Source organism: Monodon monoceros, unplaced genomic scaffold (assembly GCF_005190385.1).
Source record: "Monodon monoceros isolate NGI ecotype Baffin Bay Population unplaced genomic scaffold, NGI_Narwhal_1 Super_Scaffold_8, whole genome shotgun sequence".
NCBI lineage: Eukaryota > Metazoa > Chordata > Mammalia > Artiodactyla > Monodontidae > Monodon > Monodon monoceros.
In genome coordinates, this window is record NW_021703785.1 from 74,974,307 (window position 1) to 75,262,664 (window position 288,358).

The 288,358-nt window shown below is 43.5% G+C and overlaps 3 protein-coding genes and 1 pseudogene across 6 annotated transcripts; 2 read left to right on the top strand and 2 right to left on the bottom strand.

Moving 5' to 3' along the window:
• The first annotated feature begins 72 nt into the window (after positions 1 to 72).
• LOC114888100 lies at positions 73 to 1,754 on the top strand (annotated as a pseudogene).
• A 7,441-nt stretch (positions 1,755 to 9,195) lies between these two features.
• CENPJ (centromere protein J) lies at positions 9,196 to 64,225 on the top strand. 4 transcript variants are annotated; one of them, XM_029210594.1, is made up of 18 exons: positions 9,196 to 9,248; positions 16,571 to 16,784; positions 17,218 to 17,727; positions 18,443 to 18,566; positions 24,941 to 25,240; positions 35,097 to 35,208; positions 35,971 to 36,073; positions 36,201 to 37,830; positions 39,615 to 39,747; positions 43,096 to 43,261; positions 48,946 to 49,188; positions 52,469 to 52,553; positions 58,847 to 58,908; positions 59,171 to 59,290; positions 61,131 to 61,271; positions 61,351 to 61,435; positions 61,521 to 61,641; positions 63,371 to 64,225. In XM_029210594.1, the coding sequence occupies exons 3-18, from the start codon at positions 17,284 to 17,286 to the stop codon at positions 63,564 to 63,566; spliced, it is 4,065 nt and encodes a 1,354-aa protein (XP_029066427.1). In that variant the 5' UTR covers positions 9,196 to 9,248; positions 16,571 to 16,784; positions 17,218 to 17,283; the 3' UTR covers positions 63,567 to 64,225. The 4 variants fall into 4 exon arrangements, with proteins under 4 accessions (XP_029066427.1, XP_029066429.1, XP_029066428.1 ...); XM_029210596.1 differs by having other exon boundaries at positions 9,213 to 9,232; XM_029210595.1 differs by lacking the exon at positions 9,196 to 9,248 and adding an exon at positions 9,427 to 9,623.
• Positions 64,226 to 65,543: 1,318 nt separating this feature from the next.
• Positions 65,544 to 166,377, bottom strand: RNF17 (ring finger protein 17). The gene is made up of 35 exons (XM_029210218.1): positions 166,355 to 166,377; positions 163,863 to 163,974; positions 162,641 to 162,721; positions 160,940 to 161,040; positions 150,516 to 150,687; positions 149,228 to 149,304; positions 148,878 to 148,952; positions 144,572 to 144,882; positions 143,772 to 143,861; positions 142,095 to 142,253; positions 137,937 to 138,126; positions 136,289 to 136,457; positions 134,771 to 134,961; positions 133,465 to 133,606; positions 123,772 to 123,925; positions 119,846 to 119,961; positions 118,292 to 118,412; positions 115,572 to 115,692; positions 107,148 to 107,375; positions 106,341 to 106,491; positions 106,079 to 106,197; positions 92,325 to 92,427; positions 91,000 to 91,115; positions 89,060 to 89,349; positions 87,563 to 87,726; positions 79,674 to 79,793; positions 78,615 to 78,695; positions 76,187 to 76,312; positions 74,991 to 75,047; positions 73,073 to 73,189; positions 71,773 to 71,941; positions 69,747 to 69,882; positions 67,697 to 67,886; positions 66,163 to 66,262; positions 65,544 to 65,664 (listed from the first exon to the last, which is right to left on the bottom strand). Exons 1-34 carry the CDS (start codon positions 166,375 to 166,377, stop codon positions 66,164 to 66,166), a joined length of 4,671 nt encoding a protein of 1,556 aa, XP_029066051.1. The 3' UTR covers positions 65,544 to 65,664; position 66,163.
• A 23,338-nt stretch (positions 166,378 to 189,715) lies between these two features.
• On the bottom strand, positions 189,716 to 216,273 carry ATP12A (ATPase H+/K+ transporting non-gastric alpha2 subunit). The gene is made up of 23 exons (XM_029210157.1): positions 216,223 to 216,273; positions 215,519 to 215,671; positions 212,414 to 212,473; positions 211,434 to 211,637; positions 210,553 to 210,666; positions 209,489 to 209,623; positions 209,245 to 209,362; positions 208,716 to 208,984; positions 207,360 to 207,558; positions 207,115 to 207,224; positions 205,315 to 205,449; positions 201,802 to 201,994; positions 199,771 to 199,946; positions 198,925 to 199,061; positions 196,196 to 196,346; positions 192,901 to 193,069; positions 192,652 to 192,806; positions 191,382 to 191,505; positions 191,106 to 191,251; positions 190,555 to 190,688; positions 190,325 to 190,426; positions 189,829 to 189,920; positions 189,716 to 189,744 (listed from the first exon to the last, which is right to left on the bottom strand). The coding sequence occupies exons 1-23, from the start codon at positions 216,229 to 216,231 to the stop codon at positions 189,716 to 189,718; spliced, it is 3,114 nt and encodes a 1,037-aa protein (XP_029065990.1). The 5' UTR covers positions 216,232 to 216,273.
• Positions 216,274 to 288,358: the final 72,085 nt, after the last annotated feature.

Here is a 288,358-nt window from a genome sequence, read left to right on the forward strand (position 1 = left end):
AAGGACCCAGACAGAAGGCTTAGTGGCCTGTCTCTTGTTTTGCCTGGGTTATGACTCTCAGCTTTCTGCAACATGGTTGAGATGTGCAATGCGAAGTGCTCAGCTGGCCTGTCGGATGAAGGAACACACCTTGCAAATGTTATTGATGGCTATGTTTACGAACATACCCTGACGGGAGAAAATGCATTTTTTTGTGGGAGATCTTGGAAAGACTGTGAAGAAATGCAGTCAGTGGCAGAACAAAGTGGCTCAGATAAAGCCATCCTACGTGGTAAAGTGCCACTCCAGCTGTACTCGAGATCTTGGCAGCTCTTGGATCTGGACTTGCTTTGTTCCAGTTAAACTGACATGGCTGCAGTGCAAGAATTGGGTGTATCTCCAGAAAACATAATTTATACAAGTACTTGCAAGCAAGCATCTCAGATAAAGTATGCAGCAAAAGTTGGAGTGAATATCATGCCATGTGATGATGGAGTCCAATTGAAGAAAACTGCACACCGTCACCCAAATGCCAAGACTGTATTTCATTAGGTTCACTTGGTTCATCTGTCCTGGATCTGGGGGTGCTGGCAACATCCACACACCTCTGCACTCTGCAGGCTCCATGTTTGCTGCTGCTGATGTAGAGCAGTCGGGCCATCGTCCTCCCCTTCCCTTAGGGCCTTACTACCTATGGCAGCAGAAGGTAATACTGGAGGTGAACACTGTAACATGAAGTGTGGCACTTACCCTGAAGAGCAGTAGGCATGTTTCTGGAATGTGCTAAGGAACTTGATGTCTAAATCACTGGGGTTAAGGGGACTTCCCTGGTGGTCCAGTGGCTAAGACTCTGCGCTGCCAATGCAGGGGGCCTGGGTTCAATGCCTGGTCAGGGAACTAGATCCCACATGCCACAACTAAGAGTTTGCATGCTGCAACTGAAGATCCCGCAAGCCGCAACTAAGACCCTGCACAGCCAAATAAATAAATAAATAAAATAAATGAGATAATATATTATTTTAAAAATGGGGTTAAATTTCATGTTTCAAGGGTCTGCAAAGAATCTCAAGTATATGCCCACGCTCTATCAGATGCCCAGTGTGTGTGACATGGCTGGAGAACTTGGCTCCACAATGAACATGTTAGACGTTGGTGGGGACGTCACAGGAACAAACTTCAGCTGGAAGAGGTTAATCATGTTGCCAGCTCTTTGCTTGATGTCCACTTTCCTGAAGGATCTGGCGTTAAGATAACTTCAGGACCTGCAAGATACTGTGTGTCTTCTGCATTTACATTTGCTGTTAATATCATTGCAAGGAAAGTTGTTGAAAATGATACATTTTTCTCTGGAATAGAAAAACCAGAAGTGATGAACCAGCCTTCATGTATTATATGGATGATGTTGTTTATGGTTATGTTGCAAGTAAACTGTCGAAGGACTTAAATACCATCCCATTCACAAGAAATACAAGGAAGATGTTTACAAGCAGCCCTTGCCGTCCATCCTGTGATGAGGTTGATCAAATTGTGGAAAACTCTTCTTCTTGTATGTGGGAGATTGGCTTTTCTCTGATAACATGGGAGAAAATTCTTTCCATGAACCTTCTGCTTTTAATGATTTTTCACAGGCCAGCCATTTGTTACATGATGTTATTCAGTGATTGGCATGAGATGCAGGATGCTGGAATCACATCAGACACAAGGATGAAAGCTTCTTCTTTGTGCCTTCATTCACTCGGCCGAGGCTACAAGACAGCTTCTCCACTGAAGCTTAAACAGGTGTTAACACTTCTTTAGATCTGAAGTTGCAGGGGAAGCTTGTCTGGTCTACGTTCCAGTGTGGAAAAAATGTGAACAATCTTATTCTGTTAATTCTCTTGGAAACAAAAACTATTAGTAATAGGTATTTGGAACCAGATGAAATCAGCTTTCATCTATAATTCACTGGGGGTAATTGGGAGATTTAGATAATGTATCCAGATTTAAACTTACCAGTTTGCCCTACCCCTTAAGCATTTAAAATAAAATATGCAACAAAATGGATGACTGAGTGGCAACGGAAGCCCATTAACTAGGTTCCCCATTAAACCATTTACATACAAGTAGTACACAGTTTTATATTAAGGGTTCATGTTAAAAAGTCTGTAAAGTTAATGTCTTTCACTCACATATATCAAATGTCAGTGGAAGAACAGTGTGACTTCAGTAGATATGTTTAGTGTATATAGAACGTGCAAATTTAAGCTTTGAACTGTAGTTTAATAAATGTAAAACTACATCATAGTATTTTTTGTATTTGACCTAATGTAACCTTTGTATGACTGCAATAAAACTTTGCATAGAGTAAAAAAAAATTACACTTCAGGTTTTCTGAGATTATGAATGTTTTTGTAGTCATTTTGAATCTGACCACACCACAGTGAATATTGATAAATCCATTTCTATTGCTAAAGTAGTCTTTTGTCCCTCACTAGTTTGCTGCCCATTTTCTGAAATAATAATAAGACTACTTATTTTCATAGTATTTCTGGACAATCCTTTGTCTATAATATCGTTGACAAACCAAAATATTTACTATAGAACCTCTAATACATTAAGCACTTGATATGAAATAGCAAAGCTGCTTGCCTTTTGATCAGGAGTTGGTGTGATGTCCAGTGACTTACAGGGATCATAATTCTTTTTTTTTTTTTTGCGGTACGCGGGCCTCTCACTGTTGTGGCCTCTCCCGTTGCGGAGCACAGGCTCCGGACGCGCAGGCTCAGCGGCCATGGCTCACGGGCCCAGCCGGGGGCACGAACCCGTGTCCCCTGCATTGGCAGGCGGACTCTCAACCACTGCGCCACCAGGGAAGCCCGATCATAATTCTTTACGTCCACCAGTCTCCTTTCTTTGATAGATTCCCATATAAAATCTGGGTTTGCAATATAAATATGGTTCTTTTGGATAGACTTCAGTTGATACTGGCTCAGAACATTAGCGTTGTCTAAGATTACATGTGTACACTAAGAAAAAATCAATTCATTATGCATTAGTTAAAAACAAAATTTAAATAAATTATTTGTACCTGTTTCTCACCCCACTTGTAATAATTTTTTTTCAGATTTCTAAAACTCTTATGAATGACAATTTCTAGTTACGTAAAAGTTTTAAAAGATCAACAGCGTATGGATATGGATACACCATAATTGATTTACCATCTAACCACCTCGCCGTAAGAAGTAAAAATTGAAGTCCAAAGTCGTTAGACCCAGGCCTGCAAATGCAGGGCCTGCCCATGTAGGGCGCTCTCCCCTCTGTGAGTCATTGGCGGGGCTGGCCCAGCCTGCCCCATCCTGGACCATAGCCCTCGGGTTTGCCTACAGGGAGCCTGATTTGCTCTGTGAAGCACATTCAACTCCAGCTGGGTGCTGGGTGCTTCTCTGGTATTTAATAGTTTGCCTCTGAATATCAGAAACAGAATGTCCCAGTTTACCCACATTTTAGGCAGAATTGTACATTCTTCCCTTACACAGCTTTGCTCACTTACCTGACTCACCATTTCTGTGGATGGATGAATAATTCATGCCTGTTCTCAGTTCATTTTCTGGGTAGAGAATGACAACATGGGCGCTCATTTTTAGAAAGTCTCACATACTGTGAGTGCAATCTTTTTGGACATTATTTTCCAATGTACATAAACATCTGAAATGTGCACACCAGCTACTACAACAAAGGAAGCAGTTCGATACATGACGGTGAGGAATGACCTCTCAGATAAATCGTGAAGTGGAAAAGCAAGAGCAGACCGTTTGTCTGCTGTGCAGCACCTGTGGCTGAAACAGAGCTGTGAGCTTATGTGTGTTGTTTGCGCAGAGAGCAGCTCCAGAACTGGTCCGGGCAGATCCTGGTCCGGGCAGATCCCACGTGCCATGAAGCAACTAAGCCCGTGCACCACGACTACTGAGCCTGCGTTCTAGAGCCCGTGAGGCACAACTACTGAGCCCGTGTGCCACAACTACTGAAGCCCACGCGCCTAGAACCTGTACTCCACAACAAGAGAAGCCACCGCAATGAGAAGCCTGCGCACCGCAACGAAGAGTAGCCCCTGCTCGCCACAACTAGAGAAAGACCACGCAGAGCAATGAAGACCCAACGCGGCCAAAATAAAATAAATAAATAAATAAGTGTGTGTGTGTGTGTGTGTGTGTGTGTGTATATATATATATATAAAGAAACAATAAACTAACGACTGGTGAGATATCGGGTTTAATTCACAGTAGCTCTTTGTCGGTCTTTGAACCTGGAGTCTGTTCTAGCAGCTTGTCCACAGTAAGCTGGTGTTTTCTGAAGGGCAGTGGGTCCCACTGGTTTAAGGAGGGTCAGGAAGCAGGTGTCCTTCTCCACACGGCCTCTTAACCCTTGACCGCTGGGTTCCCCTGGCTGTAGTCCCACTCTAGGCCCTTGCTGGGCAGTAGTGCCCATGTGAGGCCCTAAATGCCATCTGTGTGCAGACAACCCCCGGTGTAGGGCAGAAGGTCCTCTGTGTCCCAGCATGTCCCCAACATGCAGAGCCCCCTCCTGGACAGCCACCGCCGGAGCTCCGTCCTGGGCTTCGGCCCTCGACTGCCCCTCCACCCCCAGGAGCCAGGCCCTGTCCCCATCCCTTTGGCCCCAGCCCTCCGCCCAGCAGCAGAGCCCTGTCTCCCCTCTCTGCCCCTCATCTATTCTCCACACTGAAGCATGAACAAACTTTTTCTTATTTTGAAAATTATGTTTCAAATGAAATTCAAATTTCCTATTATGGTTCAAGGCCTGGCCTCTCCCCAGCCTCATTCTGGCCGAGGTGGCTCTTCCTTCAGGTTGGCAAAACCCTCAGGGCCTTCGCACAGTTGTTCCTTCTGCCCGGGACCCTTCCCCCTACCCCACCCACACTTGTGTATCCCACCCAGGTTGCAGTATCTGCCCAACAAATTAACGAATGAGGGCTCCATCTTTCTTTTTTCTTATGAGGTCTGGTTAAATGGAAGTCCCTTGATTTAACTCTGCCTTTCTTTCACATTAATATTTATTAACTTCATAGGTATTGATTGTCTTTTACACTCAAATTGATTCAAAATTATCAGTGTGTAGATGGGAATGATCATAGATACTGTGAAAGATATTAGACTATGCTATGTAGGTTAATCTATCTTGCTCTCAATGCCCAACAGTTAAAAAACAAAAAATAAACAAACAAAACTCTGTAATGAATCTTTCACCGTTTTCAGAACAGTCTGTGTCATGTGCCCGGCCTGTGCTGGACAAGGCAGGCTGAAGCCAGCATGGCTGCTCAGACCCACCTCTGGATCCAGATTTGTCCTGGGTGAGTTCTTAAGTCCTCTGAACTGGTCTTTTTTTTTTTTTTTTTACATCTTTATTGGAGTATAATTGCTTTACCATGGTGTGTTAGCTTCTGCTTCATAACAAAGCGAATCAGCTATACATATACATATGTCCCCATATCTCCTCCCTCTTGCGTCTCCCTCCCACCCTCCCTATGCCACCCCTCTAGGTGGTCACAAAGCACCGAGCTGATCTCCCTGTGCTATGCGGCTGCTTCCCACTAGCTATCTATTTTACATTTGGTAGTGTATATATGTCCATGCCACTCTCTCACTTCGTCCCAGCTTACCCTTCCCCCTCCCTGTGTCCTCAAGTCCATTTTCTACGTCTGCATCTTTTTTTTTTTTAGATTCCATATATATGTGTTAGCATATGGTATTTGTTTTCCTCTTTCTGACTTACTTCACTCTGTATGACAGTCTCTAGGTCCCTCCACCTCACTGCAAATAACTCAATTTTGTTTCTTTTTATGGATGAGTAATATTCCATTGTATATATATGCCACATCTTCTTTATCCATTCACCTGTTGATGGACACTTAAGTTGCTTCCATGTCCTGGCTATTGTAGATCTGCAATGAACATTGTGGTACATGACTCTTTGAATTGTGCTTTTCTCAGGGTATATGCCCAGTAGTGGGAGTGCTGGGTCATATGGTAGTTCTATTTTTAGTTTTTTAAGGAACCTCCATACTGTTCTCCATAGTGGCTGTATCAATTTACATTCCCACCAACAGTGCAAGAGGGTTCCCTTTTCTCCACACCCTCTCCAGCATTTATTGTCTGTAGATTTTTTGATGATGGCCATTCTGACTGGTGTGAGGTCATTGTACTATACCTCATTGTAGTTTTGATTTGCATTTCTGTAATGATTAGTGATGTTGAGCATCCTTTTATGTGTTTGTTGGCAATCTGTATATCTTCTTTGGAGAAATGTATAATTAGGTCTTCTGCCCATTTTTGGATTGGGTTGTTTGGTTTTTTTATATTGAGCTGCATGAGCTGCTTGTAAATTTTGGAGATTAATCCTTTGCCATTTGCTTCATTTGCAAATATTTTCTCCCATTCTGAGGGTTGTCTTTTCGTCTTGTTTATGGTTTCCTCTGCTGTGCAAAGCTTTTAAGTTTCACTAGGTTCCATTTGTTTATTTTTGGTTTTATTTCCATTTCTCTAGGAGGTGGGTCAAAAAGGATCTTGCTGTGATTTATGTCATAGAGTGTTCTGCCTATGTTTTCCTCTAAGAGTTTTATAGTGTCTGGCCTTATATCTAGGTCTTTAATCCATTTTGAGTTTATTCTTGTGTATGGTGTTAGGGAGTGTTCTAATTTCATTCTTTTACATGTAGCTGTCCAGTTTTCCCAGCAGCACGTATTGAAGTGGCTGTCTTTTCTCCATTGTATATTCTTGCCTCCTTTATCAAAGATAAGGTGACCATATGTGCATGGGTTTATCTCTGGGCTTTCTATCCTGTTCCATTGATCTATATTCCTGTTTTTGTGCCAGTACCATACTGCTTTGATTACTGTAGCTTTGTATTATAGTCTGAAGTCTGGGAGCCCGATTCCTCCAGCTCCATTTTTCTTTCTCAAGATTGCTTTGGTTATTTGGGGACTTTTGTGTTTCCATACAAATTGTGCAATTGTTTTGTTCTAGTTCTGTGAAAAATGCCATTGGTAGTTTAATAGAGATTGCATTGAATCTGTAGATTGCTTTGGGTAGTATAGTCATTTTCACAATGTTGCTTCTTCCAATCCAAGAACATGGTATATCTCTCCATCTGTTTGTGTCATCTTTAATTTCTTTCATCAGTGTCTTACAGTTTTCTGCATATAGAAATTTTGTCTCCTTAGGTAGGTTTATTCTTAGGTATTTTATTCTTTTTGTTGCAGTGGTAAATGGGAGTGTTTCCTTAATTTCTCTTTCAGATTTTTCATTATTAGTGTATAGGAATGGAAGAGATTTCTGTGCATTAATTTTGTATCCTGCTACTTTACCAAATTCGTTGATAAGCTCTAGTAGTTTTTTGGTAGCATGTTTAGGATTCTCTATGTATAGTATCATGTCATCTGCAAACAGTGACAGCTTTACTTCTTTTCCGATTTCGATTCTTTTTCTTTTTCTTCTCTGATCGCTGTGGCTAAAACTTCCAAAACTATGTTGAATAATAGTGGTGAGAGTGGACAACCTTGTCTTGCTCCTGCTCAGTGGCTCCCAGAAGCAGGCTTAAATTAAGCCCCTTTAGAATACTGTATGGCAGGCCATTGCAGGTGTGTGCCCAGGCAGGAGCATCTATAATGCTAAAGAGCTAGCAGTGGCCAATCACATTAAAACTTTGGGCGCTTATACTATTCATGAGTTTACCTCCAACAGGTCTGTCCATCCAACCAAAGTAGATGGGAATTCCATTGGAGAAGGGGCAATCAATTTGTTTAATTTTGTCCAGAGAAATACAGGAATCTAGCATATGTACTGGGAAGTGGAACCAAAACCCCACGTTCAGTTACAAATTAGACAACAAGTGCTAAGTTTCATCGGGTTCAAACAGCTGTGGGTAAAAAGGACTGACTAAAGATTCTAAGGAATATTCATCACCTCCATTCAGCAGAATGGTATTAGCTTCTTTTCCACAAGATTGTGGAATGGACATTGACAGTGGGGGACTGTAATAGGAAAGAACCTTCTGTATTCTATTACAAGTGAATCACTAAAGGGATGTTGCCTGTAAGCTTAAGTTATACACAACGGCCCATCTCTGGGAACCCTGCCTGCCAGGTGATGAGCATTAAGCTAAAATACCTTTGTTTAGCTCACAAACCTCCTGACCAGGCTCACCTGTGAATGACTGACTGCAGGGAGGAAGAAATTAACCCATCCCCTCCAGAGGCTCATGGGAACCAGGAGATGTTTGACTTTACTGCCCTTTGAGTATAAAAGGAGCCTGAATTCTAACTCAGGCAAGATGGTTCTTTAGGGGCACAAGCTCACCATCTTCTCTGTCTGCTGGCTTTCCGAATACAGTCGTTAGTCCTTGTCCCAAGTACTGCTCTCTTGGATTATTGGCCTCTCCTGCGGCGCAAGCAGTACAAGCTTGGACTTGGTAACAGTAGTTCGTTTCTTACACTGTACCGGTTGTTGGAAATAGCACTTCATTTGATTTCTTTAAATATTTATTTAAACAGACACAAAGCCTGGGTGTGTACAGAATGGTAACTTGCAGTGTCTGCATCTGCAGTGGCAATTAAGAAAACGGTTTTCGAGTTTTGCACTTTAGTGTTCAAAACAGAACTAGGTTTATTTTAATAAAAAATAAACAAAATAAAATTAGGCTTTATTACCTAATGGGCAAAGAGCCAACTACGCATTAGGCAGAAAAGACGAGCGATAGCTACTTTAGGAGTGACTTCATCGCAAGGTTACTTTTGACTCATCAGAGAGTGTGGCCGACTGTCCTTTTTTCGTTTACTTGGTCACTCGTGGCAAAGAAGACAAAAACGAAAAACAAAAGACACGCGAAACTAGACAGACACCCCCGGCCCAACTGCGAGGGCGCCAGCCGAAGTTTTGAAAGGCAGGGGAGGGGCTCGGTTTGTCCCGGAAGTTCTCTCCGGGAGCTGTTTCCCCCCGCCTCTCCGCCCGCCACCACCACCCCTTGCCCCCCGCTCCCGGGCGGAAGACGCCGGGCCGTGAGCGCCTAGTAACGTGGAACGCCGGGTCGCCGGGAGTGGTAGTTTGCGTGAGTCCGGCTGCGTGCTCTCGCAAGCGCAGAGGGGCAGGTGGGAACTACATTTCCCAGGAGCCCTCGGGCCCGGGCGGAGCCGGGCTGGCCGCGGAGGCTGTGGCGGGTGGTTTGTAAGGGTAGCGGCGGCGGCGCCGACGGCTCGGGCGCTGGCGTGAGTGGACTAAGAGGTCGGGGCCGAGGAGCGGGACTTCGTGGCGGGGGTGGGGTGGGATGGGGGTGGGGAGGACCGGAGGAGCTGGTGTGTTCGTCGCCGTGCGTCCACGAGGGACGGCGGGGCGCGCGGGGAGCGGCGCCGGGCGGCGAGGGGAGCTCTGGGTCAGTGTCGGGCCTGCTAGCGCTGTTCCGCGGCGGCTTCTCGCGGGCTCCCGCCGCTTGTGGTCTCGGCTGCACTCTGAGCTGCTGCGCGAGGAGCGCGTCGGTGCGTCACCTTCCTGCTGGTCTGGGCCGGTCTCCCTGCCGGCAGGTGCGGTCTTGCAAAGCTTCGGGTTTGAAAGCTTTGCTGTGGGTTGGTGGCTTTCAAGGACGTGTACTTTGGGAGACCGGTAAGTCACCTTTCTAAGCGACCAGTTACTTCTCAAGGTCTGAGGGAGGCTTTGAATTGTTTGCGTCTACGTTTTCCTCCTCGCGAGGTAGAGAATTTATCCCCCCCCGGCCCGCTGCTTTAAATAATGTTTACGTGGTAGTCTTTGGAGGTTTCAAGGCAGTCCGTTCGTTTCGAACAGATTTTGATATCAGGAAGATCTGAGTCCATCTACTAATAATCCATTCTGGGCATTTTGCTGTATATGCTCCCTTTACCAAGGCCTTAGCATCAATACTAAGTAACAGGTTAAGGTGGAATTGTATTTCTGTGCGTCATGCCGACAGTAAATATACCTCTAGAATCATAGTGATGAAGCTGAAATGAAGCAGGGGAGGTTTCTTTTTTACGTGGGCGAGATATGTGTTACCGAAAGTGAGTTCCGGCTGCTCCTGCGCAAAAGCCAGTGAAGAGGCAAGGCTGGTGGAAAGGAAAGTTTGCTTTCTTTTGGGTGCCGGGAGCGGGGAGGGCGACTCCTGTCCAAAGGCCGACTCCCCTCCCCTGCCCTCCGCGGCCACAGTCGACAGTCGTGGGTCAAGAGCTGTTATAGGCGGCGGGAGGGGCCCACGTGGAAGCAACGCAGGCAGCTCGGACAGGCATCTTGAAGCTGGTCATGCGGTGCTCTGGCCAGCGTCATCTTGAGTGCTTTAAGTAGTTAATCTTAGGTTCCAAAGTCGGTTTGTTCCCATTTTCTTGAGGCCAGTTTTTAGAATCGCGGTAGCTTGTGTCATGGTTACAGTTAATGTAGTTCACTTCTCCCACCTGATGGGGGTTTCATTATCTACAAGACAGCCCACCGGAGAGGGCTCCCGATATTAGCTACAGCCCCTTGAGAAGGAGCTAAAGTGCCTTGCCTTTGCTTAATGACTAAACTATTATTGTTTTGTCCTGTTTGACTGCTTTTCTTTGCTTCTGCATTTTCTCACTTCTCTGGTTAAACTTATTCTTTGGTTTTTCCACAGACAAAAAGGCAGGCTGAGGACATGGGGGGCAGGGACCATAGGGTCCTGCTCTGTTTTACACGCAGACGTCTGAGTGCTGCATCACAACGGTGCTTGCGCTTGCCAGTCTACTAGGGAACTTCGCTAGTTTTTTTTGTTTTGTTTTAATTAGAGTATAGTTAATTTACAGTGTTGTGTTTCAAGTGTACAGCAAAGTGTTTCAATTATACATACATACATATTCTTTTTCAGGTTGTTTTCCTTTATAGGTTATTACAAGATATTGAGTTCCCTGTGCTGTACAGCAGATCCTTGTTGTTTACCTGTTTTATGTTTAGTAGTGTGTGTCTGTTAATCCTAAACTTCTGATTTATGCCTCCCACCCCCACCCACTGCCAATCTACTTTGGTAACCGTAAGTGTTTTCTGTGTCTTTCTGTTTTGTAAATGAGTTCATTTGTATCTTTTTTTTTTTTTAGATTCCACATATAAGTTATATCATATGATATGTGTCTTTCTCTGTCTGACTTCACTTAATGTGGTCATCTCTAGGTCCATCCATGTTGCCGCAAATGGCAATTTTCCATTATTTTTTATGGCTACTACTCCATTGTATATATGTACCACATCTTCTTTATTCATCTGTCAGTGGACATTTAGGTTGTGTCCATGTCTTGGCTACTGTAAATAGTGCTGCTGTGAACATTGGGGTGCATGTATCTTCTAGAATTAGGGTTTTCTGTGGATATATGCCCAGGAGTGGGATTGCTGGATCATATGGTAGCTCTGTTAGTTTTTTAAGGAGGTTCCTTACTGTCCTACATAGTGGCTGCACTAACTTACATCCCCACCAACAGTGTAGGAGTGTTCCCTTTTCACACCTTCAGCATTCATTATTTGTAGACTTTTTAGTGATGCCATTCTGACTGGTGTGAGGTGATGCCTCATTGTGGTTTTGATTTGCATTTCCCTGATGATTACTGATGTTAAGCATCTTTTCATTTGCCTGTTGGCCATCTGTATGTCTTCTTTGGAGAAACGTCTATTTAGGTCTTCTGCTCATGTGTTGATTGGGTTGTTTGTTTTCTTGATGTTGAGCTGTATGATCTGTTTTTATATTTTGGAAATTAATATCTTGTCGGTCGCTTCGTTTGTAAATATTTTCTCCCATTCTGCAGGTTGTCTTTTTGTTTTGCTTATGGTTTCCTTTGCTGTGCAAAAGCTTTTAAGTTTTATTAGGTCCCATTTTGTTTTTTTGTTTTGATTTTATTTTCATTACTCAGGAGACAGATTGAAAAAATATTGCTACAATTTATGTCAAAGAGTGTTCTGCCTGTGTTTTACTCTAGGAGTTTTGTAGTATCCAGTCTTACATTTAGGTCTTTAATCCATTTTGAATTTATTTTTGTATATGGCCTTACAGAATGTTCTAATCTCATTCTTTTACACGTAGCTGTCCAGTTTTCCCAGCGCCACTTATTGAAGAGACTGTCTTTTCTCTATTGTGTATTCTTGCCTCCTTTGTCATAGATTAATTGACCATAAGTGTGTGGGTTTATTTCTGGGCTTTCTATCCTGTTCCATTGATCTGTATGTCTGTTTTTGTGCCGGTGCCATACTGTCTTGATTACTGTAGCTTTGTAATATAGTCTGAAATCAGGGAGTGTGATTTCTCCAGTTCTGTTGTTTTTTCTCAATATTCTTTTGGCTATTCGGGGTTTTTTGTGCTTCCATACAAATTAAAATTTTTTGCTCTAGTTCTGTGAAAAATGCCATTGGTAATTTGATAGGGATTGCATCGAATCTGTAGATTGCCTTGGGTAGTATGGTCATTTTAACAATATTGATTCTTTCAATCCAAGAACACAGTATATCTTTGCATCTTTTTGTGTTGTCTTCATTTTCTTTCATCAGTGTTTTATAGTTTTTGGAGTACAGGTCTTTTGCCTCCTTAGGTAGGTTTATTCATAAGTATTTCATTTTTTTATGTGATGGCAAGTGGGGTTGTTTCCTTAATTTCTCCTTCTGACATTTCATTGTAAGTGTATAGAAATGCAACAGATTTCTGTGTATTAATTTTGTGTTCAGCAAATTTACTGAATTCATTGATGAGCTCTAGTAGTTTTCTGGTAGCATCTTTACGATTTTCTGTGTATAGCATCATGTCATTTGCAAACAGTGACAGTTTTACTTCTTTTCCTATTTGGATTCCTTTTCTTTTTCTTCTCTGATTGCTGTGGTTATGACTTCCAAAACCATGTTGAATAAAAGTGGTGAGAGTGGACATCCTTTTCTTGTTCCTGATCTTAGAAAAAATGCTTTTCACCATTGAGTATGATGTTAGCTATGGGTTTGTTATATATGGCCTTTGTTATGTTGAGGGATGTTCCCTTTATGCCCATTTCCTAAGAGTTTTTATCATAAATGAATGTTGAATTTTATCAAAAGTTTTTTTCTGCATCTACTGAGATGATCATAATGTTTTTATTCTTCAATTTGTTAATGTGTTGTATCACATTAATTGATTTGCAGATATTGAAGAATCCTTGCATCTCTGGGATAAATCCCACTTGATCATGGTGTATGATCCTTTTAATGTATTGTTGGAGTTGGTTTGCTAGAATTTTGTTGAGGATTTTTGCATCTGTGTTCGTCAGTGATACTGACCTGTGATTTTCTTTTTTTTGTGATGTCTTTGTCTGGTTTTGGTATCCGGGTGATGGTGGCACATTTAAATAGAATGAGTTCAGACATGTTCCTCCCTCTGCAATTTTTTTGAATAGTTTGAGAACAATAGGCGTTAACTCTTCTCTCAGTGTTTGGTAGAATTAACCCGTAAAGCCATCTGGTTCTGGACTCTAGCTTGTTGGGAGTTTTTTAGTTACTCATTCAGTTTCAGTACTGGTAATTGGTCTGTTCATATTTTCTTTTTCTTTCTTTCTTTTTTTTACATCTTTATTGGAGTATAATTGCTTTACAGTGGTGTGCTAGTTTCTGCTTTATAACAAAGTGAATCAGTTATACATATGTTCCCATATCTCTTCCCTCTTGTGTCTCCCTCCCTCCCACCCTCTCTATCCCACCCCTCTAGGTGGTCACAAAGCACCGAGCTGATCTCCCTGTGCTATGCGGCTGCTTTCCACTAGCTATTTTACGTTTCGTAGTGTACATATGTCCATGCCACCCTCTCGCTATGTCACAGCTTACCCTTTCCCCTCCCCATATCCTCAAGTCCATTCTCTAGTAGGTCTGTGTCTTTATTCCTGTCTTACCCCTAAGTTGTTCATGACATTTTTTTTTCTTAAATTCCATATATATGTGTTTATATTTTCTACTTCTTCCTGGCTCAGTCTTGGGAGATTATTGTACCTTTCTAAGAATCTGTCCATTTCTTCTAGGTTGTCCATTTTATTGGCATATAGTTGCTCATAATAGTCTCATATAATCTTTTGTATTTCTGTAGTGTTGGTTGTAACTTCTCTTTCATTTTTTTTCCTTTTTAAGGAACGTAATGCAATCTTTTTAAATTTCTTAAAAATAAATTTATTTATTTATTTATTTTTGGCTGCATTGCGTCTCCACTGCCGTACATGGGCTTTCTCTAGTTGTGGCAAGTGGGAGCTACTCTTAATTGTGCACGGGCTTCTCATTGCACTGGCTTCTCTTGTTGCGGAGCATGGGCTCTAGGTGCACAGGTTTTGGTAGTTGTGGCACATGGGCTCAGTAGTTGTGGCTCGCAGGCCCAGTAGTTGTGGCGCACGGGCCTAGTTGCTCCGTGGCATGTGGGATCCTCCCGGACCAGGGATTGAACCCGTGTCCCCTGCACTGGCACTCAGACTCTTAACCACTGCGCCACCAGGGAAGTCCCTCATTTCTGATTTTATCAATTTGGGCCCTCTCCCTCTTTTTCTTGATGAGTCTGGCCAGTGGTTTATCAATTTTGTTTATCCTTTCAGGGAACCAGGTTTTAGTTTCATTGATCTTTTCTGTTGTTTTTAAAAACCTTTTCTGGTTTTTGATGTTACAGAATGACCTTGTAGCTTGTCTTTGTTGTAAATTTGGATTTCATAAGTTTCCTGACGAGGTCATTTAAATTCAGTCAGGGTTACTTGGTTGATTCTGATGAAGAGTTTTGCCTTTTTACATAGGTTTCCAACTCAAAAATAGTTACAATTAGTTTACTTACCACAGTTTAAAAAAATTATTCAGGAGTAAGAGATATCCAGTAAAGTGCCTTAATCTTTTTTTTTTTTTTTTGGCCACACCATGTGGCTTGCCAGATCTTAGTTCCCCAACCAGGGATCGAACCCTGGGCCCTTGGCAGCGAGAGTGCAGAGTCCTAACCACTGGACTGCCAGGGAATTCTCAGAGTGCCTTAATCTTAAGTGTACAGCCCAAACATATATACCAGTGTAGTCACCTCCCAGATACAGAACATCCCTAGCATCCTGAAGGCAGAAACCCCTTCCCAGGCGATACCAGCTTCCTAGACAGCCATGCTTCTGACTTCTGGACCTGGGAGTTTATTCTGCCTCTTCTCAAACTTCATACTAAGTGGAATCACACAGTATTCGTGTCAGACTTTTTTTTTTTTTTCGGTACGCGGGCCTCTCACTGTTGTGGCCTCTCCCGCTGCGGAGCACAGGCTCTGGATGCACAGGCTCAGCGGCCATGGCTCATGGGCCCAGCCTTTCCGCGGCATGTGGGCTCCTCCCAGACCGGGGCATGAATCCGCATCCCCTGCATCGGCAGGCGGACTCTCAACCACTGCGCCACCAGGGAAGCCCTCGTGTCAGACTTTGATTCAACTTTTCTCATCCATGTCATTGCCTATAGCAGTAGGTTTTTTTTTTTTTTTAAATGCCGTAGTAGCTGTGGTTCTCAACGTGTGATATCAGTGAGAAAACAAATCACGCTGCCATTTTTGTTTTGTTTTGTTTTGTTTTGTTTTATCCCCAGTTTTCTCCATTTCAGTTAATGGCAACTCTGTTCTTCGAGTTGTTTAGCCAGAGAATTTTCAGGAATGAAGGAGAGGATCCCAGGACACTCTGTAGGTTGTGGTAGACAATAGAGGAATGGTAGGTTATATAGTCTGATAATACGAGGTTCAAAATTGGGGATTTTGATGGTAGAGGAAGGGAGAATAATCCAGGTCTAAAAAAGAACAATAAAGAAGGTATGTATTCCAAGGGTATGGGCTCCATAGGAGGAAGTTTTCTCAGGAAGGTGAGAGAAGAGGTTAAGAATAATAGATTTTGCTTGTGACGCACAGTGAGTGTTTGGCATTGGGATGCTTGGGACACGGAGACAGGATAAGCACATGCGTGGAGATTAGCGTGGCACGGATGAAGGGCGCTGACATAAATAGATTCCCAGACATAAAGACGTGAACCCTGGAGGAGTCAGGGTGGATAGTGGTGATGGGCTGTAGGAACTGGTGGTTTTCAGGAGGAATGGGGCATTGGTGGGGGCTTCCTGCAGATGGGAGTTATGAATTCTGGGTGACTGGGTCTTATTCTGCCCCTCATAGCTGCACTGCATGCACTTCTTCCACCGGGTCCTTAGCTTTTCCTCTAAGTGAGGCCTTTCTGTGCACCCCGTCTAAACTTGCAGTCTCCTACCCCCACATGGCTTTTGTGTGTATTTTCCCCACTAGACTCTGAGTTATTAACTGCTGTCTACCCAGTGCCTACAGCAGTACTGGGCACAGAGTAAGAACACAATAAATGTTAGTTGCTTATCTGTTGCACTAGTCACAGAGTTACACTAGGAATTTGGTTGTTTTAGAGCATGATTCATACAGCATAGCTGTCCCGTGCTATGAACCAATGAAATTTTTATTGTTGAACATTGAATGAACACAAACAATACTTTATAAAACTGAATTATTTTCAACAATATAACCTTAGTTCTGATTTAATTTTAACTTACTTGTAGCAAATATTTATCAAGTTTCTTCTATCTCCCAGGGATGGATGGTGCTAGACAGTGGTGAATATACAGATACCTTCAAGGAACTCACAGCTTGGTAGATTATGAACACAGAAGCGAAATACCACTAATAATGAGATGACGCCAAAGCAGTGATGTCAGAGACCTCTAGGGATGCAGAGGAGAGACTGCCTGCTGGGCAAGGGGTTATAAGGGAGAAGAGGAGGAACGGACAGCAGCAGACAGTGCCAGGTGAAGCCATGGGGTGGTGGTGACTTCTGTTCTGGGACTAGGGAGAACAGGGTTCCCCGTATTGGGCAAAGAAGCAGTACTGGACTAGGGCCAGACGCATGCAAGTGGTTAAAGTGGATATTGATAGTGGCCTATTTTTCCTTTGGTAGTCAAATAACTTAGAAGATGCTTTAGCTCTCTTAGTTTTTGGTCAACTGATTGAGCGCTTGTGTAAATTCATCAGTAACTGATTAAATCAGAAGGGAACTTTGAGTTTTGATCCCCTCAATTTGGGTATTTTAAAGACGTTTTAAAAATATGTAACTTATTGCCCAATTGCTTTGCTAGTTAAAGTGTTTCCTGTAAGAAATATTCAGTAGGTTTTTGTGCTGGGTTGAGGTTTGGGTTGAATAGCTTTAACTAATAATTTTTGTTGGCTGTCTTGTTTCTACAGGTGTTGGAAATTAACAGCCCTTCTAGCTTTTACATTATTTAAATACAGTAGTGTCATTGGACTAAAATGTTCCTGATGTCAACCTCTTCAGAGTTAAACAGTGGGCAGAACTTCTTAACCCAGTGGATGACCAATCCTTCTCGGGCTGGGGTCATATTAAATCGTGGATTTCCTATTTTGGAAGCAGAGGAAGAGAAGCAAGTAAATGTGAACATTTCTACCAGCTTTCCTGTTAAACCCATAGATTTTTCAAATAGCTTCAGCTTTATAAGTGAAGAAGATTCACTTCATGAAGAACAGAAGTTGGAGCCCAACAGCCCTTACAAGTTACAATCAGATAAATCTGAAACACAGAGAGTCTTTCCTTCAACTAAAGAGGGAACACAAATAGTGGCATGTCAGCATGCTCCTGGACACTGGGAAGATAACAAAAATGACTTTGTTTCAGATCCTGTGAGTGAATTCAAAGAAGTGGCTTATAAAGACCCACTTTTTAAAAAGCTTGAACAGGTAAAACGGGATTTGACTTAATATGTATCTGTGTTATTGCACAGTTATTGCAGGTACGACGAAAGGTCACCTGTTCCAGGTCTTTTTGTTTCTTCCCCTTTACTCTGAAAGCCTCATAATACCATATTTTGCCTTTTGTTTGATATGAAACGTTAAAGCATATTTAATAGGTAAGATATAAATATAACACTTACAGTAACATCTTTAGGTTCCTCCCTCATTTTGTAAAAACTAAGTTGGAAATGGTTGACCAAATATTAGGGAAGAAAAGTTGATTATAAATGTACTAATACCTATCCTGTTTTAAGAGTCAAAGGATTCATGTGACTTGTTCTGTTTCTTAGTTGAGAGTTTAGTTTTGGTAGCAGGTTTAGTTACTTAGAGATCCCTCTTTTTTTTTTTTAATTTTTAGAACTTTAAAATTTTTATTTATTTATTTGGCTCTGCCAGGTCTTAGTTGCGGCATGCAGGGTCTTTAGTTGCAGCATGTGGGATCTAGTTCCCTGACCAGGGATTGAACCCGGGCCCCCTGCATTGGGAGCGCGGGGTCTTAACCACTGGACCACCAGGGATGTCCCTAGAGAGCCCTCTTTGAAACTCTTTATTAGAGAAGATATGAGAAGGGAGATGGGAGGGATTAAGATAAATGTAAGGGGCAAAGGTCCATAAAGAAATATTAAGTTAGTTTAATCAAGTTAATTTTATGTTTAAAAAGCTGAAAGAAGTACAACAGAAGAAGCAGGAACAACTGAAGAGGCAACAGTTAGAGCAACTGCAAAGACTCATGGCGGAACAGGAGAAGCTGCTCACCATGGTGTCTGGGCAGCACACACTCCCAGGTAGTATGTGCTTACGTAAGACCTTTGCTTAGTACATCGATGGACAGTTACCTACACTTCCTGTCTTTCATTGTTTGACAGGTCATTTCTACCATTTCTCTATCATGTGTTGCAAACTCCAATTTCTTAAGAAGCCAAGCAGACAACTATGGAATGGTGGTGGTGTAATATAATTGGGATGAGGGATCTGTGCCATTCTGGAGCATGTGTGCCCTGCTTAAAGGCATTCATATTTATTTATAAAATAAAATTTTAAAAAGACCCAGCAGAATAAAAGATCCAGAGCTGAATTTGGCCTAGTGCTACTGGTTTACAACCCCTGCCTGATGAATGAAAAACTGCTCAGGGTCGTAAAGATGCGGATGTGTAGAAGCCATTCTGCTCAGCTAAAGAGCCGCACCAGAAACATTTTCTGTGGTAGTAGAGGACAGTTTTTCTGTTGTATGCCAGGTCAATTAATAGAAAGCATGATGTGCTTATCAGTGGGGGGAAAGCAGTGGAAATGTGAGCCGGAGCAGTAGTTTTGAAAGTTTTTTGACCGTGCCGCATAGTAACAAAACCATCTTAAATGATGACTCATAATTTCAAAGAAATTTCATGAATCAGTTCTTACTGGTGTGCCTGGCAGGTAACAAGGATATTTTGTTTATTCTATTGTATGTCATTAAAAAAAAAATGCCATTCATGATCTGTTGTGTCTGCTGATAAAATGGATTATGTCCCACAGTTTGAAAAACAGCGGTCTGGAGCAGTTTGCTTCTTGGAGCTACCTTTTAAGAGACACGCTTTACTGATTCAGTAAAATGCTTGTTCTCTTCAGAGGTTGCGCTGGACATTGAGAATACAAAGAAGAACAGATATTGGCAAATGACTGTGCAGAGTGTGGCTGGATGGTACTCGGGGAGTGGTGGTAGTGCTGGTGATGAGAACTGTAGCAAATGAAGAGTGGTTTAGGGAATTTGGATGTTTATCTTAGAGAACATAGGGAACGTGGTGTGTATCTTGAAATAATTGAGTGCCTTTATGGAATACATAAAAATAATTATCAAAATCACTTAACAATAGCCTGTGATAGTTCTTAAGGTAGAAATAGCACTATGGTAGAGCAATAGGGAAGCAGTTGTCAAACTTATTAATATAAGAACTACCTCCATGGAGTTATGGAACAATTGCTTTAGGGCCATTTTCACATTTTTTGGTTTCAGGACCCTGTAACACTCTTAAATTATTGAGGACCCCAAAAAGCTTGTGTTATATGGGCTATAGCTATTGATATTTACTGTTAGAAATTAAAACTTAGAAATTTAAAAGCTAATTCATTTAAAATAATAACCAGTTACATGCTATAAGTAACTTTTTTTTTTTTTTTTTTGGCTGCGTTGGGTCTTTGTTGCTGTGTGCGGGCTTTCTCTAGTTGTGGCGAGCAGGGGCTACTCTTTGTTGTGGTGTGCAGGCTTCTCATTGTGGTGGCTTCTCTTGTTGCAGAGCATGGGCTCTAGGCTGAGCGGGCGTCACTAGTTGTGGTGCACAGACTTAGTTGCTCCACGGCACGTGGGGATCTTCCCGGACCAGGGCTGGAACCTGTGTCCCCTGCATTGGCAGGCGGATTCTTAACTACTGCACAACCAGAGAATAATATTTTTTAATGAAAAAAATTTTTCTAAAAAATTAGTGAGAAGAATTGCATTGTTTAATGTTTTTGAAAATCTCTTTAACTTCTGGCTTAAAGAACTCAGCTGATTCTCGTATCTACTTTTGCCTCCCATCTCTTCAGTTATGTTGATTTGGTTGATGTATGTGAAAAAAAACCCCAGCCTCACACGGACATGTAATTGGAAAAAGGAGAGAGGAGTATTTTAACAGGCTTTTCAAATAATTTTGGTTATTTCTTTGATACTGCACCAAACTCAACAAGTGGTTGTTTCTTAGCGGTTATTCACAATTTGGAATCTGAAATCATATTAGTGAATTTTCATGCTCTATTACATTAAAATATATTAGAATGTCTTGCCATGTTTTTCTTTAAAAATAAAGATTATTAAAAATAATTGCATTAATTAAAATAGATCTCAGTTTCTTTTTTTATTTGGCTGCGTCGGGTCTTACTTGCGGCACACAGGATCTTCGTTGAGGCATGCGAGATCTTTTTCTCTTCGTTGCAGCACTCGGGCTTCTCTCTAGTTGTGGTGTGCAGGTTTTTTTCTCTCTCTAGTTGTGGCGTGTGGGCTCCTGGGCGTGAGGGCTCTCGTTGAGGTGTGCGAGCTCAGTAGTTGTGGTATGTGGGCTTAGTTGCCCTGTGGCATGCAGGATGTTAGTTTCCCGACTAGGGATCGAACCCGCGTCCCCTGTATTGGTAGGTGGATTCTTTACCACTGGACCACCAGGGAAGTCCCTAGACCTCAGTTTCTAAAGTATCATAAAATTTTAGGAAGTTTCTGAAAGTCAGAATCATTCAAGGTCAGAATGATTTATTCTTGAAAGTAATTTTGAGTATGCCTGTAGACGTTTGTATAAGCATAAAAAAGGGTGTGAAATCGTACATGAATATTAATAATAGTTACTCCAAGGGATTGATATATTGTTTTTTTTTGCTGTACGCAGGCCTCTCACTGTTGTGGCCTCTGCCGTTGCGGAGCACAGGCTCCGAACGCGCAGGCTCAGCGGCCATGGCTCATGGGCCCAGCCGCTCCGCGGCTTGTGGGATCTTCCCGGACCGGGGCATGAACCCGTGTCCCCTGCATCGGCAGGCGGACTCTCAACCACTGCGCCACCAGGGAAGTCCAGGGATTGATTTTATAAGAAGATGTGGACTTATGCAGATTAACTTTATACTTCGAATTATTTGAGTTGCCAAAATAAGCAAGAATTACTTCCACAATTTAAAACATCAAATTAAGTGAAATGAATAAATAAATAACAGTAATTACAAACCATACCACTCAGTGGGATGTTATATTATACCTTTATGCATTCTATGAGTGATTGGAATAAACTGAGTGTACATTTCCTTCAAACTCTGGGGTCATACAGTTCTAAGTAGAATGACAATAATCTCTCTTTTATTTGCTGTACCCAACCTGTATTTAATTTCCACACCTGGAGTGAGGTTTGTTGAGCTCCAGAGTCTGGGTTTCTACTGATATCTTACTCTCTCAGGTGCACATGGCATAAGAGAAAGGTCACATTAAAAGATAAAGTCATAGGCAGATCATCTAATTTCTCAGATAACACCAAGAGCAGGGATTCCAGAAGGAAGTCACAGAAACTCAGGAGTTAATCATCAAACTGTACTTGGCAAAGCACTGTGCATTTATCCTTCCATAAGACAAAAAGAAACAAGTAAAACTTTTTTTTTAACATCTTTACTGGAGTATAATTGCTTTACAATGTTGTGTTTCTTTCTTTCTTTTTTTTAAACATCTTTATTGGAGCATAATTGCTTTACAATGGTGTGTCAGTTGCTGCTGTATAACAATGTGCATCAGCTATACATATACATATATCCCCACATCTCCTCCCTCTTGTGTCTCCCTCCCACCCTCCCTATCCCACTCCTCTAGGTGGTCACAAAGCACCGAGCTGATCTCCCTGTGCTATGCGGCTGCTTCCCACTAGCTATCTGTTTTACATTTGGTAGTGTGTATATGTCCATGCCACTCTCTCACTTTGTCCCAGCTTCTCTTTCCCACTCCCCGTGTCCTCAAGCCCATTCTCTATACAAGTAAAACTTTTAAGTGATGTTTTCTGGGAACAACATTTAAGTTAACTGCCAGTGATCAATAATTTTTTTTAATATAAAAAATACCTGAACTTAACACATACATTTTGAAAATTTACTGTGCCTTAAAAAAAAAAAACGTTTTATATAAACCTGGTAGTAAATTATTATGATTATTTATTCTTTCATTAATTATCTTGGCATTTTGAATGGATTTTTCATCACCTTTGGTTTGGTAAAACCAAACCATGCATTGGTTATTTGGAAAATAATAGTTCCCTGAGTTATGTAGGTTTTTAAAATATTGACATATTTCATTATAAAAATTTATATCCATTAATACTACCACAGATCTCATCATAACTGTATTATAAAGTTGTCAAGCTCATGGCGATGGACATGTTTTCCAACATTCTCATTTTTACTTGGAAGTTCAAATTTTATCATTGGCAACGAATATTGTCAGCTTCTTTGAAGTAACTGGCTCAATTGTTTCATCTTTGAGAAAATGCCTGCCAAGTACTGAGGTTTAAATCATTCATCGTTTGTCATTCATTCTTTCAAGTAAAAATGATGTTCCCGGGCTTCCCTGGTAGCGCAGTGGTTGAGAGTCCGCCTGCTGATGCAGGGGACGCGGGTTTGTGCCCCGGTCCGGGAGGATCCCACGTGCTGTGGAGCGGCTGGGCCCGTGAGCCATGGCCGCTGAGCCTGTGCGTCTGGAGCCTGTGCTCTGCAACGGGAGAGGCCACGGCAGGGAGAGGCCCGCGTACCGAAAAAAAAAAAAAAAAAAAAAAGATGTTCCCTGAAAGAAGTGTCTAGTTTAGCTTAGCAGATTTTTTTTTTGTCTGCGCCACACGGCATGTGGGATGTTAGTTCCTTGACCAGGGCACTCTACCCCCCTGCACTGGAATCTTGGAGTCTTAACCACTGGACTGCCAAGGAAGTTCCTCTAGTTGAGCTTATAGCTCAAAAATTTCACAGCCCATGTCTTGGTTTACGGCAGAAGTGATTTATGCGTACTTCTCATTTTGTCCTATAGAATGTTCATGTTCTCAGGCTTAAAATTTAATTTAAAAATTTAATAATTTTTGCTGCTTTATCTAGGACATTCTTAATTAAAACTTTTTTTTAAGGTGTTTTTAAAAAAATTATTTATTTTTGGCTGCGTTGGGTCTTTGTTGCTGTGCGTGGGCTTTCTCTAGTTGTGGTTACTCTTTGCAGTGCACGGGCTTCTCATTGCGGTGGCTTCTCTTGTTGCAGAGCATGGTCTCCAGGCGTGCGGGCTTTGGTAGTTGTGGCTCATGGGCTCTGGAGTGCAGACTCAGTAGTTGTGGCGCGCGGGCTTAGTTGCTCCGCAGCATGTGGAATCTTCCCGGACCAGGGCTCGAACCCATGTCCCCTGCATTGGCAGGTGGATTCTTAACCACTGCACCACCAGGGAAGCGCAAAACTGTTGTTTTTTGGTTTTAAACTGAGAGTACATGGCGGTGACGAACACAGTGACTGCTAGCGCAGTGGGTGCTGCTCTACTGCTTTTGAATGGAGTCTCCAGGAAGTTTCCATTTTGCCTTTGCAGCATCAGTACATATGTCAACACAGTGAAAAAGGCAAGTACTGTCTTAATATTTCTGAAAATAGCTTAGAGCTTGGTGGATGCCCTGAAAGAGTCTTGGAGACCTCCAGGGGTTTACAGATCGTGCTATGAGAACTGCTGCTTTGGGTTGTTGCTCTTCTGTCAAAGATGTCGTTAGGCTGAAGTGGGTTGACCATTCGTTAAAAATATTTAGTGGGAGAGTATTGTTATTAAGGAAGGGAGGTTGAATCTGATACTCAATGAGGGCCTACCTGATTTCCAGTTTTATTTGTGGGCTGGGGATGAGGCAGATGGTATAGGACATAAGTGGCATGCCTTTTTTGTGAAACACTTCCCATTATGTCTTTTAATTCTGTTTAATTGAAACAATCTGGGAGAACAGAGGAAAGTAGCAGGATTTCAAGGGACTCGTACAGCAGGCAGGATGGCTAGTATTGCCATCTATCCTCTAAGAATTATACCTTAGAGGTATATAGAAAGGGAATCCTCTCTCTGTTTATTGGGTGATTTCAAAAGTAGAGACTTAAGAAACAAAACAGGTAAAAAGTAATACAGGAAATTTAGGAACTACAGAAAAGTAGAAAACAGAAGTCACCCATAATTCCACCACCTGAGGTTACCAACATGTTAATGGTAATACAAAGGGAAAATGCGTTTATGTGTTGTGACGCAGCAGTTACTGATCATCAAGGAGCAATCAGATTATTTGTGACTATCGGCATCGGTGCTCTCCATGTAACTGTATTCGTTACAGGGCTGTAGAGTTGACAGCTGCCAGCAGTGCTCATGGATGGAGCGTGATTGGTGCCTTCCAGAGTTAGGCGGTGCTGCAGCTCTGCCACGTACAAACTGCACATGAATCGTGGTATAAATATATTCAAAAATCAAAGGTCACTTTGGAGTCTTACAATTTCATGATTTTGTTAAACATAGTTTCCTATTAATGAGGAAAAGATACTTTTATCACTTGGGAGAAAACTTTGTATTCAATAGTAGGGGTAACAGGTAGTACAGAAAGTGTTATAGAAAGTCATCAGTTTTTTTGATTTTCTTAATCGTAAGGTTTAACTCTAGTGCCTGATGACCAGAGCCAGAAGTACAGATCTCCAGGAAATTCAGCCACTGTAGAGAAACCCACGCCCTTCTTACCATCATATATCTACCAGAATCAAACCCAAGAAAAAAAACACACTTCCAACATTTTATCCGATGAACAAAACAACTTCCGTAGAACTACTCATCAAGATTTTGTCTTAACTTCAAAAAGTGGTGCTTCTCCCAATTTGTTTTATGAGGCTCAATATCAAGAAGCACTTGTGAAAAAAAATGATTTGAAGGAAGAAAACCATAACCATCCTAAAGGTGAGTTACTTATTTTTCTCTCTTCTGTAGTTAACTGACAGTGTCACCTGGTTGTTCTAAGACAAGAAAAGTCCTTTCTGCATTTTTCCTTGTCCCCTGCATCTTTTTTTTTTTTTTGCGGTATGCGGGCCTCTTACTGTTGTGGCCTCTCCCGTTGCGGAGCACAGGCTCCGGACGCGCAGGTTCAGCGGCCATGGTTCACGGGCCCAGCCGCTCCACGGCATGTGGGATCTTCCCGGACCAGGGGGGCATGAACCCGCGTCCCCTGCATCGGCAGGCGGACTCTCAACCACTGCGCCACCAGGGAAGCCCTCCCCTGCATCTTTAATTGTGAGATCCTACCTGCTACACAGCCACTGAGCCTGGATAGGACACAGAACCAGACATAGAATTTGTGACTTTCCAGGAACAAATTGCAGGACAACTCATGCCAATTTCAAACCTCGCGTGGCAGCGTGGGTCTTCAAAAAGGGAGGCAGCGAGTTCTGCATGCACCATTTTTCTTGAGACCTTAGAAAAGTTTAAAATTGAGTTAAAATGTGTGTGCTGGTGGTGGGGCACAGGATAGAAGATGTGAAGTGTGAGCAGTAGGTTGGTGATGGGAGTTATTACTCACAAAAGGAATCCCCCTAACCCAGACACTCGTCGCTGGCCCTCTGTGTTCCCAGCACCCGGCACGTGCCTGCCGGAGAACTGGCATTCAGTGTCTGATGGTCCAAACTCATGGAGCTCTCGAGGCATTTCTAGTATATTTTCTTCTTGTCCTTTTTTTAAAAATTTTTTTAAGTCCTGTTGCTGTGCTCACTCCCTGGCCTTTTTTTCCCCCTCCACATTTTGTAATCATAAAATATTGTATAATAGATTGTGTTCTTTTCCCACTCAACATGGAAAATGCTTATGGTACGTTCTGTAGCCTTCATAACCGTAATTTTAATGGTTGTCATCTTTATGCAGATCATCAAATAATATATCAGTATTTAATGTTCTTTGTGGTAGGACTGAGTCATTTCCATTATTCTTAATTTAGTTTTCAATTTTAATGGTGTTTTTATGTATATGTTCCTTAGAGTAAGTTATAGAAAAACACAAATGATATGGCAAAAGGTGTCTATACTTACAGTTTCGGATTGGGCAGTTTTGGGATAAAAACTTATTCCTAATTTCGAGTAATTCCTTGGTGTAAAGAGGTCGTGTCTCTTCCTTATTTTTTAAACAGTACTCTCCCTTAACCTTTTCAATTTTTTTTTTTTTTGGCCGCACTGTGCAGCATGCGGAACTTCCCCTACCAGGGATCAAACCCGCGCCCCTTGCAGTGGAAGTGCAAAGTCTTAACTATTGGACCACCAGGGAAGTCCCCTTAACCTTTTATTTTGGAAAGTTTCAAACATCCAGAAAAGTTGAAAGACCACTGCTGTAATTACCAGTATACCCACCACCTACATGCAACAGTTGATATTTTTCCATGTTTACTTTGTCTATCTATATTTGTATGTGTGTGTATATACCTGTATCTATACTTAAATTTATATCTGTATTTACATCTGTATATAGTTTACTGAGTCATTTCATCGCAAATAATATGCAGACATTATATCATTTCAAATATCAAGTAAAAATTAGGACATTCTTCTATATAACCACAATACTGTTATTATACCTAGGGACCTTATCTATGCAAATGCAATTTAGAATTCTCCCTATGATCCCAAAATTGCCTTTTAAAGGTGTTTTTTTAAAAATAGGATCCAGTCAAGGTTTATGTATTACATTTAGTTGTTACAACTCTTTAGTCTTTTTGTTTTGTTTTGTTTTGTTTTTCCGGCCGCACAATGAGGCGTGCGGGATCTCAGTTTCCCGACCAGAGGTAGAACCCATGCCCCCTGCATTGGGAGCATGGAGTCTTAACCACTTGACCACCAGGGAAGTCCTTTAGTCTTTTTTAACTTAGGAAAGCCCACACCTTTTTCTCCGTAACATTAGCCTTTTGAAGACTTGTGTTTTTTTCTTTTTTTTAAACATCTTTATTGAAGTATAATTGCTTTACAGTGTTGGGTTAGTTTCTGCTGTATAACAAAGTGACTCAGCTATACATATACATATATCCCCATATCCCCTCCCTCTTGAGCCTCCCTCCCACCCTCCCTATCCCACCCCTCTAGGTGGTCAAAAGCACTGAGCTGATCTCCCTGTGCTATGCGGCTGCTTCCCACTAGCTATCTATTTTACATTTGGTAGTGTACATATGTCCATGCCACTCTCTCACTTCGTCCCAGCTTACCCTTCCCCCTCCCTGTGTCCTCAAGTCCATTCTCTACATCTGTGCCTTTATTCCTGTCCTGGCCCTAGGTTCTTCAGAACCACTTTTTTTTTTTTTTTTTAGATTCCATATATATGTGTTAGCGTATGGTATTTGTTTTTCTCTTTCTGACTTATTTCACTCTGTATGACAGTCTCTAGGTCCATCCACCTCACTGCAAATAACTCAATTTCGTTTCCTTTTATGGCTGAGTAATATTCCATTGTATATATATGCCACATCTTCTTATCCATTCATCTGTCGATGGGCACTTAGGTTGCTTTCATGTCCTGGCTATTGTAAATAGAGCTGCAATAAACATTGTGGTACATGGCTCTTTGAATTGTGCTTTTCTCAGGGTATATGCCCAGTAGTGGGATTGCTGGGTCGTATGCCAGTTCTATTTTTAGTTTTTTAAGGAACCTCCATACTGTTCTCCATAGTGGCTGTATCAATTTACATTCCCACCAACAGTGCAAGAGGGTTCCCTTTTCTCCACACCCTCTCCAGCATTTATTGTTTGTAGATTTTTTGATGATGGCCATTCTGACTGGTGTGAGGTCATTGTACTATACCTCATTGTAGTTTTGATTTGCATTTCTCTAATGATTAGTGATGTTGAGCATCCTTTCATGTGTTGTTGGCAGTCTGTATATCTTCTTTGGAGAAATGTCTATTTAGGTCTTCTGCCCATTTTTGGATTGGGTTGTGTGTTTTTTTGATATTGAGCTGCATGAGCTGCTTGTAAATTTTGTACATTGAATTCTTTGTCAGTTGCTTCGTTTGCAAATATTTTCTCCCATTCTGAGGGTTGTCTTTTCGTCTTGTTTATGGTTTCCTCTGCTGTGCAAAGCTTTTAAGTTTCACTAGGTCCCATTTGTTTATTTTTGTTTTTATTTCCATTTCTCTAGGAGGTGGGTCAGAAAGGATCTTGCTGCGATTTATGTCACAGAGTGTTCTGCCTGTGTTTTCCTCTAAGAGTTTTATAGTGTCTGGCCTTACATCTAGGTCTTTAATCCATTTTGAGTTTATTTTTGTGTATGGTGTTAGGGAGTGTTCTAATTTCATTCTTTTACATGTAGCTGTCCAGTTTTCTCAGCACCACTTATTGAAGAGGTGGTTTTTTCTCCATCGTATGTTTTTGCCTCCTTTATCAAAGGTAAGGTGACCATATGTGCATGGGTTTATCTCTGGGCTTTCTATCCTGTTCCATTGAGCTGTATTTCTGTTTTTGTGCCAGTACCATACTGTCTTGATTACTGTAGCCTTGTAGTATAGTCTGAAGTCTGGGAGCCTGATTCCTCCAACTCCATTTTTCTTTCTCAAGATTGCTTTGGTTATTTGGGGTCTTCTGTGTTTCCATACCAATTGTGAAAGTTTTTGTTCTAGTTCTGTGAAAAATGTCATTGGTAGTTTGATGGGGATTGCCTTGAATCTGTAGACTTCTTTGGGTAGTATAGTCATTTTCACAATGTTGATTCTTCCAACCCAAGAACATGGTATATCTCTCCATCTGTTGGTATCATCTTTATTTTCTTTCATCAGTGTCTTATAGTTTTTTGAGTACAGGTCTTTTGTCTCCTTAGGTAGGTTTATTCGTAGGTATTTTATTCTTTTTGTTGCAGTGGTAAATGGGAGTGTTTCCTTAATTTCTCTTTCAGATTTTTCATCATTAGTGTATAGGAATGCAAGAGATTTCTGTGCTTTAATTTTGTATCCTTCCACTTTACAAAATTCATTGATTAGCTCTAGTAGTTTTCTGGTAGCATCTTTAGGATTCTCTATGTATAGTATGTCATCTGCAAACAGTGACAGTAAATAAAACAGTGACAGTTTTATTTCTTTTTTTTCCTATTTGGTTTCCTTTTATTTCTTTTTCTTCTCTGATTGCTGTGGCTAAAACTTCCAAAACTCTGCTGAATAATAGTGGTGAGTGTGGGCAACCTTGTCTTGTTCCTGATCTTAGTGGAAATGATTTCAGTTTTTCACCGTTGAGAACGATGCTGGCTGTGGGTTTGTCATATATGGCCTTTATTATGTTGAGGAAAGTTCCCTCTATGCCTCCTTTCTGGAGGGTTTTTTATCAAAAATTGGTGTTGAATTTTGTCGAAAGCTTTTTCTTCATCTATTGAGAATATCATATGGTTTTTATCCTTCAGTTTGTTAATATGTTGTATCACATTGATTGATTTGCATATATTGACGAATCCTTGCATTTCTGGGATAAACCCCACTTGATCATGGTGTATGATCCCTTTAATGTGCTGTTGGATTCTCTTGGCTAGTATTTTATTGAGGAGTTTTGCATCTGTGTTCATCCATGATATGGGCCTGTAGTTTTGTTTTTTTGTGACATCTTTGTCTCGTTTTGGTATCAGGGTGATGGTGGCCTCATAGAATGAGTTTGAGAGTGTTCCTCTCTGCTGTATTTTCGAAGAGTTTGAGAAGGATAGATGCTAGTTCTTCTCTAAATGTTTGATAGAATTCACCTGTGAAGCCATCTGGTCCTGCACTTGTGTTTGATGGAAGATTTTTAATCACAGTTTCAATTTCAGTGCTTGTGATTTGTCTGTTTATATTTTCGATTTCTTCCTGGTTCAGTCTCGGAAGGATGTGCTTTTCTAAGAATTTGTCCATTTCTTCCAGGTTGTCCATTTTATTGGCATAGAGTTCTTGTAGTAATCTCTCATGATCCTTTGTATTTCTGCACTGTAAGTTGTAACTTCTTCTTTTTCATTTCTAATTCTATTGATTTGAGTCTTCTTCCTTTTTTTTCTTGATGAGTCTGGCTAGTGGTTTATCAATTTTGTTTATCTTCTCAAAGAACCAGCTTTTAGTTTTATTGATTTTTGCTCTTGTTTCCTTCATTTCTTTTTCATTGATTTCTGATCTGATCTTTATTTCTTTTCTTCTGCTAACTTTGGGTTTTTTTTTTTTCTTTCTCTAATTGCTTTAGGTGTAAGTTTAGGTTGTTTTTTTGAGGTGTTCCTTGTTTCTTGAGGTAGGATTGTATTGCTGTAAACTTCCCTCTTAGAACTGCTTTTGCTGCATCCCATAGGTTTTGGGTCGTTATATTTTCATGTCATTTGTTTTTAGGTATTTTTTGATTTCCTCAGTGATCTCTTGGTTATTTAGTAGTGTATTGCTTAGCCTCCATGTGTTTGTGTTTTTTGCAGATTTTTTCTGTAATTGATATCTAGTCTCATAGTGTTGTGGTCGGAAAAGATACTTGGCACGATTTCAGTTTTCTTAAATTTACCAAGGCTTGATTTGTGACCCAAGATATGATCTATCCTGGAGAATGTTCCATGAGCACTTGAGAAGAAAGTGTATTCTGTTGTTTTTGGATGGAATGTCCTAGAAATATCAATTAAGCCCATCTTGTTTACTGTATCATTTAAAGCTTGTGTTTTTTTATTTTCATTTTGGATGATCTGTCCATTGGTGAAAGTGGGGTGTTAAGTCCCCTACTATGGTTGTGTTACTGTTGATTTCCCCTTTTATGACTGTTAGCATTTGCCTTATGTATTGAGGTGCTCCTATGTTGGGTGCATAAGTATTTACAATTTTTATATCTTCTTCTTGAATTGATCCCTTGATCATTATGTAGTGTCCTTCTTTGTTTCTTGTAATAGTCTTTAAAGTCTGTTTTGTCTGATATGAGAATTGCTACTCCAGCTTTCTTTTGATTTCCATTTGCATGGAATATTTGTTTCCATCCCCTCACTTTCTGTCTGTATGTGTCCCTAGGTCTGAAGTGGGTCTCTTGTAGACAGCATATATATGGGTCTTGTTTCTGTATCCATTCAGCCAGTCTATGTCTTTTGGTTGGAGCATTAAACCATTTACATTTAAGGTGCTTATCGATATGTGTGTTCCTATTACCATTTTCTTAATTGTTTTGGGTTTGTTATTGTAGGTCTTTTCCTTCTCTTGTGTTTCCTGCCTAGAGAAGTTCCTTTAGCATTTGTAAAGCTGGTTTGGTGGTGCTGAGTTCTCGTAGCTTTTGTCTGTAAAGGTTTTAATTTCTCCATTGAATCTGAATGAGATCCTTGCTGGGTGGAGTAATGTTGGTTGTAGGTTTTTCCCTTTCATCACTTTAAATATGTCCTGCCACTCTCTTCTGGCTTGCAGAGTTTCTACTGAAAGATCAGCTGTTAACCTTATGGGGATTCCCTTGTATGTTATTTGTTGCTTTTCCCTTGCTGCTTTTAATATTTTTTCTTTGTATTTAATTTTTGATAGGTTGATTAATACGTGTCTTCGTGTGTTTCTCCTGTATGGGAGTCTCTGTGCTTCCTGGACTTGATTGACTATTTCCTTCCCATATTAGGGCAGTTTTCAGCTATAATCTCTTCAGATATTTTCTCAGTCCCTTTTTTTTTCTCTTCTTCTTCTGGGAGGCCTCTCTTTCGAATGTTGATGCATTTAGTGTTGTCCCAGAGGTCTCTGAGACTGTCCTCAATTCTTTTCACTCTTTTCTTTGTTCTGCTCTGTGGTAGTTATTTCCACTATTTTATCTTCCCAGTCACTTATCCGTTCTTCTGCCTCAGTTATTCTGCTATTGATTCCTTCTACAGAATTTATAATTTCATTTATTGTGTTGTTCATCATTGTTTGTTTGCTCTTTAGTTCTTCTAGGTCCTTGTTAAAATGTTTCTTGTATTGTCTCCATTCTATTTCCAAGATTTTGGACCATCTTTACTATCACTACTGTGAATTCGTTTTCAGGTAGACTGCCTATTTCCTCTTCCATTTTTTTGGTCTGGTGGGTTTTTACTTTGTTCCTTTATCTGCTGTGTGTTTCTCTGTCTTCTCATTTTGCTTAACTTACTGTGTTTGTCATCTCCTTTTTGCAGCCTGCAGGTTCGTAGTTCCTGTTACTTTTGGTGTCTCCCCTCAGTGGGTAAGGTTGGTTCAGTGGGTTGTGTAGGCTTCCTGGTGGAGGGGACTGGTGCCTGTGTTCTGGTGGATGAGGCTGGATCTTGTCCTTCTGGTGGGCAGGACCGCGTCTGGTGGTGTGTTTTGGGGTGTCTGTGAACTTTTTGTGATTTTAGGCAGCCTCTCTGCTAACGGTTGGGGTTGTGTTCCTGTCTTGCTAGTTGTTTGGCATAGGGTGTCCAGCACTGTAGATTGCTGGTTGTTGAGTGGAGCTGGGTCTTAGCGTTGAGATGGAGATCTCTGGGAGAGCTTTTGCTGTTTGATATTATGTGGGGCCAGGAGGTCTCTGGTGGATCAATGTCCTGAACTTGTGTCTCCCACCTCAGAGGCTCAGGCCTGACACCCGGCCAGAGCACCAAGACCCTGCCAGCCACTTGGCTGAGAAGAAAAGGGAGGAAAAAAAAAAGAAAGAAAAATATAAAGTTATGAAAATAAAAAATATTATTAAAAAATTTTTTTAAAAAGTAATAAAGACGAGAGCAACCAAACCAAAAAGCAAATCCAGCAATGATGATGAGCGCTAAAAACTATAGTAAAAAAAAACAACACCAAAAAACAGAACTGTAGGACAAATGGTAAAAGCAAAGCTATACAGACAAAATCACACAAAGAAGCATACACATGCACATTCACAAAAAGAGAAAAGGAAAAAAAACATGGAAGAGAGCAACCAAATCAATAAACAAATCTACCAATGATAATAAGCTCTAAATACTAACCTAAAATGAGCCTAAAACTAGAAACAAATGGATGCAGAAAGCAAATCCCAAGTTGCTCCCGAAGTCCACTGCCTCAATTTGGGATGATTCGTTGTCTCTTCAGGTGTTCCAGAGTTGCAGGTACATCAAGTTGATTGTGGAGATTTAATCCGCTGCTCCTGAGGCTGCTGGGAGAGATTTCCCTTTCTCTTCTTTGTTCTTCACTCAGACAGGGTTAAATGAGCAGCTGATTTGGGGGCTCTGGCTCACTCATGCTGGGGGAGGGCGGGGTACGGAATGCAGGGTGAGCCTGCGGAGGCAGAGGCTTGCGTTATGTTGCAACCACCTGAGGCGTGCTGTGTGTTTTCCCAGGGAACTTTTCCCTGGATCACAGGACCTGGCTTGGCGGGCTGCACAGGTCCCTGGGGTGCATGCATGTGTGTGTGTGTGGATAGTGACCTGTGCTCGCACACAGGCCTCTTGGTGGCTGCAGCAGCAGCCTTAGCGTCTCATGCCTGTCTCTGGGGTCTGCGCTGATAGCCGCGGCTCACGCCCATCTCTGGAGCTCGTTTAGGTGGTGCTCTGAACCCCACCTCCTCGCGCATCCCGAAACTGGTTTCTTGCATCTTAGGCAGGTCCTGACTTTCCCGGGCTCCTTCTCGGCTAGCTGTGGCATACTAGCCCCTTCAGGCTGTGTTCACGCAGCCAACCCCAGTCCTCTCCCTGGGATCCGACCTCCGAAGCCCGAGCCTCAGCTCCCAGCCCCCGCCTGCCCCGGCGGGTGAGCAGAGAAACCTCTCAGGCTGGTGAGTGCTGGTCGGCACCGATCCTCTGTGCAGGAATCTCTCCGCTTTGCCCTCCGCACCCTTGTTGCTGCGCTGTCCTCCGTGGCTCTGAAGCAATCCCCCCTGCCACCCCCTGTCTCTGCCAGTGAAGGGGCTTCCTAGTGTGTGGAAACTTTTCCTCCTTCACAGCTCCCTCCCAGAGGTGCAGGTCCCGTCCCTATTCTTTTGTCTCTGTTTTTCCTTTTTTCTTTTGCCTTACCCAGGTATGTGGGGAGTTTCTTGCCTTTTGGGAAGTCTGAGGTCTTCTGCCAGATTTCAGTAGGTGTTCTGTAGGAGGTGTTCCACATGTAGATGTATTTCTGATGTATTTGTGGGGAGGAAGGTGATCTCCACGTCTTCTCCGCCATCTTGAAGGTCCCCACGTAAAGTTTTATTTTGTAGAATTACCTCTAAAACAGTGCCCTATGCTTCAGAGTACTTCGTCATTACAGCTCTGTTAGTTTCCTGTTGCTGCCCTGTCAAGAAACTGTGACCACGTGGTGTATAAATTCTTTACCAAGGCAACTCGACACCTTCTTTCTCTGGGGCTGAATCCCCGCTGCTCACGTGCTCTTTACACACACAGATCTTCCATTCACTGCAGTGGGAATTCTCAGTGTGTAAAAGGAGAGGTTTTCCTGTCTGCAGACTTTCACTTGTCAACTTCACAGAATGGCTTCTGGATTATTTTGGGGGTCTCAGTCCTCAGTAGCTTGCCAGCGAAGTTGATCTGAATTGAGAACTCAACACCAGATACTTTGAATAAAGTCCAGTCCTAGCAAAGGACTTGCTTCAAAATTTAATCAGTCGGGTAACAGTGTGACCGAACAGAGGGCTCACTGTCAGGTCACAGAAGCCAGTACTATGGCACGGGTTTTTGAGAGGTCAGCTGGAAAGGAGAGCAGAATGTTGTGTTTTCATTAGCATTTTGTTGTTTTTCTTTATCATATTAAAGAATTCCTTGAGAGTTCTAAAATCTTTGGTATACATTAAGTTTAACTAAATATTTTTTTAGTACAGTAACTTGTAAAATTCTCAAGTTTTAAGACTTTAATCTGCTTTTTTTTGAACTAAATTGTTGCTCATTTTTATCCTAGGAGAAGGTATTTTACCATGTTCGGAGAAAATGACGGAACAGATTCAGGAAGGGAACAATACGAACTTAAAAAAAATTGGTGATTCCTCAGAAGTGGTTAATATTGAAGAAAGGTATCATCCATGTTGGAAGGAATTTAGTGTAATAGTCATTATTATTGGTACTTTCTTTGAAAGATCCATAGTTTTCTTGTTTTTGCCTGGGTGTGCTTTTAAGTAAAGGGTTGAAGATCCAACTTATTCCATGTTGTCAGCAACAGAAGCAGCAGGTTGGGGAGATACATCAGGTTGACAATGTACTGGAAAAATGGAGCAAAGTTTTTTCACCTAAGGGAAATATCTGGATAAAACTAAGCTTCTCTCAAATAAGTAAATCCTGTTATGGAGAAGAGAAAAAAGTCATATATTGGAGTCTTACACATGGTATCACTTACAAATAATAATTGAGTGAGTGTGGTTACAGAATTTAAAAATTTTATGTCAGAGATAAAATATCAACTGTGAGGTTTATTATTTTCTTAAGTATTTTAATATACATTATGGAATGGCAAATGACTTTTGATTTGTTTATATTATTAAGGATCTTAAAGAATGTATTTAATGAACTATTTTTGAAATATATTTTATTTATGTAATGAATATGTTACTTCAAAAGTTAATCTAAGGTCAGTAGGTGGACTTCAGAGGGGTTTTTCAAATCATGTGTAGAGTGACGTGTATTTCTATATTTTGGAGGATGGAGTGGGATTGTAGCTTTTAATAGATTCTCAGAGGGGATCTGTGACTTTGAAAAATGTTAGTTCTCAGTCAGGCACACTAAGTGTAAAGTATTCACCGCATGATTTGAATGTTAAATAACTTTACTTTTATGATTAGGCCTATTAAAGCTGCTATTAGAGAAAGGAAACAAACCTTTGAAGACTACTTAGAAGAACAAATTCAGTTGGAAGAACAAGAACTGAAACAAAAACAGCTAAGGGTTAGCATTTCCACTATTTTGATTAAATTATCTTAAGGCTTTAGAGATTTGTTTATAATTTGCTTTAAAAATAACTTTGAGATTACTTGGATATACCAGAATTAATTCAAATATTCTTTTATTTTAGGAAGCAGAAGGATCCTTGCTAATCAAAGCAAAACCAAAACAACCATTCTTAAAACGAGGAGAAGGTTTAGCTAGATTTACTAATGCTAAATCTAAGTTTCAGAAGGGGAGAGAAAATAAACTAGTCACTACTCAGAGCATTTCAGAGGACAAACCTGTGTTTAAATTAGATAAACAACAATTCCAGCGGAAAACTGCTCATATAAATAAAGAACTGTGTACAGAGAACCTTCCTGTCAAAAAGAACAGTAAAGCCAGAACAAAGAGTGGTTGTGTCACACTCAGTCAGAAGCCGAAAGTGCTTAAGGGTAACAATAGGAAAAGTCTCTCTCCAGCAGGATTGAAGATACTGGCAGGGAAGAAATGTGACGGGCAATTTAGAGGTCAGATCAATTTAGAAAAAACGGTAGAATCTAATAGTAAAGAAAATGTACCCGAGTGTACAAAACCTTGTGACGTTGGTTGCAAAATCTGGAATAATACACAAGGTAAAGACAGACTTTCCCTTTTGACAGGGCTGGCCAGCTGCGTGGCTTCTAAGAGCCCAGTAAGTGAGACTTCGAAAGAGTCAGAATCTTCTCTTGACATTTCTCTTCAGAAAAAGTTAGAGAATTGGGAACGAGAAAAGGAAAAGGAAAATTTGGAATTAGATGAATTTTTGTTTTTAGAACAAGCTGCTGATGAAATATCATTTTCTAGTAATTCCTCATTTGTACTGAAGATCTTAGAGAGGGACCAACAGATCTGCAGAGGTCACCGGCTGTCTTCTACTCCTGTCAAAGCTGTGCAGCAAGAGAAGACAGCAACACCGGATCCCATCAGTGAGCGTAACCAAAATGAGGATCCAGATCGTACCAACTGTGAAAGTAAGGGTGAGTGTGAGGTTGCACCCAAACAACCTGATTCAGTATCCTCACCTGATGGATCGCAGGAACAGTCCTGTAAAGGCAGTAGGAAAGTGTTCCAAATGAGCACTTGTGAAGGTCCAACTAGGTGGAATGCAAGCGATGACGAAGGTGGTACAGACAGTGATGATAGCACTGATTCTGAGGAACACCTTGATGTCACCATAAAACCATCACCTGAGGATAAAGAAAGGGGTTTCAGCAGCAGAGAAGATAGTCCCCAAGTCTGTGATGGGAGGGGACCTTTAAGGGACACCAGGACTCAAGAAGAAGATAAGAGGAGAGATGTTGATTTAGATTTGTCTGATAAAGATTACAGTAGTGATGAGTCTATCATAATAGCAGGCTTGAAAAATAAAGCTTCTGATTCCTCAAGAAGATACCCATCTATGAGTAAAATTGACTTTGATGATGAAAGAACTTGGACTGACCTTGAAGATGATTCATTTAAACATGATGTTATTCTTGGGAATGAAGCCGTTTATGGGACTCCCCAGACAACCTACCCTAATAAGAGTGAAAAATGTGTACTGGACAAAACAATAAAAAGGAAGGTTGCAGCAGTCAAGAAGGGAGAAGACTTGAATAAATCCAGTAGGAGCACAAGTCCTCCTCCTACCTCGGATCTGATGATGAAATTCTTCCCTTCTTTGAAACCAAAATCAAAATCAGAGTCACGCTTGGGAAATGAACCCAAGTTAAACATAAATCAAGACCAGCCACCTGGTAAGTCAGAGCATTGTAAACTATGTAATGGAATGTTACAAGTCTAACATTTATTTTATCAGTATGTTGTCAGAATGCTTATTAAAATCCCAACCTTTCTAGTTGCTCAGTGGAAATCTAGTAGGTGATTTGTTAAAGTTTAGTAGGTAATTTGTTAAAATTTGATTTGTTTTGTGAGTCTAATGTAATAGTCACTAGTATGAGAGTTTTGGAAGAATTGTGATTTCAGATTTTTCAAATTTTAGCCTGTATCTTATTGCTAAGGCTTTAAAATTAATTATTATACAGTGAGATAACATTTAAGTTTCTTTTATAACCAGGGAATACCCAATTTGTGGTTTGTGCTACTGTGCTACCTCTGTGTGTGTGTATTTTTTTAAATTATTATTATTATTATTATTATTTTTAACTACCTCATGCATTTACTTGCCGAATATGATGAGGAAGAAACACAGTAAAATTCAAGTTTCTTTTCTTCCCCAGACCTGGGCTCTTAGAGACATCAACTTTCCCATTTCATTTGTGTATTCTACAAAGATTCCATGCATATGAAAGCATATGTGTGAATGTGTATATAATCCTCTTTTCTGCACATATGAAAACATATTTTTTATATACTGTTCTGCACCTTGCTTATAATAAATTTTGAAGATTGTTCTAATACACACACATCTGTGTCATTCCATTTAGTGGCTATATAGTATTTAGTTTATGTGATGGATTTTATTAACTTACATTGAAAACAGTTTTTCCATTATGTCATGTTATATTATAAACTCTGAATGTCTAGCAAAGCATAGGTGCTTTAAAATAGAAATTATAACTTAAGGTAATTTTTAAAAATACTCTGATTTTAAAAATATATTTTAAAAATAATATTTTTTGCAGGAATTTTGGAAGTTAAAAAGTGTAGAAGCAAAAATGTTTATAACTAACCTATCCTAAAGTAATTGTGATATCATTTTGGGATATTTCTTTCCATTCATTTTTCCTGTGTATTTTTCATATGGTAGAGACATATATTATAACTCATCTCATCCTTTTTGACCAGGTGTATAATATGCTTTGGCCATATCATTCAAACTCTTTGTATACTTTAAAAATGGTTGCAGAGCATTATATGAATGTAGCATAATTTTATTTAGTAATTTCTTTAATGTTGGATACAAATTATTTTTCACTATTAGAAATAACACTTCAATGCATATTTTTGTGCAGAGCCATTTGTATGATTTTATAAGTTCGTTCTTTAACTAGATCTTTAGAAGTGGGTCTAAGGGTAGATAATGTGTATTTTAGCCTTGTGTTACGAATCAGGGTTACTTTCCAGAAGGGTAGTTGAAGGACGAAAGCATTGGCTATTTTCTTAAGTAGCAAATTTGATACTGAAAAAGATCTTAATTTGTATTTCTTTGATCAGTGGGGGGTAAACTTTGATTTTGGTGTTCATTAGAGCTCTAAGTCTCTTGCAAATACTTATTCATGTTCTTAAGCTATTTATGTATATTGGTTTAAAAATTTATTTGATTTTTTTAATACATAACGTTCATTTGTCATCAGATTGATACTCTTGAGGTAGAATGATTTGATTCTTAAATTTAGGCTGTTCCATCTGGAAAGTTAGACTATAATAATTTTTTTTCTTTGTTTTTAGAAGCATTGTTTCTAATGCATTTTAATAGTACAGGTGTTTACCATATTTTTGGCTCCTAGTGTAATAGCTAGCTAGTGTTTTGCTGTTGAAAGCTTTTTGTGAAGTTCAGTATTTGTGGCTTATCTTATAGGTGACAATGCTCGATCTCAAGTTTTGAGAGAGAAAGTTATTGAATTGGAAACAGAAATAGAAAAATTTAAAGCTGAGAACACATCTTTAGCTAAACTTCGCATTGAACGAGAAAGTGCCTTGGAAAAACTCAGGTAAGTTTGCATCTGTAAGTGGGGGAAAATGTATAGTGATTCAGCTTTATTTTTAAGATTATATCTGAACTATTTGAAACAATTCTTATTAATCCAACAATAAAAGTGAGAGAAGGAAGTGAAATAAATACCACATAAGAATTTTTAAATAAAATGACCCACTGTGGTCAAAGATGTCTTAAAGGAGAATTGTCGTCGTGATGAGGTCATAAATTGAAATTTGAAAAGCAGTGTGGAGCTCTGAATTCAAGGGCCACCTTGGCCAGTGTATTAGTTTCCTAGGGCTGCTGTAACAAAATATACACAAACTGGATGGCTTGAAACAACAGAAATTTATTTTCTCATGGTTCTGGGGGCTAGAAGCCTGAAGTCAAGGTGTCAGCAGAGCCATGCTTTCTCTTGTATCTTCTGTCCGTTTCTGGTGATCCTTAGCCTTCCTTGGCTCACAGCTGGACATGTGGGTTGTTTCTATGTTTGGGTTATTGTGAATAATGCTGAGGAACCACCATACTGTTTTGCACAGTGGCTACACCAGTTTACATCATGTTAGTTGATTTGTGTGTGTTGAACCAACTTCGCATCCTGGGGATGAATCCCACTTGGTCATGGTATTTAATGCTTTTACTGTGCTGTTGAATTTGGTTTGCTAGTATTTTTTTGAGGATTTATGCACTGTATTCATCAGGGGCATTAGCCTATGGTTTTCCTTTCTTTTTTTTTTTTTTTTTTTTTTTTTTTGGCGGTACGCGGGCCTCTCACTGTTGTGGCCTCTCCCGTTGCGGAGCGCGCAGGCTCAGCGGCCATGGCTCACGGGCCCAGCCGCTCCGCGGCATGTGGGATCCTCCCGGACCGGGGCATGAACCCGTGTCCCCTGCATCGGCAGGCAGACTCTCAACCACAGCACCACCAGGGAAGCCCCTGGTTTTCCTTTCTTGTATCTTTGTCTGCCATTGGTATCAGAGTGATAACTAACCTCACAGAATGAGTTTGGAAGTATTCCTTCTTTTCTTGGAAGAGTTTAAAAAAGAATGGTATTAATTTTTTCTTTGACAGTTTGGTGGAATTTACCTGTGAAGCCATCTGGTCCTGGACTTGTGTTTTTTGGGAGGTTTTTGATTACTGATTCAGTTTCCTTATTTGTTATTGGTCAGTTCAGACTTTCTGTTTCTTCTGGATTCAATTTTGGTAAGTTGTATGTTTCTAGGAATTTAACCATTCTGAGTTATCCAGTAGTTTCGAATATAATTATTCATATATGGTCCTTTTTATTTCTGAGGCATCTGTTATAATGCCTTGCCTTTCATTTGTGACTTTGAGTCTTCTCTCTTTTTTTCTTAGTCTAGCTAAAGGTTTGTTGATTTTTTTCTTCCTGAGACTCCCATAATGCGTATATAGTTCGTTCATACAGTAGTGTCCCATAAATCCTGCAAGCTTTCTTCACTCCTTTTCATTCTTTTCCCTTTTTTCCCCCTCTGACTGAATAACTTTGAATCACCAGTCTTCACAGTCACAGATTCTCTCTTCTGCTTGAGTCTGCTGTTGAAGTTTTCTGTTGCATTTATCACTTCATTCCTTGTATTCTTCAGCTCTAGAATTTCTTTTTGGTTCTTTTTTTATGATTTCTAGCTCTTTGTTGAACTTCTTGTTTCACGTATTGTTTCCCTGGTTTAATTGAGTTGTTTATCTGTGTTTTCTTGTAGCTTGCTGAGCTTCCTTAAAACAATTATTTTGTACTCTGTGTCAGGTCATTTGTAGATCTCGATTTCTTTGGGATTGGTTACTGAAGCTTTATTAGTTTCCTTTGGTGGTGTCACGTTTGCCTGATTCTTGGTGATCTATGTGGACTTGTGTTGATGTCTTTGCATTTGAAAGAACAAACACCTGTTTCTGTCTTTACAGACGTTTTTGGCAGGTAAAGACCTTCTTCTGCTGGATCCCTGGACTGGTGGGTCTACTTCCAGGATCACAGTCAAGTGGGGTTGTAGCTGGGTCCACAGTTGGTAGGCCTGTTACCAGGGTTGCAGTCAGCTGTGGTTCCTGCTGGATCCCCAGTAGGACAGGACTACTTCTTGGACCACAGTCAGGCAGGGCTGGAGCTAGGTCATGGGGCTGCCTCCTGGTCCACTGTTGAGTCTGTAGACAGGAGGTGTGTTTCCAGGCGTGAGGATGGGTGGGGCTCCTGCCAGGTTTCTGAGCAGCTTCCTACCAGGTCCCTGGGTGGGCAGGACTGACTCTGTACCACATAGAACAGGGCTGGAGCTAGGTCACAGGGCTGTGTCAGGATCTGTAGGCAGGACCAAGGTCTGTGGGTCTCTTTCCAGGGGTATGAATGGGCATGACTCCTCCTGGGTCCTTTGGCAATGGGGCTGTTTTCAGTGCATCAGGACCACATTTGGTAAGCCTGGCACTGGGGCATGGGCCTGACTTCTCTAAGTGGCTGTCCTTGATCTTAGGCTTCACCAGCGTTTCTCATTTCCTGCCTGAATCCTAGAGCTCCCACAAACGCACTTCTGTCTGTGGATGGCGTTTGTGTGGAAGGATGTGAGCCAGGGGCCTCTTGTTCCACAGTCTTGCTGTCGTCACTCTCCCTGTGCTCTTTACACAGCGTCCAGAAGGAGCCCCGGGTCCTGACAGTTCCTCTGACCCGCGTGCTCCTAAGCTAAATACCAGGGTCTTCACAGTGGTCCACAGACCCTAATTAATCACCCCGCCTCCCGCGCCCCCCACCCTTTTTTCCTGACGTTTTCTCCTACTGTTCTGTCTCTTTAGCCACACTGGCCTCCTGCCTGTTCTTTGAACACATTAGGTATGTTCCTATCTCAGGGCTTTTGCATGTGGTGTTCCCTCTGCCTGAACTGTTTTGTCCAGATACCTCCATGGCTGTTCTCTCATGTCCCTCAGGTTTTACCTCAAATACTGCCTCAGCAAGATGACTCCGTCCATAATTTCAGGCTCCTAACCTCCATATTTCCTAAGCTCATTCCTTGGTTTATTCTTCTTAACATTTCCAGTGTTCCATCTATTTTACTTGTTAATCTTATTTATTGTCATCTGTCGCTCCCACTAGAATGTAAGAAGCTTTATAGGAGTAAGGATGTTCATTTTTCTCACTGTGGTTTCTCCAGTACATAGTGTAGTACTTGAATCATAGTAGGTATGCAGTGAATGCTTGTTGAGTAGTGCTTTACTGAGTTGACTGTTATTTCACTACTGTGGGCTGAAGATGGATTCACCAAAACTAGCAGCTCCTCAATTCCAGGTTGTCACTGGTGTTCCATTTTGGTACCACATGTGGATTACTGTACTGAGGTGGTCTCCTTAGATTATAACGTGGTTTGGTTGTTTTAGGAAAGAAATTGCTGACTTTGAACAACAGAAAGCAAAAGAATTGGCTCGAATAGAGGAGTTGAAAAAGGAGGAAATGAGGAAATTACAAAAGGAACGCAAAGTTTTTGAAAAGTATTCTACAGTTGCGAGAACTTTTCCGGATAAAAAAGAACGTGAAGAAATACAAGTATGTCAGTTCCTTACATTATACTCATATCAGTTAGTAAAGATGACAGTCTGGTAAGAATCTTAGAACTATTTGATGTGTCAAAGAGAAATTGGGTATAAGTTTGTTAATCATCCATTGGCTCAGCGCATAATCTGAGACGTCAGGGCATCTCTTGTAGTCTTGATAATCTGAGACGTCAGGGCATCTCTTGTAGTCTTGATAATCTGAGACGTCAGGGCATCTCTTGTAGTCTTGACTTCCTTTTTTGTTTCAATTGTTTTTGGCCATGCCACGTGGCATGTAGGATCTTAGTTCCCCGACCAGGGATTGGACCCGTGCCCCCTGCATTGGAAGCACGGAGTCTTAACCACTGGACCGCCAGGGAAGTCCTGTAGTCTCGACTTTTAAAGAGTAAAATACATCAGTTCTTTTCTTACTGAAGGCTTCCCCAGAAAATGCTCCGATAATGACATGGATGTATTAACAAGCCAGGAGTTGGAGATTCACCAGTGGAATGTGTTAATTTGTTTGACCCACCACACATTGTTCTGTTCATTTATAATAATTTAAGGCTTGTATACTAACTAGGTGTTTAACTCTAAAACTTGTAAACTGATAAGCCAAATCATCAGTCCTATTCATTTCAAAGTTAGAAATGGACATGATCAGAGGAAAGTAGTAGTTAAAAAGAACTAATGCATTTCTAGCTAAAACTATAAACCTTCTAGGAAAAAATGTAGGTGAATATATTTGCAACAGTGGCATCTGCAGAGGTTGCCAAGAGAAGACAGAAAGAACTAAGTATAAAAGAAAAAGTGGATATATTGAATTTCATGAAAAGTAAAACTTCAATTTACCAAAATAAAAGTTTTAAATGGCTTTCTATTATTTATAGCATAAAATACAAACTCATCTTCCACTTTCATATTTTACATACTAGTTTTTTTGAGTTCCGGCCTTTGCTTCCTTCCTTTCATGCATAGTGCACCGTCCTTGATTAGTCTTAGTACACACCTGTAGCTTCAGTTACCACATGCAGTGCCTATTAGGGTCTTTAATTCTATTTATTTCTGTAGGCGGAAACGTGCCATTATGTTTTTGTTCATGCTTGGTTTATTATATCTAATACGTTAGACTAACAATCTATTAAAGTTTTTATTTCAAAAGGTAATATATTCCTATTCAAAAGGTACAAAAAGATGTGCTGTGAAACCTCTCCGTCTCACCCTTGCCCTGGCACCTGATTTACGTCTCTTTTGAGGTGTCCGGTGTTACCAATCTTTTGTATCTTTTCAGAGAAATTCTAAGCAAATACATATGTATATTCCCAATTAAAAAAAACCAAAAAGCAAATTAATGGTAGTATACTAAAATCATTTTACGTCTTAACGTAAAGAGCATTCTCCTTTATTTTACCATTGAAAATAAATGCATTATAAAAGCTGCATTATATGGAAGTGCCATAATTTACCTAACCAAGCATTTATGTTATTTCTGCTCTTTTTCTGTATATAAGAAGTGCTCTCCTGAATAACCCTGTACATACCTCCCCTCTTGCAATCATTCTGCATAGTCATTTAACATGTGGTTATTGAGTACAGCCTGTATAGCAGGCATGTACTAGGAATGAAGTAGTGAACAAAATAAATCCATCCGTGCCTGTTTGTAGCTTATGTACACAAGCATATCTGTGGGATAAAGTCCTGCAAATGAAATTTCTAGGCTAAAGGGTATGTACATAGTAGATATTGCCAGATTATCCCTCCATAAATATCACGACAATTTTTTTTTTTCTTTTTGGCTGCATTGGGTCTTCGTTGCTGCATGCGGGCTTTCTCTAGTTGTGGCGAGTGGGGGCTACTCTTCGTTGTGGTGTGCAGGCTTCTCATTGTGGTGGCTTCTCTTGCTGCAGAGCACGGGCTCTAGGTGCGTGGGCTTCAGTAGTTGCAGCACGTGGGCTCAGTAGTTGTGGCTCACGGGCTTAGTTGCTCCATGGCATGTGGGATCTTCCCGGACCAGGGCTCGACCTGTGTCCCCTGCATTGGCAGACGGATTCTTAACCACGGCGCCACCTGGGAAGTCCCTGTCATGCCAATTTAAAATTCTACTAGCAATTTTAAGAGTGTTTTTTGCTCTTTGCCTGAAAGGTAAAAGATTAAAATTCGTGTTAAATTTAATTGAGTTTCTTTTCTCTTTCCCTCTCCCACTCTCCCTAACCCTCTCCCTTGGGTCTTAGTTGTGACATGCAGCATCTTCTGTTGCGGCTCACAGCATCTATGTTGTGGTGCGCGGGCTTCTCTCTAGTTGTGGCGTGTGGGCTCTAGAGTGTGTGGTCTTAGTTGCCCCACAACATGTGGGATCTTAGTTCCCCGACCAGGGATAGAACCCACATCCCCTGCATTGGAAGGCATATTCTTTTTTTTTTTTTAATTTTAAAAATTAAAAAAAAATTATTTATTTTATTTATTTATTTTTGGCTGCATTGGGTCTTCTTTGCTGCATGTGGGCTTTCTCTAGTTGTGGCGAGCGGGGGCTACTCTTCATTGCGGTGTGCACGCTTCTCATTGCGGTGGCTTCTCTTGTTGCAGAGCATGGGCTCTAGGCATGCGGGTTTCAGTAGTTATGACATGTGGGCTCAGTAGTTGTGGTGCACAGGTTTAGTTGCTCCACGGCATGTGGGATCTCCCCGGACCAAGGCTTGAACCTGTGTCCCCTGCATTGGCAGGCAGATTCTTAACCACTGTAACACCAGGGAAGCCCTGGAAGGCAGATTTTTTTTTTTTAATTTTAATTTTTGAATTTTATTTATTTTTTTATACAACAGGTTCTTGTTAGTCATCAGTGTTATACACATCAGTGTATACATGTCAATCCCAATCGCCCAATTCAGCACACCACCATCCCCACCCCACCCCGTGTCTTTCCCCCCTTGGTGTCCATACATTTGTTCTCTACATCTGTGTCTCAACTTCTGCCCTGCAAACTGGTTGATCTGTACCATTTTTCCAGGTGCCACATACATGCGTTAATATACAATATTTGTTTTTCTCTTTCTGACTTATTTTACTCGGTATGACAGTCTCTAGATCCATCCACGTCTCAACAAATGACTCAATTTCGTTCCTTTTTATGGCTGAGTAATATTCCATTGTATATATGTACCACAAATTCTTTATCCATTCGTCTGTTGATGGGCATTTAGGTTGCTTCCATGACCTGGCTATTGTAAATAGTGCTGCAGTGAACATTGGGGTGCATGTGTCTTTTTGAATTGTGGTTTTCTCTGGGTATATGCCCAGTAGTGGGATTGCTGGATCATATGGTAATTCTATTTTTAGTTTTTTAAGGAACCTCCATACTGTTCTCCATAGTGGCTGTATCAGTTTACATTCCCACCAGCAGTGTAAGAGGGTTCCCTTTTCTCCACACCCTCTCCAGCATTTGTTTGTAGATTTTCTGATGATGCCTATTCTAACTGGTGAGAGGTGATACCTCATTGAAGTTTTGATTTGCATTTCTCTAATAATTAGTGATGTTGAGCAGCTTTTCATGTGCCTCTTGGCCATCTGTATGTCTTCTTTGGAGAAATGTCTATTTAGGTCTTCTGCCCATTTTTGGATTGGGTTGTTTGTTTCTTTAATATTGAGCTTCATGAGCTGTTTATGTATTTTGGAGATTAATCCTTTGTCCGTTGATTTGTCTGCAAATATTTTCTCCCATTCTGAGGGTTGTCTTTTCGTCTTGTCTGTGGTTTCCTTTGCTGTGCAAAAGCTTTGAAGTTTCATTAGGTCCCATTTGTTTACTTTTGTTTTTATTTCCATTACTCTAGGAGGTGGATCAAAAAAGATCTTGCTGTGATTTATGTCAAGGAGTGTTCTTCCTATGTTTTCCTCTAAGAGTTTTATAGTGTCCATTTAGGTCATGAATCCATTTTGAGTTTACTTTTGTGTATGGTGTTAGGGAGTGTTCTAATTTCATTCTTTTACACCACGTAGCTGTCCAGTTTTCCCAGCACCACTTACTGAAGAGACTTTCTTTTCTCCATTGTATATCCTTGCCTTCTTTGTCATAGATTAGTTGACCATAGGTGCGTGGGTTTATCTCTGGGCTTTCTATCTTGTTGCATTGATCTATGTTTCTGTTTTTGTGCCAGTACCATATTGTCTTGATTACTGTAGCTTTGTAGTATAGTCTGAAGTCAGGGAGTCTGATTCTTCCAGCTCTGTTTCTCCCCCTCAAGACTGCTTTGGCTATTCGGGGTCTTTTGTGTCTCCATACAAATTTTAAGATTTTTTGTTCTAGTTCCATAAGAAATGCCATTGGTAATTTGATAGGGATTGCGTTGAATCTGTAGATTGCTTTGGGTAGTATAGTCATTTTCACAGTATTGATTCTTCCAATCCAAGAACATGGTATATCTCTCCATCTGTTGGTATCATCTTTAATTTCTTTCATCAGTGTCTTATAGTTTTCTGCATACAGGTCTTTTGTCTCCCTAGGTAGGTTTATTCCTAGGTATTTTATTCTTTTTGTTGCAGTGGTAAATGGGAGTGTTTCCTTAATTTCTCTTTCAGATTTTTCATCATTAGTGTATAGGAATGGAAGACATTTCTGTGCATTAATTTTGTATCCTGCAACTTTGCCAAATTCATTGATGAGCTCTAGTAGTTTTCTGGTGGCATCTTCAGGATTCTCTGTGTATAGTATCATGTCATCTGCAAACAGTGACAGTTATACTTCTTCTTTTTCAATTTGTATTCCTTTTATTTCTTTTTCTTCTCTGATTGCTGAGGCTAGGACTTCCAAAACTATGTTGAATAATAGCTGTGAGAGTGGACATCCTTGTCTTGTTCCTGATCTTAGAGGAAATGCTTTCAGTTTTTCACCATTGAGAATGATGTTTGGTATCGGTTTGTCCTATATTGCCTTTATTATGTTGAGATAGGTTCCAACTTTCTGGAGAGTTTTTATCATAAATCAGTGTTGAATTTTGTCAAAAGCTTTTTCTGCATCTATTGAGATGATCATATGGTTTTTATTCTTCAGTTTGTTAGTATGGTGTATCACGTTGATTGATTTGCGTATATTGAAGAATCATTGCATCCCTGGGATAAATCCCACTTGATCATGGTGTATGATCCTTTTAATGTGTTGTTGGATTCTGTTTCCTAGTACTTTGTTGAGGATTTTTGCATCTATATTCATTAGTGATACAGGTCTGTAATTTTCTTTTTTTGTGGTATCTTTGTCTGGTTTTGGTATCAGCGTGATGGTGGCCTCATAGAATGAGTCTGGGAGTGTTCCTTCCTCTGCAAGTTTTTGGAAGAGTTTGAGAAGGATGGGTGTTAGCTCTTCTTCCTTCAGTTAGTCATGGATTCCTGTTTCTGTTTTCTTCACCAGATAGCCCCATCCATCTCTCTCTGTTTCACTTGCTGTCTTAGCTTAGACCTTTATCGCCGTGCGCAGTGTAACGCGCGGGCTGCCAAGTGGTGTCTGCCTCCTCTGTCTCCTCAGTTCTGGATGGCGTGAGGTGAGGCTCTAGCCTGAACCCCACTCCTTTTCCTGCGAAACCCAGTGTCATTGGCATTCCTTTTTCTGCTGTCTGTGATAGGCTGGCAATTCTGTTTTGTTGATGTGTCTTGTCTCTTCTCTTGCATTGTTTCAGTTCTAGTAATGCTTTTCCCCCCTCCCCCCCCCGAGAGGCTTTGAAGCAGCAGATAGCAGATTTACAGGAAGATTTGAAAAGAAAGGAAGGAAAATGGTCCAGTACACATGGCCGTCTTAGAAGCCAGATAGAAATGTTGGTCAAAGAGAACACAGACCTCCGGGAGGAAATGAAAGTGATGGAAAGATTCCGACTAGATGCCTGGAAGAAAGCCGAAGCCACCGAGAGCAGCTCCAGGATGGGCCAGTGCGCGACGGCCTCGAGAAGAGACGGGTCCAGGGTAGGTTTTGTCACGTTGGGGAGATGCTAAATATTTGAGCAGTCAGATTCGTAGAAACGAAGTAGCAGGGTGGGTGCCAGGGCTGGGGGAGGGGAGAATGAGAAGCTGTTGTTTAGTGAGGGCAGTTTCAGTTTTGCAAGGTGAAGATCCTGGAGGAGGTGGTGGTGATGGCTGTGCAGTGGTGTGAATGTACTTAACGCCAGGACCGTGTACATCTTGACATGGTTAAGATGGTGATTTTGTGTTATGTGTATTTTACCACAATTAAATACTAATTTTGTGCATCGCTATACAGATAGTTTTCAAATTCATTTTTATAATTCTTATAAAGGAATTATAACACAGTAGGCGGGTAATCTCAGTTAAAACAGGGTAAGTAAAATTTTTGCAGAGATTTTTTTTTTTTTTTTGCATATGATCCTTTTAAATCAAGTATTTGTTTTTTTATTCGTCTGTATTCACAACTGTGATGTGCCGGTCATGGCTTTGAGGCACTGGAGACCAAGCAATGAATAAAACAGACAAACTACCTTGTCCTCTTGGAGCTCGGATTCCAGCCGTGGGAGGAAGATGAGTGAAGCATACGGTGTGGGACGCAGTGGCGAGAACTCAGGAGGGAAAGCAAGGAGGCGGGATCACCGCTGGCTGGAGGGTGTTGCAGTTTATACAGGATGGCTGGGGAGGCCCTCCTGAGAAAGCGACGTTGGAATAGTGGCCTGAAGAGGGCGCAGCGAGCCGGGCTGAGACGTGGGCCAGGAGCCCCGAGGCTGGGAGGACCAGGGTCCGTGAGGGGCAGAGCAGCGGATGGGACCAGAGACGGGCTCGAGGGTGGTGGTGCCGCTTTCGTTAGGCCTTAGTAACTACCTGTGAGCGTCGCCTTTTCCCTCTGAGTCAGACGGGGAGCCCTGGCAGGGCTTGGATGGAAGGGGTGGCCTCCCCCTCTGTGTTGGTGAGCCCACCCTCCCTGCTGTAGACATGCAAGTGGCCTGAAGTGGGCGTTTGGGCGCCATCAGGCCACCAGTTGGGGGGTTGCTGCTGCAGGTGGATGGGGTTTATTGATGAACTGGGGATGGGGTGTGACAGCAGGAGAGGGGGCGGGAACGGCTTCCAAGTTGAGTGTGGTTTTTTTGGCCCTTTACCGTGAGTCCCTGCAAGAAGAGAGCACGCTTTTCCTGCGGGTGTGGGTGTTGGTTAGGAGCTCAAGTTAGATCAGGTGAGCTCGAAATGCCTACTAGACATCAGGTGGACATCAGGCGGGGCTGTGTGTGTCCAGAGAAGCTCAGGTTGGAGCGAGAAGTTTGGGGCCCTCGGAACGTGTGGGAGAGATCACTCGGGCTGAAGGCGTGGACGGGGAAGGGTCCCGGGTCCTGGCCAGGTTGTGAGAAGATGGTGGGGAGGAGAATGAACCCGAGTCTGAAGTAAAGGAGGCCAGTGTGGTGTCCTGAGGGCCAAGTAAAGCAGCAGAGAGGCCCGTGCCCCAGAAGCCGCTGCCGAGTAAGCGGGGGACTGAAGATGGGTCCTCGCATATGCCGGGTAAAAGCCTGACCGGCTAAGAGAGCGAGCGGTTTCAGGCAGAGTATAAAGCGTTGTGGAGAAGTTTTGCAGTAACAGTAAGGAAATGGGGCAGTAGCTGTAGGGGAAGTAGTTTTTGTTTTGTTTTTTTTTAAGATGGGAAAATCAACACGTGCTTATGTATTGGTAGGATTGATTCAGTAGGAAAATACGGATGCAGGAGAGAGTGGGCGGGTTGCCGAAGCTGCGAGCACAAAGGAGAGGAGACCGGGTTTGGGGGGAGTGGAGGCGCCCGCCCGGCCGGGAGCTCGACGTCCGTGTCTGGTGACAGGGCCTCAGCCGTGGACCTGGGGCTGGACGTGTGGGGTCCGTTGGTGGGACGTTCCCCCCTAACCCTCTAGCTTCCCTCGGGGAATGGAGGCTCGGGCATCTGCTGAAACTGAGGACGGAGGCCACTCTGGGAGGCTGGAGGGGTGGATCGGGGTCCACGAGAGTGGAGAGCAAAGGGTGAAGTGTGGTCTGACTCCTGGGCTGCGCTAGGGGCCCACGTAGGTTAGAGATTATATGTTTCAAGTGGGAATTGTTTGCGTTATTTTTCCTTATTCAGCTTTTTGGGTGTAGGGTGGTGGAGAGTAATACTGATATTTTAGCAGAGGTATGGTCATCCAGGTGAATCCTACAGAGTGAGAGGGGCTGGAAGTTGACAGTATGTAAATACAACAGGAGTGCCTGCAGTGCACCATGAATTCAGGCTGCTCAAGGAGGGCATAGGTTTTGGGGGACACAGAAAACATGTGGATCAGTGAATTGTGGGACCCTGTGGGCTGTAAACATTGTTGGAGTGAGGGTCTCAGAGGGATGAGCTGGAAGGACAGGACATGGTAGTTAGAAGATGGAATTCAGCCCCCCATTTTATTATGAAAGCTGCCCCAAATAGAGCAAGTTGAAAGAATAGTATGATGAACACCTGAATACTCACCTAGACCCAACCATTGTTCACATTTTGCCATATTGCTGTATAGGTATTTTGCTGAACCATTTGAAGGTAATTGCAGAAATTGTGGCAGCTCACCCCTAAATACTTCGGCACTTTATTAAATGGCACTGGCTTTTTGGATAATTTTTGATTATGTCCCACATTCTGCATTCGAATGCTTTGAAATTGATACTTTTGTAGTTCTTCATAATCGCAGATACTGATAATGACTAGTTCTAGACTTTGTCCATTGGAGCGCATGGCCATGGTGGGAGAGAACAGGTGTAGAGATGGCAGCTAAGGTATTGGGGTGGCTTCTTCTGGCACGCGGGGTCCACGGACATGAGACTTGCTGGGGCAGGGGTGGCTAGGGAGGAGAGAAGGAGGTCTGGTTGGAGGTGGTGGTGGGGAGCAAGGAGGACATCTACCTTGACCTCTAAATCTGGGGGCTGCGGAAGGGGCAGTGGTGAGCAGTCTTCTGCTGTCTGACCATGAGTTCATGTCCTCTCCTCTGGCCGCTCTGGTAACAGTCACAAAAACCTGTTTTGTTTTACATGGTCTGTTATGCCTTCACTTGAGGATTGCATGTATTTCCAGAGGCGGCGTGTGCGTGTGTGTGTAGTTCATTCCTAGTAGCAGCTTGTTCACTCTGGCCTGTAGCGATAAACGAAAACAGCATAAATGAACACACTTAAAACATTTCCATTGCAAGCTGAGTTCTGTTAGTTTCATTCCTTGTACTAATGTGTAAACTAATACTAATTTTATATTCAAAATTTTCTTATACTATAGAAGTCATCAGTTCGATTTCAAAAGAGTCAAGTTTCTTCAGGAACCCAGGTAGAAAAGTACAAAAAAACCTATTTGCCAACACAAGGTAAGATAGTTGCATGATCTTCTTAGAAAATATTTCAGGAATTTAGAGAGTGGAGAATTTACACCCAACTTAAGAAAGAAAACATTGTAAATATAATTGAAGCCCCTGTGTATCCTACTCCCAGTTAATGTGCACCCTGACAGCATTCCCTTTCTTATTTTTCATTCTTTTACTACATTGTGTCCGTCAATCAATACAGTGTTGTTTCATAGTTCATCCCTCTGCAGTTTGCTGCTTTCTCAGTATTTTAAGACGTAGCCTCATTAATACATATAAACTCTAGCTGTACAGATTCCATGTGTATTTGCCACAGTATATTTTCTTGTTGGCGGGCATTCTGGTTTTCCCCCAGTTTGTCACAGAATGAAAAGGGCCGCAGAACAAGTCTCGGTCATGTGAGTTTCTCTCTGACACATGTCAGGAGTAGGATATTGGGTCACATCAGGTTTGTGCCACTTTAGGAGGCTTTCCCTTTGCAAAGCGGTTACCAGTTTCTTTTTTTACTGTCAGCAGAACATGCTCTTTGTGCTTGCCAACACTTGATCTGCTCAGACTTTACAATTTTGGCTAGTCAGGTGGGTGTGAAATGGTGGGTCAGTGTAATATGCATTTCCCAGGTTACTGATGAGGTAATGTGAGCATCTTTTCATATTTAGTGGACATTTGGGTCTCCTCTTTTGTGAATTGCCTGTCCATTTCTTTTGCCCATTTAAAACTCTGTGTGTGTGTACGTGTACGTGTATGTGTTTCTGTATTGAAGTTAGTTATTCTGCAACTAATCCTTTGTCATTTGTAAGCACTGCCAGTATCTCCTGCCAATCTGTATGTAGCTTTTTGGTTTGTGGGTTTTTTTTTTTTTTTTTTGCGGTACACGGGCCTCTCACTGCTGCGGCCTCTCCCGTTGCGGAGCACAGGCTCCGGACGCGCAGGCTCAGCGGCCATGGCTCACGGGCCCAGCTGCTCTGCGGCATGTGGGATCTTCCTGGACTGGGGCACGAACCCGTGTCCCCTGCATCGGCAGGCGGACTCTCAACCACTGCGCCACCAGGGAAGCCTGGTTTGTGGGTTTTTTAAAAAAATAAAATTATTTATTTTTGGCTCTGTTGGGTCTTCGTTGCTGTGTGCGGGCTTTCTCTAGTTGCGGTGAGCGGAGGCTACTCTTTGTTGCGGTGCGTGGGCTTCTCATTGCGGTGGCTTCTCTTGTTGCGGAGCACGGGCTCTAGGCGCACGGGCTTCAGTAGTTGTGGTGCATGGGCTTCGGTAGTTGTGGCACACGGGCTTAGTTGCTCCGCGGCATGTGGGATCTTCCCAGACCAGGGCTCGAACCTGTATCCTGTGCATTGGCAGGTGGATTCTTAATCACTGTGCCACCAGGGAAGTCCCTGGTTTGTGTTTTTTATATACATGTTTTTCTTTTTAATATTGAAGTTAATCAATTTTTTAAAAAAATGGTTTTTGCTTTTTGTGACTGAGATATCCTTCTCAATCGTCAGGTCACAAATATGCTATTTTCTCCCATGAACTTTTGTTTTCACAACTGGGTCTTTAAGATCTACCTGGCATTTTTAGAAATTATTTCTGTGAATTAAATTTATAAAAGTGGATATAACATATGCAGTTTGGCAGTTATAAAGGAAATACTTGGGTAACCACTGCCTAGATAAAGAAATAGATCAGCAGCATCCCAGAACTGACCCCTCCATGATTATATTACATTGCTTTTCCCTTTCATAGGTGCAGCCCTAAAAAAATGTTTTACTTGTTTTTCAGCTTTCTGAATAGAGTTGTACTGTATGTATTGCATTGTCTTCTTTCACTACCTAGTTTGTTTTTTTTTAATGCATCTTTATTGCAGTATAATTGCTTCACAATGCTGTTAGTTTCTGTTGTTCAACAAAGTGATTCAGCCATATGCATACACATGTCCCCATATCCCCTCCCTCTTGAGCCTCCCCCCCAACCTCCCTATCCCACCTCTCTAGGTCATCGCAAAGCACCGAGCCGATCTCCCTGTGCTATGCTGCTGCTTCCCAACAGCCAACTATTTTACATTCGGTAGTGTATATATGCCGATGCTACTCTCACTTCGCCCCAGCTTCACCCTCCCACCCCATGTCCTCAAGTCCATTCTCTATGTCTACCTCTTTATTCCTGCCCTACAACTAGGTTCATGGGTACCGTTTTTTTTTTTTAAGATTCCCTATCTATGCATTAGCATACAGTATTTGTTTTTCTCCTTCTGATTTAATTCACTCTGTATGACAGTCTCTGGGTCCATCCACCTCACTACAAATAACTCAATTATGTTTCTTTTTATGACTGAGTAATATTCCTTTGTATATATGTGCCACATCTTCTTTATCCATTCATCTGTCGATGGATACTTAGGTTGCTTCCATGTCCTGGCTATTGTAAATAGAGCTGCAGTGAACATTGTGGTACATGACTCTTTTTGAATTATGGTTTTCTCAGGGTATATGCCCAGTAGAGGGATTGCTGGGTCGTATGGTAGTTCTATTTTTAGTTTTTTAAGGAACCTCCATATTCTCCATAGTGGCTGTATCAATTTACATTCCCACCAACAGTGCAAGAGGGTTCCCTTTTCTCCACACCCTCTCCAGCATTTATTGTTTGTAGATTTTTTCATGGTGGCCGTTCTGACTGGTGTGAGGTGATACCTCATGGTAGTTTTGATTTGCATTTCTCTAATGATTAATGATGTTGAGCATTCTTTCATGTGTTTGTTGGCAATCTGTATATCTTCTTTGGAGAAATGTCTATTTAGGTCTTCTGCCCGTTTTTGCTTTTTTTAATATTGAGCTGCATGAGCTGCTTGTAAATTTTGGAGATTAATCCTTTCTCAGTTGCTTCATTTGCAAATATTTTCTCCCATTCTGAGGGTTGTCTTTTCGTCTTCTTTATGGTTTCCTTTGCTGTGCAAAAGTATTTGAGTTTCATTAGGTCCCATTTGTATATTTTTATTTCCGTTTCTCTAGGAGGTGGGTCAAAAAGGATCTTGCTGTGATTTATGTCATAGAGTGTTCTGCCTATGTTTTCCTCTAAGAGTTTTATAGTGTCTGGCCTTACATTTAGGTCTTCAATCCATTTTGAGTTTATTTTTGTGTATGGTGTTAGGGAGTGTTCTAATTTCATTGCACTTATTGAAGAGGCTGTCTTTTCTCCATTGTATATTCTTGCCTCCTTGATCAAAGATAAGGTGACCATATGTGTGTGGGTTTATCTCTGGGCTTTCTATCCTGTTCCATTGATGTGTATTTCTGTTTTTGTGCCAATACCCTAACTGTCTTGATTACTGTAGCTTTGTGGTAGGGTCTGAAGTCTGGGAGCCTGATTTCTCCATCTCCGTTTTTCTTTCTCAAGATCACTTTGGCTATTTGGGGTCTTTTGTGTCCATACAAATTGTAAAATTTTTTGTTCTAATTCTGTGAAGAATGCCATTGGTAGTTTGATAAGGATTGCGTTGAATCTGTAGATTGCTTTGGGTAGTATAGTCATTTTCACAGTATTGATTCTTCCAATCCAAGAACATGGTATATTTCTCCATCTGTTTATGTCATCTTTGATTTCTTTCATCAGTATTTTATAGTTTTCTGAGTACAGGTCTTTTTCTCCTTAGGTAGGTTTATTCCTAGGTATTTTATTCTTTTTGTTGTGATGGTAAATGGGATTGTTTCCTTAATTTCTCTGATTTTTCGTTGTTAGTGTATAGGAATGCAAGAGATTTCTGTGCATTAATTTTGTATCCTGCAACCTTACCAAATTCATTGATTAGTTGTAGTAGTTTTTTGGTGGCATCTTTAGGATTTTCTATGTATAGTATCATGTCCTCCGCAAACAGTGACAGTTTTATGTCTTCTTTTCCAATTTATATTTCTTTTTCTTCTCTGATTGCCGTGGCTAGGACTTCCAGAACTATGTTGAATAATAGTGGTGAGAGTGGACATCCTTGTCTTGTTCCTGATCTTAGTGGAAATGCTTTCAGTGTTTCACCTTTGAGTATGATGCTTGCTGTGGGTTTGTCATATATGGCCTTTATTATGTTGAGGTAGGTTCCCTCTATGCTCATTTTCTGGAGCATTTTTATCATAAATGGGTGTTGAATTTTGTCAGACGCTTTTTCTGCATCTATTGAGATGATCATATGGTTTTTATTCCTTAATTTGTGTATATGGTGTATCACATTGATTGATTTGCATATACTGAAGAATCCTTGCATCCCTGGGATAAATCCCACTTGATCATGGTGTATGATCCTTTTAATGTGTTGTTGCATTCTATTTGCCAGTTTTTGTTCAGGATTTTTGCGTCTATATTCATCAGTGATATTGGTCTGTAATTTCCTTTTTTTTCATATCTTTTTCTGGTTTTGGTATCAGGGTGATGGTGGCTTTGCAGATTGAATTTGGGAGTGTTCTTCCCTCTGCAGTTTTTTGGAAGAGTTTGAGAAGGATGGGTGTTAGGTCTTCTGTAAATGTTTGATGGAATTCGCCTGTGAAGCCATCTGGTCCTGGGCTTTTGTTGGTTGGAAGATTTTAAATTACAGTTTCAATTTCATTGCTTGTGATAGGTCTGTATATATTTTCTAATTCTTCCTGGTTCGGTCTTGGAAAATTGTATCTTTCCAAGAATTTGTCCATTTCTTCGTGGTTGTCCATTTTATTGGCATATAGCTGTTTGTGGTAGTCTCTTATAATCCTTTGTATTTCTGTGGTGTCAGTTGTGATTTCTCCTTTTTCATTTCTAATTTTATTGATTTGCATCCTCTCCCTTTTTGACTTGATGAGTCTGGCTAAGGGAGAGGAAAGAGGAATGATTTAGCCACCATGATGCTGACTTCACCTTTAAAAGTTCCCAGATTTCTTTCTTTAATGTAGTTGAATTTCACCTTTTTCCTTTATGGGTGGTGCTTCTTGCCTTAAGTCTTTACCTATCCTGAGGTCATAAACATATACTCCTAAAGTATCTAGCTGTTCCAGCATTAGTTATTAATTTTGACATGTCATTTTATAAGGTGCTCACAGTGGTGGACACCCATCCTCCTCTGTTCCTCCCAGTGAGAGTGTGCTCAGAGGCTTGTTCATGACGTTCACAAACAGCTGAGAGAATTAAGCTTGATGAGCTTGAATACTGGTTCTGACTTGACTTTTATTAGTTGACAACCTTGGCAAGTTATTTAGCCTCTCAGCTTTGATTTCCTCACCTATAAAATGAGGCTATTAGTCTTTTCTACGAGGCTGGTTGTAAGATTTAGAGATGATGTAACACGGAGCTCAGACTGCACTGTGGTTCTTTGTGCCTGTGAGGTGGAGGAAGGTGTTCATTTAGCCAAATCTGTGTGCACTCCTTGATCCCTTTTTTCTTGTATCCTAACCCCCCACTCCCATCAATCCCTAAACTAATCCTGATGTTGATATTTTCTGAATTAAGTAGGTTGAACCATATGACATTGCTAGCACTCGGCTGTTTGGGACCCACGGGTCAGTGATTTGACACAGTACAAACACTGCCGTCTCCACAGTCGCCCACCAGCCTCCTGACTGGACTCTGCCTCTGTTCTTCTCTAGTCTATTCTCCCTGGAGCATCCAGCATCCATTTTAGTGTTTAACACTTAAGTCAGATCCTGGCACTTGAGCTTGAAACCCTTCAAATTTGGGAGTGTTTATAATACCCGTTGGCATATAAGAAGAAAATATTAGAACTTCAGTGTATTTTTAATATCACTTTGTTGGTGGTGGTGTCTGTGTGTATGCACATACATGCTTATTTTATAATGTATGAACGTGTACAGTACATGATTTGTGTGTTGGTCATGATCTAAAAAGTTTAGACCACAGCCATTAGGTCTAGATTATAATTAAATACCCAGTTATTTTTTTTCAAGCCAAATTCTATGTGTATTCCTGGATGCTTCTATTATCTGTACCCCATTCCTACCCTCTAACTAAAGTCCTGGTGATTGTCTCCAAAATACCTTTGGGTCCATCTATTAGGTTAGTTGAGCACCTTTCTCCAGATTGTACACTTTCAAAAAACAGATACTTTGCGTTTCTTGGTCATCAGACTTAAGTATTTGAATAAGTATTTGAATTTATACAGTGAAGAACTCCTAGGAGTTAATAAAGAAAAGTACTAAGACTTCCTTAAATAATGGGTAAAGGACGGCAGTTCACAAAAGAAGAGTGAACTAAGGAGATGTTTGACCATAGTATTGAGTAAACTTAAAACTTTCAATTAAATAATAAAACTAACTCTGGTAATTATATTCTAACAGGCAACCCATCTCGAAGATCCAAGTCTGTGTCTCGTGATTTAGGCAATTCGGATAAAGGACAAGTAAAATCTCTTTATGTTTTTATATATTAAACATATTATTCAGGCTTAGAGTTGACTGGTTAACTGGCTTAAGTTTCTAAACCATTTATAAAGGAAGCTTTTTACTTAACATTGTAAATGTTTTCTATACAACACCAAATACTAGTCATACTAGAATCCTGTAATAGTGGAATCTGGCTTTCGGACTAAGTGTAAGTTTTAGCTGCTTGAAATTTTTATTACATGTAATGTAGGACAGACCGAGAGCCTCTTGTCCTTACAGATAGCCTTACCCAGGGAGCCACCTGAACCAGTGAACTCTCCAGATCCTGAATGTAAAGACGACGATGAAAAAGAAGAAAAAGAAGAAATTCAGGGAGAAATCAGCCATCCTGATGGAAAGGTTAAACTTTTTTCTTTAAACCAATGAATACTATAAAAAATGAACATGGGTTGAAATAGAGTTGAGGGGCTTCCCTGGTGGCGCAGTGGTTGAGAGTCCGCCTGCCGATGCAGGGGACACGGGTTCGTGCCCCGGTACGGGAGGATCCCACATGCCGTGGAGCGGCTGGGCCCGTGAGCCATGGCCGCTGAGCCTGCGCATCTGGAGCCTGTGCTCCGCAACGGGAGAGGCCACAACAGTGAGAGGCCCGCGTACCGCAAAAAAAAAAAAGTTTAAAAAAAAAAAAAAGAGTTGAAACACTTAGATTCTGAAATAATTGATCTTCAAGACTTGATGGGGCTGAGGACCTTGGCACATGACTCGGTTTGAACCTTGGGACCCTATGAAAATACTAAATGGACAGCATGCATTTAGTTGCCATTTCTAATTTAGAGATGATGCAACAAAAGGAGGAATACAGTCCAGTTGCTTAAACTTCTTGTTCTTTCTCCAGACATAGCTAAGAAGCCTTGGTAATCCTTGGTACTTTTCAAAACCTCAGTTCTCGGTCCTACCCTTCCTGCAGGCTTCCTTAAATATTTCCTGGATCAGCTGCTCTCCATCCCCAGCCTGGCAATTTTATTCTTGTGCTTAGGAGAGGTTTTGAGTGGGAAAATGGCCTGGCTGGGTGTTCCAGCTAAAAAGTGAAAATGACAAGAGGAGGAACATAAACAGGGTTACTGAGGTGGTGATGAGGGAATTTTTCCTCGGGTTTATAGAACATGTACTTTTCCAAGTACTCTAATCTGATCCACTTTAATAGAAATCAGAAGGCTAAAGTTCACTTCAAATCTTGAGGAATGAGTGAAGGACAAGACCAACAGTCAGAAGTAAGTTGTTAGGCTCTTCCTGTACAAACTCTACTTCAGGATAACAAATTGTTGACGAGGGAAGGTTTTCTTTTTTAGAAGAATCGCAGCTAATGAATGGAAGAGGAATGAGAAAATTAGAGAATCCCCAGTTTACAATTTCTGATGACACGAGGGTCTAGGTAGCCATCAGTGGCTCCTAAAACCTTAGACGAAAGGTTGACGGATCTCGTGATGCCACCCACTCAGTGCTGAGGTCAGGAGGCAGCGCATACTTACTGGATTTCTGGACGTGCTGCCATACAAGGCCCACTGCTGCACCTAAAAAGTACTCTTGGCAGAGTAATTCAGCTGGAATTTAATCAAGCCTCGAGAGCTAACTACTGGGTTTTTTAAGGAAAAAGTGATATGGGAACATGTTTAATGACACCATAATGGAAAAGCAATCAGCCAATTCCAGAGTGTGGGAAATGTTACATATTCAGTGACCCAGTTCCTTCAACAGTTGTCATTAAAAAAGGGGGAAAGGAAGGCACCATTAGAAGTTGAGGGGAGAGACATCAAGTGTGTGTGGATCTTGTTTTGATCCTGATTCAAGTAAACTGTAAAAGGCCTTCTTTGTGTGCATTTATGGAAAATATGGTTATGATATGATGAAGGAATTAATTACAGCTTATTAGGGATGAAAACGGTTTGGTTATGTTAAAAATACTTCCATTAGAGATACCTGTTGAAATGTTTACAGAAGTGATGTCTGCAGTTTGCTTGAAAAAAAAGTTTGTTTTGCGGGAACAGGTGACCTAAGAACAGTGATGTGTAGATAGGTGAAGCTGATTATTATGAACTTACCAACTTTTCTCTCCCTCTGAGAAATGTTTTAATTTTTATTATGAAAAATTTCAAAGTAGGCTATTAAAAGTATTAGGGATATTTTTGTCGTGGTCTCAGGAAGTTTTACATATTGATAGTCCTGGTTTTTCTTTCTTTTGTAGATAGAAAAGGTTTATAAGAATGGGTGCCATGTTATATTGTTTCCAAATGGAACCCGAAAAGAAGCGAGTGCAGATGGAAAGACGGTCACTGTCACTTTCTTCAACGGTGATGTCAAGCAGGTCATGCCGGATGGGAGAGTGGTAGGTTTCCACGGGCGTGTTTTGTCCGTAGCGTAAACACCTCTGAAGAGGAGGCAGTGCTGACTCTGTGTCTTTGCAGATCTACTACTACGCAGCCACACACACCACCCACACCACGTACCCAGAAGGACTGGAAGTCTTACATTTCTCAAGCGGACAGATAGGTGAAAACCTGCTGTGCCCTCTCAGTTATTGCATTCTTCCTTTCCTTTAAAAACAAAATATTTATGGTAACCCCTTTTTCTACAGAAAAACATTTCCCAGATGGAAGAAAAGAAATCACGTTTCCTGATCAGACTATCAAAAACTTGTTTGCTGATGGACAAGAAGAAAGCATTTTCCCAGATGGTACAATTGTCAGAGGGCAACGGTACGTTACCTGTTTTGTTTCTGGATTTTCTAGTTTTCAACTTTTACTACCAGTTGAATTTTAAAAATCTTAAAACATTTGTGTAAGTCATTCAACATTTCACTGAGTTCAGAATTTCAGAGCAGGTGAGACATGTTTTCAGCATTCTGGAGTTTAGGATGAGTTTGAGATAAATGCATTGTAACGTCTAGTTAGTCTTTAGCCTACAGACCTCTAAAGGGTGTCTGAACAGCACTTCACGAAAGGCAAATGGCAAGTATTTGTTTAGAAAGCAATCTGGTGAAATTTGAAAACAGTGAGTGAGACACAAGGAAGGAAAGCTGCCCTGTCAATTTTTAACAATAACCAGACTCTTGTATTTTGATTATCTGGGTCTCCCTGTCCCAGCGTAAGCACTTTACTCTCTGGCCACCCTAAGCCAATTCCTTAAAATCAACATTTATCTTTCTTTATCCTTCTGAGTGTTAAATGTCTTGAAGTTAGAGTCAGCTTCTTCAATCCACAGTGAAGAGCATCTTATAAGCACCATTTTTTTTTTTTATTTTTTATTTTATTTTTTGCGGTACGCGGGCCTCTCACTGTTGTGGCCTCTCCCGTTGCGGAGCGCAGGCTCCGGACGCACAGGCTCAGCGGCCATGGCTCATGGGCCCAGCCGCTCCATGGCATGTGGGATCCTCCCGGACCGGGGCACGAACCCGTGTCCCCTGCATCGGCAGGTGGACTCTCAACCACTGCGCCACCAGGGAAGTCCATAAGCACCATTTTAATTGAAACCTTGGTGGAGTTTTGTCAAATCGAGAGTCCTGTTTTTAGTTTCACCCTCCTCTCCTGGAGTGTAACAGTTTAAGTACCCATTAACTTGAATTCTATGATATAAACTTGGCAATAATGCAGGAACTTCTCATGGTCATGATTGTGTTTTTCCCTTAATGTGGTCTGAAACTTTATCTGGTGCTCAACTAAAGATTTTCCTCAAACTTTATTTCTTCTGTGTACAGTATACTTTGATTTTAGAAACTTTTCAAAAAAATTGACTCGATTGAAATTTTCTGTAGTAGAAAGAAAATAATATGAAAAGGTCCCCATATCCGTCTATCCATCTTCAAGTATTAACTCATGGCAAGTCTTTTTTCATCTACACTAAAGCACATCCCATGTATTAATTCATTCAGGATTATCATGTTTTAATTGAGGTATAACTGACATAACATTAGTTTCAGGTGTACAGCAAAGATTTGATATTTGTATATATTGCAAGATGATCACAGAAGTCTAGTTAACTTCCATCATTACACATACTTACACATTTTTCTTGTGATGAAAACTTTTATTCTCTTAGCAGCTTTCAAATATGCAATTCATTCAGGATTACTTTGCCGTTTTTCACTTACAGCAGTGGTTCTTGAATCAGCTGGAGGGGACTGTTCCAGAGCAGGTTGCTGGGCCCCAGCCAAATAATTTGCGTTTCTAATGAGCCCTCGGGTGATGCTGACACCCTAGGGCCACACTTGATAGGGCACTGGCTCTCTAACACTTTTATGTGGCACAGAGCCATTGTGTTCATATAAAATTTGAGAAATAACCAAAACAGAAAAAACCATTCTGTGCTGAGGAGTCCCAATTATACCTATAGGACCAGGGATGTTCTAGGAGAAGGAATAACTGCCGGAGTTCTCCTGCTGTATACTCCATGTTTTTAAAGAAATTAAATTCTACTTTAAATTTACAGAGATGGCAACAAAATCATAGAGTTTAATAATGGCCAACGAGAACTACACACGGCCCAGTTCAAGAGACGGGAGTATCCAGATGGCACTGTTAAAACTGTGTATGCAAACGGTCTTCAAGAAACCAAATATTCATCTGGTCGCCTAAGAGTTAAAGACAAGGATGGTAATGTTCTAATGGACACAAAGTTGTCATGATCCTTGTGTGTGGCTAATCATGAAATAACATTAACTAACTTCATTTTCTTCTTTAAAAAATGTACATTTTCTTGTGGATTCTGTGGTTTAATTTATATATACTGTGTGTATATATAAATGGAAAAGATTGTTTGGAATTTTTTCATACTGTTTGAAATGCACAGGGACAGCTTTCATTTTTAGTTCACCTACCTTGTCTTTCTACGGTTCTAACCAGTATAGACTTTTAACAAGTGGATGCTTTCATTGGTTGGAGATGGTTATGAGAGCCAAGAAGTACAAGAAGCACAGTATCACAGATTTTCCCACCACCTACCAGGCCTACGAAGGGCTTGCTTAGAAAGTTTACTGAAGGAGTAAGAGGATTTCTCCAGTCAAAATATTACTGTGCTCAATTAGTACTAAAATTAAAGCATTATCTACCACAGAGGTTACGGAAGTTAAAACAGTGACTGAGTACAAATAAACAGTAAAACAGGCAGAAGAGTTCATCCTATGAGTGTAGATAAATCTCATAGGAGGAAAAAGCAGTTGTAACGAGGGTGACAGCTGAGAAAGGCGGGGCGTGAAAACTAACCAGTGTTAACTGATTGATAGACCACAGGTGCCTTGACCTTATTACCTGTAAGGCGGGGCTGACAGAAGCAAGATGTCCTTGAAGCGGGGTGGGGGTGGGGGGGGTGGGCAAGTCACCTACAAGTAGATTTACATAGTAAGTTTGGTCTAGTCACTTAGTGCAGTCTGACAGTAGTGGTGGCAGTAACTCAGTTTTTAAAAAAAAGCCACATGTATTAATTCCAGGTGATTTAAAACTGAATAACAAAAAACTTTTCAAAGAAAATAAATAAGTATATATATTACCAATAGAGAAAGATTTTTAAATTTTATTTTTTTAATTATTATTATTTTTGGCTGTGCCGCACCTCTTGGGGGATCTCAGTTCCCAGACCAGGGACTGAACCCAGGCCACAGCAGTGAAAGTGCCAAATCCTAACCCCTAGACCATCAGGGAGCTCCCTAGAGAAAGATTTTTAAGTGAGACACAGCACAAACCTTAAAAGGTTGATGAGTCAAAAGTTTGTTTGTCCAAAGATAACACAAAAGAGAGTAAAGTCACAGCCTAGGAACAGAAACACGTATCTGACAAAGGATTAGTAACCAGAATATATAAAGAATCCCTATTAGTTAAAATAGGTAATTACAAACAAAGGATATTAATAAGCAATAAACTAAAACCAGTAAATGCATATTTCAACAATGAGGTACCTTTTTACGTTCGTGTCATAAACTGGCAAACAATGGTCTGGCCACACCACATGTTGGCAAGGAACTTGGACTACTGATGGTAGAATTAGCTGGTAAAATCACTTTTTTGGAAAGCAATTGCCTCATGACCTAGTACTAAATTCCACTAAAGTGTATTTACTAGAAAACCCCTCACAGGTGCATAAGGGGTTGTACAGTAGAGTATCTGTAATTGAGAAAAAACTGGTAATGACTTAAATATCTTAACAACAGGATAAATTATATGCACAGATGGATGTGAAAGTGAATAAAACAGAGCTCTGCATACCAATATGCATTATATAGTGGAAATAAAGTAGGGGAAAAAGGTAATTGTGTGATACCGCACACACTTAAAAATATACAGAGCTCTTGTTTATGGATGCGTGCATATACAATAAAATTATAAAGCGCTATATAAGAATGATAAACACCAAATTCACAGTATTCACCTCCTCTGTAAGAAACAATGACTGGGGAAGGGTAGAACAGGGGCCTACAACCATGCTGATGATGATGTCTTATTTCTTCAGCTGAATGTACATTAGTTATAAAATGAACTAAATATGTTTTTTCTAATGTGCCTGAAATATTTCATTTAAAAATTACAGTAAAATAAAATAAGTAAATACTTGAAAGCAAATATTTATTAACTTTTTTTGAACAATTCCTAACAGTTCAACATGTAAAGAACAGAAAAAAAAAAAAAAGCCCAGCACTATTGCAGAACAAGTCAAGAAAAATAAGCCTGAAACGGTCTACATATAACAGAGAACTTTCTTCTGGGCTGCTATAGATGCTCTGTACTGTAAACCTGAAAAACAAAAGGTGTGTTATTTTAAACCTTTGCTTAAGGTTCAAATACAGTTACTGAATCACGTTACATTTATGTGAATGGATAAAGAGTGAGCTGTTTACCGAAGGACTTTAATAACCTTGTTATCAGGGCACTGACTGTCCAGCAGTGCTGCACGTGTAGCATAGAGTTCTGTGCTTAAATTATTTATAGTGCCCGCTTTCTGCTGCTCTCCTCCTTGCCCCCATAACCATCTGGCACCATGATGGTCAGGACAGCTGTCCCAAGCGTCTTTATAGCTATGGAACCTCTTTGTTGCTGGTACTCAATAGGTAAAGAAGGGCCTATGAAGGAGAGATCTACAAGAGAGACTCTGGTCGAGCTTTGTTGTCATTCCTTTGACAAGTCAAGGAAAGGCCAAAGGTGCTTTTCAGGGCAATTTAGTATGAATCTCTGCTACATCAGTCACATGCCGTATGCTGACTATGAGGGTGAACAAGAAGTCGTGGTACTTACATCACTCATCTTGGTCTGCAAGCCCCATTTCTACTAATGACATATGAACTGGATACCGTTCATCTTCATATAATGTCACTATTTGTTCTGGTACCTGAGCCTAAAATTAAAAAGATACATGTCAAGAAAACACCCGCATGTCTTTGCTGCCTGTTCCTCCTACAACTGGCAGGAGGGACAAGGCATTCTCTAAGTTTATTTATAATTTATACGCTGTTACTTTCAAAAGGTATCTTGATGGTTTCTTGCTAAGTCTCATTCTTTCCATCTTTTACTTTATTTAAAATGTAACTCTCCCCAAAGTTTTCCTAGATTGAGCCAGTGGGCTTTAATACTACCATCTCCGTTAAAATTCATTTACATTCTACACATAAAGCATACCTTTATGCATACAGTCACCAAATTTTGAGTGTTACTCATAGAGGTGAATACACATGTATTTGTAAGAACATTTGTTATTTTCACTGGCTTCTTGAGAGAAACCCTGCATAAGCTATTTACACCACTGCACACACGGGAACATGGTATGTACAGAGGTTTTGAAAAAGCACTTTCTAGTAATAGCACTGCTTCATTAAGAGCTCATTCTTGTCACAGCCAGTATATCAGAAATCCCCCAAATCTCGGGTCCCCAAACCAGGGCGAGCTGGACTGAAACAGCAGTGGTGAGGACTAGGGTGAACCGAAGAGCATGCTTCCACCTAGAGGGACTACTGTTGCCCCGCTGGTGCTAGCTGTCACTCCAGAAGAAGATTTTGTAGTACTTAGAAATAAGACTTTTTGTATAATTTTCCAATTTTATAACAGCTGTGCACTAAATCAAACATGGTTACAAGCCAGATATGGCCTTTGAGCCACCCCTTTGTGACTAAGCCTCAAGTAGAAAGCATATTTATACCAAGCATGATCTGAATTTTCTTTTCTGGACCTTCTACTGCATTAAACAATTCAAAGTCAGTACAGTTATGATATGAGCACCATTTGAACCTTTCTCTGACTCTGACCAGAATCCCCTTTCTGGTCTTTTCTACTTTTAGGATGCAGCTCAAATGTCACTTTCTCCCGGTCGTACTTAACTGAATAAGCACTCGAGTGCCTCCTAAGCAGGGGCTCAAACACCCTACCCTGATCTCTCCAGACAGAATTCATCGCTCCTGCTTCTCTCCCCACACCCACACCCCAAAGATACCTATACCTTTTTTATAGCATTTATTTCATTCTACCTTGTATTAGTAGTTTACATGTTTTCCTCATTATCAGTTCTTTGATTATAGGATACTCATCTTGATCATTTTTCATCTTAGTCATTACATCACTGATATTTTATATCATTGCAGGGCTAATCGAAAGGTTGTAAAATATAAACTAAGACATTTGAACAAGCCTTAAAATTAATCCTATAGTATTTACAACATCAAATGCTTTAAAGCGTTTTTGCATCTAGAGCTGCAGAGATAAAAAGCACTTTAGAAAGTTAACAGGGATCCTTGAAATAGCTTTGAAAGTATTTTGGCTAATTAAGACAGATATTTACCATGGAAGAAGCATAAAGTTGTTTTCCTTGAAGACAGTCTATCATAGCCCACAATGCTTCCATGCTCCACTTGGGACAGTACGGTATTCTTGCCTTTCCTGTATCTCTTAAGGGAGGTTTAAACCCTGCCAAGAGAACCTTTATGGCTCGGGCTGGATACTGCATAAGATGAAGAGGAATTTGACAAAGTCTGTCACAAAAGAAATCCTTAAATTAAAATGTTAGGAATGTCACAATTAGAGGAAAAGTTAATGGTGTTGGATTTGGCAGTGATTCTTGGATATGACACCAAAAGCACAGGCAACAGAAGAAAAAATTTTGATTATATCAAAATTTAAAACTGTGCAAAGGGCACAATCAACAGAGTGAAAAGGCAACGTACAGAATGAGAGAAAATACACATTAAAAAAGACATTTCTCCAAGGAAGAGATATAAATGGCCAACAAGCAAATGAAAAGGTGCTCAACATCACTAATCATCAGGGAAATGCAAATCAAAGCCACGATGTGATTTCACCTCATACCCATTAGGATGGCTACTATTAAACAAACAAACAAAAACGGAAGCTAACAAGTGTTGGTGAGGATACAGAGAAAAACTGGAACCCTTGGACATTTGGTGGGAATGTAAAATGCTACTGTGGGGAAGTTTGGTGGTTCCTCCAAATACTAAGAATAAGCAACTCCACTTCTGAGTATATTTAAAGCAGGGTCATGAAGAGATTTTTGTACACCCATGTTCATAGCATCATTCACAATAGCCAAGTATCCACTGATGGGTGCATGGATAAATAAAATGTGTTATATACATATGATGGAATATTATTCAGCCTTAAAAAAGAAGAAAATTCTAACATATGCTATGACATAGTTGAACCTTGACATCATGCTAAGTGAAATAAGCCAGTTACAAAAAGACGTATGAGATACCTACAATCAAAATTCATAGAGATGGGAAAGCGGAACAGTGGTTGACGGGCTGGATGAAGAGGGAATGAGGGATCGTTTAATAGGCACAGGGTTAGTTTCAGTTTTCCAAAATGAAGAGAGTTCTGGAGATTGGCTGCACTAACAATGTAAAGAAAGTTAACACTACTTAACTATACTTCTAAAAATGGTTAAGATGTTAGATTTTATGATATGTGTATTTTACCACTATTAAAAAAGTATCACAAACAACAATAAAAAAAGTTGGAAAATAACAGTGTCGGCAAGGATGTGGAGAAAATGAAACTCCTGTGCGTTGCTGGTGGAAATATAAATAGTATAGCTACTATGGAAAAGTTTGGCATTTCCTGAAAAAGTTAAACACAGAATTATCATATGGTCCCGCAGTTCCATTTTGAGGTATATAATACCCCCAAACAGCTGAAAGCAGGAACTCAAAACGGCTCTTTGTATGTCAGTGTTCATAGCATTATTCACAGACCAAGTGTCCATCAACAGATGAACAGATAAACAAAATGTGGTATATACGTAAAAACGAAATATTATATAGTCATAAAAGTAATGAAATTCTGACACATGCTTCAATTGGATGAACTCTGAAAACATCATTCTAAGTAAAATAAATCAGACATAAAAGGACAAATACTTATGATTACACTTGATGAAGAACCTAAAATAAGCAAATTCATACAGGGAGTAGAAGAGGGGTTACCGAGAGCTGAGGGAAAGGAAACGGAATGTTATTGAGGGGTACAGTTTCTATTTGGGGTTATGAAAAAGTCCTGAAAATGGACAGTAGCAATGGTCACACAACACTGAATACTTAATGCCAGTTAACTGTATACTTAAAAATGGCTAATGTAAATTTTTTCTCTAAGAATTTTTTAAAATTTATTTTTTAACATGGTAAATTTTATGTTATGTATATTTTACCACAATAAAAAATAACTTTTAGATACAAAATACTCCCAATATATAAGCAGCTTTAAAATAGATTTTTTTCTTTTAAAAAAAGAGGCAAAATCTTTTCAATTATTTAAAAAAAAAGAATAGAAAACTAAGAATCCTAATTCAACTAAGTTTACATTTTTGTTTTTTTAACCTGTTTATTGTCAGCTTTTCAGTTGATCCATAATCAACAAATTGTACCAGGACAGCCAGAGGATTAAATTCTTTAATGGCAACAATCTTTGCTCTGTACCATACGCCATCATCATATTCTGCAAGGCAAGGCATTTCTGAAAAGACAAAAAGGGGAAAATCGCATTGCCTTTTTTTTTTTTTTTTTTTTTTTTTTTTTGTGGTACGCGGGCCTCTCACTGTTGTGGCCTCTCCCGTTGCGGAGCACAGGCTCCGGACGCACAGGCTCAGCAGCCATGGCTCACGGGCCTAGCCACTCCGCGGCATGTGGGATCTTCCCGGACCGGGGCACGAACCCGTGTCCCCTGCATCAGCAGGCGGACTCTCAACCACTGCGCCACCAGGGAAGCCCCACATTGCCTTTTATTTTCTTAAAAACGTTTTTTTAAAAAAATACAGTAAAGTACAAAGAAAATATAATCACCAATTACCCATTATTCAGAATTAAACACTCAACAGTGAGCCACATGTTGACTTATGCTCTTTTTTCTGTTTATACTTTAAAAACCTTGTTTTTCTTAATTCCTAAGTTAGGAAAAGGCTGGAAGAAAGACACCTCTCCATTCTCAGAGTCCTAGTTCTTCCACCACCCAAGGCTTAAACCATCCTTCCATTGTTCCCACTTCTTATATGCCCCCGATTTTTGTTCCTTTGGGCAGCTGTCTTCTGCAAATGATAGTAAAATGGTTTCTGTTATTCCTACTTTTAATTTCCTTCTCCTCCAATCCAATTCCATTGCTCTGTAGTTTAAAAAATGTCAATGGCATCTTAACTGTCTGCAGTACCAAGTCCTTAGACTGCAATTTACAGGGTTCTTCACAATATACTCCCAACCCACTTCAACCACATATCCTCAACGTGTTACCTAAATAGATTCCTTATTCAGCTCCTTCAATAGAGATTCCATACATATTTAATAAGCACTTGTCTATGAATCAACTTGTACATATACATAATTGAAGAACAACCATAGAAAAAATGCACACATGTATGTATAGCTCCGTGAATTATCACATTACTCATGGACTGTTTGTGCAGCCTCCCTTGAGAGAAGAGCACAGTGAGGAAGGAATTGTTTCTTCCAGATTATAAATTAATTTACAAAAGTGACAGTTTATTTTTTCACTCATTGAGCAAATACTTAAGAGCACCTATTTGTGCCAGGTGCCCTCCTTAAGTGCTGATGTGCCCTCCTTAAGTGCTGTGGCACAGAGTCCCTGCTGTGGTGCTGCCTTAAAGGCCGGGAGGAGGGGAGGAGGGGGTGGGGTGGGATGCATCAGGGAAGAGCTGCCATTCGGGGATAGCTGAGCAGAGACCCTGCTACATACACATCCCAGAACTTTCCAGGCAGAGGGAACAGCAAGTGGTGTTTATCAGCCAAACATGGGTCACAAGTGATTAAAATCTCATTAAGTAAAATCAGACAGGACGTCAGACTGTTTTCCTTTGCTAAATTATCCTCTGATATGAACAAAATACCAAGGATGAATACATCCCTATACATCACATACTGATAAAATGTGTAGACACCACTCCTTGTATTCAGGAACCATCATCACCAGTAACTAGATGCATTTTCCTCATAGGAGAATGCCATATATTTAATAAAGATAGGGAAGTAGAAAGGGAAAAAAGCAGGGTTTCACCCATGCTGGCAGGACTCAACACAGTCTGAGTTCTGCTTACCCACACCACAATTAGCAGCTTAGGTGGCTTGTAATTAAAATAAGTGCCGTTCAGGTCCAAGTAACAACTCACAATCTGAGCTACTGGCAAAATTGCAAGCTCAGAAAAGCCATCTTCATGCAGTCAATGTTACAGTTCGACCTGAGCTTTGAAAAACAAAAGCGCCCCAAGGCAAGAGACCATGCATATCAAGTGAGGGTGATAAAAATACCAGTTAACCTTAGAAACAACCCAGTCTCATCAGCACTGAAACAAAACAGTGGCTTCATTAGGAATCCCATTTTACTCTGAAAGTTTAGTACCTGTTCTGAAGTCCGTCAGAGGAGAGAATGTCTCCACATCCACATTGAACCTCCCTAGCGCTTCCTCAAGGCTCTCAGGCTCAGGTTCCCAGCTGACTCCACTGTCAACTGTGTCATCATGCTGCTTAACCAGATTACAGTTTTCTACAGAGTCAAGGCAAATATACACCTAAGTGGGGAGAAGGGAAGGGAAAAAGTTCAGATTCTGTAATTTTTAGTATTCATGATGTGGACAGAACGACTGTGCAGCCAGTCCCCAGCAACAGCCTCACAGTCCTCACAGAGTCAAGTCCCCACAGCAAACCAGACTTGCTCTTTGTGACTGGAAAGCACGACAGCGGCGGTGGTCACAGCCGAGCCCAGGTTGTCAAAGGCGTGGTCTCTGCCTTGGTGGCGCTCAGCCCACCAGGGGAGCGTGCAGACCCGGGGCCGGGGCCCAGCACTCAGGCTCTGGAAGTGGATCCTGCACACCCCACACACACCCCGACTGCAACCCGAGATCCTGGATTCCCAACTTTCACGTGTGTTGTTTTATGCTGCTCAATTTGGGGTAATTTATGTGGTGACTAATAACTAATTAAAAATCATAAAAACCAACAATAGTTTGCACTACTATGTTCTCTGATGAAATTATGGAGCAAATTCTTCTTGTCTGTGAAAAGAATGGTTTACTGTGTAAAAATGGCTGAGGGACTGCCTGGCCACTTAATTTGTCATTTCTTTCTCTCTTGTTAGCCAAGCATATATAATTGAATTTTCTTTAGTGTACTTACTCATTCAGTCAATATTTACTGAGTGCCTACTATATCAGGCAGTATTCTAGGTTCTAGGGATACACCTCTGACCAAAACAGACAAAAATCCCTGTCTTCAAGGAATTACATTCCAGTGGGAAGAAGCAGACAAAGAAAATAAGGAAGTGGCACAGTGTGTTGTTACAAGGTGATAAGTGGTATGGAAAAACAGCGAATAAAGAGCACCTAAGTTCAATGTAGGAAGAGGACAGGGGAATGAGATGTTAATAAGATTTCACAGGTGGAAATAAGTTCCAACTTAACAATCTAAATATTTGATTGAAAAAGCTACACAATACTTGGAAAACCCAACAGTGATTAAGGAACACTTGCCTCATTAAGTACAAACAAGTGTCTGAAGACGACATTATAGGGCAGGCAACCTAGCGGCCACCAGCTGTCAGCTATGAAAATCAGGAAGATGGAAATGTGGAGAATCAACCCTAGAGTTAAAGACCGAGACTGCCTGTCATGTTTTTAACCACCAGCATTACTGGAATCACGTACTTCGCTGGGTGAGACAACGTGCTTAACTTGAACACCGTAGAGCTCTCCAGGGGGAGGAAGAGGTGAAGACAAATATGGCGGTAAAACAGGAGTCTCTGTTTCAGGCAAGAGCAATTCCTAAAACACCAAAAATAAATTCCAATTTCAGAGTGACTATTACAGAAACCCACCACGTTATTAAAGCTTATTACAGTGCCAATTTACTTTCATTTAGCAAAAATCTAGCTGAGACACTGAAAATCACAAAATAATTTTGTTGTAGTGGGACCAAAATGTGATAAATAATCAAAAGATCTTTAGCAATCTTTTGTCCCCTGCCCAAAAAAAAGATTTCGTGTAAAAAAAAACCCCACAGGAATATTTACTTATATATAATATTTACCTAAAACACATAAAACTCTAGAAGAATGATTAACAAATTGCGGCAGCTTAGTGGGACGGACTGGGGTGTTCAAAATGTAGAATTGGGGCGACTTCTTTTCACATTTCTGTGCTATTTCATTTATTTTTAGAGTATTTTATAATAAAAACTAATATATGAAATGACAAAGGAAGATTTAAGTTAAAAATCATGAAAAAAGTGTGCTCTCTCTTAAGCTCTATAAAAGCATAAGGAGTAATTAAAAGTTATATGATTCCAAAGAGGATCAAGGCAGTTAGCAGTTGTTAAAAGAAATATACATATAAAAATATAGGGGATTTTTCTTTTAGTAAGTTAAAAAAACACTTGAATATGGTGATTAATATGGTGATAAATACTAAAACAATCATATTCAAATTTGCAGACTCACTTATTACTATTTAACATTTCCAAACTGGTGGCAAAACAAAACATATTTGAATCACTTAGATTTCAGCAAGAAGTGACTACCTACTGTTGAATTTTACTGATTTGTTACAGAACACTTTACAACAAGCATGTCATTTTTATAATTATAGGAATTAAATTCTACTTAAAATTTTAAATAACATTTTACTTATGAAAACACTTCTTGCACCAAAAAGCAAAAGTGACAAAAGAAAAAATAAGATAAAAAGGATAAACTAGACTCCATCTAAATTTAAAACTCTGGTGTATCAAAGGATACCATCAAGAAAGTGAAAAGACAACCCACAGAATGGGAGAAAATATTTGCAAATCATATCTGATAAGGGACTTGTATCTTCACACCTATCCTAAGATGGCTAGGAAAAAAGTCAGATAAGTCTTGGTGAGGATATGGAAAAAGTGGAACCCTTGTACAATCCTAGTACCAAAGTAAAATGATGCTGCTGGTTTGGAAAACAGTTTCACAGTTCTTTAAAATGGTAAACATAGTCACCATATGACTTAGCAATGCCACTCCTAGGTCCATACTCAAGAGAACTGAAAACAGACATCCACTTAAAAATTTGTACACAAACGTTCATAGTAGCTTTAATTCACTATCTGTAAAGGTAAAAACAACGCAAGTATCCATCAACAGATGAATGGATAAACAAAATGTGGTGTATCTGTATAATGGAATATTATTCAGCAATAAAAAGGACACATACTACAACATGATTCAACCCTGCAAACATTATGCTGAATGAAAGAAGCCAGTAACAAAGGGCTATGATTCCCTTTATATGAAACGTCCAGAACAGACAAACCCACAGAAAGTTTCCAGGAAACTGGGGAAGGGGAAATGGAAAGTGACTGCTGCTGGTATGGAGCTTCTTTCTGAGATGGAATGTTGTGGAATTAGATCATTGTGATGATTGCACAACTCTATGAATATATTAAAAGCCACTGACTTGTACACTTTAAAAAGTTGGATTTTATGGTATGTAAATTATCTCAATAAAGCTGTTATGCTTACCTTCCTGATCTTGTATCAGATTATTTGTACTGATGAAGTGTCCAAATTTTCAAAATATTTGGATTGAAACTTACCTCAAACCTTATTTCCCATCTCTCTTCCTCATACTTTTTATTGTAATCTGTTGGTTTCTGAAATAATACAGTATTATTAATGAATAAAACTATCTTTAACTATGTAATATTGTTTTAAGGCACTTTCATATTTCATCCCACAAAAACTGCGTGCATGACCTTGTTGGCATTCATTTCAGCTTAACTATGGGAAAATTTAGTGTTCTGAGTGATCTTAATATTGCAGCAAGAATCCTCAAAATTATGCTGAAAGCATGTCAACTGTCATTAGTTTATAGTAAGAGTGGGAGCTCTTACCTTTCCTTTTAAATGTTCACACTGAAGAGTACACCTGGCAGAGAGACTAAGTGATCTTTATAAAATCTGTTTAACAGATGAAACACCCTTTACACAAACACGCGGGGGGCACGCATGCACACACACACACACCTCTATACTCAAAAGAAACAACTGGCTGTGAGCACTGCATGTACAAAGTTATGTCATAGTTTCCTATTTGAGAGAAGAAAGTAGTTTCCTATATTGAACTGAACATCTACTGTTTGGTTGTGTACTATCACTAAAATGAATATTCGAAAACCTAACAAGTGAACTGCAAGTCTAAAAATATCTTGCTATATAAAATGTTCACATTCTTATTTATGATGAGTACCCTATTTCTACAAAGTATTTGTGGCAGCCTGCAATGTGAAATCGTATCTGTAACAGACTAATTATGTTTTTTAAAATATTAAAAACAGAAGCACCAGGCAACTGGGAACGGGCTATTCACTGAAGCTAAGCTTAAAATCTGGCTCTGAGTTCCCTGTAAGAAAGCAAACTGGGGTAAATGTTGTAATACTGAATATAAGGCAAAACCATTTTATCTTGGGAGAAGGTCGTTTCTGGCAGTGAATTCCATTATGATTTTATAATTTACATCTATATTCAAACGTTAGAGAACATATGAGCTTCTCATTAGGTTTGAAGATATAGAAAACTAAGTGACTCTTAATGCAATTGAAATCTTTTTTAGGACTTTATAAAGCATGATATAGGGTATTGCTTTCTCAAAGAATTTATAAATCCTCTAGACCCTCTTAACATATCAGGCATGTAGAACTATATGGAAGGCTTGAGGCAAAACACAAAATAAGACATTTTAACCAGTTTCTTTTTCTATAGTTTAGATTTTTATAGAAAAATAGTTCACTTACTTCCTTCAATATTTCCTCAGAATGTTCAAAAGTACAATACTTATGGTGTGCCATAAAATAAGAAAGTGACATTCCATCAAAATAGAGATGAATAGATAATTTCTCCCATGGATTTTCTGGTAATTCCTATTTAAGTTCAATAAAGGAGATTATTACTATAAAAATAAAGTCTGCTTGAAGATTAAAATTTTACAGTCGGCAAAAATGAAATTAGATTTCTGACAATCACAGTATTACTAGTTTGACTAGTGACTCGTTTTGTAAAATTTTCTTCCTGGTATTTTGGCAGATAACAAGGCAATAATGCTACTACTCTGGTTTTTATAAAATATATTTACATGTCCATAAGGTAGAGTTTTCTAGTTATGTAAAGAAAACAATTTGCTATACATCATCTTTAGATAATACTGATAATTTATACTAAGTAGAAGGGAGAAAGAAAAAGTTATGCTCAGGGGTAAAGAAATGAAGTTTAGTTAAAAATCCAAAAATGGCAGGAATCAGAAGAAATTAACAACAGTCTAGGAGTCATATAGTAGCTTTCAAACCCGTGGGTCTATTTTCAAACATTAGGTACCGAAATGCACATGACTGATAAGCTGATCGTTCCTCGCTGTTTCCACTCGGTACCACCTTAGTCCAAACCCAGAGTTAAGTGTAATCGCCTTCCAGCTGATCTCCTGCTTCTACCTTTTTCTACCGTCCAGTTTTCACCAGTGCAAAGTGAAAACAGTAGATTGTGAGGTCAGATCACATCCACCTCCGCGCAGCGACAACTGCACCTCTCACAGGTGGCCTCCCACCTCCGTCCGTCCGTCTGCTCCTTGGACACTCCAGGCGTCTCCTGCCCTGCGGCTCTCTGCACTGATCTGGTAACTGCGTGGTGTGTCCTCTCACCACTCGGAAGTCTCAATCAAATTTTATCTTTTTAGGGATGTCTTCTCTGACCACTGTATTTAAAATGTTATCTCCTCCCCCACCCACCTCTCCTTATCAGCCTTTCCGAATTCATTTTTCTAGCCAGCACTACTATTTAACATATATATATATATTTTTTTGATTTTACTTCCCATCACTAAAATGGAAGCTCAACGGAGGCAGGAGCTTCTATTCGGCTCTTGCTGCGCCTGCAGGCCCAGGACAGAGCCCAGCAGGTAAGAGGCACCGGGTCCATGCCATGAGCACGTAAGGTAGGAGGAACACTTCTGGGGAAGGTCCGCTACGGCAGCAGGGCTGCAAGGGCAGGCACAGGCATGGTTTCTGAGAAATCCAGTACCTTGGTATACGCCACACTTTTCCTAGGCTAATAAGCTAAGCAGCAAAGAAAGCCACCTGGATAACCTGAACAGTTCCCATCTCTGCAGGACGTCCGTGACTGTCCACAGAGGCTGTGAATAACCAGAGGCGGAGAGGCTTCTCCACTTTATTTAAGTGCGTCTGTGGCTCTTTTTAGGTCTTTATTAGCCTGCCATCACACCTTTCATACAGAAACACTTCCTTAAAGTTTTTCTATCTTTCTGCCTGAACCCTCCAACACAGCTCCAGGAGAATCTTCTCACTGCCTCACTGCTCAAGAACCCCCAGCGGGGCCTCCTGCCTGACGTCTACTTCTCTTAAACCCTATTCGCACTGCTTCTCCTCCCAAAACTTCTACTGTTCTAGTAGATGCATTTCCCATTTCTGTCTCCGCACCTACCTGGTCAGGAGCACTTCATCAACTCCCATTTCTACATTCCTATTGCACTCACTCTTTTTACCAGCTGCCTGGCTCTCAGCAAGTTGTGGTGTAAAGTCTTTAGGGTTTTGTCTTGTGTCTCACTGTTTCACTAACTAGACAGGGCCCTTGAGGACGGGAATTACCTGCACCTAACACAGTGCTACACACACAGCACCATCCTGAAAACTACCATGTGTGTTTATAAAACATCTCTACTTCCTTAGTACTCTCCTTGTGTCAAAATAAGTTGTTAATAAGGAATCTTCCAAGTTACTTGCTTATGGAAGTTCTCAGGAACTTGCTCAAAATTAGGTTTATTTAAAGTGAGCCTAGGAACCAAAGTGGTAACTTCTTTTATGTTAACGAGTAACTGATAATCACATAGGAACATAGTTCTTCATAAAAAAATCCCTCAAATTATATTACCTGTAACACTTTATGGCTAATAAACTAAATCAATGATATATGCTTTATTTTTAATTTTTTTTTGAAGTTGGTTGTTTTAAGATTTTTTGATGTGAACCATTTTTAAAGTCTTTATTGAATTTGTTACAATATTGCTTCTGTTTTTTGGTCCCTTGGCCGAGAGGCATGTGGGATCCTAGCTCCCTGACCAGGGATCAAACCCACAGCCCCTGCATCAGAAGGCGAAGTCTTAACGACTGGACTCCCAGGGAAGTCCCAATGATATATGCTTTAAATACAAATTACCATAATGTGAACTTCCACCTCTCTCTTTGAAAGCAGTTCCTGAAGGAGTTCTACTGCATCTGGTTGCCAGACATTCCCGACCTATTTGGGATTAATAAACTCAGATTCTTTCACAAAATAAAAGCAGGAAGTTAATGAAGATACACAAAAGTAGCCATAAACAGATAACACTAGAGAGAAGGACATAATATATAGGCAGTTTTCAGAGAATATCATGGGTATATGATAAAAATGATCTTAAGAAACTAATAATTTGTCTCAGCTTCCCCCCATGTTACTCTCTTAAAGCATTTTATGCTTTAAAAAGATAAACCTGCACTAAAAACAAAGCATCATAAAACTTTTAAAAGAGGCCAATATGCCAAAGCAGTGCTTGTATACTGACTACAATGTGTATTTATTAAGGAGCAGTGACTATTACGTCTTATGTGTTAAGAGGTTCACTTGGCCAGGAAATTGGGGCCTCCTGCCAAAAGCCCACGAGGAGCCCCAGCTTCCTGCCAGTGCCCTGTGAGTGAGCATCTGGAAGCAGGTTCTTCAGCCCAGTCAGTCCTTTGGGTTATTGCATTTCTGGTGCACATCTTGGCTGCAGAGTCATCAGGGACCCTGAGCCAAAACACCCAGCTAAGCTGTTCCCAATGCCTGAGCCACAGAAACTGTATGAAACTTTTAAAAAGCTTATTGTCGATTTAGACCACTAAATTTTAAGCTTAATTTGTTATATAGCAAGAGATAATTAATATACCATTCCCTTCTCTGATCCAGCTTCAAATTTCTTGAAATTTTATTTGAACCGTAACTAAAAATAACAATTCCAAACAAAATTCCCATCTACGAAGACATTATCTCTCTTAACTTATTCAGATATTTTTATATCCTTCAGTATAATTCTGTCATTTTCTTCATAAAGGCCCTTTAGCTATCTTTGTAAGCTTATTTCTAAATATTATTTTTGCTGCACTGAAAGGGATTTCATCTTACATTCTAATTTCTAGAAAACTATTGTTAATAAAGACAGTATTTTAAAATTAATCATCCTATAAATCCCTGTTTACTCACAGGTATGGTATTATAGAGCTGACAAGGAATACAAAGTTGGGGTGTATCAGGATATAGCAAAATAGGGTAAAGATGACACTGTGGAATCTTCTCAGTGAATCCGTGATCTAAATATTGTACCTGAAACAGGACAAAGTTCATAATTAAAACTTACTACTAAAAACTAGGGGACAGAAAAGACTCCCTGGTATTAAAGAGAATTAAAAAAAAAGACATTCTAGAAGGAGATATAAATCTGGATTTAAAAAATCTCTAGAAAAAAAGTAACACTGTATTTCCTCATCCCATAGTGTATCAAACCTCACTGTCAAAAGGTTTTCTTACAAATGAACAAAAGCTTTTTCTTTTCTTGAGAATAATCAATTTTTTGGAGGATGTTTAAAATTTTTCTTTTGTTTTTCCAAGTATTTTAGAAGTCCTGATTTCCATTTAATAAAAGAACATTTCTCAGTATTCCTCAGTTTCACAGTTTGGGAAACTCTGCATGTAATGTTTCCTTCCTGGAGAATCACACTGCATAATAAAGGTTCTGAGAAGTCCTATGAGAAAGAAACTTGTTTTTAAGTCATCCAATGTTCCTCAAATTTTGTAAAATAACTTTCTAAAGACTTCATTTTTTAAAGAATTTTGGGTTCACAGCAAAATTTAGAGAAAGGCACAGAGATTTCCCTCACACCCCAGCCTCCCTCACTGTAACATCCTGCACCACAGTGGTAATTTGTTATAATCATGAACCTACATGGATACGTCAAAATCAAGGTCCATATAGATTACGTTAGGGTTCACTTGGTGATGTACGCCCTGTGGGACTGACAAATGTATAAAGATGCTCTGTGAAAACAAAGGGTGTTTTCATTGCCCTAAAAATCCTCTGTCCTCCCTCCCCGCGATCCCTGGCAAACATCTTTTTACTATCTCCATATTTTGCATTTTCTAGAAGGTCATATAGTTGGAGTCACACAGTATATGTAGCCTTTTCAGACTTGATTTCACTTAGTGATATGCATTTAAGGTTCGTCCATGGCTTTTCATGGCTTGATAGCTCATTTCTTTTTAGCACTGAATAATATTGCACTGTATGAATGCACTACAGCTTATTTATCCGTTCACCTACTGAAGGACATCTTGGGTGCCTCCAAGTTTGGCAATTATGAATAAAGCTCTTATAAACAGGTTTTTGTGTGGACATGTTTTCAACTCCTTTGGGTAAATACTGTAAAAATTTAATAAACAGAAACCTCAATTAAACAGAGTTGGGAGATCAGAAAGGGGGAGCTCCATGTCCTTTGATGATAGCAGAGCCCAACAGGAGGAATACAGACTCTTACTCTTTCCTGGGAAGGACTCAGCCAATGAAAAGCCACAGACTCTTTGTTTACTAGAGCCATACCCACTTCCTTTTCTTCTCTATAAACGTGTTCTCCTTTCCTTGCTTTGCAGGAACTTGCACGTTCCTGCAGACCCTGAATTGTAATTCTCTGCTGATCCTGAATAAACCCAACTTTGCTGGAGAAGTATCTGGCAGTCTGTTTATTTCAGGTCAACAATACCAAGGAGTGCGACTGCTGGATCATATGTTAAGAGTAGATTTAGTTGTTGAGAAACCGCCAAACTGTCTGCCAAAGTGGATGTACCACTGTGCACTCCCACCAGCAGTGGAGGGTTTCAGTTGCTCCATATCCTCACCAGCATTTGGTGTCGTCAGTTTTCCAAATTTTGGCCATTCTAGTATATGTGTAGTGCTATCTTGTATTAACTTGCATTTCCCTGGTGACATATGATGTGGAACTTCTTTTCATATCCTTATTTGCCATCTGTATGTCTCCTTTGGTGAGGTATCTGTTAAGGTCTGTGGTCCATTTTTTAAATTGGCTTGTTTTCTTACTGTTAAATTTTAAGAGTTCTTTGTATATTTTGGATAACAGTCCTTTATCAGATGTATATTTTGCAAGTATTTTCTCCCAGTGTTTAGCTTGTTTTCTCATAATCCTGACATTGTCTTTTGCAGAGGGTAAGTTTTTAATTTTAATGAAGTCCAGCTTGTACCTTATTTCTTTCATGGGTCATGTCTTTGGTGCTGTATCTAAAAAGTCATTGCCGTATTAAAGGTCATCTATGTTTCTATGTTGTCTTTCTAGTCTTACAGTTTTATGTTTTACATTTAGGTCTGTAGTCCACTTAGAGATGATTTTTATGGAAGGTATGAAATCTGTGTCTAGATTTTTTTGCATGTGGATGTTCCATTGTTCCAGCACCATTTGCTGAGAAGACTATCTTTGCTCAGTTGCATTGCCATTGCTCCTTTGTCAAAGATCATTGACTATATTTATGTGGGTTTATTTGTGTTCTCTAGTCTATTCCATTGATCTATTTGTATTTTGCTTTGCCAATACCACACTGTCTCGATTAACTTTATACTAAGTCTTGAAGCCTAGCGTTGTCAGTCCTTTAACTTTGTTCTTCTCCTTCAATATTGTGTTGTCTATCCTGACTCTTTTGTCTCTCCATATAAACTTAAGAATAAAGTTTGCTGATATCCACAAAATAACTTGCTGGAATTTTGACTAGGATTGCACTGAATCCATAAATACAGTTGAAAAGACCTGACATCTTGACATTGAGTCTTCCTATCCAAGAACAGAGTGTTGCTCCATTAATTTTGTTCTTTGATTTTGTTCATCAGAGTTCTGCAGTTTTCCTCTTATATATCTTTGTATATATTTTGTTAGATTTATACCTAAGTATTTTGTTTTGGGGGTGCTAACGTAAAATGGTATTGTTTTTTATTTCAAATTCCATCTGTTCACTGCTAGTATATGAGAAAGAAATTGAGTTATGTATATTAACCTTATATTCTGCAATCTTCCTCTAATTGCTTACTAGTTCCAAGAGCTTTTTGATGAGTCTCTTGCTTTTTTTTTTTGCGGTACGCGGTCTAGTCCATCTAGGTTATCCAATGTGTGGGTATACTTGTTCACAGTATTCCTTTATCTTTCAATGTTCATTAAATCTGTATTGATATCCCTTTTATTTCTGATATTAGTAATTTGTGTCCTTTTTCTTTTTTTTTTCTTGGCTAGCCAGGCTAGAGGGTTATCAATTTTATCAAACTTTTCAACGAACCAGCTTTAAATCTCATTATTTTTTTCCCCTTGAATTCCTGTTTTCAGGGATTCACAGATTTCAGCTCTACCTGGTCAGGAGCTCTTACTATTTCTTTTCTTCTGCTTACTTTGGCTTTTTTTTTCTTTTTCTAATTTTCTAAGGTAGAAACATAGATAATTGATTTTAGACTTTCCTTCTTTTATTTTATATATATATATATATATATATATATGTATGTATGTATGTATGTATGTATGTATGTATGTATGCATTCAATGCAATGAATTTTCCCCTCAGAACTGCTTTAGCTGCAGTTTAGTTCATTTAGTTCAAAATATTTTAATATTTCTCTTGAGACTTCTTCTTTGACCCATGAGTTATTTAGAAGTTTGCTGTTGAATCTCCAGGCATTTTGGGATTTTCCAGTTGTCTTTCTCTTACTGATTTCTAGTTTAACTCTATTGTGGTCTGACAGCAAACACCGATTCCTATTCTTTTAAATTTAAGGTGTGTTTTACAGCCCAGAATGTGGTCTATCTTGGTGAATATTCCATGTGAGCTTAACAATGTGTATCTTGCTGTTGTTGGAGGAATAATTCTATACATGCTAATTATATGCAGTTGATGATGTTGTTGCTGAATTCAGTTATGTCCTTACTGATTTTCTGCCAGTTGGATCTGTCCATTTCTGATTGGGGGCGGGGGTGTGTTGAAGTCTCCAACTATGATAGTAGATACACCTATTTCTCCTTGCAGTTCTACTAGTTTTTGCCTCATGTAGTTTGACTCTCTGTTCTTAGGGCCATATTAAGAATTTATTAAGACATTCAGAATTTTATGTCTTCTTGGAAAACTGACCCTTTTTTATTATGTAATGCCCTTTTTCCTTGATAACCTTCCTTGCTTTGAGTCTGTTCTGAAATCATTATAGCTACTCTTTTTTTTTTTGGTGGTACACGGGCCTCTCACTGTTGTGGCCTCTCCCATTGCGGAGCACGGGCTCTGGACGCGCAGGCTCAGCGGCCATGGCTCACGGACCCAGCCGCTCCATGGCATGTGGGAATCTCCCGGACTGGGGCACGAACCCGTGTCCCCTGCACTGGCAGGCTGACTCTCAACCACTGCGCCACCAGGGAAGCCCTATAATCTATTTTGAGTTAATTTGTGTGTATTGTTTAAGACAGTGGTCTAGTTTTATTCTTTTGCATGTGGCTGTCCAGTTTTCCCAACACCATTTATAGAAGAGACTGTCCTATCCCCATTGTATATTCTTGGCTTTGTCATAAATTAATTGTTCACATGTGCGTAGGTTTATTTCTAGGCTGTCTATTCTATTCCACTGATCTATGCATCTTTTTTTTATGCCAATATCATACTGTTTTGTAGTTTTTTCTTGATAGCCAGATATGTACTGTGTAAAACGAACTGCTATAAATGGGCCTTCAGTAATGTGGTAGGAAGGTGTGGCGGGAGGGGAAATGTTCTATAGTCTTATGATTACGTCTCAGTCTTTCATTGAGACTATGCTTTCAGACTGTGAACTTCACAAGTGTTTCTCAGTTTTTTGCTCTACTCCCTAAAGTGGGAAAGGATGATATAGTGAGCTGGAGTTGGGTCTTTTTCCAATGTGGAAAGCTAGAGTTAACTGGAATTGGGTAATTTCCTTTCCCCCAGGTTGATTAGGCTCTGATAATACCCCAGATGCTTAGGCCCTGCTTAACTACTGTCTCCTGAGTGCAGGCCTTATTAAGAAAAACAGAATGCTCTAGCGTATTTCAAAATGGTTCCTTTTCTCCTTCCTCTGCTGGAAGCATCTCTGATATTTATGTGAGAACCTGGTCAAGCTCTTGGAGATAAATCTCATAGAACCGTGTGGAACCTTCTGATGACTGGGTTCCCTGGAGTTTTTGCCTCTCAGAGTTGTCCACACTAAATTCCAGTAATTCTTGGGAATTCCCTGGCAGTCCAATGGTTAAGACTCTAGGCTCTCACTGCCGAGGGCCCAGGTTCAACCCCAGTTGGGGAACTAAGATCCCATAAGCCATGTGGTGCAGCAAAAAAAAAAAAAAAAAAAAAAAAAAAAATTCCAGCAATTCTTCCATTAGAGTTCTGGTCGTCAGTCTCTGCTCCCATAAGCTGTGACTCCCTATATTCACCTGACTCTCTAACTGTTGGGGCAGTGGTTTGCCCTTTGTACTCCCTCTCTTACAGATACAAGAAGAGTTACAGATTTTTCAGTTTGTTCAGCTTTTTACTTGCTGTTAGGATGGTGTGGCAACTTCAAAGCTTCTTAAATGTGGAACCAGAAACTAGAAGTCCTCAACAGTCCATTTTTAAAAGTGCTTTATTTAATTTTGATTATTCAGTTTCTAAATTGTTTCAAGAATAAGGAATGTCAATAAGTTACTTCTGTTACCCCAACTTAATGAAATTAACATATCACTGTTTAATTGGGCTGTCTTGGCAGTCAGCATTAAAAAAATGAAATAGAATTAAATAAAAATTATCTGAGTACTTCACAGGTAGTTAGGGTATGTACAATTACATGTAATGTCTATTTCTTAATGTGGATCATAGGATAACCTTGAAAGATATCAGGTTAAGGAATGAAAAATTTATTGTGTATACTTGAAATGCATAGGAAAATAATTAAAAATGATGATTAAAATATCAAAATACTCTCGAATTTAAAAAAGAGATATTAGAAAGTATGAAAAAAATATAGTTCACCACTATCTTATTTGGATCCTATATATGTAAAGATTATGAATTTAATAACTTAATGAAAATTGAATTTCAATTTACTTTTAGATTAGAAAAGTTATCTGAACAATTCAAATGTATGTGAAAATACTCATTTGCATATAAACACATGAATCTGTTGAGTATCCATATACCTAAATAGTATCCCAAAATTTGAAACCATCTTACTTCTATTAAAAACCTATGAAGGGGCTTCCCTGGCGGCGCAGTGGTTGAGAGTCCACCTGCCGATGTGGGGGACACAGGTTCGTGCCCCAGTCCGGGAAGATCCCACATGCTGTGGAGCGGCTGGGCCTGTGAGCCATGGCCGCTGAGCTTGTGCGTCCAGAGCCTGTGCTCCACAACAGGAGAGACCACGACGGTGAGAGGCCCGCGTACCGCAAAAAAAAAAAAATCTATGAAGGGCTTCCATGGTGGTGCAGTGGTGGAGAATCCACCTGCCGATGCAGGGGACATGGGTTCAGTCCCTGGTCTGGGAAGATCCCACATGCTGCAGAGCAACTAAGCCCCGTGCGCTACAACTACTGAGCCTGTGCTCTAGAGACCACGAGCCACAACTACTGAGCCTGCGTGCTGCAATTACTGAAGCCCACGCGCCTAGAGCCTGTGTTCTGCAACAAGAGAAGCCACCACAGTAAGAAGCCCGCACACCTCAACAAAGAGTAGTCCCCACTCGCGGCCAACTAGAGAAATCCCATGTGCAGCAACCAAGACCCGACACAGCCAAAAATAAATAAATAAAAATTTTAAAAAACCTATGAAAATAAATAAATGTATATGTATAACTAAATCACTTTGCTGTATACCTGAAGCTAACATAACATTGTAAATCAACTATACTGCAATAAAAATTTTTAAAAATAAAAATAAAAGATACCTTCCAGGAAAGAAAAAACACAAAACCCTGTAAAGTCTGTATTCCAGCACAAAAAGCACAAGGCTTAGATCAGAAATTTTGGAATCAGATGCTTAGATATGAATTCTAGTACCACCACCCACTGACATGTTGACCTCAGGCACATCACTGAACATAAATTTCAATTTTCTTACTGGTAAAATGGGAATAGTAATCTACATCTATGATAGTTGGAAACGAATAAGAAAATACAAACACACATATGTGAAAAAAGCTTAGAAACCTGAAGTGCTACGTTATTGTCAGGTATCATCATCAAATAGATAATAATCTCCTGTTCAAGTATTAACAAAAGACTTTTCTTCTTAATTTTCCCTCCCCTCCTAAAACCAAAATCTTCACAGGCTGAATGTCTCTTGATTTCATTGCTATACTTAAAGTACAATGTAAATGGAGGCATTTTTCATCTATATTTTTATATACACATATTTTCAAAGTACAGTTGACCCTTGAACAACACGGGTTTAAACTATGAGGGTCCACTTCCACATGGATTTTTTTCAGTAAAAACCTACTACAGCACTACATGATCAACAGCTGATTGAATCCGCGACACAGAACCGTGGACATGGAAGAATGATATAAATTATACTCAGGTCAGCTACAGAGAGTGTTGGCTCCCCAGCCCTAGTGCTGTTCAAGGGTCAACTGTATGCAGCTCTTTCTGAAGATTTTAGATGAAACTCAAGTACTATTCTTAGTATTCTGGAAAGGGTAAATTAACCCTAATGTGAAAGGGTAAATTAGGGGGTCCCGTAAACAAATTTACTAAGGAGATATAGAATATACTGAAAATAAGTTGTTTTATTTAGCACCATGCACACAAATAAGGCTGCCAATCACAAATAAGTGGTACCATTAAAGTTTCAGTGGTAAAAATCCCTATCTGGAAATATTTTTTTGTTATTCAGGTTAATAAATATACTTGAAAATAAAAAGAGGAATTCTTATTACAAATAAATATATAATGCATCTAAGTGATTCTCCTACATGAATAAACTCATTAAAAGATGTTTTAATCAAAATTTCATGTATCTGAACTTGAAAGACCTCTTAATGTTATAGCACTTAGCCTTAAAATAGTCACAAAGAATTTCAGACTCACCCTGATAGTGCCGCCAATGACTTCCATTACTTTGCCTCGATACCACAAAGTATCTGACCCCCTTACTGCACAAGCTTCTCCCTTTCTCCAGAAATAAGGCTCCAAAAGACCAAGGCATTTTAAATTACTCTGAATTTCATTCATCATTTTTATTAGTTCAAATTCTGAAGAAATTATTAAAAATAGAAAGCATTTAGGAAAAATTCCCTACCATTTTCAAATGAAGTCATCATCAAACTTTAGTAACTTCATCACTTAGATAACATTAAAAGGAATTAAAAATCACTCCCCACATAATAGAGCTTTAATAAAAATCTAATTTAGTCAATAGCTTCAATATGTTTCGAAACATACTACTGACTAACAACATGTAAATTATTATTCTGATCTATGGTTACAAACACAAGCATTATCTTGGAAGTGCAAGAATCATTAAAAGCTCTTTGTTATTTGATGCTTAGATACAGCATAGTGCTGCGGGTATAATATTAAAATTCTAATATTGCTACTTCCTGCTAACTGGCTCGTTATTTCCACAGTAAATTTATATGCCCATAACTGATGCCAGAGAGGGCAAGCTCTGGTGTCAGTTCCTATAACAGTTCTACTACTTTAGTTGCGAGCTCCTGGGCATAAGCCTCAGTCTGTTCTTCTGTAAACTGGGTGTAATAGTGCTAGCCCACATTATCAGTATTGCAGGAGATTGAAAGTAAGGCATCTGGCAACCAGTTCTAGCTACGATTATTTACACACCAACCAGTTCTAGCTATGATTATTTACACACGTCAAGCAAAGTTTCTGGATTAAGTACTGTTGCTACAGGTCTGAAACACTACTCACTTCTAGAATAGCCAATTACACAGATTTAGTCTGGTTTTCAAATTAAAAAACAGTATTTAGCAGATCAACACATGAGACAAAAATTTCAACAAATTCGTAGCCCCCATACCCCTATCCGTAGGTGGACTTACTATGAAGCTAACGGAGCTTAAGTCCCGTGAAAGCTAGAGCTGCTGTGAGTCATCAAGTGTCCTGGACACACTCAGGTTGTAGAAAGGAAGCGTTAGTACATAAGCTAAAGAGATCTCAGGAAGGACCTGAATCTCAAATGGCCCTGACTCTCCAGTCATTTGTTGTGACTTCTTTTCTCACTTTTAAACGAATATAAACATTTGTATTCTTTTTTCTTAGAGAGCCTCCAAACTTGTATAACTGGAACCTGTCCCCCCATGCTTATCTCAGGCCCAATGTTTATCCATTCCCAATGTCTCAATAAATGATTTTCATGTGCTAGGCATTGTGCAAAGCACCTTTCATGCATTATTTCATTCAAACCTCACAACAACTCAGTGAAAAAGAGGTTCAGAAAGGTTAAATATCTGCCCAAGGAATTTCAATCCATGTGTATTTTACTAGAGATATTCCCTTCCAATTAAAATTCTCTAGTAGTAAAAGCGACCACTTGTACAGAATACTGCATAATGTGAAAGATCTTACCTGATAATTTAGGTACCACAAATATAGTTCCATCATCACCAATGCAGCTGACTACTGCCTCAAATACTTTCTGGTTAGGAATAGCTGGTGGTTTATAGCATCCAGTGGTTCTTGGTTCTAGAATTTTCTCCTTAAATTCAGACACCTCGTGTTCACTGAGAATATCAGCAGCTTTTTTGTCAGGGTCAGAGTTAATTTTAATACACTTAGTAACCACTGACTCTCCTTGTACCAGTGGGATTTCCAGAGACTTCTGGGATAATGAATGGCTGTTATATAATTTATTAGTTCTGTAACATGCAAAAAAGAATATATCTAACCATGAGCAAATAAAAAAATTCTGGGAAAACAATATAAAAAGAATCCTTCAAATATACTTGAAGGATTAGTCTAGTCTAATTAATCTAGGATATCCTAGTCTAATTTGTTACATAAAAATGAGCATACTTTAAGTTATAATGAAAATTATTTTAAATTATGCATGAACTTGATGATAATAAAGCAATATAATTTCACTTAAATGCATTAAATTACTATCCCATATTTACATGCTATTCTCTCTTAAAATCTATTAAGTATATCCCAAGTGTCATACAATTAACTAGATGTTATTGGGAAATACAACAGCTTCAAGCTGATTCTAGTTTAGCCCAAAGACAGATCATACATGTGGCAAGTTATCAACATTCATAAAATAATACAAAGATAATGAGTCCCTTAAAAAATACAGTTTTTCCATACTATTCAGATATTAAGTGTTAGTGGTAACACATGCTATATTCATTCATAATTGCTTTACTTCCTGTTATTCCCTTCCAATTAAAAAAACATGCCTATAAAAAACCCTAGAAGGAAATATTAACATTGTTTATGTTAGAAAAATGATGGCAGATTTTTGTTTCTTCCACTTTCCTGTATTTTCTTTCAAAAGGAAATGAGCACTGATAAGATAATAGCTGCATAATTCCTCAACTAACACTGCTCCCTCATCACTCCCAGCCTTGAGGTAGTAGTTTTAGTGCCAGAAAAGTAGAAAAGAACATTAAATTAGTGGCAGATATTGTTAGTTAATATAAACTTGCCCAGCATTTTCACTTTAACATTTCTTTCAGCGAGGAACTGTATTAGCCTGAAGTCAGTGAATGCAGGACTAGATGCAGAGCCTGGCTGCCTGCCAAGGCCCAGGCAGTGAAGTCAGCATCTACCACACCTGGCCAACTACCTCGGGTTCCGTATTATTTCTGATCTCTCACTCTCCTTCCATTTCATCAAGATTGGGGTCCTGATCCAAATAAGGTAAGGTATAATAATCTAAGATAAAAAAAAGAAATCTGGCCATGTATGGTAGAATGTGACCACTTGGAACACGTATCTGCAATTCTAATATACCTCTACCTCTAGAAGGAAAAAGATAAAGAGGAAACTTGGGTTACAGTGATATCCTGATCCTTCTCCCCTTGGATCAAAGGTATTTAAACCCCAAATGTAGTATCTGAAAGGATCTTTACATGTAAATATTGTTCAATTACTTTTTTGGCTACCCATTTCTACTCATTTGCTACCTATATCACACAAATATATTTTGGTATATACCTACCAGAATTTCCAACATAAAGCTTAAACATTTCTGCTTAAGCAAATGAGGCCAAAGGGTTCAGATCTGGTACCCACTGTGTAATTCTCTTTTCCTTTAGTTTAAAATGTATTGATAAATGCCAGAGCAAAGGGGGAAGTATAAAAGCAAAAATGTCTAGGAATTTAAACATTTAGTAATTCTGAATGAATTTACTTCTAAGCTGGCTCCTCAGGATTAGGTTATAAATCATTTTTAAGAGCAAACAAGAGGCAATTCATGTCTGAGCACACACAGATACGAACATTTACACAGGCACATAAGAAGCCTCCATCACAAAATGCTGTTTTAAAAAAATAGTCTATACCTCGTTTCTCTCAAAGCCAAACCCCTTTTAATCAAATATTTGGAGACATCAACACACCCTCCTTCTTTATCTCTGCAGAAAATTTTCACAGGTAATGGCCATGTTGTGTTGTTTTCCTGCAGTGATTTAAGAGCAGAGACACAAAAACGCAACTTCATATAAACATTACACTTTTCACAGGTATTCCCTCCACATTTCTCCATGCCAGAAAGAAAAATTCCCAACCAAGTAATTTTGATATCGGAACATATCAGAGAGAAAACAGCATGGAAGACAGTCAACAGAGAAAGACAGTTGTTTTGTGAAGTCTATCAGGAAGACTTCACTGTCCAGGTGAAAAATACCAAGTGGAGGAGAAAAAAGGACGACTGAAAACTGTGTTTTCCATCCCAGATTGGGGAGGGAGGAAAACATCCTCAATTACAAGTTCTCTATTCTCCTGAATTCTTTGTAATTATAGAACTAAAATATATTTTCACAGGTGTGCCTTTCTTCTGCTGTGAAAAGCCAAAGAAAGAACTACAAAACATATATTCTGTTTTATATGGAATTATAAAAATGGGGGAAGTACACAAAGAAAAAATTAACATGGAAAGACTTACAAGAAAATTCTTATCATTAATGCAATAAAATGTATCAAATTAGAAAAAAGTTAAGGAGACAAGGAATATTTCTTAGTGTTCTGAAAGGACATGTCCTATATATGTATCCTCTTCTCAAATCGGCACTCATACAAACACCTTTTATGATGTACAGTTAATATGATTTCACTAGAAGCCTAACTACCAATTCGTAAAGAATATCAAAGGCTTCAGAACTGCACTCTAGCATACATACCTTCTGGTTTTTAATATGCAAATTATCAACTCAAGAATATTAGTTTAGAAATGTTTTGATTCACTCATATAATCATTTACAGTACGTATCTATTATGAAACAGGCGTTACAGTGTTTTTTATTGGCCAGGTCGTGTGGCTTGCAGGATCTTAGTTCCCCAACCAAGGACAGAACCTGGGCCCTTGGCAGTGAAAGCATGGAGTGCTAACCACTGGACTGCCAGCGAATTCCCAAACAGGCGTGGTAACTTGAAGACCAAAAAAAGGTTGCAAAAAAAATATCCAAATAGGGAATTCCCTGACAGTTCAGTGGTTAGGACTCCACGCTTCCACTACAGGGGGCACAGGTTCGATCCCTGGTTGGGGAACTAAGATCCCACATGCCACGCAGCCAAAAAAAAAATCCAAACAGCTTACTATTATTTTCTCAACAAAATAAATGCTTCTGTAGAAAATGTCAATGAAATAACCAGTACACATCTACTGTACCTGTTCACACACTTGTATGACGATGGTTGCTACGGCTCCAGTGAGGTACAACGAGAGACAGTCACAGGCTGTTGCTGTCCATTTGTCACTCCCACCAGCTGGTCTAAAACAAAAAATGACAACTTGTTTTATAACAAATAGCATATATAGAAACATAAAAGAACCATCATATAAAAATATATTTCAACCAACTACATATGTAGTGAGAAGTCAATTTAAACATGGCTTTGTATTATTCTCACAATTTTCTTCCCCATTTTCATAGCCTTTTATTCATCCCTCTATTCTAGCTACGGCCCAAATTACATGCTAAGTTATTTATGTACATCTGTTCTGAAGCTACACTGAGAACTCTTAAAAAAGTAGATGTGTTTTAAGTTTTTTAAAGCTAGTATATACATTTCATATATGCTAACTACACTATAAACTCAGAGAGCAGGGATAATGTATTGTGTGTTATGTGTATACACATTTGATTCTTGAACGATGTGGGGGTTAGGGGTGCTGACCCCCCGTGCAGTCAGAAACCTGTGTTTAACTTCACAATTGGCCCTGCATATCTGTAGTTCTGCATCCAGATACAACCAACCACGGACATGTAGTGCCATAGTATGTATTTATCATTTACGTATAAGAGGACCCGTGCAGTTCAAACCTGAGTTAAGGGTCATCTGTATATTATGTGTTGTATGTGTTATGTCCATCATATCTCCAATGCCTAGCATAGTGCCCAGCTCACAGAAGGCACGCCAAAAATATTTAATGGAAATACAAACAGTCCCTTTGTAATGATGATTTCTCTGCCCAAATATTTTTGGAAGATTTTTTCTGGAATTTAAAGCTAACTTGTATTACTACCCATAAATATTAGCCTCAATTATTTTTAGAAAATTTATTTTTAATAATCATGGTAAAAAGTGTTCAATAAATATTTGACAAATCAATGAAGAGCAGAGTATCAACTTCATCATCTATTTTAGTTTGCAAAGTTGAAACTGAGTGACTTTAGATGTTTCTAACCATCAAATCCACCCCCAAAGAATAAAGAACTAGTACCACTAAAGAGGTTACAAGTAAATACTGCAGGCTCTGAAGGCTCTCTAGAAAAGGCTTCTAGATGTGGAGTTTCATTAGCGCTGCCCCATCCTCTGAGTAAATAAGCAATGTGGCCAATCTTTTCACACTGAATGGTTTATGTGAGTGAACTAAAGAAATCAACTGTGGGGCTCCCCTGGTGGCACAGTGGTTGAGAGTCTGCCTGCCGATGCAGGGACACGGGTTCGTGCCCCGGTCCGGGAGGATCCTACATGCCGCAGAGCGGCTAGGCCCATGAGCCATGGCTGCTGAGTCTGTGCTCCACAACAGGAGAGGCCACAACAGTGAGAGGTCCGCGTACCGCCAAAAAAAAAAAAAAAAAAGAAATCAACTGTGTATGTAGTTTGACCAAATAGGATTTAGTAAAACTATTTATTAAGAAGCCCAAACAGTGTTCCTATGAGCTAAGAAGCTTATATTATCAGTGACGCCTTGAATTAGTTATCGTTTTTTATTTATGATGGTATACAGATAATATCAGCATACAAGCATCATTAAGGTTTTCCTATGATTTATTAAGAATACACACTTTAAAATATTACCTTTTGAACATCTAGAAGTATTCACAACATTTCAAAAAATCTATGGCATGTATCCATAAAACTTTGTGTTTCAGTTGAGAAAGATAAAGAAGTTCTGGAGATGGACAGTGGTAAAGGTTCCATTACTTAAAGCCATGGAACTGTACACTTAAAAATGATAAATTTTATGTTAATGTATATTTTACCACAATAAAAAAGATTTCTCAGAAGGGTAGTAGAGCATAGTGGTTAGAACTCTGGTTCCAGAATCAGAACTTTAATCCTAGTTCAACAGTTTGATGTATTACTCTGGATTATAAAATATTTAACCTCTTGAAGACTCCATTTCCTTATCTTTAAATAATACTTCTTATCTATAGCTTAAAGGTCTGCTGTGATGATTAAGTAAAATAATGCCTGTTAAGGCAATTAATACAGGGTCTAGACATGCTTAAGCTTAGCTATTATTAGACTCCTGAAACAGTGGTGTTCCATTACAGTCCATAAGACATAATTCAAGGTGTCAATAGGAATGCATTCTCTACAAGAGGGGTCCCCAGCCCCCAGGGTGTGGACTGGTCCACGGTCTGTTAGGAACCGGGCTGCACAGCAGGAGGTGAGTGGTGGGCGAGCAAGCAAAGTGTCATCTGCCGCTGCCCATCGCTCGCGTTACCACCTGAAATATACCCCCCCTACACACCCCATCCATGGAAAAATTGTCTTCCATGAAACTGGTCCCTGGTGCCAAAAAGGTTGGGGACTGCTGCTCTACAATACTGGGTACAATTAAGGGACTGACAGAATTATGTTCTATCAATGAACAGAGCCTCCACAACAAAGGGAAAAGGGCAGCATCAAGATAGGGAGGAGAGACAGAGACACATTCTCGCCAAGGAAAGACCCACGCCCCAGCTGCAGCGATCCAGAATCAGGAGGGACCACAAAGGAGGGAGAGAGCTGAGCTCTACATGAGGCATGCCAACTGATACTGAGCAGGGCCCTGTAGGGCTCCTGGGCACAAAAACTTTGTGTCTCCCATTTTTTTGAGTATAGGAAATACCCTTCACTTGGCATCACGACCTCTAGATCCTGTACAGGACAAAGTCCCCAGAACACCTGTCTTTGAAAACCAATAGGAAATATGACCAGGAAAACTACAGAACTGCAGAGAACATGATGCTGAAAGCTCAGCTTCTCTGTACACTGGTGCTGAACTGAATCTTGGAGACAGAGTTTTGGGTGAAGCAGAAAAGGATAGCTTTATTACTTTGCCAAGCAAAGGGGGAAACAGAGGGCTAGTACCTCGAAAAACTATGTGTTCCAACTTGGAGAGGATAGTGAGAAGTTTTATAGTAATGGTTCGGGGCTTTCCTGATGGTGCAGTGGTTAAGAATCCACCTGCCAATGCATGGGACACAGGTTCGAGCCCTGGGCCAGGAAGATCCCACATGCAGTGGAGCAACTAAACCCGTGTGCCACAACTACTAAGCCTGCGTTCTAGAGCCTGCGAGCCACAACTACTGAACTTGTGTGCCACAACTACTGAAGCCCACACACCTAGAGCCCATGCTCCACAACAAGAGAAGCCACAATGAGAAATCTGTGCACTGCAACGAAGAGTAGCCCCTGCCCGCCACAACCAGAGAAAAGCCGACATGCAGCAATGAAGACCTGACGCAGCCAAAAAAAAAAAAAAACATCGTTCAAAGAGGGCGTGATCACATGGACATTCTTCTGATGGGTTGGTAGAGACATATGTCAGCGTCAGCATCATCAACCTTCACTGGTTCCAACTGGTCTGGGGTCTACAGGCTTGTGGGCAGCATACTATCATTAATCGTTAACTTCTCCCACCTGGAGGGGGTTTCAGTATCTCCCAAACAGCTCAAAGATATTGTTGTTTATCCACTGATGGGGAACCAGGACCAAGGCTGCACTACTGTTTCTCTTGACTGTTTTTCCCTGGTCTCGCATCCCCTCCCTTCCCTAATTAGCAACTGTTTGAATCTGCCCATTGGAACTCAGGTCATGGAGGCTGAATGAAAGCTATTTCCTGTAATCAAAGAAATGGGGGACACAGAAAGTCTTTGTGCCAGGGAGTCCCAGAGGGCCCTGCTTGGTAGTAAACAGAAAAACCTGCCCTTAAAGGGCCTGTGCCCAAACTCACTCAACCTAAAAACAAGTGCAAAGACACCAGATTGAAAAGGGCATGGGCCACACACGAAGAGGACCCACTTACTAAATCTTAAAGCGTTTGCTGGAGAGGGAGAAACCAGCTGGGATGCCCCCTAGGGACTGAGACACTAGCAGGAGACTTTTTTGTGATCTCAGGCTACCTTGCTATCACTAGCACTGAAATTCTCCCTCTAACCTGTTAGCACTAACGGGTCTGCCCTGCTGAGAGTCCTGCCCACCCGAGCCTCAGCTGGGCCTCACAGCCATGCAAGCAACAGCCCTGCCCACCAGCACCCCACAGCAGCCGCTGCCCTGCCACAAGAGGAGGGCACACAGAGCCCACAGAGGGGACACCCCTTGAGTGCCAGGCTGTGGCGACCAGGCAGGATTGTACCCCTGAGTCCCACTGAGCATCTTCTAAGTAAGGCCACTCTTTCAAGACCGGAAGAGATAGCTGATTTATCTAATACATATGAACAAACAGAGAATTAGGCAAAAAGAGGAGACAGAGGAATATGTTCCAACCAAAAAAAACAGATTAAAACCTCAGAAAAAGAACTAAACAAAACAGAGATAAGCAATGGACCTGGTAAAGACTGAAAAGTCATCATCATAAAGATGCTCACCAAACGCAGGAGAAGAATGGATGAACACCATGAGAACTTCAACAAAGAGACAGAAAATACAAGAAAGAACCAAACAGAAGTTGTAAATGAATGAAAAATGCACTAGAGGGCTTCAACCGCACACAGGATGAAGACAAAGAGCGAATCAGCAGGCAGAAGACAAAGCAGTGGAACTCACCCAGACAGAGCAGCAAAATGGAAAAAAAAAAAAAAAGTTAAGATAAGAAACTTTGGAGACAACAAGTGGAATAAACATTTGCATCATAGGAGTCCCAGAAGATGAAGACAACAAAGAGAGAAAGAAAGGACCAGAAAAATTATTTGAAGAAATAGTGGCTAAAATGTCCCTAATCTGAGGAAGGAAACAGACACCCAGGTCCAGGAAGCCCAAGAGAGTTCTAATAAGATGAACCCAAAGGATCACATCAAGACACACTATAATTAAAATGGTAAAAGTTAAGGATAAAGAGAAAATCCTAAAAGCAGCAAGAGAAAAACAACTTGTTATGTACACGGGAATCCCCATAAGGCAATAAGCAAATTTTTCAGCAGCAACTTTAAAGGCCAGAAGGGAGTGGCATGACTATTCAAAGTGCTGAAAGAAAATAACTTCCAACTAAGAATTCTCTACCCAGCAATGTTTTCATTCAGAATTGAAGGAGAGATTAAGAGTTTCCCAGATAAGCAAAAGTTAAAGGAGTTCGTCATCACTAAACCAGCCCTACAAGAAATGTTAAAGGGATTTCTTTAAGCTAAAAAGAAATGGCACTAATTAATAATAAGAAAACATACAAAAGTAAAAATCTCACTGAAGATGGTATAACAAAAGTAGTGGATCAATCACTTATAAAGCTAGCATGAAGGTTAAAAGATAAAAGTAGTAAAATTAATCAGAAGAAAGTGCACACACAGACTGAGAGTGAAGTTATAAAAAAAGAATTCCATGGAAATGGAAATAAAAAGAAAGCTGGAGTACCTATACTCATATCAGACAAAAGAGACTTTAAAACAAAGATTGTAATAAAAGACAAAGAAGAGCATTACATAATGATAAAGGAGTCAATCCAGCAAGAAGATGTAACATTTATAAATGTATATGCACCCAACAGAGGAGCACCAAAATATACAAAGCAAACATTGACAGACTTAAAGGGAGAAATTGAAAGCAATACTATAAAGGTAAGGGACATTAACACCCCACTTGCACCAATGGATAGATCATCCAGACCAAAAACAGTAAGGAAACAGCAGATTTAAATAACACGTTAGATCACATGGACTTAACAGATATATGCAGAACATTCCATCCCAAAGCAGCAGAATACACATTCTTCTCAAGTGCACATGTAACATACTCCAGGGCAGATGACATGTTAGTTTACAAAACACGTCTGAATAAATTCAGAAAAATGAAATCGTATCAAGCATCTTCTCCAACCACAATGGTATGAAACTATAAATCAATCACAAGGGAAAAAAATGGGGAAAACCACAAAAACGTGGAGATTAAACAACATGCTACTGCACACCCAATAGGTCACTGGAGAAATCAAATACCTAGTGACAAATGAAAACAGAAATATAACATACCAAAAATCTACAAGACACAGCAAAAGCAGCTCCAAGAGGGAAGTTCATGGCAATTAGGCCTACCTCAAGAAACAAGAAAAATCTCAAATAAACCAACTTTACACCTAAAGGAACTAGAAAAAGAAGAATAAACAAAACCCAAAATTAGTAGCAGGGAGGAAATAATAAAGATCAGAGCAGAAATAAATGAAATAGAGACCCCTCCACCGCAAAAAAAAACCCCAATAGAAATGGCCAACAAAACTAAGAACTGCCTCTTTGAAAAGATAAGCAAAATCAACAAAACTTTAGCTAGACTCACCAAGGAAAAAAAAGAGAGAAGACTCAAATAAATAAAATCAGAAATAAAAGAGGGGATATTAACAACTGATACCACAGAAATACAAAGGATCATAAGAGACTATTAACAATTATATGCCAACAAAATGGACAACCTAGGAGAAATGGATAAATTTCTAGAACCACACAATCTTAGCAACTGAATCATGAAGAAATAGAAAATGTGAATAGACTCATTACTAGCAAGGGAATTGAAACAGTAATAAAAAAATCTCCCAACTAACAAAAGCCCAGGGGTAGACAACTTCACTGGTGAATTCTACCAAACATTCAAAGAAAAATGTTTTGAAGAATTCTCAAACTCTTCCAAAAAACTGGAGAGGAGAGAAACCTTCTGAACACATTTTATGAAGCCAGTATTTCCCTGACACCAAAACCATACAAGGACACCACAAGAAAAGAAAATCGCAGGTCAGTATTTCTGATGAACATAGATGTAAAGATCGTCAACAAAATATTAGCAAACGATACATTAAAAGGGTCACATATCACGATCAAGTGGATTTATTCCAGCAGTGTAAGGATAGCTCAGCACCCACAAATTAATCAACGTGGTACATACATTAACAGGATGAAGGATAAAACCATATAATCCATCTCAATAGATGCAGAAAAAGCATTTGACAAAATTTAACACCGATTTATGATAAAAACTCTCAACAAAGTGGGTACAGGGAGAGTGTATTTCAACATAATAAAGGTCATATATGACAAACCCATAACTAACATCACACTCAATGGTGAGAAGCTGAAAGCTTTTCCTCTAAGATTAGGAACAAGACAAGGATGCCCGCTCTCATCACTTTCATTCAACATAGTATTAGAAGTCCTAGAACAAGTAATTCTAAAATTTGTATGGAACCACAAAAGATCCCAAATGTCCAAAAAACAATCTAGAGAAAGAAGAACAAAGCTGGAGGTATCACGCTCTCTGATTTCCAACTATACTACAAAGCTACAGTAATCAAAACAATATGGTACTGGCACACGAGCAGACACATAAATCAATGAACATAATAGAGAGTTCAGTAATAAACCCACACATATATGGAAAATTATTTTATAACAAGGGAGCAAACAACATACAATGGAGAAAGGATAGTCTCTTCAATAAATGGTGCTGGGAAAACTGAACAGCCACATGAAAAAGACCACTAGACCACTACCTTAAGCACAAAAATTAACCCCAAAAGAATTAAAGACTTGAATGTAAGAACTGAACTATAAAATTCCTAGAAGAAAACATAGGCAGTATCCTCACTAACCTCAGGCGTAGCAATTTCGGTGGATCTGACTCCAAAGGCAAGGGAAACTAAATCAACAAATGGGGCTGCATCAAACTAAAAAGCTTCTGCACAGCAAAGGAAACCACCATCAAAAAGAAAAGGCAACCTACTGAATGAGAGAAGATATTCTGCAAATCAGGTATCCAATAAGGTGTTAATATCCAAAATTATAATGAACGTATACAACTCAACAACAAAAATCCCCAAACAGCCTCATTAAAAAATGGGCAGAGAATTTGAATAGACATTTTTCCAAAGAAGACATACAGATGGCCAACAAATATATGAAAAGATGTTCAACATCAGTAATTCTTAAGAAAATGCAAATCAAAACCACAAGAAGGTATCACCTCACATCTGTTAGAATGCCTGTTATCAAAAAGACAACCAATAAAAAGTGTGGGCAAAGATGTGGAGAAAAGGGAACCTTCCTGCACTGTTGGTGGGAATGTAAATTGGTACAGCACTATTGGAAAACAGTATGGAGGTTCCTCAAAAAAAATAACTACTATATAACCCAGCTATTCCACTTTTGGGTATTCACCAGAAGAACCTGAAAACGCTAATTCAAAAAGATATCTGCGGGCTTCCCTGGTGGCGCAGTGGTTGAGAGTCCGCCTGCCGATGCAGGGGACACAGGTTCGTGCCCTGGTCCGGGAAGATCCCACATGCCGCGGAGCGGCTGGGCCCGTGAACCATGGCCGCTGAGCCTGCGCGTCCGGAGCCTGTTGCTCCGCAATGGGAGAGGCCACAACAGTGAAAGGCCCGCATACCGCAAAAAAAAAAAAAAAAAAAAAAAAGATATCTGCACCTCTATGTGAACTGCAGCACTATTTACAACAGCCAAGATATGGAAGCAACCTAAGGGTCCATAAAATGGAATAATGGATAAAGGAGATGTGATATACACACAATTGAATACTACTCAGCCATAAAAAAAAAAAATGCAATCTTGACATTTCTAACAACATGGATGAACCCTGAAGATATTATGCTAAATGAAATAAGCCAGACTGAGAAAGCCAAATACCACATGATTTCATTCATATGTGGAATCTAAAAAACCAACCAACAAAAGAGAAACAAACTCATACATACAGAAATCATATTAGTGGTTACCAGAGGGGAAGGGAGTTGGGAGATGGGTGCAAAGGGTGAAGGGTGTCAATTATAACGGTGATGGATAGTAACTAGGCTTGTGGTGTGATCACTTTGCAGTGAATACAAATGTCAAATTATAATGCTGTACAGCTGAAACTTATATAATAAAAAATATCTGGTGAATTTACCTTTAAAACTTTTCAATTTGTTTCTCAATTATAGTTTTCAAACATATTCAAAAGCAGAGAGAATATAATAAATCTCATCTATCATTCAGCTTTGACAATTGTCAATATATGACCAATTCTATTTCATCATATTCCCATGTATTCACTCCCATCCCTGATTATTTTTTTTTAATATTTATGTGTGTATGTATGTATGTATGTATGTATGTCTGAGCTGGGTCTTCGCTGCTGCACGCGGGCTTCTCTAGTTGCAGTGAGTGGGGGCTCTTTGTTGCGGTGCACGGGCTTCTCATTGTGATGGCTTCTCTTGTTGCAGAGCACGGGTAGTTGTTGCACGTGGGCTCAGTAGTTGTGGCTCACAGGCTCTAGAGCACAGGCTCAGTAGTTGTGGTACACGGGCTTAGCTGCTCCGCAGCATGTGGGATCTTCCCGGACCAGGAATTGAACCCGTGTCCCTTGCATTGGCAGACAGATTCTTAACCACTGTGCCACCAGGGAAGCCCCTAATTATTTTTAAGTCCCAGATTTAACATTATTTCATTTGAAAATATTTTAGCTTGCATTTCCAAAACTCTTTTTTTTTTTTTTTTTTTTTGCGGTACACGGGCCTCTCACTGTTGTGGCCTCTCCCGTTGCGGAGCACAGGCTCCGGACGCGCAGGCTCAGCGGCCATGGCTCACGGGCCCAGCCGCTCCGCGGCATGTGGGATCTTCCCGGACCAGGGCACGAACCCACGTCCCCTGCATCGGCAGGCGGACTCTCAACCACTGCGCCACCAGGGAAGCCCCAAAACTAAATCTTTTTAAATAAACACAACCACAGTACTGTTGGCACATTAAAAATTAATAATTTCTTAAGATCAACTATTCTTAAGATCAACTATTCAGATGGTGTTTTTTTCCTGATGTTTCAAAACAGTCTGAACTGGTAAAGTAAACAAAATCCATACATCATGAATGGGCAATATGTATCATTAGTGCCCCTTCCATCTCTTTTCCTTGTAATTTTCTGTTGAATAAACAGAGTTGGTTTGCAGTTTCAATGGTCTGAATTTAGCTGACTGCATTCTCATGGTGTTTAACATGTTCATCTGTCTCTTGTATTTCCTTTAAATTCATAGTTAGGTCTAGAGTCTCGATCAGATTCAGGTTCGCATATTTCTTTTTTCAGCAGTACTATTCAGAGATGGTGCTGTGTACTTCCCTCAGGAGGTACATAATGTCTGATTCTCTTTTGTGATGTTAGCAGCCACCAACAATCATGTCTAGATCCCTTAGTATATAAGAGTTGTAAAATGGCGGTATTCCAATGATATCATTCCTCCTTTGTTAGAAGGAATGCTTATAAAGAACGACTTTCCCTTATCACCTAATTGATTATCTCCAGACACAGATTGTACAGGAAAAACAAGTGCTCATTTCCCTTATTTACCAATTTTCAGAATAATGAACTAGTTCCCTAGAATCCTCTAAAAGTGATGTTTTTTTAAAAAATTACTTTATGAATTTAGAGACAAACATATCAAATGCTTTGATACAACATAATAATCATCCTACTGCTGTTCAAACTGTCCCATCTTTGGTCAGTGGAAGTTTATTCAGGTTGCCTACTGAGTCCTTTTGTCATAATCTATCTATCCATCCATCTATTTATTTATAGCTTTCTTGCTTTTTGCTAGATCAAGATATTCTAGGCTCACACTGTGTATTTCCTTCCCAAGACCTGGAATCAGACATTTTCCCAAAGAGCACTAAATTCTTTTAGTGGGAAATGGTATTTGGAGACCACAATTTGTGCACCAGCATGGCTCATTGCTACTGGGTCCTTCATGTTACAAGGCTAAATAACATGTTTTTTTTTATAATTAAAATACCTTATCAGTTTCTACTGATACTATGAATTCAAAATCAGGAGTACAAGGTAAATCAACCTTAATCTTACATTTTTACCATCTAACAACCACACCTGTTTTTAATGATATGTACATAATTACTATTTTGAATTATCCCACAATACACACACAACAGTTTCAGTAACACTACAACCAACTTTGGGATTAATAAAAACAGCTGACTTGGGGGGGGGGCAGTTATTTCTTGTCCTTAGGATATATTTTGGTAAGCATGTACAGTCAACTTATTGTGTTTTAAAGTCACTTGAAAAAGTTCCTCTCTGAGAGGCTATACCACCACCACATACAGTTAATTTCATTTTACTTACTATTTTTACTGATTTGTCTGCATAAAATATTAATGTTGTTCTAATGTTAAACTGATATTGTTAGTAACCTCTTCTCTTTTCCCCAACTTATTTGAAGTACTTACTCCTAGTTAATACCAATGTGACAACAGGAAGTTGATTCAGCTTCTCACATATACTCTCCTTTCTCCCTCCATTCTTTGAAATTGTGGCTGATCTACTTTGCATTCTATACTGTTTTCCTAATAACGATCATTTAATCTTGGTTCTTTTGGTAAAATAAATGTAATGCTCACCACAATTCTTATGTCAAAATCTCTCTCGTTGGTTACCTAAAACTTGTTCTCTTACAGGGACCGTTCCTGGAAACAATATTCCCTGAGTGATGAAATCAGTATTTTGTGGTCTTTTTACCAATACCTGAAAGTCAGTTGGCTGGATATAAAACCCACAGCTTGCCATTTTCTTTTGAGTATTTTTAGAATGTTACTTTCTTACCTTCTGGCATAAAGTGTTGGTGATGACAATGTTATTTTATATCTCTCGTGAATCAGTGATTTTACTAGATAATCTCTCAGTGTTGGCATTCCTGAACCGATTTTCCAAGATAGGCAGTGCGCCTTTTCAATGTATTTTTTAAAGTAGTATTTTAGGGACACTTTTTTGAATTGGGTTTTTACTATTTGTTTTGATCTATTTCTTTTAGTCTTGTTCTTTGACATTCCTATTACATGTATATTAGGTCTCCGCCTACTTTAGGTATCTTTTGTTTTCTTTTAAATCCTTTGGATTTTTAATTTTTAAATTAAAAACATCTGCCCTTTTGATCTTGTATTTCTTTTTTTAAACATTTATTTAAATTTATTTGTTTACTTATTTATTTTTGGCTGCGTTGGCTCTTTGTTGCTGCACGCAGGCTTTCTCTAGTTGCAGTCAGCAGGGGCTACTCTGTTGCGGTGTGCAGGCTTCTCATTGTGGTGGCTTCTCTTGTTGCGGAGCACGGGCTCTAGGCATGCAGACTTCAGTAGTTGTGGCACGCGGACTCAGTAGTCGTGGCTTGCGGGCTCTAGAATGCAGGCTCAGTAGTTGTGGCGCACAGGCTTAGTTGCTCTGCAGCATGTAGGATCTTCCTGGACCAGGGATCAAACCCGTGTCCCCAGCATTGGCAGCTGGATTCTTAACCACTGTGCCACCAGGGAAGTCCCTTGTATTTCTCTTTAAGACATTTTCTATTACTTATTTGCTTTGTGTTTTTTCTAGTTTAGTCTACATTCTGATATGATTTTCTTTTCCTTCCTGAGTGCTATCATCTCTTTTCAAATCTTCCTTTTTCTGTAATCAATCTTATTTGAGTTCTTCTAATTCTATTTTATGTTGTTCTTCACAGTGTCTATCATTTTCTAAATTTTTTGGTTTACTTTGAAATACTACTGTTTTGTAAGCCTGTCTTTTTCATGGATTCCATTGCCTCTAGGGATATTATTTGGCTCCTAATTCTCTTTTCTCATAATAATTTGTAAGGAGTTCGACTGTAATCCTTTTTTTCACTAATGTTTTAAGTGAAGTAAAATTTCCTGTACTTCAGGAGAACGGGGGGATCACAACTGCTTTCCGAGCTTCATGGCTCTGGAACTCTGACTTGTGTCGTTCTCCCAAAGTGACAGACAACATGGCTTCATACCTTGCTCTCTACTTTTATCTGCATCTTTTCTTTCCTTTGCCCCACTGTCTGCCTTGCTTAAATCAGGCTCTCTTCCCAGCAGATTCTCCTCTGTCTCGGGGTCCTGGAAGAGAGCTTGTATGGCTAAGAAGGCTTCAGTACCATGAAACACCGGCCTGTCACAGAGCTCTCGCATTGAACTACAAAGAGCACCCTGCGTCTCAGTTTTGGTTGCTGTTCTCAAGTTGGCCCATGTGCTCCAGTGAAATGCTGTTGCCAGTTCCTATTTTCAGACCTGTGAGGACCCCAGGCAGCTTTCCCTCTCCATCCTCCCCCACAAGTGTGACACCACAGGGTCTGGTTTGTGGAGCACCCCACCTGCTTGTGTTGCCTACTTTCGTTGTAGATGTTGACCATGCAGTCTGCAGATTTGCATCCATGTTTATGTGTTTATGGTAGGATTCTAGCAGACTCTACAATTATACCTTGCCATTTCCCAGAATCCTAATTCACTCTTTCTGGTAATTTACACATTTTTAGCTATCCATGCGATTTTAAGCTTATGAAATACATTTTTATTTCTATCTGCTTGTGTGCCTCAAGGGTTTTTTTTTTTTAACAGTTTGAATTCTTTCTAGATACCACCAAAGTTTATTATGTACTTCATATTTTTATCTTCCCTGTTTTTGTTTTTTAATTTTTTGGCCACACCATGCGGCATGTGGGATCTTAGTTCCTTGAGCAGGTATTGAACCCACGTCCCCTGCAGTGGAGGTGCAGAGTCTAAACCACTGGAGCGCCAGGGAAGTTCTTCTTTCCTGCTTAAAACCTTAAAATTAACTAGACAGATCAACTAGATCTTATGAAAATTTCAGAATATGTCAGAAAAATCAAAACTGATAAGAATCCATCCAAAAAGAAACATATTTAAAGTCATATTCAATAATGAGAAAATTTACTCAGCTAAAAACTACCTTATATCAACAAGAGAGCATTCCAAAGATAATCTTCCCATGGTCTTTAGGTTTTCTTGAAGTTCTCTTAAACAGTTAATATTCACTACTAGTTCAACACCCACATCATACAGCAAGACCTATGAAAACAATAACTTATTAAGTCTATGGAAAGACAGTGCTTAAAAATTTTTTTTTTTGCAAACTGAAAAGCATGATAAAAATTGGATGAAAATACAAAATGCATTCACTTTCATGATTATATTTTTAATGCTGCATTTACCTCCACCAATGTGTCTGTAACCATTCTGATGATCTGGCCCCTTTGCCACTGATTTTCATCTGGGATCTTAACAGCACAGTGCATATTGCTCTTCCATTTAACAGGTTCCCATTTTGAGTTTTCATAAGCAGAGACCATCTTTTCTCCTAAACTATGTAAAGAAAAAAAATGTTAACTCTCGAAACCTTTTCTTGTAACGTACAATTCCCTGACTCCCTGTCTTCTACTGTCCTCCCTCCCTCATTCTATTCCAAACAAACCGGCTACCTTGTTCTTCCTTGGACACCCAAGCACATTTCCACTGCAGGGTCTGGAACTAGTTCTTCCCTCTGCCTGACGTGAGCTTCTCCCAGGCATCTTCATGGCTCCCTCCCTCCCTGCCTTCAGGGTCCATTTCAAGTGTCACTGACTCCGTGAGGTCTTCCTCCCGCACTGCCCGACCTTTCTCGTCTTCATCATCATCTGCTGCACTGAAGACTTTGTTCACTGTCACTCCCTCTACTAGGGTTTAAGCTCCATGACAGCACAAGCTTGTCCATGTTTTTACCACTCTATCCCCAACACCTACAATACTGGCTGTCAAATAATAGGCACTCAGTAAGCATTTGTGGAATTTATAAACCCTGACACAGTGAAAATAACCAGTAAAAATATTATTTGTATACTTTTAACTGGTTTTTTAGTGAATAGTTAGCTGAAATAATTTTGTACTTTTAAAATTCTGCATTTATGACTTCTAGATCTTTGAAACGAAATACAGAAAAAAGAATAAAGCTACACGCACAATGTTTTCTTTGAATGTTATACCTATGAAGTAAGTCTTCTGTTAATAACCACTGAACATAAATCTTCTCAGGAGACACTACATTGCAGATGTACACAGGCAGTTCCTTATAATAAAGTGACTGCAGATCCCCATTAGGTAGAGATTTTGCAAATACAGGATTTAAGTTGTTTACTTCATTTGAAATAATTTCTTCTGGAGAAGGATCCCATACTTCAGTATGCTTTTTGGAATTATCTTTGAGGGTATATCTGAAAAATAACAAAATCCATTAGCAAAAAGAGTAGCTTGCAAAATATCTATGTTTGTATTTGCTTAGATCTAGAGATGAATAATACAATTTTAGATACGATTCACTGCTTTGCAGTTTTGATACTAACAGAAATTTTAGTCTTTTGCAGATCACAGGCTCTGGACGCGCAGGCCCAGCGGCCATGGCTCACGGGCCCAGCCGCTCCGCGGCATGTGGGATCTTCCCGGACCGGGGCACGAACCCGTGTCCCCTGCATCAGCAGGTGGACTCTCAACCACTGTGCCACCAGGGAAGCCCCAGTCTTTTTTTTAAAAAGAGTTCTTAATGATTAACAAAGGACAAAGAGGAAAAGTAAAAGCCAAACTTTCTATTTTAAAAACAGTTTAAAATACCAAGTGTGCTCATAATTACACAATTTCCCACTGATATTTTGTACTCACAAAGGAATAGAATTATTCAGTGTTTTTTTTTTTTTGGTGACTTGAATATTTCTCCTTGACTAAAAAGTATCCATCTGTCTGAGAATATAAGTGGAAAACAACTGCTATTTTAAAATACCTTAATAAGCAAAATTATAGAAGTGTTTAGAATGTTTAATGAATCAGATTAGCTCAGATTCTAATCACAAATAATTAATGTCAAAATTTCTTTAAAGGAAAAAACTGAAGTTCTTTCACAGTAAGCTTGAGATTTTGCTAACCAAAGAGACTAACAATTTTTCCTTCTAAATCTAATGGACAGTTTTCAGTCCTTACTCAACATCTACTCTGAGCCTAAACTAGCTACTCTTTCCTTCTTGAAATGTTCTCTTTCTTTGGTTCCTGGTTTTTCTTTAGTTTTAGGTTCCCGATTTTTTTTTTTTTTTTTAACTTCTCTCTCTTGTAAGTGATAATGCTCAGACTTGCATCTTCACCTAGGAAGACTGGGATGATTGATGAAAGTGATGGACTCATTTATTATGTGTATGTTAACTTGCCATCTGAATCACCTAACCAGGTCTCTCTTCCATGCTCCAGACCCAGGTACTCATTTCTTTCATTCAACTAATATTTCCTGGGTACATACTGTGAGCCAAGAATGCTAGATCCCAGAGATATGGCAGTGGACAAAATAAGCAGGGTTCCTGTCCTCCTGGAGCTTATACTATTGTGATACTGAGAGATCACATAATTACACAAAAAATAAATTATACAGAACAAGGGCATAGGCCAACGAAATCTAACCCAGTCTGTGAGTTGGAGAAGGTTTCTCTTGATTAAATAACATTTCAATTGAGATTTTAAAAGGACAAGCAGAAGTTAGTGAGGCATTCCAGAAACCAAAAGAAAACATGTAGCTTTGACATAGTAGAGCAGTAGGACATGACATGAACCTTAAGGTAGACAGGGACCAGAATATTTGGGAAACATTATGTTTTATTTTATAAAGGATGGTGTGCGTATATGATATAGTTGAGCCCGACAGACTAGACTGTGGAACTTCCCATTTCTTTTCTTCTTATGCCTCAGGTGCTCAGGGCACGCAATGATCAAGGGAAGCTCATGTTCTACTTTGAGGACAGGCAATAGATACTATGAAAACAGTGGGACTGGTTGCAGTCCTCAGGAATCGGCAATCCGGGTGTGGAAGGGCAAGGAGACTGGCTGGGCTGCCAGAGCAGCAGAGGTGGTTTATGAAAACTGGTACCTTGGGAGGGGCAAAGCAATGTGCTTTTATAAAATTTTCGAAAGTAAATACTGTAAGTGCAATTAGTTAACATCACGGGCTGTTTCCACTCTCACTTTTCCTGTCCTATTTTTTCTCATCTTGGATGTTGGCCAAAGCATTCTGGGTTGGCTAAGGGGAAGCTGAGTTGGAGACACATTTAGTTTGGATTTAGTGGGATACAGTTTTGTGGCTCAGGACACGTCCTGTGGAGTTACGCTATTGCTAGCCATCTTGGTGCAGCAGTGGGTTCCAGAAATGCTCCCACAACCTTAGTGTCACGTATGAAAACATAAGGTTCAATACAAAGCTAATGCACCACTATGTGTAATAAGTAATTGAGCCACTGTACACCTGCTTTTCTGGCATAACAGTGCTTCTCTTTCATTCTTTAACATGTCCCAGTTTGGATGAGAAATAGGGTTACCCTGTTAATAAACAAATTAAATCATAAATCAATACATTAATGTCAAATCAAACTGTATTAAAGATTCATTATAATAAAACTTGAAGTGTCTTGAATATTATGTATATACATAATATATGTATAATACATGAAAGAAATAATAGATTCTCCTAAAATTAATTTTAGAAATTTACATGACATTACCAATAATTGAGCTATGGCTCTAAAAAACTTAAAAAAAATTACCAATAAACAAATTTCGATTAGCCACACTAAAGACTGGATTACTTTTCTATTCTCTCCATAGGGATATCACAAAATCTGATATTTCATGTGGTAATCAGTATACAGCTAAAAAAGAAAGTATTTTACAGATGAGTCTGAATTTTCTAACATTTGTGGTATTTGTTAACTTTTGAAACTCTGTAATTTGTTAATTTCTTTTGCCAGCCTATATAAATATTACTTTTGTTTTTTAAATTCTATAGTTATAATTTTGCATTCTTTTTCTCAAAATGGGGTCTCCCAAATGGTACAAACTTCAGGCTGACCCAGGAGACCTGGAGTTGCCCTTGCCGGGCACAAGCCTGAGCACCAAGGGTGAGCAGATATGGCCGCCTCTCCCCTCACCCCCCTTCCTTAGCCGCTGCAGCGCCCGCTCCTCACTCTCACCACGCGACCCCTGCGGTCCCACGGCCGAGGGCATGGCCCACAGCTCCCGACCGCTGCACAATGCTTTTGCTGCCTGGAGATTCTCCCTCTGCTTTCTTAGCCACAGGATCTCATGCAATACACCCAGAGCGGGTGCTGCCTTCACTCTCCCCACAAACCTGTGCTCTGTTCTCAGGGAACAGTGTCACCAGTCACTGGTGGTCAGGTCAGTGATCCTGAGTCAACCTCAACTCCCTCCTCTTTCTCACCTACAATGAGCAGCAGGGTCTTGTGATGCTCACACCCTTTATGTTTCACGATCTAGCCATTTTCCATCTCCAGGTGTTTTTTGAAAACTTGCCATCAGACACAGCTTTCTAAAATGCAAATCTCTCAGTCCTCTGTTTAAAATCCTTCAATAGCTCCCCTTTCTTCAAGGGATAAACTGCAAACACATTCAAGTGTTTGAAAAGTACTGTAATTTACTTCTCAGTGACTGAGTTTCCTCAATTATCTAGTCTCTGCGTTTCTCCTGCCATACCAGCCACTAGTACCTTTTTTTCTGTCCGTTGGCTGTGTGACTATACTAACAATACATAAACACACATATTTTTCCTGAATGCAGGCCTTCACTCCTGGTTGTATTAAAGAATTCAGCTTAAGTGAGAGCTCCACTGGTGAGCCCTCCAGGATTCCCACAGCACTGTAATTACCCTTTGCACAGCCCTTATCGCACTGAAAGGTCAGACTGACCATCTCCTTTCCTACTACAAACCAACCTTACTCACCACTGAGTATAGCATAACAAGTCAGCCTGTAAATATTTCTCGCTTATGTAACTGAACAATAAGGACTATTAGCTAATGGGCTTTTTTAAAAAAACAAGTTTATTGAAGTGTATCTTAGATGTCAAAAAGTTCACCCATTTCAAGTGTATGACAGTAACTTTACCAAATGGTATAACCACCAGCATCGATCAGTTTTAGAACATTTTCACACATACACCCCCGTAAGACCCCCCACGTCCATTTACCCTTAATCCTTGTGCCCACTTCTAGCCCCAGGCAACCCCTAATCTACTTTCTGTATCTACTGGTTTGCCTTTTCTGGACATATCATACAATTAGTAATCTCGTGTTTCTGGCTTCTTTTACCTAGATTAAAATTTCTGAGGTTTAGGGACTTCCCTGGTGGTCCAATGGTTAAGATTCTGTGCTCCCAATTCCGGGGGGCTGGGTTTGATCCCTAGTCAGGGAACTAGATGCCACATGCCACAAAGAAGATCCCACGTGCTGCAACTAAGACCCGGCACAGCCAAATAAATAAAGAAATATTTTTTAAAAATTTCTGAGGTTTATCCATGAAGTAGATGTGTCAGTTTGTTTCTTTTTATGGCTGAACAATATCCCACTGTAGGAATATACTGTGTTCTGTCTATTCACCAGTCACTGGATATTTACATTGTTTCCAATTTTTGGCTAGAATATGAATAGTGCTGCTATGAACAACTGCTTTCAAGTTTGTGTATGGACATATGTTTTCATTTCTCCTGGGTAGATACCTAGGAGAGGAACTGCTAGGTTTTATGGTACTTTTATGTTTAAATTTTGAGACATCCACAAGCCATTTTCCAAAGAGCTACACACTGTTCTGCATCCCCCAGTAATGAGGGTTACTCCACGTCCTCACCAGCATCTGTAATTGTCTGTCTTATGTATAACAGTTGTTCTAGTGGGGGAGAAATGGTACCTCATTATGTCTTTAATCTGCATTTCCCTGATGATTAATGACATTGAGCATCTTTCATGTACCGATTAGCCAATTGTATATCTTCTCTGGTAAATGTCTGTTCATATATTTTATCCATTTTCTTTGGTTGGACTTCTTATTGAGTTTTAAGAGTTCTAGGAATTCCAAAAACAAGTCCTTTATAGGATACGTTCTGCAAGTATTTTCTCCCGGTCTGTTGTTTGTCTTTCACTTACTTAATAGTGTCTTTTGAAATGTACATGTTTTAAATACGATGAGGACAAACTTATCATTTCTTTTCTTTTATGGACTGTGCTTTTGGTGTCTTATCTTAGATATCTTTGCTCAATCCACTGTACTGAAGATTTCCTCCTTTTTTCTTCTGGAAGTTTACTTTTAGCTCTTAATTTTAAGAGTATAATCCATTTGAGCTAGCCTTTGTGTACAGTGTGAGGTAAGAATTATGCAAATTAAACCAAATATGAGACACCACTACACATCTACTAGAGCCACCAGAATCTGGAACACCGACAGCATCAAACGCTGGCGAGGATGTGGAGCAACAGGAACCCTCACTCACTGCTGGTGGGAACGCACACTGGAAGTTACTGTGGAAGACAATTTGGCGGCTTCTTATAAAACTAAACATACTCTTATCATAGGATCCAGCAATTGTGCTACTTGGTATTTACCCAAAGGAGCTGAACACTTATGTCCACATGAAAACCTGCACGCAATCTCTACAGCAGCTTTATTCATAATTGCCAAAACTTAGAAGCAACCAAGATGTCCTTCAGTAGGTGAATGGATAAATAAACTGTGGTGCAACTAGACAATGAATATTATTCAGTGCTAAAAAGCAATGAGCTGTCAAGCCAGAAAAAGACACAGAGGAACCTTAAGTGCATATTACTAAGTGAAAGAAGCCGATCTGAGAAGGCTACAGACTGTATGATTCCAATGTGGAAAAGACAAAACTACGGAGACAGTAAAAAGATCAGTGCTTGCCAGAAGCTAGAGGGGAGGGAAGGATGAACAGGCTCTCACAGAGTTTTAGGACGGTGAAAATACTCTGTATGATACTATAATGGTGGATTCAAGTCATTATATATGTTAAACTCCACAGAATACACACTAATATAAACCATGGACTTTGATGATTATGACACGTCCAGTCTCACTGATACCAGCGAACACAACACGTTAGGGGCTGATGACGGTGGGGAGGCTGTGCCTGCGTGGGGCAGGAAGTGTACGGGAACTCTGTGCCTTCCGCTGCACGTTCTGAACCCAACACTGCTACAGAAAACAAAGCCTATCTAACAAAATAAAAAGGGTGACAGACCTGAATATGAAACATAAAACTATAGAATACACAGGAGAAAACCTTTATGACCTGGGGTTAGGCAAAGATTTCTTACCTAAACACAAGCGCCTTAATTATAAAAGAAAAAACATTGTCAAACTGAACTTCAAAACCAGAACCTTCTGCTTTCCTTTTTTTAAATAAATAAATTTATTTATTTATTTTTGGCTGCGTCAGGTCTCCATTGCTGCGTGTGGGCTTTCTCTAGTTGCGGCGAGCGGGGGCTATTCTTCATTGTGGTGCGCAGGCTTCTCACTGCAGTGGCTTCTCTTGTTGCAGAGCCCAGGCTTCTCACTGCGGTGGCTTCTCTTGTTGCAAAGCACAGGCTCTAGGCACGCGGGCTCAGTAGTTGTGGCGCAAGGGTTCTAGAGCGCAGGCTCAGCAGTTGTGGCACACGGCATTTGTTGCTCCGTGGCATGGGGGATCTTCCCAGACTAGGGATCGAACCTGTGTCCCCTGCACTGGCAGGCGGATTCTTAACCACTCACTGCGCCACGAAGGAAGTCCCCCTTCTGCTCTTTGAAAGACACTTTAGGAAGTCAGATTGGAAGAAAATATTTGCAAAGCACATGCCTAATGAAAGGCTTGTATCTAGAATGTATAAACAACTTTCATATTTCAATAACAATAAGCAACAATGTTTTAAAAGGGCAAAACATCTGAAAAGATACTTCACCAAAGAACAGATACAGACAGCAAATAAGCACATGTTAAGATCCTTAATGTCATTAAGGAAATTAAAACCACTATGAAATACCACAATACTCCTATCAGAAGGGCTAATATAAACACAAAATGATAAATTCAAGTGCTGGCAAGAATGGAGACTAGAACTCTCATACACAAACATCTGGCAGGTTCTCATAAAGTTAGAAATAAACTTACCTTACAAGCAACAATTTCACTCCTAGGTATTTACTCAAGAGAAAAGAAAACATACATATGTCTACACAAACACCTGTATGCAAATTCTATTCATAAAATCTTCCTAAACTGGAAACAGCCCAAATGTCCATCAACTGGTGAACATATAATATTGTGGTATCCATACAATGAAATGAGCAGAGCAATAGAAACTACTGATATAGGCAACAACATGATTGAATCTCGAAAGCACTGTGCTAAATGGAAAAGCCAGACACAAAAAGGCAAAATATTATATGACTCCATTTATATGAAGTTGTGGAACAGTCAGAATTATGGAGACAGAAATTCGATCAGTAGCTGCCAAGGACCGGGTGTGGCGGACGGAGACTGACTACACAAAGGCACAAGAGGGAACTCTGAGGGGTGATGGAAATAGTCTGCATCTTGACTGTGATGATGGTTGCATGACTATATGTATTTATCAAAACTCATAACTGTACCTAAAAAGGGTGAATTTCTTATTGTATATGTTATATATCTCAATAACCCTACTTAAAAAAAAAAAAGAAAACTCAGTCCAATACATTTGAATGTTTCCTCTCCTTTCCTTCCCTCCCTCGCTTAGGACCTATAGTGAAAAAGGGCAGGCCCTCTCTTCTGCTACTAGTTCTGTTCCTCCCTTGTTAGGGGGGAGGTGGGGGGAGAGCCAGACCACATGCTGAGCACGTCACTGCAGGCCTCTGCTGGGTGTCTCCTCACTGCTCCTCTGGCTTCCCCTGGCAGGCATCACGTGTGGGTGTTATCAAATATTGGCTTTCTTAATGGCTGTGCGAGGGAGTTCTTCAGAAGACCCCTCAGGGGCCAACCCCACTGCACAAGTCACTATTGTGGAAGAACTGCTGTGTCTTGACTTCACACCCTCCCAGCCTCCCTAGCACCACTCTGCTCTTCTGATTCTGGGGTCGCCTCAACCACTGGCCTGGCCTGGGTCTCAGCACAATAGCTCAAGCCTGGGTCTCTCTGAAAGTATCTACCTGAGCCCAGGAAAGATCCACATGTCTCCAGGTGAGAACATGGGCTTCTCTGCCACGATGCTCACGCTCGACCCTGCCGTTTCTCTTCCTGATCCTCTTCACAAAGGTTCAGGAGGCACCTAAGCAGACACCCAACCTAGAATAAGACGCCAGTCTCCTTTTCTTAGAAGCACCCTCCATCTCCAGGAGCCATTCTTGTTGTTGTAGAATCCCTTACAGATGAAGGAAAAAGCCACTCTATTCCCACTAGACTAAAGACTCCAATTATTTTTCCTTCTCTTTTTACTGACCCATTAACAGGGAAAAGCTCCCAAGTCTATAGCCTAAGCAGATAATCAATGGGGAATGATACGCCAGTTTCCCTTCTTGTAAAGTGTTACATATGAAGTAAAAATAAAAGTTTACAGGTCCACTTACCCTACTTCATAAGATGCTAGGCCCTCTTTAACTAGCTGGTCATTAATACTGGTAGGAGTCATTCCAGGAGCACCATGAAAATCGAAAAGCTCAACTAAGAGCACATTGTCTTCCAGAATTTCTGTAAAACCATTAAGACTAGTTTGGGGAAAGAAACAAATATGTCCCAAAATATACTAAAGAGCAATTTTTAAAAACCTGAGAACTTAATTTCCTTCATTTTGCATAATGTCAGTCTCTCTCTAGGGGTAAAAGTAGCATTTTTCACACATAAAAGAACTGCCAATGTTAATAAAATTTTCATTTTAGGTTATTGTGTACTGTTCCATAATGAACCGAAAGCAGCTTAAAGCTTTTAGATTCAGAAAAAACATAGTGACATATACTTATTGAAGCAGCATTCTGTTGTGTTTTTAAACTGTTTTATTGGATTCTGCCAAATTCCAGAGGACAAAAGAAATGAATGAAAGTTAATTCAAGCCAGTGCTTATTTGCAAAGTTTTACAGCTTTTATAAGAATGGCACCAAACAACAAAACAACAAAAAACAGCACAAAGTTTAAAACAACAAAAACTCAACCCAGAGCATTAAGTGGAATTTTTCCCCGTCCTTCTGTTTTTAGGACAAACCAATAGGTCTATTTCTTAATCTAAACTGGGAGTTAGCTGAGGGTAAAGTTACACCTCGTGTGCCTATTTACTTATTTATAGTACATAGCATAGAGAACCTGCTCAATATGCATTTGAATAAACGACAGAGGAATTTCTTTAGGAAACACACAGTTCTATGCACTGAGATCGGTTTATGCCTATACTTCTATACAACAGTAGCTGGCAGGTGCTAAGAGAATGATGATTCCAAATAAAAAGATAACTCATTACCAGCAGTAACATCCTATATTACCTAGTTGTAAGAATACATGTTAGAAAGCTATTTTTCAAGAGCTTAAAAATCATTCTTCACTACTTTAACAGACCAGATAAATTATCTAGAAACAAAAAGCTAAGCAACTCTGAGCCTCAGTAAACTCTAATCTCCTCACTTTCCATCTTTTGTGTTCCCTTTAGTGCTTTGATTTCATACTGCCCACGCACAAGTTCTTTATTCCACAGGGCCAGCTTCCCATGGTGCTGTACCTTCACCATCTTCCCTGCTCTGCTCCTAATTAAAGTTTAAATGTCTCTTGCTTTGTAAGGTAACAATGTATACTAATCTCATCACTGTGCAGGTTAATGGGGAAAGATGTTTTAGGTCTGGTGGGGCCTTCTGGCATTCCTTAAATCAGATTAGGTTAAGATACACTACAACCTGTGTTTAGATATTACTGGTATAACAAGTAATTGAGAATGAAAAAGGGGGAGTCAAGAGAGAAACCCAGGAGGTCTTGTCTTCATGGGTTAACCTCGGGAGGAGACATTAAAGGGAGAGCTAAAAACCAACAGAATAAAATACCAAAAGGAAAGCTGAGAAGCAGAATTAAAGCACATTAAAGTCAGCTCAAAATCAGTGGAGATTATTCAAGACTAAGAGGCCCTTAACTTACTGCTTATATCAGAGAATCCAGACATAAAAATTCTATAGACTAAGGGTACAATTTCTACCATCATATTCCTCTTCAACAGAGCTACTACGTCAGAACAATGTCTTATGTTAAAGTGAATAAATTAACACAAATACGCAATCATTTCTAGGTTATGTGGCCTTGAGCAATTGATCTTTAAGCTTCAATTCCCTTGTAAAACAGGCTAATAATCTCATGGTATTTTGAGTTTACTAGATGGGAGTATGATGAAAATGAAAAAAATGGATACAGTAAAAAGTACCTTTTGAAGTCCCTTAAGTCAACCCTAAGTAAACATGCTGCTGTGTATCCTGCACTAGTACTTGTTAAGACCAACACAGCCACGTTGGTCACAGCTTTGGAAAAGATCAAAATCCCAGATAATAACAGCTTTCAAATCCCCCATCCAAATCCCTTGGGGCCAGACATGTTTCAGAATTCTTCAAATTGAGAAAAGCTATATAGAACATATATTGCTTATTTTGTAATACCCACAGCGATTCTGAGGCAGCAGCTCAGAAGTGAACATGACTATCCTGAAGTGGAATATATCTCACTGTAAAGGAGATCAATACAACATATAGCATTGTATCTTCATGTAAATTCAGATCAGATTTTGCCATTAAACTTGCTGGGTTACCAAACTGTGGGCTAGCGCTCAGCCTGTGTATCTCAGACCCAAACTGTTCCAAAAAAGAAGCAACTTTTTTTCAAAATACGCCGAGAGCCTATACTTAAATTTCCTCAAGTAGAATGAAACAAAAACAAAAAAACCTATTTACCAGTTATGTCCCATCTCCCCTCACTTTCTTGCAAATTATACCTTAGCATCCATCACTCCAAGATGAGGGACAGAGACCCAGGACAAAAGCAAAGAGAAACAAGAGAAGCTAACTCCTTGCTTTAGGGCTTTCAAAGGGCCATGCTGAGGATGACTTGATCTTCAATGGAAATTTTTGCCTCATGTACTGATTTTAGGCTCTAGAGCCTGCAGAAGATATTATTCCATTGTCCCCAGTTCTCAATAAATGTTCTCTCTCACTACTCATACTGATGACACATTGAATTTAGTATATGATCTGACAAATGTTATACCATAATGTTAGTCTTATTTAAAATTATGATCATATAGCAACAAATAAAAATGGAAATAGCTTACTAATGACTGAACATGTCATAAACTTATCTTGAGTCTTTTCTTGAAATTTTTCTGTAGCTTTTTTTGACCACTGCAGTGTCCCTTTACATGGTTCAATATAGGCCAGCTTACATTTAATTGCCTGTGTCAAACAAAATTGCACCATTAAGAAAGTAAACTTAATTTACAGTTATTTTAGAATTAAAATAAAGTGTTAAATGTGTACAAAACTAAACTTTGCATTTGAATTTAATACATATTTAGAAAACAAATAAATGTCCAAAGATGTCTCTAACAGTACTCTTATAAATGCAAACAGTTAATCAACAGAGTATGGGATTAAGAGGTACAAACTATTATGCATAAAATAAGCTACAAGGATATATTATACAGCACAGGGAATATAGTCAATATTTTACAATAACTATAAATGGAGTATAAATTTAAAAAATCATGAATCACTATATTGTACACTTGCAACTTACATACTGTACATCAATTAAAAAATAAAATCCGTAATAACCTATTAAAAAAAAATCCAAACCAAAAATGAAACAAACAACAAAAAAACAGAGTATTTTGTTGAATGAATTATTGTATACTCAGACAGTGGAATAATAAGCATCCACTGAAAGAATTATGATACACTGTTAAATGAAAAATCAAGTTATAGGACTATATATAGTCTAATCCCGTAATTTATTTATTTATTTATTTTTTGCCATACGTGGGCCTCTCACTGTTGTGGCCTCTCCCGTTGCAGAGCACAGGCTCCGGACGCGCAGGCTCAGTGGCCATGGCTCATGGGCCCAGCTGCTCCGCGGCATGTGGGATCTTCCCGGACCAGGGCATGAACCTGTGTCCCCTGCATCGGCAGGCGGACTCTCAACCACTGCACCACCAGGGAAGCCCTAATCCCATAATTCTTAAAAACACAGAAGATGTATCTTACAAGTATATATATCAAAAATATTGAATAATTCTGAGTGATTCCCCCCTCATTTTACTCATCCGTATTTTCAAATTTTTCCTGTATCATTTTACCCATTTTTAAATGAAAAATACTGCTTAATAACAATTCAAATACTAGGAGTATATGAATTAGGAAATAAACCTCCTTAAATTTATCTCTGGGGAGTAGGATTCCAAGAGAAGGATAAGTTTTTTACTGATACTTATTCTTCCAGACTTCTCTCTTTCTCTGGCACACATTATATATACTTAAACATAAATGGGATCACAGTAAAATCATTTCTGTAATCAGTTTTTTTCACATAATATACCATATTCTTACTACCTTATACAGATATTTCAAAATAACACTAAAAGCTGCACACCAGTAAGTACTTATAAAGACACAAATATATACACATTTAGAATTAATGCTTATTTGTTAAGATACGTATTCTTTTTTAAACAGTAACTATAGAGACTCTTTTCTATAGCCCATGAATCAGAAATTATTTACAGAAAAAGTGAAGTTAAAAGAACATTTCTACGGTGAAAATAACTTCTAAAAATACTTGCATATTTGTGCTAATATTCTAACCCTATGATTTATAATGAGTAGATTACCTTCTCTGCAGGATTCAGAAACTCATCCTTTATTTTACGCATTTCTTTAAGTGTTATTTTTGATGTATTGCCAAAATCCACATATTTAACTTCAACTTCACGATGTCCAGGCAATCCTTCAAAAATTATGAAATTGGAAATCACAAACTTGGAAAAAAAAGAATTATCTAGCAAGATTAAGACTGATCTACAATCAACTAGATTCGAACACTTTTATGTTCAACATACAAACTTAATATTATTTTAATGTAAAAAACATTTCTAATATGTGAACTTCACAAAATCAACCATAATGCACAGCTGTTCAGACTCGGTGAATGAGAAACTAACAATTTAAAGATATCTAGGGCTACCCTGGTGGCGCAGTAGTTGAGAGTCTGCCTGCCAATGCAGGGGACACGGGTTCGTGCTCCGGTCGGGGAAGATCCCACATGCCGCGGAGCGGCTGGGCCCGTGAGCCATGGCCGCTGAGCCTGAGTGTCCGGAGCCTGTGCTCCGCAATGGGAGAGGCCACAACAGTGAGAGGCCCGCGTACCACAAAAATAAAAAAAATATAAAAAAGATATCTAAAGGACAAACAAAATCAGGATAACAAAACAGCCATCAAATGCTAGGTGTTATGTCCTAAAAGTTAAGAATTAGGTTTGGAATTAGACACTTAAATGACATGTGACTCTGAGAACGCTAATTAATATCTCTAAGATACTACCCTGAGCAAGTTACTTTTTCTCTGTAGGCCTCATTATTTCACCTGTAAAGTGGGTGTACCAATAGAATCAAATCTTATTAAGACTCTTTTTGAGGACTCACCTATTTAAAATACTCTGCAAAGAACCAAGCATAAAAGAAGCACTTAATGTTTGTTAGTCAACATAGGTAATCAAACAAGGCAAAAGACTTAATGATCAAGACACAGGTTCATTCGTATAATAATATCTAATTGTGAAATTTAAAAAAATTATCTGGGGATATTTTGAAAAATGAGCAGAAACAGACCTCTATGTGAAACTAGTTTTCATATTTTAAAGGATACCAAAGAAACCTCTGGAAGGTTTGAACACATCGAAGTTTGAATAAAGATCTATCATAAACTGACCTTTTTGTAAATACTCAGAATATGAAATATGACTGACTTTAGTCCCCTAAGCACACGTATGTACAATGCTACAAAACCTGTTGCCATTACTTTCAAATTTAAAAACTAATACAGTACATATAATTTCAAAATGGAAGAAGTTTGGGCATTCTCTGACCCTTGGTAGAAGTGAAAGCAGATGTAACAATACTGGCACTGCTCGAGATGGCACTCAAGCAGCTCAGGTACCTGAGAAGTCGTGTGTACCCTAAGAGTAAGGTAAAGAGGTGAGGGGACCTTGCCCTGTTTCCACCGGAATCCTCATGCAAAAAAGATAATCTCAAGTGTAACGACACCATTAGATTCTTACCATTCCTCAAGTCTCTGAATGCAGATGCGGTTTTAAACAAAAACAAATGGATATGGGATGGGACTTAAAGAACAGTTTTCCCCAAATTATCAATCATGTGTGAGTAGAATCGGGAGACATGGAAGGCCTCAAAATTTCCCTTCCATTTATTCTCTCTGAGGAAAATGCTCCACCAAAATATGGGAGTAAACCGAAAAGGTAAATGAGATCCAGAAAACAAGCAATCCAATTTAGGAAAACAAGTGAAATAAACTCCCAAAATAACAAGCCTAGGGGACAAGCAGTCTAATTGGAGCAGATAATAGGATGTTTTCACTGTTACCAAAAAAAAAAAAATCAAACCAGCATTATCTGAAAAGTCCAATCATGTGGAAAATTGTTTTAAACTATTAGGAAAATGTAGCCATAGGTTACTGGGTTGGCCAAAAAGTTCTTTCGGTTTTTAAAGTAAAAATAAAAGACACATTTTTCATTTTCACCAAGCACTTCATTGAACAACATATTCACCCTTTTTGTTCCACTACCTTCTGCCATTTTCCAGGCAACTTCATAATTTGATCTTCCCAAAACTTTTTATCTTTTTGAGCAAAGAACTGTTCCAGGTGCCTTTTACAGTCTTCCAGGAGATGGAAATTTTTTCCATTAAGAGAATTTTGTGAAGACTGAAATAAACGGAAATCTCAAGGTGTAATGCCTGGTGAATACAGCGGATGAATCAGAACTTCCCAGCCAAGCTGTAACAGTTTTTGCCTGGTCATCAAAGAAACATGCAGTCTTGTGTTATCCTGATGGAAGAGTATGTGTTTTCTTTCTTTCTTTTTTTTTTTTTTGGCAGTACGCAGGCCTCTCACTGTTGTGGCCTCTCCCGTTGCGGAGCACAGGCTCCAGACACGCAGGCTCAGCGGCCATGGCTCATGGGCCCAGCCGCTCCGCGGCATGTGGGATCTTCCTGGACCAGAGCACGAACCCGTGTCCCCTGCATTGGCAGGCAGACTCTCAACCACTGCGCCACCAGGAAAGCCCAGAGTATGTGTTTTCCGTTGACTAATTCTGGACGCTTTTCGTCGAGTGCTGCTTTCAGTTGGTCTAATTGGGAGCAGTACTTGTTGGAATTAATCGTTTGGTTTTCCGGAAGGAGCTCACGATAAGAGGATTCCCTTCCAATCCCACTACATACGTGACATCACCTTCTTTGGATGAAGACTGGCCTTTGGTGTGGTTGGTGGTGGTTCATTTCGCTTGCCCCACGATCTCTTCTGTTCCACATTATTGTACAGTATCCACTTTTCATCCTCCGTCACAATTTGTTTTTAAAATGGAATGTTTTTGTTACGTTTCAGTGGAGAATCGCATGCGGAAATACAGTCAAGAAGGTTTTTTTCGCTTAACTCATGTGGAACCCAAACATCAAAGCGATGAACGTAACCAAGCTGGTGCAAATGATTTTCAACCCTTGATTTGGATGTTTTGAGTATGTCAGCTACTCAAAAGCATCTCCAGCATGGTATGACGTTGACTGTTCTCAATTAATGTCTCTATTTGATCGATATCAACTTCAACTGGTCTACCTGACAGTGGAGCATCGTCCAGCGAGAAATCTCCAGCATGAAACTTCGCAAACCACTTTTGACATGTTCTATCAGTCACTGCACCTTCTCCATACACTGCACAAATCTTTTTTTGCATTTCAGTTGCGTTTTTACCTTTCTTGAAATAATAAAGCATAATATGCCAAAAATGTTGTTTTCTCTTCCATCTTCAAAATTAAAATGGCTACACAAATTTCACCAATTTTGATGTTTTCTTTTAAATGCACGCTGATATGACAGCTGTCACAATACAATCTAACAAAATTGTTTCGAATGAAGTTAAAGACAACTAAGTGTTATGAGGGCCATCTTACAGGAGAAACAAATGAACCTTTTGGCCAACCCAATGAAAGAAAATGGAGTGAAAAACTGATGCAATTATTAACTCAGAATTAAACTATGCTTTATGGAGTAGCACTGAAAATACTTGCATAGAATAAGAATATAACTAAAAATTGGGATATATCAATAACTATGTGGGGGGAGAGAGGGGACAAAAGAGCTACAAGAGATCTAAAATTCATCTAACATAATTAATACCTAAGACTGAAGTACCTACAAAGTATTACATTATTTAGAAGAAACAACACAGATAAATAACAAAAAGTATTTGTCTTTTTGGAGGAGAGTGGAGTATGTGTCATTTACCACTATTTAACTTTTTCAATAAGGTAATGTTAGAAAACAAAAAAAAAAATGGTGAAGTCCTAGTCAAATCGAATGAAATCTAAGGAGCCAGAGGTTCATCTATCAACACTATTGCTAGCTTTCTAAAGAGCAAAACTGTTAAGATCAAATAATATCACTTCCATGATTTAATTTCTACTGACTCAAATGGTTATCAATTTTTAAGCATAACACTTCCCTGAGGAAACAGTGTGCAATTTCCTACCAATAACTTTTGCTCGGTACCAAACTCCATCTTCAAATTTAGCTACACAGGCTTGATCTTGAACTGGACAGAGGATTTCAAGATTTTCTGCATCTTCATTTTTATAGAATTCCTCAATTGCCTTCAATACAAATAAAAAATCCAGGCTCTTTATCTAAGAAACAGAATTAAAGCAGGGATTAAAGCACTGTAGTTTCATAGAAACTTAAAATTTAAGTGTTGCATGTTTATAGGCACTGCTCATAAAATTATGAAATATTAGAACTGAATTAGATATAAGCTGTCATGTAATTTATACCTGAAATATTTTGTTACAGAAGTAGTATATAAAATTAACATATATAAACATAACAAAATTTTTAAAAATCACATTTTTCCAGATATCTAAAACGTATATGCTTCTAGGTATTTTTCTTTTCTTTTTTTTTTTTTTGGCTGCGCTGTGCATCTTGCAGGATCTTAGTTCCCTGATCAGGGACTGAACCCAGGCCCAGAGCAGTGAAAGCGCTGAGTCCTAATCACTGGACCACCAGGGAACTCCCACTCCTAGATCTTTTTCTAAGCACACTTTCCATACTTTTGTATGTACCAAAAATGAGACCATACCATACGTATAATTCGATAATCTGCATTTTTCTATCCTCACTTTTTCTGCTTCAGTAAGTGTTCCTACTAGTACTTCTAGACCATATTAGATTTCCCTAACTGACCAAACCCAGTATCCAATCTAAGACTACATATTATATTTGGTTATCTCAATAAGTCTTATAATTTAGTGTTCTTTTTAAAATGACCCTGTCGTATTAAAGACAGTGTGCTATTTTTCTGCAGAATGCCCCATCTTCTGGATTTATGTGGTTATGTTTTCATCCTGTTATTTACCTTGTTCCTCCACTGAGCAGGGCCTATCCCTGGAATTTCTCCCCAACTGAGAGCTGTATCTACAAGTTTGATGGATTCAAGCCAAACCTTTTGGCTAGAATATGTAAAGTTGCAACACATCAAGACACAATATTACTGACTCACTAATGATATGCTAAGATTCACCTACAGAAAGGGCTTGTGATTCTCATCCCTTCATTATACAGTTACGTTTTTCCCTTGTGGTCACCAAGTAATTCATGTAGTACTACTCTGGCATTGTATGAACGTCCAATTTCCCATCAGCCATCCATCTAATGGTTTTAATGTGAATTGATAAATCTTCTTTAATAAATCAATCATTTCAGTAGACTTTGTGAAATGACTGCATAATTGAATAGAGCTTTATCTTATTAAATGGGACTATTTGGTTACTTTAAAACCTGATGTTCTTATACTACTTAAAACACAGCTCCTAAAACAAAACCAAGGATAAATGTTTATTTTTCCAAATACCAATTATTAAGATGAAAAATATTTTAAAATCCATCTCAAATGGTCAAAAAATGAAGTTTTTCTCTTTTGTGGGTATAATAATGCAAGTGGAAATTTTCTGAATCTTTTGTTATTTCATATAAATTATTTTCACAACACTTTAAACCTTTTTTTTTTTTCCACAGTACATTGTTGTAATTGTTCTATTTTATTGTTGGTTATTGTTGTTAATCTCTTGCTGTGCCTAACTTATAAATTAAACTGTATCTTAGGTATACATGTATAGGAAAAAACATCATATATACAGGGTTCAGTACTGTCCACAGTTTCAGGCGTCCACTGGGAGTCTTGTATCCCCTGCAGACAAGGGGGGACTACTATATGTGATGGAGGAAATGGACGGAGGTCTGGATGCACAGACTGTAAACCTTTATTTCTAAGTAGGTATTATTCATATTCTTCCATTAACAGATTACCCAAATGGAACACTGGAAAATTCAACAGAGAAATGACATCAGCAAAACAGCAGACTCTGAAGCTCCAAGCTCTTGTGTCCCCACAGAAACACTGAAAAAATGAGAAACCATCTGAACCAACTTTGTTAGAGCTCTGGGAAACAAAGGCTTACAGCACCCAAGCAAACACCCAATTAAGCTTTCAACATTCAAGGAAATCAACATAAACATTTGCTGAACACGAGCTAAAAGAACAGAGAGACTTCAGTTATCACATACTAGGAATAGTATTTGTAAGAATAGTTTGAAAAAGTCTTAAAATAAACCAACTACTAGTCTTCAACAATTTTAAAAAATCCAGGATGTGCGTGGTGGGTGATCTTTCAGAGTTATATAATAGTCAATGCCTAATTTTCAACAAGAAATCAGACGGCATACAAAGAAACAGGAAAACATGGCTCATTCCAAGGAACAAGATAAACAGACAGAAATCAGCCCTTAGGAAGCCCAGATAATGGATTTACTAGACAAAGACTTTAGAACAACTGTCTTAAATATGCTCAAAGAGCTAAAGGAAAACATGGACAAAGAACTAGAGAAAACCAGGAAAACAATAAAGGATTAAAATGAAAGTATCAACAAAGAGACAGTAATTATAAAAAGGAATCAAATTCTGGAGCTGAAAAGTACAATAACTGAAACAAAAAATATTCTGGAGGGGTTCAATAGCAGATTTGATCAGGCAGAAGAGTCAGTGAACTTGAATATAGGACAACTGAAATAGTGAGGAACAGAAAGAAGAAAGAATTAAGTGAACAGAGACCAAAGTATTTGTGAGATATTAATCACACCAACATATGCATTATGGGAGTCCCAGAAAGAGAAGAGAGAAAGAAAGGAGCAGAAAGAGTATCTGAAGAAATAATGACCAAAAACTTCCCAAATTTGATGAAATACACAAATCTACAAATCCAAGCAACGTTATGGGTTGATTTATGTCTCCTCCAAAAAGATATGTTGGAGTTGTAATCCCCAGAACCTCAAAACATGACCTTATTTGGAGATAGGGTATTTATCAAGTTAAAATGAGGTCGTTAAAGTAGGCCTTAATCCAATGTGATTGGTGTCCTTATTAAAAGGGGTAAATTTGGGCACAAAGACACATACACAGGAGAATGCATGTAAAGATGAAGGCAGAAACTGGAGTGAGGCAGAAGCCACTGAACACCAAATTTTCCAGCTAACCACCAGAAGCTAGGAAAAAAGGCATGGAATAGATTCTCACTCACAACCTTCAGAAGGAACCAACACTACTAACAACTTGATCTCACACTTCTAGATTCCAGAACTGTGAGACAATAAATTTATGTTGTTTAAGCCACTTAACTTGTGGAACTTTCTTATGGCACCCCTAAGAAATGAATACAGATTTTGGAATAGGAAAGTAGTGTGCTGTTGTAATAAATACCTAACATGTGAGAGAAGCTTTGAAATTGGGTAATGAATAGAAAGAAAAGGAAGAATTATGCGGTACTTGAATGAAAATAACCAGATTGCTTTGGAAAGATTACTGGCAGAAATATGGATGTTAAAGGCGCTTCTGGTGAGATTTCAGACAGAAATGAGGAATATGATACTGAAAACTGGAGGAAAGGCAATCCTTTTTACACAGTGGTAGAGAACTTGGCTGAATTATGTTCTACTGGGTGAAAAGTTGAACTTGGATATTTAGCTGAGGACACTGTTAAGCAAAGTGTCAAAGTGCCAGCCAGGTTTCTCCCTGCTGCTTATAATAAAATGTGAGAGGACAGACATAAATTGAAGAATAAATTGTTAAACATAAAGGAAGCAGAATCTGAAGATTTAGAAAATTCTCAGCCTATATGTATTTCAAAAAATGAGAAAGCAAGCTCTGGAGTGAACACCAAGGGCACGGCTGGACAGTGTCTGCTCAAGAGATTATGCGTAGGGCTTCCCTGGTGGCGCAGTGGTTGGGAGTCCGCCTGCTGATGCAGGGGATGCGGGTTCATGCCCCAGTCTGGGAGGATCCCACATGCTGCTGGGCGGCTGGGCCCATGGGCCATGGCCGCTGAGCCTGCGCGTCCGGAGCCTGTGCTACACAATGGGAGAGGCCGCAGTGGTGGGAGGCCCGCGTACCGCCAAAAAAAAAGAGATTATGGGTATATGACTTGTGGATCTAATCATTCATCTCAGCAGAAACAATGCCAGCGTGAACTGAAGGGGACAGAGGTGAGAGGAAATGAAGGGGGGCCAGTGGGCTTGTGGGATTCTATAGGCAGGAAGTGAGCTGACAGAGCTATTCAGTTATGAACTTATGTTTCAAGAAAAGGGAAGACTGATCCTGAAGGAGATTCAGAGGCTAGTGTGTCTGCAACTGCTACTCAGGCCCAGAGGGCACAGACCTGAGAGGCAGGGCTGGTTCCTCCTCTGTTCCAGGGATGGGGCCTCCTCCTGGGTTCCAGAGGGTTAGGATAAATCCTCAATTCCAATGGGTGAGGTTGCTGCCATGACTGAAGGGGTAGGGCCACCACCCTAGTGGGACTGGAGGACAGAGCATCCAGCCAATGAGGATTATTCTCAAGCCATAAGAATCTAATGGAATTTTCCCTGCTAGGTTTTAGACTTACTGTCTGGTCTCACAGATTCAGAGACAGAGAGGAGTTCTGCCTCAGCTTGAGTTAAACAATTCTTACCTATACCTGATTCAGATAATCAGGGATTTAGTGATTTTATATGAGATTCTGGATTTAGATTTGATGCTAGAATGATTAAGATTTTTTGGAATGTTGGGATGGCATTATTGCATGTGGGGAGGAAATTTTTGATACAGCAGAAAGTGGACTGCTTATGGGTTAAATTGTGTCCTCCCCCCCAAATATGTTGAAGTTCTAACCCCCCCAGTACCTCAGCATGTGTCCTTATTTGGAGATAGGGTTTTACCTTGATAGGTATTATCAAGTTAAAGTCTTATGCGGGACCTAATTCAACATGACTGTTGTCTGTATTAAAAAATTGAGACAGACAAGTACACAGAGAGAGCGCCATGTGAAGGAAGCAGAGACTGGGATGATGCAGCAGAAGCCAATGAGTGCTAAAGACTGCCGGCAAACCACCAAATCTAGGGGAGAGACATGGAATAGATCTTCCCTCCCAGACCACAGAAGGAACCAACTCTGCCAACACCTTGATCTTAAACTTGCAGACTCCAGAACTGTGAGAAAATAAATTTCTGCTTTTTTAAACTACCTACTATATGGCACTTTTTGCACGAGGGGGGTGGGAGTGGGCATGCCACACAGCTTGTGGGATCTTAGTTCCCTGACCACAGATTGAACCTGGCCCCTGGCAGTGAAAGCGCAGAGTTCTAACCACTGTACCGCCAAGCAATTCCCTGTGGCACTTTGTTATAGCTGCCCTAGAAAGTTACTATACTCAAAAAACGCCAAGTAGGATAAATTCAAAGAGAGACACACTAGATGCATGATAAACAAACTGTCAACAGCCACAGACAAAGTGAGAGTTGTGAAAGCAGCAAGAGAGAAGTGACTTGTCATATATAAGGGATCATCAATAAGATTATCATCTGACTTCTCATCAGAAATCCTGGAGGTCAGAAGATAATATTTAAACTCCTGAAAGAAAAAAAGCATCAACTGAGAATTACAGATCCAGCAAAACTATCCTTCAAAAGACAGGAAGAAATAAGCTATTCACAGATAAACAAGAGGTGAGGAAGTTCACTAACACCAGACCTGTCTTATAAACAATGCTAAAGGGAGTCATTCAGGAGGAAATGAAAGGTGCTAGAGTGTAACTCAGAGCCACATTAAAATGTAAAGATCTGTGGTTAACATAAATACGTGGACAAACATGAAAGCCAATATTATTAACTTTAGTTTGTAATTCCACTTTTATTTTCTACAGGATTTAAAAGATAAATGCATAAAAATAATTATAAATCTACATTATTGAGCACACAATGTACACAGATTCATTTCTGAGATCAATAATATAAAAGGAGAATGGAGTTATACACGAGTAGGGTTTTGCTCAATTAAAGTTGGTATCAATTCGTATTAACTTCTGTAACTTTAGGATGTTATATGTAATCCCCATGGTAACAATAGATAAATATATAGATACACAAAAGGAAATAAGAAGGGAACCAAAACATGACACTACAGTATTTCCACACCCCTGTTCATTGCAGCATCATTCACAATAGTCAAGAGGTAGAAGCAAACCAAATGTCCATCAATGGATGAATGAATTAATAAAATGTGGTATATACATACAATGGAATATTAGTCAGCCTTAAAGAAGTTAAGTCCTGTCACACGCTACAACATGGGGCATTATGCTAAGTGAAAAAAGCCAGTGCCAAAAGGACAAATACAGGTATCCCTGCTATCTGAAAGTGGAGTGTTCCTATGAAATCTTTTCTAAGCCAAAATGTAGTAGGGCTTCCCTGGTGGCGCAGTGGTTCAGAGTCCGCCTGCTGATGCAGGGAACACGGGTTTGTGCCCTGGTCTGGGAGGGTCCCACATGCTGCGGAATGGCTGGGCCCGTGAGCCATGGCTGCTGAGCCTGTGCGTCCGGAGCCTGTGCTCCGCAACAGGAGAGGCCACAACAGTGAGAGGCCCGCGTACCGCAAAAAAAAAAAAAAAAAAAAAAGGAGGCAAGAATATAAAATGGGAAAAAGTCTCTTTAGCAGTGGTGCTGGGAAAGTCGGACAGCTGCATGTAAATCAGTGAAGTTAGAACACACCCTCACGCCATGCACAAAAAATAAACTCAAAATGGCTTGAAGACTTTTATAAGACATAAAACCATAAAACTCCTAGAAGAGAGCATAGGCAAAACATTCTCTGTAATAAACTGTACCAATGTTTTCTTAGGTCAGTCTCCCAAGGCAATAGAAATAAAAACAAAAACAAACAAACAGGACCTGATGAAACTCACAAGCTTTTGCACAGCAAAGAAAACCATAAACAAAACGAAAAGACAACCTACAGTATGGGAGAAAATATTTGCAAATGATACAACCGACAAGGGCTTAATCTCCAAAATATATAAACAGCTCATACAACTCAACAACAACAACAACAACAAAAAAACCCAACTGAAAAATGGGCAGGAGACCTTAATAGACATTTCTCCAAAGACATACAGATGGTCAGTAGGCACATGAGAAGATGCTCCACATGACTAATTATTAGAGAAATGCATATCAAAACTACAATGAGGTACCACCTCACACTGGTCAGAATGGCCACCATTAAAAAGTCTATAGGGGGATTTCCCTGGTGGTGCAGTGGTTAAGAATCCACCTGCCAATGCAGGAGTCACGGGTTCGAGCCCTGGTCCAGGAAGATCCCACATGCCACGGAGCAACTAAGCCCACGCGCCACAACTACTGAGCCCGTGTGCCACAACTACTGAAGCTCGCGTGCCTAGAGCTCATGCTCTGAAACAAGAGAAGCCACTGCAATGAGAAGGCTGCACACCACAACGAAGAGTAGCCCCCACTCGACACAACTAGAGAATGCCTGCGTGCAGCAACTAAGACCCAACACAGCCATTAAAAAAAAAAAAAAAGAAAAAGTCTATAGGGACTTCCCTGATGGTCCAGTGATTAAGACTCCGTGCTTCCACTGCAGGGGGCACAGGTTCGATCCCTGGCTGGGGAACTAAGATCCTGCATGCCATGTGGCATGACCAAAAAAGTAAATAAAAGCAAAAAAATTAAAAATATTAAAAGTCTACAAATAACAAACGCTGGAGAGGCTGTGGAGAAAAGGGAACCCTCCTACACTGTTAGTGGGAATGTAAATTGGTGCAGCCACTACGGAGAACAGTATGGAGGTTTTAGAAAACTAAAAATAGAGATATACCATATGATCCAGCAATTCCACTCCTGGGCATATATCCAGAGAAAACTGTAATTCAAAAAGATACACGCACCCCTATGTTCATAGCAACACCATTCACAACAGCCATGACATGGAAGCAACCTAAATGTCCATCGAAAGATAAAAGGATAAAGAAGATGTGGTATATATATACAATGGAATACTATTCAGCCATAGAAAAGAACAAAATAATGCCATTTGCAGCAACATGGATGCAACAAGAGATTATCATACTAAGTGAAGTAATTCAGAAAGAGAAAGACAAATACCATATGATATCACTTACATGTAGAATCTAAAATATGGCAAAAATGAACCTATCTATAAAACAGAAATAGACTCACAGACATAGAAAACACACGTGTGGTTGCCAAGGGGGAGGGTGAGAGGCAGAGGGATGGACTGTGAGTCTGGGGTTGGTAGATGCAAACTATTACGTTTACAGTGGATAAACAACAAGGTCCTACTGTACAGCACAGGGAACAATATTCAATCTCCTGGGATAAACCATAATGGAAAAGAATATTAAAAAAGAATGTAGGGCTTCCCTGGTGGTGCAGTGGCTGAGAGTCCACCTGCCGATGCAGGGGACACAGGTTCGTGCCCTGGTCTGGGAAGATCCCACATGCTGCGGAGCGGCTGCGCCCGTGAGCCATGGCCGCTGAGCCTGCGCTCCGCAACGCGAGAGGCCACAGTGGTGACACCCGCATACCGCAAAAAAAAAAAAAAAAAAGGATGTATATATGTATATAACCGAGTCACTCTGCAGTGCAGCAGAGATTGGCACACTGTAAATCAACTATACTTCAATTAAAAAAAAAACAACCAAAAAAACCAGTGTGCTACTGCCATAAGGACGGATGGACCAATGGAATAGAAAAGAGAGCCCAGAAATAAACATTCATGTATATGGTCAACTGAGTTTTGACAAGAGTGCCCAGACCATACAATGGAGAAAAGACCATCTTTTCAACAAACAGTGCTGGGTAAACTGGATATCCAAATGGGAAAGAATGAACCTTTCCCTTACACCATATATAAAAATTAGCTCAAAATAACTCAAAGACCTAAATGTAAGAGCTAAAACTATAAAACTCACAGAAGAAAACACAGGGGGGAAAGCTTCACGATGTTAGATTGGCAATGATTTCTTGGATATGACATCAAAATACCGGCAACAAAAGAAAAAGTAGATAAACTGGACTTTATCAATTAAAAACTTTTTGAAAGAATGCTATCAAGAGAGTGATAAGGTAAGCCACAGAATAGGAGAAAACATCTGAAAATGATATATCTGATAAAGGATTAATATCCATAATGTATAAAGATCTCCTATAACCCAACAACAGCAAAATAAATAATCCAATTCAAAAATGGGCAATGGACTGGAATTAACTCATTCTAAGGGCCACACTGCTTTGTGTGTGACACATAAAGCATGGACACAAAGAGATCAATAAAGATAAACTTTAATGCTGGTAGCTATCTAAAACAGGCCCATCAGTCATATACCCAAAATTTTCTATGAATGCCTTTAATCTGAATCTATTTTGGTATTGTAATTCAGAAAATTACCTAGGAATAATAAGTAAATTCTCATACATTATCAGAAGCAGGTGTTATCATTTTATTTTGATTTGCCAGCTCTACATGCTCTCCTGGTTTCTAGATTTCAGAAAGTAGCAAGAAACATTTACACACTAGGGATCCTTCATTCTCCTTCCCCTCCATACTTCACTAACTTGCCTGATAAAGATTTCCTTCAATTTACTATGAATCACGTGAATTTCTTGTTTAAAAACAAGAAACTACTAAGCTACTAAGAAACTTAAATTTGCAGAAGGTTGATAGTGGTTTGCTCTCAATTCATACTGGGCACTCACTTCCATTATAAATTTCTACTTAAAATTTGAAAAAATACTTTGTCTCAAAGGACCACTATGTACTTACCAACTGAAGATAGAAATCAGTAGGACTATTTATATGACAAACCATAACTGAAACATCTGTCATTTCCTTAGGCAAAACAGGTGGATGATAGTGTAAAGTCGTATTTTTTTCAGAGTGACTTCTTGATAACTGAGACCTAAACCTAATTAAAAGCATAAGCAAGAGCCATTAAGTCTCTCTTCTCTCAGTGGATTAATTGATCTGAAGAAAGGACTTACACACATACTGATTTATCTACCAAGAGTATTTTTCCAATTTCTCTCTTCTAACTTACAACATTTCTTAGTATTGTCTCCAATTATCAAACCAGGATAAATAAGAGGTCAAGTCTCAAAACTCAATAATTAACTTTCAAGTTTGTGCTGGAACATTTGTGAGTTGGGCCTGTATGTTCTACTCAAAGTTTCTACTCTTTTGGTTGACAATACCCAGCATCTGGTAGCAATCAGAAAGGCCAGCTGAGGGGTTTCTGTGACCCCTTTCAGCTCCAATACTCTACTTAAGTTTTATTTTTCCAGAATGGAATCTACTTGGGTCACTTCCAGAGTCGTGTAATTGCTCAGGACAGAAAGTAGTATCTTCCATCATCTCTGTGGTTACTTAGTCATCTTACTTTGTTCATCAGACATGAGAAAGGAAAGAAATTTAAGTATCTACTCTAGATTCATACATTAAATATAGAGTGGTGATCATGATCTTATTCCAGAGGTTAGAAAATGTAAGAACTCTTAAACTATAATTCTTGAAACCCTAGTGGAGCTACTTGTAAAAGTTAGCAAGAGTCTAAAAAAATGTTCCGTATCTACCAATAGTTTCTATTTTGAGCTACCTTAATTTTTCTATTTCCTTAAATCAAATGACCTGAATGCAATTTTCACAGACAACCATACTTAGAAAACTCTGACAGCAATATTTTTAACCTCTTCGAGTATGTTAGGATGTCCCTGGTGGTCTAGTGGTTAGGATTTGGTGCGCCCTCTTAGTGTATGTGACAGTTCACTTTAGAGCCCTTTTTTTTTTTTTTTTGCGGTACGCGGGCCTCTCACTGTTGTGGCCTCTCCTGTTACGGAGCACAGGCTCCGGACGCGCAGGCTCAGCGGCCACGGCTCATGAACCCAGCCGCTCCGCTGCACGCGGGATCCTCCTGGACCAGGGCACAAACCCGCGTCCCCCGCGTCGGCAGGCGGACTCCCAACCACTGCGCCACCAGGGAGGCCCCAGAGCCCATATTTTTTAAAGGTAAAATCTGCTGTTCCAATTTATAGCTATAACCTTGAAAATATTTACATTTTAATAAGTTACCTACCTTGCTAGTTCCATAAAAACTAATGCATCTCTAAGTGACACAGGCATATCACTGCTTATTTTATTTGTTGGTGGCTTCTGCAGATCTACAATTAGCACACCATCTTCTTCTTTAAAAACTTTCATTAAAACAGCCTTCTTATTTACCATTTTCAAAAATTCTATTTTAGCTTCTTCTCCCCAGCCTTCAGTCTGTGGAAAAAGTAAAATTCCAATGTATTCAGTAATTATAATTAGCTCTAATGGTACAATGTTGTAGATTTAGCTTTCTAACAGCCAAAGTCTGCAAATTCGAACAAAGGCACTTAACCAACCATAGATATTTAGAAGCAGCTGGGCCCACAAACCCAAGGACAGTCTTTATGTATGCACAATGTACGGATCACACTTAGATTTTATAAACATGGTCTCAAGGTGACCATAAGCTGTTGTACTTCAGGACTTAGTTTTACTTCTGAATATTAATATCAAGATAATAAATAAAAGTTTAAAAATAAAACAAGTATTATGTACAAATTTTCCACTTAAACGATGAAATCCAAAACGTAATTTTGAAAGCATGATGGAAGCCATGTCATACATTAAAGATATTTACAATCGTTACCAGGTAACTTAGTTTCCATTACTAGCAATATATGAGGTAAATGCTACTTAAACAATAAGGAAAAATACTCACCCACTGAAAAAACAATTTCTCACTGAACTTTGAAACTTTAAGTACTCATACCTAAAGTAAATTTCACAGGCCAAAACTACACATTCCTTAAAAATAAAACATCTTCTAAAGATTTTGTGAGTATAAAAGTAAAGCCCACTCAGAATAGAAAAGGCAAAAAAAAAAAAAAAGATAAAATTAAAGCCAAAATAAATTTCCCATTTTGAGGAAAATACCAGGGCTAATATGTGTATGTGTTTCCCTTTACTTTTTTATTCATTTGTTCATTCTTTCAAATATTTGCTGAACGCCTACTACGTGCTCAGTGATTTGCTAAGTGTTGGAATACAAAGATGAGCAAAGGTGCAGACTCCTGCTTTCACAGACTTTATAATAATATAACTGCTTAACAAGTATTTTTACACACAATTTCTGTCTCATAGGAGTTTTAAATCTTTCTGGGAAATAAATATTCATTAATAATATAAACAGAATGCAATATAGGCTATAAGCAGTGAGCAAAGGGCCATGGAAATAGTGAAGAAATGAATGGAAACACATACCACATAACATTTAAAATTTATTTTTCTCTCCATATTTATTTGACTCCAAAATTTTGTGGTTTACTTGCATATTTCACCTATCATTATGTTCACACATGCATATTCAACTCAATTTCCCGTTAAGAACGATTCTAATTGTAGAAACTGAAGTTCATTTCCTTTTTTATTGGCACCAATAGTTTATTATACAAAATGTATTTAACAAGAGAACTGAACCTACATTCAGTAATCTGATCAGCAATGCATAGCTAAAACTGGACTATTTGGCCCCTGAATAAGAAATAATTTAAGTCTCACTTACTGAATTCTGTGGAACAATGTCTTTCAATGAGCATGGCTGTGCTAATGGCTGGATGTCTTTCAGCAGCCCTTCAATATATGGCTCAGACTTCCTCAGAGCCAGACACAAGTCATTTAGTGTGACATGCTGCTTAGCAATGTGTTCTGATCTCACATAAGTATCACCAACTCTGGGAAGAATTGAAGCAATATTTACTGAAGATAATGCTTCAAGCCCAAACTTGCCTTACCCCACAAAAGGTATGCATTTCTAAGGATACTCTCTTTAAGTTAAATCTTCTAGGAAGTTATATTCTTTTAAAAATTTATTTATTCATTTATTTTTACATCTTTATTGGATGATAATTGCTTTACAATGATGTGTTAATTGCTGCTGTATAACAAAGTAAATCAGCTATACATATACATACATCCCCATATCTCCTCCCTCCCACCCTCCCTATCCCTCCCCTCTAGGTGGTCACAAAGCACCTAGCTGATTTCCCTGTGCTATGCAGCTGCTTCCCATTAGCTATCTATTTTACACATGGTAGTGTATATATGTCAATGCTACTCTCTCACTTCGTCCCAGCTTACCCTTCCCCCACTGTGTCCTCAAGTCCATTCTCTACATCTGCATCTCTATTCCTGCCCTGACACTAGGTTCATCAGTACCATTTTTCTAGATTCTATATAAATGTGTTAATATATGGTATTTTTCTCTTAGAAAGTTATATTCTGATTCATACTATCTCACTATATAGATTTAATCTAGCTTTTATAAACACAGACACTGTTTCTACCTATAGAAATAAATCTCAACTGCCTTCATCTGGATTGTCTTTCATATACCTATTTGGTTTAAATTTAAAAGGCATAATGACACCCCCAAAGAGAAATCTATTTATAAAGCTATGACCATTTAATAAAGTGACCATGCAAGAGTTAATACTGGTCCTTACTAGAAGAACATTTTCAGTTTGTTTTATTTTCCTAGAAGACTGAGGGAAACAGTTTTGAACACCTAGAGTTAGACACTATGCCACTTTAACATACAATAATGGAATTATGGAAATATGATTAAAAATTTTACTCAATCATCTGGCCACTAACCGTAACATTTTATTTAAAAGAACCATTTTTGGGGCCTCCCTGGTGGAGCAGTGGTTGAGAGTCCGCCTGCCGATGCAGGGGACACGGGTTCATGCCCCGGTCCGGGAAGATCCCACATGCCGCGGAGCGGCTAGGCCCGTGAGCCATGGCCGCTGAGCCTGTGCATCCAAAGCCTGTGCTCCACAACAGGAGAGGCCACAACAGTGAGAGGTCCGCGTACCGCAAAAAACAAAACAAAACAAAAAAACCCCACCATTTTTGTGCTTCATTTCCTGCTTTGAGGCTATATAGAAGAGCATTTAAGTTTGAAACATCAGAAAGTTCTTTTTCCAAGCTCCCAATCTAGTAACACTGATAGCTAATACTTTACTAATTTAGTAATTAGTAAGACAAATTACAGAGCAAAATAAAAGGTATATGCCTTGGAAGTGAAGAAGGATAACTTATTCCTCTCTACCTCTTCCTACTTTTCTTTCTTCTTTAGTATCTCCCCTCCTCCCCCATCACAAGTGTTTCTAAGCAGACCAGGAATACATAGTAATTATAAAATAACATACCCTGCAACAATCAGGACTTCAGAATTTCCAAAATCTACCATGAATATTTGTATTAGTGCAACTTTGTGGACTGAGAATTTGGTTGGAATACAAGGTTTTCTAATACTTTCACTTCCTATTGGAATTAATTCAGTAATAGTTCCTCGACACCACATTCCATTTTCAATACTGTTGACAAATATTCTTGCACCTAAATAATGGAGACAAATCATTATCAATGTTTATGAAGAAGAATATCTAATTAGCTCTAATTTACAAACATGTACATTAGTTCCACCACTAAGAAGTCTTAATTCATTTATTAACTGATGATACAGTACTGTGTCAGTGCTATGAGAGGGATTAAAAGGTAGTGTATTTTGGCAGTTTCTGTTATACAGAAACTTATGTCCTAGATGGGGACGTAAAAACAAAGAAAACAAAGCCAGCAGTCCTTTACTGAGGACCTGTGTTTTATAAACTATAACAAAGATGAGTAAGACCGTCCTGCTATCAAGAAGCTCAAGAAAGGAAAGGAGACAGGCAAGTGACTATAATACACTGTACTTATAACACTAAAGACCTATCCTTGTGCATGTACACACATGCAAGTACAGATATATATATACTGAAATCTATAAAATACTTTAGTAGCATAAAGGAAGCAGCAATGACATTCTCTTGGTAAAAGGGGAGTGAAAGTAAAGAAACCAAGAAAGGGAGAGTGTGAAAGGCCAAAATTAAGAAATTAATACACAGTGGAGTTCAGAGAAGGGGAAGATGAACCAAGGACCAAGCAGCAGAGGAAGACCTTATGGTCTTTCCTTATGGAGGGATCAGATGAATTACAAATTAATAACCAGAAAAAAAGATCAAGTTAGAAAGAATTTTTATTTTTACTATAGGCTCAGCAATGTTCTCAGTATTTTATGTTTGAATTCACCTCCTCCCCACAACAACCCCATGGAGATGGTGCTTCCATCCCATAGGTGAGGAAACTACGCAAAAAGAGGCTGAAAACCCAGCCGAAGCGACATGGCTACTTAGAAGAGGTAGGAAGAGAACCCAGGTAGTCTTAGAGCCCATCCTCTTAAAAACTCATCTAGCATCAGAAATATACTTGTTAAGACTTGATCACTGATTATATACAGAGAGATGCTGCATAATCCCCTCTATATACATGCTAATAAAAACAGGATAGTTGAGAGGCACATCAGGGCAACCTTTTAAGTTCTACCAAAACATCTGTTTTGGCCTTGAGATTGTCATCAACCCTTCTCTTATGCTGATATACCATATAACCAATATTCTTAGTTTTAAACTATACGCTATTAAACTATTCTTTCTTGCAATAGATGAGATAAAAGTCTATTGAAGTAATCTGTTGTTCTTTATAATGAAGAACACAGGCAGGAAAAGGGAACAAGAGGAAACTCTGCTAAAGCGTTATATTACATTTCTTCCCTTACCATTAATTTCTTGAAAGATAAATAAGGGCTTCCCTGGTGGCACAGTGGTTAAGAATCCAGGGTAATGCAGGGGACACGGGTTCGAACCCTGGTCTGGGAAGATCCCACATGCCCTGGAGCAACTAAGCCCGTGTGCCACAACTACTGAGCCTGTGAGCCACAACTACTGAAGCCCGCGCGCCTAGAGCCTGTGCTCCGCAACAAGAGAAGCCACCACAATGAGAAGCCTGTGCACCGCAACAAAGAGTAGCTCTTGCTCGCCACAACTAGAGAAAGCCCACATGCAGCAACGAAGACCCAACGCAGCCAAAAATAAAAAAATTGAAAGAAAAACGATAAATGAGTATTTAAATCATGTATATCTACCTTGAAATAATAATTATACTTGACAACTTAAAGGATGACTTTTTGGCTTTCTTAGAACATTTTCTAAATCTAAACTGAGCTCTTTTGTGCATGTATTAAATTTAGAGAATTATTTGCAGCCGTAAAATTAAGTTTAACACTACACTCTTCCCTCCTTAGATATTCAGAATTTAAACACGATTTTTAAAATTAATTTATTCTATTTATTTATTTTTGGCTGTGCTGGGTCTTCATGGCTGCACACGGGCTTTTCTCTAGTTGCTGCGAGCGGGGGCTACTCTTCGTTGAGGTGCATGGGCTTCTCATTGTGGTGGCATCTCTTGTTGCAGAGCAGGGCTCTAGGTGCGTGGGCTGCAGTAGTTGTGGCATGCAGGCTCAGTAGTTGTGGCACACAGGCTGTTGCTCCGTGGCATGTGGGATCTTCCCAGACCAGGGATCGAACCCATGTCCCCTGCATTGGCAGGTGGATTCTTAACCACTGCGCCACCAGGGAAGTCCCGTGGTGGCTTCTCTTGTTGCAGAGCACGGGCTCGAGGCACACAGGCTTCAGCAGTTGTGGCTCGCAGGCTCTAGTGCACACAGGCTTCAGCAGTTGTGGCTTGCAGGCTCTAGAGCAGAGGCTCAGTAGTTGTGACGCACAGGCTTAGTTGCTCTGTGACATGTGGGATCTTCCTGGACCAAGGCTCGAACCCGTGTCCCCTGCACTGGCAGGAGGATTCTTAACTACTGTGCCACCAGAGAAGGCCCTAAACACTGTTTCTTTAACTTTAAAAATTATTATTCATTTTTATCAGAAGTATATGATGATTCTAGTCTTCTGATATTCTGATAAGCTACAAAGATGAGCTGAGAGTTAGTTAACACTTTTAAGAACTACTATGGGGATTTCCCCAGTGGTCCAGTGGTAAAGAATCCCCCTTCCAATGCAAGGGATGTGGGTTCAATCCCTGGTCGGGGAACTAGGATAACACATGCCGCAGGGCAACTAAGCCCACGTGCCTCAAACTAGAGAGCCTGAGTGCCACAAACAACAGAGCCCACATGCCCTGGAACCCACGCGTCACAACTAGAGAGAGAAAACCCACATGCTACAACTAGAGAGAAGCCCATGCACTGCAACTAGAGAAGCCCACGCACTGCAATGAAAGGTCCCACGTGCCGCAACCAAGACCCGATGCAGCCAAAAAATTTAAAAATTAAAAAAAAACCCCATACTATAAAGCTGAACAGACAATATAGCACTTTTTGGTATTAGTTATATATAGGCATTGATATTAATAGAATGAGAAAAATGCTCTATTAATAAACAAATCATAGCTTCATCTTATTACAGAGTATAATCAAATTTAATCAAGTGTTACAAGGAAAACGTTTGTAATGAAAGCCTAAATTACAGCAAATTACACACAGCCTTAGAATTAAGATGGACTGATTAAATTTACCAACTACCCTCTGTGTGACCCTAGGAAATGGATGCCACTGCCCTGCATCTATCTCACTCAGGCGTTCAACGACATCTTCAACATTCACATGTAGACAGCAGGGGATGGTAGTCGTACTACAAGGAACACTCAGAGGAATACTTTTCTCTGGAGATGAGGGGACAAATTATATAACCCATCATGGGTTTTGTAATTTTAAAAATATCTCACCTTACTCCATAATGGAGTTTTTGTGTATATCTCACTCAACAGTCAATTTTATGTCCAGTGACAGACGAATGGATAAAGAAGATGTGGTACGTATATACAATGGAATACTATTCAGCCATAAAAAAGATCAAAATAATGCCATCTGCAACAACATGGATGGACTAGAGATTATCATACTAAGTGAAGTCAAAAAGAGAAAGACAAATACCATATTTGGTTTTTGATGAAGTGGGAGTTTGTGGTTGCTAGATGCAAACTATTATAAATAGAATGGATAAACAACAAAGTCTTACTGGATAGCACAGGGAACTATATTCAATATTCAGTGATAAACCATAATGGAAAAGAACATAAAAAAAAGAAAGCAAGCTCCAAATTAGTATGACTCCAGTTAAACTTGGCAAATGATACTAAAAATATTTAAAAATCATTTTTAAATGACATTAAAAATACTGGAATTATGTATACTGTATACTGTAATAATATTACTACTAGGTAACTCTGAGCAGAAAAAAAAAAAAAGTTGATTTTAATACTTAGCTAAGTTACCTAAATAAAACTGAACTTATGTTAAATAATTCCAAAACCTTTATGCTTGCACAAATCTGTATTACAAGAAGTCTGTATGGGTTGGCCAATATTATAATATTTAAATAAGCTTCATATTTTAACTTAGAGTAATATTTCATTACCTAGCTCCAAAATGTCTGAAGGATCAAGGTATACACTCTTACTGCAAAACTGATTCACCTTCTTTTCCAATACTGTTGCATCTTTTATTTGTGAATACTTCCGAATGTAGAAGTGGCAAGGATGTATTACATGGCTTACAAAAACTAGCTCTGGAGAACCTGGATGAGAATATTTAAACCACATTAATAAGCCAAAAGTCAGGAAAGAATTCACAGAAACTGAATGCAGTATCCTTTGAAAGAATGTGTCTTGTAGCACTGCAAACTCTAGAATACCTGGGCCCACAAAAGGTAACCCAAACCCCAAACAGTAACTAGACTGATAAAACAAACACATCCCACTTCCACAATGATTTCTTTAGCAACCTGAACTGCAAACCTTTTATTTTATTTGCAAAATATGTTAAATAAGTGGAATTGAAGTTCAAGTAGTTGGTTAGGTTCTAAAGTCAGAGTATATGCTGTAACTCTACTGTATTACAACAAAATTTCAGAATTTATTTATAAAATAATTGGAACTCAGAACCCCATTGATAACGATGTTTCTAATATAGAAACAAAATCCTGTTTAAACTATACTAAACTGAAAGAACTAATAATTAGCTCATAGCCACTTTGAATCTTAAATCAGGCTGGAGAAGTATGAAAAAAAGTCTGGGAAAGACAACATACTGAGCAGCATTTAAGGGGAGATATGTGTGTTTTGGTGGAAGTAAGGGTGGGGCAGAATAAAAGACAGTGAGAAACTTTTTGTATACAGCAGTAATTAAGCCAAGTGTTTCTACTGATATGAAAAGATCTCCAGAATATAATGTTAAGGAAGGAATTAAGGGGCTTCCCTGGCCATCCAGTGGTTAAGACTCCACACTTCCACTGCAGGGGGCACAGGTTCGATCCCAGATTGGGGAATTAAGATCCTGCATGCCATGTGATGTGGCCAAAAAAAAGACAAAAAAAAAAAACAAGGAAAAAAGAAAGGAATTAAAAAAACACTGCAGTGTATATGGTATGCTATGTTTTGTGTACAAAAACAACCAAAAATGAGAATTAGAAAAATAATACATGTGTATTTGTTCAAATATGAATAAAGAAACTGGAAGGGAGGAAGAGACAAATGGAATGGGAATAGGTTAGGGGAAAAGGTTCACAGGGTATTTTAATACATATATATTTAATTTTTGAACAATGTAGGTGTCCTAGTATATCTAGTAAAAATGTTTAAAGAACAAAGACTAGGAGGAACTGAAGTACAGATAGATGATAAAAACTGAACAAATAGATCATTTTACCTATCCAATACAGATCACACAGAATAATACCCATACTGAGGATGAGGTAAAGAGATAAGTATGTGTAGCTGGGGAGACAGCTGAGAGAAGTGTTATAAATTTCAGAAATATTTTTGCCAGTAACAGCCAGAACTTATAACAGTAAAAAGGAAGAAGTTTTAGGAATTCCCTGGAGGGCCAGTGGTTAGGACTCGCGCTTCCACTGCTGTGGGCCTGGTTTTGATCCCTGGTCGGGGAACTAAGATCTCACAAGCCATGTGGCGTGGCAAAAATAAATAAATAACTAAGTTTTAGTTATTAGTAAAATTCATTTTACTCACTGCCTCCCTCTCCATAAGAGTTACTATGTATTAACTCTGCTTCAACAAGTTCAGAGTTGTTAACGTACCTGCTTTTGATCCAAAAGGAACAGATGATTTTTTCTGAAGAGGCTCTTTTGGATATCTAGGTGTCTCCACAAGATAATCTGTGAAGCATGCTTCGTCAAGAGAGAAAATAAAGGCAATTGTTATTAGTTTTATTATGCTGACAATGGCATACTTAACATACTGTTTAAAAAGCTGTACTTGAATGGGCAAAAGACTGGAAGGGCAAGACCCCCTTGTATCAGCAGGCCAAGTCCTGATAGTTCTCTTAACTCACTGAGATAATGTGAGATAATAATAATATTGTGGAAATGAGAGAAAACAGCATGTCCTTTATTTTGAATTGGGGTGAACACCAACATTGGAAATCTAATCAAACAATTATGATACATTTAAATGTTAACAAACATTATTAACAGATGCTACTACATTCATGCTTGTTCATTTTATAAAGGACTGTATCTCAGAACAAAGATTTAAGATATGCTGTTCTTAAATTTAAGAACAAAGTCATCAGACTGTTTCTAATATGGTTGTCATTTATTTATAGTATTTTCATCTTTTATAGAGGTTTGTATGTGGAACACTAAAAAGTCAAACACCCTAATTAAACCAAATATTAGAGTTTAGCTATATTATTGCATTAAAAATTATCCTAACTTTGGAAAATGTGAAAGTAGGGGCATGGAATCAACAGATTAACTCAGAATGAGGTGTAAGATAACAGCAATATGTTTGTTAAGTACAGGGACAAAAAGGTACTAACTTCGTTTCTCATTCCACACACAATATATTGTTTCCTTGCTTTTCTATTTTCACTCACTTTCCAGGTCTTCTTCGATGACTTCTTCGATGATCACATCAGGGCTCGGTCCCGCCTGAGGCAGAGCAGCAAGGGTTTCACAGGGGGTTACTGCAACAACCTTGCTCTGTGGCGGGAAGTGTTTTGCTTCTAAACGCGCATCACTGCTTTCCCGTTGCAAAGGAGTTGGTGGGGGGGCTTCACTAGTTTGGAAAGAAATGTCAACCTTTTTCTTTTCTAGTGATGGGTATGTACCACTACAAGAAAATTCCTTTTTATGATTATATTTCTTTTGAACATTCTGTCCCATTTCACTTTCTTGAGGATCAAATCTGTTTAAAAATACAGAGGCTGCTTTAAATCATTTCATAATTTTTTTATAACCACCTTAAAACCATTCCCTTTCCACATGACAGTACTGTGACACATACAAAGAGTTAAAGTTGTATAGGTGTCCCACAGGTATTTTTTTAAACAGCTGTTTTGTTATAATTTACACACTATAAAATCCAATTAATTTTTACTAAATTTAGAGTTGGTAACCATAACCACAATCTAATTTTAGAACATTTCCATTATCCCGAAACTTCTGCCCATTCCCAAGCAAGCCCAAGGGTTTTGAATGAGAACCTGAAGAAAGAACTTGATATACAGTCATATCACAATGATCTGATCCTAAAAGGACAGTGGATATAGGTTTTCAGTTTCAATTATCCAAATTTTAATTTGGCTTAGGTGTTTGATTTTAAACTATGCTAAGATTATTTCTTCTTTTAATTCACTAGCTTAAAAATAAAGTATAGGAAGCAGTGACAGGTACAATCCTGAGAAAATTACTAGAAACCTCCATCTAGGCCAAAAATCACCATCAGTCTGAATCCTTTGGATATGATTATTCAATAGCCACTATTCTACAAATTTTTCTATCTCCTTCATAAATCCACACAGATATGGGCTATCAAATCTAAAAGTATAGATATTCTATCAAAACAATGAGATTCTCAAAAGCTTTAATTTTCGTTAACCCATGACACATTTAGGTTCTTCACAGATCACCATTTAAGAAGCCAAATGAGGACGTCCCTGGTGGCGCAGTGGTTACGAATCTGCCTGCCAATGCAGGGGAGACAGGTTCGAGCCCTGGTCCGGGAAGATCCCACAGCCAAGGAGCAACTAAACCCACGAGCCACCACTACTGAAGTCTGCATGCATATAGCCCGTGCTCCACAAGAGAAGTCACTGCAACGAGAAGCCCGCAGACTGCAACGAAGAGTAGCCCCCGCTCGCCGCAACTAGAGAAAGCCCACGTGCAGCAATGAAGACCCAACGCAGCCAAACATAAATAATAAATTTGGAAAAAAAAAAAAAAAAAAAAAGCCAAATGAAATCAGAAATAAGAACCTAAAAAGCCAACTGGATTCAGCAGACCTAACTTACCCGTCTCTTAATACACACTGACTAAAGGTCCAAACACCTGAGGATTCATACAGGTTGACAACTCTGTAATCTAAAACATTTCTTTTTACAGTAACTCTTGTCTGGCTTTACTGAGACATTTAATGCCGTCAACCAACCTGTCTCACAGACTTCTCCTCTTAGTTGTAGAACACCACTCTCTCCTACCCCTTCTTGGTTTTGTTTTGGTTTTTTTTGCAGATTACCCTTTCCCTGTCTTAAAATTTAATATTTTTTCCGGGGCACTGTCCTTGACGCACTTCAATACTTGCTCTCACTGGGCAAACCCATTCTTTAATTACCACCCATCATCAGCAGAGGCAGGCTACAGTGATACTTTCCCTAAAAACTAGGAAGAAATTTAAAAGACTTCTGAGTTAAATTTAAAACCAAGGCAAGATCAATACAGACTCTTAAAGAGACAATATACCCTTTGGTATTAAAAATATTTGATAGTAACCATATTCAAGTTATGAAAATATCTAGAAGAACGTACTGACTGGAAAGGATGATCATCCACAAAAGTGCAAAAAGTCTAGTCACAGAGGCAAATAGAGGCCAGGGCTCCACATGTGGGGAAGATGAGCTGAGCCAAAGGACTGTACTTGAGGCCTCTGGCAAGGTCTTCCCTGGGGGGAAAGGAATGTAGCGGGCTGTCCAGGACCAACACTGTTCAGCTATTCGACAAACCTTATTCTCTTTATTCGGAAAACACCTCAACAAAGCAACTTCTGATGATTTGGCTTCTTGTGTCTGTCTGGATATTGGAAAAGAATGCCAACATAAGTATTCTAGTCCCTGTGTCAATTATATTTGCCCCTTAAGTTAATAAACTGGCATTCTGACTATATGCCAGTTTTCTGAACTTGGCTTACATGAGTTTACCTGGCTTAGAGTAAGATCTGCTCATGTCTGTTTCTGAGCTTGTAAGGCTGTGGGCTGGACCCTCATTATTTCCTCAGAATAATGAACGTGATGCTTGTTGCGGGACGATTTCCTTAGGAGTCATACCACCTACAACTGAATAAACTTATTTTCTTTTGGGGGTTTCTAAACCATTTACATTCTGACTACTCCTAAACCAAGAATGAAATTCAGAACCTCCTGTTAAGTTTCAGCACATACAGCTCACTTCCCTCTGGACATTTCTCCCGAGATACCTAGGAAACAACAGTAACTCAACATATCCCACTATCTTCCCCCTCCCAACTTCTTTTCTTCCTGTATTTCCAAACTTGGTGAATAATACCACAATTCATCACCAAATATAGGCCTATAAATCACTGAGGATGCTTCCCTTTTCCTCATTCTCCACACCCGAACAGTTACTAAGTTACACCACTTTTCCCTATTCAGCATTTGTCATTATCTGTTCCTCTCTAGTGCTACTACCTACATTTGGTTTCTCATCATTTGCTGAGACTATTTATATAACAGCCTAACCCATCCTTCAGCCTCCGGCCTCATATTCTTCCAAAGAACCCTCTATGGTCACTAGAGTTATCTTCTACAAGTGTAACCTAATTATTTTTACTTTCATGCTCAAAATCTTTTAGTGGCTTTCTATTATTTACAGCTGTGCTGTCCAACAGAACCTTCTGCAATAATGAAACTGTGCTGCACTATCTGATAGCCACTAACCAAATATGGCTACTGAGCATCTGAAATGTGGCTACTGCAACCAAAGAACTGAATTTTTCATTTTATTTAGTTTTAATTAATTTACGCTTAAATTTAAATGAACACACGTGGTTAGCAGCTACCATATTGGATAGCACAGGTCTAAGAAATAAAGTCCAAATACCACTACACAACGAAGTCTTTAGGATTCAGCCTCTATGTATCCTCTGCCGTATGGAATTATACATGCAGGTCCCTGAATGTAGTATGTGATCTCACTACCCATACAGTTCTTTCTACAAAGATGCCTGCCTCCCTTTTGTCCTCCTTTCCAACTGCTACTCATTTTTCATGGATGAGGGAAAATAAAATCTCCTCTTTCCAAGACCCGTTACATCTCAAAGAACTGATCATTCCTTCCTTTGCATCTCCATTAAATTCTGCACAAACTACTATCATAGCAATTATGTACTTTATTATTTATGTGTATCATTGTCTACTTAGTTTAACTTCTCTGCATAAATCTCAGTATCTAGGGTGTTAGTGCCTAGCACATCAGTGTTCAATGCTAGCTGAATGAATGAATCTCAAAGATGACTCGGAGGACTTCCTTGGTGGCGCAGTGGTTAAGAATCCGCCTGCCAATGCGGATTCGACAGATTAACTCAGAATGAGGTGTAAGATAACAGCAATATGTTTGTTAAGTACAGGGACAAAAAGGTACTAACTTCGACCCCTGGTCCGGGAAGATCCCACATGCCGCAGAGCAACTAAGCCTCTGCACCACAACTACTGAGCCTGCACTCTAGAGACCGTGAGCCACAACTACTGAGCCCACATGCTGCAACTACTGAACTCGTGTGCCTAGAGCCTGTGCTCCGTGACAAGAGAAGTGACTGCAGTGAGAAGCCCGCGCACCGCAACAAAGAGTAGCCCCCACTCGCCGCAACTAGAGAAAGCCCGCACACAGCAACGCAGACCCAACGCAGCCAAAAATAAATAAATAAATAAATTTATTTTAAAAAAAGATGACTCTGATATATATCATTGAATACTGACCCCTTCTAGGTCTTTTAATTCTTAAATATTTTATGTGGAATTTAACTGATAGTAACCATTTTGCCCTTTATATTATTTTTCAGGTTTTGAATCATAAATATTACACTGAACATCAATTTTTCTTTCTCAAATAATATTTCTGTCCCTTACACCATGTCAGACACTAATAGCATATTGCCATTCTCATACTTACTTTGTTGAATCCTCAAATTCAATCTTTCCCATATTGTTGAACATACAGATGATCTCACTGCAATTCATATTCAACCTAAAATTAAATACTTAGCATAAAAAATGTTCTAATACAAGTTTATTACTTTTCCTAATAAAAATTAGTTGCTAACATTAAAAACTCTGAAAGACAGAACATTTAAATAACTTTCTAATTTATCACAAATTACACTTATTTTAATTTGGTTGCTAATTTGGGAAACATTTTTTGACCCAAATTTTCAATTTATAACTGCTTGTTATTTTAATAAATCTAGCCTAATGCATTTTTATATTTAATTACCACGCTCTCCTGAATTATAACTTACTTACTTGGGAGAGTTCCTTAGTTTTAGAGAGCTGACTTGTGACAATTCGCTCTCAAATGTTAATTTCAAAGTCCAGATAATCTAAAATCAAAAGAGAAGTATCACTCATGTGCATTTTGCTTTGTTATAAATACTGTTGAAACAGAGTAAGATTTTAGAAAAAAAACTATACCCTTTAGGTATTTTCACTAATTAATGTGCTCAGGGTTTGATTTTAGGCAAGCAAAGGGAGGGATGCAAATAAGAGTTTATGAATTTTTCCCCAAAAGAAATCTAAAATCTTTTGAAGATATGTATTAACAGATAACAAAAGACACTAGTTAATAAACGGGATACAGCTACATGATCAGGGAAAATTCTGATCAGATTCATTCTGCACCTGCACTGCTGTCCTCAAACGTTTCTCTTTTTTTTTTTTCCCCATCTTCCTAAGGCAGCTAACTAGGGTAAAGACCAAATTTTACTTTTTTTCACCTCCTAATGCCTCACATGTAATACATAGGAACTATTACTATTCTTAGAACTACAGCTGGAGGGAGGCCTGGTCAAGTAAGATGGTGGCAAACTCTTCTCCTTCAAAGTTCAAGACTCTGGAGGCAGGTAAACCAATGGCTTCTATTTTATATTTCAGTTCAATCCAAATATCTGATCATCTATGGGTAATGAGGCCCTGAAGATTCAAAGACAACAGAATAGGATCTACACCCCAAGGGAGCAAGACAGAAATCAGCAAAGAGGATCAATGGTTAACCCCATCCTGCCAAACGATCTCATAAGAAACATGTTTCTACTGCTGCCTAATTCTAGGCCCATGATTAGATGACAGGGCAGAGTTGAATCACCTTGTCTCCTGAGGCGCACAGCTGGGGGCTGGGAGAAAAACCTAAATGGCATCTTGATAAGTTTCTAAGTCAAGAGTTGACAGTCATACCTAACTGTTTATAAAAAGAAAATAGTCCTATTTACTTTGCTACTCTTAACTTGTCCTCATTTTTTACTCAACTGTCCTAGAAACAACTTTCGACTCAATGTCATCCTACTTGTTCTCAGACTGTGTGTTATAAAGACTTTATTGCACCATTTCCCTAAGTGGTAAATAATAATAAAAGGCCAAACAAGTTTATTAATGTTTATCTTAGAATTCAAACACCTAAGAATTCTAAATTGATGCCAATACAAATTAGGATAATCTGAAAAATAAATTCTTCTTGTTAAGTCTTAAATATTATATTCCAAAGTAGGTAATATAAGCCACCACAGAAATAATTCACATTATGAATTGTTAAAACTACCTGATTCAGGTCACAGTATATTCTTAGAGAAGGTGTGGATTTTAATTCTCTTGCTATCTTCATAGCTGCATCCAAATCATTTTTTTTCACTTCAATATATCTTTTAGCCGTTATTATATTTGATAAGTAATCATCCGTGTTTCTTACTACCTCTTCACACAGGTTCTTTTTCCTTCATTTAAGATAAAGTTATTTTTCAGTATTTCATAAACATTTTTATGAAAGTAAATTTAAAGTAACTCAACAGTATTGAAAAGGTAAATTCACTACTTTATGAACTTAAATAACATGGTTAATGAGGCATTCAACTGAACTGAAATCTATGACAGTTTTTTTTAAATTAATTAATTAATTTTTGGCTGCGTTGGGTCTTCATTGCTGTGCGCGGGCTTTCTCTAGTTGTGGTGAGCGGGGGCTACTCTTCATTGCAGTGCACAGGCTTCTCATGGTGGTGGCTTCTCTTGTTGCGGAGCATGGGCTCTAGGTGGATGGGCTTCAGTAGTTGTGGCTCATGGGCTCTAGAGTGCAGTCTCAGTAGTTGTGGTACACGGGCTTAGTTGCTCTGCGGCATGTGGGATCTTCCCGGACCAGGGCTCGAACCTGTGTCCCCTGCATTGGCAGGAGGATTTTTAACCACTGTGTCACCAGGGAAGCCCAGAAATCTATTATAGTTGAAAGCTACGTACGTATAACTAGAAAAAAGGTAAATTCTGTAGAAGGATACAATTATCATGTCACAGATACAGCTGTCATAGAACTGCAGAGGTATGACAGACACTAGACGATTCTATCACTTTTAAAAGTAAGAGAGAAATCCTGGCTCTCTTGCAGTCACTTGTGCCATTACAAAGACATATCTGTACTCATTTCTCACAAGGACCTACCTAGACATTTTAGAATTTCATAAGCAGATACATATTACATGAATTTAAAATGAGACTTCAGGACTTCCCTGGTGGCACAGTGGTTAAGAATACGCCTGCCGGGCTTCCCTGGTGGCGCAGTGGTTCAGAGTCCGCCTGCCGATGCAGGGGACACGGGTTCATGCCCTGGTCCGGGAAGATCCTGCATGCCGCGGAGCGGCTAGGCCTGTGAGCCATGGCTGCTGTGCCTGCGCGTCCGGAGCCTGTGCTCCGCAACGGGAGAGGCCACAATGGTGAGAGGCCTGTGTACCGTAAAAAAAAAAAAAGAATCTGCCTGCCAACGCAGGGGACATGGTTTCGATCCCTGGTCTGGGAAGATCCCACATGCCACAGAGCAACTAAGCCCGTGTGCCACAACTACTGAGCCTCTGCACCTAGAGCCCATGCTCCACAACAAGAGAAGCCACCGCAATGAGAAGCCCGCGCACCGCAATGAAGAGTAGCCCCCGCTCGCCACAACTGGAGAACGCCCGCGTGGAACAATGAAGACCCAACACAGCCAAAAATTAAAAATAAATAAATTTATATAAAAAATAATGAGACTTTAAAAGACTTCACCAAACCAAAACTTAGGTAGCGATTAACTATAATCTTCAAAGTAATCACTTACGAAGCTCACAGAGTTATTTCATTATTTGTGCCTCACTTCTCAAAAATTTTTGTCTACAGTGGAATTATTATGGAAATTAAGATATTTTGACCAAAAATTATAGTGTCTAACTTGCTTATTCATCAAATAAATAAAACGATTTCCTCAAAATCAAATCTGGCCTCAGAAAAGGAAAGTTTGCCACACTGAAGAGTAATAAGAATGTGACAAGGCTCTGAAGGTGAAGAAGTATTCCAAAAAACTTTTAGTAATTATATATATGCTTTATGAAAATCAATTTTTTAGGGGATAATTGGTCATTTTGATAAGTTCCAGATGATTCCTAAAAAAATCATGCCCAGGGAGTGATGTCAGCAAAATGGCAGACTAGGAAACTCTAAGCCCTCGTTCCCCAATGGAGATTTCAAATGAGAGCCAAAGACTGGTTAAAACAATCTTACAGGACTCTGGGAAGTGGACAAAGGTATACAGCAATGAAGCAGATGTGCAACTGAGAGAAACCCACAGTCAAATCAGTAGGAAATTTCATTTCTTGACCTTGCCCAGACCCCTGCTCAGCGTGGTGCAGTCCTGGTCTGGAGACAGCAGCGCAGTTCCCAACACTTTCCCTCCGAAGGGGCCGCAGCAAACCTTATTCGCAACGTCCTCATTTGTCTGGGGGGCTGCCTGAAGGGCTGTTTTACCTACTGTGGAACTCAGGCAGCAAGAGAAAGTGGGCTGGGAAGGCTGCAGAGAGACTAACAGCTACAGGTGCTCTGGCAACAGAGACCACAGATACAGACACACAACAGCCCGCCTGAGGCTCAAAGGAGAAGCTGGGATGAGATGCTTTAGGAAATTAAGACATTGTAAAGAGCTAAGAATACAAAGGAGTCAAACAAGCCACACTCATGCAAGATACATGTTCAGAGAAGACCTCAAAGTACCTTAAGCCTTCACCCAGGCTGATCCAAAAACTCAGCTGCACAGGCAAACAGTCTGCAAAGACTGGGAGAGGTGGCTGTTTTGGCAAACGCCCAATTCTCTTTTTCAAAACAATTTTAACTTAAAAAATTTTATTTTAAAAAACTGAGGTATGTTGACATATGACATCGTGCTAATTTCAGCGTACAGCATTATGAACTGATAAGTGCATATACTGCAAAATGTCCAGCTGCCATCCACCACCACAGTTACAGTTCTCTCTTGTGACAAGGACGTTCAAGACCTGCTCTCTTAGTGGCTCTCAAATACGTGACACCATGCTAGTAACTGCGGCCGCACGCTCTGCGCCACACCCTCACGACACACTTATTTTGTAACTGGGAGGCGGCACCTCCTGCCTCCTTTCACCCCCCTCACCCACCCCTGTCTCCACCTCTAGCAGCCACCAATCTGTTCTCCGCATCTAGGGCCTGACAAGATTCCCTTCTTTTTAATGGCTGTGTGATATTCCATTGCATACAAAGACATCTATATGTGTGTGTGTGTGTGTGTGTGTGTACACACACCCACACACCCCACATCTTCTTTAAACATTCATCCATTGATGGACTCTTAGGTTGTTTCCTTATCTTGGCTATTGTAAATAATGCTGCATTGATCACAGGGGTGCATATATCTTTTCGAATTAGTGTGTTTATTTTCTTTGAATAAATACCCAGAATTAGAATTAGTGGATTCTTAATTTTTTGATCCATATGTTTTCCATAGTGGCTGCACCAATTTACATACTCAACAACAATACACAAGGGTTTGCATTTCTCCATATCTCTGCTACCATTTGTTATCTCCTGTATTTTCAAGAATAGCCATATTAACAGGTATGAGATGATATCTCATTGTGGTTTTCATTTGCATTTTCCTGATGATTAGTGACGTTGAGCACCTTTTCAGGTACCCATTGGCCAGGTGTATGTCTTCGTTGGAAAAATGTCTATTCAGTCTCTCTGTCCATTTTTAAATCAGATCGTTCGGGGTTTTTTGCAAAAGGGAATCCTTCAGGTTAAAATGAAAGAGATCAACATCTCTGGAGAAGCTAAATACATGGGCAAATACAAAATGTATTATTATTATAATTTTGGTTTATGACTCCTCCATATTTTCCACAGCATTTAAAGAACAAATACATAAAATGACTATAAAGCTATGTCAATGGATACACAATGTATTAAGATGCAACTGTGACAACAAAACATAAAGAAGGGGTGGAAATGTAAAGTAGAGATTTTGTATGCAATTCAGTTGTGCTGGCTTCAATTCAAAATAGATGTGAGGATGTTATTTGTAATGCCCATGATAACCACAAAAAAAACTAACTATAGAATATGCAAAAAAGAAATGAGAAGGGAATCAAAATGTGTCACCACCAAAAAAAAAAATCAAATAAACAGAAAAGAAGGTAGTAATAGAGGAAATGAATGACAAAAAAAGCTATTAGACATATATAGAAGCCTGCACACCACAAAGAAGAATAAGCCCCGCTCACCGCAACTAGAGAAAGCCCACGTGCAGCAACGAAGCCCCAACGCAGCCAAAAATAAAAATAAAAAATTTTTTAAAAGGCAGAGAGTGGAAGAAAAGTGAGTTTTGTTTTTTTTTTTAATTTATTTTCGTCTGTGTTGGTTCTTCGTTGCTGTATGTGGACTTTCTCTAGTTGTGGTGAGTGGGGGCTACTCTTCGTTGTGGTGCACGGGCTTCTCATAACCGTGGCTTCTCTTGTTGCAGAGCATGGGCTCTAGGGGCCCGGGCTTCAGTATCTGCAGCATGCAGGCTCAGCAGTTGTGGCTCGTGGGCTCTAGAGCACAGGCTCAGTAGTTGTGGTATATGGGCTTAGCTGCTCCACACCATGTGGGATCCTCCCGGACCAGGGCTCGAACCAGTGTCTCCTGCATTGGCAGGTGGATTCTTAACCACTGCACCACCAGAGAAGCCTGGGTTTTTTTTTAATGACAGCATATAGTTAGGTCTATAAGAGACTCATTTTAGATCTAAAGACAAAGATAGGTTGAAAGTGAATGGATGGAAAGAGATATTCTATGCAAATAGTAACCAAAAGAGAGCTAGGGTGGCTATGCTAATTTCAGGCAAAATAGACACTAAGTCAAAAACCGTTACAAGACAAAGAAGGACGTTATAGACTGACAAAAGGGTCAATTCACCAATAAAACAATTATAAATACATATGTACCAAACATCAGAGGCCCAAAATATATGATGCAAACATTGATGTAATAAAGGAGAAAGAGAGAGCTCTGTAAGTATAGGTGGAGACTTCAATATCCTACACTTCCAACTGTGGACAGAAAAACCATACAGAATATCAGTAAGGAAACAGACTACTTAAACAACATTGTAGACCAACTGGACCTAACATACAAACACTCCACCCAGGGCTTCCCTGATGGCGCAGTGGTTGAGAGTCCACCTGCCGATGCAGGGGACTCGGGTTCATGCCCTGGTCCGGGAAGATCCCACATGCCGCGGAGCGGCTGGGCCCATGAGCCATGGCAGCTGAGCCTGTGCGTCCGGAGCCTGTGCTCCGCAACGGGAGAGGCCACAACAGTGAGAGGCCCACGTACCGCAAAAGACAAAAAAAAACCAAAAAAAACCCACTCCACCCAATGACAGACAATACACATCTTCCTCAAGCATACATGGAGCACTCTCCGTGTTAGACAACATATTAGGGCAAAAAAGAACTCTTAATACATTTTAAGAGACTGAAAGTATACAAAGTATCTTTTCTGATCACAATGGAATAAAACTAGAAATCAATAATAGAAGGAAACTGGAAAATTCACAAATATGTGGAAATTAAATAACATACTACTAAACACAAATGGATCAAAGAAAAAAGAAAAACACAAGGAGAATATCTTGAGACAAAGGAAAATGGAAAAACAAAGTATCAAAATTTATGGGATGCAGTGAAAGCAGAGCTAAAAGAGAAATATACAGCTGTAAACACATTAAAAAAGGCATGGCAAACCAACAACCTAACTTTACACCTTAGGAACCGTAAAAGAACAAACTTAAGCCCAAAGCTAGCAGAAGGAAGGAGTAGTAAGATTAGAGTGGAAACAAGTATATAAATAGGATAAAATAGAGAAAAATCAAAGAAACCAAAAGGTGGTTCTTTGAGAAGATCAAAATTGACCACTTTCAGCTACACTATCTAGGAAAACAAGAGAAGAGCCAACCTACTAAACTCAAAAATAAAGTAGCCATAGGATGATCAATTTTACAGACAAAAAATATTTGAAAACAGTGCTGTAAATAACTGTATGCCAAGAAATTGGATAAGCTAGACGAAATGGACGAATTCCTAGAAACACACCACCTACCAACACTGAATCATGAAGAAATAGAAAATCTGAGCAGACCAAAAAAAAGTAAGAAGATTGAATCAGTAATCAAAAGCTTCCCCAAAAAGAAAAGCCCTGGACTAGATGGCTTCAAAAATTTTATGAAGAATTAACATCAATCCTCCTCAAACTCTTCCAAAAAACTGAAGAGCCAGAGAAAACATTTCCTAACTTATTCTATGAGACCAGCATTGCCCTCATACCAAAGCCATATGAAAACACTATAAGAAAACTATAGATTAATGTCTCTTAGAAATATTAATGCAAAATCCTCAATAAAATACTACTAAATTGAATCAGCAGTATAGTGAAAGAATACCACATCATGTCAAGTGGGATTTATTCCCTGGAATGAAGGAAGCTTCAATATATGAATATCAATTAATGTTATACAGCACATTAACAGAAGCAAGTAAAATCCCCCCACAGGGTTCTTTCAAATGATAGAGAAAAAGGATGTGACGTTCTCAACACCTTTCAGGATAAAAACACTCAAATTACGAATTGAGGGAAACTACATCAACATAATAAAGGCTATATAAGAAAAATCCACAGCTAACATTACATTCGATGATAGACTGACAGCTTTTCTTCTAAGAACGGTAGCAAGAAAAGGATGTGAGATTTTGCCATTGCTATTTAATATATCGTTGTCAGTTCTAGCCAGAGTAAATAGGCCAAAAAAAAAAGAAAGATATAAAAGCCATCCAAATTTACAAGAAGTTGGAAAATGATCTCTTTTTGCAGATGACATGATCTTATAGGTAAAGATGCCACAAAAATACCAGTAGGTCTAATAAACGAATTCAGTAGAGATGTAGGATGCAAAATGAACACAACAAAAAATCAGATGCATTTCTACACACTAACAATGAACAGTCCGAAAAGGAAATTAACAATTCATTTTACAACAGAATAAAAAGAAGAATATACTCAGGAATAAACATAACCGAGGACGCAACAGACTTGTACGCTTGTACACTACACAACACTGCTGAAATTAAGGAAGACAAAATAAATGGAAAGATCTCCCATGTTCATGAACCAGATTTAATATTGTTAAGATGTCAATACCCAAAGCAATCTACAATTCAAAGCCATCCCTATCAAAATCCCAATGATGTTTCATGTAGAATAGAAAAGCCCATCCTGTAAGTCACATGAGATCTCAAGGGACCCTAAACTTCCAAAACAACCTTGAAAAAGAACAAAGTTGGAGAGCTCACACATCCTGATTTCAAAACTTGCTACAAAGCCACATTAAACAGTGTGCTACTGCCACAAGGACAGACAGATGGACCAATGGAACAGAACAGAGAGCTCATAAATAAATCTTCACATATACGGTTCAGCTGAGTTTTGACAAGAGTGCCAAGACCATTCAATGGAGAAAAGACCGTCTTTTCAACAAATGGTGCTGGGAAAACTGGATATCCACATGGGAAAGAATAAGTTGGACCCTTTCCTTACACTATACACAAAAATTAGCTTAAAATGACTCAAAGACCTAAATGTAAGAGCTAAAACTCTTAGAAGAAAACAGGGGGGGAAAGCTTCATGATGTTAGATTTGGCAATGATTTCTTGCATATGACATCAAAACACAGGCAACAAAAGAAAAAACAGATAAGCTGGACTTTATCAATTAAAAACTTTTTTGGATCAAAGAATGCTATCAAGAGAGTGAAAAGACAAGCCACAGAAGCAGTGTTTTCTTAGGTCAGTCTCCCAAGGCAAAAGAAATAAAAGCAAAAATAAACAAATAGGACCTAATCAAACTTACAAGCTTTTGCACAGCAAAAGAAGCCATAAACAAGACAACAAAAGACAACCTACGGACTGGGAGAAAATATTTGCAAACGATGTGATCAACAGAGGCTTAATGTCCAAATACAAGCAGCTCAATATCTAAAAAAAAAAACAACAATCAAAAAATGGACAAAAGACCTAAATGGACATTTCTCCAAAGAGGACGGTCATACAGATGGTCAACAGGCATATGAAAAGGTACTCAACATCACTGATTATTAGAAAAATGCAAATCAAAACTACAATGAGGTATCACTTCACATGGGTCAGCATGGCCATCATCAAAAAGTCTACAAATAATAAATGCTGGAGAGGCTGTGGAGAAAAGGGAACCCTCCTACACCATTGGTGGGGATGGAAATTGATATAGCCACTATGAAGAACAGTACGAAGGTCCCTTAAAAAACTAAAAATAGGGGCTTCCCTGGTGGCGCAGTGGTTGAGAGTCCACCTGCCGATGCAAGGGACGTGGGTTCGTGCCCCAGTCCGGGAAGATCCCACTTGCCGCGGAGCGGCTGGGCCCGTGAGCCATGGCCGCTGAGCCTGCGCGTCCATAGCCTGTGCTATCCGCAACAGAAGAGGCCACAACAGTGAGAGGCCCACGTACCACAAAAAAAAAAAAAAACCAAAAAAAAACTAAAAATAGAGTTACCATATGATCCAGCAATCCCACTCCTGGGAACATATCTGGAAAAGACGAAAACTCTAATTCAAAAAGACACATGCACCTCAATGTTCACAGAAGCACTATTTACAATAGTCAAGACACGGAAGCAACCTAAGTGTCCAACAGATGAATGGATAAAGAAGATGTGACATATGTATACGATGGAATACGACTCAGCCATAAAGAAGCATGAAATAATGCCATTTGCAGCAACGTGGATGGACCTAGAGAATATTATACTTAGTGAAGTCAGAGAAAGACAAATATCATATATCACTTTTATGTGGAATCTAAAAAATAATATAAAAGAACTTACTTACAAAACAGAAACAGACTCATAGACATAGAAAACAATCTTATGGTACCAAAGGGGAAAGGGAGGGAGGGATAAATTAGGAGGTTGGGATTATCAGATACACACTACCCTATATAAAGTAGATAAACAACAAGGACCTACTGTACAGCACAGGGAACCCTATTCAGTATCTTGTAATAACCTATAATGGAAAAGAATCTGAAAAAGAATACATGTATGTGTAAATGAATCACTCTGCTGTACACCTGAAACTAACTCAATATTGTAAATCAACTATACTCCAATAAAAAACTTTTTTAAAAAACACAAACAAAAGGTAAGACACAGAAAGAGAATATCTGAAAATGATGTATCTGATAAAGGACTAACATCCACAATGTATAAAGAACTCCTACTCCAACCACAACAAAATAAATAATCCAAATCAAAATTGGGCAAAGAACTGGAATACATACCTATCCAGAGAAAATAAACAAATGGTCAATTAACAAGCACATGAAAAGATGTGCTCCACAATACCAGCCATTACGGAAATGTAAGTCAAATCCAAAAATGAGACATCACTTCACATTCTGAAAATGGCTCATCTTTTTTAAAAAAAACACAAATGTTGGTGAGGATGTGGAGAAATTGGAACCTTTGTGCACTGCTGGTGGGAATGTAACGTGTGGCCACCATAGAATGTAGTTTGGCAGTCTTCAAAGAGTTAAACATAAAATTACCATATGCCACTAAACTGTACTTTTTTAATTTTAATTTTATTGGTGTATAGTTGATACTCAGTGTTGTGTTAGTTTCAGGTATACAGCAAAGTGATTCAGTTATACATATACATATATTCATTCTTTTTTAGATTCTTTTCTCAAAAAGGTTATCATAGAATATTTAGTACAGTTCCCTGTGCTATACAGTAGGTTCTTGTTGGTTATCTATCTTATACAGTGTGTGTATGTTCATCTCAAGCTCCCGATTAACCCCTCCCCCCACCACTAAACTGTATTTTTAAATGGTTAAAAAGGTAAACTTCATTATGTGTATTTACTACTTTTAAGAAGTATTTTTTAAATGCATGCACATGACCTATCACTTAAGTGTTATAATTAAATACCAAATGTGACATACCATCAGCATTGAGGAATAAAGAATATCAACTGATACATTCGTAGTGTTGAGCATATGTTCTAGTCATCCTAATCAGACTAAAAAAAAGAACTAAGAGCCAAATAGGCAAGTACCATTTCTAAATATATTTATCACAACTTTTATGAGCCTGTCTCTTGAAATGCAAAGTGTGATTAAAGATTATTTGAGATCATATATATCAACTTTTTAAAAAGACTGGATATGTAACAGTATGGTATTTGTTTAGAAAAATCACTAGAGTATTCTTTGCTCTGATGCAAATACCTGAAAAAAAGTGATGGAACTATCCACATGAAAATGTATGTTTGCATTTTCCCAAGTACGCTGAATTCTACAACAGGATTCAGAATTGGAAAGTATTTTTCTGTGCTAACTGCTTTAAGAAAGAAATTGTTTATTTTAACAGCTTTGGGACCAGAAGACAAATAGCCTAAATGAATAAATAAATAGTTCTTCATTTTGAAGCTGTAAACATCAGCCTGTAGGGACCACCCATTACCTTCCAAACTTGTTTAAAATTTACTCATTTCTTCAGTCTATACAAAGGAATAAAATGACAAGTTAATGTTAAAAGCTTCAGTTGCACTGAGTCTATATTTTTAACTTATTACCTGGAATCAAGAGAAGTGAAAAGCTGATCAAACTGTTTCTCCAGAACCTCTATAAAACTGACTGTCTCCTCTTTTGTTTGATTGTATATGTGTTCGAGCACCTGGGAAGAACATAATACAAAGACCTAATTTGGTATTTTTATTTTGTAGGAACTGTACTATTCAACATAATTTTGAAAGTAAAAGGTACTTTTTGGGCTTTTCAAAATAACAACACAAGAGATCAGATAATAAAAATAAGTCACAAGGTTAAACTTTAAATCCTGGTACTTGTCAACAAGATCACATCTTTGTTAGCACTCTGTACTGATAAATTAGCAAAAAGGCCTAGAAAATCCACTAAGTTTTCTAAACTTCGTATCACTTTTAATCAGTACAGGAAATGGATCATTTTGGATAGCTGAGTTTCTCTCTGGCAGGATTCCTTAAATTCATAAAAACTTAAAATATAATATTAGGGAATTCCCTGGCAGTCCACTGGTTAAGACTCTGCGGTCCCAGTACCGGGGCATGTGTTCAATCCCTGGTCAGGGAACTAAGATCCTGCATGCTGCGGCCAAAAAAAAAAAATTTATACCTATATATTTTTAAAATACTTGAATTAAAATGTTGACTATTCCACATACTTCTTTATATATATATATATATATTTTTTTTTTTGTTGTTGTTGTTGTTGTTGAGGTATGTGGGCCTCTCACTGTTGTGGCCTCTCCCGTTGCGGAGCACAGGCTCCGGACGCGCAGGCCCAGCGGCCATGGCCCACAGGCCCAGCCGCTCCGCGGCGTGTGGGATCTTCCCGGACCAGGGTACGAACCTGCGTCCCTAGCATCGGCAAGCGGACTACCAACCACTGCGCCACCAGGGAAGCCCTTCTTTATATTTTTAAACAAAGAATCATTGCTTGAGATCCTTTTTTCCTTTTAATTTTTCCTTTTTGGAATGGGAATGTCTATCCTTTGCTTGCCCAACCAACGTATTTTAGAAGGAGATAATTTATTAGTTTCACACATTCAGATTGGAGAGGAATTTTGCCCCAGCATGAGTCATACCCTGAGTCTCACCCATACCTGATTTAGAAGATACTTAGATGAGATTTTGGACTTAGAGTTGATGCTGAAATAGGTTAAGAATTTTGGGGGTGTGAGATGTGCTGAATGTATTTTGCATGTGAGAAGGACATGAACCTGTTATGGGTTGAATTTTTACCCCCCTCCCAAATTCATCTGTTGAAGTCTTAAATTTCATTATCAGCTATAACTTTTTGAATGCCCTGGTTGTAAATTTGCCATTGCTAGGTTCAAGGAGCTTGCTGTTTGTCAATAAATGAGGGAGTCTCTCTCTTGGGTGATGAGGTAAGAAAGAACATAAGACTCAGTGTAACAGTATACAGCCAAATAATGAGCAATGTTAGAAGGGTGATCTGCAATGCTTCCAAGACAAAATTCAGCTCACAGCAAGCAGAAATGAGAGTTCCTTAATAAAGCTCCAATTTCAGTAGGCTGCTAGCACAACAATGCTAGGAGACTAATCCTAGCAGGCCATGAGAGTTTTCCATTCTTTTGTACATTTCTCTCTCATTAGGTTATCATACTTAATAACTCAGTGCTAAGCTCTACCTTCAGTGATGTTACATCTAAATATACACATTTAAAGAGAACATGCCTTAATTTATGATAGAATTTGATCATTCAGAATGCTTACTTTTACAGCAATACTTAATTGTTCAAAATTTTTCCCTGCCACCTTCAATGCTTCATCAATTTCTTCCACAGTTTCAGTCTCCTAAGAAGGGGGAGGGGGACCACATACAAATACAAAATATAAAAACAGATGCTTAGATATACTGTATTAGTTGCAGAAACATCAAGCTACCGTTTTGGTTACAAAAGCAACATAGACAAATTACAGAAATCTGAAAACAAGCAACGAAGAACATTTTAGAGTTTTGGTGATAGCATTCCGGATTTCTTTTTTTAGCTATCTTTTTGAATAAATGGGATTATGTCCTATAAACATTTTGTAACTTAAAACTACCTGAAAATTTTATCGCGGCCATAAATAAATACATGTAAAAAGTAATAGTTTTTAAGAAAACAAGATTATGATTAGGCTATGTTAAGATTTAAACACTGAAGATAGTGCTCTCTCCTCTCCCAGCCCACTAATGATCTCCTTAACAAAAAAACTTAATACTCCATTCAACAGCATTTTGGAGTTTATTCTGTTTCTAACCTTCAATTAAAAGAATACATTATTTAAAGTCATCAAAAGTAGTAACTGGTACAATTCAAATCTTCCAACAACAATTACATCATCATCAACGAGTGCCATTAGGCCTTTTAGTTGTCATTAAAACAACTGGAAAATCACACTTAGAATTTAGAAACTTGTGTGACTTCCCTGGCAGTCCAGTGGTTAAGACTTCACCTTCCACTGCAGGGGGTGTGGGTTTGATCCCTGGTCGGGGAGCTAAGATCTCACATGCCTTGCAGCCAGAAAACCAAAACATAAAGCAGAAGCAATATTGTAACAAATTCAATAAAGACTTTAAAAATGGTCCACATCAAAAAAAATCTTGAAAAAGAAAAGAATTTAGAAACTTGTACTTTACACAAGTTTCACAGAATCTGAATTCAGTAACTAGGTTCAAAGGGAAGCAGCTACATACAGGTAAATATCAAGAGCACTAACAGAGTTGGTCAAAGGTAGAATGGGCTGCCTTGGGAAGAAAAGAGAATTGTTGAGACATAGTTTAGAATAAAACAAGATATTCATGCAAGGAGTGTAGGTTTACCTCTGTTACCTTTAAGCTTCCAAAACAACCTATAATTATAGGACCCTTGAGAGGAGAGGAAAGTTAAGCTACCAGAGAAAAGTAAAAATGTTTGGCCTCATCTCACTTCATGAATTACATTTTTCATACCTCTATTACAGTTGATGGGTTCAAAACAGTCCCGTGTGTGGAGGTTGAATGTTCTAAACCAACAGTTAGTAGATCAGCAGTCTTTTTAAAGTCCTGAGAACAATTCTTCATCCTGGAAAAATGTCAAGTACATTATTTTAAATATCAACATTTATATAATGTTTTAAATCTTCTATTCTGATTTTTACCCTCTATCAAAAATAATCCTGGGCTTCCCTGTTGGGGGCAGAATTGGTAAGACTTAGCAGCTAATTAGAGGGGAAAAGTAAGTTTAAAAAAATGTTGAGGGGCCTTCCTGGTGGCGCAGTGGTTGAGAGTCTGCCTGCCGATGCAGGGGACACGGGTTCGTGCCCTGGTCTGGGAAGATCCCACATGCCGCGGAGCGGCTGGGCCCGTGAGCCATGGCCGCTGAGCCTGCGCGTCTGGAGCCTGTGCTCTGCAATGGGAGAGGCCACAACAGTGAGAGGCCCACGTACCGCAAAAAAAAATAAAATAATTCTTATGATGACTTATAAGAACACTTACAGTGGGTTCTCAATTATCTATGATATGCAAAGAGAGGAAAACCATGACCAAATACGCTTTCACATAAAACAATTTTAATCAAGAATTCAACTTCTTGGGCTTCCGTGGTGGCGCAGTGGTTGAGAGTCCGCCTGCCAATGCAGGGGACACGGGTTAGTGCTCCGGTCCGGGAAGATCCCACATGCCGCGGAGCGGCTGGGCCCGTGAGCCATGGCTGCTGAGCCTGCGCGTCCGGAGCCTGTGCTCCGCAACGGGAGAGGCCACAACAGTGAGAGGCCCACGTACCGCAAAAAAAAAAAAGAATTCAACTTCTTAACAAATTCCTAAAAATAACAGCTTACAGTATAAATTGTGCTTTAATTTCCTAATCATCTCACCTTCCCTGATATTTTTTGGTAGAGATGTTGGTAATCATTGAACTGTCCTAAGCTCAATTAAAGTATTTATACACACAAATGCCAGCTATTAAAAAATGTACTTATAGGCCTGCCTTATGTACATAAAGGTAATGAATTTACTAGGCAAGTTAATTTCAACGGAAGAGTAAGCTGCATTTCTTGTCTACAGATGCTAGAGTTTCGGCCTATTTTTACCTTTATACCCCTATGTTGGCTGGCACACAGTAAGCACTCAGTGTTTGCTGAATAAGTTAATCATAAGCCTATAATAGTTTATTATGATTAAATGTTACTCTCATAGAATAATACACTAGGTAATTTTTAAACATTCAATTACTTTAAAAAGTGGATATTCATGTTCTTGAAAACATATGTGAATGCATTAGCCATAAGGAGTCCATCATTCAATTCCTGTTTCAAAATATTAAAGACAAATCAGGAAGGAAATACATCATGTATCAAGGAATACTTCTATTTTAAAATATATAACTATTTAAACCAAACTCTACTGAAATTAGGAAATAGGAGTTTCTAACGTAAGTACACTCGACATGGAGAACTAATTAAAAAATGGCAATTTGGAAAAAAAATGGGGTACCTGAAACAGATTCATCTACTGCTGAAAGTAAAACTTTACTTTGCAACTGTATTTGACATTACACATACCTAGACAAAAGTACAATCAGACTTGACTTGCATGATGGTTAAAAAGTAAGGAAGTTTCACATAGAAGTCCAGATTTCTATTTTGTCTTGGAAAAGAAAAGGATAATCTGGGACCACTGGGATGGTCTCAACACACAGCTCCAGTGACTGGCTGGAGCTGAGCAGGGGCTCCCTCCTATGGAGCGGGTGCACAATCTTTACTGCCCTTTTAAAGTCGGTCTCCCTCACACAGTAAGTCACCTGCTAGATATGTAGATGTTCCTATATGTTATGACTCACACAGAGCCACAAAGATTCCTAAAGATTTATTCTAATCACTCCACTCAGAGCTTATGGAGGAAGTGACTGATGGAATACAAATAGAGGAGCTGGGAGCAGTACCTGCATTCAATGAGCCTGAGTGCTACCGCTGGTTCTATCAAAAACCAGTTGCCAGACTTTAGCTAAGTGCTTTTAGTACCCAAAGAAATAACTCTTCTGTTGGTTTCTAAGCACCCATTTAAATCTGGACAGAGAAACTGCAGCAGTAATGTGAAAAGTCATGACGGCTAGCCTAAAGGATTTTGGATTTTATTTGGACAGGCAATGAAGAACCACAGAACAGGAAAGAGTCTGGAAGAGCTAAAGGTAGGCAAAAGAGACTAAAACAATTAAACAGAGTGTAAAAATGGTAATCTTGCATTCTTTTTTTTGCCTCACTTTAAATAAGGACAAACTAATGCTGCTTCTTTAGGAGCTGGATTCCCATTTCATTAACAGCTCAAATTATAAACTTAAAGAGCTCTCTGTAAACAATGGGTTAGAAATACTAATCTAAGAATGACCTTTAATCAATAATTCTAAAATAACTCTTTCAGAAACATACTGAACTTTAAATACTAAAATAAGTGCACATGTAACATACTTTTTAGGCTGAAGTTTTTCCATAAAAGAATCTTCTTTAATACATCCATCTATTGGGCAGTATTCTTGTTTTGTATTTATAGTTGAAACAACCTTAGGACAAAAGATTAAAAACAAAAAAACAGAAAGTCATTCAATAAATTCTGTTTATCCAGAATTCAAAAAACTAGTGAGCCATTCATAGATAAATGAAAAGATCCTTAAATCCTCTTAAAATCAAAGAAAAATTGTACTTATGTGATATTTTTATCCTATTTTAATTTTTGAGGAAATCAGTAATTTGACAGCTATTAATTAAACAGAACATTAACTAAAATACCACACTTATAAAGGAAATACTTGGAACATTACTTTAAAAATTTACTGTAAAAATTTTACAATGCTATCTTAAGGTATGTTCAAAACTCTAAAATACTTGGGGATAACTTTAATAAGAAAAATATAAGCCCTAAGAAAAGAAAACCAAAAAAACTTATTGGGTATCATAGAACAAAAACTGAATAAATGGAAAATTATGTTAGGTTCCTGAAGACAAAGATTTAATACCCTAAAACACATCTAATATAAAATTAATATAATCCTAAAGTTCATATGAAAAATATAATGTGTAAAAATTACAAAAATTTTAACATACCAGGTATAAATGGACCTACACAGTTCAAACCTGAGTTGTCTAAGGGTCAACTGTAAATGAACAGAACAAAGCCCTGAAACAGATCCTCATATATAGGGAACTTCATACAGCCTATAAATGGCATTTCCATTAAATAGACGAAGCATTGTTCAATAAATCATGTGGGAAAGCCAGCTAATCATTCTGAAGAAGAAAGTTACGTACCCACCTTACATCATATAAAACAGAAAGAGATTTAATATGCGCCTTTTTAAAATACTTATACTTCAATACTTATATAAGTATTGAAAAAATAAATATGTATAACTCTGAGATGAAAAGTCTGCCTAATCAAAGAAAACTTAGAAGCCATGAAGGAGGGGGGAAAAAACAACTGAAAAAGGAAACATTTCTGAATGGTTAAATGTAATAAAACTAAAAGTGAAAAATTGGGAGAAAATATCAATAGTTAAAATACACAGAACGAAGTGTTAATATTTCTATCACATGAAGTAGTCTTACAAGTTAGGAAAAAGACAATTCAAAAGGAAAATATGGAAAGGACCTGGAAGGATCTGTTAAAGATCCTCCCAGAAGAGCTGAGAAGTCAACATATGAAAAATTGCTCAATTTCCCTAGCAATCAGGGATTTGCAATTTAAAACAAGCAGATACCCAATTTTTTGCCCATTAAATTGCCAAACATGTTTTTTAAAATGTGACAAACACCGATTTTTTTTTTTTTAAGACACAGAAATTAACAGAACCTGCTGATGGGATTTTTTTTTGGTGGGAGTGGGTTTGAGGAATTATGCAAAAATATAGTGAAAGAATTTGAAAACCACCTAAGTGTTTTTGATAAAGAGATTATATTACAGCACTTATGTACCAGGGTTTATTATGCAGCCATTAAAAGTAATGTAGGAGGGCTTCCCCGGTGGCACAGTGGTTGAGAGTCCGCCTGCCAATGCAGGGGACACAGGTTCGTGCCCCGGTCCGGGAAGATCCCACATGCCGTGGAGCGGCTAGGCCCGTGAGCCATGGCCGCTGAGCCTGCGCGTCCGGAGCCTGTGCTCCGCAATGGGAGAGGCCACAACAGTGAGAGGCCCACATACCGCCAAAAAAAAAAAAAAAAAAAAAAAGTAACGTAGGAGACGCTCATGAGGATAGGTTAATGCTGAGAGAAATAAAGCAGACTACTAAATGTTATAGTCTCCCATGTAAATACATATGTGTCTTTGGTGGGAAGAGGATGTCCTAGCAAGGTTTCAAGTATAACGTACCAAAGACAGTTATCTATTATTAGATAATTAGGAGAAAAGCATTACTTTAAAAACATCACATTGGATCAAATGTTATTTTTAAGCACACACCCCAAAATTTAATAAATTATTAAAACCTTAATAATTTCTATCCACCTACTCATTTATGCCCCTTTGGCTGGTCATTTCACAGTTAAGAAGTTAATGTTACTACCAGTAGATTTGATGCAGGACATTTCTCCCAGGAAATTTAAGAAAATATTAAATACAACTGATTTAAAAGATTTCAGTTAAAACTGTGTAAAGAGTCTTAACTTCTAATATATATAATAAAGATTTTCTCCCCGTTCCCCTAGCACAGCTTGTCACTTAAGTTTTATTTATGGTGGTGTTTTCGCTTGGTTGTTTTTTGCTACTTGTAAATGAAAAAAATGCGGTCTAATTTAAACGGCATTTCTCCTATGGTTTCTGACTTCAGTGATATATTTAACAAGCCTTCGCCATCCAAGATTACACAATTATCTATAGTCTCTTCTATTTTACATTTTCAATTTGCATGTTATTAACATTTCCAATCCACATGGGATTTTAATATATATTAATTACCTATTGATTGGATAAATTATCATTTCCTCATGGCCCAATATATTTTTGGACTCAGGTCTAAATTATCAATAAAATGCCAGTATTTTTGGAATGGTACCTAAGTACGACCCTATCCTTGAACAAAACCTGCCATATTGCTGTATGTAATTATAGAATGGTTATTATTAACCATTAATATCAATCAAAAGCAGAAGGGATGCTATAAAAAAACCATACACGTATAAAAGATAAAGACTGGGAGATAAATTCATATTCACCCAAACTCAAAAATAAGAACACAAGTATACCCATTAACCCTGAATGGAATCATTTTAGGCTTAAGCTTGAAATAATCAGCACTACCTAGGCCTTCAACATTAAAGATAAATTATAAATATGTCTAATGTGAATATAGGTACCTAAATCTTACTTTTTAGAGCAATGTACATTATTTAAAAATAATAAACTTCAATCCTGAAATAGTCTATAAATTCAGACTTTTCACTAATTTAGACTTGATTCTTCCATTATCTCTTATTCCAAATATAAGATATCAGGAAAAATCTAAACTTTAAAAACTAATAAAAGAGTGGTAACAATTTCAGGATGGTTTCTTGAAGGACTCAGCACAGGGGAAAAGGAGGGAAGGATGGGACAGATCACATATCCCCCAAAGTGAGAGTCGGAACTAGTCAAATGATACAAAATAGATTTGTTACAACCCTAAAATCAAAAACCAGTATTTGTAAATACACTATAAACACTTCATTAGATGTTACCCAAAACACTAAAAATAATACAAGTATAGTGATTTAAGAGACCATTAAACACAAAGTCATTTGCCACAAAAGGCAAGAGGTTACCGTTCTAATAAACTTGCTGTTTTTTGAATATCAGAACAGGATGGATATGAGCAGAGACAGTTCTGCCTCTTCCTTTTCCCTTCACACTCTTTACCCACCATAAGATTCAATGTGTCAGGGATACTCCATTTCAACCACAGGAGCTAAGTTCCCCTTTGCCTTAACTATGTAGCTAGCCACATCTGAGGAACCGACTGTCAAAAAAAAAAAAAGGGAAAGGGGACAGGAATTTCCCACAATAAAGGCCATGATTTGTGAAGTATGTAATTCCAAAACAGATGTTTTCTTATACGTAAATGTTTATGCTATAATTGAAACTTTCACAAATTATACATTTATGTTTATATACATATTATTATATATATTTTTATCACGTTTAACCTGCAAACCAGTTAATCCACACCTAAATAATCAAGGGTCGACTATAACACTTATTTTAAAGCTTGTAGAGAACTTTCACATAATTCAGATTTGACTCTTACAATCCTATGAGATAAAAAAAGCAGGTATTATTTCCATCTCACAAATAAGGAAACTCAGCCTTAAGGTGACAGAACTAGGACTGCATTCCAGGTCTTCTGCCTCTACGTTAATTGTTTGCCACAGAAAACAATGGATACAAATCCCCAAACTCTGATCTCTCAAGTGGAACATTATGAATTTAGAGATAAAGACAACTTTCCAGGAACATACTATATAAACTGAGCAACATTTATATTTGTAGTAAATGCAAAGAATGGTCAGTAAATTTTATTTTAAATCCTTAATTTGTTCTCATTATTACGGGCACACAGATTTTAGTGCAACTGTACTATTTTTAACACTTCTGAAGTTAACTTTAGGCCATTGTTTGCCTTCTGTTTCGTTTTTGTTTTTTTACACATCTCCACAAATGTAAATTTGATGACATGCAAAGGTTGAGGGTCAGGGGGAAATTCAAAATTTGCTTGCATGGTACTGGTGTGGAAAAGGGGCGTAGAGATTTGGGGACTTCCCTGGCCGTCCAGTGGTTAAGACTCTGCACTTCCACTGCAGGGGTCGCAGATTTGATCCCTGGTCAGGGAACTAAGATCCCGCTCGCTGCGCAGCCCAAAAAAAGGGCAGGGGGTGTAGAGATTTGAAAGGAATATACTTCATTAAAATAAAAATAAATTAAAAAAGGAAATATTCCACAGAAATCTCCAGAGTCAAAATATGTAGGCTAATAAGTTTATGACCTTAACCTTGCATTCTTCTTGATCTCTTTGAACAATTATAAAATGGATGTGAAAAGCTTTACCTTTTACTAGGTTTCCTTACTTAAAAGACTCAGCAGCAAAAATGCAAGTTTCTAGTTCCTAACTAGAAATATGTTTTATTTCTTTAACATTTTTACGTTTAACATTAGGCTGTAACGCATTCAGTGTGAAAGACAAAAAAACTTACCTCACAATCAGGGCATGTAATTGTGCTGTATTCTTCAGTTATTAATAAGCACAGTTCACAAAAAGCATGTCCACATTGAAGTTCATGGTGGTGACCTATTGATGAAATTCTATTGTCAATTAAACTTTTCAGTTTGTCAACATTGAATATTCAGTATAATCAGGGAAGAAAATTAAAGGGAATTCTCTTGTATAGGAAAAGATATCTAGTTTAGTTAGAAATGGATGATTAAACAAAGTACAGGAGAAACAATACAACTCGGAGGGAGAAAAATCAGAAGAAAAAACAGGCAGAGCTATGTAGTATTGTTCGCCTTTCTTTATACAGTTATTTGGTACCTATAATACTTTGAATCTGCCATCTCTTATAATCATATAAAGTGCTCTGAGGTACTTCATTTTGACATTGTAAATTCCCAGCTAAGTAGGCTGGGAATATTTATTCAACCTAGAGATGGATAAACATTTTGGTGATCTGGGGTAAATGGTATAATCCAGACTCCAACCTAGTTCTGTTTCCAAGTCTAATGTTCTTTCTACCTGATCATACTTCCCTCTGCTAATTTATATTTCCCATCCTGTGAAGGGGACAGTGAGGGCCGACATGAGAAACTGGCAAAACCCCTCTCTTGAACAAAATAATGCCATTTGCAGCAACATGGATGGACCTAGAGATTGTCATACTGAGTGAAGTTAAGTCAGACACAGAAAGACAAATATATGATATTGCTTACATGTGCCATCTAAGAAAAAGGGTATAGGGACTTCTCTGGTAGCACACTGGTTAAGAATCCACCTGCCAATGCAGGAGACACGGGTTTGAGCCCTGGTCCGGGAAGATCCCACATGCCGCGCAGCAACTAAGCCCATGAGCCACAACTACTGAGCCTGCGCTCTAGAGTTTGCGAGCCACAATTACTGAAACACGCGCGCCTAGAGCCTGTGCTCCGCAACGAGAAGCCACTGCAATGAGAAGACCACACACCGCAAAGAAGAGTAGCCCCTGCTCACTGCAACTAGAGAGCCCGTGCGCAGCAACGAAGACCCAACGCAGCCAAAAATAAATAAATAAACAGATTTATAAAAATAAATAATAAAAATAAATTTTAAAAAAGGGTACATATGAACTTATTTGCAAAACAGAAGTAGAGTCATGGATGTAGAAAACAAACTTACGGTTACCAGGGGATGGGTGGGAGGGATAAATTGGGAGATTGTGATTGACATATGCACATTACTATATATAAAATAGATAACTAATAAGAACCTGCTGTATAGCACAGGGAACTCTACTCAATACTCTGTAATGGCCTATATGGGAAAAGAATCTAAAAAAAAGAGCGGATGTGTGTATATGTTTAACTGATTCCCTTTGCTGTACAACTGAAACTAACACAACATTGTAAATCAAATATACTCCAAAAAAAAAGACACTCCCCCCCCGCCCCGGCCTTAATGATTAAGACATTGGCAAAGACAGAAGCCGGGGCAGAAGTCAAATGCCACCACTGTCACACTCACGACCCATATAAAGATCATTTTCACAAACTTAGCATGTATGAAGGGAAATACCATAATCCTGACTGAAAATCTAATACCAAGATTTTAATACTCTAAGCAGAACTTTATCATAATAAACATTATAGCTATGTCGCTTCAAAAGGTTGTCATTTTAAAAGACTTCGCAAGAAAAAGGGAAAAGTAGCTAAATAAAGTTAGTCATCATTTACTATAAAATTATAGTGTTCCTGCTGATTTATATTATAATAATTGCACTGATAAAAAAGAGCTTTAGTTTTTAAGCCAAGGAAACATCTTAAACTTTCTTACAACCAAGCTAAATTTTAAAGCTCTATTTAAATTCCAGAAATAATGTTACTAAAGAAATCAAAAGGCTTTTATAAGATTTCTGATACTGTACAAGTCGAGATAATGTGTGCTGCATTACAGCTTACAAAGCACTTTGACAATTCTACATGCAGAGGCACCATCTTTCCAACTGAGTACTTCTCAGCACGACAATACAAATGTATGAAAGAACCAGTGATTTTAAAAACGTACGTTCTAAAACTCTATTCTGCAGTACTACATCATTCAAATAATGGAGATGTTCTACGTAACAGCAGCGATCGAAATCCGGGCAGGAGAAACTTGCCTCTTTTCCCGGAAAACACACCAACTTTCTCTACACGCTCAGGTCTCCCAAGCGGAGTCCGTCCCGGAGAGACTGAGAAAACTGACTTTCGCTCTGCAAGTACAAAGATGTGACAGTCACACAGGGTGACGGTAAGGCTTTCTGGCAGCTCCAGGCGCTGACAGTCAACAACCCGCCCCGGCAGAAGCACAGCACTCTAAGGCCTGTTAGGTGCCGTTCAAGTAACCTGAACCTGTTTTCAGCGGAGGAGAGTCTCGGTGGGCGGGTCAAGAGCGCACGGTGCCCCCGACAGCCCAGGACAGAAGAACACAAGACGCACAAAAGTGACGCGCTACTTTCCAAACAACGCCTGAAGCAAACGGAGCAACACGCCCCCCGCCCCCCGCCCGTTAATTTCAGGAACATTTCATTACCACAACAAGAGCCGCACAAGAAAATCACGTGTCGTTGCTGCTTTACCACAGGATGACGGCCAAATTCCCACATCCCCCATTTCCCGAACCTGCGAACCGGTCGGTGAGGGAGGGGGCGGCCAAAGGTGTGGCGGTGGGGGGAGGAGGGGGGTGGAGTGGAGGGGGCGGGGCGGGGGCAGGGGTGGGGGGTGAGGGTTGAGTGGAGGGGACGGGGGCGGGTGAAGGGGGTTGGGGGAAGGGAAGGGGGTGGAGGGTGGGGAGGGGGCGTGAGGGGGTTGAGTGGAGGGGGGCAGGGGGTGAAGGGGAGGGGATGGAGGGAGAGGGTGACGGGGGTGGAGGGTGAGGGGGTAGGGGGGAGGGTAGGGTGGGGCAGGGGGTGAGGGGGTGGAGGGGCCGAAGGGGGGGTGGGGCGGGGGGATGAGGGTGAGGGGGCGGGGGGGAGGGGGTGGAAGGGGGTGTGAGGGGGTGGGGTGTGAAGGAGGGGTGAGGGCCGCCCTCCAGGCCTCTGCGTCCCGACCTCGCAAGGCGGCCTACGGACTCGGGCTCGGGGCCTGGGCTCCCCCGCTCTCTCTCGCCGCCGCGGCCACTGCCCACCAGCCTGTCTCTCGGCTCCCCCGCCGGCCGGCGGGCCGCGGGCTGACCCCCAGCCCCTCACCCGGAGCTCCGGACGACCTTCTTCCACACCGGCTGCACAGGGCCTCGGCGGCTCCCCAGGCCTGGCCCTTGCTCTCCACCTGCCCAAAACAGGACGCCGCGGCCTCCATCGTCGCCGCCTCGAATGTGAGGCCAGCGCCGCGTGCCGTCCCGGCGTCCCTCGCGGCAGTGGCCAATCACCGGAGGCGGCGGCTCCAGGGAGCCAATCGGTGGCGAGGAAGCTCCAGCCCTCCCTCCAGTCAGCCTGGGGCGGCCGGCTGCGCGAAGCGGTTTTTTTGTTTTACCCCCTGGAGCGTGAGAGACAAGGCCGCGTGGTCCTCAGGAAGCGTTTCATGACCCAACCACGCATTACTCACTATATTGCGTTAGGCGTCGCGAGTAGCGAACGATCCTTTGTGTTGAAGTTGTCTTCCTTCTCTAGTGGGTCGTAGCGGCCTTAGTGGAGAAGCCAATCTAGCTACCCATAGGTGGGGAGATTTGGTTAACAATTTCAAACCAAAGGGGTGGTCATTATTACTAACAGTTGTCGACGCTAATGGTATATATACAAGGCCTTGTGCTGAGAAAGTTTGGGGCTGCTAAGAATTTATAAACTAACAGGTTCCTGCTTGAGAGGTATGTAGCCCTCTACCTAAAAGGGTAACTTCTACTAAGGCAGCTTGTATTAAATGCCAGAGGAAAGTTAGAGAAAATAAGAATTGTCTGCGTTGTGTGAAAAGCCTTCCTAGCGAATATGGGGTTTGCACTAGACCTTAAAACCTGGGTAGAACTTACAGAGGTAAACAGAAGAAATGAGGCATTCCAGGGAGAAAGAACCGTGTAAGCAAGGGAAAGTAGGTGGGAGATGCTGTGGCCTATTCGGAATTTATAGACCATTTGGCCAGAGTTTTAATTTCCTTAAAGTGAGCTTTTTTGGAGAGGTATATTGGGGTCGAATTTTAAAGAGTCTTGAATGTTGGGCTAAGGAGTTTGGACTTACCCTTTAAGCAGTAGTGTCCTGGGGAAATCGAGTGAGCAAGGGATGAAGTAATCTGGTAGCAATTTGGCAAGTATATTGTGGATGAAGCGCCTGGGGATGGCAGGGTGGCTTCAGCTGCTAAGAATAAAAACCAGCACATAGGCTTCATTTTCTCTTTTTCCCTCTACGTATTTTTGGAAATAGAAACAGAAGTATTCTGTTCAAAAGCTCACTCCTGGTTAATATTCTGAAATATGCAAATAGCTCATACATCTCAATATCATAAAACAAACAACGGAATTTTAAAAAATGGGCTGAAGACCTAAATAGACATTTCCAAAGCAGACATACAGATGGCTCACAAACATGAAAAGATGCCCAACATTGCTAATTATTAGAGAAATGCAAATAAAAACCACAATGAGGAATTGTCTCGCGCCAGTCAGAATGGCCACCATCGAAAAGTCTAAACGCTGGAGAGGGTGTGGAGAAAAGGAAGCCCTCCTGCACTGTGGGTGGGAATGTAAATTGGTGCAGCCACTATGGAAAGCAGCATGGAGATTCCTTAAAAAACTAAAAAAAGAACTACCATATGGTCCACCTATTCCACTGCTGGGTATATATCTGGAAAAAATGAAAACTCTAGTTCAAGAAGTTACATGCACCCCAATGTTCATAGCAGCACTATTTACGATAGCCAAGACATGGCAGCAACCCCTGTGCTCATCAACAGACGATTGGCTTAAGATGATGTTGTCTATATATACAATGGACTATTACTCAGCCATAAAAAAGAATGAAATATTGTCATTTCCAGCAATGTGGATGGACCTAGAGAATATTATGCTTAGTGAAATAAGTCAAAGAAAGACAAATATCATGATATCACTTATATGTGGAATCTAAAAATTAATACAAATGAATCTATATATAAAACAGAAACAGACTCACAGACATAGAAAACAAACTTACAGTTATCAAATGGGACAGGGTGGGAGGGACAAATTAGGACTATGAGATTAACAGGCACAAATTACTATACATAAAGTAGATAATCAACAAAGATATACTGCATAGTACAGGGAATTACCCCATATCTTGGAATAACCTACAATGGAATATAATTTGCAAAAAAACCCTACAAAGAACAAAAGCTGAATCACCATGCTGTACACTTGAGACTACCACAACATTGTATATCAACTATATTTCAATTTTAATAAAAGCTCACCCGTACTCAAAAATCCTTATACTTTGTTGCCCTCAGGAAAAAGTACTGATTCCTTAACCTATCTCCACGCTACCCAACCAATAGTTTCTATTACTAATCCAAAATGGAATTTAGAGTACCAATCAAGCCAGTATTCCCACGTAGCCTGCTAATTTTTCTACAGTTTTGTGAGTGGTATTACCTGTTCCCCTCATCTGGAATGCCCACTCTTTCCTCTTCATCAATTCATATTCTCCTCATCCTTCGTGCGTCAGCTTTAGAGCCACCTACCCCTCCTCCAAACCTTCAGATTTCTCCCTGCACTCAACATGGTAGCAATTAGCCACATCTCCTTTTCCACTGTAATTTGAATAATGACAATCTCATTGCATAGGGGTCTTTCTTGCGCCCTAAGGTGAATTGAATGTGGTGCAGTACAAAGGAATTAACTGATTATCACCAGGCCAAATGGAGGGAATTATGCCTTGGTAATCCCAGCTGAATAAATTCTGGGTAAATTCGGGTCAGTGAGAAATACAATGACATGTTTAGGCCTCATATAATAGGTCTTAGTACCTCCCGGACCTTTCAAATGGAGCAGCCAGAATTATCTTAATATTTAATTTAGATTGTTTAAATCCTTTGTTTGGAACCCTTTAATGGTTTCCCACTGACTGGGACAAATCCTTGAAAAGGCCTTCAAAGGTTTTATGATTTGCCCTCTGCTTCCCTCTCTAGCTTCATTTTCCCCACTACTCCTCACTATGCTCCAGATACGCTGGCCTTTTTCACTTCTGTAAGTAAGTCAAGCTCTTTCTAACCTTAGGGCCTCTGCCTGGAATTCCCTCCCCTGCACTATTAAAAAAATTTATTATAAAATATTTTAGCCCCACAATAAGGAATAAAGAATAAAATTATGGGGAGTTCCCTGGTGGTCTAGTGCTTAGGATTTGGTGCTTTCACTGCCATGGTCCAGGTTCGATCCCTTGTGGGAGAACTGAGATCTTGCAAGCCGAGTGGCACGGCCAAAAAAAACAAAAAGAATAAAATTATGAATGCTCATCTATGCTCCAGCTAGCTTAAGAAATAACCTAATTTTATTCAGGTAATCTAGTTTTATAATGTCTGGCCATTTACTCACACACTGGCCAATTCTTAATTCCTCCTTGTGTCTCATACCTCCCTTCTAGGATAATTTTTCTCCTTCAAGGACACCCTGAAGAAATGTCTTTAGTGAAAGTATCTTAATGGTGAATGCTCTCAGCTTTTATTTGAATGAAAATACTCTCATTTCATCTTCATTCTTGAATGATCATTTAGTAACATAACATTCTAAATTGACAGTTTTTTTTTTCTCAGACTTTGGAGATAGCATCATACTGATTTCTGACCTTTATTTTTGCTATTGAGAAGTTCACTGTGAATCCAATTGTCATTCTTTATAGGTAAGTTGTTTTTCTTTGGTGTTCTATATATTTGTTATAATATCGAGGTGTGGATATTTATTTGCCCTCCCCGAGATTGATTGCAATTCTTCAATCTGAGGAATTCATTCCTATCATACTGGTCTGGAAAATTCTCAGTCATTTGTCTTTTTTTTTTTAGAAGGTTTTTCAAGTGACAGCTGTTGTTGTTGTTTTTAATTAATTAATATATTTGTTTATTTTTGGCTGCATTGGGTCTGTCTTGCTGCGCGCGGGCTTCCTCTACTTGCAGCGAGCGGGGGCTGCTCTTTGCTGCAGTGCGCGGGCTTCTCATTGCGGCGGCTTCTCTTGTTGTGGAGCACAGGCTCTAGGCACACAGGCTTCAGTAGTTGTGGCTCGCGGTCTCTAGAGCGCATCCTCAGTAGCTGTGGCACACGGGCTTAGCTGCTCCGCGGCATGTGGGATCTTCCTGGACCAGGGCTCGAACCCGTGTCCCCTGCATTGGCAGGTGGATTCTTAACCACTGCACCACCAGGGAAGCCCCATTTGTCTTTTTGAATACTACCTCTTCCTTGTTGTTTTCTTCTGGAACTCCTTTTAGACAGTAACAGGACCGTCTCTTTCTATCCTTTATTTCTCTTAACCTCTCTTTCATATTTTCCACTCTTTATCTCTGTGCTGCATTCTGCATAATTTTTTTCAGATGCATCCCCCAGTTAATCAGTTCTCTCTTCACCTGGATTTAATCTGCATTTAACCTGACCACTGAGTTAAATTTTCAATGACTAATCTAATTCTAGACATTCTTTTTTCTTTTTTTTTAATTTCCAAATTTGCCTGATCTTTTTGGATAGTATTGTGTACCTTTCTCATGTTTTTGATTCTATCTTTTATTAATTTAATATTTTAAACACTTATTTCATTATGTACCTCCAAATTTCTTTCTCTGACATTCTTGAGGGGTCCAATTCTGCAATTTATTATTTCTACTGATTTTCATTCATGGTGATTTGTTTCCTCATGTGTTTGGTAATTTTGGATTTTAAACTCACGTTTGGGAGTGTTTATCTGTGGGAATCCTTTCTTTTTTGGCCACACCATGCAGCTTGTGGGATTTTAGGTCCCTGACCAGGAATTGTACCCAGGCCCTTGGCAGTGAGAGTGTGGAGCCCTAACCACTGGACTGCCAGGGAATTCCCAGGGAATCCTTTGAAGCCAGCATTAAGGATATATTTCTCCAGATTATGTTTTTGCTTCTTGTAGAACATAGTTCCCAAAGAACTATGAATCTAGGACCACTTTAATTTCTTGGCTTGTGTTTTCCTAGACTACTCCAATAGCATATTTTGAATCCCAAGCCCCCCTGAAGGCAGGTGTGTATTCTAGATTACCTGGGGAGGTATTTTCCCCACCCAAAAGTATACAAGATAGACAAACTTCTTTGCCTTTTAGCCAACTTGTTCACGCCCACCAGCAGTGTATGAACCTTCTAGCAAATGCTTGGATTAGCATCGGTTTTATTTTTTGCTAATTCATGGCTGTACTTTCATATCTCCTTGTGGCTTTAATTTGCATTTCTCTAAAGACTGATAAGGCTGGCATCATGTCATATTTATTGGTCATTCAGGCTTTCATATTTGTTTGGTCGGGGGACATGTTTGTCTATTTCTTATTGATTTGTAGCAATTCCTTATTTATCCTGGATTCCATTGCAAATATACTTTTCAGGCTGTGACTTGTTTTTTCACTTTGATATCTCTTGTTGTCCCAAGGTGTTTTATTTCACTATGGTATTTTCATTAAGACTTGCAATATTTGCATATTGTTTAAGAAGTCTTTCCCTGAGCTAAACATTCATGCGATTCGTTATCTTCCATAAGCTGTATTACGTTCCCTTCTACTTTAAAATTCAGTTTTGTTGTTGGTGGTATATGCATAGGAGTGGGAGGAAGTGGGGTGCGATGGAACACAGTAATTTGGATAGACAGCGTCATGAACCTTGATTTACCCTTTTCCTGTACACTGTTGGTGTAGTGCCACCTCAGAACATAGAGACAGATATTCCACAATGGCATTTTATTATGATTTTAAAAAAAGGATCAAGTATATTTTAACTTCAATTCTGCTTTTGTTTCGATAAAACCTTGGGTTTACCATTTTCCTTCTAGACTCACTAAAAGTATCAGGTTGTCATGAAAATAACTGATTATACAACATTCACAGAGGCTGGTACACGGTACGCGCCCAGTAGAAATGTAGTTGTGAGCGCTCACTTGGTGTCAGAACCCGGCAATAGGGAGGACACTCCAGCCAGCGTGACACGGTCTCCAAGGGCACCAGATGGCGCCAGGCCCATGACAAACAGCATTTGCAGTTTGGTGCATTTCTTACCTTTGCAGGTGGTTTTCAGGTCCTCTGCTACTTTGCCTCTGACCTTTCTGTTCTGAGTCACTGCTAGCAGAGGTGTGCAGTGAGAAGATATAAGCTGTCTTCCATGCATATTCTGGAGGGGGCAGAATACCCCTCTTTCAGGAAGTGACTCTGGCTTTGTCCCTAGAAATTTCAGGGCAATGGGGCAGGAAGGACCTTTAGCGATCACTGAATCGCACATCCTCATTCAGGATGGGGAAGCCAAGGCTCTGACCTTCCTGGGTAGAGCTCGAGTCCCAGTGTTTTGATTTCTGGACCATGCTCCTGGACTTTACTACACCAATTCCCATGTCCACCTTCAGAAAACTCTACTTTGGGAATTATAACAGAGACGCACTGCACAGACATGAAATTTTAAATTAATGGACAGATGACCAGTGCAGCTCCAGGCCAGATTTGGGGGCCCTTTGTAGGGATGAGCAAGCTTCAACCTTGCTGCTATGAAGAGTTAGGGGACAGGATGGGGTCTGCAGTGTCCTTTCTTGAAAAATAGTTCCAAGGAGAGCTCTGGGGCCCTAAAAGTTGAGGAAATGTACCCCCATGAGCCTCCCTATAGGGCAGCAGGGTGTTAGCATCCCCCAGTGCACCTCCCCTGCCGTCTTCAGGACTGTTAATTGGGAGCGGTCTCCACCTGCATATTCGTCACCATCAGGGCAGGTGGCTGCCTTCCTGGGTGAGTTGGGTGTGGGCCCTCAGTTGCAGAGCTCAAGACACTTCTGGCCTGAACTTAACCAGCAGAGGTTGACTTGTGGTTCCCAGACTTTGGTGCGCTTAGGAATTCCTTGAGAGGTTATGAGAATGCAGAGGCCTAGGACCTAGAGGTTCTGACTCAGAAGGTCAGGGTGAAGCCCAGGCCTGTGCTATCTAATAGCCGTCCTGCGGCTGGCTGCAACTGGACCAAGTCCCACACTGAGACAGATTGCTGTCGATGGGAAAAAAAAAATGCACAACCTAAAAGTTGAGAGTATGTTCTATTTGGTGGACAAAACTGAGGGCTTCACAGTTCACAATGCCAGAGAAATTAATTCCCTAAAGAACTATATCAAGGGTTAGCAAAAGAAACTAAATCACCCAACTCTAATGAGACTGGAGTACAAAAACCATTCAGACCAATGCAGGGCAGTTGCTAAAGATAAGAAGGTATTTTTTTCATTTTTTTAAAACAAAGCTCCCAGATATGCAAAAACCTTATCAAGAGACCTCATCAGTTGGTCACAACCCTGGCACCTGAGGGCCAGGGCCTGTATTCAAATCCCCCCTTCTCAGTGCAACCTGGAGGAAGATTTCTACATCTTTGAGCGTCAGCTTCCTTCGCTGCTAAATGGGGCTGATATCGGTACTGTGAGGATTAAACAAGATAATAGATGAACGGACTTGTAAACTATAAAGTACAAGACAAGCCTTATGAGTTCTTCTAAAATGTATAATAGATTAGATTATTAATTCAAAAATACAAAAAACAAACCTGAGGGCTTCAGCCTGGGCGGGGGCAGGGGTCAGGCGGCCCTGAAGGGGTCAGGGAGTTTTTGCCACAAAGACTAGGTAGTTGGAACATCAAACGATTACTATGAGTTAAAGAAAACCAGACACCTCAAGGTAATGAATTTGTTGCTTTTCTATGTATGGGAAGATGCAGAAGTCTGGGCTCCCTGAAATCATTCCTCAGCTACCTGGGGCAGTACCCTGTGTTTTCCCATCTGGAGACTCCTCATGGTTCACTGTGTGGGAGGGCTGCAGTGGTCCATCCTGGTTCCCTCAGGGCTCACCGCTGGGCCGCTGTACTGTGATGGCCTGATGGCTGCAGCACGCTTGGTTTCCTGACATGGCAGCGACATTTTCTCACTCGCATCACCTTACACTCTCGAGGTCTCTCCTGACTCCTCTGTGGCCCATGTGCATTTCTCTAGTGACTCCCATTCCAAGACATACATCCACTGCTATCAGATTTTCTTCTTTTGGAAACGTAAAGCTGTAGACACCAAGGAAGAAACAACACTCATATTTTCAGAGATTTAGTTCGCTTGCGTTGAGGCAAGGAATTATGATTAGGAAATCCCCAGGGGGCAGAGTCAGCAACAAGCCCAGGCTCTGCGATCCCTCAGTGGTGAGGCAGGCCAAGGGGCGTGCGCTGGGGTCGACAGCCCCTTGTTGCAGACTCTAACAGTCCCTGAGGGCGCTGCTGTGCTGTTAGCTGTAAGGCACCTGGCCAGAGGGGTGCCCTAGACCTTTCCGAACTCTGACCTGCCCTTTTCTCACGGGCAGAGGCTCTCCATCCCTCCTCTCTGATGTCATAAAAGAATAAAAACACTTCACGCAAAGCTCGAGAAGCAGAGTCACCTCTTCGGGCAGATGTTGTCCCGCCATGATATTTTCTAGCTGCCACTTTAAGGTGGCAAGTAAGGGTGTAAATGCACCCTTACTCCCCACACTCTAGTCAGATATGCCATTAAATGCGGGTCACAAACTCTGGTTATGATTCTAACAGGATGGCCTCCATTGGATGGTGGCTTCTGGGAGAAGATGAACAAATGATGGAGGCGTGTTTAATTAAGCTCGCTGTGGTGAAGGGGAATTTGAGAGCTACGAGGAATGGAGGCTCACCAGGGAAATTTAATTCTCAGCCTGTCTCAGACACTCTCCTCTTACCTTCTCCCACCTCCTCACCTTTTATCTGAATGGCAAATACAACTCACATCTGAATTGACAGGAATTTTCTGGAAACCAATACACTCATTCCTATATTCACCGGCCCATCTCATTTTAGTGAAAACAGTATATTAAATGTCATATTTCACCATGGTTTTTATACATAAAGCTGCTTCCTTTTGTACACAAACCTTCCCCACCAGGGCTGAACCCGGGTGGTGGATTCCCAGCAGCACCAAACACCCTTTTCAAATCTCTTTTTCTGCACCATCCATTTTAGCGTCCAATTACTCTCTTTTTTCTTGGTCTTTGTTTCACATGATTAGCCTTGCTTTTTGAGGCAAACTGCATTTTCCTAAAGATAGCCAGCATATACGTTATCCCCTGCAATGCAATGCTGACACCCTTCCTGTTGTCACCCCCAGTCTGGGCTCAGTGTACTTTCTGATTTGTTCACTTTTTTTTTGATGACTATTGAGAGCCTATTATTTGTCTAAAAGTAGGCTGAGCTCCATGAGGATGGTAAAAGAACTAAACTCACTATTCCTTTTTTTTTTCTTTTGGCCGCACCTCTTGGGGGATCTCAGTTCCCCCACCAGGAATTGAACCCGGGCCTCCAGCAGTGACAGTGCCAAATCCTAACCATTAGACCACGTATTGTGTTCACGGTTAATTCCCTCAACTGCCCCATGAGGCAGGTATTATTATCCCTCTCCTGGAGCTGACAAAACTACGTGACAAAGAGTGTTCAAACAGCTCTATCTGGCGCCAGTGCCCAGGACACTTTACTCTGAAAAATTGCTCACAAATTCTAGGATCAGTCCGCAAATTCTGGGATCAGTCCGCCCCCTCTTTCCTTTGCCTTCTGAGTGTAGGTCTTTCCATGTTTCTGTTTCTCAGCCCCTTTTCATGCCTCATTCCCTCTCTTTTTCTTTTCTGGCTGCACCGTGCGGCATGCAGGACCCAGTTCCCTGACCAGGGATCGAACCCCGGGCCCCCTTGGGTGGAAGCGTAGAGCCTTACCCACTGGCCCACCAGGGAAGTCCCTTGCCTCTTTCTCTTGTTGACGGTCTGTTCCTTGCTCTCCCAGCCACTCATTCACCAAACATTTACTAAGCTTGTACTGTGTGCCAAGCAGCTCCTCTCCTGAGCAGTCCCTGCCCTCCTGGAGCTTACACTCCAGGCTAAAAGCAGATCAGCAGTAAAGCGTGAGGACAGATGCTGGGATCTGCTATGGAGAAAAGGGAAGACAGGAAGGCGAGGGGAGTGTCGGGGAGAAGGGGTGCTGGTCAGGAGACTCGGGAGGGGTGGGAGGGGAAGCAGCCAGGGGTTGGGGGGCGTCTGGGAGAAGGCGTCTCAGTGGAGCAAGCAGCCAGCTCAAGGCCCCCGAGCTGGGTGACCAGGGCCTGTGTGGACAGGTCAGGAGGGGTCAGAGGCTCACCGCAGGGCTGGAGGCCACTGAGGACAGCCGCTTTCTGACTGACAGGCTTTGCCATCAGCCTCCCGATTTATGGGGACGCTCTACCATCCCTGCTCCGGCTCTGGGTGCGTGGGTTAGGGTGTTAACCCCACAGGGAAGCTCATTTCTGCCTCTCAGGGGTTTGGGTCACAGATACTGCAGTCCCCCAGGTACGACAGGGGGCAGTAATGGGCCCAGGCTCACGGGGGCTCTGAGGGCTGAGCTGTCTCCACCCTACCTACCATCACTTCCCCCGGGAGCTTGAAGCTGCCCCAAGGGCGCCGGCTTCCAGGGCCACATCGTGACAACCGCCCCCCCCCCCCCCCCCCCCCCCCCCGGTGTGTGCATCTCTGGTCCCTGCCGCTTCCCTCCCCGGGTGCCTGTGAGGCTCTCCCTCATCTCTGCCACTGAAATCCCACCTCGTAAAACTTGAGCTGGGCACCTGAGGGTGGCCCCTGAACTCCACAACCCTCCGTGCCTCTGCTGTGGCCTCCAGTCGTGCCCTGGACGACAGTTTATTTACAGTATGTCTTTCCCGTCTCACCGTTCCTGCTCCGAGGCGGCACCATGTTGCTCATCCTCAGCTCACACCCTGTAGCCTCGTGCCCTGTCCAGCAGGTGCTTCATTTGTCAAGAAATGAAAGAGGAAGAAATCCCATGTTGCAAATATAAAATGTAGGCAAAAACACCAACTAATAAATTCTAGTACTTTCAGGCTTACAAAATACTTTTCTCCACAGTATCTCAGTTTATCTTCACAAGTCCGTAGAAGGGAGTTTCTATCCCTTTAAAATGAATCAGGCTTTTGCCTTAAATTTCCATTACACTTTATCTTAGAACCTCTGGACCAAAAAGATAAAATCCCCTGAGTTGGGTTCTGGTATGTTGCGGGGAGGGCCGGGACGCAGGAATGGGGACAGAGGAGAGGGAACCCGCCCAGAGATCTGGTCTGAAGCGGAACAAGCAGCATCAGTGAAGCGAAAGTGCAGGACAGAGCCGGCCCTGGAGCCCGCGCGCGGGTGCCGGCCGGGGGAGCCCTGATCCTGCACGGCAGCTGAGTGGGCAGGTGTCTGTGTCAAGGCCCAGCGCCCCTGAAAGGAGTAAATACTGGTTTTCTGCCTCTCTTTTCAGTGTGAAAGGATAATGTTCAAAGAAAAGGTAAAATCGTGTCTCCCATCCAGATATAAAACGAACAAGTGTTAAATTTCTTCCCGTTCAGTTGCATGTGGGAACTAGGCAGTTGCTAGAACTGGTTCAAGGAAGCAGAGAGGCACCCGTTCATCTGGAGATGCCAGAGGATTGTGCAAGTGCAGCGAAACTGACTTTTCCAGAGGAAGGAGGGCTGTCCCTGTGTTTGCATATCACAGACACGGACTATTCTGAACTGCTATCAGCTCTCCATAACCTCGGATCTGCAGTGTGCCTGAAGGGTGTGCTTTGTGCAGTGTGCAGTCTTCTGTCCAAGCACAGATTCTCCTGACATGACCGCACAGATTCTAAAGTTGAGCTGCTTCACTGGAGGGGAACTGACAGTGCTGGACAGTCGTGCAAGGTCGGCACTACTAACTGATGGGGTTGTTGTGAGCATTAAGGAGACTGTGCTTTTAGGTTATCACAGCACCTGGGGCATAATAGGTTTCTGATAACTACCAGCTGCTGACACTGTCCTGTTAGGAGACATCTCACACACACACACACACACACACACACACACACACACACACACACACGGGCCCAGGGCTTCACGTGTGGGCCTCACACCTGTCACCACCTGCGCAGTTTAATCATCGTTTCCCTTGCTCCTAACTCACCTGCTCGTGTCCATTCTTGCCTGGATGTGCTCCCACCCTCCTCACAGAAGCCAAAGTGACCTGAACATGTGAACTGGAGCAAGTCCCTGCCTTTGTTAATAATCTTCAACAGCCTGGTGTCGCGTTTGCAATGAAACCCTGGGAGACCAGGTGCTCTAAGATTCCCGCCTGCTTCTCCAGCTGCCTGGTGAACCAGTCTTCCTCTTGCATCCCTGTTCCTGCCACACCTCCTGGAATTCTCCTCTGTGCTCATTCACCTCGGAAAGGACTTTCCTGACCACCCCTTTAAAGGGGGCTCACCCAATGCCCCATCCGATAACTGTCTAAGCCTCTTTCCACCTATTAAAACCCTGATCGCAATTTATGATACTTTTTCTGCCCCTCCCCTGGAGCACCAGTTCCATGAGTCTGTCTTGTCCCTGCTGTTTTCTCAGACTGCACGGCAGACACTGAATGAATAAAAATCTCTTATAGTTGACAGATCTTTCATGTCCTATTGACAGGCAAGATATTCACTTTATTACTGCTGGTAGTAATATAAATTGCTACAGCTTATCTGAAAATAAATTTGGCACTATTTATCAAGAGCCTTAAAAATACTCTTAACCCCTTAATTCCATTTTGAGGAATCTATTATAAAATAAGAGATGTGGTATAGGGCTTCCCTGGTGGCGCAGTGGTTAAGACTCCGCCTGCCAATGCAGGGGACACGGGTTCGAGCCCTGGTCCGGGAAGATCCTACATGGCGGCGGAGCAACTAAGCCCGTGCGCCACAACTACTGAGCCCGCGCTCTACAGCCTGTGAGCCACAACTACTGAGCCCACGCGCCGCATCTACTGAAGCCCGTGTGCTCTAGAGCCCATGCTCTGCGACAAGAGAAGCCACCACGATGAGAAGCCCAGACCCAGCAAATGAAGAGCAGCCCCCGCTTGCCACAACTAGAGGAGACTGTGCGCAGCAACGAAGACACAACACAGCCAAAAATCATAAACAAAAATAAATAAATTTATGGAAAAAAGAGATATGTGGTATAAGATTTAGTGACAAGATGCAACCTTAAAAAAAAAACAAACAGATGACCAGTAGGAAATAGATGCACCATCCTACAGTGGGGATATGGTAAAAGCACTCTCAATATGGAATAATGCGTAGTCATTAGAACCATATCCTCCATGTTAAATAAAAAGGCAGAATGGAAAACTTTATATTTCAATTCTGCCTAAAAATAAATATATGCATAGAAAAACCCTAAAGAAATAACCACTCTTGTTTAGGTATATAACTAGGTAGTGAGATTCTCGGTGGTTTTAATTTTCTTTTTACTCTTGGATATTCCAAATTTTCTAAGATGAGTTACAATTTTATAATCAGAATAAAACAGATTGTTTTAAAACATGCTCTATAAATCCAGCCTCATCTCTATATCTCTGAGTTACTCTGCCACACCAATTAGATTTAAATTAACTGTTATTTTTTCTAAAAAGTGTCTAGGCCTTAGTGGGTCAATGAAGCAGTCTCTCTAAAACAACACAAAACAAAAACCCTCTGATATGAGATTTTATTGCCTCTTTTCTGTCTAAAACTTAATCAAGCTACTTGATATAACTTGATATAATTTCTGTGATTCCTTAAATTTGTTACTTATTCATTTTACAAACATTTGAGTGTCAGCTTTTTGCGAGGGTAGGTACGTACAGTATGAAAGTTATTCCAGACAGGGTTCCTCTACTTCAAATTTAACTCCTTTCAAGTGTAATCCAACCCACCATAAACCCCTTACAGCTTTGTGCTCTATTTACAGCCTTCTCCCACTGGCTCTGGCAGGACCATAAGCTGCCAGCCATCACAGCTAGGGGCACTTGGACAGCCTGGCAGGGAAAAGAGTGAGGACAGATTATTCTTAGTTGAAGTTTAGGAAGCATTACTGCCCTGCCAGGACTGGAATGAGAAGGCCGTCATGACGCTGCCTGGAAAGGGTTCTGGTTCACTGAATTACTAACGTCAGATTGGTCCAGTGATAATTGCGGCTGAAGACAGAGATGAAAACCTTCGAGATTAAATACATTATGTTAACTTCAATACACACAGTGACACAGTACATTATGATCTATTCACATGAAGTTACAATGATGGCCCTGAGAACACGGCAGAGAACCATGGCTCCAAGACTCCCTTTTCCTGCTCCAGAGACACAACCTAGTGCCGTCAGCAGCGGAATGTCCTTGCCTGCGCGAATGATGAAGAGGTGGAGAAGCAGCCACTGAATGGGAAAAGCTCACCAATGTCATCCTGTCAAATCAGTTTGTGCTGGGCGTGCAGCTGATGATGGAAAGGCCGTGAAAACAGCTTTCTCTCGCACGCTGCTGCTGCTGGACAGACCCTTCCACAGAAATTCTGCCTTAAAAGTGCGCACACATCAGAGAGGGGACAAAGCAGCGATGTTGGTGAGGGAAGAGTTCAGACCTTCCATGGAAAAGTAAAATGACCAGAAGAAGTTAAAAAAAAAAAAAAAATTGAAATCACATCTGTCCTATGCTGTGCATTTTAGACAAACTCAAATTAATTAGAACACCACCCTCAGGCCTAGTTTTATAAAACATCTTTTACTTAAAAACGAGGTCTCTCTGGGGTGTCAATATGGGTGTGAGCACACATGTTACACATGAATAAACCTAAGTTAAAGCATGAAACATAAAATTAGTGCTGCAGAGTGCTTTGCGACTGTGTTACAAGAAATAAATATTACGTGTTAAGTCACAGTGGTCCTCCACTGAGGATGAATCCTGCTAAATGAAAACCCTTTTGGGCCAGGGGAGAACCTGGGGCTAGCCTATGCCAACGCCCCGGGGCTCCCTTTTGGAGCTGGTGGTCAGGGTGGTCAGCTCAGGAGGAGGGAGGGCATCACAGGACCACGCCTCAGAGTCAAACTGAGGTCGTCCCAGTTGCTGTGATGTGAATGTGCCATCGCTTCATCCCTTGCAAACCTCTAGCTGAATTAGCCTTTTCTGAGCAAGGTGACTGTGAAGTAATAAATTCCCTGGGAATTCACAGGAATCTTAGGGAGGTCACTGGACTTTTAACAGAGTGTGGAATGGAGGTTTGAGCAGTCCTGTCTAGAATTAAGGGACAGCGAGACCCCAGCAGATGTCTGGATTACCCGAGATTATTTAACACGAGTGACCTTTATATACATATAAACACGCCATGCTTCCCTACACCGTTCCCTTGAAATTCACATATTTTAAAATAACGAGATAGATATATAAATTAAAATCATGTATAAACAGTTAAATCTCTGCTTTAAATTACAAAACATTAGTGAGCATCTTTCCTACAGTTCTGTCATTTCTTAAACGCGTTCTGACGATGTCCCCACGGCTGCAATCGCCCAGCTGGTGGCCGGAAGATGAAGAACATTCTGACGTGCAGCTGGGGGCTCGGGAAGTAAGGTGGTCTTAATAGTACATGTTCTTATCCCACCAGCCTATAGAGGTAGAAAACAGTAAGCTAGAAACTGAGGGGAGTCTGTTGCACTAGACAGAGACCCCCAAATCATACTATTACTTACTTCCAGGGTAGAGTCTGATGGCCAGTTTCCGCACCTCATCATACACCCAGATCAGAACAGCGTGTGGTACAGCCACGAACCAGTACTGAGGCCTGGGAGGGGGCGGAGGGAGGGAGATGAGACCCACGCATCCAGAGGGGGGCCCACCCCACAAGTGGAGGAGCTTCTCGGTCACTTCCCTGCCTCACTGGAGAGAGCGACGCCACTGCGTCACACAGCGTAAAACCACACTGGACCGTGACCACTAGAAACAACGCCTGCCTGGGAAGTGGTCTGCCGGACGAGGGTACAGACGGGATGGTGAGGGATGGAAAACCCACCTCGTCTTCTGAAAAAAACTAGCAGGTCAAAGGCTCAGACTGATATAAAACCGGTTTCATTTTACCTCCTTCGAAAGACTTGAGGGGAAAGAGTCTCTGGAACCCTAGTGATTATTTAGGCCGTGACAGCAGATGGCGGCTCACTCCTCCCTCCCCACTGTTGAAGGGAACCTCACCGGAGCATCGTGAAGTTCAGGGCCACGATGCTCCCGAGGCCGTAGGAGAGGATTAGCGCGATGATAACCTGCGAGGCAATCCCCACCCAGATGATTTTATTTCTGTAAGACACAAAAGCGAACAGATTCTGAACTCCCAGGCTCAGCCCCACACACCCAGCACAGTCAATGCCTCGTCATCCCGGCAGCAAAGGCCCAGGCTGAACCATGAGGGTGGATGCCGGCCGTACCTGAAGAGACCCTGCTGGAAGATGGAATTCCTCCGGGTTTTCCTGATGATCAGATCTGCTATTTGCTGGATCATGATGCCAACAAAGAATGCTGTGTAGCCCGTCCATTCTAGGTATTTCCTCTGGTAGCTTGTCTGTGAACGGCCAGAGAAAGAGAAGTCCATGAGGGCCAGGATGGAAACTTCAGGGAGGCATCAGCACACTTCTGTAAGCCTCTATTCTCTCCCCCTCACCAAGACTGAGCGAGGATCACCTCCTTGTGGTTGGAAAGAAACCTTTCTTTCCTTTAACCGGCTGAGTAGGAAAAGATGCTAACTTAATGGATTTGGCCCAACTGTGGCAATGTTGGCTGGTTACTCTTACACACCTATCGCAAAGCTAATATGAAAAGGTGAGCTCCAGGCACCGAACTCGAGAGGTGAGCTGAGCCCCGACAGAGGCAAACCGCTGTGACCAAGGGGCCCACAAGCCCCGTTAACCGAGAAAGCTGTCACCTGCTTTGTCCCCTCACGGTCTTCCCAGGAGGACACTGCTGGAGGGCCCGCCCTTACCCATTCTTGTCCATAGCTGTCTTCCAAGTCGTTCACATAGCCCTTTTCCCACTCCACCCGGAGGTTAAGGAGAGTGCTGGGTCGAAAGCCCTCCTGTGCGTACACAGTGAAATATACAACAAAAGCTCCCAGGGCCTGCATGAGGCCTGAAAGAACAGAAGAGGTTATGTAATGACTTCAGAATTGCCCCGACCTCATTCTCCTCTGGGTTCCTCCTCACGTCCCAACCCCGCCCCACAAGGCGAAAAGAATTCTCTGGGAGGCCCCTCCTCGCACCAATATGCAGGTAGGAGTACACGGCAAGTGGCTTGTTCACCAGTCTGTCCTTCTTCTTGTGGCGAGGCTTCCTGTTCATAATGTCACTTTCAGCTTTCTCATAAGCCAGGGCGATGGAGGGAATCTAGAGGGAGAGAGACCCCGTGAGGCCCGGCCCTGAAACACTATGACACAAGGGGACAGCGGCTGCATAGCCAGGGGTCGGGGCGTGGCAGTGGGGTTAGGGAACTGGTCTCTCCAGGGTGCAGGCCTCAGGGTGTGTCGTCTGTAGAGAATTTAAGAATCAGTCGGCTTCTGATCATTGCCTTGTGCTTCCAGTTCTAAACAATGCTAGTTATAAAGCACTTTTCTCTCCTTCTGTCCTCTCCCACTTCGCCCCGCCACTGACCAGTGGTCCTCTCACAGGTCCTCCCCCGCTGGAGGGCAGAGAATCTGCATTTCTAACCAGGTCCCTGGTGATGCCTGGAAGAACCACTAGAGTGGAGAAAATGAGCAAACTTCAACGGCCTGGAAAGTGATCTGACTGCAGGCTCTGGGGCCTCAGCTCCCCACTAACGTAAAGATACCCCCAGCCCCCTGCAGCGTGGAGGGTGCCCTGCAGCTGTCCTATGAGATGAGGGAGGAGGCGGCAACTTGCAGGGCTATGAGTTCTGCTGCTGCCTGTCACCTGTGTAAGCCAGAGCCACGGGAATAACTGCCACGAAGCTTTCTTAAAGGGATTCGTCCGAGAAGGGGAGAGGGTTTAGGTGACGTTACTGTAGGTCAGCGTGCAGCTTTACAGAGTGTTAATCGTGGCTACTTCTTACTGTGTTTGGTGAGGGGCTTCGGGGTCACAGATTCTTTTACTCAACAAGGAGTGGCTGTGGGTTATCACTTCAGCCACTGGGCCCCCAGCAGTACAGGGACTACTTTGATGACATCTGCATCTTCTCAAAAGAAAAGGGAGGCATGTGAGCTGAAACTGACTAATGGCATGCTTTTTCGGAATGGTGAAGAACTTATGTCTTGAAAAGTTCTTATATGGAGCGCAGTGGTTTTAATTTTCAAACATATGACAGATCTCTCTAGTCCTTTGCTCTGAAGTGTGGTTGGTGGATCAGCAAACTCGACATGACTTAAGAGCTTGTCAGAAATGCAGAACTTCAGGCCCCATCACGTCGAGGTTTGAGAAGCATTGATTTAGTGCATCTCTTGCTCTTGAAGGTAATGACTCTGAAGTTTCCATCACCTGGGGAATTTATCAGACGCTGTTCCCTTTAGGGCTACTTACTATGTCTGTGCCCAAGTCGATGAACAAGATAGTAATGGTGCCAATGGGCAGGGGAAGCCCAGCGATGATGTAGATCAGAAAGGGGCAGAGCTCAGCGATGTTCTTGGTCAGGGTGTATGCGATAGTCTTCTTTAGGTTGTCAAAGATTAGGCGACCTAGGCAAAGACGTTACGTTTCTCCTTATAGGACTCGCTTCTGATTTTGCAGGTGGCCCCAGCCCTCGCTAAGACCCCTTGAGACCCCACTCACCTTCCTCCACCCCTGTGACGATGGACGCGAAGTTGTCATCCAGCAAGACCATGTCGGCTGCACTTTTGGCTGCATCAGAACCCGTTATCCCCATGGCGATCCCGATGTCTGCCTTCTTTAGAGCCGGGGAGTCGTTAACTCCGTCCCCTGTCACAGCGACAATAGCATCCTGTGGGGACACCAAGAGGAGGTGAGTGAGCAGCCTGGGCAGGAGACACCCACTCCCTTTGTCTTGAGGCTGCGAGGTCAGCCAGAGGCAAAATGAAGGCCCGCTTTGGGTTTGGGGGGAAAGATTAAGACAGCAAATCCCAGAAGCAAGAGCAACAACCTCCAAACAAGATGTGTGCGAATAATTAAAACCAATGTGAATCCAAATTGGAAAGGAAGAAGTGAAACTGTCACTGTTTGCAGATGACCTGAGACTAAGCAAAGAAAATCCTAGACTCCACCAGAAAACTATTAGAACTAATAAGTACAAAATTAGTAAATAGAAATCTGTTGCATTTCTATACACTAACAACGCACTCTCAGGAGAAATGAAGAAAACAATCCCACTCACAATTGCATCAAAAAGAATAAAATACCTAGGAATAAATTTAACTGAGGAGGTAAAAGACCTGTACTCGGAAAACTATAAGACACTGATGAAAGATACTGAAGATGACACAAACAGATAAAAAGATATACTGTGTTCCTAGATTGGAATAATATTGTTAAAATGACCATACTACCCAAGGCAATCTACAGACTCAATGCCATCTCTATCAAAATATCAATGACATTTTTCACAAAAGTAGAATAAGTAATTATAAAATTTGTATGGAACCATAAAAGACCCCAAATAGACAAAACAATCTTGAGAAAAAACACCAAAGCTGGAGGTATCACACGTCCTGATTTCAAACTATACCACAAAGCTACAGTAATCAAAACAGTGTGGTACTGGCACAAAAAACAGACACATGGATCAATGGAACAGAACAGAGAGCCCAGAAACAAACCCACACTAATGTGGGCAATTAATCTACAACAAATGAGGCAAGAATATACAATGGAGGAAAGACAGCCTCTTTACTATATGATGTTGGGAAAACTGGACAGCTACATGCAGAAGAATGAAACTGGACCACTTTCTCACACCATATACAAAAATAGACTCAAAATGGATTAAAGACTTAAATGTAAATATAAGATATGAAACCGTAAAACTCCTAGAAGGATACATAGGCAGTACACCTTTGACATCAGTCTTAGCAATATTTTTTTGGATCTCTCTTCTCAGGCAGGGGAAACAAGAGCAAAAGTGAACAAATGGGACTATATCAAACCAGAAAGCTTTTGCACAGCAAAGGCAATTATCAGCAAAACAAAAAGGCAACCTACTGAATGGGAGAAGATATTTGCAAATGATATATCCAACAAGGGGTTAATATCCAAACTATACAAAGAGCTCATACAACCTGACATTAATAAAATAAACAATCCAATTAAAAACTGGACAGAGAACCTGAATAGACATTTCTCCAAAGGAGATATATAGGTGGCCAACAGGCATATGAAAAGATGCTCCATACCACTAATCATAAGGAAAATGCAAATCAAAGCCACAATCATGTACCATCTCACACCTGTGAGAATGGCTATTATCAAAATGACAACCAGGGACTTCCCTGGCGGTCCAGTGGTTAAGACTTCGCCTTCCAGTGCATGGGGTGCGGGTTCAATCCCTGGTTGGGGAAGTAAGATCCCACGTGTCTCGTGGCCAAAAAACCAAAACATAAAACAGAAGCAATATTGTAATAAATTTAATAAAAACTTAAAAAAAATACAACCAATAGCAAGTGTTGGCAAGGATATGGAAGAAAGGGAACACCTGTGCACTGTTGATAGGACTGTAAATTGGTGCAGACACTATGGAAACCAGTATGGAGGTTCCTCAGAAATTTAAAGATAGAACTACCAGTGGATCCAGCAATTCCACTTCTGGGTATTTTTCTGAAGAAAACAAAAGCACCAATTAGATAAGATACATGCATCCCAATGTTCATTGCAATATTATTTACAATTGTCAAGATATGGAAGGAACCCAAATGCCCATGAATAGGTGAATGGATAAAGAGGATGTGGTGTGTAAATTTGTTACTCAGCCATAAAAAAAAGGAATGAAATCTTGTCAGTTGCAACAATGTGGATGGACCTAGAGGGTGTTATGCTCCACATGACATAAGTCAGAGAAAGACAGATAGCGTATGATTTTACTTATATGTGGAATCTACAAAACAAAACAAATGAACAAACATGACAAAACAGAAACAGTCATAGATACAGAGAACAGGTGGTTGCCAGAGGGGAGGGTGGGGGTGTTGAGTGAAACAAGCATGGGGGATGAAGACACACTTTCAGTTACAAAATAAATGAGTCGCAGGGGTGAAATGTACAGCGTGGGAGACACAGTCAATATGTAATATCTTTGTAAGGTGACAGGTGGTAATTGAATTAATTGTTGTGAGCATTTTGAATTGTAAAGAAATATCAAATCATTATGTTGCATACCAGGAACTAACAGTGTTGTAGCTCAATTATACGTAAAAACAAACAAACAAACAAACACATAAAAAAAGAGATCAGATTTGTGGTTACCAGAGGTGGGGGTGTGAGGGGAGGTGGAATTGGAGGAAGGGGGTCAAAGGAACCAACTCCCAGTTACAAGGAGTACTGGGGATGTAACATACAACATTACAGGAAAGCTGTTGAGAATTCATCCTGAGTCCCCATCACAGGAAAAAAATTTTTTTTCTTTTTCTTTAATTTTGTATCTATATGAGACAGCTGTTCATTAAACTTAACTGTGATAATCATTTCATGACATATGCTTTTCTTTAATTTTGTATCTTTATGAGACAGCTGTTCATTAAACTTACTGTGATAATCATTTCATGACATAAGCAAGTCAGATCACTATGCTGCACACCTTAAACTTATACAGTGCTGTGCGTCAATTATATCTCCACAAAACTGGAGGGAAAAAACCCAGTGTGTGTGCAGGCGACAGTGGGTACGCTGTCTTATGGCTTTGCGCTTTCTGTTCTGCGTCCACTCACATCCCCCATAGCTCCAAACTTCCCTGTCGCAAGGCCCTTGGGGAGCCTGCAGCAAGGCCCCAAGGTGAGCAGAGGGTCAGCCCCGACGGGTGGAGATGTGGGGTGGTGAGGATGGGGGCCCAGCGCTCAGCGCTGCATGTCCCCGTGGGATGGTAACAGACCTGGAAGGTTCCCCCAGTGCTGCGTCCACCCACCTGCCTCTGACAGCCCTCCACAATGATCAGCTTCTGCTGGGGGGACGTCCGGGCAAAGACGATCTCCGAGTGGTTGGCCAAGAGCTCGTCCAGCTGCGCCGGGCTCATGTCCTTTAGCTCCATGCCGGTCACCACAGCGGCCTTAGCGTCCCTAGAAGGGCAGCAGGAACTGGCTGAGGCTCAAGGTTGAAACACTGTTCTGGGCGGGAGGTGGGCTGAACCTCTTTGATTTTACCTGGAACCCAAAGTCCTGACACCTAGTCCTCTGGTGGGATAACCGGGTGTGTGAGTACTGGGGATACTTTGGTCTCATTTCAAGACAGTGAACTAAGGCTGACAAATAAGGCATTTCCTTGCGTCACTCAACAGTAGGAAAAAGCCAATTAGCCATTTCCTTCCAGGAATGTGTGAGAGGTGGTACTTCCCGGGGCAATGCTTTACTCAATAAGTAAAAGGAGGGTAAAAAAACCTGCCTGTTTGTACGTTTTGGGTCCTAGAATCCGGCGTATGCCTAAACACATGGGTAACAATTCTTTACTGTCATTTCCTATTTATAGTGTCTGCTATGCCATGAGCTATGCAGGGAGAAAAGTTTATTGAGGTCTTCTTTGAGGAAAGCTTTTAACTGCTGACTATAAAAGTGAGGTTCTAGAAACTATGTGCAGATCTGACTGTGCTGTCCCCTGTGCACACTCTCCCGAGGCTTCCGCTGTGCTTTGAGCAGACCCCGGAATCCCTACTCGGTCTGCAGGGCTGGGTGCAGCCCATGCCATCTGTCCCTTCTGACTCTTGCCAGCAGCCCACTAGGCTTCTCAGTTCTGAGCCCCCGGACTCTACGTGCAAAGGCCTCACACGTCCTGCTACGTCGACTTCCCTTCCCTTGGTGAACACTCCAGCCTTCTAATCTCAGCTTAAACATCCTTAAGTACAAAACACTGCATGCTTTTTTCATTCTTAAAGTTCTGCGCTTTTTTTCTTTTTTTTTAGGTCTGTTCTTTCCTATCGGTGCTAAATATTGGAATTCTAGCACTTGACTCAAACTACAGGTCTTCCTATATTCTGGTAAGAAAATGTATATATATGGGGCTTCCCTGGTGGCACAGTGGTTAAGAATCCGCCTGCCAGTGCAGGGGACACGGGTTCGAGCCCTGGTCCGGGAAGATCCCACATGCCACGGAGCAACTAAGCCTGTGCGCCACAACTACTGAGCCTGTGCTCTAGAGCCCGCAAGCCACAACTACTGAAGCCCGTACCCCTAGAGCCCGTGCTCTGCAACAAGAGAAGCCACCGCAATGAGAAGCCCACGCACCACAACAAAGAGTAGCCCCTGCTCGCCGCAACCAGAGAAAGCCTGCACTCAGTAACGAAGACCCAATGCAGCCAAAAATAAATAAATAAAAAAGTAAATAAAAAAATTAAAAAAAAAATACAAATAAAAGTAAGTTAAGAAAGAAAGGGTGCTTCCTTTCTCCCCAGAGCTGCAAAAAGTGTTATTCTATGATCATGAAGCTGGAGTTGATACAGTGGACAATTGAAAACGTTCACAAAGCATCCACCCCTCTCTCCTGTGTGGTAACTTGTAGGAAAAAGTATAATCCTACTATTTAAAAAATCAAAACAGATAAACAAAAGCTCCAAAGCTGTCTTCATAGATGAATGCTATTGACACAAAGGAGCAGTGGAAGACCCTTGGACTTCAGATAGTGCTGCTGTGCCCAGAGGCCGTTCAACTGTTTGGTTGTCTTAACTGGTAATTCGTTGCCCTGGTAGTAATTCACTACCTGACAGCTCTGTGTTCCTAAAAGGCATAAATGCTTGGGTAAACTAGAAGAGGTTCTTTGGTTTTTCCCTTTTTTCCCCACATGCATGAAAGTATAATAAAGCCAATGACACTAATTTTCAAACTAAGACTTTGGAGCCTTTGACTCATATAAATGATCAACAGTCCAGGGTCCCACTGCCAGCTCCTTTGTCCCTGTGTGTCCTTCACTGAACTTACCACATCACAATTAATTTATTTTTCTTCCCTTCTGCCTCAATGGAAAGCTCCCCAAATGTGGGGAGAGTGTCTGGTCTGTTTCTGCTATAGCTCCAGTGTCTGGCACAGTGCCTGGTAGACACTAGGCACTCAACAATTATTTGTTGAAAGAATACAGAACAAATGGACAGATGACTGGACTAAAGGATGAACATGATTTAAAGAATTAGGAGACACAAGAAAAACAGTCTTTCCTTACGAAGCTTCCATTCTATTTACTACCAAGTAAAAAGTAAAGAGAAGTATGTTTCCACAGCTACACATTATGAAGCCAATGGAATAAATACGCAAGATGCAGACTGGGAGGGCACATGGAATGCAAAGTGTTCTCAATATTCTTGATTATACAACTGCATCAATGGCTGGTAATTTCCTGTAAAGTCTTTGCTTCAGTTTCTTCACGCTAAGTTAGGCACTTAAGTTTTCAGATCTACTTCACTGGGTTGAAATTTCATACAAGACATGCATACAGGTAACCCTCATGGTATCAGTACCATGCCTGGCACATGTCCGGTGCTCAATCCAATTTTGAGGAAGGAATGGATACATACATTATAGAGTAAAGCAGCCTCGCATAACCCTGAGAGGATATCTGGCAGGAAGGGGGTTTGCACCCACAGCATGGCTCTTTAAAGGCAACAGGGCCCCGTGGCTAAGAACCTGAGTTCTGCTGGGTGGGTTCCGAGCTCACCGCTTGTTAACCTGCGCCACAGCAACGTTGAGGCGTTTTGCAATGTCTTCCACTGTCTCACTGTTGGCGGAAATGATACCTACACTCTTGGCAATAGCTTTGGCTGTGATTGGATGATCGCCAGTAACCATGATGATCTAGAACACAAACAATGAGAAGGGCATGTAGACGGTGAGGGACTCAGGTACCCGAGCAGGGACAACTCGGCATCGCCTGCTCCACCATGGCCCCGTACAGCACGGCTAGGGATGACTATGCTTTGCCCTAATGAGCCGTCCTTGATCTTTAGGTCAAAGAAGCAGCTGTCTTTGAAGGGCACACTGATCCCACGAGATCTACCCTTGCTCCTAAGCTTCTTACATTTCCTCCTCTGACATCCAGGCTTTCCTTTGGACATAACTTTATCTGTGAAAGGGCTGACAGGATGTCTCCTTGGGTAGCTTCATGATGCTCCACAGCCTTGGAATTTACACGGTAATGGAATTCATATTTTGGCTTTTATATCAGGAGGGAAATGGAGTGTGGAAGCTGGACCTCGAGATTAAGTAATAAAACCTATTACTGTCTATCACAGTCTAGGGCAAGATGTGACCACCTCATGGCACAGGGACACAGCTTTCTGCTCACTGCAGTTACTCTTGTGGTTTATTCCACACAGACACAATCACTTTGCTTTTATGGGACAGTTACTGAAATCTTAGTACAGTGAAAGTGGAGACCAAAAAAAGGGGAATTATGACATTTAGTTGAAGAGACCTAAATACTGACTCTCCCATGACAAATGTTCCTAGAAAGGGATCCAACATCAATGGAGGACTTGTTAATTCAGGAATGTGTAAGTCCCACCTTGATCCCTGCACTCCGGCACTTGGTGACCGCATCAGGGACCGTGGACCGAGGCGGGTCGATCATCGATAAGAGGCCCACAAAACAGAAGTTGGAAGTAGGAAAGTTCATTGTGTCTACATCAAATGAATAGGTTGCTGGAAACTCGTCTGCTGGCAGGTAGAGATGACAGAAACCTGAAATGGGTATAAATTTGGGAGTCAATGAAACTAGGACAAGAAATGACACAAGAAAGGAGGAACAACAACAAAGAAAAAAGAATGAAAGAAAGAAGGAACGTTTTCATACACTCTCAGTCCTTTGTATTTTACCAATACTTTAGAGTTTAACCAGAACTGTTTAATTCCTTCAGTTCCATAACACATGTTGTTTTTAGGAAAGACATGTTTCATCCCAAAATAATTTACTCTGTGCCCATTAGGTTCTCTGTTATGTTCTGGAAACAGAAAGCCCAGAAGTGGACAGCCTTTACTTCTCAAGAGGTTGCAGTTTAGTGGGGGACAGACACAAAGAGATGAAGAGCCCGGAGCGTGGTGAGTACCACAGAGCAGGGCTACGCTCAGCCACCTGAGAACAGGAAAGACTTCACCAAGGAGGTCATGTGAGCTCACTCTTGAGCAAGGAGTCGGATGTTTCCCGGGGAAAGAAGGGAGGACAGGCGGTGGGAAGGCCCTTTTCGGCAGAGAAAACAAAATGTGCTCCTGCGCAAACCAGGGAAGGAACTGGGGCGTCAGGGGAAGGGCATGATGTTCAGCCTTTAATCACGTGTGAGGGAAAGGTCAAACGTGAGGGTCCTAGAGCAACTCAGACGGGCAGCAATCCTGCCCTGAAAGACTACTTGGTGCTGTGGGGCGCGCTTCAAGCATTATCAACTCATTTATGTATTTTATTTGTATTACAGACTCAAATGTCGTTTAGAAACACACATTCCACAGATTCCATCTCTACTGGCAAGAGCTTTCACGATGTTTAACGAGCCTTATCGTCAGTATGAACTTCTGCTACCTTGAACCCATCCATCACCCTGTAGTTCAGAGCTGCTGTTTCGTCGGCCCCCGATTCTCCCAGCAGAACATGTCCTGTGATACCCCTTACGTTGCCACTGACAGGCTTCTGCCACGGTGGCTGTGCTTCTAAGGTTCCTTCCACCTCTAACGCCCCCTTCTCTCAGTTACTGGCAGTACGTTTTCCCTAACTGCTCAGTGGGAAACTTCAACATTTTTTTTTTTTCTTTTTTTTTTTGCGGTACGCAGGCCTCTCACTGCTGTGGCCTCTCCCGTTGCAGAGCACAGGCTCCGGATGCGCAGGCTCAGCGGCCATGGCTCACGGGCTCAGCCTCTCCGCGGCATGTGGGATCTTCCCAGACCGGGGCACGAACCCGTGTCCCCTGCATCGGCAGGCAGACTCTCAACCACTGCGCCACCAGGAAGGCCCCTCAACATTTTTTTAAACTTACTTTTCCCCTCTAATTAGCTGCTAAGTCTTACCAATTCTGCCTCCACAGTCTCTGTATGTGACCTTCACGTTCCCGTTGCCTGGGATCAAATCCCTTTTCGCCTGAGTGAGGGCAGCACCTCCTGCTAAGACCCACTCTGCTCCTGTCCCCACCAAGAAGGGCGCTGCAAGCCAACCTCCACACGACCCTTCTAGCCCTGTGTCCCAGGACCGTGGTACCTCATCCACCTGCAGCCTCGACAAGGCGCGTGCCACTCCATCCGTTCCCACCGCTGTGCTCTGGCCCACGAGGTTCCCTCTGCGTGAGTGCGCTCCCTACCTCCCTTCAAGTTCCCTCACTCAAAGTCCAGAATGAAATGCAACCCGTCCCACGGTAACTTCCCAGATTTCCCTGATCTGGAAGGGACCGCCCCGCACACTATCCATCACACAGTGTCTCTTGTACGTTGACCATTTCTCCTTTATGACTCAAGTGGACGCCAGAGCTACTCCGCTACATCACAGGCCTGTCTCCTCGTGTGCCGGAGGCCGGCAGAGAGCCGCGGGCCTCACGGGCGGGATCAGGGCTCTGCTCACCCAGCACACGCTCCCCCAGGCCGCCCAGCTCCATGTACGCCGTGTGGAAGGCCTTGGCCGTGCTCCTGTCCAGAGGCTGCTCCTGGCCGTTGACCATGATGGTGCTGCACTTCTCCAGGACCCGCTCGGGGGCCCCTTTCATCACCACGAGGAAACGCTTGTCACTGGGGTCGTCTGTCTCGTGTATGGAGAGCTGCGGGGGAAAGGGGTCGAGCATGTTCAGTGTGGCATTGGGCAATGACACCGTCTTTACTACTAAGGGCCTGAACTGGACACATCTTTAAATGAGCAACACGACAAGATTAAAAACACCCCTTTCTCTGTTGGCTACTGGTCCTTGATTTATAAAGAAGGAGTGTTCTCTGCAGGTGCATTCTGTCCTTTCTACCCAAGCAATATGCAGAGAGCTAGACTCTGTCCCAGCCCAGGGGGACACCCTGAATTTGAATCAGGGTGTCTCGCGGGGGATACTTAGCCTGTCTCTCAAACAGAAACTGGCTGCTTTAGGGAGGCCCGATGCACTGTCGTCCTGTGAAAGCTTCTGCCTTGAACACGATCTCCTGGGGCGACCGTGGGGTCAGAGGGCTGGGAGCCGCCTTGTCTCACCTCCTGCCTTGACTGCCCTCCCTGCAGACCCGAAACGTCCTGCACTCAGTCAGGCACGTGGGCAGCGTCACTGCCTGGATGTGACAGAGGACGCGAGGGCTGTGAGGACAGCCTCTCACGCACAGGCCTCTGGGGGGACAGCTAAGTAACAAGAATCACAACTTTACCGTCATTACCCTTTGACCTCACAATTCTACTTCTAGATGTACCCTAATAAGATAATCGGGAAAACTGTGGAAAAATTTATAGACAATAATAAAGTGTCTAAGTCTAGACCTTATTTTATACCAGGTACCCTTCTAAGCCCTGGAAAGAATTTTAGGAAGCTGGAGTGTTTGGGAGAGAATGAGTAAGTTACAAAGAAAAATTCTATCATTTTGGGTCTACCAGTTGATTCTAAACCAGTAGTTTATAGACTTTTGGATATCAGAGATGAGTACAAAAAAAAAAAAAAGAAAACCATGGAGGGCAAACGTAAGGTTGCAGCTTTTTTCACATTGCCAAGTAGCGACATTAAAAAAACCAACTAACCAAACCAAAAACCTCCGTCTGTCACTATCATTTTCTGAAAGTTAGGGCATTTTAACACTTAAAGTAGGAATAATAAATACTTTTATTGTGTATATTGTTCTGAGTGCCCAGAAATTAAATGGACTCATTTAATTCTCAAAACTATGGCCATGGGTACCATTATTACTGCCTTTTACAAGGGAGGAATCTGAGGTGCAGAGAGTTCAGTGACTGCTAGCAGGGGGCTGACGTGGGACCTGAATTCTGGCCAGCAGGCCCCAGAGTCCCTGCCCTAACCATGCAGGACATAAAGGATAATCTTCTAAATTCAATACTTTCATCTCTATATAAAATTTTATAAAATATTGTCCTAATTTTTCAATTTGCCATAAACTATGGAAAATATTTTAATGGACCAGTCTCAGTTTGGGGAACTGCTATTCTAAGACTGTCCACTTTGTTTCCTTGGGTTGAACGATGCCCCAGAGACCCTCCAAGGTCATGACACCCAACCACCTTGCTTAGTGCTGAGTGTTGCTCGTGTGTGGATATAAAATGGCACTAATAGCATCCCAGAGGCTCTTTGGCCTCTTCTGAAGGACCCTCTCCTTTCTAGACCAACTCTGGGGAGCCCACTTCTCCCTCAACATTCTGTACACGAGGCCTCACAGAACCCGCTTTTCCTCACATCTCACACGATGAGGAAGCCTTCCCTGGAGGAGACAGAGCCCCGGGGGGACTCTGAGTCTCGTTCATGGTTGGAAGGCCATCCTGCCTAGTCCTAAGAGCATGGTCCCCTGGGTCTGCCTGAGTCCTGGCTCTGTCCCTTGCTGGCTATGTCCTGTTTCCTCCTTCTCTACTGCCTAACAGAATTGTTGTGAGAAGTGTGGAAATTAGCACATGATAGCTACTGTTACAATGATTATTTTAGAATTGCTACTCATTCTATTTTCACTATATTTTTGAACAGAAATCTGATTTCCTCTACATTTTACATCATACATTTTGTTAGTTGTCTGTTTTGCTAACCATGATTTTTTACTGTTCAATCATCCACAAAGATGTTTGCTCCACAGTTATTTTCCAGTCCTAAATTCCTTCCAAAGAAAATGTGTGGGTGGGTGGGACTTCCTGGTGGTGCAGTGGTTAACAATCCACCTGCCAATGCAGGGGACACGGGTTCAAGCCCTGGTCCGGGAAGACCCCACACGCTGCAGAGCAACTAAGCCCGTGCACCACAACTACTGAGCCTGCGCTCCAGAGCCCGTGAGCCACAACTACTGAGCCCGTGAGCCACAACTACTGAAGCCCGCGTGCCTAGAGCCTGAGCTCCACAACAAGAGAAGCCACTGCAATGAGAAGCCCACACACCACAATGAAGAGTAGCCCCTGCTCGCCGCAACTAGAGAAAGCCTGTGCACAGCAACGAAGACCCAACGCAGCCAAAAATAAATAAATTAATTTTAAAAAATAAAAGAAAATGTGTGGGTTATCACCAGAAACTTGTACACAAACATGGTTATCCTATTTACATAATTTACTGTTATGCAAAGACCAAGTCATGATGCCCCACTCTCAGCTTTGGAGTCTACAGGGAACCCCACCTGTGCCAGCACCTTGGGCTAGAAACTGTCCTTTGTCCTAACATGACTGCTGGGCACCCCTGGCATGAGGGGTGACAACTAGGCAAGGATCGCCATTCTCTTCCTGAGCCACGGGGGAGAGGAGATCCCTATGTACTGCCTGTGGGGCAGAACGGGAGAGCAGTGTGGCTGGCGCTCACTGGTCTTCACAAAGGGCAAGGCTTACCAACATGGCCTGAACTGAACTGCCCAGACTCTGTGCTGTGGTAGAAAAAGCATAGACTCAGGAGTCAGAGGTGTGAAAACTGCTTGTGCCACTTAGATGCTTGTGTGACTCTGTCACCTCAGCGCTTTCTAAGGCCTGTTTCCTCACCCTTCAGTTGGGGTTACTTGGTCCTACCTCACAGGCTTATAATGAGGATTAAATGAGACAAAGCACGTAAAGTGCCTGACACAGACGAGGGGCAGCACTGCTTCTCCCCATGCCCCACCCTTCTCTTGTCCTTTGGGATGTGGCCGCTGCCCCTCCTTGGCCAAAGTTACCCAGTGCGGGTGCTGTTGCATCTGTGTGCATGTGAGTGTGTACGTCACACAGATAGATCACGCGTGGGAACGGCAGGACCTTCACCGTTCTTTTTCTATACTTACTTCAGGGAAACCTGTTATGGGTTTACCGGACGTCCAGGCCCTGCATCTCTGAGGACTATTTTTGAAGTCAAGTGTCATTCACAATACATATTAACCAAAGGATACTTACACAGGTGGAAATGCTGTTCTAGTGATGATAAAGATTTAGTTGTGACGAAAAACTCACCTGAAATTTGTTGGTCGAGTTAAAAGGTATTTCAGCTACTTTGCGGTTTCTTTTTCTAATTTCCATCACGTTACCCAGAATGACCTCTGAGAATTTCAAAAGAGCAGTTTCTGAGGCATCTCCAACCACAGCTTTCTGCGAATCAAGAGATAAATAGTTGCAGCACATAATCTGGTTCTTCTCTGATCAATTGCAACGAACCAACACATAACCTAAGCTTACTATCTCCTGGAGAGAGAAAACAATTACCGCACAACTGGCGACTGACTTAGGACTGTTAACTGCAGGGCGCCACCTGCTGGCATTAGGGGAGTTCAGAAAAGTGAGAGCTCTGAGAGCAGGAAGTTTTCATGAAAAAAGCAGTTATGAACTAGATCTCGAAAGACAGGTGGGGGGGAGTTCCCTGGCGGTCCAGTGGTTAGGACTCCGTGCTTTCACTGCCAGGGCCCGGGTTCAATCCCTGGTCGGGAACTAAGGTCCTGCAAGCCGCAAAAAAAAAAAAAAAAAAAAAAAAAAAAAAAAAAAAAAAAAAAAAAAAGAGAAAGAAAGACAGGTGGGTTACCTAAAGAGAGAGGAGCAGAAGAAAGCCTTCTAGAAACCAGAAAGCCGTGAAGGAAGGCATGTGGTGGGGAAACTCTATTGTGAGTGCTGAAGCACAGGTGGACACGGAGAATGTGGCAGATGTAAAGAACCCCAAAAGGCAAGCACTGAGGCCTACACTCGAGAAGCAGAAAATAGAGAAGCATGGAAAGTTTTTGAGCAAAGTTAGATGAAGTAGTCCATCTAACTAATGAAGTATTTAAGGAAAATTAGTGGCATGCAAGAAAGACAGGGGAGGGATAAACCAGAATCATGGAGGCCAGTTAAGAGGTTGGTACAATTGTTCCGATGCAAGGTATTAGTGATAACAGAAATGTAAAGTTGGATGCTCTGAAACAAGAGTAATAGGCCTTGTTGACTCACTAGATTTTTGGGAAGGAGTAAGTTAAAGATGACTTCCAAAAGGATGAGAAGTAAAATGGTTACAGCATAGAAAAATAGAAAATTTGGGATAAGATATTAACTTGGAGCAAGTTTGGGTACAGGTGGAAGGTGACAAGTATAGTATGTTGAGTGTCTAGGCTGCAAAACCTCCAAGTGGAAACACACACAGCGAGCTGGAGATGCATGGAATTTGGGTGAGAAATTAGAACTGGAGATAAGGACTTGAAAGATACAGAGAAGTGATTGGCCAAAAGGAGAATTAATGAGCTGGCTGATAAAGAAAAGCAAACAAAAAATATAAGTAAGAGTCAATGAAGGAAAGAGATGGCAAACAGAAAAGCCAGAACACAGATTCAGTGACTCCTGAGAGGGAGAGGGAGGAAAGGAGGGGAGGAGAGAGAGAAGTTTCGTATATTGCAATTATACAAGAGCTCCAGGCAGCCCAGAGGAATAGGCTCTAAGACCCCTCCTTCTATTTCTAGCCGATTACATGTTAAACATCAGTGAATGGCATTTATGTAATAAGTAACCTTTGATTATATCTTCTTAGCTGATAAAGAAGTTAGGAAAGTAACTTAAAGGCACATTCATTTTCTGGAAAGAGACAGAATTTTCAAAAGGCCCAAGTGAATATTCTGAGAACTTTTAGATTTCTCGAAGCTAGTTACAGCGAAAAAAGTTTTCTACAGGTCTTGTGATTAGACTTGCTCTTACAGCATAAACCTACTCAGCTGGAGAGATTAAGTCAAGCACCAAATCAGAACAAGAAAGTGACGTGGCTCTGCCTGTAACTGAGACCGTGTGCAGGGCCTTCACCTTCATGATGGGGACGCTCTCCTGTCCTGGTCTGAACTCAGCACGGTTACACAGCGTTATGATCTTTGACAGGGAGGCCCAGGTTGCAGAGCTTTGATCAAAGACTTGATCTGGAAAGAAGAACAGGGGATGCCAAGGGTGCTGGGCTCGCACCCACGAACAGCACTATTCACCCCAAGGCTGCAGACCAGACCCTCCGCTGAGTCTGCAGTGCAGGGCCAGGCTGGATGCGCCCGAAGACTCACTCGAATGGTCTTCACTAGTGTCTGCCACGAAGACCTGGCTGTCGAACCACAGATGGGCCACGGTCATCCTGTTCTGGGTGAGGGTCCCCGTCTTGTCTGAGCAGATGATGGAGGTGGAACCAAGGGTCTCCACTGCCTCTAGGCCCTTCACCAGGCAGTTCTTCTTGGCCATTCGTTTTGCTGTCAGTGACAGAGCCACCTAGACGGAGGAGAGAGGGAGAAGCTTGGAGAAAAACCACCCTTTTGAACTCGGGTTCAATAATGTAGAAACAGGTAGAGCTGGACTAGTGTCAGGTATGGTTATAGATGCAGTAAAGCTGCATCAGCCCCAGTGACTGAGAAAGCATGTAAAGCCCTATACATGGACATGCCACAGTCCTTTCTTCTATTAAATGTGGAACACTCTTTTGTCCCTTTGCTCCTTCAGGAAAATGATCCTAAGGCACCCACAGGTCGCAGAGCCAGGCAAGTCATGTGTAATTACAAAGGGGGCCTTGGCTGTCATTCACAAGCAAGAACGCGTAAGACGGACTTCCGCCGCTACTTGCCAAAGGGCTTGTCCCAAAGGGCTACCTTGCTGCTTTGGGGAATCAAGAAGCATTTGTTTCACTTTAAGAGCTCCATATTTAAACATTCTTCGCTCTCTCTGAACCCTGCAGATGTCAAAGGGTTCTGTTTGCCTCCAATTCTGTCAAATTACTCTCTGCTGGAGTCAGAGGAGACCTGGAATCAAAAACTTCTGTCTTTGCTCAGGATGGCGCCAGGCCACCTTCACACAGGACTGAAGATACGAAGCCCTCTTCCCTGCCTGTGGGGCCCGCACCGCAGAGAAGGGCCTTGTTCAAGGGTGAGCTAAGCAGGGAGAACCAAAGCTGAACCTGGACGTAAGCACAGGAAGGGGCTGAACTGCTCTGCAGGAACACACAGAAGGCATTTGTGTGTGTCCGTGGGAGTCTGAGAGGGAAGAGAAGCGAGGTAAAAAGTGTGCTCAAGTCCCTCAGCTGTAGAAACTGCCAAAGGAGTTTGTTGGTTTGTTTTCCTTTTAAGAACAGTGGAAATGTGGGGGGAGGTATCCGGCTTCTAGAAAATCCGTAAATGGTGGTTCAAGACTGTCTTATCTAGATCTTAAGGGATTTGCAGACAGATCTCCTGAAAATGAAAATATAAGTTTTCAAGGACATTGCATTCAAATATTAACAAATCACAATTCTTTTTGTCCCTCTAAGAAACAGTCTGTTCAGAATGTACCACGGTTGCCCCTGACGGAGCAGACTCAGCTGTGGTGGGCGCTCACCCAGCACAGCAGAATGGCATGTTAGCAGGGTCAGCGTACGACCACTAGCAGTGCAGACTCACGGTGACAGTGGCCAGGAGACCCTCAGGCACGTTGGCCACAATGATGCCAATGAGGAAGATGATGGAGTCCAGGACATGATACTTCATGGACACTGCGATGATGAAGAAAAGGACGCCGATGGAGACTGCCACTCCTGCCACAATGTGAACAAAGTGCTCGATCTCGATGCCAATGGGCGTCTTCGAGTTCTGGACTCCTGAAGCCAGCGAGGCGATCTGCCCAATGACGGTGCGGTCACCCGTGTTGATGACCATGCCAGTCGCTGTGCCTGCAGGTGGAGCAGACATTTTATTCTAGGGGTCCTCAGCTAGGAGGGACCACAGCCTCACGGACCTCTCTTTGGTGGCTTACGTGGCCAGTCAGCACATGACATTACTAAGGCCAAACACCAGCTCTCTAGGTTCTTCAATTCCACGTTTTCTCTTGGGGAAGCTTTGCAGCAAGTGATGGTAAAGAGAGGAAAACAAAGCCTGAAGACGGAGAAGCGCTACGAGCGGAACATGCGGTCCTGCAAGCAGCTGGACTTACCTTCCAGACAAGTTGTGGAGAAGAAGCTGATATTCTTTGTCTCCAGGGGGTTGTCATGGGTAAACTCAGAGGAGCGGGGCTGGGGCTCAGACTCCCCAGTGAGAGATGAGTTGTCTACCTAGAAGTTTTGAAACAAGTTCAGGGTCAGGCACCTTGTCCCTTCCCCAGTTACGCCGAGACCTGGAAAGACCATAGCAAGCCAGCTGGTCATGAGCACGATCCTTGGGGTGCCTGTGAAGCTCACCTTACACCCCTGAGCAGACAGCAACCTGATGTCCGCGGGGATCTGGTCTCCTCCTTTAATCTCCACTATATCCCCCACCACCAGCTGGTCTGCAGGAACTGTCTTCTTCTCTGAATCTCGAACGACAAGAGCTTGCTGTGAAGAAAAATCATGACCCAGGCCTCAGATTCCCTCCTGGAATGATGATGGCAGTCCTGCACCCTCCCCAGACCTCGGGAAGGGAGGCACTAGGACCCACAGCTGTCAGAATAGCAGAAAATGAAACAAAGACTTTTACTTGGGGCCTGAAGACCCTAAGAACTACTGTTTCTTGAGAAGGAGCTCATGGAGATATTCTTTGACCCAGAAAATTCTGCCATGGGAGGGTACAGCAAAGTGACAGCCCTGAGCCTGGCAGGAAGGGAGACCATTAAGGATGAACGATCCTGCTGGGAGGTCCAGGAAGACTCCTGAAGGTTGAGCCAAAGGGTTTAACAATCTTGCTCAGGTCGGGAAAACTTTAATGGCGCGAGAGAAGGGTCTCCACTTCCTAGCACAGAAGATCCCACCCAGAGTCCCCTCTGTCCAGCAGCTCTGCAGACCAGCGAGGGTGCGGTTTTCCTGCCGCGCTGACAGCAGTGCACGGTGTCCCTGGAGGACCCCTCCTGGGTTCCTGGGGGCAGAGGGATGGGGGGGCCTCCCATACTGAGAGCACATGCGGGGAGGCTGAGAAGTGGGAGCAAAGAGGGTGATACTTAAAGAATCCCAGGTCGGCCTCCTTGGTTCCCGCTCAGAACCCCCTGGACTGCTTTTGTCTAAACAGTTCACCAGCGCTGAGGAGAAACCACAGGAGATGCTGTGCAACGACTCATGCTCCTGTCCCACTTTGCTCTCGACTAAGCGCTTTTCTCCATTTTATCTCGCTGATCATCTCAAAACCCTGGGAGGAAACAGGGGCTCCACAGAGATTAGGTCACTTTGCAGGCAGCAGGGAGGGGGCCCAGGCCTCCAAGCTCTTCCACTCCCCCAGCCTGATGCTCGCTCATCTCAAGTCTCGCAGACACCACAGTGGGTGCCGCACCCACCTGTGGAATCATCTGGCGGAAGCTGGCCATGATGTTGGTGCTTTTCGCCTCTTGGTAATAGGCAAACACCCCGGTTAAAATAACCACCAGGGCAAGCACGGAGCCCAGGTACACCTGGGAGAGGGGGACAGGCATCGATCAGAAAAACAAGCGTCAGGAATGAGCCAGAGCCTAGGGCCAGGGTGCTCCATGGCCAGTGAGAGACATGGCAGTAGTGTCCTGGTGTAAATTGCAGGCCACACAATTTACGCCCTTGAAGTACATAACTAAGTGATCGTTAATAAGGTACACAGTTGTGCGACAGTCACCACAATCCGTCATCCCAGTAAGTCCCCTTGAGCCCACTGGCCATCACTCCCCACTCCAGCCCAGCCCTGGCAGCCCCTGACGGGTCTGCTTTCTGAATCCAGGGCGGGTCTGCTCTGAACATTTCACATCAATGGAATCGTGCAGTATGCGGCCTTTCTCATCTGGCTTCCTTCTCTCAGCATCGTGCCGGCCAATACAGTTTTGTGTTTCAGTCCTCTGTTATCAGCAGGCACAGAAGCTCTCCACGGCAAAGGGAGAGAATTAGCTTTGAGGAGAGAAAGCCCCAAAACACTTCACGTGGATATGGATCCTTTTTCTCCACGTAGGAACTTTTGTGTTTCTCTCTCTCTCTTAAAAATTCACGCTTATACTGCCTCTGAGACACCAGAATGTCAGATATAATTTCTGTTTTACACTTTGGAAAATGACTGATTTTCTCAAACTCACGTGGTGACTGATCAGTGGTGGACCCCTGACCCCAGCCCAGTGCTCTGCCCTTGCGTTACGGTGCTGACCCCTCACCGCCCCCCGCCCCGTTACCACCAAACCCAGGAGGAGCCCCAGGGCCTCACGCTGTCCAGGGAGGAGGACTTATCGTCGGAGTACTGAATCCCATATGCGATCCAGCACAGGACGGCTCCTATCCACAGGAGGATGGAGAACCCCCCCACCATCTGCTTGAGGAACTTGATAATCTTCGGGGTTTCCTTGGGGGGGGTGAGGGTGTTGGGCCCATCCCGAGCCAGGAGCTCAGCAGCCCGGGTGCTGGAGAGACCCTGAGAAAGCAGAGCCAAAAGAAACAGAAATCAGACGTTTCTCCCCCGTTGGGTTGGATGTCACATTTCTGCAGAGGGTGGGTAGCGGTTACTATGTCCCAACTCAATCACTGCGCCACCCAGGGAGCCTCGCCTGTCAGACTCCGCCATTCCCTCAGCATGCCCTTCGGCCTCTCACATGCCGTCTCGGGGAGCAGCGTGGCTGCTGAGCGCTTTTCTACACGTCTGCCTCCCCCGCCCACTGCGAACTCCTGAAACCCGGGCATCGCCTGGTCCTCACACTGCAGGTATTCTTGTTGACTTGAACAGGTGCACCCAAATCTTCTGATGTTAAGACACCAAAACTTTTGAGATTTGAGATTTGAATTCACAGAAGGAAGCCCTACTTCTGCGGTGGGAGATTTTATGAGGCACATGGTGTGCCCTGCAGCCTTGTCCCTTTCCAGAGGAGGCCTTGATAAGACCCTAATACGTCCTGGGCACAGGGTTTAAAAGCAACCCCTGATCATGACAACGAGGAAGCATCCAAACCTTCCTGGGGTCACCACAGCTTCGCTGCGGTCACAGTCAAAGAACTGCCTGTGACCAAGCACACAGCTCAACAGAGGGCTTGGCCAGGGCTGTGGTTCCCGAGGGGAACCAGCCCTGTCTCGCATGGTGGGCATATGGGTGGCTGGCATTCTCAGAATCGCAGCTTTAGGTCACTCATTCTTTTCCACAAACCCTGAGCATAGTCCTGGGATTCTCTCCCCATCACTGGTTCTCTGACGACTTACCGTAATGATGTTTGTACCGTATTTTGTTTCCAATTCCTCATTGCTGAGTTTGTGATCATCCTGAAGCCCAAGAAAAGAAAAACAGAGTGAATTAGATAATTCCAAGACTCAAACCCTAAGCCTTGACAAGTGCATGAAAGCTGGGAGTAGCGCTGAGGAAGGCAGAGGGGCCAGGGAGTGTGGGATGAAAAGAAGGAACCTTTGTCCCAGGGGCTACTGCAGCGAGAGAAGAGAACCTCGCTGCAGGACAGGTCACTGGCCAGGGGATTTTCTGGCCACCCCTGAACAGTCCAGACTTAACTTGCCATTTACCACAAAGCAGCTGTCCTTAGTTTTTCTGAGCAAAGCAATGCATTTCACCTCAGTCTGGTCTCCAGCACATGCAAATCCTAGCACACCTGTTGTCCAGGCACCAGTGATCTGGACACTTAACTCAGACCTGAACTGTGGGATCCGTGGAGGGCTGTGAGTAGTGCCAAACCATTTCATGTCCTGACTGTTACCAATGCAGCCCTCACTGGGCAGGCGGTCTGGTACAGAGAAGCATGCCTTTCCTTATTCCAGTACTTGAGACTCAGTTCACTGTCAGAGAAGCCCCCAGATTAAAAACCTGCCAAATAAATACCGGCCGGGGGGGGGCACACTTGCTAATTTTGCCACAGAATCATTAGGCTAAAGCAGAGTCTCTCAACCTTGGCATTATTGACATTTGGGGCCAATAACTCTGTTGTGGAGGCTTCTAGCCACCAGCGCCCTCCCTTAAGAAGTGATAACCATAAATGTCTCCAGACATTGCTGAATCTTCCCTGGGGAGCAAAGTCCCCCTCTCCTCTCCCTTTGAGAATCTCTGGGCTAAAGGACTAGAAGCCTCTTCCTGTGGCAGAAAACCCAGGGCTAAGTCTTCCTCACCCCACCTAGAAAGCCCAGCATTCAGGATTCTAGAACTCTGATTGTCTGAAACAAAAATTTATACTGTGACTGGTACCAGAACCATCTCTTTTCTCAAGTATATGCAAAAAAGTTTCATGTTACAAAAGAGGTTTTGTTTTTTTTTTTTGCGGTACGCGGGCCTCTCACTGTTGTGGCCTCTCCCGTTGCGGAGCACAGGCTCCGGATGCACAGGCTCAGCGGCCACGGCTCACGGGCCCAGCCGCTCCATGGCCCAGACCGGGGCACGAACCCGTGTCCCCTGCATCGGCAGGCGGACTCTCAACCACTGCGCCACCAGGGAAGCCCGCAAAAGAGGCTTGATCTGCCTTGCTCATTTGTTCATTGTACCAATATCAACTGAATGTGATATTGCCGGGGAGTCAAAGGATTAAGACACAGTTCTGTGCACAGTACACCAAGTCCTGGGCAGAGAAAAGTTAAAGGATGATTAGAGCCATTGGTTTCATGGATGGACCTCAGATTTTGAGGGGCTGTACTGCACTATCGTCTCCTGCTAGCCCGGCTCTGGGGATGAGAGCAGGGCAGGGTGCGGGGGTGAACTCTGCTGGAACAGCACTGGGCAGCACCAGGTGGCTCAGGCTTGAGTCACTGTCTGCCTGCGTCTTCAGAAGCCAGGGATGTTATAGTTCTCATCAAGGTTCTAACTTGCTGGAGGGGTCGGGTTGCAAGGGCATCCTAGTACGCAGTCACAAATTATAGGATTCTTGTGAGAAGGTTGTGAAAAGGGAGGGAAAGAAAGATGTATCTCAGCAAGGAAGCAAGGGGACACTTTGGCCAATACTATGGAAATTCTTTTTCTGTATTATACATCTTCACAAAATGCTCCAATCTCAAGGGAGGTTCTCATTGTAATTTACAGGCATATGATACAATGGATATATATTCATGTTGTAATTAGCAATTTCAAGTAAGACTAGTTATGTCTTCACCCCTAACTGCTAGAGATACGTAGGAAATAAGAATGACTATCTCAGTCTTTCTCCTGCTTTCTCTGTAACCCTCTTAACAACTCTAAGAGGGAGGTACCATTTTTAATTCCAACTTTTCACAGCAGGGAACTGAATTTCAGTCAAACTGGGATTTCAGTTCAGGTCAGTCCAGTTCCAGGGCTGTGTCTTAAGTGTCATCAGAAGATACACGGACAAGTGCCTCGTGGCGTGTGCTGTTCAGGTGAGTGCGCTCTCCAGGAAAAATAAGTAAGGAGCTCCGATTTGTAGCATTTACCGATTGCTCACCCCAGTCACACTTCACGCTACTAATGCAGTATCAGTCAGCTTGCCGAATTCCTGAGTGTTTAACAGTTGGCTCTGTAGCACACATAAGCACACACTACTACCAGCTGCTCAAAGAATCACAGCTTTAAGGTCTGCAGTGAAGTGCAGGGACAATCTAGCATAATCTCAAACTCACGTAGAAGTTTCCCCTTTGGCATTCCTGAGATGCAGTGTCACATTTCAGTCCCAGGGCAGCTCTTCCAGGGCAGCCAGCTTTGCTAGAAACAGGGTTGCACGTCCACAAAACACTTCCATTAAGAACACTCTCATTCTTATCTCACTTTTCTCCTGACAGACCCACAAAAATTGTTTATTTCCCATTTTACCTAAAGAAAACGGAGCTTCAGCAAAGCTAAGTAGTTTGCTCCCAGTCACAGATCAGCCACGGAGAACTGGACCTCAGCTGAGCCTAAGGTTGTCTGAAGCCAAGCCCAACTCTCTTACAGCTGAAATTCTTTCTCGTGGGGCAAATATACCCAGAAACCTAGCAAGTGTAGTGCTTTTGGTTTTCCTCCGGGGTGGTTCTGCCTCAAATAGTTCAATCAGCTAAAATGTGGCAGCTGGCTGCTTGTATCATCTCAGCGAAGCCACCAGTTAGGAGAGCGGTCTGGGCCGTCCATGCCTGTGGGGACTGGAGTCAGAGACTCCCTCTGAGTGAGTCCCACCTGGGCGCGCCTACAGCCTGAATGCAGGGAGCCTTCAGAGGCCTGACCCCTGGGCAGATATTATCACACCATTGTTTTTTTAAAAAAACAAGGAAACAGGTCTCAGGGCTTTTCAAATTCTTGAGACTGAATTTTCTTCTGTGGGAGGTGGGTTATAGGGGCGAGCTCTCAGCGGGGAGGGCAGTGCTCAGGGGCACCCGGTTGGCTCAACTGACCAGATCGAGTTCTTTCTTAAGCTCCTCTTTCGGCTGATGCGTTTTGCGTTCCAAGCAGTTCTTTTTCAGGCCCCCGTACTTCTTGTCATGCCCCTTGTCCGTTTTCTCAATGTCTCCGCTTCCGCTGAGCTCCACAGAGTAAATTTCTGTTTTCTGAAAGAGAAGCAGAGGTGCGGTGCTGGCCCGAGGTGGGTTTTCCAAAGCGGAGGTGAGGCCTCCCCGGCGTGACCTGCAGGGAAGACGCGCCGCCCTCCCTCCGGCCCCTCCTCCCGGGAGCTGCTCCCTCCCCGCCCGGCGAACAGCGCCCCCCGCGACCTCTCCCTCCTCTGCTCCGGGGTGGAGGGCTGGCTGGGCGCGCGCAGGGCTGGGCAAGTTATTTCCCCGGCTCCAGACAAGATCCCCCAGGAGGGCAGGGTCTCCCTCGTGCCTGGTCCCCAAGGCACACGCCAGCGCGCCGTTCCTCGGCGGGGGCGCCCACTGAACTCCTGGGCCTCAGAGGCCGGGGCGGCTTCAGGACCACAGCGCACCGGTGGAGTCCCCAGCCCCGCGCCACCTGCGAATCAGGACCCCCGCGGCCCCTGCCCCGCGTCTGGCTTCGCGTCTTCACGCCGGCAGCCCTGGGTCTCCGCGCAGCGGAGGGAGACGCGCGGAGCCCGCCCGCCCTCTCCTGCCGCCCCGCGCGTTCGCGCCCCGGCTGCACGCACCGGCCTCATGGCTCGGGCGGGGGCCGAGGCCGGCGGCGCGCTCCTTGCTCCTGCGGCAGCCGAGCGCCTGCCTGTCCGGCTCGGGCGGCGGTGCGGCCTTAAATGTGCGGCCCGCCCCTCCCCGCCCCTCCAGCGGGCTGCGCGTCCGGCGAGCTAGGTCCGGGTGGGCAGTGCGGTCCCGCGCCCCGACCTGCCGTGCGCCCCGCCCAGAGGAGAGCCCCCGCCCACCCTTCTCTTCGAGACCTAATTGCTCGTCGGTGGGGATTGCAGCTCCCGGTGTCCCGGCAGTAAGAAGCCCCGGATGATCGGAGAATCGGCTTCAGGGGACGGTGATGGGGTCAGAGCGAACCGGGGGATAACCTGGAGACCCTCCGAGGGGCAGCTCCGTTCCTCTGCAGGGTCCAGACGGGGATGGAGGCGCTGTGAGGCCCGAGGGCTCCGGACGAGGCGCCCCGTGGGGATGGAGCCTCCCCTCCTCCGCAAGGGCTGCCCCACAGTCGCCATCACCCCCCTTCCCTTCTTCCCGAAAGGGCAGCGTTTGAACTCAAATCCCACCCCCAACCCCCCACTCCCCCCGCCCCCGTGCAGCAGGGCAACAGCAGTGAGTCACTGAGTCCTGAGGGACGGGAAGACTCCGGCGACATCTGGTTACAGATACACATCACAGGTTCTCCAGCGTCGCAGCTCAAGCAGCAGTGTACTCCTGGGGAGGTCTGTGTAAGGAGATACAAACTTGGTGTGAAATGTATTTCCGCTTTGCTGGGAATCCGGGAGAAGGGGTCTTGCAGGCACAGAGTGGCTGCCCCTGCTCTATGTTTTTGGACACGCGGAGTAGAGGACACCTAGAGAGAGGCCCCTGGACTCGAGCTTCCAGAGCAAACCCGATTCACACTGACTTGGTTAGGGGGCCAGGAGAGAGGGAGGTGGGGAGAGGAGATGGCGCAGGTTTAAAAATGAGTAAGTTGGGGACTTCCCCGGTGGTCCAGTGGTTAAGACTCCGCACTTCCAGTGCAGGCGGGCCGGGTTCCATCCCTGGTCAGGGAACTAGATCCCACATGCACGCCGCAACGTAAAAGATCCCGCATGCTGCGATGAAGATCTCGCTCGCGGCAACGAAGGCCCCGCGTGCGGAAACGAAGGCCCAGCGCAGCCAAATAAGCAAGCAAGCAAGCAAGTAAATACATCATAAGTGGAAGCAACCCCCTCGGAGAAGACTGCTGTCAATCTTGTTGGTGCCCAGTTTGGAAAAGGTCTCAGTTCCTACCAACTGCGCGGCAGAGATCACTGTCCTGCCCGGTACGGCCCCGCAGAGGTCCCGGCTTCCGCCAGGAGTCTGTCTCAGCTACTGCTGCTGCGGCCCCTGTGGCAGCCTCTGATGCCGTTAGTTGTCCTGGGTGTGACCTTTGCCACTGCCCCACACCCACCCTAACTCCAGAGGTCCTGCTTTGCCGTTGCCAGACACCTTGCCCCAGAGTCCCGCGAGGAAAGGGCCTCCGGGTGTGTGTGATGCAGGCACCTGGAGTAGTCCTCACCTGAGAGAGACACAGACTTACCTCTCTCAGGCCCCAGGGCCTATCGACCCTGACCTCCACCCAGTTCTGGTGACCTCTCCTGGGCTGGCCGGAAAGGCCAAGGTACAGACTGGGACACCTTCTCAGCCCGAGCCTGCAGTAGCAGCTTCTGCTGGAGCTGGGTTCTCCTGTCTTTGAAAAGAAGCATATCCACGCTGGGTCTCTTCTAGGACTTTTCTGAGTGACAGGTATTACATATTGGGACAGGCTGTCATATGAAACTATTCCTAGCTCATTTTAATCAATTAATGCACTTAACGTATTTGAAATTGCACTAGACATAGGGGGTGGTTGGGAGAAATGGTCCTAAAATTGTGTTATTCTCTGCCCTGGAGGAAGTTACACTTGAGTTGAAGACCCAAACTCAACAAATAAACGATTGTAAGTGATCCCAGGAAGAACAGAATTTAGCACTAAATGGTATAGGTTTTAAGTGCTTTAGGAGTTTAAAGATGGGACGATCTCATTACTTAGAATTAGTTATCCAGATTTTTTCTCTTCCTTAGCAGCCTCCACGAGAGGTGGGAGAGAGGGAGGTGGGCCTGTGTGTGTCAGTTACCCCTGGTCCCTGAGAGGCCCCTCCTGATGCAGTTCTGGGGGACAGATGTCGTCCTCTGGCTCCCAAGGTGGAGGAAGAGGATCCAGGTGACAGTGGGACGAGGAAGATTCCCTTCCGGCCTCACATCCACCACCCTCGTCTCCCAGGCACACGGCAGCCCCACACACCTGTGTCCACGCGTCCTGCCAGGTTATGACTGGACAGCATTTCTCCACCCATGAGGGCCTCCTGGAGTTGCAGTCAGAATGAAAAAACAAAAGCAAACAAACCTTCCGTCAAGCAGGCTTCTGCACTGTTTCCTCATTTCTTCATTTATATGGGCGTATGAACATCCTGCAGAAAGGAAACTGGCTTCCAGAAATCAGCACCTGGTCTGTGGTTATAGCCCTGCCTGCAAAGCCCAGGGCCAGGTGGGCAAGATGCTCTAGGACGGGTTGGAGCCTGCGGGGGCTCAGGCAGGCTGGGGGCAGCCACACTCACCTTTCTCCTCGTGGATATGCTCCCCCAAATGTTAGGGCACTATGGCATTCGTTCTCTGTGACTAATTTTGGGTAATAAGAGCCTTTTTCAGAAAATTACCATTTTCCTTTTAATAAGTGGTTGAAAAATACTGATTGCATTCTGAAGTCTTTGATTTGTGTTTTTTAATCTTAGGGGGAACACAGATTTTCCCCACTTGAATCATCTTCATCTTTGTCATGGAAGTTATAACATGTATACATATGTAACATATAAAACGCATAATATGTATGATATGAAGGATAGCATTCATACAAATATGTTGGGCTAACTTTGCAGGAATTTGCCTCTTCTGATGAGTGAGGTGATGCTCTCTTGGCCACCAGCTCCCACATTCTTCAGAGTTAGGGAGCCAAACGCAGACACTCAGTATTTATTTATTCCTGGAATATTTCTTGGAGGTTTGTGATATGTATGTCGCATCACATCAGGTCCTTCCTGGGAAAGAGCTTTCCACCTGGTTGACGAGGCAGGCTACATCAGCCCAGGCAGGATATTCACACATGACAGTCAAAGGCCTGACGAGGTCCAGCGCTGAGTCGGTGGGCAGAAGCCGGACTCCAGAACAGCCAAGGAAGGAGCGAACTGTGCAGTGGAATGATGGGCACTTCCCGAAGTGGGTTGAGTGCCAGTGCATTTTGAAGGCTGGGTCACCTGACTCAAGGGGGGCAGGGGAGGGCACTGGCTCCTGCACAGACATGACTGAGAGCGTTTCAGGGAGTAGCAGGGCTCCGTCCGTATGCCTTGGGGAATGCTTGACGATGAGATGGCATAAAGGAAACGACGTTTTGGGAAGATGAGAGGTTCTGCAGCAAAAGCGGAGGGCCGGGCTTGCAGCTGCCCCTACGACATGAGACCTGAGCCCAGCTGCCCCCATCATAGGCTCCCGTCAGCCAGCAGAGCGTCAGCGAGGTTTGAGTGTTGGCACCCTGATGCCCTGAGCATGTTTAGGCCCTAAGCAACCGTTATTTCAGATATAATTTGTTTGTTCTGTCAAGAGTCTTTGAAATGAAACAAGGGAAGGAAGGGCAAACGATGGTCACCCAATCTAAGTTAGAGGAGTTTCTAGACTCTCCCCTCTGGGTACCCCCCATAAATGTACATTTATCCTGTGTTTCCAGGGTGAACTGAGCTGTTCTAAAGTCTGTGGGGGAGGGGAGCTATGGGATTAAAGAATATCATAAGAGACATGCTCCATCTCATCCACAAAGATCAGCTTCAATCTCATAATAGTGATGAGGGGCTGTCATCCTTTACAAAGATCTAAGTTAATTAAAAAAGAGTGTGGGGCTTCCCTGGTGGTGCAGCGGTTGAGAGTCCGCCTGCCAGTGCAGGGGACACGGGTTCGTGCCTCGGTCCGGGAAGATCCCACATGCCGCGGAGCGGCTGGGCCCGTGAGCCATGGCCATTGAGCCTGCGCGTCCGGAGCCTGTGCTCCGCAACGGGAGAGGCCACAGCAGTGAGAGGCCCGCCTACCGCAAAAAAAAAAAAAAAAAAAAAAAAGAGTGTGACCTTTCCCCAGCGATGTTAGTAGAACTGTCTTCATCTCCCCCAGTTTTCATGCCTGGTCTGTCCCTGTGAGATGCCATGTTCGGCGTTGGGGTGAGAAGAACGACGTGATCCTTATGGGGTCAGTGTTCCATGTAAGCCAGGCACAGAGAACAGTCGCTTCATCATCTTGGTTATCTCTCGTCCTCTCTGATATACTTTAAATAACTGTCTGTGATAACCCAGCATCTTAAGTCAGCATGAAGTAAGCTGGCCTGGCTCTATGAATGCATCTCTCCCAGGATCAGCGCTTCAAAATTCCAAAAGTTTACTCTAGAAGCAAACGGGAATAAGAGAGAAGGAAGACAGCCCAAATGCCTGGCTTCATTCACACCAGGGCCCGACTTAGTCCTTGCTGATCCAGAAAGGTGCACAGGAATGGGCCGTCCACAATGTGGCGCAGACTCCACAGCGTGGCTAGGCTCGGCATTTCGTACGCGAGCCCGAGGAAAGGAAAGCAAGTGAAGGAACTGAGAAACTGCTTTCCAGGGACAAGCGGGAGGAACCGGGCAGCTGCTTGGCTGCATGTTCTACTGGGAAGTTCCCCGAAGAGGCGAGTGGGCAACTGAGGTTCTGAAGTTGTGTCTACCGTCACACGGGAAGGGGTCAGACCTACTGGGTAACGAGCCGCTGGGCCCCGGGGAGAGGTGGAAAGCCAGGAGGAACACGAACATGTTTAAGGAGGTCCTACTGCGGCTGCCAAAGTGTCCCCTGAAGAAAGGAGGCCACCGGCTGCCGAAGCACAGCTTGTGTGAGTGAACCTGCGACCAGCATGACAGCGGGGGAGCCTCGGGTCTGATGGCTCAGCCTTCACCAGCTTCCAACCTTCTTAGACTCTGGACTGATCTTTCTCCTCACGTTAGTCTCTTTCCTCCCTCTTAGGGTTGCCAGATAAAACGCCGGCACGAGATATGGGAACATGTGTATATGTATAGCTGATTCACTTTGTTATGAAGCAGAAACACACCACTGTAAAGCAATTATACCCCAATAAAGATGTTAAAAAAAAACAAAAAACCCCTCAGGCACCTGTTAGTGTTGCCTTTCAGATAAACAGTGAATACTTTTTTAGTAGGTCTCAAATATCACATACGACATACTTATACTAAAACTATTCATTGTTGAGCTAAAGTGCAAATTTAACCAGATGTTGTTTGCTAACGTTGGCAGCTGGCTCCCTCTGGATGCCGTGGGGCCCCTTACATCAACAGGCACAATGGGACCCTGGCCCAAGCTCTCCTGTCTTCCGTTTCTCCACCAGATAGGAAAATAAAAATATTCAGACTTTCTCTTTTTGCCATGCCAGTCCCGGATTTGTCTTAAGACGGTCAACTTGAATGAGTGTGGAAGTAAGTTTTTTTTTTTTTTAATCCCCTATCTCTTTAGCCAGAAAATTCTTACCACTGTGCAGAGGTCACATTCTTGGAACTGAGGGAATTCGGTGCCGCCTCAAGACCAACTGTGAATTCTAGAAGTGACCAGCAGAGGGCGCACATCCCACCACCACACCTGGACTCAGCATCCCTGGTGAGCTCATCACCTACCACCAGGCCACCTGCAGTGGCTCAGGCACCAAGAATTTACAGAACACCCGCAGGCGTGGCCACTTCGTGCCAAATACTTCATTTCTGGTGGAGCAAAGGACAACTTGGTAAAAGACAAGTCCCAAACAAACAAACCATTAAAAAAAGAACACCAGTAAAAGAAAAGAAGCAACAATAAAACTCCAGTGATAATTACCACAAAGAAACAGTGAACTACAACGTTACCAGAAAAAGCAAACTGTCACGGTTTCCCTACTCCTACGGCTGGATGGGATTTGGAAACACCACATTCAACCTTCCAAGTCTTGCTTCTTCCCTGAGGCATTCTCTGAGGAGTAGCCCACCTCACCCGCTACCTTCTCCAAGGGGCTAATGCTTTCCTAGTGAAGGGGAGCAGAATTTGCCTCCCCAAATATGTCTCTTGGGTGTATTACTTACTTTAAGCTGGTTATTTTTGAAGAAACAGCAGGCATGGGGAAAACTCTGAAAATCAAGTAGGAGCTGCCCTCTTGTGAGAAACATTTGCATCTGTAAGGGAGATCTCTGTTTGTAAGGGTGTCTCCCAAACCTCCAGAGACATCAGTGGAGCAGCAAGGACTTCCATCTGTGTGACCGCCCTGCCCTTGTCTACTGTGCTTTGCCTGGTCGCTGCCCATAACTGCTTCCCCATCTTCAACATCCTCTTTGGTCTTTGGCTGAGGACGGTACATGAGGTGAGGACTTCGTCCGTTTTGGCGAGTTACTCCGTTTTCCTGGGTCTCTTTCATGTGTACGCGTTATTAAACTTCTGTTTGATCTTCCCCCTGTTCTCATGTCATTGTCTCATGTCAATTCAATTCTAGACCAGCCAGACGAACCTAGAAGGGAGAGGAGAATTTCTTCCTCCCCAACAGGAGTCTTGGCCCTACAGAGCCCTGATGCTTCAGTTCATTTGTTTGTCTCCCCATCAAGGAGATATGCGCTTCGATGCCACGTCACAGACTTTCTTGGTCTTTCAAGACACGGCCACGTCCACTGGCATGTAGTAGGTGCCTCCAAGGCTCAATTCTCTTGGAGAAATGAAAAACTTTTTAAAATGTCATTTTATTTATTTATTAAAAAAATTTATTTATTTATTTGTTGTTTATTTTTGGCTGCTTTGGGTCTTCGTTGCTGCACGCGGGCTTTCTCTAGTTACATCGAGTGAGGGCTACTCTTTGTTGCGGTGGACTACTCATTGCGGTGGCTTCTCTTCTTGCGGAGCACGGGCTCTAGGCGCACGGGCTTCAGCAGTTGGGGCTCGCAGGCTCAGTAGTTGTGGCTCGTGGGCTTAGTTGCTCCGCGGCATGTGGGATCTTCACAGATCAGGGGTTGAACCTGTATCCCCTGCATTGGCGGGTGGATTTTTAAGCACTGGGCCACCAGGGAAGTCCCACTGTCCCATTTTTATAAACACTGTTTTAGAGCCAGATTCCTTGTCGTTTGTTCTGAAGCCATTTTTCTAATCTTGGGGTGTCTGGGTAGCAGTGGGGGGCAGACGATGAACAGTCAGCTCCAGGAGAGAGAAGTGAGGAGTAGAGGCTCTGGTTTTGAAATATTTGAGAGGCTGCAGTGAAGTGACTTGAGTTCTTAGATTTCCTAGGAACTCAGAGAGGCCAAACTACTTCTGCTAAATTTTATGCTGGTTATAAGCTCTGTTTTCAAATGTAGCATGTAAACTGTTTCTACAAAATAAAAGGAAAAAGGGAATTCAGCAACTTTCTGGTGGATTTGATCAACATAGACTTCACATCTACAGCTCACATGGTCCCCTAGACTTGGAGGTTTGGGTACCGGAAAGATCCAAACAACCCCCTAAACACCCTTGTTTTCTTGGCCCCTTTGGTCTCAGCCACATAGACTCAGATTATTCAGCTATAATTACTAATGCATGAGAAGGGGAAACACAGAAGGGTGGCTTCTTGAGGATTCTGTTTATCTTATCTGTGGTTCCCCAAATGTGTGCCATGGAATCTTAGTCCTGCAGCATCGTCATAAGGACAAATATTGATACATTCAACAATGTTTTATACTGTGCACTTTTCATCCTTGGAGAGTTGCTAAGCTATTAGCATTTAAAAGGTGCTAGGACCCCACTAACCTCCCTCAGACGGATGTTTACTGGAACAGAAAATCTGATTTTACAAGGTCATGTTAAATCAGGAGGAAGAGGTTAATTTGTCCAAACACAGTTCACATGCAGCATCTAACCCTGCACTGAGAATGTTTCCTGCCTTTCGAAGCCTGCAGACTTCTTCATATACCCAGCCTGCTCCAGGACACTGAGGTAAGATCCTTCACTTCTCCTCTGCCAGGTGCTGAGCAGGGCAGGTGTTAGTGCAGCATCTACAATGGGCTTGATGATTTGGAGGATATGAAGAAGTAATAAGAATGGTTTTATTCAAAAGTTTAAAAAATTATTTGCATAAATATGTCCATAGTAGGGATTTTTATTTTATTTTTATTAAAATTTTTTTAAAAATTTATTTTATTTATTTTTTTTGGCTGCGTTGGGTCTTCATTGCTGCGTGCGGGCTTTTTCTAGTTGTGGAGAGCGGGGGCTGCTCTTTGTTTTCTGTGCACGGGCTTCTCATTGCGGTGGCTTCTCTTGCTGTGGAGCACAGGCTCTAGGCGTGCAGGCTTCAGTAGTTGTGGCACGTGGGCTCAGTAGTTGTGGCACACGGGCTTAGTTGCTCCACAGCATGTGGGATCTTCCTGGACCAGGGCTCGAACCCGTGTCCCCTGCATTGGCAGGTGGATTCTTAACCACTGTGACACCAGGGAAGCCCCACAGTAGTGATTTTTAAGTGGCAAACATTTGGAACTATTCAAATGTCAAAAAAGGGGCTATGACTTAAAATTATAGCATAGTAACATGAATGAATGTCATGAATTAATTGGAAAATATGGCTATCATGTAGAAAATATCAGTATGAGGGCATGCTTAAATGAAATAAAGTTAGGTGAAAATAGCAGAAAATAGGTTATGTGTACAATTATTACCATGATGTGGAATTATATGTATGTACGTTAGCAAACATGAGAGAATTTGAATGAGGTTGCTGGTTTAGAATGCAATATTCATTGGGCTTTTTTTTACCCAACTACTCAAGTTTCTAAAAGAGAGCAGGTGGAAAACCTCCCAAGTGTGTGGAGTGGGGGCCGTCATTTCACGTACCTGGGGCTGGGCAAGGACAGACGTTCAGGCCGGGGTCAGCTTGATGTGTCCACTTGGCGAAGCTGCAGTCTCAGGTAGTTCAATCTAATGCCCTTGTCGGTGCTGTTGTGAGGCATTTGGAAGTGGGGACTGACGCCGAGAGTCAGTTGACTTTAGGGAGATGGCCCTGGATTATCTGGGTGGGCCCTGTGCAAGCAGACCAAAGGCCTTGAGAGCAGCTCTCGTGGCCCCCAGCCCTCTCCCTGACGGCCTTCAGACTTGCCCTTCCAGCCTGCACAATGTCGTGAGCCAGGTCTCTTACTTACCTGTCTCTGACTGGTTTTGCTCCTCCGGTTGAATTTGAACTAAGTTGCTAGAAGCACTTTGGCAAATGGAAACTCAGTGGGGAGCCCAGAGCAAGTGAGTGCTGGTGAGGACGATCCAGACCTGCAACCTGGAGTTATCTCTGCTGTGCAGCCTCTTCTTCATTTTTCTGACTTGGGGCAAAAGGGAAGGGTGGCCTTGTTGAACCACCCTTAGAAGGGTGGCCTTCTTTGTAAAGTTCCACAGAAGTTTTATGAGAGCTGATAGAACTGCCTTTGAAATGCTAGAAACTATGTGTCCAGCCCCCTCCCTGCTCCAAGCTCGGAGAAGAGCACCGGCTCTTGAGGGACCCGTTTCACTGCTGCTCTCCTTGGTGAAGGCAGGCAGCCACACTGTGGGGTCCCGGGACCCGACAGGCAGTGTCCCAGGGAAAGGTGGCAAAAAGGGATTCCAAGGGGAACTGGTGGTTACAGCTGCATAAGCTCACTTCCCGCCTTGTAGCCACACAGGAAAGTCAGCGCCCACAGTCCCCAGACTTGACTGGATTGCAGGTGGCGGAAGAACGAGGCGGAGAGGAGTGGAAGCCGTGTTCTCACAGGCAACACGCAGCATCCTGTTCCATTAACTCTAGAGGCAGGGAGGTAGATTGGAAAGTCTTGGAAAGTTCCCTCCAGAAAAAATGTTTGTTTGTAATGAGGCACTAAATTTATCCTTCCACGTCAGAGAGTTAGCTCCTCTCCAACCAGGTAAAAACCCTGGGCATAAGAAGGGAGAGGACGCCCCAAGTATACATACTTAGGATTAAACTTTGTAGTTTCCTTATGAGTTCATCGTATCCTTAAAATAGAATTTCCATCTGTGTTCTCATGAAGTCTGTGTAAATATGGATTCTAACATAGGTTGGAAAATTATATCTTCAAGGCCAGATGTATGATTTGCAAGGAAGATTCAGTTTCCTCTAGTAATCCCCTCATTTGGGGAGCAAAGAACCAGGAAGGATGGAAAAATAGAAATGAATTTTATGATGGCCCTGACTGTATAAGGAAAGCTTTATGAGTTTGATAAGGGCCTTTGTACAACATTTTTGCATGTTATATGTAATATGAGTAATTCTCTTTTTAAGTAAACACAACATACAATACTCTATGCTTAATAAAGCAGGGAAATAATTTATGTATTCTCCACCCTCAAAATTAAAATGCCATGTGTTAGACTGTAAGGTGTGAGAGGACTACGCAGCCTTGTTAGGTAATGAAGGAGGGCAAAGCCACAAAGATGGAAGCAGTGGGTGTAAAGCTGGGGATCATGGGAAATTCTGTGGTTCAAGAAGGAAAACAGGTAGGTAGCTGATAGCGAACAAAGATGCTCGGGACAAAGATGTTTGTGGGAAACTCAAACTGTGAAGAGGCGACTGGAACCATTGGTTAGTGTTCGGTTGTTTGATTTCCATGACAAGCATTTTAATAATAGCCTCAGACAAAAAATTTTCAGACTAGCATATTATTTCTCCTACTCCTTGTCATTTATGATAGAAAACTATGGGAAATTAGTAAGAAAATAATTTTAGGAATCACTTTATTAAAAAAATTCATTCTTCCATAAAGTAAGATACATAGCATTTCCCTGATGGCGCAGTGGTTTAGTCTCCGCGCTCCCAATGCAGGGGGCCCGGGTTCGATCTCTGGTCAGGGAGCTAGATCCCACATGCATGCCGCAACTAAGGAGCCTGCTCACCTCAACTTAGGAGCCCACCTGCCTCAAATAAGACTTGTGCAACCAAATAAAGAAATAAATAAAATATTTAAAAAATGTTCTCAAAATAAAAAAAGAGATACACTTGTAATCTTTGGAAGCACCCACTTAAGTATCAGGTTTTATTTGAATTTATGTATTATGTTCTGTTGTTTAGAACTTGTTAATATTTACATTAATTAATTGATGAAATATATGATTGGTGAGTCAAAATACTCTAAAGATTGGGCAGAATAAACAACAATAATAATAAAAGCGAATCTTCATTGGAAAGGACATAATTTCCTGTCTTGTAAGAATCATTGCTTCACATTGATCTTTCCACTGGTAGCTATCATTTGGTGAGTGTTCTTATGCAATGGGTATACTATAAATATAACTTTATTAAAATTTTTTGAATTGAGATATAATTGACATAAAGGTCTTTTTTAGTCAAAAATTTTAAATTACAAAAGTAACATAGCACTGTATAAAGTGCCACCCACCTCCATCCTTGTTCTCAGAAATCATCACCTTGACATCGCTGGGGAAGACAGTTTCAAGAGGCCACAGATTTCTGCCACTCATGGAGGTCACCCAAGCTGCGGCGTCTGTGATTGAGGTTAAGGCTCGTGATCCCTGAATATTCATTGAGCACCAATAGTGTTCAGGTGGTGGGAATGAGACTCAGATCACAAACTTGGGCATGTGAGAAAAAGAACTTTATTTTCTATAACTAAGGTATAATTTCTATTTCAAGATCCATTTGCCAGGTGGTGGAAAGTCAGTTTTGTTATGATGGGGTTATCCCAACTATCCCTGGTGTTGGGTCTGTGGAGCTCCAGGTTCTGTTCCTGGAGTTTTCTGTCCTCCTAGAGGGACACCGGCTGTTGCTTGAGATGGAAGACGGGAAGCCCTGAGTTTGAATCGTTAGGGTTACGGGCTTGGTGGGGAGGCACCTGGGGACGTGAGGCTGCCGCACAACTTCTCTCCTGGCCGGGCTGGTCTGGAGTCGTGACCTTGATGGTCTCATGCTGGAAGGAGATGTAAACCTCGGATCCTAATAGCTTTTGCTTCTCTTTCTTTTTTTTTTGGCTGCGCCGTGTGACTCGCGGGATCTTAGTTCCCCGACCATGGACTGAACCCAGACCCAGGCAGTGAAAGCGCTGAGTCCTAACCACTGGACCGCCAGGAAATTCCCTAAATCAGGGGCCCCAACCCCCAGGCCACGGACCGGACCGGTACCAGTCCTTGGACTGTTAGGAACCGGGCTGCACAGCAGGAGGTGAGCGGCAGGTGAGGGAGTGAAGCTTCAACTGCGGCTCTCCATCGCTCCCGTTACCGCCTGAACCACTCCTCCGTCACCCCGCCATCCGTGGAAAAATTGTCTTCCACGAAATCTGTCTCTGGTGCCAAAAAGGTTGGGGACCGCTGCCCTAAATGCACTACTTCTAATGTTCACAGTTAGATTTGATGTGTTTAGCACATGTCCTTAATCGGGTTAAGGAAATTTTTGTTGTTGTTGTTTGTTTGTTCGTTTTGCGGTACGCGGGCCTCTCACTGGTGTGGCCTCTCCCGCTGCGGAGCACAGGCTCCGGACGCGCAGGCTCAGCGGCCATGGCTCATGGGCCCAGCCGCTCCGCGGCATGTGGGATCTTCCCGGACCGGGGCACGAACCCGTGTGCCCTGCATCGGCAGGCGGACTCTCAACCACTGCGCCACCAGGGAAGCCCAAGGAAATTCTTTTTTATTCCATATTTGCCAAGAGGTTTAATAAAAATAATTCATTTATTTATTTAATAATAGTTCAGTAAATAGAAACTACTATCTAACAAATAATGAATAATTGTTGAATTTTGATTATTTATGTGGCTTTTTGTGACTATGCTACTTTTTAGAATAGTTTTAGATTTACAGAGAAATTTTTTTTCCACATCTTTATTGGAGTATAATTGCTTTACAATGGTGTATTCGTTTCTGCTTTATAACAAAGTGAATCAGCTATACGTATACATATATCCCCATAACCCCTCCGTCTTGAGCCTCCCTCCCACCCTCCCTATCCCACCCCTCTAGGTGGTCACAAAACACTGAGCTGATCTCCCTGTGCTATGCGGCTGCTTCCCACTAGCTATTTTACATTTGGTAGTGTATATACGTCAATGCTACTCTCTCACTTCGTCCCAGCTTACTCTTCCCCCCTGCCCCAGCCATGCCCTCAAGTCCGTTCTCTACGTCTGTGTCTTTTTTCCTGCCCTGCCACTAGGTTCATCAGTACTGCTTTTTTAAATTCCACATATATGCGTTAGCATACGGTATTTGTTTTCCTCTTTCTGACTTACTTCACTCTGTATGACAGACTCTAGGTCCATCCACCTCACTACAAATAACTCAATTTCATTCCTTTTTATGGCTGAGTAATATTCCATTGTATATATGTGCCACATCTTCTTTATCCATTCATCTGTCGATAGACATTTAGGTTGGTTCCATGTCCTGGCTATTGTAAATAGTGCTGCAGTGAACATTGTGGTACATGACTCTTTTTGAATTATGGTTTTCTCAGGGTATATGCCCAGTAGTGGGATTGCTGGGTCATATGGCAGTTCTATTTATAGTTTTTTAAGGAACCTCCATACTGTTCTCCATAGTGGCTGTACCAATTCACATTCCCACCAGCAGTGCAAGAGGGTCCCCTTTTCTCCACACCCTCTCCAGCATTTATTGTTTGTAGATTTTTTGATGATGGCCATTCTGACCGGTGTGAGGTGATACCTCATTGTGGTTTTGATTTGCATTTCTCTAATGATTAGTGATGTTGAGCGTCTTTTCAAGTATTTGTTGGCCAGCTGTATGTCTTCTTTGGAGAAATGTCTGTTTAGGCCTCCCACCCATTTTTGGATTGGGTTGTTTGTTTTTGTGACATTGAGCTGCATGAGCTGCTTGTATTTTGGAGATTAAGGATTTACAGAGAAATTGAGCAGGTAGTACAGTAAATTCCCTTTACCCTCTACCCCACACATACATTTTGCCCTATTATTAACATCTCACATCAGTGTGGTACATTTATTACAATTAATGAACCAATATTGATACATCATTATTCACTAAAGTTCATACTTCATTTGAATTTCCTTAGTTTCTTCTCAATGTCCTTTTACTGTTCCAGGATCCCTTCCAGGCCACCACACCATACTTAACTGTCAGGTCTTTGTCAGCTCCTCTGGCTGTGACAGTTCCTCAGACTTCCCTTGTTTTTGATGACCTTGGCAGTTTTGAGGCACAGTGGTCAGATATTTTGTAGAATATCCCTCAGCTGGAATTTATCTGAAGTTTTTCCTTTCTTTTTAAAAAAGTATTCATTTAAAAAAATTGTGATATAGTTGACGTATAGCATTATATTCGTTTCAGATGTATAACATAGTGATTTGATATTTGTATATATTGTGAAATGATCACCATGATAAGTCTAGTTAACATCCATCACCAAACATAGTTACACATTTTTGTGTGTGCGATGAGAACTTTTAAGATCTACTTTTTTTAGCAATTCTCAAATATAAAATACGGTATTATTAACTATAGTCACTGTGCTGTACATTACATCCCCATGACTTATTTATCTTATAACTGGAAGTTTGTACCTTTTGACCCTCCTCATCCATTTCCCTCATCCCCACACCCCTCTGACTCTGGCACCCACCGATCTGTTTTCTGTTTCTATGAGTTCAGTTGTTTAAGCTTCCACGTATGAGTGAGATCACACAGTATTTGTCTTTCTCTCACGTATTTCACTTAGCATAATGCCTTCGAGGTCCATCCATGTTGTTGCAAATGGCAGGATTTCCTTGTTTTTTATGGCTCAGTAATATTCCATTGTGAATACAGACTACATCCTCTTTATCCATTCCTCTGCTGTTGGACACTTAGGTTGTTTCCATGGCTTGGCTATTGTAAATGTTGCTATAAACACAAGTGTGTAGATCTCTTTTCAAGTTAGTGTTTATGTTTCCTTCAGATAAATACCCAGAAGTGGAAATGCTGGATCATATGGTAGTTCTTCTAAAAATTTTTGGAGGAACCTCTATACTTTTTTCCATAGTTGCTGAGCTAATTTATACTCTCACCAACAGTGCACAAGGGTTCCCTTTGATGCTTTTTCTTATTATTAGACTGGGATTATGGGTCTGGGGGGAGAAGACCATAAAGGTGAAGTGCCATTCTCATCACATCATATCAAGAGTACACACTGTCAATATGATTTATCACTGATGATACTGACCTTGACCACATGGCTGAGGTCCACTGTAAGGTTACTCTCCCACCCCTGCCATCCATTCTGTACTCTTTAAAAGGAAATTTGTGTGCAGCGCACAAGTAAGGAGTGGGGAGTTATAATTCACTTCCCTGATGGTGGAGTAGCTAAATAAATGATTTGGGATTCTTCTGCATGAGAGATTTGTCTATTTTCCCCATTTATTCCCTGGTATCTTTTTTTTTTTAATTTTTTGAGTATTGAATCAATTTCTTTCTATTCTTTTATTTTTCTTTCTATTCATTTTTTGGTTAGTTTTGGTAAGTTATACTTTATTAGGAATTTTTTATTTCATTGAAGTTTCTAGATTTATTGACATAAAAGTCATTTGTAGTATTCATTTATGATTTTTAAAATGCTACTGCATATGTAAGTGTGTCACCCTTTTCATTCTAAAGTTGTGAGATGTGTAATCTTGCAAAGGGTTTGTATATTTTAATACTCATTGTGAAGAACCAGCTTCGGTTTTGTTGATTGCCTCTATTATTTTTGTATTTTTTAATTTCACTACTTTTTATCTTATCTGTATTATTTATTCTCTTCCTACTACTTTCTTTACATTGTTGTCCTTTCCCCAGTTCACTGTGTTTGTTTTCAATTTTTCATGTTTTCACATAAATGCATATAAAGTTTAAATTCTCTCTATAGCTTGCCTTAGGTATTATCCACAGGTTCTTAAAATGCAGGCTTTTTTTTAAGTTAGAAATATTTCAAAACTTTCATTGTGTTTTTCTGTTGAGCCAATGATATTTAGAAGTGTGCTTTACAATTTCTAGATATAGGTGCTTTTTAAAACCATCTTTATTATTGATTTCTAATTTAAAGATATTATGATCAGACATATGGTTTGTGGAGTATCTAAAATTCTTTTAACTAGCTGCAGGCTTCCTTTCTGACCTAACACAGAATCAGATTTTCTAAAACATTTCTTGTACACTTGAAAAGACTGTATATTCCCGTATTCCTGATGTTGGGGTATAGGTTTCTACATATATTGCTAGATTAGGCCAGAGACTTCCGAAACTTCTCAGCACCTAGTGTCTTGGTAATTTCTTTGCAGCACCCCTAGACCAAAAGAAATGCCTACTGGGTCTGTTTAAGTAGTTAGATCCAAATGACTTAATAAGTATTTGTGTTCTAACAACATGTAGATGTTTGAAAAAATAATACTTATATTGACAGAAAAAAAATTTTTTTTCACTTCTTCAATCACCATGTAGCTTAGGAATGGGATGCAGGTGCCTGTTGGGCCTGCATGAGTTCTCAAACCCTGGAAGCAGATTGAACGCTCTTGCCACCCTCATTTCCCAGGCAGCTTTACGTTCCCATGGTAACTGGTTTTTATCACGACAAGTGCTGAAACCCCGGCTTCACAAAGATAACGAGGTTGTGGAAAGAATGTCATACGATCTAACGTTGAAATGGTGAACTCTCTCAAGCTCAGGCCTTGAGTGTCTGACCAGATGTTGAGTGTGGCTGTTTTCCTTGAAGCTTGAACTGTCCCAGGGCGTCCTCATAACTCCTCTTCTGCACCAAGCACCCTGGGGTGCCTTGGTGTAGAGTTTGGGAACCTTGGGATTAGGCTCATTACTTGTGTTGCTCAGTCATTCTATAATTTTATTATTTTTACATGCTTGATCTTTCGGTTTCTGATTTAGAGGTGTCTAAAAATCTCCCATTATGATTGTGGATTTGTTCATGCCCTCTAGTAATTTATGCCAGTTTTTGCTATATGGCTTAGAGTCTCAATAGTGCTATTATATCTTCCCGATGAATTTTCCCTCTCATCATTAGGTAGGCACCTTCTATCTTTATTAATAATTTTTGCCTTATATTCTATTTTTCTGGTATTAATATTGTGACACACTTTTTCTTTTGGTTGGTATTTGTCTGGTAGATCTCTTTCCATTAATTTATTTTCAATCTTTGTCAATTTCTTTTAAGGTTTGCCTCTCGTAAGTGATACAGAGGTGGGTTTAAAAAACAACACAGACTGATAGTGTTTGATTTTTATAGGTGAGTTTAGCCCATTTTATTCATTTTACTTTATTTTTATTTTTTGGCCACGCTGCACAGCATGCGGGATCCCAGTTCCCCTTCCAGGGATCAAACCTGTACCTGCCACAGTGGAAGCGCGGAGTCTTAACAACTGGACCACCAGGGAAGTCCTCTAGTCCATTTTATTTTGTCCAACTTATGTTGGCTACTTACATCTACCTTCTGACTTTGGAACTGCACCCTGTCCTGAATCACTGCAGACTCAGACACGCAGGAACTGTGCTGACAGATGCATCTTTCCCAAGAAACAGGCAACGAGGAGGAAGCGGTGGGATGATGGCTCCTTTCCAACTGGCCTTTGGGTCCATGGCCTTTTTCTGGCTAGAGCTGGGGCTAGGAATCACCCTCTCAACAGGCATCTTTATAGTTCGTTTGGGAAAATAGTTGTCCAGACTCAAACATATTTGTCCAAGGGGAAGTTTGATATAGAGAAAAGAACACTGGATAAGAAACTGGGAAACCTGTGTTCTTCTGTCAGTTAGTAGCTGTGTGACTCACCCCGTTTCCTTCTGGAATAACACTGGCCTTGCCTAGTTCACAGGATTGCCCGAGGATCAGATGAGACAAGGATGGAATGCTTTGTGTTCTACAAGAGCTTGTACCTGGTGGGTGGATCCGTGGTCCTCAAGGCTGGCTGCGCACACATCTATCACCAGCCCTTGGCTTCTCCTCCTGCTTTTCCTCTTTGACTGTCACTGTCCTTTTGTGATAGAGTCTCCTGTAGAGTGTAGCAAGGCTCGAGACCTGGAAGGGCAGCACGGGCCTGTTCATGGTGCTCTGCTGGGATAACTCTGGGAGTGGCTGACCAGGGGGAAGAGGAAGTGGAAGCCATAATAAAAATCGCTCGCATTTTCTTTGAGCTCAGTCACTTTACGTTTCACTGAGCAACTCTTTGCATGGAGCATTCAAAGTCAGTTGTGTTACACATGCCCTCTTGCCAGCTGGGAGGAGAAGGAACCAGCAGCTTGCACTTCTAGGGCTACTGCATGGCCACCACTTCCACAGCAAGACTGGCCAGATGATCTGGGGTCAGGAAAAGGTGCTGGCGCTAGGGACTCGTGTCCTGGGGTGCAAATGGTCTAAAACATTTACTGGGTTATTAGTACCCACGGGGTGTGGTTTGGGCAGGCTCTACAGCTCTCCATACCTCTCCAACATCTGTGAAGGGCTTGAAATCCTATCATTATAGTTTCCTCTTCATGGACCTTGAAAGCTTTTTGATTTCTAAGAGCCTTATTTGAAACATACACATCCTTCAGCGATTATCAGCTGGTCATTTTAGAGGGGTGCCAGTCAGCTGAAGGCAAGACCGTGACAAGAAGGGTGAAGCTGGGGTCATGGGGGCACAGAGGTGGGGAGAACGGGCAAGATAAACTCTGCTTACTTCCCAATTTTGTTGAAGGCTGGTCTTGGTTTTAGTTTGTATCATGTTAGGCAGGGGTCCCCGATCCCTGGGCCACGGACCAGTACTTGTCCATGGCCTGTTAGGAACCGGGCTGCACAGCAGGAGGTGAGCGGCAGGCGAGTGAGTGAAGCTCCATCTGTATTTACAGCCGCTCCCCATCACTCGAATTACCGCCTGAGCTCCGCCTCCTGTCAGATCAGCAGCGGCATTAGATTCTCATAGGAGTGCGAACACTACTATGAGCCGCGCGTGCGAGGGATCTAGGTTGTCCGCTGTACATGAGAGTCTAATGCCTGATGACCTGAGGTGGAGCTGAGGCGGTGACGCTTAGCACTGGGGAGCAGCTGCAAATACAGATTATCACTGGCAGAGAGGTTTGACTGCACAGAGACCATAATAAATCAATTGCTTGCGACTCATATCAAAACGCTATCCGTGAGTGGCAAGTGAAAACAAGCTCAGGGCTCCCACTGATTCTGCATTATGGTGAGTTGTACAATTATTTCATTATATGTTACAATGTAATAATAATAGAAATAAAATGCACAATAAATGTAATGCGCTTGAATCATCCCCAAACCATCCCCCACCTCCGCTCTGTGGAAAAATTTTCTTTCACGAAACTGGCCCCTGGTGCCAAAAAGGTTGGGGACTGCTGACGTAAGGTACTTCCCACTATGTCCACACAAAACAGCACTGAGACACACAGAGTTGGGATCAAGGCAGGAGCAAGCCCGCTTCTGTGCTCAAAGACTTGTGGTCTGGCAGGCATGAGACTCACCCTTGCCGTGATGTGGGGTTCTGGAAAGACTTTGGAAAGCCAAGCTGCCAGTACAAACGCATATAGTGGCAGTGTAGGGTGGCCACGAGGTCTCCTGGAAGATGCCCTTCATGTTTGTTCAGTGGCAGAGGGGGTAACACGGCAGGAGTGGTGATCCTGGACCACTTCCTGTTTCCATGAATCTCAGCCCTGCATCTCTCTGGCTTAAGCAAACTGTTAAACTGGTCTGGAGAGGCAATTCCAGAATAGTTAGCATAATTCCACACTGAGGTATGCTTATGGAGGAGAAGGCGGGTGAAAGGTCTTGGGATGCCCATTAAATCTAGCAACTGTGGAAAGACCCACCCCTGCTGATCTGAGCCAGGCTCCATCCAGCCTCACCCAGCCGGTGGCCACTGGAAGCTGGAAAACCTCAGGGCTTTTTCTGAATCTTTGGCTTTCATTTTTTTGTCCCATCTTTTAATTTTTTTTAATATACATTTTCATTTTTATCTTTAGTTTTTCAGTTCAAGCATTTTGCTTCTTACATTTTCTTACTCTTCATTTTCAGTCCTCTAATTTCACTTTCCCTTTTTATTTTGGCCACACCATGCGGCATGCGGAATCTTAGTTCCGCGACCAGGGATCGAACCCGTGCCCCCTGCAGTGGAAGTGTGGAGTCTTAACCACTGGACCTCCAGGGAAGTCCCCCCGTTGTTTTTTTCTTTACTTGTGGGGGACATTTGCTTATTGTCTGTATTCTCAAAGGCACCTGTCAGGACTTCCCTCGTGGCGTAGTGGTTAAGACTCTGAGCTCCCAATGCAGGGGAGCTGCAACTAAGAGCTCTCATGCCACAACTAAGGAGCCCACAAGCCGCAACTAAGGAGCCTGTGAGCTGCAACTAAGCAGCCAGCCTGCCGCAATTAAGACCCGGCGCAACCAGAAAAAAAAAAAAGCCACCTGTCTGCATGGTTGGAACCGACATGTGCTTTAGCAGGGAAAATTGTATCCAGATCGATCCATCAATGCATGAGGGCGCCGTGCAGAGGCAGCTGGTACCCTTCCCACATCCTACCTGTGCCCCGTCCCCCCAGTCTCTTTCCAGTCACGTTGCCCATGTGACAAGCAGTGCTGCTGGGCTGAGTGGAGGCTGGGGGCCACTGGGTAGAGTAGTTAGGAGCAAGTGTGAGCCTTCAGCACGCTCCTTCTTTCATCTGAGTGGCTGCATGTGAGGACCTGGGGCAGCAGAGGCGCTGGAGGAGCCGCCAAAGAGGCCGCCAGACCCACACCTGGCATGGCATGACGCAGAAAACCCTTTGTGGTGCTAGCTGGGAACTCCTTGTTTCCACGTGGTATAGCTTGTCCAGATCGATGATTCAGGTGCACAGACGATGGGCCGTGGGATCTACTGGGGGTGGAGAAATGGAAACGGCAAGAGCTTTTGTGGGCCCAAGTCAGGTCACCTTGTTGTGACACTGAATCTGAGGAAGGCTGGGAATGTTCCTTAGGAGAATGACAGCATCACTGTCAGTTTGTGAGCAGAGGAATAACGGGGACAGATTTGTTTGGATTTAGAGAAAAGGATGCCTGGAGAGGAAAGGAAATAGAGCCAGGCAGGTCAGTTAAAGGGGAGAGAATTTCTCTGGCTTCAAGTACTTCTAGTTGGAGACCTCAGGATTAAGCAGGATTATTAACCTCATGAAATACAATTCAAGCGACTGTACAAATATTGACTGAGTGGCATAGAATGTAGCAGGTATTTGTAAAAAGAGAGATTATTGTAGGCTGGGAGACCAGGAAGAGGAAAGACTTCACAAAGAGCAGGGATGTGAGACGGCTTCATAACATAGGCCGAATTTAGAAAGAAGGGGAGAAGAGAGTGGGCCTTCTGGGGGAAGGATTGATGTGCACAAAACTTTGGAGGCCAGAAAATCGTGTTAGACTAGTTTGGAGCGTACTATTCCGGGAATGCTGCACGACTGGGAGGTGAGACTTCAGAGTCAGATGGAGGACACATGGAAGAGAACCTCATATGCCATGGGATACCTTTCAACTTTATCTTGAAAGATTGCTCTTTCAATGTCACAGTGAAGAACTGGCGACAACCCAGATGGCTGTCAATCAGGGGTGGTTAAATAAGTTAGGATGCTGCCCATTGATGGCACACCATTCATCAGCTGTGCAGATTGACTTGGACCTAGGTGAACTCACGTGGAAAGATCTCCAAGGCATTGCTGAGTAAAACCATCAAGAGTAAGTAACGCCAGGGACTTCCCTGGTGGTCCAGTGGGTAAGACTCCACGTTTCCAATGCAGGGGGCCTGGGTTTAATCCCTGGTTGGGGAACTAGGTCCCGCACTCAATTCTCAACTAAGAGTTCACATGCCACAACTAAAGATCCTGCATGCAGCAACGAAGATCCCACATGCTGCAATTAAGACCCGGCACAACCAAATTTAAAAATAAATAAATAAATAAAGGGAATGCTTTAAAAACAAAAAAAGAATAAGTAACGCCACTGTGTAAAGCGGGCCATGCCCATCCCCGCAGCACTCCTCTGTACTCTTGAAGGTATGTGTGATCAACACACACAGATGTAAGCGAATGCATCCTGGTTCTGGAAGGATACACACAAACTGAGAACAGTGGTCACGTCCTGGCAATGGCCTGGGACTGGCCACACAATCCTGCCTGCTCTGGAGGGTCAGAGCCTTGTCCTGGGAGAGTTTTTCCTAATGAGATCACTTACCCAGACCCAGCTCAAGCTGGATTTCAACCGGTGTTATCATTTAGGTGGACCAGACTGGACTTGCTTTCCTTCCCGTCAATTAAAATGCATTTATGGTAATAGGAGGCAGTAAATATTCTTGCAGAGATACGCAGAGCTCCCTTTTACCTAAAATTACCTTTCACTGAGGAAAAGTATTTCTGGTCAAGAAACACTCTTATGAGAGTGATATTTTTGTTTTCCTGTATGAGAAACTCTTTGATATCCTGTTTATAATCTATTTTCAAGAAAAATCTGAAGTGGACAATAACGTTAAAATACGTTAATCAAAACCACAGGATAATTAAAATATTTTAAAAGAAAGACAAAAAATATTTAGATCACACACCAACGGGAAACACACGAATTATTCAATAGATAATACAGGAAAAATTAGCTATAGGATAAACTATATTTTGCTCAGTGGAGCTGGCGGCTGGCCGGAAATCCTGGCTCCTCGGGCTGGGGGCTGGGGGCGCCGGCCCAGCTGCTGCAGCCTGCAGGCTGTGACTCAGGCTTCCTGGTGCACGACAGCCTCACCCAGAGGGAAGACCCTAGGACGGTGGGCAGCATGACGCCGTCCACCGATGCAGCTGTGGACCAGCAATCTGGAGTACACACACCTGGGCAGTACCTGCTCATGCGCTGGATTTGATTTAATTCAGAGGATCCTCACCAGGGTTTTGGGTGCAACATCATCACGGTGATGTGAGTTACAGACATGGGTAATGAAGTAACCAAAGAGCCAACGAGGGGCTTCCCTGGTGGCGCAGTGATTAAGAATCCGCCTGCCGATGCAGTGGACACGGGTTCGAGCCCTGGTCCGGGAAGATCCCACATACCGCGGAGCAACTAAGTCCGTTAGCCACAACTACTGAGCCCGTTAGCCACAACTACTGAGCCCGTTAGCCACAACTACTGAAGCCCGCGCGCCTAGAGCCTGTGCTCCGAAGCAAGCCATCACAATGAGAAGCCTGCGTGCAGCAACGAAGACCCAATGCTGCCAAATATAAACAAACAAATAAATAAATTTACTAAAAAAAAAAAAAGAGCCAATGAGGTGTGCATATGACCCGCTTCTCTGGACAATCTTCAAGAGGATGATTCTAAACCAGCCACGGCAATCTTGAAGGGTTTCCCTCCCGCGTGTACCCAAGGGTGACTGGAAACATTCCCAGGTTACTGCTCTCATGGAGGAATACTTGCTAGTGCGCGCGCTTACTCACAGCGAGAGGCCACGTCCAGGTCCATCTGCGGCCCAGAGGCGACAGGTGGCCAAGCGGGTGGGGCGGCCCGGTCCGGCTGGAGCCCAGGGGCCCCCGACGACGCCCACGACCGCCCTGCGGAGCAGCAGAGCCCCCAGAGCTGTTCGGGCCGCTCCTCGGGGGACGGAAGGTTCCACCATCTCCGGTGCGTTGTTTCGAGGCGGCTGCTACCCACCCAGATGGGATGCATTTAGCTTTTCCGCCCACGCAGGGTGAGCCCTTCCATCGGCGCCGGCGGTGCGGGAATTTTTTCCTACCTTCTGGACACTTGCACGTGAAAGACGAAGACAGAAAAGTGTCCAAGTCACTGAGAACTGCCTCACGACGAAGGTCCTGCTCGGGACAGTCCTCGCCCTCGCCGCCCTGGAGCCGGCGGCGGGTCGGCGAGGCTGAGCTGGGGGGATGGGGGGACGGGGACTCCGGGAGCAGACGGCCGCAGGTGCCCCAGGAGCCCCCGTGACCGGCGCGTCCCATCGTCCTACGCGGAGCGGTGCCTGGAGATCCCTCCGCTGAGCGGCGGCTGGTTCAGGGAGGGCAGCCCGGCGAGGAACTGGTCCGGTTCCGGCCGCAGGTCCGGCGGCCCGCTCTGGTCGCGGGGAGACCCCGGGTGGGTGCCCCCGCTGGACGCGCGAGCCTGCGGTTAGCTGGAAGCCTGCATCCACGTGGGAACCGCTGGACCTGAGGACAGAGGCCCCGAACCAGGGAGCCGAGGACGCGTGAAACGAAGGCCACAGGCTCACTCTGTGCTTCCTTAAGTCACCATAAAACCTTTATATTAAAATTAAAATAAATAAATAAACGATATTTTGGTTTTCACCTCACACTATATGCCCAAATAAATTTCAGGTATATTAAAATCACCATCAAAATACAATAACGAAAAAGCAAGCAAAAATGAACTCAGAATTGTATTTTTAAAAATGAGCAATAAAGTTACAAAAGTGATATAATGTCAGAAAATTTTCAGTGTAAGTCATCACTTTGGCAAATTAAAAGAGAAAAAAAAACATAGTGTTGTATCGGAGGATGTAGAAAATGCACTCAAATATCCAATTTTTGCTCATATAAATAACCTGTTAAACAGTAATGCCTCAAAACCTATAGCAAACATCATACTGAATGGTGAAATCTTAGAAGAGTCTCAGAAAAATGACGCGTGACACCCCTTTTATCGCCTCTGCAATTTAACATGACACTGGAGGATCTGGCCAGTGTAAAATTTGTACTGTCATATGAAATACTTACCCATAGAGAAAATCTAAGAAAATCTGGTTATGAACCATGGCTACTAATAAGTGAGTTCAACAATTTGTTGGATAGATATTTTATGAATTGAATAACAGAAAGATATTTGGAAAATCCCCCAAACATTTTGAAATTAAGCAACATACTTCCTTCTTTTTTGAATTTTATTTTATTTTTATACAGCAGGTTCTTATTAGATATCTACTTTATACATATTAGTGTATATATGTCAATCCAATCTCCCAGTTCATCCCACCACCACCCCCCCAAGCAACAAACTTCTAAATGACCCATGGGTAAATAAAGTCACAAGGGAAATTAGAAAAATACTTTGAAATGAATAAAAATGAAAATTAAAATCACAACGTATCATTTACGGGGTGCAGCATAAAAGCAGAAAAATTTTAGCTTTAAATGTTTATATTAGAAGAGAAAAAAAGGTGTAAAGTCACTCTCTAAGCTTCCAATTTGAGGTGCTAGGAGAATAAGTTAAACCCAAAGTAAGTAGGAAGGGAAAAGTGAAGACAGGAATAGAAATCTGAAATACAAAACAGACAAGCAATACAGAAAATAAAACATAAAGCTATTTTTAATTGATAAAAATGGGTAAATCTAGCTAGACTGGTTAAGAAAAAAGAAAAGGATCATAGATATTAAAATTTAATACTTTTGAAAACTTAAATGCAGTGGATAAATTTGCTGAAAGATTTAAATCAAATCACTGAAGATTCAAATTGCCAACTGTTAGCAAAGATGTGGAGCAGCTGAATGGCATTACAGGTGGAATGAAGATACGACAACTGTTTTGGAAAACAGTTTGGCAACCTTTTGTAAGTTAAGCGTATTGCCTAGCAATTCCACTTCTAGTTATTTAGTCAAGAGAAGTGAAAATGTTTGCTTATGCAAAAAGACTTGTACATGAATGTTCATGGCAGCTTTATTTAAAATAGCCCCAAAATGGAAACAACCCAAAAGTCCCTCAATAGGTAAGTGGATACACAATTTACAGAACATCTACACAGCAGAATCAATGTAAAGGACTTAACTACTGATACGCACAATCTGGATGGCTTTTAAAAACATTATGTTGGGACTTCGTTGGTGGCGCAGTAGTTAAGAATCCGCCTGCTAATGCGGGGGAAGATCCCACAAGCCGCGGAGCAACTAAGCCCATGCGCCACAACAGCTGAGCCTGCGCTCTAGAGCCCGCGAGCCACAACTACTGAAGCCCACGTGCCACAACTACTGAAGCCTGCGAGCCACAACTACTGAAGCCCGCGTGCCTAGAGCCTGTGCTCCACAACAAGAAAAGCCACCGCAGTGAGAAGCCCGCGCCTTGCAACAAAGAGTAGCTCCCGCTTGCCGCAGGTAGAGAAAGCCCACGCGCAGCAATGAAGATCCAATGCAGCCAAGAAAACCCCAAAAAACAAACAAAAAAACCCCATTATGCTGAGCAAAGAAAGCCAGAGACAAAAGGTATATGCTGTATTATTTTATTTGTGTAGAATTCTAGGAAAGACAAATCTGATCTGTAGTGCTACAAAGCAGATGAGTGAATCTGTGGTGCTCCAGGTTATGGGTAAAGATTGGGAACCATTATGAGGTGATGGAAACATTCTGTATCGTGATTGAGGTATCGGTTACATGAGTGTATATGTTTGTCAAAACTCATCTAACTGTACACTTAAAATGTGTGCATTTTATTTTGTGTAAATTATACTTTAATGAAGTTGGTTTTAAAAAATTAATAACACCTTAATGCAATAACCAAATAGAAAATATAGTAAAAAAAAAAAGACAATAGCAGCAAACTACAAGTTACTTCAAATGAAAACAAACAAAAATGTACAAGAACTTTATGGAATCAATTATTATATATTATTGAAAGACATGGACGATCCAAATAGAGAAATAGGCCAGGTTTCATGAATGTAGAGATCAATATCCAGGAAGAGTAGATTCTACAGAAATTGACCTGTAGATCCAATGCAATTCCAACAAAAATTCCAACAAATTGTTTGGTGGAATGTCGCCAATGAAAGAGTAAAATATCTAAGAATAGCCAAAATGTTTCTAAAAAAAAAGAATTAAGAGGAAGAACTTGAATTATTGGATGTAAGAAATTATCATTAAGCTATAGTATTTAAAACACAGTGGTATTGAATCAAAGTAGGCAAATGAAGGACAAGAGATCAAAGATAGATCAATGGAATAGAAAACATATGTGTTTATATAAGAACTTGATGTAAGATAGGGAAGGTGTTAAAAGTAGAGGAATAATATTACATGTAAAAACTGAAATTAGATTCCTACCTCATAGCATACACGAACCAAGAAACAAAAAAATAGACAATAGGGCTAACCTTGGGATAGGGAGGGATGGGATAAGCAACGGAAGAAACCACAAAAGAAAAGATCAATAGATTTGTCTATACAAACTTTAAAACTTCCAATGTCAAACATTAGAAGGGAATGTGCTAGAACACATTATTGAAGTTATCTGTAAATGGTGTCTTGTTTTTTCTTGAGAATGTGGAAACCAGGCTAGTGAGCCCAAAGAGCAAGTGGAAAGTGGCATCGGAATAAGCCCGGTTCTCTCCTTGATTGAGTTGGAGAATCTGGAACAGGCACCGTTATATGCCAGGAGAAGGACGGCAAGCCGGCACAATGACAGCCTCGGTGGATTTGAACCTGCGGCTGTGATGGTGCTCGAAGGATGTCTGCACTGCTTGTCCCCAAAGGAGCCTGAGGGCACCAGGACCAGGCTGAGGGGGAGCCTGCAGCGCAGGCAGGTGCGGGCGGTTCTCAGGAAGGGGCGTGAGGACATGAGGGCTGAGCAGCGGCCAGGCAGGGCGGCCAGGTATGCTCTGTGCAGAGGCGGAGAGAAACAGGGCCAAGCGGGCAGGGCCCCTGCACCCCAGGGGGTGGCGAGCCTCTGTCACTTGGCGGATGGTGCTGGTGTTGGACGATGGGGTCGCCTGCTTCAGGGTTGATAGTAAGATATGGAGCAGAACAGAAGGGGTGGCAACCAACCCCCCCCGTGGTGCACCAGTGTGCCACGCCAGCCCTGGGACCCAGCCTCCACTCTCCCCTCCCCAGCTCTCTGGTGGCCAAAGTCATGGGTTTGCAGAGAGACTGAGGGTGCATGCTGTAGCTGCTAAGTGGTGACCCCCAAAGTGAAAAAAGCTGCTCTCTGAGAACTGGCTGATTCAGGCATGGGGAGAGTCCACACGAACAAACACCTACACCCACCCAGGGACACAGGTCAGTGCAAACCAGTCCGGGGGGCCCTCCCTCGTCCCACGGACAGGCCTCCAGGCACCTCACCTCCCTTTGCTTCCCTGTCCACCCACTTCAGGGCTCAAGAGATTAAACATTTGCGTAATGTTCACAAATAATTATTTACCGACAGTGTTTTTCCTTTCCAGTTCTCACCCAGTTAAATTCACAGCAGATTTAACTGCTCTACCCTCAATTTTTATAAAAATAGCTTCAAACCCAAGGAATGGCCAGTGAATAGAAGCTGATTTATGGTTCAGCCTGTCCTGCTGTCTGAGTCAGTCCAGTCTGCGTTCCTGGTGGGAGGAGCTGTGTAGACGGACAGTGCTGGGCTGCCCACCCTCTAGGTCAGCTTCGTGACTGCGTCATGACCCTCTGTTGACTGAACAGAGTAGAACCAGCTGACGATCGCACAGGAATGGCAGTGCTTCCTGGCCCACCTGTTTCAGGCTTCATTAAAGCAACAGCGACCTCCTATTTTCAGTATTGCTTTCCTGCGGGCCGTTCTTCCTGATGCAGACAGTTCTGCGAGGCTGCACATCACACCATCCACTCAGTCCTCTGAGCCTTGAAGACTCAGGCGGATGAGGGAGAAGCCCACAGGCCCCGGGGCTGTGGGCTGAGATGGCTCACTAGGCAGACGTGGTGATGCTCATCTAGTCTGAGTGAGATGGGAATCAAGTGTTTTCTGGAGTCTTTGTGTCTTGCCGTGTATACATTCTTTCTAGCCCCAGATGGTCGTGTGCCGTGCCCAGTGGAGATGGCTCTTTCACAACCTAACGTCCTCACCTGCACAGCGGCCAACGTACTCACCTCCCTGGAATGTGTCAGCACATGGTCTGGGAGGTAGTGAGCGCTCGTCAATGTAGCTATTATTGTGTCCTTTCTAGAACAGTAACCTTTGTTAAACACACTCCAATATCTGATGCAAAAGAGGCATCACTGGGAATATGTCCATCTCAGAAGATTTGGGTGTTAAATGGCATTACTTTATATATGATAGTGATCTTATCAGTTTGCTAATTGACTTCAGAAAGAAATGCTTTGTCTTACTGAAATCCTAGTGATATAAATGGAAACACATTTATGTGCAGTCATTTAAACATGACTAAAGCACTCTTTAGAGGCCATTTTGGGGACAATTGCATATTTATAGTCTAGTTTTTAAAAAATTTTATTTATTTATTTTTGGCTGCATTGGGTCTTCGTTGCGGTACGCGGGCTTCTCCTTGTGGTGGCTTCTCTTGTTGCAGAGCATGGGCTCTAGGCACACGGGCTTCAGTAGTTGTGGCACGTGGGCTCAGTAGTTGTGGTGCATGGACCTAGTTGCTCTGTGGCATGTGGGATCTTCCCAGACCAGGGCTCGAATCCGTGTCTGACTCCCACTTCATAGTAGAGAAAGTGTAACCATTTTCACTCAAGCTTTTTTATTAATAAAAGTAACCAGTGCATTTTCCCACAGAAAGGGCTTGTAGGCACAATTATTTGTCATCGTTACATAATTTCTCCTGTTCGGAGAAGTTGTGGCTTCTCTGCACGCCACAACTACAGAGAGGTCCACGTGCCGCAATGAAGAGCCCTCCCGCTGCAACAAAGATCCATATGCCGCAACTAAGACCAGACACAGACAAAAACAACAACAAAAACAAACAAAAAAACCCCCTAAAAACCTGTCAGCAGCAATGTGTCCAGACTTGCAGGTATAAAGACCATTACTAATCACAGTAAGAGCCCAACGAGTATGGCAAATAGGAGAGCCACCTTCCCAGTAATAAAGATTTGGTAAATGCTAATGAAAATGTTATTTTCATTAAGCCATGCTACTTTTCCCAGCCTCAGCGGCTCCTGCAGAGAAAGCCCCTCCTGCCCTCCTTTCCTTTCCTGACCCCTTTCCCACCTTCCTTCGCTTCCTCCCTTCTTCCATCTGGTTGCCTTCCTGAAGCTCCTTTTACTCCAATTCCCTTCCTCCCTCCTATTTCTGCTCTCGAGGTCTGTCCTGCTGATGACAAAATGGAAATTCATCCTCAGTGAACAGAGATACACCTGGCAACAGCAGGACTGCAGTTTTGAAGTGTGCTTCCTTTTTTCTTCACTTCTTCAGTTAGGATTTCTACTTATTTATACTGTTTTGGACTTGAAGTTCTTGAATCTGAAGATTTAAGAAACTTGCCTGCCACCGTCTCTTTGTACGTGGCCCCTTCCCTGTTCTCCAGGGAGGTACCTGTGAGTGTGATGGGCTTTCTCACTCTGGCTCCCACGTCTGTCCCGTCACTTGCAGATTTTTGATCTCTTTGCTTTTCTCTGCTGCAGTTTCCCTAAGTGCACCTTTCAGTTCTACCAAATCTCTCTTTAGCTGTGTATATCCTGTTATTTGACCCTATGTTTTTCATTTCTGAAAGTTCTGTTTGGTATTTTTTCAAGTCCCCCTCCCCCCTTATTTTTAAATAGGACCTTACTCTTTTCTAGAAACTTGATTTTTAATGGTTCAACACATTTTTACATTCTCTTCCATGCTGCCATTCTATTACCTCCAATATTTACTGCTCTAATCTTGCTGTTCATTTTGTGTGCTGTCACTCACATTGGCTATTTCCTCATGTCTTTTCATTTTTGGTCATGGAGTTTGTTTTAGTGGGGCTTGTTTCCACCATGAGAATCCCTTGAAGCTTTGTTGTGAAAGTCCTCCCAGACCAGTTTTGCAACCAGTTTTATGATAATATCATGGCTTGGGGATCCAGGGTAACATATATTCAAGTTCCACCTCTTTTTGAGGAGAAGGCCTGGGGTCCTGAATTCTCAGGGAAACGTTTCTTTCACCCAGTGCCTAGAGCAGATACACTTCTTTCCAGCAGCCTGTTCCTAAGCATGTGAGCTTTTCGTAGTCCACTCCTCTGATGTGAGGAGGGGTTTTGGAACTAAGTATTGTATGGGCTGTGTTCTCAGCTCCAGTTACCCTCCTTGTGAGAATTTTTTTTAAAATTTATTTTTGGCTGCGTTGGGTCTTGGTTGCTGCGTGAGGGCTTTCTCTAGTTGCGGCGAGCAGGGGCTACTCTTTGTTGCGGAGCACAGGCTCTAGGCACGCGGGCTCAGCAGTTGTGGCTCGCGGGCTCTAGAGCGCAGGCTCAGTAGTTGTGGCACACGGGCTTAGTTGCTCCGTGGCATGTGGGATCTTCCCGGATCAGGGCTCGAACCCGTGTCTCCAGCATTGGCAGGCGGATTCTTAACCAGGGGGCCACCAGGGGAATCCTCCTTGTGAGAATTTAAATCTTGTTTTCTGTTTAAGCTCTGAGGGGATTGGGACCACCCTGCCCTGAAGGCAGCCACAGCTCAGCTCTCACACTGACTGCTCCAGTTCTCAGTTCCTTCCTAGCTTATGGCACCTGAGAATTACCTACCCTACCCTGCCCCACACTTCCTTGTTTCGAGATCAGCCTTGCTTAAAGGTTGCTCTATTTTTAGCAGTCCTAAGGATTTTAGGCAATTTAAGTCAGCTGTATTGCCAGATATAGAAATCTCACCAATAAAGCTGGTAAAGTGTATGTTTTACGGTTGTTTCTGCTTATCAGTGGTGATTGGATTGAGCTGCCAGTGTTTTAAAATCATGTTTTGTATCATTCTATGCTATAAATGCTGCACATCTGTATCTATTCAGGTCGAGATGCTGATACACAAGCCAACTTTCAGGGAGTGTGAGGACGCCCTCCCCTGTGCTCCTGCCGTGCCCTGGGGAGGTGGCCAGGATGCCACAGCAGCTCAGAGCAGAGGCACTGGGGTTCCTCACCTCCGGGTCTCAGCCCCAGGTCTGTCACTAATCTTGCTTGAGATTGTGGGCTGACTGTTTTCTCAACTTTGGTCTTCCCAGGTATGAAATTGGGACAATAATACCTGTCTTACCTGGTCATGGTGAGGATGAAATGTGATACTGCATGTAAAGTGCTTAGAATACATGGTGCCTTCACACGGGTCAGCATGACCATCATCAAAAAGTCTACAAGTAACAAACGCTGGAGAGGGTGTGGAGAAAAAGGAACCCTCCTGCACTGTTGGTGGGAATGTAAGCTGGTGTAGCCACTGTGAGAAACAGCATGGAGGTTCCCCAGAAAACTAAAAATAGAATTACTATATGATCCAGCAATCCCACTCCTGGGCATATAACTGGACAAAACTATAATTCAAAAAGATACCTGCACCCCCTACGTTCACAAGAGCCAGGACTTGGAAATAACCTAGATGTCCATCGACAGATGAATGGATAAAGAAGATGTGGTCAGTGAAATACTACTCAGCCATAGAAAAGAACAAAATGATACCATTCGCAGCAACATGGATGGACTAGAGATTGTCATACTAAGTGACGTCAGACAGAGAAAGACAAGTACCGTATCGTTACCGAGTCCAAGCTCACTCTGCTTGCGGCACGACAGGCCAATGAATCGGAGACGAGGTGCTGAGGCAAGGAAGACGACTATTCGGAAAGTCGGCTGAACGAGGAGATGGCAGACGAGTGTCTCTGAAAAACCACCTTATTGAGGTCTTCATGCCAGTTTCTTTTATAGACTCAGGGAGGGAGAGGTGATGAGGAAGTAAAGTAAAAGGGCCATCAGTCTTGCAAAACATCTCCTGAATGACCAGCCTCTGTGAGGGGATGTGTTAGTTTCTTTTTTCTTGCAGCCATTCACAGGTGGCCGGGGTTCCCTGAGGCAGGCCATTTTGTATGATTATAATAACAAAAGCAACGAAAAGCAAAGGTTAAAGTCAAAGAAACAGATCGAACATGGAGTCCGATTTAGCTCTTCCCTGTTACAATAGGGTATCACTTATATGTGGAATCTAAAATATGACACACATGAACGTATCTATGAAACGGAAACAGAATCGTGGACATAGAGAACAGACTGGTGGTTGCCGAGGGGGAGGGGTTGGGGGAGGGATGGAACGGGAGGTTGGGGTGAGCAGATGTGAGCTTTTATATAGAGAATGGATAAACAACAAGGTCCTATTGTATAGCACAGGGAACTATATTCCATATCCTATAAACCAAAGTGGAAAAGAATGTAAGAAAAAGAGTGTATCTATATGTATAACTGAATCACTTTGTTGTACGGCAGTAATTAACACAACATTGTAAATCAACTGTACTTATACTGTACCAAAAAAAAGAAAAGAATATATGGTGCCTGGATATAGTAACTGCCGCCAATAAACAGTAAGTATTCTTGCCATTATTCCCTCTCCTCCCTTGAGACTAAGGCCGGCGATAAAACTATCTCTAAGCTCAATAATGCCTCAGTTTTATAGTCCAACTTTCTGACTCTCTACTTTATCTGTCTTCCGAGTCATCCAAGGTAAGTGTGGGAGATAAGGAGGTCACAGGCTTTGGGTTCAGAGCCTTGCTCGGCTGCCTGCCGGCTGTGGTACGGGACAGCCTCCCCAGGCCTCGCTTTCCTTCACTGCACCCCGGGGACGTGAGCCTCTTGCTTTCGGGGTGACTCTGCAGGACGCGTGTGGAGGGGCCCGCTCGGCTCTCTGCCAAGTCTGGGCCAAGCACAGGACCGCACGCCCTCGGCAACAGAGCCCGGGACTCTTCACACCTTCCGGTGCCACCCCAGCTTGGTGAACACCGGGCTGAATGGATGGAACTACGGATGAAACCAGGAAGGAGAAATGAGACACAGGGCAGTAGGAGACAGTGGCAAAGTCTGCAGGAACTGATTTTGTGTGTGGCCACAGGAATGGGGACACTGTTTCCATCTTCTTTATCTTTCCTCTGTCCCAGGAGAAGCCGGCACCAGGGACCTGTCAGTCACGCTGAAGCCCTGGCTCAGGCCCGCCCCGAGGTGGGTGGAGAGGCCCAGAGGGAAGCTGAGTCACTGGGCTGAAGAAGGAAAAGCTCTGAGGAGCTGGCAAGGGGTGTGGAGACCTTGAAAGACTGACTTGATTCTCTTTCTACTTTACATAAGAATCTTGAACTTGACATTTCCACTTGAATAGGAGGGAAGGTACTGGAGAGTTATTACAGATTAAAGCAATTCTTCCTTCTCCAGGGCTCAAGAGTTTCCCTTGGGCAGTAGAGGCAGCAGTCATGTTAAGTCAGGACAGACTCACTTGGATGTGGATTTGGAGCCACATCATTTGGTTGCTCAGACCCCCAGCTTCGCAAAGTCTTCCCCCGTCTGCTGGCCACTGTCCTATCCTCTCCCTCGTGACAGCCTCTGTGCACCGAGCCGTGGCAGCCCGAGGCCCCTCTCATCCTCCCAACTTCTCCGCCCCATACATATTAGCGTACATGTGTTTATAGATGGGAAGCTGAGGGTCAGAGGATCCAAGGGATTTGCCCAGGAGGAGGAGACACCACCATGTGGGAGCCCTTGGCTCCAGAGGTGGCTTTGCCCCTTGTCTCCCACGGCTCCCGGCTTGCTGTGTCTGCTCCGTGTCATCCTGGAGAGCCCAGTGGGGACCCGTGGCCCAGGGCCTCCTCTTCCTCCTGACTCACAAGCTGTGTAAACTCAGGGAAGTCACTTACACCTGGGAGCTTGGCTTCTTCATCTGTAAAACGAAGGGTTGGATGAACTCTAGGGCACCTTCCAGCTCCAGCTTCTATGATTCTCCTGACCCAGATTTTAGGAGAACTCAGATTTCTGCCAGGCCACCTCCTGTGTCTCTTCACCCCATAAACCCTCACCTGAAAGCCCCATGAAACAGAAGACAGAAAGGTGACGAAAGGGACTAACATTTACTAAGGGTTGAGTTTGCGGCGGAGCTGTGCTGGGTGCTGTTAGCTAAAGTTCCTGGTTTTCATTAGGTGTGACACTCCCGTCCTTTAGAGGCAGTCCTGGTATTTACAAACTCTTTATCATTTCTATGATTCGTGGTCTTTCTACTCCTCCACATCTAGAATGCATTCTTCTCACCCGCTCCCCTCCACTCAAGCTAGAATAATTTACTTTGGGTGGCACCCCACAAGAATACCCTGCTATGTTGATGTTTTGGTAAAGAGCTGCAGAGAGAAGTCCGGGTAGAAAGACTGGCTTAAAAAGAATGAGTAGGGATGATTCTCCTGTAACGGGCTGGAGATGGTTCCCTGACTTATTAATCTGGACCACTTGGGGACCAAGGTCATGAAACCTTGATTCTTTTTGTGAAAAGGGATAAAAAAGACCTTTTCTGCTTCTTTCTGTGACTACCCGGGAACCTTTGTGCTGTGTGGGAATGTCTTGCTCAATGATTACCTTTAATGCTGAATTCAGGGTTAGGATTTGTGGGTGACCTGTTCCCTCCAGAAGAAGGTAGAGAAGGATCTGAGAAGACTTTGCCCTCAGCCTGTAAACGCTTTGCAGGCAACTGGCAGTTCAAAATCTCGTCCCACATGTAAAGTTTTGTAAAAAGCCTTAGAGACCAGACTTTAATACAATTACAAGAAATTCCTTGAAGGGGCCAAACCCTCCCATGCGGGGTGATCCCCTGGTGGTAGCTGGGACCCTTCCAAGTGCTCATTTCATTGAGATGCTCTCAGGGGTGATGCTTCAGCCCCTCCTTCCACCTAGACCTAGGACATGTACAACTGCTGGGCATAAAAAATACAGTTAAATTCACATCAATTCAACAGATTTCTCAAACCCTTGCTACTGTATGCGATAAACCCCAAGTGGAACCCTCAGTGGCTTAGCACAAGTGAAGTTTGCCCAGGCGCACACGCTTCACCCTGCGCAAGGGGCCGGGGAAACGAAGCCCCTGGCTGGGCGGACGCTTCCCAGCAGCTGCCCTTCATTCTGCAGGGGACGCGGCCCCGCTGGGGCTGCCTCCAGGGTGGGCGTGGGCGGCGGTGAGGACTCCCGCGGCCCCGCCATCCCTCCTCCCCCCTCCCCCCACACTTCCCCACCCTTCCTCTTCTGCTCTGGCACGAACAGCTGCACTACGGGGGCCGTTCCTATAGGAGCTGGTCTGAAAGTTCAGGCTGAAGGGGAATCAATATCGTCATCATCCCCCTCCCCCCTCCCAAGCCCCAGCCAGGCTGGAGCCTAAAGGATATTGGTTCAGGCCTCGACTGTTGTCCCCAGATGCGCTTTCATCAGTCGCTGCTTTGCCTGGGAGCTCGAGGGGACCCCTCTGCCCCAAGGGTGCTCCCCTTCCCCTTCTCAGAAGAGTCGGGGTGAACGCGGCGTCCTATTCACCCTCGACCGCCATCTGGCTGTGGATGCGAGTAACTGCAGGATGAAGGCAGAAGGTCCTGGCCCCGGGAAGAATCATTCTTTTCCCGCGTTGGCGTCTTTCTGATGGAATGCCAGGATTCCACTTCAGCCAGAGCTGCGGAAAGTGGTTTCCCCTCTGTATCCCCAGAGCACCTAACGATAGATAGACTTTCTGGTTACTTATTTAAAATATGACGGCTGCTGCTAAAGTTTGCTTAGTGTCCATCATTGACCAAACGTTTTATTTATCGTGCATTCACTTATGTTACCTCAAACATACTTTCAGATGCTCGGTGCCAAACTGGGGCTTCCTACAGATTAGAGGGTTATACTTACAGGTCAGGGAGTGGAAGGAACAGGCTCTGAATGCAAGTCTTCTGACTTCAAATCCTATGCTTTTTTTCCTATTATTTTATGTACTTTATTGATTTTCTATTAAAAACCCCTAGTACTGGAACCCTGGCAAGTGGGGGCCAAGGGGTTGGGAAGAAAGTGATTTGGTAGAGCCAGATTTCCATTCCGAATCTATTTTGGTGCCTCAGTCCCCTTTGCCAACCCAGCTGTGCAAATCAAATCAGACTCGCAGAGCAGTTGTAAGAGAAAGGCTTTTGCTTCTCTAGAGTAGTGTCTTTTGCTACAAACGATTATGAAAAAAATAAATATGTTCCAAGGATGAGGAGAAACAAAATCCATTTGTCTGCAAAGCACTTGACCCAAGTGTCTTGCAGGATTTTGCGCTCTTCTACACGAATGTGCGCTGGTTTGGAGCTGGAGAACTCTAAACCAGCCTGCAAACTCGATGAATGTGCTCCCGCCGGCTCGGAGAACAGTGAAGCAGGGCGACCCAGCGGCAGGAAACATCCACGGAGGCGGACTCACGCCTCTCCCCCATGTTCCAGGGACGCCCGGAAGGCCCCCCGGCCCGCCTTCTCGCACTCCAGGGAGGACCCACAGCAGGGAGGCTGCTGGTGTTCGCATAGTGCTCTGCAGTGTGCACAGCTCTTCTCAAACACAGTGAGCACCCAGTCTTTGCGATAACCCGGTGAGGTGAGGGTGTTACCTCACCCCCTTACATCTGAGGAGTCAGAAGGTCAGTGTTAACTAACTCACCAAAGGTCTCCCAGGAAATAGCAAAACCCACACTCTCAAACCAGCTCCTCAGACACGGGTCTGGCTCTGTCGGCGCACCTTTGTGCTTCCGGCCGAGTCTGTCCAGGGATGGTGTTGTACCTACACCAGCCACGATTCTGGGTCGTGCTCCCTTCCCAGCTTCCAGGCCTTGACTCTTGCCCTCCCTCTGCCTAGAAAATTCCATCTCCTTCCACCACCTCTGATGGCAGAATCCCAGCTTCAAGGCCAGCTTAAGTGTCTACTTGTCCACAAAGGTTTTCCAGATCCTTCCTGGACTCCCCCTCCCTGTGTTTCCACGGCCCTTTCCTGTAAATTATACATAAAAAAGCTAAAACCGGCTGAATGTTCTAATTACTACATTCGTGTCAGCCTCGTGGTCTACAGAGGGCAGGACCACTGCCTAGAAGAATGCCTTATATACAGCAGGTTCTCAATAAAAATGCTTTTTACCCAATTGAATTCTTACTATGGACCAAGTAAAACAGTAACACTTAACATCTGTCAGCACTTTCTGTGAGCCACGCACGGTTCTGAAGGCTTCGCTCTGCGAGCCACGCACGGTTCTGAAGGCTTCGCTCTGCGAGCCACGCACGGTTCTGAAGGCTTCGCTCTGCGAGCCACGCACGGTTCTGAAGGCTTCGCTCTGCGAGCCACGCACAGTTCTGAAGGCTTTGCTCTGCGAGCCACGCACGGTTCTGAAGGCTTTGCTCTGCGAGCCACGCACAGTTCTGAAGGCTTCGCATGTCTCAAGGAGTCCTTAACCCAGCCCTAGAGGTAGGTCCCATCGCTGCCCACGTCTTGGAGGCGAGGAGGGCCAGTGTCTTGTCCTGGGTCACACAGCTAATTAGGGCTGGAGCCGGGTTGGAGCCTCTTTCCCCACTGCCTGTAAGGCGGGGATGGTCCCTGAGCCCTAAGAGCTGTATATTTATTTCCTTCCACAAGAAAGAAGCCTTGGCTCCAGAATCAGCTAAATTGTGGCAAAACCTTTGCTGGTCCTGCTTTGGCCAGAGACGGGCAGCAAGTCTGTGGAAGGATGACAGTAACCCTGTCCTCAGCCCAGAGGAGTCTGTAAAGGGAGGACGATCTCTCTGGAGCGATCAGTGTGGAAGAAAGGGAAGAGACTGTGCTGGGAATGCGGTCGTGTCGCCGTCCCCACATCCAGGGAGCCACGAGGCCCGACCAGCCAGACCTCCACTGTCTCCTTCCTGGCCAGTGCTACCGCCAGTGATTCACAACTGGGAGGCGCGTCTCCCACTGCCCCTGCAGCTAAAGATGCCTGACACCACCGACGCCACTGCGTGTCCTTCCTGTCATCATCTCCGGCACCAGCACTGTTCTTTTCAGAGCTTTGTGGGGTGACAGCGTGTTGGCATGGGTGCGGAAGGCCTGTTTCCACACAGTCCTCTGCTGCCTCTGGGGCTGGGGCAACTTATTCAATCTCCATGAAGCTCAGTGTTTTCATCTTCATTTTTGTTTTCTTTTTGGCCGCGCCCTGTGGCTTGCAGGATCTTAGTTCCCTGACCAGGGAATGAACCCATGCCCTCGGCAGTGAGAGTGTGGAGTCCTAACCACTGGACCGCCAGGGAATTCCCCATTGTTTTCATCTTCAGAAATGGGGCCAAGAATGACTTCCTTGTAGGGTTTTGTGAGTATGAAACACCTCCTTGAGCATTATAGACACTTAATCAATTTTATTTTCCTTCTTTCATCAAAGAGCTAGGTTGAGAAGATACACACATAGAAACAGGATAGGACACGCTCATGCTGAGTGTCTGACGACTGGTGCGGAGGTTATTCACAGTGGGCAGAGGGCCTGGCTGGCGAGGTGTTCAGGCACCGTGGTCTCTTTGGAGCATCATCTCAGCTGTGTTCTGTCTCGGGGTTGGGGGCCCATCTAGGTTCAAGGATCAGACATAATAAGGCAACCTGATAATATAGCTAAAACTCAAAAACCACTCAAACCCTTTGACCGAATAATGTCACCTCAAAAAAACATTACAATACAATAACTGAGAAGAAAAAAAAATCTAATCTTTGTAAAGATATTCATCATAGCACTATTCAAAAGTAGAAAACTAGAGAAGTAAGCAGAGAGTAATAGGAGAATGACTCAACAAATTATGGTACATTGCTCCAATACCACATAGGTAAAAAATCAAAGTGAACCCTGACATTGTCCTGTTCAGATATAGGAAAAGAGTATTACAGATAAAATAAGTATAAAAAAGCAGAACTCACGATGTGCAAATGCTGATCACAATTTTTAGTACCTATGCATAGCCCGGAGGAGACAACACAAGATGTGAACGGTGACCCCTTTGTTTCTTTGGCCGCAGCATGCAGCATGTGGGATCTTAGTTCCTGGACCAGGGATTGAAACTGCGTCCCCTGCATTGGAAGTGAGGATTCTTAACCAGTGGACCACTAGGGAAGTCCGGTGAGCTCTTTGAAATTATGAAATTTAATTCTGTGTAAAGAAGTTTAGGTAGACAGTATTATACAATAAAATTTCAATACAATTTTAAAGTTAAAAACATTAGGTAAAAATTAATAAAGCAGACAAGCCACATGTAGGTAATGAGGGATCGACAGCGTTTGTGCATATTTTTGGCTGTCAGCAGGTCTGCGTGTGTTTATTCTAAATCGTGCTATTGCATCGCTACCAACTAAACAAATGCTTTTGCCCAAGTTCGTCTTCCTTTGCAGCCCCCAGGAGAATGGAGTTGGCTCTGTGCGGGTCTTCTTCTCTAGCAGGACTCATGCTCAACTGACCTGCATAGAAGCAAAGGTGGGCCGGTGTGAATAAGAATGAACAGCACAGGGAAGGGCAGCCCAGGAGGAGCCCGATCTGATGCCACCTTCAGGGCCTGGCCTTTTCTTGGTTCTCCAGACTTGTGCCTGGTCCCTGGGCTCTAAGGTGTCTGCCAAGTAAGGCCAGGACATGGTGCTGAGATGGCCCTTGCTCCATTCAGGGAAAAGCCTGTCTCCCTCTTGTGGAGTTTATAGCTGCTCCTGGGCTTTTGCACGTAAATTACACATGTCCTTAACCAACTGCCCTTTTGCAGGGGGGATCAGAGCTCAGCAAACAAAAACATCATTCATATTAATTCCCCTTCATAATTGGAGAAGTGGCTATTTCCAGGCTGGTGAAAATCTGTCTACAATACAAATTAGAAGGCAAGAGGGGTTTTGCTCAGTTTGTTGATGGAAGATAGACTCAGGACGACTGAAATACTGACAAATCCCAAGTTTGATGTGAAGAATACTGGATGTTTCCATTGTGGATGCACTGTGCGTAGAACGCTTTTGGTGTGAGCACTCGTACGGCTTCCTTTGGAAGAATGGGGTCCCTGTTCCCTTTGTCTTGGTCTGGGCTTCTGCTCCTCGTGCTGCCTGTCTGGGTTGGTTCAGCTCCCGGTCCAAGGGTCCCACAGTGAATGACAGGCAGGACCAGGGAAAGGACATGCATGCCTGGACCCTTCTCCCAGGGGGAAGGTTTTCTAGACTTTTGAGCTCACGTACCCCCTGACACAATTCTGTAAAACTATGTACCGGCTTTTGGGGCTTCCCTGGTGGCGCAGTGGTTGGGGGTCTGCCTGCCGATGCAGGGGACGCGGGTTCGTGCCCTGGTCCGGGAAGATCCCACGTGCCGCGGGGTGGCTGGGCCCATGAGCCATGGTCGCTGAGCCTGTGCGTCTGGAGCCTGTGCTCCGCAATGGGGTGTAAACGTTTTCATTTTTAGGTTTAAATAGTTGTAGTATATCAATCATCCTATCATATTTCTTTGAGGAAGATACATATATACACATAAATATATGTATACAGTCTGTATATATAGAAATTGAAACTAGTTTTTTCCTGTGACTGTATGATTCTAAGTGCTAAACATTTTCTTCTGGATTTACGTGTATTAGAACTATCATGGGACATATTTGATTAACACGACATGAGTTGTTTGGAAGTGCCTCTGTGGGGTCCGGGGGGCAGCTAGGAGTGGGGTGCAGGGCGCACCGCGGGGCGTCTGCTCAGAGCTCCCGGGTGTCAGGCCTGCCCCACTTCTTCCTCTGCCCCATCCTGGCTCCTGTCCTTGCCCTCCACAGGTGTGGGTCCCTAGGAAACATCTTGTGCCTCAAACTCTGCTCAGTGTCTGCTACTGGGAAACGTAGCCTCTGACACTAAACGGCCCAAGGGAAGACCCCTGTGGAGGCCGGAGGGCAACGCAGAGCTTGGGCTTGAAGAGCAGGTCCTGCCCCAAACCATCGCCGCCCCTCTCCCTATGCCCCGCCCGCCCCCCCCTCAGGAATCTGGAGGCCTGACTTCGAGAAGCGCTTCCTGCTTTGAAGATGCCAGAGAATCAGTAACATACTCGACACATTTAATGAAGATCAGATCCCCCTTTTTATGTTGTTCATGTGGGTGTGAAGGGGCTCTTCTGTCTTCAGTGGCTGTGGATAAAATGTTTTAAGCTATCCCCAAAAGAGGGACAGGAAGCTTGCCTCTGGGCTGCTAATGCCATCTTGGCCTGAAATACACAACAGCAATAATAAAATCGTATTTTCATAAGGAACGCTCACAAAGTGCTTGCTGTGCATCAGAGCTCTTCTAAAGGTGTTATGTATGTTTACTCACTTAACCCTCAACACAATACCCAGTTAGGTATTGTTATTAACCCCATTTGACAGAACAAGGAAGGGGACGACAGAGGCCCCTTCCTACTGAGTGTTTACCATGCTCAGGTCGTGGCGCCAAGAAAGTAACGTGCAGCACCTCAGTCCTCATGTGCCTCAAGCAGAGCCAGCAGTGGGCAGCTCTCCTTGTGGAGCAGGGGGCCGTGGTCCTCAGGCCCTGCGGGGAGCGTTAATTTGGTCCCCCTCTCACCCGCCCAGGTGGGAGCAGAGGAGTCTCTCACAGCAGGGCCCTTTGCGCCTCTCCCAGTGGCAGGTCATCGCCCTCAGGGTAAAGCTGAACACAGGGGAGAACGCTTGGCCGCCGTGCAGGAGGATGTCTTTGTATCAGTCCTTCAGCTTCCTGATGCCAGAGCAGAGCCGGGGCAACTGGGGCTAGGCGGGGAGGCTGGACTGTCAACAACACAGAAGGAAGGAATGCAGGGCGGGCTGGGGCAGGGCTGTGACCTGAGGCCCGTGAGCTCTGGGGGCCGTCCCTCCTCTGTGGAGGGACAGATGGACCAGGGCTGGGAGCAGCTCCAACACGGAAATGCTGCGGTGTTTCCCCCAGAGACGCTGCCCACGCTGGCGAAATGACTTGACAAAAGTGGCCGAGGCCCAGGGCTTCACCCCGAGAGGCAGGCGGGTGGCCCAAGAGCCTCAGGCTCAGACAGGATGCAGGTAGGCAGAGAAGGGGAGGCTTCCTGCCAACAAAATCCTGTGAGGATGCAGCGCAGGAAGTGGGGAAAAGGCCACCTTCTGGGGTATGCATTATTTTATGGGTTCAAATTTATTTAACTTGTTATACAGCGTTCAGTGAGGTCAGTGAGGCTCTGCTAATGGACACGAATGTTTTGAACGGGAGGGTGGACACAGGCACCCGCCGGCGTCCCGCTTGTCAGCTGGTGGCACAGTACTGAGAAAAGTCCAGATTCATGCAGATCCACTATTACAAGTTCCAAAAGTCTGAAAATGTCTTGCTCTGCAATTTCAGGATATTTTAAAATTAGAGACGGCAGGAGATGTATCTTGGAATCTACATTAAAACACACTCGCCTAGTAGTTGAAGCTAAAACTGGTGATTTCCAATGATTTGTGTGTTGACTGTTACACCTTTGAATGCATTTTCTTAACTTTCATTTTAGAAACAGTTCAGAAATCATACTTGGAAAGTGAAGGTGAATCCCTGTAGAACCTTTGACGCCGGCCCAGGGCGCTCACGAGGTTTCTGAGGCACGTGCGCTGGGACCCAGGCCAGTCGGGGGCCCTTCGGCGGGGCCTCTGGATGAGAGCCGGCTGCCCGTTACTGACTGTGTGTAGGTTCCAGCAGCTGTGAACCCAGCGGTAGCACTGCTGTAGCGTCGTGGTGCAGAGCCTGGGCTCTGTTGTCAGACAGACCCGGGTCCGGACACCACCTGCTGCCTAGCAGTGCCCACGACCGCTGTTTCTCGTGTGTGGACCGCAAATGGCGCCACCCCACTGTGTGGTCCCGAGAGCAGCGTGACTGTGCCCTTAGGGCTCTCAGCCCAGGCTTCCGCCTCCAGAGAGCACTTATGGAGAAGGGGGGAAGCCTTCTGGGCGCTCCAAGGGCTGCATGGGCTCAGGGACGAGGGGCTCTTGGGGGGTCCCGAGCCTGGCTCCCGTGCCACTGGAGCCCCCGGTTCACAGGCATGGCTTGTACTGGACTTGGGCGTCGAGTAGCTGTTCAAACTCAGGAACAGATGAAACCCATGACCCCCGGGCCCTCCCAACCCTGTGAACCCCAGACCGTATTCTCCCATGACCTTGACTCCAGGGGGTCCACAGACCAGCAGCCTGGGCATCTCTGCTGGAGCTCGTTAGAAACGCAGGCACTCTGGCCCCCTGGAGTCAGAAGCTGCCTTTTAACAAGATCCCTGGCAATTCTCCTGCACATTTCCTGCTCTGACCCCTCAGGGGTCACTGTCCTCCGGGCACATGAGCCCCAGCCCTGGAGCCCCAAACTCCCCACCCCACCTCATGGGGACCTTTGTACCTGGGCCCCTCGCTGTCACTGGCCCGGGTCCAGTCCAGGCCCAGTACCATGAAAACCTGGACCAGCTGCTCCCGCTTCTGGGTTCCCTTCTGTGGATGAAGGCTGCCGTCCAGGTTGCTAAATGTCTTGGCTGCTCGGGTGGTTGATTTAGGACCCACAAGAGGTGGCCCTGGGCTCAGGTCTGGGTGGACATGCCTCTCACTCCAGGCTGATCTTTCAGACCCACAGTGGGACACGCCCCCCCGCCCCCCACCATGGTGGTCACTTCTGTCTTGCTCACAGCTCACCTCTGGGCCTGGGTCTGCTCCGAACCACGTGTCTGACGTGAGTGCAGACACGTGCGCACACTTGGGGTCAGCTGTGTCAATCCCTGAAGCTGGTGGGAAGCAGTTTGGATCTACAGAGCTGCATGGAGGCCCAGGGGGCAGTGGGGGAAAGGCATCACTGGTGGTTTTTTAATCGCCTGAGGTGGGGAGTGACTACCCTTCTGTCCTGGCCCAGGGACTCGAGCTGCTAAAAGGGGCAGGAGTCACTCACCTGTGGAGAAAAGCATTTCTGAGAAGGTGGTACCAGCCAGAAAAGCAGACCAGCTGGCGGTCTGTAGAGCACCCCTCTTAGCCCATGCCCACCAGTGAGCACTTGATAGGGGCCTTCGCCCTGAGGCAGCTTGTCCCTCCCTCAGTGACCTGGAGCCCTGAACTGTAGGGTCTCACAGGTGAGAGACCTTGGAGACCCTCACATCCTATGGCAGAGGCAGTGCCCCCCTGAAGTGTTTGGGGCATGACAGGGGGTGGCCGTTCCTCTAGGCCCTGTGTGGACATCTGCTTGGGCCCCCCTGGGTCCCCGGCCTGGAGCACAGCTCTGAGATACTGGAGTCCAGGCGTGCCTTGATCTGGCCGCGAGGGCTGAGAGCCTCGAAGCAATGCTGGCTACCAGAAGGGGCCGGACACCGTTCTGTGGCCTGGACTGCCAGTGGCTGAAGAGCAGTAGCTGGGGGCGGGGAGGGGCCAGGAGCCCAGGACACTCTCCAGCCCACCTGCCTCTGTGGTTTCCTCTCCCTGAAGTGATTCTGCTCTGATTCCTTCCGGACCACACCCTGCACGCTCTTCTCCTTCACCTCGCTCTTTCCAGCCACCTAAGTAGTCTGCAGCGCTCTCCCTCCCCCTTGCCCCTTTCCAACCATCCACGTTTCACACCCTTGAAGGCTTGGGTGGAGTCCCAGCTCTCCTGGAAGCTGTCCCAAGGGGTCCAGCCCTGAAGCTCCATCTCCCTTGCTTCCGAGTGCCTCCCCACTCATCCCGGAGGTTGGCAGTCACGGCTCTTCGCGGTTTCTGTGTGCTGGTGTGGTCCCGACGTGACCGTGTGATCTCAGGTTTAGTCTGTACGCATAAGGCCAGTCACATTCATGAAGCGTGTCTGGGTCACCTGACGCCCAGTACGTGGGAAGCAGTGTGCTGAGTGGTGTGTGTGTATGTGTGTGTGTGTTACACATTCTGCCTTTAAGGAACTCACAGTCTAGGAAGGAGACTAGAATATGGTAGGCCGACTAAAGTAGGAATCAGACGGTGGGCAGACAACACGAGGGTTAAAGGAGGGAGAGGTCGAGAAAGGGGTGCGGAAGAGCCTGGTGGAGCAAGTGTCCTCCAGGGTAGGTCCTAGGGGGTGACGAGAGTTTCGTAACCAGACCAGGTTTGTTTGCAGCAGAGAAGTTTCACTAGACAACCACTTCTCAGGCCTGCCTCCCTGAAGGCCAGGGGCGTGAGATATTTATGGGGTGAAGGAGCGGGGAGGTCTTAGGCGTGGGGCAGGGGGATTGGACGCAGAGCAAAGGTGAGGTGATCTGTGTTCCACACAGGCCATTTTAGGTTTGGTGGCCCCAGCTAGGCTTTGCCCGTCTGAAGTGCCCAGAGATGACTCCAAGTTTCTGGAAACAACTTAAGCCCCCGTTACTATAGTGACCCCTACGTCAGAAGCCTTCTCTACAGGGGTGGTTAAACACCCTGGTGATATATTACCTCGGCTTTGCGACGCTTGGAGGGTATGCAGTTAGAGAAAGGGGAATAAACAACAGCGACAGCGGCCTTAACCACGAAAGGCAGGTCCTAGGCAGAGGGGCTTCTAATAAGCCCCTTACCTGCTGCTCTGTGAGACACACCCAAGGGTTTGTGCGGGCCCTGCAGCCGGCTGAGTGTCCTCTGGTGTTGGAGGCCCTCAGGGCAGGCAGTGCCGGCTCCTCTGTCTTCCAGGAGGCCACAGCGCAGGGAGGGGATGCGGTCCCTCTGCTCCCCGTGGGGACTCTGCGGTCCCTCTGCTCCCCGTGGGGACATAGAGCGGTCATGGAGCTCTATGCTGTGGCTGCACCTAAGCTCTCCCCCTGAAGGCATGTGGGGGGCATTTGGCCCAGACCACAGAGGCTTGAGGGACAGACTCAGTGATGGGAACGCCTGCGGGTTTTCTCAGCTGAGTGACTTTATTCTCCCTCAACCCGAGGTTCACAGGCAGAAGTCGGCACAGGCTGAGGTGCAGGCTCTGAAAGGAGTCTGGGTGCTGCCGGGAGCACGTCCTAACACCGAGCACTGTCGCGGCCGGCGGTCCCCGGGCGCCCACCCCTCCTGCTGGCAGAGGTCCCTGGCCGCGCCCCGCGTGCAGAAGGCACCACGGCATCCTGTGTGACTCAGGGTCCCCCCAGGCGGGGCCGGCTGCCGTCTGCCGTCTGGAGGAGCAGCCACAGCTCCCACTCCAGCTCTTCTGCCCTCCTGGCCAGCCGGGCTCTCCTCACCTCCAGCGCCAGGGCCTGGTCACTCTGCAGGGCCCAGGATCCCAGGTTCTCTCCGCCGGGGCCGCCGGCCTCTGCTGGGCCGAGTGTGTCTTCCTGCCGCGTGGGAGGGCAGACCCTGGGAACCACCTGAAAAGACACCAGTGGAAGAGGCAACGGGGCCCTGCAAGCGCTGAGCCCACCCTGAGGACCCGCGTGACTCTGGGCACCCTGCCAGTCTCCAGGCAACACCCAGCCGAGTGCTTGGGAAGACGCCAGCCGCTTACGTCCAGGGACTGGCCTCACGGTCACGAAGGACACAGGGTCCCCTGAGCTTATGTTGCCAAATTTGTGCACAGCAGCACCTGATCATGTCACTACAGCATCATGGCCTTCAATAATTCGGAACAGCCGTGGAGTAATTAAGTCTTTTTATAGCCCCTCAGCTCATCCTGTTTGTTCCGTCCTTAATACCAGGGATATTTATATAATGCCTCTTTAAGCATGAAAATTTCCCGTTACTTTATTCTCACTAAATTGCTCTCCTTTGAGCCCCTCAGTGCAGCCGACGCTGGATGCCTGCACCTCGCCCTCCACACTGGAGCTGGTGCCGCGGCCGCCCTGACCAACCAGCCCCTCAGCTTAGCGTGGCCTCTTGGACGGGGTCTGGATGAGATCAGGGGAGGAGTGACGGACACACCGGGTGGGGGACACGCGGGGCCAGCGTCTCCGTTTGGGTTTCACAGGGAGGACTCACCGGGGAGGGGGGGTTCAGGGACCCTTTGGGGCCAGCGGAAGACACAGCTCCTGCTGGGAAGGGGTCTGTGCATGTTGTGGGTGTCACACACCCACAGTGCCTTGTGCGCACAGAGAAATCTTCCCTCACTTGTTCGTGAGCATATAGGTGCGCTTTCCTGTGCTTTTGTCTTGAGAGGGCAGTTTGACCCGGAAGGACTGACTTTCCAGACCCCCTAACATCCAGGCTCAGGCACACGCTCTGTCCTCACGGAACTCTCTACTCAGGGAGCATCTCGGTCCCGGGTCTCCTGCTCTCGGGGTCACCGGCAGGTGGGCCCTCCCTGGTGGTGAAGAGGGTGGCCTTGGTGAACAGGATATCCCGGCGCTGATGCCGGATCCAGAAGCCCAGTGACAGGGGTGCCTAACCTTGCCCCCCACCACCAGGGCTTTGCCCATCTTCAGCAACTCAGCAAGACGGGAGCTAGGGGGACACGAGGGAGGCCCTGGGCTTGGGTGCAGAAGTCAAAGGGGCACCAAAAACTCAACTCAGGAGAAATAGTATTTTAATGCAGCTTTAAAAGTCAAATTGGCAAATTGAGGCCCACTAGCTGGTGCCTGCTTTAGGAAAGAAAGTTTTATTGAGCTCAGGGCAGACACAACTGAGTTATCGCTGTATCTCACGCCTGTGTCCCCTCCAACCTTCCCCATGTCTACACCTTCAGAGACCTGAGTTGGGATCAGAGTTCATCTCACGGAAAACTTGTTTCAGAACCATGGCTATCAGTCAGGCTGCAGCTAGAATAGCTTTTCCATTGCCCCCCTTTCATGCCTTTCCCCGGTCTTTCCAGGTCGTCAATTTACTTAGAGACCTGCAAACCCAAGGTGGCCGACACGCTTTCCTGACCCCTGATGCAGCCCTGCCTTCCAGGGTCAGCCTTCCGTTTGCCAAAGGCAACAGGCAAAACGGGGTGGCCTTCTGGTCAGAGCTGGTTGTTTGGTTTTGTTCTGAACCCCTATCTGCAGAGGGCGCTGTGACCCTGTGGGCCCCACCTCGTGAGACCCCGCTGTCCGTGGACACCTCAGGAGCTGAGACGGCGGCCTCACAGGCTTACCACAAACGCACTGCCTTTGCTTGGTGGCAGTTGGCCTGGCCTGTCCTCTTCTTTCCGGAGCGCTAAGGCTTGAGCAGTGAGCTGGAAGAACTCCTCATTCAGCTCATCCAAATTGTCTTCCACCTGCCATATCTTCCTCTAGAAACAAGGGACACATGGTCTTCATTACTTTCCTTTTTATTCTAATTTTATTAAAAATCCATTGAGCTCCTGCCCCATGACAGGCAGGGGAGTCAGTGCTGGACGTACAGAGTTGAAGTCAGGTCTGCTCTCGAGGAGCTCAGCGCCTAAAGAAAAGCAAACCCAGGCCTACAGTCCGGTAGAGTGAAGGCTGCTGGGGAGAGATGTGCAGGGCTATAGGAGCAAAAGTCAGGACACCTAACCCAGGCAGGTGCAATCAAGGAGAACTCTCTGGAAGAGGGGAGACATTTCAGCTGAATGTTAGCAACAAATAGTAATTAACTGGGTGGACAATGGGAGAATGGCATGCTAGGCAAGGGTATAGCATGTGTGGGAAACACAGAGACATGAGAGCACGCAGGGAAGTTTGTCCATCTCTCAGTTAATCCATCCATCTAAGCATCCATCCATCCATCCATGCGTCCATCCGTGCATCCATCCCTCCATGCATCCATCCATCCAAGCATCCATCCATCCATTTGTCCATCCAACCATCCATGCATCCATGCATCCATGCATCCATCCATCCATCCATCCGTGCATCCATCCCTCCATGCATGCATCCATCCAAGCATCCATCCATCCATTTGTCCATCCATCCATCCATCCATCCATCCGTGCATCCATCCCTCCATGCATCCATCCATCCATGTGTCCATCCACTCATAGGTAAAGAAAGATTTACTGAGCACCCGTTATGTGTCGAGCCAATGGTTGATTCCATTAGTGAACTTCCATGGGGTTTATAGTCTATAAGGAAAGGCAGATATAGAACAAGGAATTATCAGTGACAACTGTTACCCGAGGGGATGTTCAGATTGCTGTGGGAAGTAGTCACGGTTCAGTTTGGTGGTAGCATGGAATTTGTTTGGAAAAGTGGAAGGGGATGATGCTGGAGATATAGGGGTGGTGAGCTGGGGACAGGAGGCTGTGACGGGCCTTGCGTGACGATCTTGGCTACTATGGCAGAGACTTCCTTATTAACTTTTTGGGAGAGTGAGTGTTTTCAGACAAAAACCTGCTTATCTCAGACATTCTTATAGACAGAAACGATTGTGTGGCTAAGATTTGGCAGATGAGATACAAAAGGATATTGTTGAGGGGATAGATTCTGTAAAACTGTTTAAAGAGAGAGCTGACTCCGTTACCCTTTCACATTCCTGCCTTTCTAGCAGCTGTCGTGCGACTGACGCGACCATGAAGATGAACTCAGGAGTCAAGGGTCACAGAGTCCTCGAGTTTGTAGGCCATTGTGGATGTTGATGGCTTTGATTTGAACATGGTAAATGTAAGCTACCTGTGGGGCTTCCCATGAGTTACCAAAACATCTGATGCTCAGTGAGCTCGGCTGTCAAGGGGAGGCCACCTCTTGCTCCACACCTGAGATGCCAGATAAAACGCAAATACAATACAAATGCAGAGCCACGTTTGAATGGGACCCCTCTCGACCCCAGAGATGAAGATGCAAGCCGGGGTAGGTGGGAGCTGAAGGCATGGGCGAGGGTGCTCCTCCTTAGAGGAACGAGGCCATTATGGTGGAAACTGAGTAAAGTCTGGACCGTAAGTGGCTGACCCTTCTCTGAATGTGAATGAAGCCCCTGCGTCCAGCCCGAGCACACAGCCCCGTAGCTGCGCAGGTTTCTTGCTCGGGGCTGAGGCTGAAACAGAGCTGATGTGAGAAACTGGAACCGGGAGGGGCACCTCGCACCACAGGAGCCCAGAGCTGAGACATGGGAACGACCTACAAGCAGGACTTGAAGCAGCGATGCCACAGTGTGTGAGCAGAAACACACAGCTGCCCCACGCGGAGGCCTGCGCGGAGGACCGTCCCTCTGAAGATGGCTCAGACGACAGTGCACCCAAGAGACTGCAGACAGTGTGCGAGCTGAGTGTGCCTGTCACGGAAGCATGTTCAACGTGTGAAGAGGGACAGAGGAGGAAGAGAAGCCATGAGGCAAGAACAGGAATCTTGTGGAGAAGAGAAATCTAGAAATGAGAAATGCCAAGGCAACAACAACAGGGTTGGTGGATTACCTGCTGACCTGGCTGGAGTGAGCTTATGAAACTTGGTAGGAAATCACCTGGAATGTAGCACTGAGGGGCCAATAGATGGGAAACACGAAGGGGAAGGGAAGAAACAGGGAGGTAGAAGTTGTAAGTATTGTCAGGCTGTGCCCATCAATAGACGGCGCTTTGTCGCGTGAACGTTTCCGAGAGCGTCTGTGTTGTGTGCATGTTTTGCCTTCTCAGCCCTGCGGACCTGCCTGCCGGGCCCTGGAGGAGGGACCTGGACCTGTGCTGGGAGCCCCGGTCCTGTAAACGCCGCTTGAGCACGAGAGGGAGCTCAGGAGGGCGAGCTCTCCTTCCTGCACCTCTTCCGCTCCTGAGTGAGGTTGGGTGGGTGACACAGAAGGAAAAGCACAGGAAACTCTCCTGGACAAAGTTACTGCCCGTCTCTGAGGCTCATCTTCCACATCCGAAGGCTGGACGAGGAGAAGGTCTGTGTCAAGATGCCGTTGGGGGTGTGTGCTCTGGGACGGTGACCAGCCCAGGGCCTGGCTCACAGGAGGTGCTCAGTAAATAACCCCTTTTTCAGCTCCCCCTGGGCACTGATGAGGCTCCCTGTGCATCTGGCAGAAAGAAATCTAACCACGGCTTGGTTCGTGGGAATGATGGATAAAGTAGTTACCGTGCATTTTGGATAGCAGGTAGCTCCACGGGTCACGAGCTGTCACGCTCTCTGCTCTTTCACCCTCGTGAAGAGGGAAAACGGAAAAGTGTTTGTTCCATAGAAAACGTCTCCCAGTCTGTCCCCACCCTGGGACGGGAGGGAGCAGTGCTCCTGGAATCTGCAGGATTTGCTACGCCCCGAGGAGCAGTGTCACTTGCTGTGAGCGGGAAAAAACGATTTCTGAGGCTACCTTATTGACAGAAAATTATATTTCTTATGTTTACCTCACATTCCTATTCCTTTCACATCAGAGTTGCCCTAGTATCTTTTAATTAAAAAGACAACGAAAAGTAAAAATATTCCAGAACAAAAAATCTCCCGACTTCCGTTTTTCTAACTGTAAACAGTAACCCTGTTTGGTGTAGAATATTAGTAAATATACCATTTAAGCGTATAAACAAGCACATTAATGTCATCGTAACCCACTCACGGCCCCAGTCCTTTGCCCGCTCTCTGAGCCAGTGCCCTTTGCCATGTTTTTTGGTGGTGCCCCCCCTCTGGGAGTGGGCTTTTTTCTCACCCCTGGACGTTGGGCCCTGCCACCTCGCTTGCTTTGGCCCCTAGGATGGGCAGAAGTCACCCTGTGCCATTCCTGAGACTGCGCCCCCAGAGCCCTTTTGTGGTTCTGCCATGGCCATGAGAAGGCTGCGTCCAGGCTGGCCCGCTGGCCCCGGAGGAGGGGAGACTCCAGGTGACGGCTGCCCCGCTGCAGTGCCCCAGGCAGGCCCCGCCTAGAGCTGCGAGCTGCCCGAGACCCTGGCCTCCGGGAAAAGATCAGCTGAGCCCCCAGACATGGGAGCAGCAAGCGCTCCAGTTCTTTTCTGCTGAGGTTTCCCTGCGGCAAAAGCTGGCAACCCGGCATCGTTCTTCCATCTGGGGGTTTCTTGTCTCAGTGTCTCTCCCCCAAGCTGGCCTCACTCCCTCTCTTTCTCTGCTGTTCCCTTTTCTCTTTTTAAGAACAGGCAAATATGAAATCCTGCCATACATGCAATTCTCTATCCTCATCTTTCACTTTAAAGACACAAAAAATTCTCTATAATATCATTTTCAGTAGACACTTTAGTATTTCATGATAGGTATCTACCATAATTCAGATAAATCATATTATTGGAAATTTAGGTCACCTCCATCTATTTTTATATCATTAAAAATTGCAATGAACATGTTTCTTCATGTTTACTTGTATGTAAAAATGATTTCTTCAGAGAGATTCTTAGAATTGGAGCTACTGAGTCAAATGGAATGAATATTTTAGAAGCTTTTGGTAGAAATTACCACATTGCTTTCCAGAAGGGTTTAATTTTTGTACCCTTCAGCCAGTGGAATATGGGAGTGTTTATTTCTTTATTCCTCACAATTACTTAGTACTTTGGTTAAATGTTTTAGGTAGATAAAAAAGGGCATGTAGTTTAACGAACATTTTTCTGATTCTTTGAACGTTTTGATATAATTTACTTGGGTGTATTTCCTTTCTCTTAGGGCCATTTGCATATGTTTTCTCAAAAGAGTAAAAGCATCTACTAATGGGAAAATTCTGACCTAGCGGTTTTATATTATTATGTGATCATACCTATTGTTGCTTCCCTTTTGGATTCTTTCCCCCATTGTTTTGAAAATTCTTTTAAACCTTCACAGGCTCCCACCTCTTGCCCTTGTGAATATTGTAGAAATCAATGCACACTTGTTGACAGAAAGAATGATTTTCTTGACCAGTATTCTCCAATTGTAATTTCTTTCTCCACAGAATATCCCTCCCGGGCACTTTTCCCTCAACCTGTGTGTGGTTTACGTTTCCCAGAGTCGCAGGAGGGTGCAGCTAACAAGCAGGCTGGGGGTGAGGCAGCTTCCCCACACCAGCTGGCTGTGCCCCTGCTCAAGGCTGCCCGGCTCCTACCTGCAGCTCAGGAAAGGCTCCGTGCCTGTGTGCGGGGCCTGGGCTCGCGGCGGCTCCTCCTTTGGTGTCACCCCAGGGGAGCCTTCCGGGTCCTGGGTGCTGCCCGGGGCTGGAATAAGAGGGAGGAGAGGCACGCTTTCAGGCCTCTGCTGCCCGGTGATACACCCCCTCAACCAGAATAAAAGACACTGGCTGCTTTTAACGTCTCCCTGGGACGTCTGAGCTTAGAGAAAGATGAGATGTTAACGTGATGGAGAAACGGACAAACCCTTAGATCCCCTGAAGCTGGACAACTGGTCCCACGCAGCCTTCCCTGTCCAGCAGGTGGGTGACTTCTCAGTGCCGGGAGCAGAATTCACCCTGACATAAGCCAGCTCGGCATATTGATTATTTTGAGCTGAAGGCAACTGAGATATAAGAAAAGCTCTCTGCCTCCCATATTTGCCTAAAAACAGGACTTACCTTTTGAAGGGGCCCCTCCTCTCTCCACCAGGAAGCTCCCAAGTTAATCACTGGAGGCACCCTAGACCCTTACCAGCCCAGAGATGCCACCAGAGGAATTTACATAAAAACAAGCCCTATCCACCATGACTTTCCCATATATTTACCATCCCACAATTTGCCATCCTAGAAACTCAAAAAGTCCTTCTCTTTCATCTTGTCATTTCTCTAAAAATGTACTGTTCTTTTGTTAAGATGCTATATAGGCCCCAGTTCTAGCCACCCCTTCAAGTTACTCAGCACTGAGGGCTCCTACACTTGGGCCATGCACATGTGAATGAGCTTCTGCTTGCTTTTCTCTTGTTGCCCACGTGGAGGGCCTAAGATGGGTAGAGGAAATGGGTCTTTTCCTTCCCTACGTCAGCTGGCTCGTGCTCTCTTCCTGTGGCCCAGTGAGTGCTCTCTGCTGTCACCTTCCAGGCCTGGGAGGGGAACTGTGCTGTCTGGACCTTGGGGATGGGTCACGAGTCTAACCTGAGCACTCTCACCGCCATCTGTTCTCCTCTAGGAAGACCCTTTGCCAACACCAGCTGGTGGGACCCACCCTCATTGAAAGCCTATCTTACCCTTCCTGATCCTTACAGACTTCTTTAAATCTCTAGAATCTTTTATTATAACCATGGTTCTTCCTGACCCTTTCGGCCCTGTGTCAAAGGCAGCAATAAACATCTGTGGAGTGACGTTATCCCCAGGTTGTAGCTCATGCAACTGGCTGGAAGATGTTTTCTCAGGATCTACAGCGTCCAGGGCAAAGTCCAGTCTAGAATCCAGGCCTCCAGGTTCCTAACTGGCCTTTCTTTTGTGTGATTCTTCTTTCTGGAGTCCCTGACCCTCCAAGGGCCCCAGGCCTTGTGATTTTATCAGGAGTGTCTAGATTCTTCCCTTCTTTCCTGCAGGAGACTTCAATTATTTGTATAAGCTTTCTAGCCACCTTAAATCAGGAAACCAACAGGAGAGAGATTTCTGGGAGGAAGGACCATTGTAGCTTTGGTGGAGGGATCAGAGGGGAGGGCCGGGCAGGGTGAGCTCTGAGATTCAGACTCCCTGGGCGGAAATCCCAGCTCCTTCCTGTAACATAACGTCTCTGAGCCCCAGCTTCCTCACCTTTAAAATAAGCAATCGTATCCACCTCACGGGGTTGTTGTGGGGTTGTTGTGAGGATTAGATAGGGCTTATCTCAGTATCAGTAAACACAAGCCATCAATGATGTTACCACTTATTGGTAGTAAACAGGGGTGGGGCGGGGAGGAAGGGAATTGCAGACCACGGGGTCTGAACAGATGAAGAGAAAGCAAGTCAACATAAGCGGACAAACTATCTCAGCCTCTCCTCGACTTGGAGGAAGGACAGAGACTGTGGGTCTCTACCCAGACAGAGGTGCAGGCCGTAGGAAGGCAAATCAGAAGGAGGGGTGGGATATGAAGTCTGGGATCAGCTGAGTGAACGTGGCCTCATTCCCATGGGTGGGAACAACCCCAATGAATGACACGAGCTCTGATGAGGTACTCAAACCAGCAACCGCTCGGCAAACGAGGGAGGCTACGACAATGGGGGTTGCCACGGGCAGGGAGCCCTGAAGACTTGTAGTGGGATTAGAGTGGGTCGAGGCTCTAAATCAGGTGCTGGTTTTGCAAAAACAAGAATCTTGGTGCCAGGGAGCTTAGGGTGCCGATCCTGCCCCACCTTGGGCTTTGGTGCTCCTCGTGGGGGGGCAGAGGCTGGGGCTTCAGGAGTGTGTCATTCGCCAGTTGAGGGTCTTGTTGACAGGCGGAGAGAGGCCGTTCACCAGCCCGACCAGATGCCTTGGAAGAACAGACAATCCTGTAACTTTCCTCGAGTTCTGGGCCCAGAAAGGAACAGCAATGGACCAGGACATCATTGCTATATCAACCTGGACAAGTGCGCCGACCTGAGCTTGGGACTCTGTGTCTCCATGGAGCCTGGCCGCTGACTGCCAGGTGCTCCTGGGGGCCCCAACCACCTGCCTGGCATCAGTGAAGACCTGACGAGGGTCATGGCCTCCCTTGTCTGTGCCCCCAGGCTCCTCAGGACTCGTGTGCCGTGATGGATTCTGCCCTACTGCGCTGGGGGTGCCCAGGTGGGGACTCCTGAGCAGAGGCCTTCTGAGTCCTCCTTTTCTCAGACATGCTGCCCTCAGGCAGGACTTGGGAACTGTGCCTCCCTCCTGAGCTCCCCGTGAGGGGCCAGGTCAGTTAGTGGACTGGGGAGATTGTCTCAGACACACTTCTTGGAGGAGGTACGGAGGCCCCCGGTGGAGCAGGGGCTCAACTTGAGCACAGGCCACACGTCTTGGGTTTCTGACCCGAGTGCAGGGCACCTGCTGAGCATGAGGCCTGGGTGTGTGTGAGCGTGTGGACATCAGTGCGGTGTAGTGTGTGCGTGTGTGTGTGGTACGTGTGATGTATGTGCACACGTGAGTGTATCTGTGGGTATGTGTACGTGTATGTGGCACGAGTATGTGGTGAATTGGATGTGTGCGTGTAAATGTGCAGGTGTGCGTGACTGTGGCCTGTGTGTACATGCCTGTGAGTGCATGTGTGTGTGTGTGTGCCCATGCACCAAATGAGTCTCCACAGGGTCAGGCTGACCGCTTGCCCCGCAGTGTTCACCTTTCTCCGGGCCCCAGCTGGTTGCCCACGCGCCTGAGAAAGTGCGGCTGCCAAGGCCTCGATGGCTCGGTCGAGCTCCTCACAGCCCGGGTAGGGGGCACTGGGGGCGCAGCCTTGGGGGAAGAACACAGAGAACTGCTTCAGACATCCCCTCGCCCCACCACAGCCACCCTGCCAGACACTTCACTCCACTTTCGGGAGGCTGGTGTGTGTGCCCCTCGCCTTCGTGCTGTTTCCCTCTCCTCCCGGCACCCGTCCCACCCTCTCTTCCTTTAGGCCGTCACCGTGCCGGGCTGGACACACAGGGACACACCGCACCAGGCTGGACACACCGGGCTGGACACACACACAGGGACGGGGCCTTGAGGCGTGTGGCCTGCTGCCTTGAGTCTGGATGGCTTCCTCCTTTCTGTACATCTCATTCTGTTTCTTACTGTTTCTAAACTCAGAAATGTCTAAAGATGCGCTCATCTTTTTGTCACGCATCTCATCTGTCCCCTCTGCAAGCCGTGCTGTGTTTTGCGTTCCCCAGGCCTCCAGGCACATGCTGTGGCCGTGCACCTCCCAGGGCCAGGCAGTGAGTGAGACTTCCTGGGTTATAGGGGGATTTCGCTAAAGCGTTGGTTAACTGCTTTTTCCTTTTTGATTTGCTAAAGCTTCCTCACATATTATTTTTGAAAAATTGTCCCCCACAAAGGAAAAGTGGAACCCCCTCGCTTCAGTTGGCAGCAGCAACCAGGCTTCTAACCCAGCTCCCGTCAGTGCCCGGGACGAAGATGGCCCCGGCCTGGTCTCAGGCAAGCTTCAGAGGAAAGCGTGTTCTCTGTCCTCCTCAGGATCACTTGGCCGGATGTCCCAGACCAGAGATGTACCAACGAGAAGTTTGAGAAGCAGTGGTTTGGAGGGAAGGTCAAGGAAGGCTCTCAACATCATTGCTCAGTCCCCAGGGTTCCACAGGCCACACGCTCACACATGCACACACGCGCACACATCCAGCACACCACTCATACACGCACACGCACGCACACACACATGCACACGTCCACCACACCACTCATACTCGCACACACATGCACACACACACGCGCACACGTCCACCACACCACTCATACACGCACATGCACACACACACACGCGCACACGTCCACCACACCACTCATACTCGCACACACATGCACGCACACATCCACCACACCACTCATACTCACACACGCACACGTCCACCACACCACTCATACTCGCACACGCACACGTCCACCACACCACTCATACTCGCACACGCACGCACACACACGCACACGTCCACCACACCACTCATACACGCACACGCATGCACACACACACGCACACGTCCACCACACCACTCATACTCGCACACGCACGCACACACAGCACACGTCCACCACACCACTCATACTCGCACACGCACGCACACACACGCACACGTCCACCACACCACTCATACTCGCACACGCATGCACACACACACACGTCCACCACACCACTCATACACGCACATGCACACACGCACACGTCCACCACACCACTCATACATGCACATGCACGCATGCACACACCTACACATACGCACCCCCCCACACCACTCACACACTCTCACACACACCACACGCTCATGCACACGTGCACACACATGCAGCTGCCAGGGAGGGTTTCTGGCGCCTCTGACCTGACCCCTGAGTCCTGTCCCCAGGGCTGGGACCATGAGGACTGTTTATGGAAAAAGTAGCACAACTGCCTGGGCCTCAGCCCCCTCACGCTTTCCAGGGAGTGACCTTGACTGAGGAACAGCCTACCTCCCCCAAAGGGCCAGGCAGCTCCGTGGGGGACGGGGGCTGGGCTCGGAGCAGAAGCCTGGCGCTGAGTGGTGGGCCCGTGGGCTCTGGTGGGGCACGTTCCTTTGTGCCGTTAGCTAGAGGTGGAGGAGGTGTGTGAGGCATGTGCAGCCGGGATCGGGCTTCTGGGCTGGCCCTTCATTCTCTGTGTGAAGCTGGGGGGGTCCTTTAGCCTCTTTAGGCCTCAGTTAACTTATCCATAAAATGGGGATGTGATAATACCACTCACAGGTTTCCTGTGACAATTGAGTTGGTTAGTTAATGGAGGCAATGCTTGTCCAGTGATTATACAGCACCGAGGGCTGTGGAGGACAGCGCCTGGAGAAGGTAGGGTCCCAGGGAGCGGGCACAGGAGGGCTGGGGCAGGCTCCTGTCCTCCGTCAGACCACCATGTGTGCTGGTCTCCCCCTGGGAGCACCTCTCCCCTGGCCCTGTGCCCAGGACCGTCTTCTGCTATCAGGGTGGACACCGCCCGGTCACCGTCCCCAGTGGGATGACACAAGTGAGATGCAGTTAGGCAGTACCCAGTGCTAGCGCTGCTATCACGGCTTTTCACCTGCTGCCGGGGCCCCGCCCCAGGCACCTGCCTCTCACCTGGAGGACGTTGCCGGGGCTCCCTGGGAGAAGCTGCAGCGTGGCTACCCCATGAGTCCTCACTCTGCCTAGCGTGCGCTCTGGCAGCGGCTCTGGCCCCCATCTCCGGGTCTCCAGCCCTGCCCAGGCCTGGCCGCTTGGCTTCTTTGAGGCCCTGTAGGAGGTCCTGGAAGAACCAGGGCTGCGTCACCCTCTCGGGTGTGAACGTCCTCCTCGGCTCAGGCAATTTCCAGAAGGGGTGGGTGGCTGTTTCCTGAGCGGAAGAGATGATGGGCCTGGTTGTCGGGGGTTGGGGCTGACCTGGAGCCCCTGGAGCTGCTGGTGGGCACCCCTGTAGAAGGCCAGAGCGTCGCTCCGGTGCTTGCTCAGCTGGGCTGCCACGTGCAGGCTCTGATCCTCAAGCTTGTCGTAGAGCGTCCGGATGCTGAAGTCCTCCAGGGTCTTGGCCGGCAGTGGCTTCCCTGCAGGAAGAGGCCTTGGGACGAGACTGTGGGATGAACGGGGCCCTGAGCACAGCAGCTTCCCTCCTCCCCGGGGGGCCTTTGCCAGCAAGATGCAGGGGCAGAGGAGGGCGGAGGCCTGCCTGCAGGAAGAGGCCCGCTCAGGGGGAGGGAGGAAAGGCTGGGCTCAGGCTGGTTGGAGCAGGGGAAGGGGGAGACCTCGAGACACAGGAGGTGGCTTCAGGGAGACCCTCCTCAGAGTGGGCGTGACGGACCGGGGCCTGCGGCCTCTGCCTGTCCCAGGCTTGACGTCACACCAGATCTGGGCAACGGGCGCTGCCCCCACGCTCTGCTGAGAGTGGGTCTCCGCGTCCCGGACACCCCGCCAGCCACCTGAGGAGGCTCCAGGCTGTGCGTGTACCCCTGCCCCTTTCCTCCATGAGCTCATCTCCTGTCCCAAGTTCCCACCACGGGCCCGAGCTCCCCTGCGCAGCTCTCGCCCCGTCTCCCTGCTGTTCCGGGGACTCCTGGCCGGCCGGGCTGACAGCTGCTCCCAGTGACCCGTGGCCCACACCACGTTGGGCAGACGGCCGAGCTGGCAAAGCACTCGTTGGGGCGAGGTGGGGTCCCCTCCTTCAGGCCGAGGGCTGTGGCCCAGGCTGACCCCAGGGGACTGAATTTGGGTGACCCCACGAAGCTGCTGGGCCTGAGCGGGTTCCCTCACATCCGGCAGGAACACCCCTTGGCCGAGGGAGGGCCTTAACCCCTCGACTTGTTCCCCTCACACCCACTCTGCTCTGCTAGAAGGACACGTCTTCCCCAGTGGGGCAGTCTTGAAGCAAGGAGGACGGAAGGTGGTGTGAGGCCCCCCTGCTGGCCGGGCTCAGCCAGGGCGGCACCTGCAGGATGAGCGTGAGTGTGACGCCGAATGACCACCCACCGCCCTTTCCCAGGCCGGGGGGTGTGTACGGGGGGAAGGCGAGCCCGTTCACGCTGGAACAGTGATGGGGGCATTCTTGTTCTGAGCAACAAACATGGGCCCGGCCAAGCAGGGCCAGCATTGCCTCTTTCCTCTCTCCGCGTCCAGGGTGGGGTCTGTCCCCCGAGCGTACCAGTCGTCAGGTGGGAAGGGGGGTGGGAGGGCAGCTTTCCAGAAGACCGACCGTGGCCTCCCACTGTGTCAAGGTCTTCCTCCCCATCTGCCCCGTCACTGCCCCCCTCACCCCCCAAAGGGACCGGTCCTCTGTCCACAAGAACCCTGTCCCACCCCTCTGCGGGACCCCCAGCAGTGAGCCCCGGCCCAGCCCTGGGCTGAATGGAGGCTGCCCTGGGGGGTAGAGCGCTGGCCTCAGTCCCGCTCTATGCAGCCCCTCCCTGTGTCCACGGTTCACACTCAGCACAGCCCACCCGCTGGTCACCCCTGAGGGGTGACCTGGGGGAGGGTGACTGGTTCTGGGCCCGGCCAGTCCTCTGCCCACACCAGGAGGGCGCTGTCGTCACTGTCCAGAGCCCTCAGCGGGGAAGCGGCAACTGGCCTGCAAGCGAGGGGCTCAGGGACTGCAGGGCCAGGCCCGCCCGCGGTTTGGGTGGGTGAGCACACGGGAAGAGGCCTGTGCTCAGCTTCACACGACCAGCAAGACCCCAGGGCTGCTCTCATCCCACGACGATGGCGCCAGTAACCCCCATGTCACTGCCTCCCAGGCCCCTGAGCATCCAACCCACTTCCTGGGGCCCCTGCAACTCCGCAGTTAGGAACCAGTGGAGGTGACGTGAGCTGCGTGAATCCAGGTCAGGGAGCACGACCAGGGCCCTTCCCCGCTCCGCCGACGTCGGAGGTGAGGCAGCCCGGGCAGTGAAGGGTCTTTCCTCCGCTGAGCCCCGCTCCATGCCCCTCTGCACACGCTTCCTGGAGCTGGGGGCCAGGTGGGTGGGGGAGGTGCAGGTCCCCCAGGTCCTCCTGAGCTCCAAGGCAGTCCCCAGCTCTCCAGGTGCGAAGAGGAGCTGACGGGGCAGGTGAGTCGTCCCGTAAAGGGATCCTACAGCGCAGTGCTCATCCCTGCCCTGGCCCCAGCCCTGACCACACGGTAGGGATGGGAGAGCTCTGGCCGCTCTCCGGCCTCACCGCCTGGGGGTGCTGGGCAAGCCACTCACATCCCCTAGAGCCTTGGTCTCTGTCTGTAAAAGGCGGACAGAACAACCCCGGAAAACACCCACTTCTAGGTTTTGTTGTGAGGCTGAGACGGCCGGCACGGACTGTCATAAACCATCAGTGGAAATACCAGCTGCTCCCCAGAGCGTGTACCTGGGGTGCAGGTTGGGGGAGGACAGGTGAGGCTGGTACCTGCACCCTGGGCAGTGGTTTTCCCCGTGGAATCCGCTCCTTCCTCAGAGCCCCAGGGACCAAGGTCTTTAGTGAACGGAAGGCTGAAAAGAAGCACCAGCCTCAGTGCAAGACACACACGCCACAGGAGACACGGGGCCAGAGCCGGGGCGGAAGGGGACTCACCAATCCCCGAGGGGCACATGTTCTGCAGGCGCGTGAGGCCCCCGAGCCCTTGCGGGGCAGGCTGGGGCCAGTGAGGAGGGTCTTAGCACAAGGCCCAGGCCCGTCAGCAGCACGGTTGCCAAGCCAACAGCCAGCAGCACCCCTGAAAGGTGGGGGAGAGGGGTGGGCCTGTGAGACCACGCAGTTCCCCGCTTCCTCTTCCCGCTGCCTCTGGGCTTTAGCGCCTCACAGCCCCCTGCAAAATAGCCCTCGTTCTTGCCTGGGCACTTAACCCTGTCAGGGCTCCGACGGGAGGTTTTCCTCCACCCTGCACCCTCCGGGGGGCCCTCCTGGGACGCTGCTGCTCTGCCCTCCTCTGGCCACCCAGGGCCAGGCCCGGCCCCCATGCCCAGGCGGGCTGCCTCCCCTCCGCCCACCTGGGCAGGCCCAGCCTGGAGCTCGGCGCAGACGGCCAGCTCACGAAGATGGAGGGAGGAAGGCGGAAGACCCACAGAGGAGGCTAGAACAGGTGTGTCCAGATGCCTCCGCTCAGGGGCCCCGCTCACCAGGGTGGGCCGCAGAACCGAAGGGAGCAGGGAGGGTGAGACAGACAACCCCAGTGACGGAAATTCAGTGTCCTTTGCCCGGCAAAGGCAGCCTCAGTTCACGGACAAGCTTGTCCTCGTCTCTGCGGGGCTATGCCCAGCGTCACAGGCTGGAGCCCGGCCCTCCCACGGCCCCTCCGTGTCCCGGCTCCTCTGCCTGCTCTGCGGTCAGCACCTGAGATGGCCGCCCAGTCGGGGCCCAGGTTTGGCACCTGGTGCCTGAGGACGCCGTGCCTGGCGAGCTGATAGGGTGACGAGGGCTGCACGGGGGACAGGCCCGGGTCGCAGGCCACCCCCTTCTCCTTCACCAGCACCACGGCGATGCTCTCAGGCAGCCCGTTGTCCCGAAACACGTACGTGCCCGGATCTAGAAACTGGTGAGCAAACCTGGGGGGCGAAGGGCCAGAATGTGAGCAGGTCTGGGGGCCACGAGCCGTGCACAGGAATAACGAGGTCCAGGGAAGCTGCCTGTGACCCCCTCCCATGTGGTCTGCTGCCCCCGGCCCTCAGCCGTCCCTCCTGTCGCCCATCCCTGAAGAGGCGGTGACCTACACTCGAGGCGCCAGTCAGCCCAGCTACGGTCACCTGGAGAAGCTGAGGTGAGTCTCCCGCACCAGGTGGCCGAGATGCCTGAAGGCCCCGAAGTCCCAGTGAGGGTTGCTGTTGAGCAGGTGCTGCTCCTGGTACACGGGGAAGTGACTGGCCGAGCGATCTGGTGAGTGAACCAGTTGGCCTGGGTTCCAGAGGCTCTCCCAGCCCCAGCCCCGGGCAGCCCACACCCTGTCCCCAGGAGACCGTCTTCAGCCTTTCGTGTACGTAATCTTGGTGCCAGGGCGAGACCCTCCTCCCCTTGGCCTACAGAGAGAGATGCCCCTTAGGGGTGAGTACAAGCGGAGGCCCCTCGGTGGTGGGGTCTGCTCAACTCTGTACCCCTGGCAGGCACTCAGTTCATGCTGTGGGGTAGTTGGGGCAGAAGCACAGGCGGCCCGGGCCTGGCCGTTCCCTCTGACGAGGCCTTTCTCACGCACCAGTGCCAGCGCTTCTCCCTGAGACCTGTCTCCTGCCCGCCAAGGCGCCACACATGCAAATGCCGAGGCTGAGAGGGTGACGTTGCCCCAGGCCCAGTGGGTTTACGGGTTTACGGGAGAGCTGGGCCTGGAAATGCCCAGTCTGCGTGAGTCCTTTCCCTCTTCGAGCTCACTGCCCTGGCACTGCTTTGTGGGGGAGGAACTTGGGCAGCTACGTGACACGTGAAACCAAACACTTGGTCTACTTCTACCTGGGCCAGGTGGCTGTTCTGTTCAAATCTGATTAAGACTGGGGTCTCCAGCCTTGCCTAAGGGAACACCTCGGTCTCTGAACCTTTACTGCCTTGCTTTGTGCAGATATCCTCTGTACTGATTTGTTGTGCTTTTAAAGCAATTAGCAAGCTAGCTTACATTTGTAAGCTCTCTGCCCCCTGTTTTCTCTCTCAAAATCCATTCTTTAGGGGCTTCCCTGGTGGCGCAGTGGTTGAGAGTCCGCCTGCCGATGCAGAGGACACGGGTTCGTGCCCCGGTCTGGGAAGATCCCACATGCCACGGAGCGGCTGGGCCCGTGAGCCATGGCCGCTGAGCCTGCGCGTCCAGAGCCTGTGCTCCACAATGGGAGAGGCCCCAACAGTGAGAGGCCCGCGTACCACACACACACACACACACACACAAAAAAAAAAATCCATTCTTTAAAAAAAATCTATTGGAGAAAAAACAAAAAAGCCAGCTTGGGGGTTAGCTGCCTCCTGCCTCTGTCTCGGCTGGCTGCCCGCCTGGCGTCCTGTGACGTCCGTGCGCGTGAGCAGGTTGGGGGACGCCCATCCCCGCAGCAGCGCCGGGGGAAACACCAGGTGGGAGAACGGGAGGGAGTTAAAGTCTCCTGAGGGCCTGGACCACCGCTCAGCGCGTGGAGGGTGAATATGAGCTTGGAGGGGATGAGAGCCTCTTCCACCAGGGAAACAGTTTCGTGGAGGAGGACTCAGGCTTGCTCTGTGAAGTTCCGGGGCTGGGGCTCACGGGGAGGCTTTGGCTCACGGTGGGGAAGACGATCCTTATAAACCAAGGCGTCCAAGATGGGGGGGCTGTGGGCAGGGCTAGGGTCGTGCCCTGGCACAGAGCAGCCCTGCAGAGGGGCTGGAGCCCAGTCAGAGGTCACCTTGGTGAGCCCCGCCTCGTCCCAAGGTGAAGAGGTCCGACAACCCCACCTGGAGCTGGAACATCAGCTCCAAGATACGGAATCGAGGCCCCCAGTGAAACGACCAATCAGGCCAAGAGCAAGGGGACAGCGCAGGCCTGTGACTCACTGCTGTGGAGTCTGGTCTGTATGTGAGGTCCCTGGACGGCTGGGCGGGGGAAGGACGACAGAGTCAGGGCGGAACTCACTGTGGTGAAGAATATGAAGCTGGAAAAGAATCGCGTCCCCCTGTGCCAGGCAGATCACTGGGTTTGGAATACGGGGATCGGTGCTGGGATCTTGGGGGGCAGGGTGCTCCGGGCCTGCAGTCCAATGACGCCCTTGCTGCCGTGGGCTGGACACAGGCGGACCTGGGACAGTTTGGGGGAGGAAAGCTGGAGGACCTGGGCCTGCCTGGGGAGCCACACACCTACCTCTGGGCCCCACCTGTCTTGCTTCCCCTTGAGGAGCAGTCCCAGGCCTCAGGGGGCCTCACCTCCCCAAAGGCTGTCTTCCCACATGACCTGTGATCCCTGTCAGACTGAGGGATCCCCCCACTCCTCCCACCCTCTCTGGGAAAGCCTGGCTCGGTACCCCTCTGCGCTCACCGAGGAGGAAGGAGCCCAGCACGTTCCATGTGGAGATGACAAAGCCAAGGATGCCGTGGGGGCCACACTGGACCAGGTGGACCCTGGCACTCCCTTGGAAGGACAGGTCTGGGCCCACTGTGCTTGTTAGTCTCTAAGAACAAAGCACAGCTTTGAACACCAGGGAGGGGCAGCGGGACTTGCAGGGATGGCCGGACGGAAGCCCAACCACCCATCTGGCACAGGTCCTGGTGAGGCTAGGCTCAGCAGTGCCACCCACCCTCTCCCAGGACGTGTTTCCTTCCTCACTAAACTTGCCCTGGTGGCGTCCTGAACCCTGGGCACTTCCTCTCTTCAGGAAACACCCCTGACTCAACTCAGGCCCCTGTACTGAATCATTGTTTTCCTCTCTTTTCTCTCTACCTGCAAACGTCCTACTTATAGAGCAACTTAGAAACATCACCCTGTATCCCAAATCTGCTGTCCAGTCCCAGGCCAGGGGACCCTTCCTACCCTTTCAGTGGCAAGCAGACACAGCCCCCTAGAGCCTCTGGTGGACAGACATCCAGGGCGAGCCGTTCCTGTGTCCAGGCCCTGGTCCTCTGCCCCCGACCTCGACGAAGCATCGAGGCCCTGAAGACAGCCAGGGCCACACCATGGTGGCCAGGAGATGGCTCTGCCCTGTGGCCAGCGGTCTGGGCTGGGACAAGGCTCTGGCTGGGCTCTAGCAGGGTCCACACCATCTCTGTGGTGGTGGGGAGCGGTTTCACAACTCTGGGCCTCGCTTCACACTTCTGTAAAGTGAAGCTGATGATTTCCAAGGTCCCTTCTGGCGTTCAAACTAGATGGTCGACGTTGACATAAGAAACACCACTATTGCCTCCTTCCCGCCCTTCCTTCCAGCCCGCAGATCAAACATTCGTGCAGATAGCAAAAGACCAGGTAGGAAGGCTCTTTAAAAGATGGGCTTTCCCTCCTGCCGCCCGGGTTCTTTAGACTGGTGTTGGGGGTTCTGTAGCCACGGGTGCTGGGGTTGTCTGTCTCGAGTAGGCAGAGGCTGCCCGTCCTTTCCAGCCTTTCCTCGAGCTGGGCTCACCCTCTGGACGCTGTCCCCAGCCTCGTCCTTCATGCTGAGGATCAGCTCTCTGCTGGGCCCCCAGGCCAGGGAGAGCTGGGGGGCCCTGGCCAGACACTGGGCGTCACAGAGCTCTTCTGCAGAGACGTACTGCTGGCACTGGCAGCTGCGGGAGAGGATGGGGTGGGGAGGGGTCTGTCTCAGCGGGCTCCATGTGCCCCTCAGCCAGCTCGGGCTCCTCTGGAGGAAAGTGAGCTGCCTATGCTTCCTGAGCAGCGGCTGCACTTTCGGGGGAGGTCCTGAGGTGACTGGACAGCACGCTCTCGCCCCTGGCCCTGCGCCAGCCTGGGCACGTCCCGGGACAAGAGCAATGCCTGGGACAAAGGCCTTGTCCTGGTTGGGGGGCTCGGCACTTTTGCTCGGCCTCCTGTCAGGGTGGAGTGTGGCGAGGGTGAGCTGCTCAGCCTGGAACGCTGCCAGCACAGCGGCTGCCCTCCACAGCCTGCTCCACCCAGTGCAAAGGTCAGCTGGAGGTCTAGAACTCAGGACCGCATCAGGGCCCCCCCTGGCTTGGGGTCCAGTCAGGGTCAGCTCCTGGCAGTTGTGGGGGCCTGGGGTCTGGACCTCACTCTTCCCTGCTGTCAGTGCTCCCTCAGGCTGGGCCGCTTGCCCCGGCTGTGCTGGCTGGGCGCCCATCTCGGGATGCGCACACAGGCAGCTTCTGGAAAGACCTTGCAGGAGTTGGCTCAGTCTGGGTCCTGCCAACAGCCTCCTGGACGGGCCCTCGGGGGACGGTCAGGACCTGCCTGGAGATGGTGGCTTCATTATGCTCTCAGCGGCTTTTCGTCACTCACATGCCCAGTCCAGCGCTGAGCTCCCCGCCCACTGGGCGACAGAAGAAGGAGCAGTTGTACTGCTTGGGGGACACACACGTGCGGGTGGCGGCCAGGCGGACGTCTCCAGGAGAGCAGCGCTCCACGACCTGTGGGAGGGCGTGGGAGGAGAGTCCTGGCCCAGCACCTGCAGGCCTGGGGTGCACCAGAGAATATTCCAGGGACAGGGGCAGGGTCTCAGGGGGAGCCAGGCCCCTCTGAGAGGTCATGTAGTCAGCATGCTAAGACTAGGGTTAGGCTTGAGGGCAGAGGGGAACCCACAAAAGTAGTAGGAGACAAGTGAGCTGCCTTGGGAGGTATTTGGGAGGCCTAGCTCTGGGGAGGCCGGACCCAGGTTCCCACACAGCAGCTAAGATGACCTCCTAGGAGATGAGTAAGGATCAGCAGGACGGAAGGTGGGGGCTCGTCAGGGAAGGCTTGCTGGAGGAGGTGGTGGTGAAACTGGTTTTGAAGAAGAATTGTGAGGGCAAGACTCACAGAGGGAGGGCGGTTCAGAGGTCAGAACGACCAGAGGGTGTTGGGGGGGCCGGCCCAATCAGCGGGGCTGGGGTGGAGGGGTCTGCAGGAGGGCGTAGCAACAAGTGAGGCTGGTGAGCTGTCTGGGCGGCCACCCACGTGTTACCCTGGGCCCTCACCATCTGCCTGCCTCCTGAGAGTGGGGGTCCAGGAAGGAAGGGGGCTGGGCGGCCACAGCCCCCTCCCTGGAGGTCATGTCGGGGAAGACACACTCCCACCTGAAAACCTCAGTTACTTAGGCCAGTGGTAACCGGACTTTTCATCCTGCTTCCCGAGAGTAAAAAAGTACTGTAAAAAATACTGTGATAATATACACTAGACTGAGTATAATATATACGCACACATGTAAACGCAACTGAAAAGCTAACGAGGAGAAAAAGTGAATATGAACCGTTCCGATACTTCCTTCTTGTACCCCAGTGGCTTATCTGGAGCACACCCATGTTGAGACGGGCTAGGTGAGGCCCAGAGCCTTCCCTGTTCCCTGAAGAGGGGTGACAGGTGAGGGAATTTGCCTATTAACATCAGGGATGGGCTTTAGGTGACGCCCATGAAATAAGCCACGCCTCTGATTGGGGATCTGATCTGTATGTGATCGGAAGACGTGTCAGAGTGGAGACATGTGTTCCCTGTCTCCACTAGGCCTCCAACTAGGAGACAGGTTTGACCTTCGGGGCCAGGAGGTGGGCCAGACAGTGTGTCAGTCCCCACGCAGGCCAGTGTGAGGCACTTGAAGGCCTCCGGCTGGTAAGCAGCTCTGAGCGGGAAGGAGGGTGCCCCTGAGGGAGGGAGGGCGTGGGCCCGCAGGGAAGTCAGAGAGGTGCGGAGGACGGACGGGTGGGAGGGAGCCCAGCTCCTTACAGACCTGAGTAAGCATGCAGGGAGCTGGGCCAGTTGGTGACATGAAGGACAGATGCCCCGACTGTTCGAGGGAACAGCTTCTCATCCAAGCTGAGGGCCCTCAGCTGAGCTGAGACTTGAGCAAGGCCTGGGAGCTAGGTTAGCCAGTGGCTTTTCAAACTTCAGCGAATATCAGAACCACTTGGAGGGCTTGTGGAAACCCAGTTTGCTGGGTCCCACCCCTGGGGTTTCTGATCCAGTAGGTCTGGGGTAGGGCGCAGGGTTTGCATTTCTAACAAATTTCCAGGTGATGCTGATTCCGTCAGTGCAAAGATCACACTTTGAACCACCGGTCTAGGATAAGGCAGGATGCAGAGCCTTTTGTACACAGGGGAGAGGGGCTCCGACAGGGAGGGACCACTGGAAACTGAGGACCGCGTGACTTAGGGCTCCGGGCATGCTGGAAGCCAGCCAGGCTGGGGCCAGGGCCAGGGGCTGGTGCCTGTTTCCGCCTGGTGGGGATAAAGCAGCACGCCTCAGCCTGTTGGCTTTTCCCCTGTTGAGCAGCGGGGTCTTCAAACGGGAAGGTAGAACGGCCTGATGAAGTGGACGGGTGGCCAGAGGAGGAGGGTGGTGAGAGAGCAGCGTCTCAGATGGAGCTCCTGTCAGACTTGGGTGGGTAGGCGGCCTTGGGGTCCTGACTGTTGTCTTGTTTGCTGTGGCTCAAATATGGGATTAAGACCGACTGATAATTGGAGGTTTGGACTCAAAGGGGAAACCTCCGAGCAGATAGGGGCCTGGGCGAGGGGCTGAGTGAGCTGGGGCAGCACCGGGGGCAGCTGTACCACACTGGTTGGGCAAAGTGTCCCCCATAAAGATGTTGCTGCCTTTTAGGAGGAAGTCGGATCCAGAGCCTCCGGAGCCGGCTCTGAAGGGAGGGCGTCTGGATCTTGCTGCCACCAGGGCTGTGTGCCTGGGGAGGGGACATCCTCCTGCAGACCCCTCCACGCCAGCCTGGCCGATTGGGCTGGCTCCCCGACGCTCCCCAGCCTCTAGCCTCCTGGCCCACACGGGATGGTCACCCCTGCGGGGGCGACTCCAAGACCCTTTACGAGGCTGAGGTCCTGGGGCTCTGTGATAAGGAGAGGCCCCGAGGTCGCCCCACTTGTGCAGGACGTAATCCCTGGGTGTGGCCCACGGAGGTGCCCGGCAGGCACGGACGGACGGCGCTCCCCTTGCCCCCCTCGGCCACGGGGCTACCTGGGGCTGACAGTCCTCTTCACTGCTGCTCTCGCCCTCGTAGGACTCATGTCCTGCCCGGCAGATGCAGGAACCGTCTGACTTCTGGAAGACCCTGTTCAGTCCCCGGCACGTGCAGTGGGAGGCACCTGGGGAGAGAGGGTCCCGCAGCCGTCCAGGCACCTGGCAGGGAGCCAGTGGCAGCCAGGTGGAGGGAGCAGACACCTGTCTTTACCAAAGTACTGACCTGGGGGGTCTTTGAGGGGGTTGAATGAGATTTTCCAAATCTCAACCCTGGCTTTGCATTAGAATCTGAGAAGTGTTTAAAAAACATCAATGTCTGGGTTGAGGTCTGGGTCCCCTTTAGACCAATTAAATAGAAATCTCTGAGGCAAGGCGAGGCCAGGACAACGTAAAATAGATAGCTAGTGGGAAGCAGCCGCATAGCACAGGGAGATCAGCTCCGGTGCTCTGTGACCACCTAGAGGGGTGGGATAGGGAGGGTGGGAAGGAGATGTAAGAGGGTGGAGATATGGGGATATATATATACATATAGCAGATTCATTTTGTTATACAGCAGAAGCTAACACACCATTGTAAAGCAATTATACTCCAATGAAGATGTTAAAAAAAAAAAAAAGCGCCCGCAGAGCTTTATTGTTCAGCCAAGGCTGAGAGCTAGCGATGCAGCTGAACACCCCCGACACCTGTGGAAGTTGTTGCTCCTACTTGGATCACAGAAACCCTCTGACATGTCATGAAGGGCTGGCACAGGCCTCTGTCTCTAGGCAATTAGCGGGGGGGGGGGGGGGGATCTGAGAGGGAAGGCCGCTCAAGAAGCTTGAAGGATGGATGGACTGGGTGAGTGCAACTGGGAGGACAGGGATTCTCAGCAGAGAAAGTGGTGGGTAGGGAAGCTTAGATTTTCTTTGGAGACAAAAGGGGTCCAGGTGGATGTTCTCTGGGAGAGGCAGCTAGGGGGAGGTAGAGAGGGGGCCTTGCAGGGGACTAGGGTTCACTGCAATTCTGGCCAATTCAACCCTGTTGGGACTGGTGTCTCCTTGGGAGAATAAAAACACTAATTTAGGGTGTAGCCTTTGTCAGTTTGCTGCAGGTAACCACCTGTGCACAGTGCACAGGAGCCGGTAGACCCGCAGCAGAACTTGTTGAGTGAATTGATTAAAGCTGACATTTTTTTGCTAACATGGTTACATTCTCCCCCTGTCCCCCCAAATTTAGGGACCATTAACATGAGAGACACCTATTTCTACTGTAGAGAAGGTCGGGAATTGCTCAATGCTGAATGACACAAGGACTATTCTTCCACCAGTCAGGTCGGCCAAGGCCCCTCTGCTCCCTTGAACTCTAGAATGTGCTTTGGCCCATCTGGACCAGCTCCCTGCAGAGACCTGGGCACCATCATGCCCTTGGAGTCTTCCGTCTCTTCTCAGTGTCCAGAGCACTGGGCTCCAGACCTGGCTTGTGGCCTTGTGGTCCCACAGAGGTGCCTTGGGAGCTTCTTGGGTGATGGAGGGACTAAATGGGAGCACTTATGAGACCTCACCCTGGACATAAGTTTCATATTAATTCACTAAGCAAGAATTTTTGGAAAAAGTTTTCTGTTGCTAAAGAATACTTTGAACAAGAGTCTGAAAGCTTGGCGTGGCATTCATGCCTATAGAATTGATCACTGATCTATATTAGAAGCATCATTTTTTAATGTCTGCCTGCCACCAACCCAACCCAGCAAGATTTTACTCATCTGCCAGTTCCTGTTTAAATATAACACTTAAACATTTTGGGGCTTCCCTGGTGGTGCTGTGGTTAAGAATCTCCTGCCAACGCAGGGGACACGGGTTCGACCCCTGGTCCAGGAAGATCCCACATGCCGCGGAGGAACTAAGCCCATGTGCCACAACTACTGAGCCTGTGTGCCTAGAGCCTGTGTTCTGCAACGAAGAGTAGCCCTCACTCGACGTAACTAGAGAAAGCCCGCACGCAGCAATGAAGACCCAACGCAGCCAAAAATAAATAAATAAAACATTCTCCATAAACTTTCCCTGATCCTGCCATGAAGAAGCAATTTCTTCCTATTTTGAACCATCCAGACTTTTTGGTTCTTTTCTTGTGGCACTTGACGCTTCTGCCCATTTGTTTTGTGTTTTTTCTTTCTTCCGAGTAGACCTGTCTCAGTACCTTC

Coding starts and splice junctions, on each gene's coding strand:
- RNF17 (XM_029210218.1), bottom strand. CDS start 166,377: ATGGAAAAACTTCAGCCTAAAAA. Junction 150,688..160,939: donor TTCACTTCTCTTGATTCCAG/GTAATAAGTTAA, acceptor TCTTAAATGAAG/GAAAAAGAACCTGTGTGAAG. Junction 89,350..90,999: donor TTGGCTTTGAGAGAAACGAG/GTATAGACTATT, acceptor TGCATGTTACAG/AACTAATAAATTATATAACA.
- ATP12A (XM_029210157.1), bottom strand. Junction 207,225..207,359: donor CACTAGTGAAGACCATTCGA/GTGAGTCTTCGG, acceptor TCTTCTTTCCAG/ATCAAGTCTTTGATCAAAGC. Junction 196,347..198,924: donor GTGGCGCAGGTTAACAAGCG/GTGAGCTCGGAA, acceptor CTGCCCTTCTAG/GGACGCTAAGGCCGCTGTGG.
- CENPJ (XM_029210594.1), top strand. CDS start 17,284: ATGTTCCTGATGTCAACCTCTTCAGAGTTAAACAGTGGGCAGAACTTC. Junction 36,074..36,200: donor TGAAACAAAAACAGCTAAGG/GTTAGCATTTCC, acceptor CTTTTATTTTAG/GAAGCAGAAGGATCCTTGCT. Junction 59,291..61,130: donor TCAGCCATCCTGATGGAAAG/GTTAAACTTTTT, acceptor TTTCTTTTGTAG/ATAGAAAAGGTTTATAAGAA.